Source organism: Phycodurus eques, chromosome 1 (genome assembly GCF_024500275.1).
Source record: "Phycodurus eques isolate BA_2022a chromosome 1, UOR_Pequ_1.1, whole genome shotgun sequence".
Taxonomy (NCBI): Eukaryota; Metazoa; Chordata; class Actinopteri; order Syngnathiformes; family Syngnathidae; genus Phycodurus; species Phycodurus eques.
Genome location: NC_084525.1, coordinates 13,719,920 through 13,967,419, shown reverse-complemented (window position 1 = coordinate 13,967,419; position 247,500 = coordinate 13,719,920). Strand labels below are relative to the sequence as shown.

Genomic DNA, 247,500 nt, shown 5'->3' with positions numbered 1-247,500 from the left:
CAGGGGATGCCACCCATCCGTCACACTTCATTGAGCAACTTCACATTCAGAAATGTTTTTTTTCTTCATTACCTTGCTCCTTTTCCTTTTTTTCCTGATCATGCAGAGATCGGGATCTCAGGTGCAGGGTTCATTTAAATATCCATCCATCCATTTTCTGAGGCGTCTCTCCTCACAAGGGTCGCGGGAGTGCTGGAGCCAATTCCAGCTATCATCGGGCAGGAGGCGGGGTACACCCTTAACTGGTTGCCAGCCAATAGCGGGGCACTTATAAACAAACAACCATTCGCACTCACATTCACACCTACGGGCAATTTAGAGTCTTCAATTAACCTACCATGCAGGTTTTTGGGATGTGGGAGGAAACCGGAGTGCCCGGAGAAAACCCACGCAGGCATGGGGAGAACATGCAAACTCCACACAGGCGGGGCCGGATTGAACCCCGGACCTCAGAACTGTGAGGCAGACGCTCTAACCAGTCGTTCACCGTGCCGCTTCATTTAAATATGATTTCCATATTTAAATGTGGACGTGGACAGGGAGGGGTCGGCTACTCCAACATGTCCGCTCAATTCTACGTTGGTTGAGATGTACAAAGGAAATGTGCTTGGATTCATGCGTACGCACAGATTCATACATCTGGATATTTTTGTGCATATGGAGCTTTCTGGATTTGAGCGTACACCATGTTTCAGTAGGAAATCCACGCAAGTCTTTGTACATGAGGCCCCTGGACTCTAAGGACTCATGTCAGAATGCTGTTCATAGACTTCAGCTCAGCATTCAATACCATCATCCTTAAACAACTGATCTACAAACTGGACCAGCTGGGGCTCAACACTTGACAACACTTGAGCCCCAGCTGTGCAACTGGCTGCTAGACTTTCTGACAGGGAGACCGCAGGCAGCACGGGTCGGCAGCAACACATTCAGCACCTTCACTCTGAACACGGGGGCCCCTCAAGGCCCCCCTCCTCTTCACCCTGCTGACCTACTATGACTGCACACCGACATACAGCTCCAACCTCTTCATCAAGTTTGCAGACGACACAACTGTGGTGGGTCTCATCAGCAACGGGGACGAGACAGACTACAGGAGTGAGGTGAGCCGCCTGGCCCAGTGGTGCATGGACAACAATCTCTACCAGAACGTGGAAAAAAAACAAGGAGATTATTGTGGACTTCAGGAGAGCGCAGTCCCAGCATGCTCCCCTGAACATCTAACGGTGCTGCGGTGGAGAGGGTGCACAGCACCAAGTTCCTGGGAGTGCACATCACCGAGGACCTCTCCTGGACAAGCAACACCTCATCACTGGCCAAGAAGGCTCACCAGCGTCTCTACTTCCTGCGCAAGTTGAGAAGAGCCAGAGCCCCGCCCCGCATCATGTGCTCGTTCTACAGAGGGACCACAGAGCGCATCTTGACCAACTGCGTTACTGTGTCGTACAGAGCCTGCACTGCATCCTGCCGCAAGACTCTCCATCGCATAGTGAGGGCAGCTGAGAAGATCAGAACCTCTCTTCCCTTCCTGCAGGACATTTACAGCAACCGCCTATTATTTACCGTAATTTCTCGTGTATAATGCGCATTCCCCCCCCAAAATTTTTGTTGTTGTTGTCAAAAGTCAATAGTGCGCATTATACATAAGCATAGGGGCAAATGGAAAAAATCTTTCACATTTTATAAATGTATGCCGCCATCTAATGGTTATGAAAAAGCTGTACACATTCATTCCAATATGCCACTGCCACCTAGTGGTTATAAAAAAGGTGTGGCCTACACTTTCATTCCAATATGACAGGGGTATGTATGACTGCATATATGTACAGTTGTGCTCATAAGTTTACATACGCTGGCAGAATTTGTGTTTTTTTTTAATATGACTGACTGAACAACAACCATCATTAATTTCTTTATGGTTATGTTTTGTTCAATTATAATGCTTTTCTGAAATGCTTGACAGTTTAATTTGAATCCCATTCAAATAAAGGTAAATGTGTTTCCCCTGGTCCTTCATATTTTCTTTAAATATTTGTACCCATCTTACAAATTCTGCCTCGGTAAGCAAACGTATAAAGCACAGTTGTGTTTTCTCTTTTACTAAATAAAAGTAGGGCTGTGAATTTCAAAATAAGAGAAAGTAAATAAAAAAAGTATTATGTGTTCAAATAAACTGCTTGACTTCAGAATAATTCTTTGGGGAAAAAAAACTAACAAAATACAGATAATACTTAATGTTTTGATCATATGGGTAGAAGCAAAATCATGCATTGTAAAATTGCATTATACATGAGTAGAAGGGTTTTACAGAATTTTGAGGTCAACTTTGGGGGTGCGTTTTATACATGGGTGCGCATTATACACGAGAACTTACAGTAAATGATTTTAGCAAATCCCTGTAATATAACAGTGAAAGATTTAAGGGGGTCTGAATACTTTCCATACCCACTAAATATATATGTGTGTGTGTGTGTGTAGTATCTATCGACAGCAGTTGATGACATAAGTATTGTGAGCGCTGTGAAGAATCTTGGAATCTTGAATGTGAGACGCATCTTCAAACAACAAAAGATTAACAAAGTGGCAGGCCCAGACCTTGTCTCCCCATCCTGCCTCAAAGTCTGCGCGGACCAGCTCGCTCCAGTCTTCACACAGATCTTCAATAGATCTCTGGAACTGTGCGAAGTACCATCCTGTTTCAAACGCTCCACCATCATCCCAGTCCCCAAGAAACCTGCAATCTCGGGTCTGAATGACTACAGGCCTGCCTCCTTGACATCTGTGGTCATGAAGTCCTTTGAACGCCTCGTGCTGGACCACCTCAAGCGTGTCACAGGTCCCCTGCTGGACCCACTGCAGTTTGCCTACTGAGCAAACAGGTCCACGGATGATGCCGTCAACATGGGACTGCACTTCATCCTAGAACACCTCGACAGCGCGGAGACCTACGCGAGGATCCTATTCGTGGACTTCAGCTCTGCGTTCAACACCATCATCCCCTAACTCCTCTCCTCCAAGCTTCTCCAGCTGCTTTCTGCCAGTGGATTTACAGCTTCCTGACAGGCAGGACACAGCAGGTGAGGCTGGGGGACACCACCTCATCTACACGCACCACCAGCACCAGGGCGTCCCAAGGTTGTGTCCTCTCTCCGCTGCTCTTCTCTCTCTACACAAACAACTGCACCTCAACGCACCCGGCTGTCAAACTCCTGAGGTTTGCAGATGACACCACTGTCATCGGCCTCATCAAAGACTGTGACAAGTCTGCATATCAACAGGAAGTGGAGCGGCTGGAGCTGTGGTGGGGCCGACACAACCTGGAGTTGAACACGCTCAACACTGTAATGATCGTGGACTTCAGGAGCCATCCTTCGCCACAGCTGCCCCTCACGCTGTCCAGCTGCCTTGTGTCAACCATCGAGACTTTCAAGTTCCTGGGAATTACTCTCAGGACCTGAAGTGGGCGATCAACATCAACTCCATCCTCAAAAAGGCCCAGCACAGGATGAACTTCCTGCGGCTTCTGAGGAAGCACGGCCTGCCACTGGAGCTGTTGAGGCAGTTCTACACAGCGGTCATCGAATCAGTCCTTTGTTCTTCCATCACAGTCTGGTTTGGTGCTGCTACAAAAAAGGACAAACTCCGACTGCAACGGACAATCAAAACTGCTGAAAAGATTGTCGGTACCCCCCTACCCACTCTTGAGGGCTTGCACGCTGCCAGAACTAAGACAAGAGCGTGCAAAATCCTCTTGGACCCTCCACATCCTACCAATCAATGCAAACTAGAACTACAGACATTCCAACACCTTCTTCCCTCTTGCCATCAACTTCTTAAACAGCTAACCTACAATTCCATTGTAACATGCTGCCAATTTCTTTGTCTTGAGTTTGTTGTCACATTTCTGTCGGCCCAATTATACATTACTCGTGCACTCACTGTAGTAGTCTCGCCACACTGCACTATTTGCATATCTGTTGTTGACCAATACTGGCCACTCATGTGCCTGAGTAGCATCTGCACCATTTGCACAATCAACTGAGTCGTATCTCCAACATTGTCCCAGATTGTCGCACTACTAGTCACTTTAAACTGCATACATTTCTTGAAGTCTCAGCGCCCTTTGCACAATGGTCATTGCACCGGACTATTGCTCTATTAGTCATTCAAACGGCTCTCAGTGCTAGAGAACTGCATCTTGCACAAAAGCTGCATCTTGCACAATTGTCAAAAAAAAAAATAATGTACGGGCATTACCAGATTACTAGCAACCTTTTATTGCTCAGTTACTGTTTTTCTCAATGTCTTTATGCCTCAAATGTATTCTCTGTCAATTGACTGTCTGTTGTCGTACTACAGCGGCTCCAACTACCGGAGACAAATTCCTTGTGCGTTTTTGACATACTGGGCAAAATAAAGATTATTCTGATATTCATCTCTTGATCTGAAACCCAAATGTCTTCAGTATACAACAAAAACAAAGGAATTGACCTTGCCGTTCCAAAAGACCACCACCAACCATTGCCATTGTGGTTACTGCTGCCAAGCAATGCGAGTGTGTAAAAATACCCCTTAACATGCGTAACATAGCCTTAAGTCTTGATCTTCCATGTCATGTATTGGTATTGAATAAGATTTTAAAATATGCCTTAGATTGGGCGGCACGGTGGCCGACTGGTTAGAGCGTCAGCCTCACAGTTCTGAGGACCCGGGTTCAATCCCCGCCTGTGTGGAGTTTGCATGTTCTCCCCGTGCCTGCGTGGGTTTTCTCCGGGCACTCCGGTTTCCTCCCACATCCCAAAAACATGCATTAATTGGAGACTCTAAATTGCCCGTAGGCATGACTATGAGTGCGAATGGTTGTTTGTTTCTATGTGCCCTGCGGTTGGCTGGCAACCAGTTCAGGGTGTACCCCGCCTCCTGCCCGATGACAGCTGGGATAGGCTCCAGCATGCCCGCGACCCTAGTGAGGAGAAGCGGCTCAGAAAATGGATGGATGAATATGCCTTAGATGGCCACAGCCACTCTTCTTTTAATATGCCTCAGCTTCACAGGAGACAGTAAGCAAGATTAAATTCAAATACAGAAATTCACTAATTGGTTGCAGGGCATGCTGTGATGCATGCAGAGCTATTAATTAACCACATGATGGTCTATTCATCTTTTGATCTGAAACCCAAATGTCTTCACTATACAACAAAAACAAAGGAATTGACCTTGCCATCACAATACTTTTGGAGGGGACTGTATCTATCAAAAGACCACCACCAATTATTGCCATTGTGGTTACTGCTGCCAAACAATGCGTGTGTGTAAAAATACCCCTTAACATTTGTAACATAGCCTTAAGTCTTGATCTTCCATGTCATGTATTGGTATTGAATAAGACTTTAAAATATGCCTTAGATGGCCACAGCTGCTCTTCTTTTAATATGCTTCAGCTTCACACGAGACAGTAAGCAAGATTCAATTCAAATTCAGAAATTCACTAATTGGTTGCAGGGCATGCTGTGATGCATGCAGAGCTATTTAATAACCACATGATGGTCTTTTGTCGATGAAATTAGATAATGCTATTCATGTGGTGAAGGGGGAAATAATGTGACCCTGGTCATAATGTTTTTTTCACAGAGGTCATGGACGCTCTACTTTGGCAGTGTTTCCTCCTGGCTCTCAAAAGCAAGGTGAAGAAATCAGAGCTCCCCCTGCTGACAAGCACTTTTCTCCGGAACCACATGTTTTCCTGCTGGTAAAGAGTCAGTCATTAGTCACAAAGCGCTCAGGAGGAATTCAATTACTCACCCAACACATTCTGCCTTTTTCCAGCCCGAGCGGAAAACAACTAGATATTAAAAGGTCCAGCTATAAAAAGGTAGATCTGAATGTTTCAGCTTGCCCATTGTTCATTTTATCAGTCAATTTGAATTCCACAAACATTTATTTGAACTTTCTATCTTCAAACAGCTCTCCAAGTTCCTGCAGGTCATGCAGCAGCAGCACAGCATTGTACGTGTGAAAGAACTGACAAAGGGTGTGGAGAGTATTGTAGAGGTGAACTGGAAAAGTCCAAAGTGAGCTTCCCATTTACATACACCTACTGTACATTGAGGCTGAAAAACAAGACTTTTTCATTTGTTCCCTCTATTTGTGTTCACTTACAGACTACGCTTCTCTGTTCCAGAAGAGACACACGTTGAAACAATTCCACTCGGAGAAACACAGTATCATCCTCCTGAAATCACCACTTTATACTCAGTGTCAGCTCGCCTGCAGCCTCTTTTTCAGGATGCAAACAAAAGGTGTGTGTGCATATGCGTATTTTCCTCCCTGAACGTACAGTGCCGTGAAAAAGTATTGCCCCACTTCTCAAATTTTTATATTTTTGCAGTTTCCCCACTTTAAGATCATCAAACAAATGTAAATATCAGACAAATATTACCCAAGTGAACTTAAAATGCTATCTTTAAATGGTGATTCATTTATTAAAGAGAAAAAAAAGTATTCGAAGTTACCTGGCCCTGTGTTAAAAAGTAATGGCCCCCTAAACCTAATAACTGGTTGGGCCATCCTCAGCAGCAACAACTGAAATCACGCATTTTCTATAACTGGCAATAAGTTTTTGACATCTCTGTGGTGATATTTTGGCCTACTCTTACTTGCAGAATTGTTTAAATTCAGCAAAAATTGAGGGTTTTCAAGCATGAATGGCCTTTTTAAGGTCGTGACACTGCATTTCAAAGTGGGGAAACTATGCAAAAATATAAGAACTTGAGAAGGGGTCCAATACATTTTCACGGCACTTTAACTCTTAATTTTAACTCGTCTTTACGAGGTCAGAAAGCTTATGAGTCAGCAAGAATCCACGTGTTTCGTATTTCCTTGAATGTGGCCTGGGCTGCGCTGTGGCAGACCTTCACCTCCACCTCTTTAAGGGAGGTGGGATAAAATTACCACAGCAAACTCAACTTTTATTCAGAATGTGTAAGAATGTGTCTTGAAATGACTACTGTTTTATTGATTTACTTTTCCCAGCTGAACAACTCAATATATGTGAGGTGCAGTAACATGAAATGTGTGTGTTGCTCAGCATACATTTTGGACAGTAATTTGTAAATCATTATATTACTTAGAAGACTAAGTTAAGTGCCTTAAAATAAATCCTCTTAAATATCTCCAGGGTCTCATGACTGTTATTTTGCCAGTCTGCAAAATATGATGCCAACTGGAAAGTTGGATGTTTTTATATGCATGCACTGTTTGTCCTATAGTGTTCACTGGTCTTGTTATAATTTAAACCTTGCAAGTACCAGGTTGGGGCTGCTTTTACTTTCACATTTTAGTTCTTCATGGCACAGATTGCTGAAAAATTTTCTGAGGTTTTGGTCCATGTTAACATTGTTGAAACCCCAATTCCAATGAAGTTGAGACATTTTATAAAACGTAGATACAGTAAAAACAGAATACAATGATTTGCAAATCATTTTCAACCTATTTTCAATTGAATACACTCCAAAGCTATTTAATATTTAAACTGATCATTTGTTTTTTGTAAATCACTCATTTTGAATTTGATGCACGTTCCAAAAAAACTGGGACAGGGGCATGTTTACCACTGTGTTACATCATCGTACCTTTTAACAACAACACCCAATAAGCATTTGGGAAGTGAGGACAAAGCTTTGTTGAAGCTTTGTAGGTGGAATACTTTCTCATTCTTTCTTGATGTACAACTTCAGTTTCTCAACGGTTTGATGTCTTTGTTGTCGTATTTTACACTTCATAATGTACCACACATTTTCAATGCGAGACAGGTCTGGCCTGGTACCAGTCAAGTACTCACACCCTTTTACTATGGAGTCACGCTGTTATTACACGTGCAGAATGTGGTTTGCCATTATCTTGCTAAAATAAGCACAGATGTCCCTGAAAAATACGTTGTTTGGATGGTTGCTCCAAAACTTGTATGTACCTTTCAGCATTAATGGTGCCTTAATACACCCATATACCATCACAGATTCTGGCTTTGGAACCTTGCGCTAATAACAATCTGGATGGTCATTTTCCTCTTTGGGCCAGATTTCCAAAAACAATTTGAAATGTGGACTCTTAAGACCACAGCACACTTTTCTACTTTGCATCAGTCTAGGCCCGGCGGAATTTGTGGGTGTTGTTGATATATGGTTTTCGCTTTGCATTGTAGAGTTTTAACTTGCATTTGTAGATAACTGATAATAGTTTTCTGAAGTGTTCCTGAGCCCACGTTGCAATATCCTTTACACAATGACACCAGTTTTTAACACAGTGCCCCCTGAGGGATCGAAGGTCACGGGCATTCAATGTTGGTTTTCGGCCTTGCTGCTTACGTGAAGAGATTTCTCCAGATTCTCTGAATTTTTTTCGTGATAAGGACCATAGATAATGAAATCCTTAAATTCCTTTCAATTGTACATTTGGAAACAGTCTTCATAAACTGTTGGACTCTTTGCTCACGCAGTTGTTCACAAAGTGGTGAACCTCGCCCCATCCTTGCTTGTGAACAACTGAGCCTTTGGGGGCAAGCTCCTTTCATACCCAATCATGACACTCAATCACTTTCTAATTCACCTGTGGAATGTCCCAAACCTGTTTTTTTTTTTTTTTGTTTGTTTGTTTTTTTATAAGCGTTCCTCAATGTTCCCAGTCTTTTGTCGCCCCTGTCCCAGCGTTTTGGGAACGTTTTCCAGGCATCAAATAAAAATTGAGAGAATATTTGAAAAAAATAAATAAATAACGTTAATCAGTTTGAACATTAAATATCTAACATTAAATATCTAAATTTGCAAATCATTGTGTTATTTTTATTTGCGTTTTGCACTATGTCCCAAATTCATTGGAATTGGGATTTGTATTTTCAGCTTCATATCCATACTGTTAGAGAGGGAGTTTGCATTGTTAAAACTGCCAGAAAATTTTTAATATACGTAACAGACACTGTAAACAAGCCAATGTTAGCCACAACTGCTACATTGATAGCATGACTAATTCGTAATGAAGTTTTACTATTACACGGAAAATTTTTATCGGATTGAATTTGTATTTTATGGAATGTACAATCAATGAGAAATCAAAAAGATGTGATAAACATACCTGTAAAGCAGATATACAGGAAGTCCTCGAGTTACGACGCACTCGACCTACGACGTTTCGACTTTACGGCGCCCGTGCCTCGTCTGCCATTTTGTCCCAGCACCATAGTGTTTCTGCTTAGCTAGTGCATTGTGCTTGACTGTGTTTGTGCGCCGGGAGTATCTTAGCCTTTTTCGCCCTACTTTTTTCACACTCTCAGCAATAATGGTAATTACAGAATTGTATTTTTTTATTTTAATGTGTTTTAGTTTCTTTATACAAAGTGTTAACCTTTCCTGCTACGGTCACCTGACCGTGGTCGGGAGACGCAGGGGTTAACTCCCTTCTCTCGTTGCACAGCTGAGCTGGGTGGCGGCAACAATAAAGGCACGAAGCACCGATTTGCTGCTTTAATGGCTTTTATTAGCTCCTCTGCACATTCAACGTCAACGGGTCCTCCGCTAATCGCTACTCTTCCCCGGTCGCCGTCACTACACTTGCTACTGTACACACTCGCACTGGCGCGCACTCTTTCCTCCTTCACAGTCCCGCCGGACGACGCCTGCGCAGTCACGTCTCACTCACACATCAACGCATACGCCCACACACACTGAGCTTGCTGTCACAGTCACGTGGGACAATACCCGTAACAGAAGTATTTCGCCGTAAATTTCGACTTTAACGGTGAAATCCGACTTACGCGGAAATTTGTGTTACGTCGCCAGCGTAGGAACGGAACTCATTCATAAATCGAGGACTTCCTGGACTGTTAATTCGGCGTCGCCTCTGAATCGTCTCAGCTTCATGAGTTCCTTACACGTTATAAGGATTCCCACATAGTTTCCAGGCAGGACACATCCCACTGCAATATGATTGATTCCTGCATCGCGGGGAGGGCAGGCTACGCAAATAAGATGACCATCCCAAACATGTAACATATTTGTATGAAATAAAAACAAAGAAATTTGTTATGGTGAGGTTTAGTGCTAGGGTTGGGGTTGAAGGCGGTTTAGGATAGTTAAGGTTAGAGTTAGTGGGAAATATATTAACAGCGCAAAAATTGTCAAAAGTCAATAGTGCGCATTATACATAGGTATGGAAAAAATACATAAGTATAGGGGCAAATGGAAAAAATCTTTCACATTTTATAAATGTATGCCACCATCTAGTGGTTATGAAAAAGCTGTTCACTTTCATTCCAAAATGCCACCGGTTATAAAAAAGGTGTAGCCTACACTTTCATTCCAATATGACAGGGGTACGTATGATTGCATATATGTACAGTTATTGCTCATAAATTTACATACCCTAGCAGAATTTGTGTAATAGTTTTTTTTTTTATATGACTGATGACTGAACAATAACCATCATTAATTTATTTTCATGTTTTGTTTAATTATAATGCTTTTCTGAAATGCTTGACCGTTTAATTTCAATCCCATTAAAATAAAATTAAATGTGTTTCGCCTGGCCCTTCATGTTTTCTTTTAAGAATTGTACCCATCCTACAAATTCTGCCTGGGTTATCAAACATGTGAGCACAACTGTGTGTTTTCCTGTTTACTAAATAAAAGTAGGGCTGTGAATTTCAAAATAAGAGCAAGTAAATTTAAAAAGAATTACGTGTTCCAATAAAGTGCTTAACTTCAGAATAATTCCCTGGGGGGGAAAAAACTAAATACAGATAATACTTCGTTTTGGTCATATGGGTAGAGGCAAAATCATGCATTGTAAAAATGCATTATACATAGGTAGAAGGGTTTTCCAGAATTTTGAGGTCAACTTTGGGGGTGCGTTTTATACATGGGTGCGCATTATACACGAGAAATTACAGTAATTGATTTTAGCAAATCCCCGCATTATACATGGGAAATTACGGTGCTTTTTTCCCCTTCTGGAAGCAGTAGTGCGTGTTCTGCTGGGACAGGGTCATGTTTACCACTGTGTTACATCACGTTTTCTTTTAACAACATTCAATAAACGTTTGGGAACTGAGGACACTAATTGTTGAAGCTTTGTAGGTGGAATTCTTTCCCATTCTTGATTGATGTACAGCTTCAGCTGTTCAACAGTCCGGTGTCTCCGTTGTTGTATTTTACGCTTCATAATGCGCCACACATTTTCAATGGGAGACAGGTCTGGACTGCAGGCAGGCCAGTCTAGTACCCGCACTCTTTTAGTACGAAGCCACGCTGTTGTAACACATGCAGAATGTGGTTTGGCATTGTCTTGCTGAAATAAGCAGGGGCGTCCAAGAAAAATACGTTGCTTAGATGCCAGCATATGTTTCTCCAAAACCTGTATGTACTTTTCAGCATTAATGATGCCTTCACAGATGTGTAAGTTACCCATGCCATTGGCATTAACACAGCCCCATACCATCACAGATGCTGGCTTTTTAACTTTGCTTCCATAACAGTCCGGATGGTTCTTTTCCTCTTTGGCCCGAAGTCCACAATTTCCAAAAACAATTAGAAATGTGGACACGTCGGACCACAGAACACTTTTCCACTTTGCATCAGGCCATCTTAGATGAGCTCGGGCGCAGAGAAACTGGCGGCGTTTCTGGGTGTTGTTGATAAATGGCTTTTGCTTTGCATAGTAGAGTTTCAAGTTGCACTTATGGATGTAGAGCCGAACTGTATTTAATGACATTGGTTTTCTGAAGTATTCCTGAGCCCATGTGGTGTGATATCCTTTACACATTGTTGTCGGTGAGGGATCGAAGGTCACGGGCATTCAATGTTGGTTTTCGGCCTTGCCGCTTACATGCAGTGATTTCTCCAGATTCTCTGAACCTTTTGATAATATTATGGACCGTAGATGATGAAATCCCTAAATTCGTTGCAATTGTACATTGAGGAACATTGTCCTTAAACTGTTCGACTATTTTCTCACGCACTTGTTCACAAAGAGGTGAACCTCACCGCATCTTTGCTTGTGAATGACTGAGCAATTCAGGGACGCTCCTTTTAAGACCCAGTCATGGCATCCACCTGTTCCCAATTAGCCCGTTCACCTGTGGGATGTTCCAAACGTGTTTGATGAGCATTCCTCAACGTTTTTGCCACCTGTCCCAGCTTTTTTGGAACGTGTTGCAGCCATAAAATTCTAAGTTAATCATCATTTGCTAAAAACAATAGTTGATCAGTTTGAACTTTAAATATCTTGTCTTTGTAGCGTATTCAATTAAATATAGATTGAACGTGATTTGCAAATCATTGTATTCTGATTTTATTCATGTTTAACACAATGTCCCAACTTGATTGGAATTGGGGTTGTACATGGGAAATCTTCGACATCTCATCTGTCTAATGTCTATAACTGTTTTTTTCCCCGGGCGTGGTGGATTCTTAATAATCAAATTAGAGGTACATAAAGAGACCGGAGAGGGCTGAATTCTTTTCACAGCTCATTCATGTTACTTATTACTGTCAGATCATTCTGACAGTTTTAACAAATATGACAAAAGTATTTTTTTATTTTTATTTTTTATTTTTTTGTATATAAATTAAATTGTAAACACCCCTTTAAAGCTCTTGTTTTAGCACTTTGAAGGTCATGCATGATGCAGTGCAACTAAAGGCATTGATTCGTTGTCACATTATTAACGCATTTAGATTTGTCAGCTCTTTGCTTTCTCTGTAAATATGCTGCAAAAATATTTAGCATTTGGCATTTTATGTCTACATCTGTCCTGTCCATACAGAGGACTTAATTACTATTAATGTAGACTACATTATTAATCATTCAGGTGTGAAAACGGGTGGTCAAGAAGAGAGGATTTTTGCATGGTTTATGCATTCAACCAAAGTAGTTATAGTTGGGACTGATTTTCATTGGTGCCTCCGTAGGAAAGGTGTGGCATTGCAACCTGCTGAGGTGAGAAGCATTGTCACTGAGTATGTGAAGAAGAATGACCTGGTAGATGAAAACAACAAGAAGTAAGTACGTAGAATTAAGTAAGTAGAATTGTGAAAATAAACATTAGGGGATTCATGGGGAGTAATACATTCTTTATAAAACATTTCACCTCCCACAATACTGCTTGCTTAATTTGTAAAGGTGATTGATTGACTACAGTACGACATAGTGTTTATGTTCCATGGAATTTTTCCAGAGTCAAATAAAACTGTTTAAGGTAGAGAATAATAAACATAGGAAGAATAGAACCATAATAAGGGCACTGCTTGCTTCAGGATTTGATATGGTGCCATGGTGAAAGGGCAACAGCATTCACTCCCGGGCATGTGATGTTGATCAGATAAAAAGCTCAAATGTGACTTGGAATCTGAGGAGGCATCTCTGTTCTTTTTTAGGTCTCAAAATCTCCTCTGTGTCTTTTCATGTACCACATAAATTGATGATTAGTGGTAGAGATTATAAACAGATTTGACCACGAAAGCCTAAGGAGGCAAAATGTGTTCTGCCATCCAGTTGAATGAATGATCAAGTGCAAAGAAGACAGTCATTTTGTTTTTGTTTTTCCCAACCAGTTATCTGAGAATCAACCCAACACTGTGTGACTGTTTACTTGAGAAATCAGAGTACCAGGACCTACAGACTCTCAATTGGGATGACCTTTTCACCAGGTAACATACTGTATTTTCTATTGCCATGACATAAACCAACACTAATAAACAAACTTACCTTCCTTTGTTGTACACTATACATTCTTGCAAGTGTATTTACATTGTTTGGTCTCAAAGCATTTGGACCTTGACACAGTTTTTTTAATGTTTCCTTCATACACCACTACAATTGATTTAAAACAAAACAACCATGTTGACATTTAACTATAGATTTCCAGCTTTAATATAAAATGTTTCAAAAGTAAAAATTTAATGTATGTTCTTTACTACAGCCATTTTTTTGCACAGTACCTCCATTTTCAAGGGCTCAGACAATTGCCACACAAGAGGTTGATAGACCAGGTACAATCCTTTACCTTGTTACTTTAAAGTTGTGATTCTCAACTGGTGGGTCACGAACAGCTACTAAAAAATTTTTTGTTGTTTTCCTATTCTGATTTGTCCGCTACAGTACGTAGTAGGGCTGCACGATATTTGGGAAAAAATGTTATTGCGTTTTTTTTTGTTGTTGTTGTTTTTTTAACCTGCGATATATATTGCGATGTGAAATAATACAGGATCAGGTTTGGGAAAGTTCATTTTGTACGCAAAGTAGTTCAAAGTTCCTTCCAAAAATGAACTAGACCTGCGAGTAGCTATTAAAGCCGGTTGCACCCTTGGCCACGTTGAGGTACTGGCACGTTGGTGTACTGGCACATTGCGGAACCACTGAATAGAAATGCGCATCACAGTTTTGAGATTATAGTCGCGTAAAACCATATCATTTTCATTCCACTTCAGAATGATGTGCGGCACAACACAACAGCGCGGCGAACAGCATGTTGCCACAGACTATATGAAAAGTGTAAAGATCGGTATAAAGTCTAATCTTTAAATGAGACAAAGTTTGCAGTCGATTGGATAAAATCTGTAGGAGGAGTTTGTAAAAATATTACAGCTGTAAAAGGCGAAACGGAAAATTTGAAAGTCAAAATGGTGGACTTCCTGTTGGGTTTAGTGTATGGCTTCAAGAGACTATTTTTGTAGGTCTTGGGCTGTTCCATATGCCTCCCAATTTTGGTAGACCTAGGTGAAACGTACAGCCGGGGCTGCTTCTTTTAAAATTTGTAGGGGACGCTACTGAGCTTTTTTAATTTTTTTTTTATTTTTTTATTTTTTTTAATTGCTCCCCATTACCACATTACTGGTAACCCTTTATTGCTCAGTGACTGTGTATTTTATGTCTTCATGTCTCAAACGTATTCTGTCAATTGACTGTCTGTTGTCATACTAGAGTGGCTCCAACTACCGGAGACAAATTCCTTGTGTGTTTTTGACATACTTGGCAAATAAAGATGATTCTAATTCTGAAAAGAGGTGAAAATTGAGAGGTAATTAAAAATAGCGGACTTCCTGTTGGCTTTAGGATATGGCTCCAAGAGACTTTTTTGTAGGTCTTGGACTGTTACATATGCCTCCCAATTTCGGTAGACCTACCTGAAACATACAGCCAGGGCTGCTTGTTTTTAAATTTGTAAGCTACTTAGCCATTTTTTTTAATTGCACAAAAAAACTATAAAATATAGAAACGTTCACCAGGATTTGTTAAAAAAAACAAAGTTTCATGAGTTTGCATGCATGTTTAGACCCTCAAAACAGCATTGGTTTCTTGGTGAACAGCATGTCGCCACGGCAACAGCGTTGCACGAAATGAAAAGCTTTTAATAGCTTTTCATCTTCAATATCTTCAGATGACACTCAAAGTTTGAAGTCGATCCGAGTAAATCTCTAGGAGGAGTTCCTTAAAGTAGACCTCTATAAAAGGCGAAAAATTAGTGGCAAATTGAAATTAAAATTAAAAATGGCGGTCTTCCTGTTGGGTTTAGGGTATGGCTCCAAGAGACTTTTTTTGTAGGTCTTGGGCATATGCCTCACAATTTTGGTAGCCCGGGGTTAAAGAAATCTGAGCAACTTTAAAAAAAATAAAAATAAATGCACAAAAAAACTAAAATATTGAAGTGTTTGCCAGGCTTGATGTGTGTACAAAGTTTAATGAGATTGCAGGTATATTTAGACCCTCAAAACAGTGTTGGTTTCTTGGCAAACAGCATGGTGAACAGCAACGGCAACAGCGATTGTCGGAAACTCACAAACTTTGTATGATGACATGAAGGCATTAAGAGTCTTCTGAGCAAATATTAGCTAGCTGCTCCCAGGTTTGCTTAACTGCTCCCAGGTTTGCTTAACCTGGGAGCAGGAGAACAACAAAGTGTTAAATGTAATTTCCTTGTGCCAGTAAGTGGTGCTATTAGTATGATTTTTATTTTATTTTTATTTTTTTTAATGTATTTATTTATTTTCTCCATATATATATATATATATATATATATAAGTGTAGACTGTAATCAAGTATGTAAAATTTTGAAAGCATATGACCATCTGGAGTCAAGTTCCAACAGCTTTTGAATCATCAAAATTCGCCACACTGCCACGCTCACAGCCAAAACATCACAATTGTTTTTTACAAAGCATGATTAACGTCTTGAGACTTAATTGACCAAATTTCAGGTGGATCTGCTCAACGTGTTCAGCACAGTACATTGAAATGTGGAGGAAGAAATTTGTTGTCCCAACTAGGTGACGCTACATGAAAACTAAATATTGTCATGCAGATGTGTTCAGGGCATGACTAGTATGAAGCATGAAGTTTGGGATTTTTTTTGGAGCATGTACAGGGGAGTTAAGCATTTTCTGTTTTGTGGCAAAGGAAATTTGACATGCAAAATTTGATGCCCTGTCCCTGCCCATCATATAGCATGGCGAAATAAGGTCACTTTAAACTGCATACATTCCTTCAAGTCTCGGCGCCCTTTGCACAATGGTCATTGCACCAGACTATTGCTATATTAGTCATTCAAACTACTCCAATTGCTAGAGGACTCTGCATCTTTTTGCACAATTGTCAAAAAATTAATAAAAATAAAAACAGAATTGTACCGGCATTACCAGATTACTAGCAACCCTTTATTGCTCAGTGACTGTTTTTCTCAATGTCTTTATGTGTCAAAAGTATTCTCTGTCAATTGACTGCCTGTTGTCGTACTAGAGTTGCTCCAACTACCGGAGACAAATTCCTAGCAGTTTGAATGACTAATATAGCAATAGTCCGGTGCAATGACCATTGTGCAAAGGGCGCCAAGACTTCAAGGAATGTATGCAGTTTAAAGTGGCTTGTAGCGCGATAATCGGGGACAATGTTGATTGTGCAAATGTTGCAGATACTCCTTTAGTCAGTGTGCAAGTGGGGCAGATGCTACTGTGGCATGAGTGCCCACTATTGGTCAACAACAGATATGCAAATAGTGCAGTGTGGCGAGACGACTACAGTGAGTGCATGAGTATGTCTAATTGGCCCAACAGAAATGTGACAACAAACTCAAGACAAAAAAATTGGCAGCATGTTACAATGGAATTGTAACATGCTGCCAATTTGTCTTAGTTCTGGCAGCGTGCAAGTCCTCAAGAGTGGGTAGGGGGGTACCGACAATCTTTTCAGCAGTTTTGATTGTCCGTTGCAGTCGGAGTTTGTCCTTTTTTGTAGTAGCACCAAACCAGACTGTGATGGAAGAACACAGGACTGATTCAATGACCGCTGTGTAGAACTGCCTCAGCAGCTCCTGTGGCAGGCCGTGCTTTCTCAGAAGTCGCAGGAAGTACATCCTCTGCTGGGCCTTTTTGAGGATGGAGTTGATGTTGATCGCCCACTTCAGATCCTGAGAGACTGTAATTCCCAGGAACTTGAAGGTCTCGACGGTTGACACAAGGCAGCTGGACAGCGTGAGGGGCAGCTGTGGCAAAGGATGCCTCCTGAAGTCCACGATTATCTCTACAGTCTTGAGCGTGTTCAGCTCCAGGTTGTGTCGGCCCCACCACAGCTCCAGCCGCTCCGCTTCCTGTCGATATGCAGACTCGTCACCGTCCTTGAAGAGGCCGATGACAGTGGTGTCATCTGCAAACTTCAGGAGTTTGACAGGCAGGTGCGTTGATGTGCAGTCGTTCGTGTAGAGAGAGAAGAGCAGCGGAGAGAGGCCACAACCTTGGGATGCCCCAGTGCTGATGCTGCGTGTGGATGAGGTGGTCTCCCCCAGCCTCGCCTGCTGTGTCCTGCGAATACTGCGGTTCGATCAAACATGATGTCAACGTCAGCGGAACTACAGACTCTTAGACTAGAATATAAAATCATGAAAGAACGTTGGACATGCAATCACGAAGCATGCGTGACAATCTCATTTTCTCGGGCGCAGATGAAAAAGTTCATGATGTCCGCGCTCAAGATACAGCAAGGTACAATCGACAAGATTACCTTTCACCGTGTTCACCGATTGCGAGGCCCTTATCCAGGAAACCGACCACGTCCCATCATTGCAAAGTTTGAACACTTTCAGCAAAAAGTGTTTGTTAAATCAAACGGCCGTGAGCCCAAGGGCCAACTGTTTCGTGATGCCAACGTCACGCCCTGGCTCTTCGAGATAAGTACTTCTTTTGATCTGTTGTCATTATTTTTTGTCAAAAGCATATTGTATTTTGTTTCATTCTTTCCACTTTTGCTTAAACAAAAAAAACAGAATCACGCATGCCACCAGCATGAATTCCCACTCCTATCTGTCTGCTTTCCTGCTCTGCTTGTTTCCACACACACTAAACACACAAGTCGCTCAAAACTCTTCTTGCGCACTACAAACAACCGCCATATTATCCCCTTGTCACTGTTTGTTTTCTATGTTCAGTGTTTTTTCGTTACCCTTCTATGTACCCTGGCTTTGCTGTACTTAAATGTAGCATCTCTATCACCATCTCTAAATAGCATTTGTCAACACAATGCCAAAAACCTCCCGAAAACTGGGGGAAAAAAAAAAAAAAAAACAGCCAAAGAATACATAGTAACCAATTTATTTAAAATTACTACAAACGCACCCCTTACATGTCACACTTAACTTTTGTGTCATGGAATGTCAATTCAATCGCAGGCAAAAAGAATTAAGATTATGGATTATATCACTAAATTTAAAACAGACCTCCTCCTATTACAAGAAACCCATCTTATTGAGTCAGAAGAAAAATGCCTTATTGACTCTAATTTCACTCAGGCTATCTCGGCCTTTTATAACAGTAGACAAAGAGGAGTCTCAATACTAGTTCATAAAAGACTACTTTTTACAATAAGTAGTACAGTAGCAGATCCAGAAGGCCGATAGATGATTAAATAGGCTACAATATTGAACAAACTTTACACAATTGTCAATGTTAATTAAGATGATGCAGCCTTTTTTCACATGCTCTTTTTGAACTTGTCAGCCAATTCTACAATGATCATGGGAGGTGACTTTAACCTTACGCTAAATCCCCTAATAGATCGCTCAAATCTCAAAAATAGCAATCAGCCACAATGCCCCAATATACGAGAGGTGTATATGGACGACTTTGGTCTTGTTGACATATGGAGGCTGAAAAACCGTACAAAAAGAGAATACACATTTTTCTCGTCGGTTCACCACTCTTTCTCAAGAATAGATTTGTTTCTCTCAAACAATTCGGCAGCTCAAAGAATTACCTCCAAAATACATCCAATCATCATCAGCGACCATGCACCAATTTCTCTCAATCTAAAAATTTTGTCAAGTCTGAGACCCCCACCAAAATGGCGCTTTTACACGTCTCTATTGAAGGACCCGGATTTTGATTCTTTCGTGAGGAAGGAATGGGAGGAGTTTTTGAAATTCAACGACTGCCCAACCATATCCCCATCTCTGCTGTGGGAAAGCTGTATTGAGAGGTCGAATAATATCATACTCTTCATACAAGAAAAAACAAGAACAAAAATTAGAAAATGGAATTGAGGAAAAAATTAAACACCTCACAGAAGAATATGCAATTAATCCGACAGATACGCTTAGAACCCATCTTCAAAAGGCAAAACATCAATTAGACATTAACAGTTTTGGTCGTATTGTGTGTGGTGTGCTCCGATAATACGAACACAGAACACCACATACATGAAGAAATCTTTACGTGATCTCACAAAACCAAAGATGAAAGACTATTAGCTTTGTGCTGATGTTTCCCGAAGGTTACCGGAGCCGGGAATCTTATAAAATGGCATTGTCCTCAAAAAACGAATTGCTTTGGAAAATACTTCTTGCTGTCTGGGGAACCCACTTTTATACAAAAAAAAACATCGGGTGAGACTTGCTTGTTTTTCTTTACGGTCGTTGAATTTTTTTGAGTCAGGGTGCTTCTTCTCACAATTGCATCATGACTCTGGAGAAGTTGGCTCGCCCTCACTCACAAAGACTTTTTTCATTTATATTGAGCACGTTCATTATTTTAAGATTGTCGGCCCCGACCAGTTTCAAATCCTAAAATCGGGACGAATCTACTTTTAACACACATCAGACCTAAGGACAATCTTATAGGATCATCTTGTCAGATTTAAGATTGTCTGGTGTTTGACGTGCTTGGTTGAGAAAGGGCAGAATCGGGACAAAAACAGGTTGTTTGTTTTTGTGTGTACCGGGCTTAAGACAAACCTCAAGTCCAGTCTCCTATTGGGTGAGCCAAGGAAATAAAATATCATTGAACACTTTAAAGCTACTTGCAGAATCTAAAAATGATGCTAAATGTTTGAATAATGGTCTCTTTACAAATAAGGTTTTTCTCAGTTTTGATTAACACTGTCAGAGAATATTAGTGGAACAATAGGTTTATTTTTGTGGTCGTATAGAATAGATGAAACATTGACCTCTCATTCTTACAGGACATTAGGAAGAATGCAAGAGTGCTATCAAATAGTGTTTCCTGGACAAACACCCCTAATAAAGAAGGGACATATTGAGCCCATAGATGTCTCAGTGGCTTCCCGAGGCTCCAATAAAAAGGTAACCACCAGCCCTGAGATTCGAACTCGTCAACTGTACAGGACTATCAAATTATGTCCAGACTTTGTGCTTAAACACACATGGATATTTGCTGTTCTCTTTGCAATCGTCAGATCTGTTAATAGCTTTAAGTTTATTTTTGTTTATATTTACAAGGTGTCCCAACGTCACTATACACTTCTGTTCTCCCATTCCACTTCAGGTATCATTCAGACAGACGTAAAACTATCAGAATTTGACAGCTAAGGTGTTGCAGTTTTTTTTTAACATATTCATTCCCTTAACCACTAATTGACACTAGAGCAGCGTTGCAAAATGACCACCTGGCAAAAAGTTTTTCTGTCCCCGACTGCAATTTAGCGCCAGTTTGAGAAGCTTTAGGATCTTCACACTGCTTCAATACGTCATACAAATTTCTCAAGACAGGATCTGCTCTTGACAAACCACACAGAGAAGGGCCTGCTACTACCAACACTGATGAAAACACTGAACTCATGCAGCTTAAAATGGCGCTGAACTGCAGTCGGGGACAGAAAAACTTCTTGCCAGTCAGCAATTTTTTAATGCTTCTCCAATGCCAGTTGGTGAGCCATGGGCAACGGAATTAATAACATGCTTACAGAAACTCCAAAGCCTAAACTATCAATTGCTCATGTCCTCACTTCTATCCAAATGATACGTGAAACCAAAAAGAAAAAAATGAAGTGTATAGTGACTTTTGTGACACGCTGTATAGTCATCCTACAATGACAACCATGTCAGTCACATTTTTGTTGTTTTGTTTTTGGGATAAAAAGACAAGCCTAAAATTTTAAGATCCTTTTCTTTGGACAGCGCTGACGTGTAAGCTACTATAACCATTGTGCTTTCCGTTTTATGGTGTATTGGCCGCTGCACCTTGAAACTTTTGTCAGTGACTTGAAGTGAATTAAAATAGATCTTTTTTGGGTCTGAAAATTGCCTTTTCCAGGGTGTACCCCTAGAAATTGAGTTTGACAACCGTGCCTTGTGTTATGGAGACGCTGTTTCTCTGAGTGCATTTTGGACTGTTCTCAGCTGTCATGTTTTCTTTTAAAACTGAAACTAGTTTCCTGGTTGATTTTATTATTCTAGCTCTGATCGTTTTCATGTGCTACATGTAGGTGACCATAATAAAGAACCTGGAAGTATACGCTTTGGATCCTTCTGCTGTTGCCACTGCATTGCAGCACAGAGTTCAAGCCAGTTCAGTCCTGCAACCAATTCCTGGGGCCAAAGACAAGGTCCTGGTCCAAATTCAAGGCAATCAGATTCAACAAATTGGACATTTGCTCCTAGGTTTGCACCATTCACTGTTACATTTATAGCTTATATAAATTATAAAAACTATAGCAAATTATAGCTTAGCAAATTGTTTTGTTCATGTAAGTAAACATCTTGTCTCATCTTTCATTTCAGATCATTATCGAGTTCCTCGCAAGTACATCCACGGGTTAGACAAAGCTCCGAAAGGTGGAAAGAAGAAGTAGCATTTTAATGCTATACTTGGTATTCTGTCTGCTTAGTCTACACAGCTGCTATACTGTTTGTTAACATTCCTGTGGGCCTTTTGCTAATATATGATCATCTTATGACAGCTGATGAATGAAACATCTCTGCATTTAATTCTGTATTGAGAATACTGTACATTTGCTGATGGTGTTTTGTTATATCTGGCACACATTGTTGCTGCAGGATAATTAGAGTCTGTTGCGGCAAGAACCATCCTCAAATGTTTAGACATTTAGTGCTGTCATCTTAAAGCAGCTGGTAAGATGGCAAGAGATCGCACATGGCTTTCAGGATGTCATTAATACCCAATTTCATTTCATGTAAACGCATTTCAGAGAAACTTTGTAATTATATCAGCGTTTCTGAAATGTGAAGTCATCACTGCATAAAATGAATATTTTGGCAACGTAAAATGTGTTCTGCATTTATCATGTCAGTCGGTGAGATGGTGCTGAATAGAGGAGATGAGTGGAAAGTAAGGTCGAGAAATTATGTTCACCGTACCTCTACTCCCAGACACCAAATGAGAGATTGGACATCATGGCCCCGGGCCAATTGTTAAACCATTTATTAACCCTCTTTGTTCAGAAAAGATGTACTTGAATTCATTGGAATTTAACGGATAATACGGATTTCACGGGAATCATGAATCTGAGGCATGAAAATGGCTCGTCCATTTCTCCAGAAAGGAAAAACAAAAGGTGACTGGTCTGTCGTATCTGCCAATCTGATCAATAAATCGAAGCGGGTCTCTCTTGCTGAAGTCAATCAGGTCGAGAGTGAAAACATCCTCTCCATGAAGAAAATTCATGGCTTCTGTTCTTATATTAAGAACTATTATTTCATTCTGATATAAATAAAGTTTGTAGTAAGCTAACTATGAGTCAAGGAGGTATCCATTTAAAACACATTTACATTGGGAATACAATTTTTAAATGGCATTGCAATATTTTCAGTGAGAAATAAATAACCTAGTTAATAAAATAAAGAGAAACAAACTACAAGTGCAGGATACACTGGAATTTAAACTACTACAGAGCATTTTTGTAGTTTTTAATTTTAAGCACATACAATAGGTCTTTGAGCCAAATTAGGAATGTTCAACTTTGTTCACATTTGTTTGTGGGAGGAATGTGTTTTTATGTGGAATACAGCTCTTACTTGTTTTCTGGTTCCAGGCTAGTATACCACAAACTGATAATTGTACCGTGAAAACAACTGGTTTTGATAGAATCAATGTTTTTCAAACTTGCTGCATCTCTGTCAAAACTTGAACCCAATTCACAAAACGATTGGTGTTCAAAGGTTGCATGACACAGTAGCTGTAGTGATCTGACCTTTGCAGTGTCCACACACTTCAGTAGCTCCAAAACACAATCCCTGCTCTTTATGGAAACTATATGGCACTGTTTAATGCAGTTTACAGTGGTTAAAAGTAATTTGTCATAAGGAAAGTGGGAGTAAAGATATGGAAGGCAGGACGGAGAGCAGCCTCAGATAACATGTACTGTGCTACTTGGCACTACGTCCACACAATTGAATTGTTGACAAAAATCCAAACATCCATCCATCCATCCATTTTCTGAGCCGCTTCTCCTCACTAGGGTCGCAGGCGTGCTGGAGCCTATCCCAGCTGTCATCGGGCAGGAGGCGGGGTACACCCTGAACTGGTTGCCAGCCAATCGCAGGGCACATACAAACAAACACCCATTCGCACTCACATTCACACCTACGGGCAATTTAGAGTCTCCAGTTTATGCATGTTTTTGGGATGTGGGAGGAAACCGGAGTGCCCGGAGAAAGCCCACGCAGGCACGGGGAGAACATGCAAACTCCACACAGGCATATTGTACAAATCACCACTGCATTTGAAAAGTGCAAAATGTTCTCCAGAGGTGACCCGATGGCTGCAACGATATTTGATTTTATCGTGGAAGTGATGGCGCGTGACGACCAACCCTTTACCAGCGTTGAGGACACTGGCTTTTAATAAACCACTTGGAGCCACGGTTTGTACTTTGGAGCTGCTTGTCAAATCAAACACTGTTGGGAAGGCGGGACAAGAAAACATGTCACCGGTCGAGGCGGCCGGATACCCCGTGTCCATGGCGACGATAACAAAACTGGATCGTGCCAATGTATTGTATTGTGTTCGGGGGGGAAAGAACAAAAAGAGGAAAAAACGTGGTGTCATCACCGGTGCTGGGGAGTGGGCTGTCCATTCAAGAAGGGCTTGAGGTATGTAAGCAGGCAACATAATAATATGTAGCCTAGCAAGCTAGTGCCAGCATTAACATTTGTATGTAAACATGCCGGCTTTCTGTCCAGTCATGCTCTAAAACTTTGGTAAACATTGGTTATTGTGAATAAATGTTGACAACGGCGCCCAAGTATGTTGACAACGGCGAGCAAGGGAGGCAAAGCGCCAGTCGCCATCGCAATCCTATTGGTCGACGTCAAGGTGCGCTGTCGGAGAGTTGTCATTGATATGTCACACGACACAGAAGATATCCAAACAAATCTCACATGCTCGACTTTTCATTTTGGCGTCGTAGGGCCGAATCGTTGGTCGTGGATTATGTCACACTGCAAGACGTTTTGTCGTTGTTGACAAAATATTTTGGCCCGATCCGGGAAATGTGAGAGCTAATCAAGTCAATATTGGAGCTAAAATACTGTAATCTGATCTCGGCATAAAGGCCGGCACCGTGCTCCGTGGCCAACTTCCAAATAAAAGCTTAAAATTGCATTGATGTCCATCCATCCATTTTCTGCTGGAGCCTATCCCAGCTGTCATCAGGCTGGAGGCGGGGTACACCCTGAACTGTTTGCCAGCCAATCGCAGGGCACATACAAACAAACAACCATTCGCACTCACATTCACACCTACGGGCAATTTAGAGTTGTCAATCAACCTACCATGCATGTTTTTGGGATGTGGGAGGAAACCAGAGTGCCGGGGAGAAAACCCACACAGGCACGGGGAGAACATGCAAACTCCACACAGGCGGGGCCGGGGCTTGAACCCCGCTCCTCAGAACTGTGAGGCAGACGCTCTAACCAGTCTCCCACCGTTCCACTGCATTGCTGTCCAATGTAGTAATATATGAAGCTTTTATTTTGAAGATGGACCTTCAGCACGTTGGCGGAGAGGCAGCGTGTCACAGTAAGACACTATTAACAATCGTTGTAGCAGCTGCCTTGACTTCAATTTATCGGCTGGCCGCAGTAAAAAAAAATACAAAAAAAACGGCAGAAGTAAATAGAGAGGGAAATCACAACTTTCGAGTTCTTTGCTGTTTGTGACCGTGCTCGACTGACCAATGGTCAACCAGAACAAAGGAGATGTACCCTTCCTTTACATTTTCACTATATTGACGGGGATTTTATAATGAAAAGTGCTTACAGCCTAATGTTATTGCGTTTTATACATTAACTGTTTTTGCTTCTATGAAGTTGCAATTCATGATTGCACGTTGTAAAAACATATTTATTCAGTTAGCCCTTGGTAAAGTAAAATATGTTTGGGTGTATTTTTTTTATTATTATCTATAATGTATTCTTATTTCAAGATTCATTTTGCACTAAAAAATTACATTTTGTTTGTTGAAAACCCCTGACATGAGGAATAATCCTGATTAATAATCGTGATTACAATATTGATCAAAATAATCACGATTATTATTTCGGCCATAATCGTGCAGCCCTAACATTAAGGATTTGCTTTGAGAAAAAAATCGGAGTGTGTTATTGTGGAATCCTGCACATCAACATATTAGCAACAGGAAGTGCAGCCGCCACTAGTTTAGGCCTACTTCAGAAACAAATACAGTGAAGCTCAGTCACTGGCAAGCAGTCGTCATGGCGAACAATATGCTTTTGGCGGTACATCAAACGTATTTGAAATGGCATTTGAAAATATGATTTACTACGCATGTTTTCAGAGGCTGTTTTGAAACAAAACGTTCTTAATTGTTCTTAACTTCTGCAAAAGTGGGTCGCGACTTTGCAGCGATAGGAAAATGCAGGTACCAGGATGACGGCAGTTGAGAATCACTGATTTAGACAATATCTCAACCGCAGCGGAACTAAAAAAAAATAAAAATGTTGCGTAAACCAGCCCACAAAAGAAACTCATAGATTCTTCCAAGCAAACAACATCATTCAGTTAAAACGGAGCGGATCATAAAAAAGAGAGTATGATATCTCCAAGGGTTCAATATTCAGTGGCAAGGTACTGTACATAGGGGTGTGCTCTGGTTGTAGAACACATACTTGCAATTGATTGGTTTATTTACTGTGCCCTGCAACAACACAGACAAAGAAGAATTAGCAAGGGATCAACATCATGAATCTCACATTTGCACAATAGTGCATCCAAGTTAGATAAATCACTGCATTCAGTAGTGAAATAACTAAACCCAAACAAACCACCTTCACTTAAAACTCATTACATTAGCTAACATATTGCCCTGAATAACATACTGGCACAGACTGACGTGAGTGACGTCACACATGTAAACAAATACAGTGGCGGTAATAATTATTTGATCCCTCACTGATTTTTGTAAGTTCACCCAAAAATTCACCCAAAAAGACTTGCTTTCTATAATTTTAATGGTCGATTTATGTTAACAGTGAGAGACAGAATATCTACAAGAAAATCCAGAAAATTTAAAAAAGGATAAAAATGTATTTGCATTTTATTGATTGAAATAAGTATTTTATCCCCTATCAACGAAGAAAGAATTCTAGCTCCCACAGACTAGTCCTCTCACTTTAAGAAAGTAGTCCTAATCAAAAGTCATTAGCTGTATGAAAGACACCTTTCTCAACTTTGTTACCTGCATAAAGACAACTGTCTACAGAATCAATCAATCAGACACCAGCCTCTCCATCATGCACGGCCTGCCACAGGAGCTGCTGAGGCAGTTCTACACAGCGGTCATCGAATCAGTCCTGTGTTCTTCCATCACCATCTGGTTCGGTGCTGCTACAAAAAAGGACAAACTCCGACTGCAACGGACAATCAAAATTGCTGAAAAGATTGTCGGTACCCCCCTACCCACCCGTGAGGACTTGCACACTGCCAGAACTAAGACAAGAGCGTGCAAAATCCTCTCGGACCCTCCACATCCCGGTCACCAGCTCTTCCAGCTGTCGTTGACCAATAGTGGCCACTCATGCCAGAGTAGCATCTGCCCCACTTGCACACTGACTGAGGAGTATCTGCAACATTTGCACAATCAACATTGTCCCAATTATCACGCTACAAGTGACTTTAAACTGCATACATTCCTTGAAGTCTCAGCGCCCTTTGCACAATGGTCATTGCACCGGACTATTGCTATATTAGCCATTCAAACTGCTCTAAGTGCAAAAGGACTCTGCATCTTTTTCCACAATTGTCAAAAAAAATAATAATAAATTGCACCGGCATTACCAGATAACTAGCAACCATTTATTGCTCAGTGAGTTTTTCTCAATGTCTTTATGTCTCAAAAGTGTTCTCTGTCAATTGACTGTCTATTGTCGTACTAGAGCGGCTCCAACTACCGGAGACAAATTCCTTGTGTGTTTTTTGGACATACTTGGCAAATAAAGATGATTCTGATTCTGAGGTGGTAGACCTGCAAAAGGCTGGAATGGGCTATAAGACCACTGGCAAGAGGCTGGGTGAGAAGGAGACAACTGTTGGTGCAATAATTAGAAAATGGAATACAATGGCTTTTATTTTCCCGAAACACAGATTTGCTCGTAAAGTGTACTTATTGATCCTGTGCCATATTTCCTTGACTATTTGTACTTTTTTGTCCTCTCATAAAACCTTACCCACACAACTAAACATATACAGTCAATGCACAATGAGAGAAGAATTGTATTCAAGATCAAACTGTAATAAGGGCGAAAAAGTCAGAAATGTTTAATTTGTAAGTATTTTCATGAGTGACCTATAGAGATGAGAGACTTTTTCCCTTCCGCTCCGATAATGATATTGCAGCTTTGAATTTTGGCCAATACCGATATCCGTCCGATCCGATATCAGCATTAATCATACATACTATACTTATTTTGTAGTATGGCACATTAGAAAAGGCTTGATGAAGTGATATTACTCAAACAGAGAACAATAAATCAGCAACAATCGGTAGGCTGGCAACCAGTTCTGGGTGTACCCCGTCTCCTGCCCGATGATAGCTGGGATAGGCTCCAGTACGCCCGCGACCCTAGTGAGGAGAAGCGGCTCAGAAAATGGATGGATCGATGGACTCTAAATCAGTCTGGCATTCATTACGAACGCTGACCAATTACAAGCGACGATCACCCCAAGCTGAGAACAATAGTAGACTAGCCAACGACTTTAATACGACTTCTACTGCAGATTTGAAAAGGACACTTTCACACCCCACACCCACACGGCTGCACTACCGACCACAATCACACCTCTGACTTCTGCGTTAACCATCCACAAACAGGATGTGAGACGCATTTTCAAACAACAAAAGATTAACAAAGCGGCAGGCCCAGACCATGTGTCCCCATCCTGCCTCAAAGTCTGCATGGACCAGGTCGCTTCAGTCTTTACACAGATCTTCAATAGATCTCTGGAACTGTGGGAAGTTCCATCCGGTTTCAAACGCTCCACCATCATTCCAGTCCCCAAGAAACCTATAATCTCGGGTCTAAATGACTACAGGCCTGTAGCCTTGACATCTGTGGTCATGAAGTCCTTTGAGCGTCTCGTGCTGGACCACCCCAAGAACATCACAGGTCCCCGGCTGGACCCCCTGCAGTTTGCCTACCGAGCAAACAGGTCTGCGGATGATGTAGTCAACATTGGACTGCACTTCATCCTATACCACCTCGACAGCGCGGGGACCTACGGGAGCATCCTATTAGTGGACTTCAGCTCAGCGTTCAACACCATCATCCCTAAACTCCTTTCCTCCAAGCTTCTCCAACTCAGCGTCTCACCTGCCATCTGCCAGTGGATTCACAGCTTTCTGACGGGCAGGACACAGCAGGTGAGGCTGGGGGAGGCCACTTTATCCACACGCAGCATCAGCACCGGGGCCTCCCAAGGTTGTGTCCTCTCTCCGCTGCTCTTCTCTCTCTACACGAACGACTGCACCTCAACGCACCCGGCTGTCAAACTCCTGAAGTTTGCAGATGACACCACTGTCATCGGCCTCATCAAAGACGGTGATGAGTCTGCATATCGACAGGAAATTGAGAGGCTTGAGCTGTGGTGCGGCTGACACAACTTGGAGCTGAACACGCTCAAGACTGTAGAGATGATCGTGGACCTCACGAGGTATCCTTCGCAACAGGTGACCCTCACGCTGTCCAGCTGCCCCTCACGCTGTCCAGCTGCACTGATGTACTTCCTGCGGCTTCTGAGAAAGCACGACCTGCCACAGGAGCTGCTGAGGCAGTTCTACACAGCGGTCATCGAATCAGTCCTGTGTTCTTCCATCACAGTCTGGTTTGGTGCCGCTACAATAAAGGACAAACTCCGACTGCAACGGGCAATCAAAACTGCTGAAAAGATTGTCGGTACCCCCATACCCACCCTTGAGGACTTGCACGCTGCCAGAACTAAGACAAGAGCGTGCAAAATCCTCTTGGACCCTCGACATCCTGGTCACCAGCTCTTCCAGCTCCTTCCCTCAGGTAGGCTCTACCGATCAATGCAAACTAGAACTTGCAGACATTCCAACAGCTTCTTCCCTCTTGCCATCAACCTCTTAACCTCTTACAATTCCATTGCAACATGCTGCCAATTTTTTTTGTCTTGAGTTTGTTGTCACATTTCTGTCGGGCCAATTATACATTACTCGTGCACCCACTGTGGAAGTCTCGCCACGCTGCACTAATTGAATATCTGTTGTTGACCAAGAGTGGCCACTCATGCCAGAGCAGCATCTGCACCACTTGCACACTGACTGAGGAGTATCTGCCTGGCAGCTCCATCCTCATCATCCTTCTACCAATATACTCACTATTTTCTCCTCTGGACGTGTCCAAACCATCGAAGTCTGCTCTCTCTAACTTTGTCTCCAAAACATTGAACCTTGGCTGTCCCTCTGATGAGCTCATTTCTAATTTTATCGAATCTGGTCACTCCGAGAGCGAATCTTCATTTCCGCCACCTCCAGCTCTGCTTCCTGTTGTCTCTTCAGTGCCACTGTCTCTAATCCGTACATCATTGCTGGCCTCACCACTGTTTTATATACTTTGCCCTTCATCCTAGCAGAAACTCTTCTGTCACATAACACACCTGATACCTTCCTCCACCCGTTACAACCTGCTTGCACCCGTTTCTTCACTTCCTGACCACACTCACCATTGCTCTAGACTGTTGACCCCAAGTATCTAAAGTCCTCCACCCTTGCTATCTCTTCTCCCTGTAGCCTCACCCCTCTCATTCATGCACATATATTCTGTCTTACTTCGGCTAATCATTCATTCCTCTGCTTTCCAGTGCATGCCTCCATCTTTCTAACTGTTCCTCCACCTGCTCCCTGCTTTCACTGCAGATCACAATGTCATCTGCAAACATCATGGTCCACGGGGATTCCAGTCGAACCTCATCTGTCAGCCTATCCATCACCACTGCAAACAGGAAGGGGCTCAGGCCTGATCCCTGATGCAGTCCCACCTCCACCTTAAATTCGTCTGTCACACCTACAGTACACCTCACCGCTGTTCTTTTGCCCTCGTAAATGTCCTGTATTATTCTAACATACTTCTCTGCCACTACAGACTTCCGCATGCAGTACCACAGTTCCTCTCTGGGTACTCTGTCATAGGCTTTCTCTTGATCTACAAAGACACAATGTAGCCCCTTCTGAACTTCTCTGTGCTTTTCCATCAACATCCTCAAGGCAAATAATGCATCTGTGGTACTCTTTCTAGGCATGAAACCATACTGTTGCTCGCAAATACTCCCTTCTGTCCTGAGTCTAGCCTCCACTACTCTTTCCCATAACTTCATTATGTGGCTCGTCAACTTTATTCCTCTATAGCTCCCACAGCTCTGCACATCACCCTTGTTCTTCCATCCATCCATCCATTTTCTGAGCCGCTTTTCCTCACTAGGGTCGCGGGCGTGCTGGAGCCTATCCCAGCTGTCATCGGGCAGGAGGCGGGGTACACCCTGAACTGGTTGCCAGCCAATCGCAGGGCACATAGAAACAAACAACCATTCACACTCACAGTCATGCCTACGGACAATTTTAGAGTCTCCAATTAATGCATGTTTTTTTGGAATGTGGGAGGAAACCGGAGTGCCCGGAGAAAACCCACGCAGACACGGGGAGAACATGCAAACTCCACACAGGCGGGGCCGGGGATTGAACCCCGCTCCTCAGAACTGTGAGGCTGACGCTCTAACCAGTCGGCCACCGTACCACCACCCTTGTTCTTCTTATTTTTAAAAATGGGCACCAGCACACTTTTCCTCCATTCCTCAGGCATCTTCTCACGCGCTAGAATTCTATTGAACAAGCTGGTCAAAAACTCCACAGCCACCTCTCCTAGATGCTTCCATACCTCCCCAGGAATGTCATCAGGACCAACTGCCTTTCCATTTTTCATCCTCTTTAATGCTTTTCTAACTTCCCCCTTACTAATCATTGCCATATAAATAAATAACAAATAATGATAATAAATAATTAAAAAACCATATATATGCTGTCATATGATGCCCCCTTAATATTTCTGTCTGCACCCTAAAGTTTGCATTCCTATTTAGTTCTTTGGACACAATGGAGAGAAGCAGTTGAATGCAAGGGGATGATGATTTGTTCATTAAAGTTGCCATGCTCCTGAATAACTTGTCCCACCCACTTCTGAAATGTTAGCTATGCCCCATGAGACTCTCATGAGTGTGAACACGATGAGATTGTGAGAGACAGAAATAGAAGAAAGGCAAACTTTGCTGGGAGGTTAACGCAATTGATACAGGGACAACATGAAGGCCTCCTTGAAGTGCTACACAGTATCAATCACTGGACCTGGGAGGACACAGCACAGGATCACTCCGCCTGGCAGGCCATGGCGCCCTCTGGAGTGCCTGTCCTGCTATGACGCAAGGCGTGTGGAGGGGGAACAGCATAAACGGAAGCAGAGGAAAAGAGCAAACATCGCCTCTGGTTGACTGTACCTGCAGTCATCCGGTGTCCTCATTGCTAAAGAATTGCCAGTACAGCCAAACTTCACACTCACAAAGATGTCGCCAGCAAGGAACGAGCATCACACTTTAAGAAATAAGTGTACAGTAGGGGTCAATGTCTCTCATCCAAGGTGAATTCAAAATAACAGGACAGACATTTTACATTGTAAAGAAATGAATGAGCCATGAGAGAGAAGTGAAAATTGTTGGTTAAAAAGATAAACGTACAGGAGGGCGTATGGCCTCCTCTGCTTCAGACAAGGCGATGTGCCATGTTTGTCGCCATCTACTGGCTACCCTATATCACAACAACCGCACCAGTTGAAAAAAGAAACAGTTGGAACATTTACATCGAAGATGATCTGACCTATGCGTATCATGAAGTAATTTAATTGCAAATGGAAAACTTGTTTAAAATCAATCATCTAGCTACCTATCTATCTTTTCTTGAATTTCCCCCATGGCATCATTAAAGAATTATCTATCTTGACAAAAATAACATGGTTAGGACTAATTAATCCGTCCATTTTTGGATACCGCTTATCCTCACTCGAGTCACGGGTGAGCTGGAGCATACACCATCTGATTTTGGGCGAGAGGCGGGGTACATTCACGTTCACATTACTTACCTATGGACAATTTAGAGTGAACCTAAATGTGGTAGGAAGCCAGAGTACCTGAAGAAAAGACACGCAAGCACAGGGAAAACATGCACATCCCACACAAGAAGGCCGGAGCCCGGATTCAAACCCCAAAACTCACAGAATTACGACAAGTGCAGTGCTGGATTTGTGCTATTCACAAAAATAAAAATCGTAATAAAACGATATATATATATATACAACATTATATATAGTTGCTGAGTATACGTTTACCTACATTGATGGATTGGTTTAATGTGTTTAAAAAAAAAAAAAAAGGTGAATAATGTCAAAGTGGCCCTTGCTTCCATTTTCTGTATGCAGCCCTTGGAAGAAAAAGTTTGGACACCCTTGATTTCAGGTCATATGTATAGTAACATCATGGCGCTTCAAGTGAACTAAGCAGATGTCACCAGCAAAGTTGACGTCATCATGCTGAGAGGATTTGTCTTCTAAAATAGGATTACACTATTTGACATTTTTCCTGATCAGAAATGCTAAACCACTTTGATTAAAGACCAAAAAAATATAAACTATTAAGAATATTTTTACAGGCTGTAGTTACAGCACAGCAAAACTGACATGGGTGAATCGTTGATTGGAGATTAGTTAAGGACAAAAACAGCAACATACTATGAATGGAAATGCCATTAAAGCCTCCCCAAAAAGTTGTTGCGTTTTTAAGAAATATTGCACTCTCCAATACAGTACTTTATTTTTTAAAAAATGCACAAATCTTTGCCCAGCCTTGTTTTAAACGCTCATCGTGCACTTTGGACACACAGGCGTCAATACAGTAGTCCCTCATTTATCATATGGGGTTATGTTCCAGAACCCCCAGTATTAGACGAAAATCCACAAAGTAACAACCATATATTTATTTTATTATTTATACAGTGCAACCATGATTTAACAGACTAATGGGGGTTAGGGGTCGTCCATTAAATCCAATTGTCTGTTAAATTGAAACACTTTTTGTTTGCCTAAAAACATCAATACTGTGCAAAATTATTGTTTCATCCTTTTCGTGGCCCAAAAAAACCCGCCACACTACAACATTATTGTAAATAAATGTTTTTTTAAAAAGCTTTAAAATGTTGAAAAGTTTATCCAACCTTACCTCGCTGGTGCATGGAAGGGGGGATTTTAAATTCCAACTGGATACGATTTTCAGTCTGTTAAATCCAAAATCTGTGAAATCTGGGTCTCTTAAATCGAAGTTCAATTCATCCATCCATTTTCCATAACACTTATCCTTACTAGGGTCGCGGGCGTGCTGGTGCCTATATCAGCTAACTCTGGCCGAGAACCCTGAACTCGTCACCAGGCAATCGCAGAGCACACATAGACAAACAACCCTTCGCACTCACATTCAAAGCTACGGGCAATTTAGAGTCTTCAATTAACCTACCATGTATTTTTTTGGGGAATGTCAGAGGAAACCGGAGCACCTGGAGAAAACTCACGCAGGCAGGCATGGGGAGAACATGCAAAGTCCACACAGGCGAGGCCAGATTTGAACCCAGGTCCTCAGAACTGTGAGGCAGATGTGCTAACCAGTCGTCCACCGGGCCGCCAAATCGAGGTTCCACTGTATATATTTGAAAAGCTGTATGCATAGTACCAATACAAAATATGCATGTGAGGTACGGGTATTATTTTTGTCCACTTAGGGTCACCAGCCTCACTTTCGACACTGTAGTACCTGTGACTTTTAATGTGTGTGGCTTTAAAGGCAAAGCTTTGCCAAGTGAGTGACCTGTACTTTTGCGTATGAGAGCTTCGCCAATCTGCGTGTTGAGTTACTGGGTGTCAGTTGTAGCCATTGCAGCTGGTATATAAAGGTGTTTGTTATGTGTTTCTTTTGTTACCATTCTTTCAATAAAGCAATTGAAAGTGCACTAGTGGCTGTGTCTATCCTTGACCACCTGTGGAGGGATTACAATTCATTCTAACTAGCGGTGGTACGTATTAAATTTGCTAACTCTGTTTACCGTAGACGTGCAGTTGTCTGAGTCAGTTCTGTTTTGAAGTAGAAAGATGGCACTTTATCCTCTTTTTTAAGTGTAAAATGATCATAAATATTGGATATTCTCTGTCTTTTGTGTATTCTTTCCTCCTGGCTCACGCATATTGCTTCATGGGTCCGCTGTAAAATTTTTGTGGAATAAAAATATTACTGCAAAATCCCACGATATGGCAAAATGTGCAATGTAGATTAGATACATACAATTAAAAAATCTACGATAGTGAGATTTCAAAAAATGAACAGCCATATGGCGAGGGACGACTGTATCATCATAAGGTGCCTTTGACTTACCCATTTCCACAATGTTGAGATTTTCCATTTAACTTCATCACAACTTCATCGTACCAGTATTTAGTAGCTGGTGGAAATGCATATTTGTCAAGCTGAGGCAGCTTCTGCAGCTGGGGCATCCATTCATTATCTGTACCGCTTATCCTCACTAGGGTCGCTGAGGCAATTATTTATAAATTAACTGCAAGCAGACAATGTACACGTACATGCAAACGGCAAAATATGTGCGCTTACTGAAAGGATGGAGAATGACTCCTTATGAATCCCACTAGGCAACGGTTACGGTTAGGTGGCTTCATGGGATTCATAATAACATTGCCACACTGAAGTCAGATACTGCAATTCCCCCCTGGATACCTTAGGGTGTGTCCTGCCTGGATGCAGCAGCCAAACATATTGCAGCAGGCTGTATCCTGCAGCCAATCATATTGTAGCAGGCCATGTCCCGGTGTGTATCCTGTCTACAGAACTCAAGTGGGATTTACAATACATATGTTGGACTTTGACTTAGCAATAGCGATGCACCGAAATGAAAATATTTGGCCCAAACTGAAAATGAGGAAACCAAGGCCGATTACCGAAAACTGAACCACTGAAAGAAATGATTATACCAATGAGCAGCTATGCTCTAAACTTGCCAGTCTGCCAGAAATCAAGAAGAAGAAAAAATAAGGGAATACTAATTCATTTCTGGATTCCGGTTCTGGGTGGCTGTGCAATGATTTTGTATTTATTTTTGTAAGCATTTTTTTTATCTGGAAACCTAAGTCATTTACCTGCTTTTTGCTCGGCAGTTGGTTACTGTCTGCTAGCTTAGCAATTAGAGTGGCTTCTTTGTCTTTCTCCTGTTAAAGTGGCTCTAAGCAGATATCCGTGTTTTGTTTCTAAATACATGAAATATGTTTGACGATAAAGTGCTGAAAAAAGTCAATCCATCGATTTTTTTTAAATTAATTAATTTATTTATTTATTTTTATTCACTAGAATCAAGTTACCCACAAAGCCATGTTGTCTCTGGTGAAAGTTTACAAAACTATCCCTCATAAAATGCGCACTGCAGAGTCAGCTGGTGGTGTTGATGTTCAGCTTGCCATCTGCGCGTGTCTTCAAAAAGTCAATCCATCGCTTTTTTATTTCCTCATTTTATGGGAGCTTAAGAAAACGTCACCGAGCTGTTCTGTGAATTGAGGCATCCAGCAATGACACATTTTTGTGGTGTAGCCATCATTGGTTTGCCGACTGCAAGCTGGAGTGGTAAATGGGCCTTGTTATGGATATTAAGCACAGCTAACTCACAAGTGAGCAGCCAAACGAAATGATGTCACTTTGTACTTATATACTGGGGGAGGGAACTCACGCTAGAAAGTAGATGCCCCAGCGCCGTGATATCACAGGGCTGTGTATAAGCCACAAAATCCGGAAAATTCAAATGGGGAAAATGATGTTTAAGCTGTATCTCAACAGTTGAGCACTATATTGTTATAAGTCTTTGAGACCACGTCTTTGAGACCATTTTCAGCCCAAAACATTCGGTGGCTGAAAAATCTACTTAGCAACATGACTCTGTTAGCAAACTGACTACTTAACATTTTAACAAATATATTTTACATTTGACTCTTAATTGGCCGTAGGTGTGAATGTGAGTGCGAATGGTTGTTTGTTTGTATGTGCCCTGTGATTGGCTGGCAACCAGTTCAGGGTGTACCCCGCCTCCTGCCCGATGATAGCTGGGATAGGCTCCAGCACGCCCGCGACCCGAGTGAGGTGAAGCGGCTCAGAAAATGGATGGATGGATATTTTACATTTCTGAAAGGTTTTTATATCAATCACTGGTAGTATTTCACTATGACAGCGTGGACATGGTAAAGGGAGCGTTTGCACTTTCCAAAAAATAAAAAATAATAGCACTTTTAAAACTGTCTGTATGACCTTAGAGTAGAATATTATTAACATGATCGTTTGAAAATTAATCCATCTCTGGCCTCATCTAATGCCTCTAATTTATTTTTATTATTATTTTACCACTTTTCATGTCGCTGCAAGAATGGCTAATCAGAGACTGTAGAGAAAGGAGGAATGACCGAAGAGATGTCAATCATTTTATCATGCACACCTCACGAGGGGGACGTGCGCAGCCTCATGCACAAGACTATACAGTAGTATCTTGGCCGTATTATTTAACTCCGGTTAGCAACAAAAGCTAAAAAGAAGGAATTGGTCAGCTCTCTACTTCAAATCACGCGAAAATATATATAACGGTGGTGTCCTATACGTGGATGGCTGCATATTGATGGGCATGTAAAACCACCGGCGCCAATTTATGAATAAACAGTAAGTTCTACTTTTCTCACCAGGTCATCAGGTAAATTGATCACCTCCATCCATCCATCCATTTGCTTTACCGCTTATCCTCACTAGGGTCATGGCCGTGCTGGAGCCTATCCCAGCTATCTGGGATAGGCTTCGTAGTAAAAGAGTGTGGGTACTAGACTGGCCTGCCTGCAGTCCAGACCTGTCTCCCATTGAAAATGTGTGGCGCATTATGAAGCGTAAAATACAACAAAGGAGACCCCGGAGTGCTAAACAGTTGAAGCTGTACATCAAGCAAGAATGGGAAAGAATTCCACCTACAAAGCTTCAACAATTAGTGTCCTCAGTTCCCAAACGTTTATTGAATGTTGTTAAAAGAAAAGGTGATGTAACACAGTGGTAAACATGACCCTGTCCCATCTTATTTGGAACGTGTTGCAGCCATAAAATTCTAAGTCAATTATTATTTGCTAAAAACAATAATGTTTATCAGTTTGAACATGAAATATCTTGTCTTTGTAGTGTATTCAAATAAATATAGGTTGAACATGACTTGCAAGTCATTGTATTCCGTTTTTATTTATGTTTAACACAACGTCCCAACTTCATTGGAATTGGGGTTGTACATCCAATGACAAAAATGATATATAATGAAGGAATCACATTTTCACTTATCGTCATTGTACTGGAATGTGTGTACATGTTTTCATGACTAAGCGATACTGATGATGACAACAAGGGCACTTTATCGTGATAGTGACCCAAAAAGTGTTGGTTGGTCATTAAAGACATTTTCTTTCAGATATGACAAAGGTCAAATGTCTGCTACCTGCCAGAGGAGCTGGATCATCATCTGAGAGCAGTCTCTGTTTGATCAGGAAAAAGAAATAGTGGATTTTAGTCCAATGCTCCATGGCCTTAATCTGCAGGATTAGTGCATCAGAAACTTCAGTCCGGTGTTGTTATTGTCTTCTTGCCATTTCATTTGTGTGAGTCAAAGGGCTTACATTGCTTCCTTAATATAATTGTATTTGTGCATAATGGATGTGTCGTAAATGCCTTTAAACTAGCACATGTGGGATTGAACGTATGAGCCGCCACATCGTCGGCCACATGTGCAGCAGCGGCCAGCAGCTTGGATGGAGGGAGGTACACATGGGTTAAGAGCTAAAGCGGCTTGGCCCAGATGAACAGAAATGTCAGGCTCAGCCAATAGCCCACTCTCGCTGACATGGTAAGTAGACGATGAGCTTGGCCACATCATCGTTGATGTACAGTATCAGTCAAAAGTTTTACATAACTTCTTATTTATAGCATGAGCAAGCATGTCCAAAACTATGCAGGTGTGTGATGCACTGTGGCTATACTATACATGGATGTCAAGGAATGTCGAGAGGTTCCAACTAGATATAGTCGGACTCGCCTCCACGCACAGCTTGGGCTCTGGTACCAGTCCTCTTGAGAGGGGTTGGACTCTCTTCCACTCTGGAGTTGCCCACGGTGAGAGGCGCCGAGCAGGTGTGGGTATACTTATTGCTCCCCGGCTCAGCGCCTGTATGTTGGGGTTCACCCCGGTGGACGAGAGGGTCGCTTCCCTCCGCCTTCGGGTGGGGGGGACGGGTCCTAACTGTTGTTTGTGCCTATGCACCAAACAGCAATTCAGAGTACCTACCCTTTTTGGAGTCCTTGGAGGGGGTGCTGGAGAGCGCTCCTGCTGGGAACTCCATCGTTCTGCTGGGGGACTTCAATGCTCACGTGAGCAATGACAGTGAGACCTGGAAGGGCGTAATTGGGAGGAACGGCTCCCCCGATCAGAAGCCGAGTGGTGTTCTGTTATGGGACTTCTGTGCTCACTACGGATTGTCCATAACGAACACCATGTTCAAGCATAAGGGTGTCCACACGTGCACTTGGCACCAGGACACCCTAGGTCGCAGTTCGATGATCGACTTTGTGTCGTGTCATCGGACTTGCGGCCGCATGTCTTGGACACTCGGGTGAAGAGAGGGGCGGAGCTGTCAACTGATCACCACCTGGTAGTGAGTTGGCTCCGATGGTGGGGGAAGATGCCGGTCCGACGTGGCAGGCCCAAACGTATTGTGAGGGTCTGCTGGGAACGTCTGGCGGAATCCACTGTCAGAAGGAGTTTCAACTCCCACCTCCGACAGGTGCTCATGTTCCAGGGGAGGCGGGGGACATCGAGTCCGAGTGGACCATGTTCCACGTCTCCATTACTGAGGCGGCCGACCGGAGCTGTGGCCGTAAGGTGGTCGGTCCCTGTCGTGCCGGCAAACCCGTTGGTGGACACCAATAAGGTTGGTGAAGAATCAACGCTGGGCTCTCCCGTGCGTGGCTCAGAACAGCGTCCGTACGAAAGAGACCACGGAAGCTTTCGTCCACTTGTTTTGTGGCCAAAGCTGCTTCCTGTCGTGACGTCATGCAGTCTCAGACAGATCCTAGCTACACCTCAGTGTCTGGGTGCGGAAACTCATTCCGACGCTCTCACTGCGCCCAGAGTTTGCAGTACTCAGAGACAGAGCATGCTCCATTTTCTATAACTTTACTAATGAACATGTTGGCGATTGGCAGGGATATGTCAGTACATCCGCCATATTGAATGTGTCAGTTCTGCTCGTATCGAACGGCACACTACGACAACGTTCCCGAAGGTTGAGAGGGCACCTGGAGTAAATTTCCTAGCGCAACCTGTGTTGATATTTTGTGCGTTTGTTGTGTCGGTACGACTAAGTATAATGCAACGATAGTGTTCCCTCGTTTTTCGCGGTTAATGGGGACCAGAACTTCCCGCGAAAGGGGAAAAGAATTTCGTGGATGTGTATGTGGGTACCAGAATGTTTGAAATATATAAAAAGTATTTATACTTTACATATTTGAGACAAAGATTACAACAGTACACGTATTTACTTAAATCTTTAATTATAAAACCTTATAGAGTAATTAACATTTATTATACAGTAATTAACATTCATCAACATTGCCTCAACATCGGATGTTTGCTTCCTCTTTCTTTATGTACCGTACTGTAGATTCATTCACGCCATAATGGCGTGCCACAGATGCATAACTTCTGCCCTCTTTGATCAAATCTAAAAGGTTTCACTTTTTCGCTGATGGTCATCATCTTCTTCTTCCTCTTGGGCGCCCCGGAGGAATCTTTCGCAGGGGCACAGCGCATAGGCGGCACTTAACTAATAAAAAAAATTATCGCTTAAACAAAAAAAGTTATTGCGAACACAACAGCGTGGACGAGACTGGCAAGACACAACAAGGGAAGATGTTGGGTGAGGCTGCGATGATGCGCAGTCAATCAGCTCATGGGATAAAGCCACTCGTGCTCTCATTGGTCGATGTCACGCCGGGAACCAATCACACGCCTTGTATGAGTGCCCGTACAGTACAGGCATGTACAAAGCCTCTGAGTCAACTCATCTATTTGTTTGGCATGCATGGAAACCTCTCGCGCGAATCAACATGAAACAACGCGTCTATCCGCAATATGGCTGCTGTTATGGCTGTATTTTTTTTTTTTTTTATTTTATGAATATTTTAGAAAAACCCGCGAAGCACTGAAGCCGCAAAACGTGAAGCGCGAAGTGGCGAGGGAACACTGTATATGTTTATAAGGAGATCTGTAATGGGATGTATCAAACAAAAGTGTTTGTAGTGTTGTGTAAGCGTGCAGCCAATAATTTCTATCAATAGACGTCAAAAGAATTAAAACATTTTTGTCACACTCCATCTATTGAATGGCCATTGTACTACTCTTTCTGGTGTGCACGCCTCGGCCATCTGGGAGCAGTCTAAGACAGACAGACGGATATACCGTTCATTGAGACGTCTCAACTCCTCACAGCTCATCAGTACAGCACTAATATTAGCCGTTCCTTGTAGAGGATAAGAAATATATGACTGTGACCACTGTTATAATTGTCTGTCTAGATGTGTTGCTGATCATCTGTGTTCAATCCGTTGCTTAAAGGGTTACACCGCCGCAACATACAGTAGATGCTAATTAGTGTTCGAATTAAGCTAGCAGACTGAAAAGCAAAGTTATGTGGTTGTTTTACATACACAAGGTGTAATTTTCTTTCTAATATGTTTAGTTTGGCAGTAAACTTCAACTGGGAGTGGCATTAAGCAGCTTGAAGCCTCTTTTTTGAAGAATTGTGCAGTATTTGACAGTGCTACTTATTGAGAAGTGAGTTCAGTTCACTGCCACCATACAGGGCTTGTAGCTCAAGTCTGCGCTCGTAAGTCAAAGCAAAAAGATTGGCTAAACGACAAATCATATCTCAAAAAACCCATGTCGTGTCACTCTTATCTCAAAACACCATGTAATGGTTTCTTCCTATGCCACGCCCTTTTCAATTAATTATGTTGAAATGAATAGATGGCCATCTATATCTATGTTTCCCGCCTTATAGTGTTTGAAGACCAATTTAACACAGTCCCATTGGAGTTGTTCCCATTAATCAGCTTCGTGTAAGTGTCGTCTGGTGCTCTCATGTTGTCACAGAGGAGCGGGAGGACTTTATAATGCAGAGAACGTCAGAAAGGACCAAGGTGGGAGGTCATTGAGGATAAAGTCTATGTGGACATCTGCCAAAACTAAGAGATCATCTCACCACAGCAGAAATGGCTTGACATTTCATTATGATGTAACATAGAAATACTAATGGGGAAAAGGCTTTGGGTTTTTATCTTTCATCCATTTAATGCCCATTGTGTTTTGGCAGCGCTATGTTGATCACGAGGCTGGTGGCTAAAAGGGCCGCATTTGGTGATAAACTCACCACTATCAAAAATTAAATGAAAAAACACCTGCGGCACGGTGAGCGACTGTTTAACACGTCTGCCTCACAGTTCTGAGGGCCTGGGTTCAAATCTGGCCTCGCCTGTGTGGGGTTTGCATGTTCTCCCCGAGCCTGTGTGGGTTTTCTCCGGGTACTCTGGTTTCCTCCCACATTCCAAAAACACACATGGTAGGTTAATTGAAGACTCTAAATTGCCTGTAGGTGTGAGTGTAAAAGATTGTTTTGCCCTGTGATTGGCTGATTTTATGAATGAATACAAAAACACCTGCACCTCACCATCATGCTTCTCCTCTGACTGCCTCATCTTCCTCTCATATCATTTGTCTTTCCTCACCTGTGTAGATACACATATTGATGATGCTCACAATTCTATCTGGAAGGTTATCATCATGAAAGAGAATTTTAAATATGAGTACAAGGTGAAACAATGCCGTACATGACATCAATGTATAGTACAACCACCCAGTTTAAAGCCATAAATTACACTGAGAAAGTACTTGGTCTTATAGCTCATAAAAGACTCTAAATTGCCCCGTAGGTGTGGATGTGAGAGCAAATGGTTGTTCGTTTGTATGTGCCCTGCGATTGGCTGGCAACCAGTTCAGGGTGTACCCTGCCTCCTGCCGATGATAGCTGGGATAGGCTCCAGCACTCCCGCAGCCCTTGTGAGGATAAGCCGGTTAGAAAATGGATGGATGGATGGATTTTGATGGGACAGTATTGAAGAAATGAAACATTACATTGTAAAGTAGTCAGTATACCGCTTGTTTTACAGAGTCAATTTGTTTTCCGCTCAAAATATCTAAACCGCTGGCAAAAAAAAGGTCAGTACACCTCTAAGTGAAAATTTCCAAATTGGGCCCAAAGTGTCAATATTACGTGCGGACACCACTTTTTCCCAGCACTGCCATGGGCATGAACTTCACCAGAGGTTCAGAGGTTGCCACAGGAATCCTCTTCCACTCCTCCATGACGGCATCACCAAACTGGTGGATTTCAGGGCCTTTGTGCTCCTCCACCTTCCATTTGAAGATGCCCCACAGATTCTCAATAGGGTTTAGGTCTGGTGACATGCTTGGCCATCCTCAACTTTACTCTCAGTTTCTACTGTACATACGCACGCACACACACAAAGGCCCACCTCAGAAGGAGAAAGGCTTTTTAAGTAATGCAAGTACAGCTTGCAGCCATTCCGACAGATAATTGGTCATGGCCGTGCACGGATATATGAAAAGGGAGACATTAGGTGGGGTAAAAATAACACATGAAAAGGATGTACAACAAGTAATGGAAAAAATGCAATTTTGTCTGCCCTCTGAAAAAGCATCAAAAGAGATGTCTAATCTCAGGAGACGGTGGGTTGTCATATAACATCCTCTCCATGCATCCTGTCCTCATGATGACATGGATGATGGTGCGTGAGGGAGTGAAAAAGAGGACGGGAGGGAGAGGGATTATACCTTGTGAATACATGAATGTAGTGGTTGGGCTTAAACTGACTTGAGGGCGAGTGTTGCACAGGAACAGTGAGAGCGCATGTGTCATCAAGCTGGCCAACTCGCCCTTGTTGCCTCCCACTGTCCCTCAATCGTCCTGCTGAAGAACATCAAGCAAGTTAAAAGGGATACATACCTGTTCTTAACTTCTGAGAGACTGCAGCCCACATATAGCTTCTTTTTGAAACATAGGAAAGGTTCCTGTGCACGCAGCAGAGTGCACAGCTTTAGGAGGAGAGAGGATGCTCAACAACATGACAACGGATTGCAAGGAAGGAGATGGGAACCCTAACAACCAGGGTGAGTGAGGCCGGTGAGAGGGGACCATGTGTGGCTGATGAGTGTGTGCACGTGTTAGGAGGGGAAAGGATGCTGTGGTTTGGTTTGTGGCTGGAGATGGACTTTTGCTTCTGTGTGACAGAGACACACAGACTTTCAGACAGATGTGTCTGCTTTGTGAGACTTTCACTTTTCTAAATCAAGTTTGCAACCGTACATTTTCATTGTTTGCTCGTAATTTGCTGGGTCAATGCAAACCAGCAGAGGGTTTAGCTTTTTAATTAATCCATGTAAAAGCAGGTCAAAAGCTTTATTGTACAAGTACACTAAGTGCAATTGTTCCTTCAGTCTCATTCATCTCAGCCGCAAGAATGTCCTGCCAGGGGCTATACATGCCTTAATAACAGAGCATTTGCGTACTATGCACCCAACGCAATTTCAATAAATCTCATACGTGCTGAAAATGGCTTAGTAGACAATGCTCCGTTTTAAATGACTTTTTATTGAACATTATTTTGAAGCACAGTGGACGAGTGGTGAGCACATCCACCTCACAATTTAGAGGTTGGGGGTTCAAATCTGAGCTGCAGTCTTCTTGTGTCGAATTTGTATGTTCTCCTGTTGTTGTGTTGTCCCAAGAAGTTTGTAAGGTCGTAAGAGTTGTTTATAGCAATTGGGGAGTGGCCCCACACCAAGCAACTAAGTCCTGAGGGTGTGTGTCTGCGGACACATGCAAGTGAATTGACACCGTCTTGCATGCACAATAAATGTCAGAGGTGTCCTGGAATTGTTGTGACCCCAACCCCCTCAGCCAAGTGGGGCCCACCCCAGAATGGCCCGTCCGACAGCACACCACCCACACTAAGGGATCCAGGGCAGTCCACCAGCCCCACCGAAGCAGCCCAAAACCGAGTTTCCACAGTGGATATAAAAATTCAGCACACCCCTTTTCAAGTGACAGGTTTTTGGAAGGGTGCAAGGCAGGAGCATAGTGGTTATAACTTCTTTTGAATTAGCTAGACTCTCTCCTTTTCCCAATGGCTACCCACTGGGGATAGTGTATTTAATGCTTCAAATGAATACAAAATCAAGAAAACAGTCTACATTAGCCTATATCATGTGAAGTACAGGTAGACTGACGCATGTTTGGAGGCCTCATTGAGAAAATGAGACGCAGTAAATTGCATGAGGTAGAATAAATGCACACAATTGTTTTGTAAAGTGGCAAATGACCTTTGAAGCACACCACATCCAGTGCATTCACATAGAGTGGATTGTGATCATTCTGTAGGTGAAACACATGATGAATCCCACCAGTGAGATCCCTTGATTATTACATCCATTCCTGAGTAAAAGAAGCAGGCAAGATAACAACTCTAGATAGATCCCACGAGAGGCCTACGGTCAACTGGTCATAAATTGCAATCAATAAGCTTGACTGGAATGTCTGTGAGGTTAAGTTAGCAATTTGTCATAGCGGAATCAATGGTGATTCAGCGATGCACTGGCAAAGATTTTATTTCATGTTATTTTGACCTTTCCCCTCAATTACTTTGCGTTCAATAACTTATTGATGAAATCACCCACCCACCTGTTATCCCTAATAACATCTGAGCCTAGCCATTTAAAGACATAAAAAGACACTTGCTATACAGTGGATATAAAAAGTCTACACACCTCTGTTCCAATGCCATTTAGTTTTTGGGATATTGAAAAATAAGTTCAAGGTGCATCATTTCAAAACGTTTTCCAACATTAGTGTGACCTGTACAATGCTATTGAATTAAACATATATATATATATATATATATATATATATATATATATATTTCTTGGACAAGTGTAGACACCCTCTTAAAACTGAAGATGTGACTGTTTTTAGCATTAAACAAATTAACATTATAACATTAACATTTTCCCACATTTCGGGAGATTTTGTTTAGGTCCAGTGAAACCAACCTTGAACATTTTGTAAACTTAAGGCACAAACACAACACTGCTCATCACCAAATGAACACCATACCTACATTGAAGCAACATGGTGGCAACATTAGGCTTTGGGGAGGTTTTCCTTCAACTGGACCTGGGGCCTTCGACACGGTGAAGGGAATTCTTAATTATCCCAAATAGCAGTTAGTGTTAGAATAAAAGCTTCAAAATTCTGCTAGAAGGCAAAAGAAAATGTCAGGAAAAGCCTACTCGACAAATTGAAGGTTATTTGGGGTTAATGAGAGGGAATTTCAATGCAGTCAGGTGTGTGCTGACTCCCATTTAACTTGAGTTTGAATTTGATTGGTTAATTCTGAACACACCCGCATCCCAGTTATAAGAGGGTGTGCGCAGTTGTGCAGGCACATAATCCCATTTGTTTATTTTTGCCTCCACTCTCAAACAGATTGTTTTTTAAAAAATACATTTAAAAAACAATTGAGCTGTACAGGTTATAAGCCATATTAATGGTGGAAAAAGTTTTTAAATGATTTACCTTTGTGTCTTTTTTTATATGACACAAACCTGGCATTCAAATAGGGTTGGGCCAACTTCTCATAAACAGAGTAAGTAGTAGTAATCTTTCCCACATGTTCAAAATTCTTTTTCGGTAATATTTCATGATCATATATTTGCCATGGGAAATGGTTCAAGACATTGTGTAATGCATACAAGTCAAACTAAATTGAATTTGTTTTGTTCTGAGAGCAGGAATTATCATGGATGAATCATCCGTTTGGACCAAAGTGGCAAAACTCCAGATGTTAACACAAAAAAAAAAAAAGTCCAAAACTGGATCATGATATAATCCATAACAAAGATAGGAGAAATAATCTGTTCCATTGTCAAATGTCTTCACTACAAAACCCCAACTTTGACAAAAGCACACATCTGGACAAAAAAAAAAGCATGCCGTGGTTCTTCCTCACTGAGACGTGTATTGGAGCATACAGTACCAATGTATGTTAATGTTGCAATTCATTAGCTGCTGTTCACATTAGTAGATCACTGATTTTTCAACAGGCTCAAAGCCCTTCAAATCATCTGGCGCATCTTGTAGAGGACAACATAGGTCATTTCAATGACAAATATTTGTCAGCGTTTATGTAACAGCATAAAATGACACCATGTGTGCTTAATGTAGGGTCAGGGGTGAAGCTTTGCGACTGTGTTATGCAAGTGAAGCACATGGATGGACACTAATACAAATGAAAATGAATAGAAAATTAAATCACTACAAAGAAATGCATCACATTCAAAGTAAAAGAAATGGAATCATACTTCTGCAACACATTACAATTATAATATCACAAGTGTATGAGAAGAACAAATATTGATTTACACAGAAAAGAGCCATTCTCGTAAACAACCTGCTGTTTGGGTTGTGTCTGAAAGTTGCATAACACTCAATGCTTCAGTCCCATTGATGGGCTGCAACCGTTTCCCCTGATTCAACTGTGATTGGAGGTAGACCACACATCCAGTGCAATGTAGCTAATTTATTTGCTTTTTTTCCTCGAAAAAAACGACAACAAAAACATTCTAAACCCAGAAAATATCAAATTGCATTGATGCTCATCTAACTGTGTGTGAGAATGGAAAAGTTGATCCTTCTCAAATTTTCAGAAATCGTCTGTCTGCATCTGACGATATTGAGCTTTTTTTCTTTGAAGGTGGTTTGAATACAGTACAATCTGCTGCTGCCTCGCTTTTGAAACAAACACAGGCAGCTGAGACGAATTAATCCACTCACCAGATGTCACAAGCCTGTCCATGGGCATGAGAATATGAATCCATTTCTCTGATTGCCCATACATTAATGCAGCCTGTTATAATTCCCATGAAAGAGAATGAGTCACACGAAATGGTCAATGAATGGAGCTATGTGATTGACAGCTCAAACATTCTTCACATGCATTATCTAGCACACCCAATAATATAAAACATTGTGGTTTCCCTTTTTCACTGTAGAGGAATTCAAATGTGTTTACACTGGCGTGTGCCTTACGGGTTTTTTGTGATACAAGCAGTCGTTTAGATGATTTGTTTGCTTTGACTTGACCACAAAAATTTAAAATACTTCAGAATCAGAATCATTTTTATTTGCCAAGTATGTCCAAATACACACAAGGAATTTGTTTACAGAACACTTTGCCGACAGAAATACATTGACAAAAAAAAAGCAGTCACTGAGCAGTAAAGGGTTGCTAGTTATCTGGTAATGCCGGTACATTTTTAATTTTATTTTTTGACAATTGTGCAAAAAGATGCAGAGTCCTCTAGCACTTAGAGCAGTTCCAATAACTAATATTGCAATAGTCCGGTGCAATGACCATTGTGCAAAGGGCGCTGGGACTTCAAGGAGTGTATGCGGTTTAAAGTGACGAGTAGTGCGATCATCTGGGACAATGTTGGTTGTGCAAATGTTACAGATACTCCTCAATCAGTGTGCAAATGGAGCAGATGCTACTCTGGCATGAGTGGCCAGTATATGCAAATAGTGCAGCATGGCGAGACAACTACAGTGAGTGCACGAGTAATACATAATTGGCCCCACAGAAATGTGACAACGAACTCAAGTCAAAATATTGCCAGCATGTTGTAATGGAATTGTAGGTTAGGTGTTTAAGAAGTTGATCGCAAGAGGGAAGAAGCTGTTGGAATGCCTACTAGTTCTAGTTTGCATTGATCGGTAGCGCCTACCTGAGGGAAAGATCTGGTGACCGGGGTGCAGACTGTCCGAGAGGATTTTGCACGCCCTTGTCTTAGTTCTGGCAGCGTGCAAGTCCTCAATGGTGGGTAGGGGGGTACCGACAATCCTTTCAGCAGTTTTGATTGTCCGTTAAAGTCGGAGTTTGTCCTTTTTTGTAGCAGCACCAAACCAGACTGTGATGGAAGAACACAGGACTGATTCGATGACCGCTGTGTAGAACTGTCTCAGCAGCTCCGGTGGCAGGCCGTTCTTTCTCAGAAGCCGCAGGAAGTACATCCTCTGCTGGGCCTTTTTGAGGACGGAGTTGATGTTGATTGCCCACTTCAGGTCCTGAGAGACTGTAATTCCCAGGAACTTGAAGGTCTCGACGGCAGCTGGACAACGTGAGGGGCAGCTGTGGCGAAGGATGCCTCCTGAAGTCCACGATCATCTCTACAGTCTTGAGGGTGTTCAGCTCCAGGTTGTGTCGGCCGCACCACAGCTCCAGCCGCTCCGCTTCCTGTCGATATGCAGACTCGTCACCGTCCTTGAAGAGGCCGATGACAGTGGTGCAAAATGTGCAAAATTCAGGAGTTTGACAGTCGGGTGCGCTGAGGTGCAGTCGTTCGTGTAGAGAGAGAAGAGCAGCAGAGAGAGGACACAACCTTGGGGCGCCCCAGTGCTGATGCTGCGTGTGGATGAGGTGGCCTCCCCCAGCCTGACCTGCTGTGTCCTGCCCGTCAGAAAGCTGTAAATCCACTGGCAGATGGCAGGTGAGACGCTGAGCTGGAGAAGCTTGGATGAAAGGAGTTCAAGGATGATGGTGTTGAACGCTGAGCTGAAGTACACGAACAGGATCCTCGCGTAGGTTGCGCCCTATGGTGGCAGTGAACTAAATTCACTTCGCAGAGAGCAGTTGGTAGATAGTGAAGAATTCTTTAGAGTGCAGGCTTCAAGATGTTTAATGCCACTCCCAGTTGAAGTTTACTGTCAAATAAAATATACAAAAGGTAATTATACATTGTGTATTTAAAACAACCACATAACAGCCTTAGTAAGGTCAGTTTAGTTTAATGCTATCAAACAATGCAAAATGCCATAGACGGGCTAACAAATAGCATTAGTCTCCCTGTGTTATAACCCTTTAAGCAACAGATATTTGAATACAAAAGGTGAAGCAACACATGTAGGCAGACAATATAATAATACTCACAGGCATGTATTCTTTATCCTCTGCGAAAAATGAGTATCATTACCGCGGCTTACTAAGTAGTTGACTATGAACGTCTTCTTTTAGATCCATATGTGTGTATTGTACTGCCCCCAGACTAGAAGGAGCTGCCAACTCACAATTAATTAATCATGATGCATAAACTGTTTCATTTGTAACATTATTTTTTTTTGGGGGGGGGGGCACAATATCACATCGTATTTTTAAAAAACACATTAAAAAAACGTATTTGGGGGAGAGTGGAATATATTCATTTCAATGGGAAAAAGATGATTTGAGATACAAGTGTTTTGAGTTACAAGCGTAGCGGAATGAATCAAATTCGTATCTCAAGCACCATTGTACTAAGTGGCAAGCTGCTGTGTGTTAAGGCACTTTTCATAAAGGGTAGTGTTAATTTAGCACCACAGAGATAGCAGAGGTACCGCACATACCATTAGGAGTTAAAAAAAAAAAAAAAGCAAATATTGATGCAAAAAGGCAAAACATTTTAGCTGTTTCCACTCAACGTTTCTTCTACAAAATGGAGCACATAGGGTTAGGGTTAGGGTTAGGGCTCACTAGCCGTTCTGGTGTAGCTTCCTTTTATCTGCATTCATAATCAGGCAGTAATGGAAATCCAGAGGTGGGTAGTAACGCCTTACATTTACCTTTACGTTTACTCAAGTCGCGTTTTGTAAAAATTGCACTTGTCGAAGTAGTTTTAACATTGCATACTTTTCGAGAATTTATGTTCAGAAGAAACGGTACTTTTACTCCATTACAATGATCTAAATGCCGCTCACTACTTGTATGTATCAATTATTGCTTATTTATCAACTATTTCGTGCACGACATAACTATTTAGATTACGACTTCAACTTCCGCATTGTGCGCTGTTTGCCCCAATCCAATTTAAGTGCTAATGACGTTTAATTATAATTCACCAATCAAACAATACAAAGAAGTCACATGCAACATGCTGTCAATTTTTTTGTCTTGAGTTTGTTGTCACATTTCTGTCGGGCCAATTATACATTACTCGTGCACTCACTGTAGTAGTCTCGCCACGCTGCACTATTTGCATACCTGTTCTTGACCAATACTGGCCACTCATGTCAGAGTAGCATCTGCCCCATTTGCACACTGATTGAGGATTATCTGCAACATTTGCACAATCAACATTGTCCCAGATTATTGCACTACTAGTCACTTTAAACTTCATACATTCCTTGAAGTCTCGGCACCCTTTGCACAATGGTCATTGCACCGGACTATTGCTATATTAGTCAGTCAAACGGCTCTAAGTGCTAGAGGACATCTTTTTGCACCATTGTCTAAAATAAATAAATAAATAAAATTGTACCGGCTTTACCAGATAACTAGCAACCCTTTATTGCTCAGTGACTGTTTTTGTCAATGTCTTTATGTCTCAAAAGTGTTCTCTGTCGATTGACTGTCTGTTGTCGTACTAGAGCGGCTCCAACTACCGGAGACAAATTCCTTGTGTGTTTTTTTGTACATAGTTGGCAAATAAAGATGATTCTGATGACCGCACACGTTAAGAAGTGGTTCTTAACCTTGGTAGAGGGAAAGAACCCCGCAAGTTTCATATGGAGTTCGCGGAACTCTTCCTAATTTTTGAAAAATAAAATGTGGTTTATTTCAAATTCAAAACAGGTATATATTTTATTGACTGTGTAGATTCTCAGTCATCCAGGTCATGCACAAAAGGAATCACGTTGCACACAAACTCATTGTGTTAAAAGAACAAAACCAACAAAACATGAATTTCACACCAACATTTTTTTAAAATCAGTTCAATAAAAATTTACTGTAAGTGAATGTGAATTGGCGGCACGGTGGGCGACTGGTTAGAGCGTCAGCCTCACAGTTCTGAAGACCAGGGTTCAATCCCCGGCCCCGCCTGTGTGGCGTTTGCATGTTCTCCCCGTGCCTGCGTGGGTTTTCTCCGGACACTCCGGTTTCCTCCCACATCCCAAAAACATGCATGAATTGGAGACTCTAAATTACCCGTAGGTGTGAATGTGAGTGTGAATGGTTGTTTGTTTGTATGTGCCCTGCGATTGGCTGGCGACCAGTTCAGGGTGTACCCCGCCTCCTGCCCGATGATAGCTGGGATGGGCTCCAGCACATTTCCATTTCTGTACTGGTATGTCTTACTTGAAAGTGGATGTACTGTAAACAATGAAAATATGGGCTTGTGATCAAGAAAAGAAAACACATGTAGTCAAAGCTTCCTCATGCTCATATTACTAAGTTGTTCACAAGTCTCTGGGGATCACCCTGCTGAGAATGTTTGTCTATGATCCAGAAAAACAGCAATGAGATGTGTAGTGAGAGATTTTCTTTAATCTTACTACTGAACTACAACAGTACCCAGTCTTCTTAGACCAGATATTAGGAAATACAGTACACTGCGTCACCTAATCTTTGCTTTAATTTAGAATACTGGATAGCATATCAATGGTTACAATCACACAACAGCAAGGCACCGTTGATTCCATCCATCCATCCATCCATCCATTTTCTGAGCCGCTTCTCCTCACTAGGGTCGCTGGCGTGCTGGAGCCTATCCCAGCCAATCGCAGGGAACATACAAACAAACAACCATTCAGAATCAGAATCATCTTTATTTGCCAAGTATGTCCAAGACACACAAGGAATTTGTCTCCGGTAGTTGGAGCCGCTCTAGTACAACAGACAGTCAATTTACAGAACACTTTGGAGACATTGACAAAAAACAATTGTGCAAAAAGATGCAGAGTCCTCCAGCAGTTAGAGCAGTTCGAATGACTAATATTGCAATAGTTCGTTGCAATGACCATTGTGCAAAGGGCGCTGAGACTTCAAGGAGTGTATGCGGTTTAAAGTGACGAGTAGTGCGATAATTTGGGACAATGTTGGTTGTGCAAATGTTACAGATACTCCTCAATCAGTGTGCAAATGGAGCAGATGCTACTCTGGAATGAGTGGCCAGTATATGCAAATAGTGCAGTATGGCGAGACAACAAATGTGACAACGAACTCAAGTCAAAAAATTGCCAGCTTGTTGAAATGGAATTATAGGTTAGGTGTTTAAGAAGTTGATCGCAAGAGGGAGTAAGCTGTTGGAATGTCTACTACTTCTAGTTTGCATTGATCGGTAGCGCCTACTTGAGGGAAGGAGCTGGAAGCCCTTGTCTTAGTTCTGGCAGCGTGCAAGTCCTCAAGGTTGGGTAGGGGGGTACCGATAATCCTTTCAGCAGTTTTGATTGTCCGTTGCAGTCGGAGTTTGTCCTTTTTTGTAGCAGCACCAAACCAGACTGTGATGGAAGAACACAGGACTGATTCGATGACCGCTGTGTAGAACTGTCTCAGCAGCTCCGGTGGCAGGCAGTGCTTTCTCAGAAGCCGCAGGAAGTACATCCTCTGCTGGGCCTTTTTGAGGACGGAGTTGATGTTGGTCGCCCACTTCAGGTCCTGAGAGATTGTAATTCCCAGGAACTTGAAGGTCTCGACGGTTGACACAAGGCAGCTGGACAACGTGAGGGGCAGCTGTGGCGAAGGATGCCTCCTGAAGTCCACGATCATCTCTACAGTCTTGAGCGTGTTCAGCTTCAGGTTGTGTCGACCGCACCACAGCTCCAGCCGCTCCGCTTCCTGTCGATATGCAGACTCGTCACCGTCCTTGACGAGGCCGATGACAGTGGTGTCATCTGCAAACTTCAGGAGTTTGACAGTCGGGTTCGCTGAGGTGCAGTCGTTTGTGTAGAGAGAGAAGAGCAGAATTCCCCCCCCGGTCCTCAGAACTGTGAGGCTGATGCTCTAACTTTTTTGTTTCTGTATAATCTCTCAAGACCCTATGGATGCCATTTCCATGACAATGTTTTGAAAATGTTGAATGGATTTGTATTAGTTGTTGAATGATGATGTATTGGTACACTCGCCTGTCTTGGGTGCAGCTACTGTGGGTTTAGTTCCCACTCAGTGACCCTGTGCATATCAAAGTGAATGGCAGTCTGTCTCCTTTTGTGCAGTGGGACTGACAGGTGACCAGCTCAGGGTGTAGTCCGCCTTTCACCAGAAGTCATCTGAGATAGGCTCCAGCTGCCTGCAACCCTGAATCAGAATCAGAATCATCTTAATTTTGTCAAGTATGTCCAAAAAACACCCAAGAAATTTATCTTCGGTAGTTCGAGCCGCTCTAGTACGACAACAGACAGTCAATTGACAGAGAACACTTTTGAGACATAAATACATTGACAAAAACAGTCACTGAGCAATAAAGGGTTGCTAGTTATCTGGTATTGCCGTCACAATTCTTTTTTTTTTTCTTGGACAATTGTGGGGTTCTTTCCCTCTAACAAGGTTAAGAACCACTTGTCTAAAGGAAAACATGAGTCACGCGCCATTGCCTTCAATGGTAATGACGACCTTCTCCACATGGTCGCCACGTAGGCACATCGATTAGCCGGGCTGATTTATCTAGTGTAATACCTATTTCCGGGAAGCCCAATAGAAGACATTGTGTGCGGTCATCAGAATCATCTTTATTTGCCAAGTATGTCCAAAAAACACACAAGGAATTTGTCTCCGGTAGTTGGAGCCGCTCTAGTACGACAACAGACAGTCAATTGACAGAGAACACTTTTGAGACATAAAGACATTGACAAAAACAGTCACTGAGCAATAAAGGTTTCTAGTTATCTGGTTAAGCTGGTAAAAATTTTTTACATTTATTTATTTTTTTACAACAGTCAATTTACAGAACACTTTGGAGACATAAAGACATTGACAAAAAACAATTGTGCAAAAAGATGCAGAGTCCTCTAGCACTTAGAGCAGTTTTAATGACTAATATAGCAATAGTCCGGCACGATGGCCATTGTGCAAAGGGCGCAGAGACTTCAAGGAGTGTATGCAGTTTAAAGTGACTTGTAGCGTGATAATCTGGGACAATGTTGATTGTGCAAATGTTGCAGATACTCCTCAGTCAGTGTGCAAGTGGAGCAGATGCTACTCTGGCATGAGTGGCCAGTATTGGTCAACAACAGATATGCAATTAGTGCAGTGTGGTGAGACTACCACAGTGAGTGCATGAGTATAATTGGCCCGACAGAAATGTGACAACAAACTCAAGCCAAAAAAATTGGCAGTATGTTGCAATGGAATTGTAGGTTAGGTGTTTAAGAAGTTGATTGCAAGAGGGAAGAAGCTGTTGGAATGTCTGCTAGTTCTAGTTTGCATTGATCGGTAGTGCCTACCTGAGGGAAGGAGCTGGAAGAGCTGGTGACCAGGATGTGACGGGTCCAAGAGGATTTTGCACCCTCTTGTCTTAGTTCTGGCAGCGTGCAAGTCCTCAAGGGTGGGTAAGGGGTTACCGACAATCTTTTCAGCAGTTTTGATTGTCCGATGACAGTGGTGTCTTCTGCAAACTTCAGGAGTTTGACAGCCTGGTGCGTTGAGGTGCAGTCGTTCGTCTCGAGAGAGAAGAGCAGCGGCGAGAGGACACAAGCTTGGGGTGCCCCAGTGCTGTTGCTGCGTTTGAAAATGTCCTTTTCAAATCTGCAGTAGAAGGTGTTTTAGTCGTTGGCTAGTGTACAATTGTTCTCAGCTTGGGGTGATCGTCGCTTGTAATTTGTCAGCGATTGTAATGCATGATCAAGGCCAGTCATGATGTACGGATTAGAGACAGTGGCACTGAAGAGACAGCAGGAGGCAGAGCTGGAGGTGGCGAAAATGAAGATGTTGAGGTTTGATCTCGGAGTGACCAGGTTGGATAAAATTAGAAATGAGCTCATCAGAGGGACAGCCAAGGTTCGATGTTTTGGAGACAAAGTTAGAGAGAGCAGACTTCGATGGTTTGGATACATCCAGAGGAGAAATAGTGAGTATATTGGTAGAACGATGATGAGGATGGAGCTGCCAGGCAAGAGAGCTAGAGGAAGACCAAAGAGAAGGTTGATGGATGTCGTGAGGGAAGACATGCGGGCAGTTGGTGTTCGAGAGGAGGATGCAGGAGATAAGCTCACATGGAAAAGAATGACGCGCTGTGGCGACCCCTAAAGGGAAAAGCCAAAAGGAAAAGAAGAAGAAGAAGAAGAAAAAAACAATCCACTGCGAACCTGCACTTTTGTGAGTAGTTTGTTTCCATCTAATTCCATGACTATCTGACTGCCAAGCTTCAGAGGCGTATTTTAGTTCTGAAGGGCAACTCAGGTTTAAAGTACATGAGACCAAGCAACATTGCCACCACAAATGGCACCTTTTTTCAAGGTTTCCCAGCTCTAGTCCTTGTCCAAACCTTTTGTGATGACATCTCAGCATACAAACGTGATTTCCTTGTTATTTCAACGTGAAATAATTTATTAAACGTTAGGTCAACCAGATTTCATGCAGATTCTATTTGATTTAAGGGGAGGATATGCATTTTTCAAATTGCTAACAATATTTGAATGTAGCGTAGCACCCAGCCCACTATACATGGACAACAAAAAAGAACTAGGAAGATATCGATTCATCATGCCCGCCTGACTGCCTCAAAGTGCACCTCAGTTGGCCGCGTTCACGTATAGGACACCAGTCACACCACCATTATATATCTTTACCCTTGATTTGAAGTGGAGAGCTTTCCAAGACATTTTTAACTTTTGTTGCTAACCATAGTTAAATAATCCAGCCAATAAACTATAACAGTCTTCTTTGGGATAGGCAGCAGTACATCCCTGTGAGCCTCCATGTGCTCGGTGGGCATGTGCAAATGGTCGACAGACTAGTCAGTCACACCTCCTGTCACTAGACTCGCTGATTAGCTGTTCTTGTCCCACCGGGCACAGTTGTAAAATGATAATCCATCCATCCATCCATTTTCTGTACTGCTTATCCTCACTAGGGTCACGGGTAGGCTGGAGCCTATCCCAGCTATCTGCATCCCAGGAGGCAGGGTACACCCTGAACTGGTTGCCAGCCAATCGCAGGGCACATATAAATAAACAACCATTCGCACTCACATTCAAACGTACGGACAATTTTGAGTCTTCAATTAACCTACCGTCCATGTTTTTGGGATGCGGGAGGAAACCGCTTTACCCAGAGAAAACCCACACAGGCATGAGGAGAACATGCATCTCCACACAGGCGAGGCCTGATTTGAACCCGGGTCCTCAGAACTGTGAGGCGGATGTGCTAACCAGTCGTTCACCGTCCCGCAGTAAAATCATAATTAGAATTCAATTTGTGGCATTAGATGGAGCCAGAGAGGGGCGATTTTTCAAGTGATCATTTTAACAGTGTTTTACTGTCAGGTCATACAGACAGTTTTACATAGATGACAAAAAGTGTTGTTGTTTTTTTGCAAACTGTACCTTTAATCGTGTTCACTTTACAAACATGAAATTATTGATTACCAATTACATGTTAATAAATGAAACAGTCAGCCAATAACGTTTTTTGATTGTCTTCCACAGCGGGCATTGTTGGTAAATTAAACACACTGTTTAGCTTTAGAATCGTTGTAAAAGGTGATTATGAGATGCCGGGAATACCTAGAGTATGCTTCCCATCCCATTATGGACCACATCCAAGTTCTTTTAGGCCCTATAACATACTATCAGGTTTAGTTGCAGTCATCCTGTTTTACTATGGCTGAATCGGTTTCTCATCCACACTAAGACTGCCATAACAAATTTTTGGACAGTGTAAAAATCTTGCTAGCCATCCACTATAATTAAGGCCTGTCAGATTTGCCCATCCTTTCCCCCTGTGTTGTCTGATGACCATCCTGTTTTGACCACGTTGGCCTGAAATGGCGCTGCCGTGGCCACCAAGGACAGTGTGTGAATGTAGCTCTATCCTGTTCAGGGCAGCAGAAAGCTGAAGCCAATCCCGGATGTGGGCGAAAGGCAGACTACAACCTGCACTTGTTACCAGTCCCTCAAATCAGTCAGTCATGTTCCACACCACCCCATCAGGGACTTGGATTAAACACTTTTTTAATGTGATGATGTGTGTGCATGCATGTGTGCGTGCGTTTTAAACGTGTTTTGACAAGAAATCTCAGAATATTATGTGTAGACTACAGTCTACACATAATATTCAAACATTCATACAAGTGTACATAATAGTTCTGTCGTTCTTTGTATTATTGGCAATGGCACAAAGCCTCACAATTCAATGTCAACGCCACCCAGTGGAGACTTGAATGGAATTAGTTCAGTTACAGCATGCGAGGTGAAAATAGATGAAGTATTTGTGTGGCTGATGTAATAGATGTAATTCAAGCTCACTTATGCAGGTGATTGGTGCATTTTGCTCACATGCAGATGTTAAATTCAGCCTTCCTCTCTGGCTTCCAGCAGCTGCTGGATAATCCCCTAGAGCCTACGTCCTATTAAGCTTTTAAAAACAGGAATAAACTGTCCATTTTGTAATAATCGTGTCACATGAAGGGTACAAATCTGCCTTGCATTTCAAGGTGCTGACTGCAGTAGCATTTTTTTTTTTTTACAAAATATAGTATATGTATCCATAACATGTCATTTTTGCTATTTCATTTAAGTTTTGTTCCGCTTTGTTGGTTTAGTCGGCCAAACAAATTTCACAGAGATTTATCTGTTGTTCAAAGTTTTTTTTTGTTTTTTTTTTTAGAGGAATTAGTTATTCTGGGATTGGCTGGCAACCAGTTCAGGGTGTATCCCGCCTTCTGCCCGATGACAGCTGGGATAGGCTCCAGCACGCCCGCGACCCTAGTGAGGAGAAGCGGCTCAGAAAATGGATGGATGGATGGATGGATGAATTAGTTTTTTTTCATTTTTTGCTCATTTTAATTTGGCTGTTTCTTTCAGGAAATTAGTTTCCCTGTATATGATGGGCACCTCAAAAAAGGTACTAAAAGTAGAGCCCAAAACACTGATTTTTCAGGTAGTCACCCTGCACTGACTGATAATCTAAATGGCACCATAAAGAACGGATTACAGCCGAGACACTGAATAAGGTTCAGATACGGAAAGTTTGGACATTTTAAATAATAGTTCAACAAGATTATTACATGTTTGCAAAACCCACAAAGTCAACAAGACATAAGATATAGACCTTCTTCAACAAATGCTGCTGAACGATACAAACATTAAGTGGACTGGCAAAGTCAGAAATGAAGAATTGTGGAAGAGGACAGGACAACCAAGCGTTGAGATTCAAATTATACATCGCAAATGGGGTTGGACACTTTACAACCAGCAAATGAAGTCATCAGGCAATCACTGAATTGGGACCTACAAGGTAAGAGAAGCAGAGGAAGAGAGAGTCCCCTGGCGAAGAGCTCCAGAAGAACTAAGGGCAACAGAAAACTCTTGGAAGGAACTCCAAAGTTTGCACATGGAAGATCACTTGTGTGTGACCTACATGCCACATGGCGGGTTGACGACCCCACTGCCTAAGCAAAGCCAAGCAATAGCAAATAAAACATTATTACTTCAAGAAAATGATTCTAAACACATTTTGCCTTTTATTGGTGTATCAGGTGATGGAAACCCCAAAGAGAGCAGTCCTTTCATCATCAGCAGTGCCTCTAGTGATATGGAGAAGAGCCAACAGTATGATGGCAAGAACATGGCCCTGTTTGAGGTAAAAGATTTTTTTCCTCCAATGTGTACTGTGACAACATAAATTGATAACGACAAGTGTGTGCGTATGTGTGCGTGTGTATGCTTGCAGGAGGAGATGGACACTAGTCCCATGGTATCCTCTTTGCTCGGCAGCCTTGCCAACTACTCCAACTTGCCAACAGGGAGCAAAGAACATGAGGAGGCTGAGAACAATGAGGAAGGTGAACGTCCGTCTAAAAAAACTGTCAAGGTAGAGAACTGAATGGTGAACTGCACAGCATTGAAGACAAACCACAAAGTCAAATTTGATGGACAAGACACCCCATTTGTTTGTTTGTTTTATTTCTTATTTTGTCATTATTTAAACTTCTACAAAATGAATTGATACTGGCAAATATTTGCCATTCACATTGCTCTTCTTTTGTGTTTTTCAGGCACCACAGCTGGGAACTCTGATGGGTGTGTACTTGCCATGTATTCAGAATATTTTCGGTGTGATCCTCTTCTTGCGAATGACCTGGATGGTCGGGATTGGAGGCGTCTTTGGTTCCTTCATAATTGTCTTCATGTGTTGCTCCACTGTGAGTAGAAGTGCATGTGCTCCTTGTGTTTTGTCTTTTTTGTCACTAGATTCCTAACCACTGTACCGAAATTATCCAATTTCACTGAATTGGTCAAAAAATTGGCGGCACGGTGGACGACTGGTTAGAGCATCTGCCTCACAGTTCTGAGGACCAGGGTTCGATCCCCAGACTCGGCTGTGTGGTGTTTGCATGTTCTGCCCGTGCCTGCGTGGGCTTTCTCCAGGCACTCTGGTTTCCTCCCACATCCCAAAAAAATGCATGGTAGATTAATTGAAGACTCTAAATTGCCCGTACGTGTGAATGTGAATGTGAGTGTGAATGGTTGTTTGTTTACATGTGCCCTGTGATTGGCTGGCAACCAGTTCAGGGTGTACCCCACCTGCTGCAAGATGATTGCTGGGATGAACTCCGGCACTCCTGCGACCCTTGTGAGGATAAGCGGCTCAGAAAATGGATGGATGGATGGATGATGTATCCTTGTTCATCTACCGATGCCAGCGCCATATGTCGGGCAGAACAATTTAATGCTCTTCCACTAGATGGCAGAAGTTACATTTAACCTGTTTATGCATCTGTTGCCATTCATACAACTGAATCGCTTTGTGTTCCACTAAACAGGCCCACATTTGACAATGCGTAAGTACGTGTGTGAGTAAATTAAGACAAGTTCAATCATTACTTCAGTATGTATGCTTTTTGTATGGTGGTGTGTCGGGCGATTTTGCAAATGGGAAATATGTGCCTTAGCTCGATAAAGGTTGGGAAACATTTTATCGACATATCAGTGAGTGATACATGTCATGTTTGAAAATATCTTTTGGCTTTATAGGACTAAATAATTTGTACAAGTTTACGTGACTAAACTACGATGCTTTTATACAAAAGGAAATAGAGGGCATTGTTAGAATGTGCATTATGCAGAGGCTGAAGGTGGTAAACCCTGGTGTAAAATATGTAGCCAATAAACCCACCAACAACCCCACCATGGCCATATCCTATTCTGCATCTACAGTGGATACGTATTCAGACCACCGTAAATTTGTCACTCTTTGTTATATTGCAGCCATTTGCTAAAACCATTTAAGTTATTTTTTTTCCTCAATGTACACCCCATATTCAGAACAAAAATGGAATTGTTGAAATTTTTGCAGATTTATTAAAAAAGAAAAACTGAAATATCACACAGCCATAAGGATTCAGACCCTTGCTCAGTATTTAGTAGAAGCAACCTTTTTAGCTAATGCAGCCATGAGTCTTTTTGGGAATGATGCAACATGTTTTTCACACCTGGATTTGGGGATCCTCTGTCATTCTTCCTTGCGGGTCTTCTCCATTTCTGTCAGATTGGATGGTGAATGTTGGTGGGCAGCCATTTTCAGGTCTCTCCAGAGAGAGATGAGCAGTGCCTGGTTTCTTCCACACATACCGCTTAGAATTAAGGCCAAAACGTTATATCTTGGTCTCATCAGACCAGAGAATCTTATTTTCTCACAATCTTGGAGTCCTTCACCTTATCGTGGTGGAGGGGTTTGTGTGTCCCAATGATCCTAGAAGCTAAGTTGTCTGGGGCTTCACGCCCCTGGTAGGGTTACCCATGGCAAACAGGTCCTTGGTGAGGGACCAGACAAAGCACGACTCCAAAAACCCCTATGATGGAAAATACAAATGGAGATCAGTTTCCCTTGCCCGGACGCGGGTCACCGGGGCCCCCCTCTGGAGCCAGGCCTGGAGGTGGGGCTCGAATGCGAGCGCCTGGTGTCCGGGCCTGCACCCTTGGGGCCCGGCCGTGCACAGCCCGAAAGGGTAACGTGGGTCCCCCTTCCCATGGGCTCACCACCTGGAGGAGGGGCCATAGGGGTCGGGTGCAGTGTGAGCTGGGCGGTGGCTGAAGCCGGGGACCTTGGCGAGCTGATCCCCGGCTACAGAAAATGGCTCTCGGGACGTGGAATGTCACCTCTCTGGCAGGGAAGGAGCGTGAGCTGGTGCGTGAGATCGAGAAGTTCCGACTAGATATAGTCGGACATGCCTCCACGCACGGCTTGGGCTCTGGTACAGTCCTCTTGAGAGGGGTTGGACTCTCTTCCACTCTGGAGTTACTCATGCTGAGAGGCACCGTGCAGGTGTGGGTATACTTATTGCCCCGCAGCTCGGCGCTTGTACATTGGGGTTCACCCCGGTGGACAAGAAGGTAGCCTCCCTCCACCTTCGGGTGGGGGGGACGGGTCATGACTGTTGTCTGTGCCGATGCACCAAACAGCAGTACAGAGTACCTACCCTTTTTGGAGTCTTTGGAGGGGGTGCTGGAGAGCGCTCCTGCTGGGAACTCCATCGTTCTGCTGGGGGACTTCAATGCTCACGTGGGCAATGACAGTGAGACCTGGAAGGGCGTAATTGGGAGGAACGGCTCCCCCGGTCAGAAGCCGAGTGGTGTTCTGTTATTGGACTTCTGTGCTCACTACGGATTGTCCATAACGAACAGCATGTTCAAGCATAAGGGTGTCCACACGTGCACTTGGCACCAGGACACCCTAGGTCGCAGTTCGATGATCGACTTTGTGTCCTGTCATCGGACTTGCGGCCTCATGTCTTGGACACTCAGGAGAAGAGAGGAGCTGTCAACTGATCACCACCTCAATTCCACCGACACGCCTTCCCATAAGGAAGGAGAGTCTGGGGTCTCTGAGGCGGGCTCTCCTATCACTGGGGCTGAGGTCACAGAGGTGGTTAAAAAGTTCCTCGGTGCCAAGGCCCCAGGGGTAGGTGAGATTCTGGATGTTGTGGGGCTGTCCTGCTTGACACCCCTCTGCAACATCGTGTGGACATCAGGGACAGTGCCTCTGGATTTGCAGACTGGGTTGGTGGTCTTCCTTTTTTAAAAAAGGGGGACCGGAGGGTGTGTTCCAACTACAGGGGGATCACACTCCTCAGCCTCCCTGGTAAGTTCTATTCAGGGGTGCTGGAGAGGAGGGTCCATCGAGAAGTAAAATCTCAGATTCAGGAGGAGCAGTGTGGTTTTCGTCCTGGCCGTGGAACAGTGAACCAGCTCTACTCCCTTGGCAGGATCCTCGAGGGTGCATGGGAGTTCGTCCAACCAGTTTACATGTGTTTTGTGGACTTGGAGTTTGCATTCGACCATGTCCCTCGGGTTGTCCTGTGGGGGGTGCTTCGGGAGTATGGGGTGCCAAACCCCCTGATACGGGCTGTTCGGTCCCTGTACGATCAGTTTCAGAGTTTGGTCCGCATTGCCGGCAGTAAGTTGGACTCGTTTCCGGTGAGGGTTGGACTACGCCAAGTCTGCCCTTTGTCACCAATTCTGTTCATTACTTATATAGACAGAATTTCTAGGCCCAGCCGAGGTGTAGAGTGGGTCCAGTTTGGTGGCCTCAGTATTGCATCTTTGGTTTTTGCAGATGATGTGGTTATGTTGGCTTCATCAAGACGTGATCTCCAACTGTCACTGGAGAGGTTCGCAGCTGAGTGTGAAGCGGGTTGGATGAGAATCAGCACCTCCAAATCTGAGACCATGGTCCTCAGTCAGAAAGGGGTGGAGTCCCCACTCCGGGTCGGGGATGAGATCCTGCCCCAAGTGGAGGAGTTCAAGTATCTTGGGGTCTTGTTCACGAGTGAGGGAAGAATGGAACGGGAGATTGACAGGCTGATCGGTGCAGCGTCTGCAGTGATGCGGACTTTGTATCGGTCCGTTGTGGTGAAGAAAGAGCTCAGCCGAAAGGCAAAGGCAAAGCTCTCTATTTACCGGTCGATCTAAGTACCTATGGGTACGAGCTGTGGGTCGTGACCGAAAGAACAATCCCGGATGCAAGCAGCCGAAATGAGTTTCCTCCGCAGGGTGTCCGGGCTCTCCCTTAGAGACAAGGTGAGAAGCTCAGTCATCCGGGAGGGGCTCAGAGTAGAGCCGCTGCTCCTCCGCATTGAGAGGAGCCAGATGAGGTGGCTCGGGCATCTGATTAGGATGCAAACTACATAAACTACTGACAACATAGCTCACAAATTCCAAATACAAATCTTGTCATTTAAAATATTTTCTTTCAGGAAATGAAATAAAAGTTAAAACACCAAAAAAGGTTCACTTTTTTGTTAATTTTTTTTTCAGAGATGTGTATATATATATATATATATATATATATATATATATATATATAGTATATGTATAGTATATAGTCTGCGATTGGCTGGCAACCAGTTCAGGGTGTACCCCGCCTCCTGCCCGATGATAGCTGGGATAGGCTCCAGCGCGCCCGCGACCCTAGAAGCGGCTCAGAAAATGGATGGATGGAGGGATAGTATAATTACATATATTACAAGTTTTATATGTTGTATTCCAACAAAGACCCACTTTCATGCTAAAGGCTGCTGTGTAAACTGGCATGCAGTTTGAGATTCTTGCTCAGTGGTGCGTCAACATGCTTTCTGCCCACAAGCAATAATAATAATAATAACTATACTGAGCAATGTCGCCTCTTTGGCTTTATTGTCTCATAGCAATATAGCTGAGCATTTCCTGAAATTCCACTTATAGCTAGGCAATTCAGTGGAATCTTTAGAAAGAATGTCTCCCACAGTCCCTGCTGTGGTTAGAAATTGATTTCCTGGAAAATGAAAGATCCAATTCAAGTCACATATTTTATGTTTGAGTTACCAGTAACCTTACAGTGTGCTTCACTGTGAAATGAACCGAAATGAACCGAGTAGGCTATACGATGGATAGTGGTGTTAACCAGAGCCATGAAGCTTAGAACTATGGTTCCGTACATACGCATATTATTTAGAAGTGCAGCCTCTGCTTCCAGCCTTTAACCCCTACCAGCCTGACAAGTTGGTAATTTGGAATGTCCCAAGCAAAGAAAATCTTGCAGAAGAATTCAAGGAAATTGTGTTGAATAGGAATTACTAAATGGCATAAAAATAACATAGATATGTATTTAATCCATCCATCCATCCATTTTCTGAACCGCTTATCCTCACAAGGGTTGCGGGAGTGCTGGAGCCTATCCCAGCTATCTTCAGGCAGGAGGCGGGGTACACCCTGAACTGGTTGCCAGTCAATCACAGAGATATTTATTTAACAGATTGTAATTGTTTAAAGAAGTTAAATGTGCATACTGTATGCAGTTTGTGGTTCATCTCATCATCCTCCAAAAGCAAATATTAATTTTATAAGAATTGTGGAAACAAAAAATCACAACAATTTCTTGTCCATTTATAACATGAAAAAGTACTAAAATGGCACCATGAGCCTTTTGATTGAAAACTGGTCAAGAACCAGGCGCTGTTCCTTTCCAGTCCTGAGGAAACTTGAGCTGGTGGGTCACTGCCCCCTCCTGACCCTGATGCAAGGAGACCTCTTCACAACCAGCAAATAACTGAAAATTCCACAATTTGCATCCATCAGAGTCTCTTGGTATTGTTTGTAACCAGCCTCACGACAATAATCCAAGATGAAGAATTCATCAAGCAGATTAATCAATTTCTTCTTCTGATAGTTGTTTTATCTGCTCCCTTTTTTTCGTTTTGTTTTTTTGTTCCCCAGTCAGATGCATTTCTTTCATGTTTTTATATCATCAGACTATGCTCACGGCCATCTCCATGAGTGCCATTGCCACAAACGGAGTGGTTCCGGGTGAGTGGATGTCTGAAATTGTTAAATAATATTTCACTGACAGAGACTTCACTCTGACTGACTGTTTCCTCTCCTAGCTGGAGGTTCCTATTACATGATCTCTCGCTCACTTGGGCCTGAGTTTGGTGGTGCTGTTGGGATTTGTTTCTACTTGGGCACCACTTTTGCTGGTGCCATGTACATTCTTGGTTGTATTGAAATTCTGCTGGTAAGTCAAAAATTATTATGCTATCAATTGTGTGATGCAACGCCGCTTATGTAACTGGTGGTGTTTGACTCTTTGTTGTGTGTGTTTGAAATGACGCACACCAGGGTTGCTTAAGAGTTGCACTTTTGTTTATTTTCAGTGACAAACTCAGGACAAAAACAGAAATCTTCCTGTCAAATGTGGTCACATAACGTGACCACACAGATTAAATGACACAGGAAAAAGGGAAGGAGAAAAGACGAGACCCAATTTATAGAGGCCAGTGTCATATTTTTTATTGAACTAGGGGTACAAATTAATGTTCCGCATATTGACACTGGAGGCTGCATTGTGAGACAACATAACTATGTAAAGCACTTTGAGAAGCATATCATTTTATGAAAAGTGCTGTATAAATAAAGTTTCATTTGATTTGATAATGATATCTCTATGTAAAGTTGCAGATTTTGTGAAATTATACTAGAAGAAATAACAAAATACAAGATATTTTCAAGAGCTTAACTGACTCTGTTACATTTAGAAGTGTCGCAACTAGAGCGTACATGAACCTTTGCAGAGGTGGGTAGTAACGCGACACATTTACTCCATTACATTTACTCAAGTAACATTTTCCATAAACTGCACTTGTCAGAGTACTTTAAATGCACTGTACCTTTTACTTTTACTTGAGTATTTATGTGAAGAAGGATCGATAATTTTACTCCGTTACAATGATCGACATGCCGTTCGCTACTTTTATTTATTAATTCTTGCGTGTGCGCGTCTATTTTTAGACTCCACTTCGACTTCCCCATTGGGTGGCCGTTGCACCAATCAAACGGGATCACTAATGTCATTTGACTCCAATTCACCAATCAGACGACACTAGGTAGTCACATGACCACTACTTAGCCTCCGCGAGCCAATCAAAATGACTTATTTTTCACCAATTAAACGACACAAGGCAGTCACATGACCACACGTTGCTTTCGCGAGCCAATCAAAATGACCCCTTTTTGGAGGGGAGGGGGGGGGGACAGCCGCGCAACTGTTTATTGTACGGACTCCAAAAAACAACAGCTTCATCATGCAGCTCTTAAATTGTGACTGGCCAAACTTGGATATTTCAGCCCACTTCTAACTTGAGAAAACACCTTGTGGTAAATTGCAGATGCTGCTGTTGTTGTTTTGGCAGCGGATATGGCAAAATTAGCACTATCCCTATGGTGTCGCACACACAATCACGAAGTCTGTTGAATAAACAGCTTCTTCATGAATTCATTTAAGCGAATAAAGCAAATGTTTCCTGTAGCGCCCAATATATGTGTTGTTGGTTTTTGGGCAGTTAAGAATTTAAATGGTGGCAGGTGTGTGTCGACTCCCATACATTAGTATTTATTTTATTTTATTTGATGTTCATGGTCTGATTAAATTTAAAAAAAAGTTACTCTTTACTTAAGTTGTTTTTTCATTGAGTACTTTCTTACCCTTACTCAAGTAAATATTTGGATGACTACTTTTTACTTCAGTCATATTATTCTAAAGTAACAGTACTCTTACTTGAGTACAATATTTGGCTACTCTACCCCCCTCTGAACATTTGAAATTAACAATATATGCATTCCATTCAGGTGTTCCAATTATATAGTTGGGTAAACAGTAGTAATTCTTGATTACAGTACATGTTCAGTCATGGTTGAGCATCGTCAGCATTATTGAGGTGCTAGTGGGATTATACTTAAAATACCTGTGAAAGGGTCAAAGATTTTGTTGAGAGACGGAATACCATTTTTCCCCCATCGAGGCATGGAACCTTTACTGGGAGGATGGTGGCATTTTGTGTATGATATCATAACATGGGCCAATTATTAGTACTTCCTGCCACCATTTATAAATACCCCCCTCACCCCCAAAAAAAAGATACAGGACAAGATCTTCTGAAGTAGAGAGAAAATTGGTAACGACTTCATATAGTTTGTAGTTCCATGTACGTATTTCACTGTATCATACTGTATTGCAGTTTAAAAGAGGAGATGATAATTTTTTTTCCCTTTGGCAACATTCTCCTCCATTATCCTCTTCACCTTGCCCATTCTTTCCTTGCCTTGCTCCATCTTTCCACCTGTCAGATTTATATTGTTCCTCAGGCAGCCATCTTCAAGATCGAGGGCTTGGAAGGGCTGGAAGCAGAGGCCGCGCTTCTAAATAATATGCGGGTGTACGGCACCATAGTTCTAAGCTTCATGGCTCTGCTGGTGTTTGTGGGAGTGAAATATGTCAACAAGCTGGCTTTGGTGTTCCTGGCCTGTGTCATCCTCTCCATCCTGGCTGTGTATGCAGGAGTCATCAAGACCGCCATTGACCCGCCGGTCTTCCCGTCAGTCTCTAGGATACTTCTGATGATGATTTTGTGGTGGCATAAGTGTGTGACATTTATTCCTCCTTGTTGTCTTTCCCTGCAGGGTGTGTCTCCTGGGAAATCGAACTCTTGTCTCCAAAGGCTATGACGTTTGTGCAAAGGTCATTGAAATCGACAACGAGACCATCACTACCAAACTGTGGCGCGCTTTCTGTGATTCCGAGTACCTCAACGCCACTTGCGATGACTACTTCAGTGACAACAATGTCACAGAGATACAGGGCATTCCAGGAGTCACTAGTGGAATTCTGGCAGGTAATCGGTGCCTCAAGTGTCATTACATGACTCAATTAACAAAAAACATAAATAAATCCAGATGACCAGCTCATTGGTTTATTTTACAGAAAACCTGTTTGGCAATTATTTTGAAAAAGGGATGATTGTAGAGAAGAGAGGACTTGCATCACAAGTGGACCCAGACAGTTCTGCTTCTAGCACTAACCGCTTTGTGCTCGCTGACATCACCAGCTTCTTCACACTGCTGGTGGGAATATATTTCCCATCTGTCACAGGTTAGAGGCATGCTGGAGGTAGACACTATTGTCTTTGACATTGGGCAGAAATGACATATTGCATAGCTATGAAAGACAGGAATAATGTATTAGATTACAAATTTGGGTACGTAAAATACACTACAGTACATCCATCCATTCTACTGTATATACCATTTATAACGTACAAGGTCACAGCAGTGCTGAAGCCTATTGGTTAACATTGCAACACAAAAACATACTCAAAGGACAACTGTGTAGGTATTTTCTGGGCACAAAATTTACACCAGGCTTTTGATCCATGCATGGACCGATTAATGTTGGTATTTAAACAGTCCTCATCATCATGCTGTTCACATTTGCACATCACGAAACCAAGACGACACTTCACAAATGATCAACAGTTCCTTGCCATTGCATGGCTTCAAAAAGAAAGTCATCACTGAGCTTAGAGTGTCACAGAGTTTCATCAGCAGGTTGCAACAGAGGTACAGATAGACTGGAAGAGTCAGAGAAAAACATGTCCTTGGAAATGTATTGGCCCATTCATGGATCAAACACTTGTTGTGAATTTTGCTGTTCAGCTACTTGTTAGAAAACTGCAAGTTGTGCAAGAAACACTGAATAGTTGGACACGTGCAAGAGACACTCAAACTAAGTTCACCTGTGCATTTCAGGTTCATCCTGAAATTCTACCTGAAACCTGACTATTCCAAACGTTTTGTGAGTAGTGTACAGTATATATCCGAACTGTTATACCTGGCTACATTTGCAGGTATAATGGCAGGTTCCAACCGCTCAGGAGACCTGCGTGATGCTCAGAAGTCCATCCCCATCGGCACCATTGCAGCCATCACCACCACATCTACTGTGTGTATCCTTCACAGGCCAGCAACAGACTATAAAACACAATCTGAATGAATTAAATAAGAACCAAGCTGTTATTTTCTCACCATTTCCAATTATATATTCCTTAGTACACTTTTTAACCAGATATTTCCTGTGTGGTGCTCTTTGGTGCTTGTATAGAGGGTGTTGTCCTGAGGGACAAGTAAGTCCCACTTATTGGACCCAGAACTGAACCTTGTAGTACTCCAAAGTGTAATAGCCAGAATCAGGCTGACTGTTAAATAATCTGTTCAAGCCTTCTGATTTTCCTTCACCTCTCAGGTTTGGTGAAGGGGTCAATGGTAACCTGGTGATTGGGACTCTGGCATGGCCATCTCCATGGGTCATTGTGTTTGGATCATTTTTCTCCACCTGCGGCGCAGGACTTCAGAGTCTGACTGGAGCTCCGCGTCTCCTGCAAGCTATCTCAAGAGACGGTATCATCCCATTCCTTCGAGTGAGTTCACTCATACCGGCTTTGAGGCCTCTCAGAGAAATGATTATTTTAAACAAATCCATAAGCTTAGCGTAAAACTCAATCTTTCTTCACTTCTATCCGGTTATATATTTTTCATAGCTGTGTTCATTCTGCAAGAGGGTAATAAAATGTGATTTCATGTAACCCTTTGTTATCCCTGCAGGTGTTTGGACATGGTAAAGCCAATGGGGAGCCCACCTGGGCCCTCCTGCTCACAGCTAGCATTTGTGAGATTGGAATCATCATTGCCTCTTTGGATGCTGTTGCACCCATCCTCTCCATGTAATTTTGCTGTCAAATCACGCAAACATACAGCAGGTTCAAGTTGATCAGGTCCTCTTTTTTTCCAGGTTCTTCTTGATGTGCTACATGTTTGTTAACCTTGCCTGTGCACTGCAAACTTTACTGAGGACACCAAACTGGAGACCACGCTTTAAATTCTACCACTGGTGAGTTGCAAGAGCTTCAGTTTAATATGTCAAACACTACAAATTTAAATAAAATTTTTGTTAGCTCTGCTCTCAGAATCTGTACGTTTTTTGGTATTTATCCATCCATTTTCTGAGCCGCTTCTCCTCACTAGGGTCGCGGGCGTGCTTGAGCCTATCCCAGCTATCGTCGGGAAGGAGGCGGGGTACACCCTGAACTGGTTGCCAGCCAATCGCAGGGCACATATAAACAAACAATAATTTGCACTCACATTCACACCTATGGGCAATTTAAAGTTGTATGTTAAAAAAATTGCATGTTTTTTGGGATGTGGGTTGAAACCGGAGTGCCCGGAGAAAACTCATGCAGGCACGGGGAGAACATGCAAACTCCACACAGGCGTGGCCGGGGATTGAACCACGGACCTCAGAACTGTGAGGCAGACGCTCTAACCAGTCGTCCACCGTGCCGCCTTTTGGTATTTAACTAACCCAATTTTTAACTGATCTTCTTAAATCAGAAAATGATGGTAAATATATACAGTATAAGAAAGTCATAACCCTGTTGATTTTAAGCAATTTCCAACACAAAACGAGAGGAAGCCAGACAACATGGAGAAAACCTGTGCAAGCACAGGTAGGCGTTATGCCTTTACGGGTTGGCTGGAAGTAATTCAGGATTACCTCACACACACAACTAAAATACTCTCAGGTGCACTACTGAAACGCTATCACGTGAAATTTTCCGTGTTTTTAGTAGTGTGTGTAAGAGTGCTTTAGCAGTGAGTGTAAGAGTGTTTCAGCCGTGTGTGTGAGAGCACATTTCCGTCGCCTGTCTGAGAGCATTTCAATTGTGTGTATGAGAGATAATCCTAAATTATGTCCTTGATGACTCCTTATACAACTCAGTTTTAAATTACCATAATTTCTCGTGCATAAAGCGCAACCATGTATAATACGCACCCCCAAAGTTGACCTCAAAATTCTGGAAAACCCTTCTACCCATGTATAATGCATTTTTACAATGCATGATCTTGCTTATACCCATACGATAAAAACTAAGTATTAACTATATTTTGTTAGGGGTTTTTTTTCAAAAAATTATTGTGAAGTTAAGCACTTTATTTGAACACATAATACTTTACTTTATGTACTTGCTCTTATTTCACAATTCAAAGCCCTAATTTTATTTAGTAAATTAGAAAACACATAGTTGTGCTCATATGTTTGACTACCCAGGCAGAATTTGTAAGATGGGTACAATTATTTAAAGAAAACATGAAGGACAAGAACCCGGCCCCGCCTGTGTGGAGTTTGCATGTTCTCCCCGTGCCTGCGTGGGTTTTCTCCGGGCACTCCGGTTTCCTCCCACATCCCAAAAACATGCATGAATTGGAGACTCTAAATTGCCCGTAGGTGTGAATGTGAGTGCGAATGGTTGTTTGTTTGTATGTGCCCTGCGATTGGCATGTTTGCATGTTCTCCCCGTGCCTGCGTGGGTTTTCTCCGGGCACTCCGGTTTCCTCCCACATCCCAAAAACATGCATGAATTGGAGACTCTAAATTGCCCGTAGGTGTGAATGTGAGTGCAAATGGTTGTTTGTTTGTATGTGCCCTGCGATTGGCAGACGCAACCAGCCAATCGCAGGGCAAAATGGATGGATGAAGGACAAGGCGAAATATCCATCCATCCATTTTCTGAGCCACTTCTCCTCACTAGGGTCGCGGGCGTGCTGGAGCCTATCCCAGCTATCATCGGGCAGGTGGCGGGGTACACCCTGTACTGGTTGCCAGCCAATCGCAGGGCACATACAAACAAACAACCGTTCGCTCTCACAGTCACACCTACAGGCAATTTAGAGTCGTCAATTAACCTACCATACATGTTTTTGGGATGTGGGAGGAAACCGGAGTGCCCGGAGAAAACCGACGCAGGCACGGGGAGAACATGTAAACTCCACACGGGCGGGGCCGGGGACAAGGCGAACTACATTTAATTTTATTTTAATGGTATTCAAATTAAACGGCCTAGCATTTCAGAAATGCAATATCATAAAACAAAACATAAACTGATGATGGTTGTTGTTCAGTCATCAGTTATATTTATTATTAAAAAAAACTTTTCACAAATTCTGCCAGGGTATGTAAACGTATGAGCACAACTGTACACATATGCAGTCATACCCCTGTCATATTGGAATGAAAGTGTAGGCTCCACCTTTTTTATAACCACTAGGTGGCAGTGGCATTTTGGAATGAAAGTGTACAGCTTTTTCATAACCACTACATGGCGGCATACGTTTATAAAATGTGATTTTTTTCCATATGCCCCTATACCCATGTATAATTTTGAAATTATTGACTTTTTGACAATTTTTGGGGGGAGGGGGGGGGAGTGTGCATTATACACGAGAAATTACGGTAATCATAATTATAGAAAGCAATTATAGAAAGTAATCTACAAGTAATTTAAGAAGAGGGTTTGGGAGTTCTGCGAGCCTGAAATGCTTGGAAAACTGTATCTGACGAGCCGCAAGCAAAATACCAACAATAATAATATTGTGAGGCTGGCAGAAATTACAGGTTTGATCAAAAATGCAATATACTGTCACCCACAGGGCTTTATCATTCCTGGGTATGAGCTTGTGCCTATCACTTATGTTCATCTGTTCCTGGTATTATGCCATCATTGCCATGGGAATTGCCACCTGCATCTACAAATACATTGAATTCTGTGGGTAAGTATGTCATAGTATGATGGCGGCTTAAAAAAAGTCTAAATATAATCAGATTGTATTCACGCAAACATATGACTTGGTTTATGTGCACAAAGATCTGAGCAGTTTAATCCAGTTGTATGCAGTGCCGTCACAACAGTAAAATGCCCCTTCACCATTCTTCTTTCTCTATTCATGGTCCATGTTTTGTATGAGCCTAAACCAAATGGTACTCTGGTTTTGGTTTTTGTTCTTCCCTAATTTCCACGTCCTCTGGTTTTGGTTTTTGTTCTTCCCTAATTTCCACGTCCCGTGTACTATCATCATTCAGTTCTCGTCATCAGATGTTCAAACCAGCTCAGTCTTGGTTCTTGTACTTTCTTTGAAACTTGGTTATCGTCACCCAACCCTTGATGTATTAATTACTAGGCTTTACACGATCAGGATTTTTGGGGCCGATCACCGATCAGCAAGTTTAAAAAAACGATAACCTATCACCGATGTTCATTTACTGTATATACTTGCTCAAAAAATTATATTTACAATAAATAATGTATCTTTGATCCTCTATTTATGCCAGTGAGTCATAGTGACATACAGAACAAATGAATGGTCTTCTATTAGATGCCAGGAAGTAAATACAGTAATTAACATATCCACTTTTTGGGACATTTTTGTTTGTTGGTGTGCCGTGAGATTTTTCAATTGTAAAATATTTTCCTTGGCTCCATAAAGGTTGGAAATCACTGCTCTAGTCAGATCGTGTATTCTAATCAGTCAGATCAAACCAACATTACAACATGACATAAATAATGGGTCCTAACTTACTATAATTAACTTACTTTATTTTTAATTAAATTTCTTCACCAACACTGAAATTTTAGAGAATGAATCGACAGAACGGCGGCATGTTTACGTCCAACCGTTCGTGCTAGCGCTAGCTTGCTAGGCTACATAACGTTTTATTGCCTGCTTGTGAGCCGTATCGTAATAAAACTACGTGAACATACCTCAAGCAAGCCTTAAACGAACGTCCTCTCCTGTCCTGAGCACCGGTGACCACCGACAGACGTTTTTCCCCATTTTCAGATTGGCGAATTATGAAATTAAAGCCGATCAGCCAATCAGCAAAATGCTAAATATCGGCCGATCAGCCCAATCAAATTGGTGTAAAGTCTATTCATTACTTATTCTGTCTTTTGTAGTCCCTCCTGATATGCATCACAACATCTTCATTTTAGTAACATCGTGCTTCTTTTCTTCTACTTTCTCAAGTGGCGCTGCTTCCATCCGTACTTCATGGCTGGTCTTACCACTTCTTTATGGACATTACCTTTTAATTTTAATGGGACTCTTCTGTCACATATTACCTCAATACCTTCCTCCAGTTGTTCCAACCACAACTAAAAGCTGCTTCACCTTGAATGAAAAGGAAGCGCGTACATGATTTGTCTCAATAATGCACAAGCTGCAATGAGATGAAGTCTTGATTGGAAATGTCCTTTAAACTAACTGAATAAACCGCTGTGTGACAGAGCTGAGAAAGAATGGGGTGACGGGATACGCGGTATCTCTCTGAGCGCTGCTCGATTTGCTCTCATGAGGTTGGAGGAGGGACCACCACATACCAAGAACTGGAGGTCAGTCCACAGTCAAGTTCAATTGGTTACATTTAGGGATAATGATGCTCAATTTCTGGTCAAGCTGGCTGTGCTCTACTGTAGATATGTACTTGTTTCTTTGCTTAGGCCTCAGATACTGGTTCTGGTCAGTATGGATGCCGAGCAGAATGTCGAGCAGCCTCGTCTAATCTCTTTAACCAATCAGCTGAAAGCAGGCAAAGGCCTCACTATCGTTGGCACTTCTGTTCAAGGAAAGTTTCTTGACAACTATACTGAGGCCCAAAGGGCAGACCAGGTCTCTGTTACACACCACTAAGTGAGCACAAAGTTTGTTTTGATTTCTAACAACTGCCATTGATTCTTTGTCACCTTGCAGTCTTTGCGGAAACTGATGGAGACCGAGAAGGTGAAGGGCTTCCCTCAAGTGGTTATATCCTCCAATCTGAGGGATGGAACGTCCCACTTGATCCAGGTTGGAGGGCTGGGAGGTTTGAAGCACAACACTGTGATGGTCAGCTGGCCACGTAACTGGAAACAGCCCGAGTTCCACCAACAATTCCGAGACTTTATTGGTATGTTCCTGCTGATGTTATCACTATCAATGCATTTTATTAGCTTTCGGTGACCACGGTCTACTCTACTGCACATTCTACAACCCCAATTCCAATGAAGTTGGGATGTTGTGTTAAACATAAATAAAAACAGAATACAATGATTTGCAAATCATGTTCAACCTATATTTAATTTAATACACTACAAAGACAAGATATTTAATGTTCAAACTGTTAAACCTGATTGTTTTTAGCAAATAATCATTAACTTATAATTTTATGGCTGCAACACGTTCCAAAAAAGCTGGGACAGGTGGCCTCAAACACCTGTTTGCAGCATCCCATAGGTGAACAGGCTAATTACGTGAACAGGTGGGTGCCATGATTGGGTATAAAAGGAGCTTCTCTGAATTGCTCAGTCATTCACAAGCAAAGATAGGGCGAGGTTCACCTCTTTGTGAACAAGTGCGTGAGAAAATAGTCCAACAGTTTCAGGACAATATTCCTTAACGTACAATTGCAAGGAATTTAGGGATTTCATCATCTACGGTCCATAATATCATGAAAAGGTTCACAGAATCTGGAGAAATCACTGCAAGTAAGCGGCAAGGCCGAAAACCAATATTGAATGCCCGTGACCTTCGATCCCTCAGCACTGCATAAAAAAACAACATCAATGTGTAAAGGGCTCAGGAACACTTCAGAAAACCAATGTCAGTAAATACACATCCGTAAGTGCAACTTGAAACTCTACTATTCAAAGCAAAAGCCATTTATCAACAACACCCAGAAACGCCGCCGGCTTCTCTGGGGCCGAGCTCATCTAAGATGTACTAATGCAAAGTGAAAAAGTGTTCTGTGGTCCGACGAGTCCACATTTCAAATTGTTTTTGGAAATCGTGGACGTCGTGACCTCCGGGCCAAAGAGGAAAATAACCATCCAGACTGTTATGGGCGCAAAGTTCAAAAGCCAACATCTGAGATGGTATGGGGATGTGTTAGTGCCAATGGCATAGGTAACTTACACATCTGTGAAGGCACCATTAATGCTGAAAGGTTTTGGAGAAACATATGCTGCCATCCAAGCAACGTCTTTTTCATGGACGCCCATGATTATTTCAGCAAGACAATGCCAAACCACATTCTGCAACAGTGTGGCTTCGTAGTAAAAGAGTGCGGGTACTAGACTGGCCAGCCTGCAGTCCAGACCTGTCTTGCATTGAAAATGTGTGGCGCATTATCAGAATCAGAATCAGAATCATCTTTATTTGCCAAGTATGTCCAAAAAACACACAAGGAATTTGTCTCCGGTCGTTGGAGCCGCTCTAGTACGACAACAGACAGTCAATTGACAGAGAACACTTTTGAGACATAAAGACATTGACAAAAAGCAATAATCACTGAGCAATAAAGGGTTAATAGTTTTCTGGTAATGCCGGTACAATTTTATTTATTTATTTTTTTTTACAATTGTGCAAAAGATGCAGAATCCTCTAGCACATGGAGCAGTTTGAATGACTAATATTGCAATAGTCCGGTGCAATGACCATTGTGCAAAGGGCGCCGAGACTTCAAGGAGTGTATGCAGTTTAAGGTGACGAGTAGCGCGATAATCTGGGACAATGTTGATTGTGCAAATGTTGCAGATACTCCTCAATCAGTATGCAAATGGAGCAGATGCTACTCTGGCATGAGTGGCCAGTATTGGTTAACAACAGATATGCAAATAGTGCAGCGTGGCGAGACTACAACAGTAAGTGCACGAGTAATATATAATTGGCCCCACAGAAATGTGACAACGAATTCAAGTCAAGAAATTGCCAGCATGTTGTAATGGAATTGTAGGTTAGGTGTTTAAGAAGTTGATCGCAAAAGGGAAGAAGCTGTTGGAATGTCTGCTAGTTCTAGTTTGCATTGATCGGTAGCGCCTACCTGAGGGAAGGAGCTGGAAGAGCTGGTGACCGGGATGTGGAGGGTCCGAGAGGATTTTGCACGCTCTTGTCTTAGTTCTGGCAGCATGCAAGTCCTCAAGGGTGGGTAGGGGGGTACCGACAATCCTTTCAGCAGTTTTGATTGTCTGTTGCAGTCGGAGTTTGTCCTTTTTTGTAGCAGCACCAAACCAGACTGTGATGGAAGAACACAGGACTGATTCGATGACCGCTGTGTAGAACTGCCTCAGCAGCTCCTGTGGCAGGCCGTGCTTTCTCAGAAGCCGCAGGAAGTACATCCTCTGCTGGGCCTTTTTGAGGACGGAGTTGATGTTGGTCACCCACTTCAGGTCCTGAGAGACTGTAATTCCCAGGAACTTGAAGGTCTCGATGGTTGAGACAAGGCAGCTGGACAACATGAGGGGCAGCTGTGGCGAAGGATGCCTCCTAAAGTCCACGATCATCTCTACAGTCTTGAGCATGTTCATCTCCAGGTTGTGTCGGCCGCACCACAGCTCCAGCCACTCCACTTACTGTCGATATGCAGACTCGTCACCGTCCTTGATGAGGCCGATGACAGTGGTGTCATCAGCAAACGGATACCCCGGAGTGTTGAACAGCTGAAGCTGTACATCAATCAAGAATGGGAAAGAATTCCACCTACAAAGCTTCAACAATTAGTGACCTCAGTTCCCAAACGTTTATTGAATGTTGTTAAAAGAAAAGGTGATGTAACACAGTGGTAAACATGACCCTGTCCCATCTTTTTGGGAACGTGTTGCAGCCATAGAATTCTAAGTTAATGATTATTTGCTAAAAACAATCCAGTTTATCAGTTTGAACATTAAATATCTTGTCTTTGTAGTGTATTCAATTAAATATAGATTTAACATGATTTTCAAATCATTGTATTCTGTTTTTATTTATGTTTCACACAACGTCCCAACTTCATTGGAATTGGGGTTGTACTACACGTGGAATTTTTCTTGTAACAAAGTCGTAGACGCCGCTTTTATAAGGGTACAATTAGCTAACAGACAGACCCATTTATCCAGTCACTCTTTTTTGCAAATACATTCCTCCTGTCACTGTGCAGAGGTGGTGAGAGAAACCACAGTGGCCAGTTTGGCCTTGTTGGTTCCCAAAAATGTCTCTAGCTACCCATCCAATGGAGAGCGCTTCACAGAAGGACACATTGATGTGTGGTGGATTGTCCATGATGGAGGCATGCTGATGCTTCTGCCATTCCTGCTGCGTCAGCATAAGGTAAAAAATGCAAGACTGTTAAGTATTCTTTAGGTTGAATGTCTTCCTCTACTGGTGCTCCTTTTTCCTGTAGGTATGGAGGAAGTGCAAGATGCGCATTTTCACTGTGGCCCAGTTGGATGACAACAGCATTCAGATGAAAAAGGACGTCATGACTTTTCTCTATCACCTGCGTATTGACGCTCAGGTGGAAGTGGTGGAGATGGTAAGATTGATGTACACTCACTGGCCACGGTATTAGCTACACCTGCGCAATTGATTCTATTCATTCATTTATCTGTTTTATTTATTTTAGACCAATGATTCTAACAAGAACTTGGTGACAGTGTGGAATAATGCAATACAATACAGGAGCTTGCTCAAAACTTCTGTCCTGCACCAGTCACGTAGATAAATGAAGAAACCAAAATATCAGAAATGCCACATAGTATAATGTAGTGCTATTCTATACAACTGCAAACAATAAATATGTACAACAAAAAAAGAGCATATGGTTAGAGTCATAGCTCTGTGACAGTCAATGAAATGCACTATTGTCCTATTGGGACGGAATAGTATAGGATCTCTGAGTATAAGGTCACAAACAAATTGTTCAATAATATAAGTGCCGCTCCTTCATCTATCAACCATATGATGCTTGTTTTACACTTGCACATTGCCTTCCTATCCTAGCATGACGGTGACATCTCAGCCTACACGTATGAAAAGACACTGGTAATGGAACAGCGCTCACAGATCCTCAAGCAGATGCATCTGACTAAGAATGAGATGGAGCGAGAAGTAAGCATGCATATCACCTAAATCAAAGAAGAAAGCTTAATTTTGTTTTCACCCATCTTGCTCTAACCGTATGCCCTCTGACAATAAAGGTTGGCAGCAAGCTCCCAAAAAAATACATTCCTCTGGGAAATTAGCAACTGGGAGTCATCTGTCACATTCCTTTATAACTACAGATTCAGAGCATAACAGATTCATCCCGTGGGTCCATCCGACGTAAAAAATCCTTTGCCTCGCGCTCACACCACAGCATTGAGGAAGGAGCCAGAGTGGCCGAACAACCAGAAGAGGAGGTACAGACTATCTGAACTGTTTTTTCTGTTCATATCTTAAATGTCATCCCAAAATCACACAACTACGCCAATTAATGATCCATTCATTCATTTTCCATTAGTGTCACGGGTGAGCTGGAGCTTATTCCAGCTAACATTGGGCAAGAGGCAGGGGTCTGATTGGTCAACAGTCAATCACAGGGCACATATTGACAAACTTAAGATAGACACACATGGGCAACTAGTGATGACTGCTATTGATGAAGTGTGTGAATGTACAACCCCAATTCCAGTGAAGTTAGGACGTTGTGTTAAACATAAATAAAAACAGAGTACAATGATTTGCAAATCATGTTCGACCTATATTTAATTGAATACATTACAAAGACAAGATATTTAATGTTCAAACTGATAAACTTTATTGTTTTAAGCAAATAATCATTAACTTAGAATTTTATGGCTGCAACACGTTCCAAAAAAACTGGGACATTGTCACGTTTACCACTGTGTTACATCACCTTTTCTTGCTTGATGTACAGCTTCAGCTGTTCAACTGTCCGGGGTCTTGTTGTATTTTACGCTTCTTAATGCGTTGTTCAAAACCTGCATGTACCTTTCAGCATTAATGGTGCCTTCACAGATGTATAAGTTACCCATGCCATTGGCACTAACACAGCCTCATACTATCACAGATGCTGGCTTTTGAACCCATAACAGTCTGGATGGTTCTTTTCCTCTTTGGCCCGGAGGACACGACATCCACAATGTCCAAATGCAATTTGAAATGTGGACTCGTCGGACCACAGAACACTTTTTCACTTTGCATCAGTCCATCTTAGATGAGCTCGGGCCCAGAGAAGCCGGCGGCGTTTCTGGGTGTTGTTTTGCTTTGCATAGTAGAGTTTCAAGTTGCACTTACGGATGTAGCGCTGGGCTGAATTTACTGACATTGGTTTTCTGAAGTGTTCCTGAGGCCATGTGGTGATATCCTTTACACATTGATGTCGGTTTTTGATGCAGTGCCGCCTGAGGGATCGAAGGTCACGGGCATTCAATGTTGGTTTTCGGCCTTGCCGCTTACATGCAGTGATTTCTCCACATTCTCTGAACCTTTTGATGATATTATGGACCGTCGATGATGAAATCCCTAAATTCCTTGCAATTGTACGTTGAGGAACATTGTCCTTAAACTGTTGCACTTCCAAACAGGTGTTTGATGAGCACTCCTCAACTTTCTCAGTCTTTTTTTACACCTGTCCCAACTTTTTTGGAACGTGTAGCAGCCATAAAATTCTAAGTTAATGATTATTTGCTAAAAACAATCAAGTTTATCAGTTTGAACATTAAATATCTTGTCTTTGTAGTGTATTCAATTAAATATAGGTTGAATATGATTTGCAAATCATTGTATTCTGTTTTTATTTATGTTTAACACAACGTCCCAAGTTCATTGGAATTGGGGTTGTATTATTATAGAACTGTTCGTGGGGGGAAAAGAAAAATAATACTGTTAGCTGTGTTTACAGAGTTCTCAGTTCTAAATTCAAGGAGTCATGTTTACAAACACCAGGAAGGTCACTTTTGTTGAAAAATTATATTTATTATTTCAAAATAATAAATTCAAAATGCTGAAATTCAATTTGTAGTCTTCAGATGCATGTCTTTCGCCAGCGATTGGCTGTCGACCAGTCCAGGGTATACACCACCTCTTACCCAAAGTCAGATGGGATAGGCTCCAGCACACCAGCGACCCCAATGTGGACAAGCACTATAGAAAAAGGGTGGATGGCTAGTTCAGGTGGCCAGTGAGGTAGCGGCGTCCACTCTCTATTCAGCTCTAAAGTGTTACATCTCGTTTGTTGGAGGCGCTTTCTCAGTGCTGTCATGGTGGACAGTGACACCTTTGTTGATGGGTGTCTCTTTTCTTTCTTTCACTCTGTCACACTGTCATTATGTCCCTGTCTCAGTCTGTGGCTGTTTCCAACACAAAACAGGTCCAACTCATCCACAGTAAGGATGCCTCGACACCTACCAGCCCCACCAGCCTCACTGCACCTGCCGGGGGTGGGAACACCTGGAAAGACAATAAGGCAGCTGACAAGGGGAAGAACCTGGAGGCGGGCAAAGACCCTTTCAGCATGAAGCCGTGAGTGGCCGATTAGCTTGTTACTCACGGGAAACCATTTGTCTTGATAAAATGTGACTTGACTCTCACAACATTACCAATATTTTTAGTGGGCAGTGAGTCTTCTAAACTTCACACTCTGGCCGCAGCTTCCTCTTATCACCTTAGGCTATGTTTGGCCTCTGATACTACATCGGAAGTTGATTTGATTCCCAATTATGGATCAGTGTCTTACACATGAATAGGAAAGCAATGAAACAACTAGCTTAGATGGGCAATATGAAAGGGCCTACAGGTTCTTGTTTAAACACGTCTTATTTTTATTTTAAAAGTTGTTTGTCCCTTTTGACATGCTGCTGTAGGGAATGGGAAAACTTGTAAGTATGACCATGGCACACTGAGACCAACTGTGCGATCCGAATAATGGCTACATCCAAAGTTATGAAATGTCTCCACAAGGAACCAGACAGATTTGAGACGCATGCACACAGCTTTGCGGCTCAATGAAGTCATCACAAAAAAGTCCAAGGAGGCAAAGCTCATCCTGCTCAACATGCCTGGACCCCCCAGAAATCGTATGGGTGAAGAAAACTGTATCCTTGCAAGCTTGCAATAAATGAATGGCTGTTGCAGTGGATACCGTTGCCCTCGAGGTCCCCATTAATGGACACAAATTGACAAAAAAATTAAGGAGCGGAAGATAAAGTATGTCTTCTGTATCAGTGCGGTAAGATGCAATGTTACCACGTGGTACAATCAATTAGTTTGTCTCAGATTTTGGAAAGGTTAGATTTATAGTTACACTTTGGAACACATTAAAAAACATTTTTTTAAATAGATAAATTTTTATAATTTTGGACTTTTTTATGGAACATTCACTGATCTGGGTTGTCATATGAACTTCTATTGTCGAAATTGTGCACATTTGTCATGAGATAAAAATGGTATAGTACGGAGGTTTTCCACATGCTGTACACATATTTTTGCTATGCATGTATTTGCTTTTCATCTTTTTTTGTCAACAGTTTATTATTTGTATAAAGACCAAATATGTGGTTAATTCCAATATAATGATCCATGGTTATAATCCACTTTTTTATCGGAAACATCAAAGGGTCCCATTGATGCATTAATTCAAAATTAAGAAAAGCAATCAAAATATAATCAAATGTAGTTAAACTACTACTGCATTACATTTTCAGCAGGGTAAAATGCGCATCTTGCACTTCCTTCCTTTCAGCAGGGTAACTTGTAATTGTTACTTCTACATTTCCAAAGTAATATTCCCAACACTGTCTGCCAACACACAGCGAGTCTTGCGCTTGCACAAAAATGAAGATGTATCAATGAAAATAGTCCGCAGGAACCAAAATGTCCCATACTCCGGGCAGAAGCCAAAGGACACACACTAGCTGCAGCGATAGCATCCGGCTTTGCGCAGACCGATCTGCCAGAAAGGCAAACACATGCAGCGAGCCTTGCACTGGCACGAATATCAAGATGCGCATCATTTGTGATATGGTGCATATTATGCAGTCTACGAATATAGAGTCCTAACTGTCAATAAGACTCCAAAAGTATTTCATACCATTTAACAATGACCTATGATGAAATAAGAACAGTGTTGAGCTGTTCTGTGATTTGTATTTTGTATTAACGTGCTAGTCTTTGCTCCTCCTTCACTGAGACTGCCCTCCAGACATGGAGTTCCTCGAGGTGCTCACCGAGGGTCTAAATCGGGTTCTCCTCGTCCGCGGAGGGGGACGCGAGGTCATAACCATCTACTCCTGAATGTCCTGAATATATTTTAACCAGGGACTCTACCTTCAACTCCCACTGACTTCCACAAAACCCCCCTCAGGGATCTCATGCAGGAGTCTCCATCCTGATTCCATAGTACTTCACTACTGCTTCTTTTCCCGCTTCTTAATGAAGAATGCGTTTGTCTTTTCTTTGTCCCTAATACAATCTTGTTGTGTGAATGTTTTCAATATTTACTCATCTTAAAATGTTTATTTATTTTTCTTTAATGGTGTGTATGATCACACACCTTATTTACAGCTCCACATTGATCATATAAGTTATGCAAACACTTAAGAATTTGTTGCCTCAATTGTTGTAAAAACATGGCCCTTGTTTGTGAAGTTCTGTAGCAGTAATTAAGTGGACAGATTAATTTTCGTTTTCAATAATCAGAAATGAAGGTGCATATGAAACTGTATATCATCAAATAGTCATCCTTGCATGTGTGTGTGTGTGTGCTTTTGAGAGAGAATGAGAATGACTAACACTTAAATAAATATGTAATTTTAGACTTAGAATTGGAAATTAAAGTGTGTGTGTGTCAATAAAGGTTTTTGTGTTGTTTTATTTAATTGTCAGGTATTAATTAAAAGATGTCATTAATACTGTATATACAAATACAAACGGCACAAAAGTCTGTTTAGTGTACATATTAGTCTGTCCGATAGGTTGGACTCAATTTTCACTTGTTGAACTGTGGTTACAGGTTGTAACAGACCACATTGGTATTACAACATCCATTCATTTTCCGTACTGCTTATCCTCACTAGGGTTGCTGGCGTGCTGGAGCCTATCGCAGCTGTTTTCGGGCGGGATGCAGGGTACATCCTGTATTGGTCGCCAGCCAATCACAGCGCACATATAAACAAGCATTTGCACTCACGATCACACCTACGGGGAATTAACCTACCATGCATGTGTTTGGGATGTGCGAAGAAACCGGAGTACCCGGAGAAAACAACTCAGGATAACATGCAAACTCCATACAGGTGAGGCCGGATTTGAACCCCGATCCTAAGAACTGTGAGCCAGGCGTGCTAACCAGTCGTTCACCGTGCTGCCAGTATTACAACATGTATTTTATTTTGTTACAATCAATTGGATAGCAGTTGTAGTATATTTCAATAGTACTGAAGTCAGACTTCCTTTGAGAGGGCCAAATGTTTGGAGATCTGTATTCACGCCAATCATCTTTTCTTTGTAATTCTATATCAAAGGACTTCCTTCAACCCTTTGTACGTTTATTAGGGTTTTCCGTCTCCTCCCAGACATTAACCTGTCTTGGGTTTACAACAGGCGTCCCGGTCTTCAAAGAGGGCTGTTTTGCATTATAGAAGAGAAGGGCCCTGCTACCTCTACTATAATTACCCCCATGGATATTGTTTTAAGGGAGAATCCCCTGGGGATTCGCGACACATCCCAAAAGAGGTGTAAACGCTGGCCAGAAATTGATAGACCTTGGACAGTTGAGGGGGCCTTCAACTCGGATGTAATTGAAACCGTCCGTGTGTTTGTATCTACATATAAAGCGTAACAGAAAAAGGGAAAAACAGGAATAAAACGTAAGGAAAAGCAGCTAAGGGAACTGGGGATGTTGAAACTGTTTGAAGATGAGGGAATTAAAGTACAGAGGGAAAACAAATGAGAATACAGGGGGAATGACTGAGGAGATATCAAAGAATTGGGCAGAAGTAGGACAACTTATGACAAAAGTTAACACACCTTTCTCACATGTTTCCCCGGTTAAGGGTCCTCCGCCATATGAAGGAAAACCGGTGCAATCTAGCATTTACCCACAACTCCCAATAATTAGTCAACATGGTAATTACCAAATTGAAGATGAGAGGGACGGTACAATAGAGACAGGTAAAGCAAGGGCCACAATTGTGTTACAACCGAGTCCCTGCTGTAAGGAAAAGGCAATAAGATTTTCAAAAGGAAGTGGAAAAAGGCCAACAAAGGGGGTCATTAAGTGTGATATCCAGAGTGACACTGAAGGGGCCGCTGGAGGGTACGACCCGAAAATCAAACGAATATTGTTCAGGGCGGAGAAAAAAGGACACAGGACATTGCAAGGGGGGAGTCAAGTGAGAGTAACTGTGAAAGTGGCAGTGACAGTGATGGAACATGAGGCCAGGGGCCCCCACCTACCACCCGAGAGACCCCCACCGATGTTGACGATTGGATAACGCAGTCACTGAGGGACATAAGACTGCGAAAGCAACGTTGTCACGTGGACTTGGAGTTGGCAACCAGACAGAACGTGGACAGAACCTTGAATACAAGCCTTGGCAGAGTTCCGACATGACGGCGGTGCTTGAGAAGTTACCCATCCTTCAAGAGGGAGCGCATCCATGGATATCCAAGCTTGAAGAGGCCTTAGTGGGAACGCAGCCTGCTGTGGGGGACATAAAGAGACTTTTAGCCACCCTTTTGGGGGTCCATATGCGGAAAGACATCCTGAAAAAGGCGGGACTGTACCGATATGTAACCACGGCTGTGAATGATTCAGAGGCCAGTTATGGGGAGTGTGTGTTGAGGGAAAACATTTCCGACTAACGCGCATCCCGACAATATTTTTATTGAGCCATTGGGACCAATGGAAAATCCCCATGCTTATGTGGCTCGTGCTCATCAGACCTGGCGACACATAACTCGTAATGATCCCGATGTTACACAGATGGAGATGTCTATCCTGTGTGACAAGATACAGAAGGGCCTCCGCCTGCAAGTAAGGAGTAAGCTGGCTGAGGTAGCATGTCAAGAGCCATATATATTGACCATATAGCGCATCAAGTCGATTTACAGTGGAAGAAAGAGTTGATTCAGAAGGAGCAGGATTTGGAGAAGATGAGAAAAATCAATCAAATACAGCGAGCTGGGATGAAAAAGGAGAAGAAACAAGCCGTGGTACTACAGACTCAGTTCCAGCCCAGCCCGAGCCAATTCAGTCAACCACAATTCCAGCCAAATGCCGCACAGTCCATTCAACCTCAGCTGCAGCCAAGTATTCCTGTGCCGAACCAAGTTTTACTCCAACTACCACAGATGATCCCTGCGGCACCTTCCCCCAAGGGCGTTTATGGAAGACACATTACTTTGCCTATATTGGCTTCAGAACATACGCCAAGTGCTCTCTTGGGAAGAGATGCTTAATGTAAATTGATCTGTACTATAAGGTGCACCCCAGATGGCTGCCTAGTTGATGTGCACTACATCAGCCAAGAACTATTGCAGCCCGTAAAATTTTGGGAAAAGTTTATTGTTGCCAACATGCCTGGGGCAAGATTCCCTGAGTACCCGTATCATTGTGCACTCCAGTACCACAAGAAGACTACGCATGCAGAGGCTGAAGAATGGCTGAGCTGTCAACCTAGGCAAGTACAACTAAGTGCAAACTGCATCATATTGGGACCCCAAGGAGCAGCCCTGAAAATACACAAAGACGAGTACCTTGTAAGAGAACATAAAATTGAGGACTGTGTCCACCATGTGACCTTAATGATAACTGTAGAATATGAACAGAAACATGTGGGCAAAATGATGAAGGAAGCTGAAACGACAACTTTCACTCAACTTGCAGAAAACAGAACTATTTGAACGAGTGAAGATAACAAAACTATGAAAATCGTGATCTCATCGCAGGGCTATGGATGCCCCCAGACCGTACAGCTGACACATGACTCAATTCTCAGTGTGGCACATGCCCTATTAAAACAAGAAATGTTGGAACAGGTTCCTGAAGATCTGTGGTCAAAACATAGTACTGACATAGGACTGTTACAGTTCAGCTTCGACCTGACACTAGACCACCCTGGAAACGTCAGTACCCATTAAAGGACGAAGCAAGTCAGGGAATTGGACCACAGATAAAAGGACTGCTTAAGGCAAATGTTTTGAAAATTACACAGACTCCACAAAGTAATACGCCGCTATTGCCCTTTAAAAAGCCAGATGCTTCTTATCGCTTGGTACACAACTTGCGTTCCGTGAACGAAGTTATAAAAGACTTTCCAGCAGAAGTACATGACCCACACACTTTGTTGACCCAAATCCCTCCCAAGGCGACTCACTTTACTGTACTAGATCTATGTGGTGCTTTCTTTAGTATCCCCCTAAGCATTGAATCACAAGGCTTGTTTGGGTTTACATATCAGGGACAATTTTATCAATATCAGAGGCTCCCCATGGGATACAAACATAGTCCACATGTGTTCAATAAAGTGTTGAAAGAGGATTTGGAGGGTATCGGTCAACTATTGAAAAGCACGGTTATCCAATATGTAGATGACATTATTGTCTGCTCTCCAGGGTGGTCTAGTGTCATGTGGATTAAATCAAATTGTTGCAAATTTTAGCTGACCATGGACACAAGGTCTCACAAAAGAAGCTACAATATTGCCAAGAGCAAGTGACTTATTTGGGCCATTGCGCAGGGCCAGAGGTGTATCTCGGATAGTCACCTAGAAGCCATTCAAAAGGTTCCCAAACTGAGAACGGTGCGTGAAATGCTGACCTTTTTGGGCATTGCTGTTATTCAGCAGCATGGGTAGAGAATTATGCCAAACTGACGGAGCCTCTGAGGGCTATGGTTAAGGAAACTGGGCATGACTAGTTGCATGCAAATTTAAATTGGTCTCAAGAAGATGCCGTGGCCTTTGAATCAGTCAAACAGAGGTTGCAGGAGGCTCCTGCGTTGGCTTTACCAGATTATTCAAAAAAGTTCCTTTTGCTTGTGTCATCCTCTGCTGGGGGGATTTATGCATGTGCGGTCCTTTGCCAGCCCACTGGCATAGGAACAGGACCACAGCCTATTGCATACTACTCTACTACCTACTCCGAAGTGGAGCGGGGATTGCCCCCTTGTTATAGGGCTATGATGGTTTGATCTATGAAAATGCATCGGCTATAACAATGGGATATCCCGTGACGATTCTTACACATCACAGTCTTCGAAATCTCTTAAATCACGGCAGGTTCACCTTGACAGAGTCCAGAGATTACTATCAGCTTTTGGAACAGGAAGATGTGACTCTAGCAAGGTGTACCACTGAACCCCGCTAAACCTTTGCCAACTTCAGAAGATGGGGAACCTCATGATTGCATGTACAAGGTGGAAAAGTATTCCAGATTAAGAGCAGATTTGCGTGAGGCCGATTTGGAACTGTGGACGGATGGTTCTTGTTATCATATTGGGGACTCGTTGAGTGCTGGTTATGCGATTGTGAGAGCAGTAGATTCGGAATTTGTAGTTGTAAAAGCTGAAACAATACCTCAACCAGCCTCAGCACAACTGGTGGAATTAGTGGGTTTAACCGAGGCATGTTTGTTAGCGGAAGGAAAATGGGTAACCATTTACACTGATTCAGCATATGCACATAATGTTTGTCACCTGTTTGGCTCTGTGTGGAGGAACCGAGGGTTCAAGAAAACTGACGGCTCCCCCATACAACATCATGCACAGATACTGAAACCTAGTGAACTAGCTATCGCCAAGTGCGCAGCACATAAATCTGATGCATCAAAGGTCTCACTGGGTAATACAGCAGCTGATGAAGCAGCTAAGGCGATTACTGGTGCTAATAAACTGGGGAAAGTTCTTTTGGTCACACATCACATTGATTTCGAGGACATGATAACTCTTAAGGATGTTATTTTACTGCAAGAGGCGGCGCACCCAATTGACAAGCAGCTGTGGGTTGAGAGGGGAGCGTGCCAAGACTCCACGGGTTTGTGGAGAAATCATGAGGGTCTCATAGTGGCGCCCCGGACATATTGGGTCTGTTAATTCATGAGTGGGGAAGTGAAGCGGAAAAATTAGGAAAGTGAAGCGGAACATTAGGAAAGAGTATGGTTTTTGGGCACCATATTTGCTGCAACAAATTGACTATATTATAGGCAGATGCATCATATGTCTGAAAAACAATGTCAGGAGAGGGGTGATGACACCTCCAGGTTATATTCCAACCCCCAACGGGCCAATGCGGGGAATAGTTGTGATATGATAAAACCAATTGAGGGGAAAAGATATTTGCTGGTGGTCGTGGATAGATTTTTACGATGGCCTGAAGGGTGCCCAACTAAACGGAAGGATGCTCAGTCTGTTGCCAAGTTCTTGTGTCGTGAGGTCATAAGCCGGTGGGGACTTTACATAGGTCTATATCGGCATGTGTTGTTGACAGGCAGAAGCAAGATGAAGCGCAAGAGAGACTCAGGGACCATAGAAAGAACACAGTGCAACCTGGTGACAAGGTATTTGTGAAAGTTTTCAGGAGGAAGTGGTTCAACGAACGCCAACAAGGTCCATTTGAAGTTGTTCGTAGCACTGGCACAGCTGTCCAGATTAAAGGGTCACCAACCTGGGACCATTTGTCACACTCTGTCAAAGTACCAGAAAAAGAAACCACTCAACGGTATAGACATGAGAAGGATGGCCCCGAACCACTTCATGTCCCAGAAGGAGAAGATGAAGGAGAAGTACAAGCGGATCTTCAACATCAATGTAAAATACAATCCACGGGGGATATGGCCTCTACTGATCCTGAAGTACACGCTCTGGGCACTAGCAGCAATGACACACTCGTTGAGAGAAGAGAAAAAAGGTTCAGCAACGTCAATCTACAACACGCCCCAAAGGAACTCAAGTTCACGCCTTCAGAACCTAGAACGACCCAGGTCATGGAGAGGAGTAAAGACCCAGTGCGCGGAACAGCTAACACCACCGGATCTAGGAGTCCGAGACCAGCCCATCAAAGAAGTAAACCTAACCGTTACAATGATTACGATTGAGGGAGTTCTGGGGAACTCCATTTTACTACCATGTGGGTGTCCCCAATATGATACTTTTCTTTGTAAACAAGGTGCCGAGTGGAAAGATAATCCTGGGAAAAAACTTGATCTGCCGAGGTTAACTTTAGATGATAATTTCTTGTTGTTTAATACATTGAGAAGGTTTGAGGTCAAAGGTGACTGTGCACTATTCATACAGCGTGTCCAAACCACAGGCTGGGGACCATATACATGTTCTTGTATCAGACCGGTATCGAATAATCGAGGCGACCTTACTAAATGGTTAACGCTAACCTATAAGACCCATTGAGTCAACCTGGTAGAACAAAAAGGATGAGTTAGAGCCCCCTCTAAGGGGATAACTATTAAAGGAAGTATAATTTCCTCTAAAGGCAGTAGACGGAATAAAGATCCCGTAAAGTCTGATGGTAAAAGGAAAACTGCGGTTCTGACCTCTCAAGGTGAACACACAGCCGGCAGAGCACCTGAGACCAGGTTAGTCGTGCGTGGAAGGGAAGAGAACTTTTTTTTTCGGGCCGGTGAGGTCACAAGAACTAGCAAACAATGATTTAGGGGATTTAAAGAAACGTCGAGCCAAATGGAAGGCCTTTGGCTTTGACTCCTCGGCATTACAGGGCGACGACCTTTGGGCAGGTAGGAATGTGTGGTATCGACAGTTGACGCATTCCGTTAGAGATTCGGGGGTTAGTTAACGGACCATGCTTGGTCAGGATTCCGCCTCCCAGTACGTCGGTGTCAATTTTTGAAACAATACCGGTGCCTTTACGTCACTATTGCCAGCATGCTTTGTTAAGGTGGTTAGACTTCATACAAACTGACCCATCTGATCATCATCTTCAGTGGTATCACAATAATATCAGAGTGCGTGATACAGAGTGTGACTGGGTGGAAGATCTGAAATATTTGTACTTACTCGGACAGCATGAAGATTTGCAATCAGCTGTCCCTGACTCGATAAATGTGAGACCGGTAAAATCGACAATTTGTTTTTGTTCAAATGAGACTCATGGGAATCCAGGAAGGTTTATGGGAATTTCGGAGTGTGTATATTACTTGATGAAATTTAAAGTTCAGCCATTTGGAGATAGGCTCAAGACCTATTCAGTGACATTTTATTCACAAGCCAAGGGTCAACGTGTGACGTTGCAGGTAACGAACCGTACGTTAATTGGAAACAGTACTATGGGGAATTTTAAAGATATTTGGTGGGTCTGTGGAGATAAGGCTTACATATTTTTACCTTATGGTTGGACTGGATGTTGCTATGCGGCAACATTACAGCTTCCGTATGATGTAATAAATATTAAGCGGGGTGAGGGGCCTGTGAATGTTCAACCTATTGGGGTTAAGGATACCAGGACTAAGAGAGAATTGGCGCAGTTCCACAAATTGGAGGCATATCATTGGCGTATTAGTTTAGGAGAAAAATGGGCCATTGGATTTTTCCCATGGTATAGATTAACATTTTTAGCTGATCACATTGATAATATAACGTACACTTTGCAGGGTTTTGCTAATGAAGCGATTAAGGGAGTCGATCTTTTGTCAAATACAAAGAGAAGCCATCGACTAACTCTGCTTAATCACGACATGGCACTGGACTACATTTTGGGCAGGCAGGGTCGTTTGTGTGTTTATCTGAATTTGACCGGAGATGCTTGTTACACTTTGATACCAGACAACTCAGCTAATATCACCAGCGAAGTGGAAGCGTTAAAGGTCATTAGAGACGCTTTTGGCCCTTCGGCTGAAGCTGGCTGGTCAGCCAATACATGGTTAAAGGATAGGTTTGGGCCTATGGGTGCAGTGTTGGTTCAAATGTTAGCAGCGCTCGTATTGGCTTTGTGTGTCATGTTTTGCTTCTGCACCTTGCTGCTCACATTTGCCAAGGCCATGATCCTCCGGTGAGTTGGCATTCTAATGCCGGGAGACAAAGTACAATTGCCAGTATTAAAGGGGGATGAAACTAATGGTGACGTGGTAACAATGGAGTCCACGGTACGAGATGCATATCCAATGTGAACTTTTGTGTATTGTTTTTAATTCAACGTTAAGTCATTTTCTGTGCAAAGATTCGTTCGTGCTATTTTGTTTCATAAGAGTGATGTTCAGTGGTGTACGCACAGGAGTCATGTCCACATTGATTGGAGACCTAAGGTGATGCAAGGGGGGTATTGGGCAGTTACGGAGCTGTTCTGGAGCTGCTCGGGGTCCCGCTTGTGTAAACCTGGACTCTGGGACTTGTTCTTGGACTGTCATTATGGACAGCGGGTCTCGGGCTGAATGGTTCAAAGTTTCTTCAGCAATGTCACGAACTGTAGACCATATGGAGGGGGACCACTATTAAGATTTTTTTCTATTTTCGTTCGTGTGTATTTGGCTATGTTTGCTTCCACAGTTGTATTTTTGTGGTTTGCTCTGTTTTTGTTCATTTATTTCGATGATTGTATTATTCTGTTGTACATGTTTTGTCATCCGTGTCGGGGTCCCTTTGGGCGATTTGCTCTACGGGGCTCTGAAGGGAGGGGCTAATTCCACGCCACGAGAATTAAACCTTGATAAACTGAGATCCAGGGGTTTTCGGGGGCTTTTTCGTTGTCCTGACTTTGTACGCAGCTGCTATGACACTAAGGCTTGTTCAATACATCAAATTAGCCCAAACGCCAAGTATCTCGAAGTCTTCATTCATTCCTGCCCAACGGAAGCCGGAGTTATCCCGGGTGACCTCCGACTCGGAACCACAGGCGAAAAAAATCCACCTCACAGTAACATTTTGCAAAACCTTCACAAATATTTTTCTGTGGCCTTGGTGTTTATGAGATGGGAAGTAAACACAAGCATTGTAAAAACTGAAGTAACTGATCCAAGGAAAACACGCTGATAGTGAAAGACCAATTGAAAGTTTATTCACTGAATAACTTTATAGTCCCATAGTCAGTTTTCTCCCCTCCCCCAAAAAAGGCAAAAATTCTAATTTGGTTGAAATTGATCACATCCTTTTAGTGGGAATCTTGTTATAATGTGAGAACACTGCTAAATTCAGTGCTTGTTATCCAAGAATATGAGGTGCCTAAATTTTCAATAAACAACTGCTTGAACAGCAAGACAGTTCAGACTACTGAATACCTGGACTTGTTTGAGCGGGAGCAGACTTAAACGTTATCCTCTCTTATCTGCACAATGATTATACTGGCTTCAAATGAAACAAGTCACATTTCATCCAAGAGCACCAACAATGAAGCCAGGTGTAAGCAGCCTGCGGCTGAGGCTGCCTGTATTTGTGTTTGCAGTGGAGGTGATGATTGTGGGTCTGTTTGCCAGTTTTGTCACATATGATGAACAGGCCGATCACAAATTTCAAACCAACGAGACCAGACCCATGGACAATGCAGTATACAAAGATTATACTTTTTTTGCCGACATCCATGCAGGTGATGATATTCATCGGCTTCAGATACCTGCTGGCATTTTCCCAGACTTTATGGTTTTGGAGGGATGTTTTTTAATTTTCTCGTGGCTTCCTTTTCCATCCAATCGGCCATTCTAGTACAGGGGTACTTCCAGTTCAGCCATGATGGTAAGATCCAACTTGGAGTGATCAACCTCATCAATGCAGAGTTTGCCTGCCCCGTGGTGCTGATCTCCTTCGGGGCAGTGTTGGGGAAGACGAGCCTGCTGCAGCTGCTGGTCATGGCTCTCCTAGAAGTGCCGGCATTTGCAGTCACTGAATGGGCAGTGCTGAAGTATCTGAAGATAAACGACGCAGGAGGTTCCATTCTGATTCACCTCTTTGCCTGTTACTTTGGCTTGGGAGTCACTTTTGTCCTGTACAGGCCTCGCCTCAACGAAGGTGACGTAAAGGAGAACACCAGCTATCAGTCAGACATCCTGGCTATGATGGGCACCTTGTTCCTCTGGGTGTTCTGGCCCTCCTTCAACTCGGCATTAACCCTGAAAGGCGATGACCAGAACAGGGCCATCCTCCACACCTTCATTGGCCTCTGTGCATCCACCATCACAGCCTTTGCTCTCTCTGCACTACTCAACAAAAATGGAAAACTCAGCATGGCTGACATCCAGAATGGGACCCTGGGTGGAGGCGTGACAGTCGGGGCATCCGTAGATATGATGATTTTGCCTGCAGCAGCATATGCCCTGGGCACGGTGGGCTGCACCGCATGCATGCTCGGATACAAGTACTTGAGCCCCCTCTTGGCAAAGTGGTTTGGAATCCAGGATCAATGTGGAATACATAACTTGCATGGTCTAACAGGACTCATATCTTGTACTGCGGGGATTTGTGCAATAATTATGGCTAACGAGGAGGTCTATGGGCCTAGTTTGTATGATACTTTTAGGCACAGAGTCCCAAAAGAAGGGGATCCAAAGTTGCTTGAGCTCCAGGCATTAATTCCTGGTCTGCAGCCAGGTTTGGGGCGGACTACCCGAGAACAGGCGGCAGCTATCTTCTCCACCATAGCAGTAGCCGCCATCGGAGGCATGCTCACAGGCGTGGTCTTGAAAATGCCTTACCTCGCCTCACCTTCAGATGATTTATGTTTTGATGACCAGTTATATTTTGATGTGCCTCTGGACAGTTACTTAGCACTTAAACTCAATGAAGCCACAGATAAAGAGGAAACTATTGCCTAAACACGCCACGCTCTCATTATGGTAATAATAAAATACAATGTCTTTTGAAAGTGTATATGTACTGTATATTTTGTGGTTATCAGGTAGTAATTATGCAATATTTATTGTCTAATTAAATATAATGTTTTTTAGTTAAATGTGAGATAAATATAAGTATGAATATTGTGTTTGTCATAATGACATCACATATTTGTGTAAAAAAAATACAAATAAAATAAAGCCATTAAAATAAGTGTCCAAATGTATGTGACCTACTGGAACAATTATTTGTGACATGATCATGAATGAGCGAACCAAGAAGATGTAGATGAATGTTTGAAGATTGATCTGGTATGTCAAATTGTATTAGTAACGCAATCATACTGTAATGCCCTTGCATGTGGTCAAGGATAACACTGTCGCTGATCGGCTACAACTCACACCCAGTCACTCTACATGCAGAACCTAAGCCAACAATGTCCCTCTGTGCATTCATCTTTGCTTTTTTTTTCTTCCTTTTTTTCATCTTTGCTTTACGTCACAACAACCATTCACCAGGCCCCACACTCAGAATTACAGCTATTAAATACTGTACATATACCGTATGTAGAAGGAAGGCCCTTATTTCTGCCCTTATGTTTAGCATGAATGATCCTTCTTATGTTGTTTTAATCTTACACTGTTTTGAGATTCCTCCGTGACCCTTCAGAGACCAATAGGTGCATGTTTCTGAGGGAACCTGTGCAAATGTGGTGATAATACAGACGGTTCTGTTGTGTCATGTGCTTGTGCATGCTTTAAATGTTAAAGTCAAGGTGCTACTGACAAGTCCACTGACTGGATGCCACTTAAAACACAAAGAGGAGCAAAGAGATGATTTTATATATCAGTATTCCAAGTATTCACAAAAGTCCATTTCTGGTCATGTCTTTTATATGTTGTGCATTACATTTCATATAAAAATCCCCAAAATAAGTTTCATTTTGGGGATTTTTAGTAGACTACTCACCATAGGGGGGCTGGTTTACTCTAGAAATAAAAGGGGGAAAAAGTATATTTTTAATGTGTATGTAGAGGTGTTGCGGTATCAAAATTCGTTGTCTTTGCGCAGACATTATTAGGGTTACAGTATGTTTGTTTTATGAATCCAATCCATTCCCCCTTTGCTCTGGCGCAACATTTAAATAACACTTATTGTATTTGATTGTCACAGATCACTTTCCTAAAAAGTTGTATGTTTCTTTTGCATAGAAATTGGGTTGAAATGTACAAAACAGTGATATTGATCTTGTCTGGTCGGGACCTCAGCACCCCTAAGCTTATGGTCCGCGAATTGCCCCTATATTTTATTGCTGTCAAAAGTCGAAAAAAGTATATTTGACCCGAACAGTAAATAAGGGTGACATTCATGATGGGAAGTACAAGTGCGCAAATGTCCGCTAGGTGGCAATAATGTCCAACCTGTTAAGAAAAATACTTCAAGGATGAGTGACGAAGAAGCATGATTCGTATGCTGGAGAACGAGGCCACGACACGATTCTTGAATTCTTCTGTTCTCGCGTACCAAACAAAAACATCTTACATAAGGCCCTTAATGAAATTATTTTATTCCACTTTAGTGGGATCTGCCGAACGAGAGGCACCCAGAAGATCCTCTACAGCGGGACATTGTCGTTGATATTTGGACTTTTCCTCACATTTTCGCCAATTCCAAACGGTAACGTCATTTGTTTGCTAGGTAAGCTAACGTACTGCTGGCAGCTAACCTTTTTTTTTTTTGCACAGTAGCCTCGCGCTGTTGTGTTTGTAAACATTTGAGCTAACTGTGGTTATAATATGCTCTTATCATATTTGACCTTCGGGTCTGTTTATTCACATTGACGTCTGATAGACATGTAGTTGAAAGCGTGGCCGTTGACCGCTACAAAAGGCCCAAGCAGCTAATCTTAGCATGTTGCTGCGACCGCCATTTAGCCTCCATCTGACTTGCTAGCATGTCTTGTTCATTTAAGCGTGTTTATCGTTCGTGTTTTCTATATACGCCCTAAGTGTAGGGTGTGGATTTTTAGGATTACACAACTTAAACTAAAGAAAAAACTTCTAATTGTGAACCTTAATCCCACCATTCTATTTAGTTAAAAAAATTCATGTAGTGTTGTTTAGCATTTGCTGCGCCTAATAACTAGCAATTCCAACAAGAGTGTAAGACTAGTCCATTTCTGTGTTCCGTGTGTGCAAACTAATGAGCTCACGCTCTTATTTCAGAATCGTCATGGCTGATGATTTTGATGTTGAGGCCATGCTGGAGGCGCCGTACAGAAAGGTGGGTTGAGATTCAAAGAAATTAAACTTATGTTCTACACTTGACCCGTTCATAATAATTACAACTGTGACAAAGTTTACATTGTTGTGTGGTGTGTTTGAGTAAAACGCTATAAGTTTATAAATAAATCCGCATCTATCTCTCTTTATAGACTTCCCTAATGATATCTCACCTCTACTCCCATGAATTCATCTTTGATTCCACTGTGAACTGTGAAAAAAAGGAAGGTAGTTATTGTGCATATACTGATGTACTGTGGTTCACCATAGCACTAAAAGAGATTCGACCTAAAACACAGGCTTTATTCGGTTGCAACAAGGTGAATACCAATGATCGGTAGGCCCATCTTATCTGGCCAGCAAAGTCGGCAGTATTCAGATTTATGGCCTGCATATGTTATTCAACAGATGGTCATAGGAAGGCTCAAAGATTGTATCTCTGCTTTGAAACCTTTAGAAAGAAGCCAGTCTTTTCACACCCGCCACCCTTGTAAATTAGCTCGGGACAGTCTTACAAGTAAGACTTAAATTGTGCTAGTTCCGTCCCTCATTACTGTTAAACGTTTCTTTTTCTTATAAATATGAATACTGCCTCTTTGCCTCATTCAACTTGAATGTGTATCAGCAACTTTATTTTGCATGCTACACACAACAGCAGTTATGAATCTAGCAGTACTTATTTTTACTTGTAAAGTGACTTAGCATTCACTAGTCAAGACAAAATTAATTACTCAAGATAATTAATCTCTTGGAAGATTTTTTTTTTTTTTAAATAATTTCTTTTTCTTGGGCGTCAATATTACTAAGAAGTGTGAATCCCTGTTTGCTTCAGGGCAAGATGTGTGACAGAGGTGGCATCGAGCTCTTACAGTCCAAGAACGAAAATGGGTGAAGATCACTGGACTGACACCAACCACAAAGGATCTCTTTTAGCGGCCCCGCATCATGCGTGGTCACATGATTAGGCACAAATAGCGACATTGGTACAAGTTGTCATAGAGGGAAGGGTTGAGTTGAGCTACCAATTGTCAGCGCCTCCTGAACTCAGCTAAAAGTTGTTGGGGCACCCTCCATCAGAGTACTTTACAGCCATGTTAACAGAGGGGCAGCAATTGGGGGAAGGACATCTGTCCGGGCACAACAGAAGAACATTTTGAAGTCTTATTATTAATTGAAATATTTCTGCATTTTCTCTTGTCCCACCCCACCCCCTTTTTACCATGACGACTTGAAATGTTGCGTCTACGTCTTCATGATGTTCTTCTATCAACCTTGCTTAGGATGAGGTCAAGTCTTCTCATGCAAACGGACACGATGGCCAGAACAGGAAGTATGTTTTCACATCATCGTATTTGACTTGCATGTCAGTGGTCGTATGAAAGTAACAGAACTCTGTATTGAATGGCACACAGGAAGAGGCGGAGCAAGAGCCGAAGTCCAGGCTCCAAAAAAAGAAGGAGCCGAAGCAGAGACAGGAAGAAGGCCAAGAAGAGGAGCAAGAGCCGAGAAAGGAAGCCAAGCCAGAGCAGGGAACGCCATCGTAGCCGCTCTCGAAGTAGGGAGCGCGCTGGGCGCTACAAAGCCCGCAAGAGCCCAGTGTATGTGACTTTAAATGGACTTTTACTGCTGTGTGGCTTCGTCCAGTGTTTCCCAATGTTGAGCCAAGGCACCCATTTTGCATTAGAAACTGTCCCGGCACAACACCAAACAAAAATATGAATACTGACATAATTATCTCAATGTACTCACAAATTGACTAACTCTGTGTAAAATCTACTCCCAGGAAGCGATGACAAAGCGATAACGTTCAGACAAATTAATTGCAATTTAATAATCTCCCACGGCATCCTGACGTTCTCACAGATCACTACTGTGCCACGCCGCCCAGGTTGGAAATCACTGGCTTAGGAGAAACTGTTAATAAAAAGGCTTTCTCAAGGAAAATCTATGATCTTTGTTTCAGAAAGAAGCGGTCCAAAAGTCCTTTCAAAAAAGAGAAGAGTCCAATAAGGTAAAAAGTAGTTTCCTATACCAGTTTTGCTTATGCCAATGTTCGAAGAGTCAGTCCCTCAAGGCTTGTGTTGCATACTAAAATGCATGATATGGTGTGATTCCTCATATTTTAAAGACAGATTTGATTTGACAATATGCACACAAATTAATTAATAGCAGCAAAATGCTGGTCATTTGTATTATAAAAGCATCCCTAGTTGTTAGAGGATGCATGTTTAATCCATCTCAAGTTAGTCCTTTCGCGCTTGCCACCGATTTAGATGCAACAGTTTCTGTCACAGTGGTCGGTCTACTCTGTGGTCTTGTTCCAGTCATTCTCTGCTGTTCTTGGTACAAAAGTGGCAATATGATTTTTTTGTTTGTGCTCCATCGCACCATTGCAATGGTGTGCAAAACAGTTTTCCTCCACTTGTCATGTTTGCTTGGGGCACTGCTATGATTTGTGGAACCCGTGAAAAGCTCCAATAATTGGTCCAATTCATAAACAAAAAAAAGTTGCAGCGATTGGATGATAATCCCAATCTTAAATGAAATTCTTGGAGGGACTCTTATTGAGCCACTTGTTTTGTGTCTCTAGGCAACCAATTGACAACCTAACACCAGAGGAGCGAGATGCCCGCACCGTTTTCTGTATGCAGCTGGCTGCTAGAATCAGAGCTCGAGACTTGGAGGATTTCTTCTCGGCTGTGGGAAAAGTGAGTTAGTAGTTAATTTGAATGTAGACTTCCTACTTTGAGTATAGCAAATGACATCTGGAATTGTTTTGTCATTTAGGTAAGAGATGTGAGAATGATATCTGACCGCAATTCCCGGAGATCGAAGGGGATCGCCTACATTGAGTTTGTGGAGTCGTCTTCTGTGCCCCTGGCCATAGGACTGACTGGCCAGCGCCTCTTGGGGGTGCCCATCATTGTCCAGGCATCTCAGGTAAGTGACCACATTTCTTCCTACTTTCAAATGTTTGATATGCATGGCTTATACAATGGTGTAAAAAAGTATTGGCCCCCTTCTCAAATTATTATATTTTTGCATAGTTTCCCCACTTATTTCAGATCATCAAACAAATGTAAATATGAGACAAATATAACCCAAGTGATCTTAAAACGCTATTTTTAAATAAATTTCATTTATTAAGGGAAAAAAAACTAATCAATGTTGCCTGGCCCTGTGTGAAAAACGTAATGGCCCTCTAAACTTAATCACTGGTTGGGCCATCCTCAGCAGCAACAACTGAAATCAAGCGTTTTCTATAACTGCCAATGTATCTTTCGCATCTCTGTGGAGGTATTTGTAGAATTGTTTGAATTCAGCAAAAACGGAGGGTTTTCAAGCATGAACGGCCTTTTTACGGTGATGCCACTGCGTTTTAATCCGATTCAGGTCTGGACTTTGTCTTTTTTTTTTTTTTTTTTTTTTTTTTAAAAGCCATTTCGAAGTTGACTTGCTGGTGTGTTTTGGATCGTTATCTTGTTGTAGAACCCAAGTGCGCATCAGCTTGAGGTCACAAACTGATGGCTGAACATTCTCCTTCAGGAGGTAAGCAGCCCGTGACCATCACACTACCACCACCATGTTTTACTGTTGGTATGATGATCTTTCTGAAATGCTGTGCTACATTTACACCAGATGTAATGAGATGGACACCTTCCAAAAAGCTAAATTTTCATCTTTTCAGTCTATAATATTCTCCCAAAAGTCTTGGGAATCATTCATATGTTTATATTTTATTTTGCAAAAGTATGATGAGTCTTTATTTTTGGTCAGCAGTGGTTTTCACCTTGGAACTCTGCCATGGATGCCATTTTTGCCGAGTCTCTTCCTTATTGTTGTCATGAACATTGATCTAAACTGAGGCAAGGGAGGCCTGCAGTTCTTTAAAAGTTGTCCTGAGTTCCTTTGTGGCTTCCTGGATGAGTCATTGCTCCTGGAAATGTTCACCACTGTTTTCTCCATGGAGGATAATGGCTCTCCCTATGGTTCGCTGGAATACTAAAGCTTTTAGAAATGGCTTTTGCAACAATTTCCAGACTGGTAGATTACAATTACTTTTATTTCTCGATTGTTCTGGAATTTCTTTGGATTGTGTCATTTTGTTGCATCTTTTTTAGATCTTTCGTCCAACTTGATTTTTTTGGGGGCAGATTCTATTTGTGATTTCTTGATTGAAAAGGTACGGAGGTAATCAGGCTTGGGTGTGATCAGTCAAAATTAACCAAACATTTTGATTAGCGACAATTAATTCATGACTTAACAAGGGTGGTAATTATTTTTTCACACAGGGTCAGGTAACTGAATATTATTATTTTTTTTCCCCTTACGTTTAAAAACAGCAGTTTAAGTTCACTTGGGTTATAGTTGTCTATTTACAGTTGTTTGATCTTAAACAAGGAAGGAAAACTATGCAAAAATGTAAGAATTTGAGAAGGGTGCCAATAATCTTTCACGGCACTGAATATTTTGCATTCACAGGCAGAAAAAAATCGAGCTGCTGCAGCCGCTAATAATCTTCAGAAGGGCAGTGCGGGTCCTATGCGGCTGTACGTGGGCTCGCTGCACTTTAACATTACGGAGGAAATGTTGCGAGGGATCTTTGAGCCCTTTGGAAAGGTCAGAATGGAATTTCACATCTTCGGGTTGGCTAAGTGCTTGTGTGGATTAATGTTTCTCATCTTGTGTTGGTGTAGATTGAAGGAATTCAGCTCATGATGGACAGTGAAACTGGTCGCTCCAAAGGATACGGCTTTATATCAGTAAGTGAATGAGCTTTTCTTTTTGGGGGGGGCGGGGCGGGGGGGGGGGGCGTTATATGGTCAACTATGATTTGTTGGTCCTTGGCTGTGTTCACTACTGTGATAGGTTAAATTTAGCGGACAAATTTCATGAACGTGTGTTCATGCCAGTCAAGACGATGACTCTTAAGCCTTTTCGCACAGCACTTGGCAAAGCGTCTGCCCCCTCGACTTTCCCATTCATTGTGTGTGTGCTGAAGGTGTTTTGATGTGATGCCGAGCGTGATCTGATGAAAAAAAATATTTTGTTCTTAGGCGTTGACACAATGACGTCAAAAAACTCCTCCAATGGAGGCGGGGCTGGCAGAGTGATTTCTGAGGGCTTTTTTTGGCTGACTTGTACTGTTAACGGCAAGGGGGAGGAAGGCATAATAATTGTGGTGTGCCACTATCCCAAACTTTGGGGCAATAGAAAAATAATAAAGCGAGACCTCTCTGCTGAAGGCTTTCAAAGCTCCCTGCTCAACTTGAAATACCTGTAAGTGCTCTTCCTAGAACTAGACAGCTCACGTATGAATTTTAAACTGTTAAATTAGTATGGGATATTCCACCCCCCGCCATTTTTTAATTTATTTATTTTTATTTCCTGCTGCGTCGTCGTCTCCTTTAAAATAAGCAAAGGTAAGGCTTTCTTTTCCAACAATGACAAATACAGTACAGCTGAGTTGCGGGGAAAGCCTCCCGAATTCCTTCTCGGCTGTTGCCTCACCACTTCCAAATATAGGATGGCTGCTCCCCCGTTACGGTCGTCATTGCACTTTGACTGTTTGACTGTGCAAATGCAGTGTGAAAAGTGTGTTATTTTTCAAGTTTGCAGATGCAGAGTGCGCAAAAAAAGCCTTGGAGCAACTGAATGGCTTCGAGCTGGCCGGCCGGCCAATGAAGGTGGGCCACGTCACAGAACGCTCAGACGCATCCACAGCAAGCTCGTTCCTGGACAATGATGAGCTGGAACGGACTGGCATCGACCTCGGCACCACTGGTCGCCTGCAGCTCATGGCACGACTCGCTGAAGGTTCGATAAACCGTCAGCACCGCTTACGAAACAACTTTGTGTAATGTTACATTTAGATTTAGTTTTATCAGGTGTTGACCCAGTGTGTTTGGTCCTGCAGGAACTGGTCTAAAGATTCCCCCTGCTGCTCAGCAGGCTCTGCAGATGACTGGCTCCATATCCTATGGAAACATGGGCACACCAGCAGGTAAGTCTGCACGCACCTTTTACTTCAGTCCAACCTTTTATTGAACTAAGGCGTATCATAAAAATTGAGACCATTTCATCAGGTTTGTAAACATGTGCTAGCGTACTTCTATTTGGCAGAATGCGAGTGACTATAACACTGACTTGAACAGAAAAATGAAGACAAAAACTGTTTGGGGTTTCACCACCAGATATACCCCAAAAGGGTTAGGGATTTTCCTGTTATACTTTAACTTTAAAAATAAAACAATTAACCCAGCGGAACATGTGGGTGAGGAAGATCAATTGAGTCGTGGTTGTAAATAGTTGTACAGAGAAGATGGCAAGATGTTGTAGCCACTTCTAAAGGGAACGACTGGAAACCAAGCCTCCATCAGGTGTGGGGAAGACATCTCACAGTAGGGCTGCACGATTTTACCTGCGATGTATATTGCAACGTGAAATAATACAGGATCAGTGTTGGGAAAGTAAATTTTCAAAGCAAAGTAGTTCCAAGTTCAGTTCATCGTTCTATAAATTAACTAGTTCAGTTCATAATCCAAAATTTTGAACCAAGTTCACTAGTCTAAAAACAAACTAGTTCATAGTTCTTTTTTTTTTTTTTTTTGTTCAGTATGTTGCTGATGGGCTATTACCCTCAAAATACTGGCATTTATCCCCATTGTTGCCACCCATTCAGTCCACATGAGTATCTCCTGCATCCTCCTCTCGAACAGCAACTGCTCTTATGTCTTCCCTCACGACATCCATCAACCTTCTCTTTGGTCTTCCTCTAGCTCTCTTGACTGGCAGCTCCATCCTCATCTTGCTTCTATCAATATACTCACTATTTCTCTTCTGGACGTGTCGAAATCATCGAAGTCTGCTCTCTCTAACTTTGTCTCCAAAACATCGAATCTTGGATGTCCCTCTGATGAGCTCATTTCAAATTTTATCCAACCTGGACACTCTGAGAGCGAACCTCAACATCTTAATTTCCGGCACCTCCTGCTCTGCTTCCTTTTGTCTCTTCAGTGCCACTGTCTCTAATCCGTACATCATGGCTGGCATCACCACTGTTTTATAAACTGTGCCCTTCATCCAAGCAGAGACTCTTCTGTCACATAACACACCTGACACCTTCCTCCGCCCGTTCCAACCTGCTTGCACCCGTTTCTTCACTTCCTGACCACACTCACCATTGCTCTGGACGGTTGACCCCAAAGTATTTAAAGTCCTCCACCCTTGCTATCTCTTCTCCGGTAGCCTCTCTCTTCCCCCACCACCCCTCTCATTCATGCACATATATTCTGTCTTACTTCGGCTAATCTTCATTCCTCTGCTTTCCAGTGCATTTCTCCATCTTTCTAACTGTTCCTCCACCTGCTCCCTGGTTTCAGTGCAGATGACAATGTCATCTGCAAACATCATGGTCCACGGGGATTCCAGTATAACCTCATCTGTCAGCCTTATCCATCACCACTGCAAACAGGAAGGGGCTCAGGGCTGATCCTTGATGCAGTCACACCTACAGCACACCACCACTGTTCTGCTGCCCTCATAAATGTCCTGTACTATTCTAACATACTTCCGCATGCAGTACCACAGTTCCTCTCTGGGTACTCTGTCATAGGCTTTCTCTAGATCTACAAAGACACAATGTAGCTCCTTCTGACCTTCTCTGTACTTTTCCATCAACATCCTCAAGGGAAATAATGCATCTGTGGTACTCTTTCTAGGCATGAAACCGTACTGTTCCTCGCAAATACTCACTTCTGTCCTGAGTCTAGCCTCCACTACTCTTTCCCATAACTTCATTGTGTGGCTCATCAACTTTATTCCTCTATAGTTCCACAGCTCTGCACATCACCCTTATTTTTAAAAATGGGCACCAGCTCACTTTTCCTCCATTCCTCAGGCATCTTCTCACGCGCTAGAATTCTATTGAACAAGCTGGTCCAAAACTCCACAGCCACCTCTCCTAGATGCTTCCATACCTCCACAGGAATGTCATCAGGACCAACTGCCTTTGCATTTTTCATCCTCTTTAATGCATTTCTAACTTCCCCCTTACTAATCATTGCCACTTCCTGGTCCACCACACTTGCCTCTACTACTCTCCCTTCTCTCTCATTTTCCTCATCAACTCCTCAAAGTATTCTTTCCATCTATCTAGCGCGCTACTGGCACCAGTCAACATATTTCCATCTCTATCCTTAAATCACCCTAACCTGCTGCACATCCTTCCCATCTCTATCCCTCTGACTGCCCAACCTGTATAGATCGTTTTTCCTTCTTTAGTGTCCAACCTGGCATACATGTCATATGCCTCTTGTTTGGCCTTTGCCACCTCTACCTTTCGCCCTATGTCGCATCTCAATGTATTCCTTTCGCCTCTCAGTGTCCCACTTCTTCTTAGCTAACCTTTTTCCTTGTATGATTTCCTGTACTGTGAGGTTCCCCCACCAAGTCTGCTTCTCTCCTTTCCTGCCAGAAGATACACCAAGTACTCTCCTGCCTGCCTCTCTGATCACCTTGGCTGCAGTGGTCCAGTCTTCTGGAAGCTCCTCCTGTCCACCGAGAGCCTGTCTCACCTCTTCCCGAAAAGCTGCAAAACACTCGTCCTGTCTCAGCATCCACCACATGGTTCTCTGCTCTGCCTTTGTCTTCCTAATCTTCCTCCCCACCACCAGAGTCATCTTACACACCACCATCCTATGCTGTCTAGCCACACTTTCCCCTACCACTACCTTAAAGTCGGTAACCTCCTTCAGATTACATCATCTGCACAAGATGTAATCCACCTGCGTGCTTCTACCTCCGCTCTTTTAGGTCACCCTATGTTCTTGCCTCTTCTGGAAAAAAATTGTTCACTACAGCCATTTGCATCCTTTTTGCAAAGTCTACCACCATCTGTCCCTCCAAGTTCCTTTCCTGGATGCCGTACTTACCCATCAGTTCTTCATCACTCCTGTTTCCTTCACCAACATGTCCATTACAATCTGCACCAATCACGACTCTCTCTCTGTCTGGGATGCTCAGAACTACTTCGTCTAGCTCCTTCCAGAATTTATTTCACCTCCAGGTCACATCCTACCTGTGGGGCATAGCCACTAATCACATTATACATAACACCCTCAATTTCAAGTTTTAGCCTCATCACTCGATCTGATACTCTATTTACTCGCATTTAGATGGCTTACCAGAAAAATCGTATTTAGAGATATCCAGACAGTATATCATGGATATTATAGCAGCAATAGTGGAGAGGAAAATTGAAAAAGTCATCAAATTTAATGGGGCATACACAATCAATACACTAAGGTAATAGTAAAAACATCAATTTTAACATTCAAACATAGAGAAAACAATCGTATAACCATATGGGCTAACAGTGTGTACGAAGTTCAGCACGAAAAGGAGAAAATATTTCATTTGATTTCAGCAGGTATTTTGGATGATTGCTTTTATACATATACTGTATGTAGACAACTATCAAAAACAACAAGTAGTTTCTAATCACATACGATGTCGTCAACTGAGCAGCAGGGCTCCACTTGGCTTCAGATTGTTAATTCCCGTTTAAACATGTTAACATTAAACAATGTTGAAGCCCGAAGATAAGAGCTGCCCGTGAGCCACGGCTGAAGCAGTGCCGCGATGAGGCGGCAATTAAATGGGCATGAAAATGAGAAAATACCTTTTGACTGAAGCATTTAAGATGTGGAAGATTTCACTTACACATAATAATATACATCACTGTATATTGACAACTATTAAAAGAGAGAGGGGGAAAAAAGCCATTATTCCACATCGGATGCCCAAGCTGCTCCGAGCCATTGGTGGCTCTCTGCATAATAAGGAATAAATACTTACATAATGTCATCTTATCGGTAACAATTCCTCTGCACACTAAATTAACAATGGTCTCAAATGCTTTGTTGAGAAAATTATCATGTGGCCTCATAGAAAACTTATTTAAAAATGAAATTGATCTTAAACTCTTCATGGCCAAAGAGGCTTCATAGACCAATACTCCAAGGTAAAAAAACAAACAAACATACATTCTAACATTCAAACATAGTTAAAAAAAAAAAAAAAAAGTATCATCATATGGGCCAAGAGTAGGTGTTTTGGATGATTGTAGTTATACATATACTGTTTATTCACCGTTGTCAAAAACAAGCCGTTTCAAAGCACATATGATGTTGTGGAATGAGACCCTACAATGTGACTATTGTGCACATCGCAATGACGATGCTCAAACAAAAATATCGTGCAGCCTTATCTCACAGGTATTTATAAAATGTTAGGTTGTCTTTGGTGTGCCAGCTCCCTTGCAAGCAACTGCTATCGTAACTGCTTCTTTTTGACAGACACATCATGTATTCAAACTATGGCAGGGGAGAGAAGGATAAAATAATCGGTCAAGGTGTTTCCCTTGTTTTCTCAATGGCTCTACCTTGGTGAAATGACACAAGGGTTTGTTCACTAATGGAAAAGTATCCACCTTTTGCCACCCGGCAGTACATGAGACATCATGGTGAAAATACAGAAATATTGCTATGGTCTCAATTCAGTCACAAATGAAGTTTCATATGGTCTCAATTCACTCACTAATTCACTCACTCAGTGTGTGTGTGTGTGTTATGAATCCCCAATGCAATAGGTGGATACAAACGTTAGTATTGTACCTTCTGCCCGCTAGTGGAACAACATTTAATTGTTGTGCCTGTCACCATACAGTATGTCGCTGGCATGGATAGATTAACAAAGATGCATTATCTTCAGTAAATAATTTTAGTGGAATTGGATCATTTCTAATGACACACCTGATGATCTCTTACTACACACTGCTGGGCATTCCTTGTTTCTGTCATATGGTTGATGTTTTCTCATCGTTTAGCTGTTCCAGCTCCTGCACAAAGCCAAGCTTCGAACCTTCCTTCTCAGCCACTGGCCACTCACTGCCTTCAGTTATCCAACCTCTTCAACCCACAAGCGTAAGTCTTTGCCCATTCACCCAAGGCTTTCAAAATGTTTTAAAATATTTACAATATTACCTCTTACTGGACTTTTTTTTTTTTTTTTTTTTTTTTTTTTTTTTTTTTTTCCCCCTCAGGGAAAACGATCCCAGCTGGGCTATTGAAATCCAAGATGATGTCATTGAGGAGTGTAACAAGCATGGAGGAGTCGTTCACATTTATGTTGACAAGAACTCTGCTCAGGTAAAGACGTTCTCATTTATAGTAGAAGAACATCTCCGAGAGATTAAAAAAAGATGGTCAAATTCTCATTTATAGAGCACTTTAAAACACACATGGCACCACACAGTGTGTGTGTGTGTGTGGGTAATGTACAAAAACAGTTAAACATAAGACAAAACAATAATAGCAAAGGTAAAACAATGGAAACAAAATAACACTAAAACAGTGCAGTCTCATGCTGAATTGAAAGCCCAAAAATAAAAATGGACAGTGGGTGGGCTTGCCTAATATTTAGGAGGTGGTTATTCCAAAGAGATAGACCAGCAATGGAAAAAGCTCCATCTCCTCTGAGCCTCCGTTCAGTCCTCGATACCTCCAGGAGTGTCTGTTTAGCTGACCTGAGGCACCAGCAAGGCGTTCACAAATTTCCAAAAATCCGGAAGATGGCACCGAGGATGCTGGTGGTGTTTGGCTCTACGTGTGTGTGTGTGTGTGTGTGTGTGTGAACAGACCTTTAGTGTGATGAACACCAACAACACATCCTACAGATCCCAGCTGACTGATGAACACCTCAGATGTGTTCTGAGAATGGCCACAACAAAACTAACACAAGACTTTGATGCACTCGCACAACAAAACAACACTGTTCCCATTCAAAGCAAATCTAGGTATTAACACTATAATGACTTTTTATTTATTTGTTTATGTGTAAGCATCTGTTTCTGGCTTGGCCCGTCTGGCCCCGAGCCACAAAGTTTTCCCGCCCCTGATTTAGCCACTGCTAGCGGTGAGGCCACCAGACAAAGCAACAATCGTGTCATCATTATTCAGGTGGGGTAAAATGGCAAAACTAGTTAATTTGTATTATTATTAAAAATGATGCACATTTGAATGCAGCAATAATAGTCAACAACTGGAGAATGATAATGCTGACAATCCAAGGTGTCTTCATTATCCTAGAGGGGGCAGTTTGTTTATTTTTTTTATCTTGTACCTCCAAAAATACTCAGGACTTCTAACTCTTTTTTTTCTACATTCGTTGTGCTGTTGAGTGAAAATTGTTTTGCCACATTTGCTTAGTATGCCAATATGTTGGGTTTACGGTTTTAAATATCGGCCGAGAGTTGTTCACAAAAGGCGTTAACATGAACTACTCTCTAGCTTCTTTTAGTTTTCATTGCAGATGCTTTAAACCAGCTATAAAAGTTTTTTGAAAAGAAATGTACAAATTGAGATTGGGCGGTATGAATTTTTGTTATTTTTGCCGCATCGCCCAGCCCTGCTGTAATGTACCACATATATTTTAATGCTTCACATGGTGGCAAGGTTCACATGGTGGCAAAAGTGCACAGTCGCCTGTGCACTTTTAATCGCCTTATTGAAGAAAACTGTTCCATCCATCCATTTTCTGTACCACTTATCCTCACTAGGGTCGTGGGCGTGCTCGAGCCTATCCCAGCTATCTTCGGGCGAGAGTTTGGGTACACGCTGAACTGACAGTCAATCGCATGGCACATATATACAAACAACCATTCGCACTCACATTCACATGCATGTTATGTGGGAGGAAACCCACACAGGCACGGGGAGAACATGCAAACTCCACACAGGCGAGACCGGATTTGAACCAGAGTCCTCAGAATTGTGAGGCAGATGTGCTAACCAGTTGGCCGCCGAAAACTGTAACAAAAAATGTGTAATAAGCACATTCATTAACAAGCTTCTATGGCCAAAACTCACACGCGGTCACGTAACACACAGGCTTGCTAACCTGAGCTAACAATAGCTAACTACACTCATTCGCTGATGCACGTTGCTGATGCATTTCTCCTTTGTTGAGATAATCCAACCCACCTCACAGGTGTGGCATATCAAGATGCTGATTAGACGGCATGTTTTTTTTGCACAGATGTGGCAACAATAAAATGCCACTTTGAAATGTGCAGTTTTATCACACAGCACAATGTAAGATGTCGCACGTTCTGAGTGAGCATGCACTTGGCATGCTGACTGGAGGAATGAGCTGTTGCCTGTGAATTGAGTGTTCATTTCTCTACCATAAGCTGTCTCCGAAGGAGTTTCAGACAATTTGGCAATACATCCAACCGACCTCACAACCGCAGACCACGTGGAACCACACCAACCCAGGACCTCCACATCCAGCATGTTCACCTCCAAGATTGTCTGAGACCAGCCACCCGGACAGCTGCTGCAACAGTCTGTTTGCGTAACCAAAGAATTTCTGCACAAACTGTCAGAAACCGTCTCAGAGAAGCTCATCTGCATGTCTCGACCTGACTGCAGTTCGTCGTCGTAGCTGACTTGAGTGGGCGAATGCTCACATTCGATCGCGTCTGGCATGTTTGAGAGGTGTTCTCTTCACAGATGAATCCCGGTTTACACTTTTCAGGGTAGATGACAGCCCCAGCATGTGTGGTGTCATGTGGGTGAGCGGTTTGCTGATGTCAACGTGGATCGAGTGGCCCATGGTGGGGTTATGGTATGGGCAGGCGTATGTTATGGGGAACGAACACAGGTGCATTTTACTGTATTGTTGGCATTTTGAATGCACAGATACCGTGACGAGATCCTGAGGCCCATTGTTGTGCCATTCATCATACATGCAAATCAGTCGCCTTTCGTCGAAATGCGCAGTTTTGAACTCAAAATGGGCCATTTACGTAAATCGGATAGATCTGATGAGTTTTTCCTGGGGATGTCGACATCATGGGCTGTTTTGTACTCTGAACGCTGGAAGCTAGAGCCATTCCACACATCCATCATCAACACACAGATGTACCGTATTTTCACAACCATAGGGCGCACCGCATTAAAAGGCGCAGTCTCAGGTACGGGGTCTATTTCTGTATTTAACACATACATAAGGCGCACCGTATTATTGGGCGCAGGCATAGTAAAACATAGCTATCTTAAAACATACGGTAGCATGCATGCACGCTAAAACAATGTTTTTTAAAAGACAGCGGGATTAAAACTGAGTTTGAGTCTGAGTAACAATGTACTCACGTTATTTTTTTCAAATTCATCAAAGTCCTCATCATCTGTATCCGAAATGAACAGCTGGGCAAGTTCTCCATCGAACACGGCGTGTTCCCTCTAGTCATTGTCTGAATCAGTCTCGTTGCCGGGGGGCTGTTCAGCAATGATGCCGGCTTTCGCGAAAGGTCGGACAACAGTCATAGCAGATACCTTAGCCCAAGCAGCCACAATCCATTCACATATGTTGGCGTAACTCGCCCGGCATTGCCTCCCAGTCTTAGGTGCACTTGGTTTTTCACAGCGGCTGTGAGATGGGCGCATATGGAGTCACAGATCAACAGGGGCGGTGACGTGGAAAAAAACATCCGGTCTCTTTACGAACACCTCACTCAGCCACTCTCTCCTTTCCTCCTCATCCAACCAGCCCTTTTGATTGACCTTAACGATGACTTCGGCTGGAAACTTCTTTAGGCACCGTCGTCTTCTTAAATATCACCATACGTGGCAGTTTGTCCATTACCATGGCAACCAAGCACAACTAAAAGCCGACTTCTCGTACCCCGTTGTGCGTATTGCTACGGTGGTGGTCCCCTTCTTTACAGTGTGGTTCACCGGGATGTCGAAAGTGAGCGGCACCTCGTCCACGTTGATGTGGTTGGGCTGGATGTGTTTCTCGGCAATCTTTTTACTGCAGTAGGAGCAGAAGATGGCCAGCTTTTCCTTGTAATCCGCTGGAAGTTGCTGCGCCACGGTAGTCTTTGCCCGGATGGATAGATGCTGCCTTTTCATAAAACGTGGTGGTCCCCTTCTCATTTCTTCTGCAAGCGTTATTACCCTTAGTCGAATGGTGACTGTAGAGACGTGTCTCCCGGCTGTTCTTTGCTCGAGTTGGTCTTCCAACTCGTGCCACCTCTCCTTGTTTCCGCGGAAACTCAGCTTCGTCTTCTTGACTTGGCGAAGCTCGTTTTCCTACTTCCTCCACTTGCGTACCATGGGTTCGTTGATCTTGAATTCTCTCGCGGCTGCTCGATTCCCATGTTCCTCTGCGTAACTGACGAACAAAAACAGCAGCTTTCATGTATTGTAGTATTTGTCTGGCACTTTCTGCCCAAACGTGGATATTTCAGCTCACTTATAACTTGAGAAAACACCGTGCAGTAAATTGCAGATGTTTTTTTTTTGTAGTTTTGACTGTGCATACAGGTACACAGCAACATCAGAATTTGTACATTCACATTTTACTTTGTAATTTTTTTCTTTTTATTGATCATGCTGTGGTTAAAAAAAAAAAAAAAAAAAAATCTGAATTTACTCAGCACTTGAGTAATAATTTCACTGCGTACTTTTTACTCTTAAGTTATTTCTTGGAGGTCTACTATTTACTTGAGTAACATTATTGTTAAGTAACTGTAACCGTCAGGACAATGTTTGGCTACTCTACCCACCTCTGGAGCGGACAACCTCGATTTACGACTCTTACGTTTAAGCAACATTTTTACTCATCAGTTCAGCCAGTGTGGTATTTGTTGCGCTGGTCTTTTGTATTTTCATGTTGAGGTGCTGCAGGCCGGGGCTGCAGGCTGGTTGTGGTCCCAAGTGGAACCGCGAAGCACACGTAACATCGGCGAGGAGCTGATCAAATAGTACATTTTGTATTAATTAGGAAATGTGGATACAATTATCTAATTAGTTTACTTATGTTTATATTAAATTGATTAAGAGACGGAGCCCTGTTAAGGATTGTCTCAACACAGAATGAATTAACTTCAAATTCAGAAATCGCTAATAAAAACAGACAAATATTGTACTTAATATTTTCCTGGAGGATGCATTTGGGATTAGCCTTTGATGTTGGTAATAGTGAAAAATGAAGGGAAACAGGCAATGATTTTAGTAAATTATTTTCCAGAATGAGTGCTTAAAGAGGAGGATGCTATTCATGTTGCACAGCTTGAAGCAGGCATCAGGTGCCAGGTGGAGATGGGCCTGGCTCAGATTTGAGGCCAGAACAAAAAAAGCAAAGAAATGAGGCAAATTTTATTTTATCTTAAATTTGTAGATCAACATGTTACTTATTTCTGCGTGATTTTTTTTTTTTTTTTGCGCCTTATTGTACTCTTTAATCTTCCAGATTGCTTGTTAAAATAAAAAACAATCTCTGTGAGGGTTTAGGGGATTCCCCCCCCCCACCCCCCAGGTGTTTGCATGTCTGATTCGTCCACGACTATCGCCTCATGTTGCAGCATGATAATGCACGGCCCCATGTTGCAAGGATCTGTACACAATTACTGGAAGCTGAAAACGTCCGTTCTTGCATGGCCAGCATACTCCCCGGACATGTCACCTATTGAGCATATTTGGATGCTCTGGATCGGCGTATACGACAGCGTGTTACAGTTCCTGTCACTATCCAATATCAACTGGTTTTCTGACCCCCACAATGATGCAAAACTGCACATTTCAGAGTGGCCTTTGATTGTGGCCACCCTAAGGCACACCTGTGCAGTAATCATGCTGTCTTAAGCGGCATCTTGATATGCCACACCTGTGAGATGGGATGGATTATCTCAACAAAGGAGAAACGTTTACTAACACAGATTTCGACAGATTTGTGAACAATATTTGAGGGAAATGGCGTTTTGTGTATGTAGAAAAAGTTTTAGGTCTTTTGAGTCCAGCTCATGAAAAATGGGAGCTCCCCCCTGCTCCCCCCACTCCAATATGTTACTGATGGGTTATTACACTCAAAATACTGGCATTTCATTTCCCCATTGTTACCACCCATTCAGTCCACACTAGTTGCCAGCTGCAGCTTTCACCCTACAATCTTGAAAACATGAGGAAAAACCTGTTGCTTGAATGGTCTTTTATAAAATGAGGAATTAAAACAAAAACAGGACTTTTGTCCTTAATATGCAAACAAAAGCAACAGATTGACAGGAACAGTGGTGAAAGGACATTGATAACTTTGCACTACTTGCAGCTCTGGCTGACTATGATAAAGTAATTTATCTATCCTACATTACACAACAGAATAAATTCAATATCAGTGTGATAGTACAGTGTTTTAACTAAAGCAATCTAATACAAATAATAATTTTCCTAGTTATCCATTTTTGCAATTATGTACTGTATTACAAAAGAACATATTCAGTCTCATTTACGCAGTGTCCCTGAATGCACCTTGTGCACTCAGTGCAGCAGCAGGTCTACAATTTTTTCTTTGAGCATGTCCAAACACGTCCCTCTGCTGGTCACTTTTAATATTAGTTGATTCACTGTATAGTACAGTACACCAACATCGCAGCAGACCCTGCGATGTGACTATTGCGCACACGTACCTCACAATGCCGATGCTCAAACAAAATATCATGCAGCCCGAGTTTAATTGAACCTGTTATTTATTTTTCAGGGTAATGTGTATGTGAAGTGCCCCTCCATACCAGCAGCAATGGCCTCTGTAAATGCACTTCATGGACGCTGGTTTGCAGGTATGTGCAGTAGCACCAGGGATGGGTACAGAGCCCCGATATTGAATTGGCGCTGTGTCCGGCTACCGTGACAAAAATTTATTTATTTGATGAAATAAACAATATTGTTAATTTAATAACTAAAAATAAAAAAAGCTAGGGTATGCCGTTTTATTACAACCCTCCACACACACGCGTTATTAATAATAGATATTTGTAAGCTAACCTTTATTAGTCAATCATTTCAGTCACAATATAGGAAATACAGTGGGTACAGAAAGTATTCAGACACCCTTAAATCTTTCACTTTGTTATATTGCACCCATTTGCTAAAATCATTTACAGTGTTTTCGCGACCATACGGCACACCGTATTAAAAGGCGCAGTCTCAGTTAAGGGGCCTTTCTGTATTTAACAGATGCATAAGGCGCACCGCATTATTGGGCGCAGGCATGGTAAAACATACGCTAGATTAAAACATACGGTAGCATGCATGCATGCTAAAAAGGCAGCGGGAGCAAAAATTAGTTCGGTTGTACTTTATTGAAGTATTTAACAATGTACTCACGTTATTTTTTTTTTTAATCAATCCTCATCCACAAATCCATCAAAGTCCTCATCTTCTGTATCTGAAATGAACAGCTGGGCAAGTTCTCCAACAAACACGGTGGGTTCCCTCTCGTCATTGTCGAGGTCAGTCTCGTTGCCGAGGGGCTGTTCAGCAATGATGCCAACTTTCGCAAAATCTCGGACAACAGTCAAAGCAGATACCTTAGCCCAGGCATCCACAATCCATTCACATATGATGGCGTAACTCGCCTGGCGCTGCCTCCCAGTCTTAGTAAAGCTGTGGGGAAAAAAACATCCGGTCTCTTTACGTACACCTCACTAAGTATTAAGTATTCAGTATTATATATATATATAAGTATTCAGACCCTTTGCTCAGTATTTAGTAGAAGCACCCTTTTGAGCTCATACAGCCATGAGTCTTTTTGGGAATGTTGCAAGTTTTTTTCCCACCTGGATTTGGGGATCCTCTGCCATTCCTCCTTGCAAAGCCTCTCCATTTCTGTCAGGATGGATGGTGAACGTTGGTGGGCAGCCATTTTCAGGTCTCTCCAGAGATGCTCAATTGAATTGAAGTCAGGGTTTTCTTCCAGGATATCCCTGTACTTGGCCGCATTCATCTTTCCTTTGATTGCAACCAGTCGTCCTGTCCCTGCAGCTGAAAAACACCCCCGCAGCATGATGTTGTTACCACCATGCTTCACTGTTGGGACTGTATTGGACAGGTGATGAGCAGTGCCTGGATTTCTCCACACATACCGCTTAGAATTAAGTCGAAAAGGTCAGACCAGAGAATCGTATTTCTCACCATCTTGGAGTCCTTCAGGTGTTTTTTTTTTTTTTTTTTAGCAAACTCCATGCGTGCTTTCATGTGTCTTGCACTGAGGAGAGGCTTCCATCAGGCCACTCTGCCATAAAGCCCCGACTAGTGGAGGGCTGCAGTGATGGTTGACTTTCTTCAATCTCCAGACTGCATTTCTGAAGCTCGGCCACAGTGATTTTTTTATTTATTTTTTCTTCCCCCTCCCTTTACCTCTCTCACCAAGGCTCTTCTCCCCTGATTGCTCAGTTTGGCCGGACAGCCAGCTCTAGGAAGGGTTCTGGTCGTCCCAAACGTCTTCCATTTAAGGATTATGGAGCCCACTGTGCTCTTGGGAACCTCAAGTGCAGCAGATATTTTTTTTGTAACCTTGGCCAGATATGTGCCTTTCCACAATTCTGTCTGAGCTCTTCAGGCAGTTCCTTTGACGTCAAGATTCTCATTTGCTCTGACATGCACTGTGAGCTGTAAGGTCTCATACAGACAGGGGTCTGGCTTTCCTCATCAAGTCCAATCAGTATAATCCAACACAGTTTTACTCCAATGAAGAACCATCTCAAGGATGATCAGAAGAAATGGACAGCACCTGAGTTAAATATGAGTGTCACAGCAAAGGGTCTGAATACTTATGGCTGTGTGATATTTCAGTTTTTCTTTTTTAATAAATTGCATAAATTTCAACAATTCCGTTTTTCTTCTGTTAATATGGGCTGCTGTGCGTACATTAATGAGGGGGGAAATGAATTTAAATGATTTTAGCAAATAGCTGCAATATAACAAAGCATGACAAATTTAAGGGGGTCTGAATACTTTCCGTACCCACTGTATATCTCAAGAAATAGACACTATGATCTTCTGGACCTTCACTTCAAGAAATTTAATTTGGACCTGATTAAATTTTAGTTGAATACACCCTGGTTTATATACTGTAATTTGTCATGTATATTTTGCGAAACCCCCCACCCCCCCCCCTCAAAAAAACTTTTGTCAGTAGTACTTATTATACATGGGTGTAGAAAAAGTTCAAAAAATTCCTTCATAATTAAATGTGTATTAATAGATAGTGGTGTGAAAGTGTTTGCCCTCTTCCCAATTTAAAAAAATTTTTTTTTTTTTTTGCATTTTTGGCACACTTAAATGTTTGCCATCATCAAACAAATTTAAATATTAGTGAACAACACAAGTAAACACAAAATGCAGTTTTCAAATGTTTTTTTATTAAGAAGGGAGAGAAGCATAAAACTCCAAACTCCAAGGCCCTTCAAACTGGACAGCACCAGTTAAATGAGTGTCAAAGCAAAGGGTCTGAATACTTATGGCTGTGTGATATTTCAGTTTTTCTTTTTTAATCTGCATAAATTTCAATAATTCCGTTTTTTCTGTTAATATGGGCTGCTGTGTGTACATTGAGGGGGAAAAAATTTAACTAAAATGATTTTAGCAAATAGCTGCAATATAACAAAGCATGAAAAATTTAAGGGGGTCTGTCACTTTTTCCACACAGGGCCATGTAGTTTTTTTTCCACTCAATAATAAAAACTGCATTTTGTGTTGACTGGTGTTCTCATTGACTAATATTTTAATTTGATTGGTGGGAAACATTTGTGACAAAAAAGTAAATCAGGAAGGGGGCAAACACTTTTTCATACCACTGTTTTCGAAAAGACAATTTTGTTTTAAAATCATGTGACCTCTATCATTCGCACTCTTCTCCCATTCTCTTTACAGTTATGTTAAAAATACTAAACTTTTCTACCTCTAAATAATTTGGCTGCGATGCACCATAGTGTTTAATTTTCACATGGTGGTTACATTCCACCTCCCACGTGGCCATCGCCACGTGAGCAGCACAATGTACTGTAAACTGGACATGTCATTTATTTGGATCACAGTTTGATGCCACGTGTAAAATTTTAAAAAGTGGGAAATTCCTTGATAGCAAGCTGCCATGATGCTGACGTGAACAATTACATCGTTGAAGCATGGCAGCTTTTCAGAGGATCTCCCAGCTTGCCTACTGCCGTTGTGTAGTTGTTAAAATGTTAGTTAGACCCCTAATCCCATAAATAGTTGTAATAATGTGAATGTTAATAGACCCCATGTGTGTTGATCGCCACTCCGCAGCTTATTGTCTTAACTATTTATTTTATTTTTTCTATTGTTTTTATACATATATATTTTTATCTTACACCAGGAGTCAAAATGACATCCAGGAAAATCAAATTTACAGTACATTGAGCAAGACGGCTCTGCTCACGTGCTGATGGTCACGTGGGAGGTGGAAAATACCTCCGCTGCGGTTTCAAAACTAAACCCTAGGATATGTCACAGTATACATCCATCCTTCCATTAAACATGTTATTTAAGAGTATGTAAACTTCAGTATTAATAAACTGTTCAGTTGATTAGGACAACTACTTAGGAGGGTAACCATGGACATTTATGTTAATATATCAATGGATAGAAAGTCGTGGGTGCGCATTATATATGGGTAGAAGACTTATTGATTTTGGTGGTCAACTTTTGTGGTGCGCATTATACTCACATTTTTATATATACATGTATATATTATGTTCACGAGAAATTACGGTAATGCATAGGTGTCAATCTCAAGGATTCAGGGGTCTGATACGACCCGCCACATGATTTTGTGTTCGCAAAAGCCAATCATGTCGACTTCCCGTTTGTTGCCAAAATAACAAAATCGCAAATTTTCCTCGCTTTTAAGTGTTGGGATATTGCAAGCCTTTTATTACCAATCCCCCTTTCAAAATTAACTGAATAATAGTTGAACAACTTATTTACTGGATTCTGATTTCAAAACTAGTTATCCAATTTTTGTGTGTATGTAATATGAAGCGTTCATACATTTATATGGCTTCAGTCATAACGGCCCTCCGAGGGAAACCAAAACTACGATGTGGCCCGCAACAAAAATGAGTTTGACACCCCTATGTTTAGCATTATTGTGATTTCTTCAAACTAACTATTTTTGTATGAATTATTTTGACGTTGTTGAACCAAGACAACTTGGTTTAAAAAAAAAAAAACAATAAGGCAATGTTAATTCTGATATGTTTTCTTTTTTAACAAAAGGACCGATAAGAATATCATTTAAGTACCGGATCAATAACCAGTATTGTTAAGAGTAGTAGAAGTGTTGAATTCTTAATACCCATCTCTGAGTTGCACTTTTGCATTCAAATGAGCATGACTGATACTCCAGATTGACACGTCTCTTCCTGTTTGTCTTGAAGGGAAAATGATCAAGGCGGCTTATGTTCCTTTACCAACATACCACAACCTTTTCCCAGATTCTGTAACAGCGAAGCAGCTTCTAATGCCAACACGTCGATAGTGAGAGACATGCTTCTGAACGTCAGTGTACATACATTTCTTTGCACTGATTAAAATGTATTTGAAAAGGCTGCATTAAAGTTGGTTGGCTGAAGTTCGTGTACGCCCTTGGGAAAAACAGGCAGTTTTGAGTTTCCTTTCAACTTTGTGGCTTTGTGATGTCAACTACCACTGAAGAAATCTGCAGGTCTGTTTTTAAAGATTTGTCTCATCTGCTTGTTTCTGTCAGTACTTTTAGATTGAAAACAAATAGCAGGATTACACAAGTCTGAAATATTGGGTCTTAAATACCAAAAGTATATCAATGTCTACAATAATCCTTTGTAACTTTTTACAGCCATAATTTCATTTTTAGTATTAAGACTCCCAATAAACTATTTGAAAACTCATATGATCAGTGTGCTTTTTTTCCATTAAAGATCAAGCTCCCAATTCACGTAAATCTTAACCCTCACATTTAAATTACTGGGGGGAGCAAAGAGTGACATCAGTTTACTCTTGGAGTAATTTTACCATTGACATTCAAACGTCAAGTAAAATGATAGCTGCATTTCAAATTGTGATTACATATAGTGCAGCAGCTCTGTCCAATTTAATAAATGGAGTCATTCAATGATTTTTGGCTTTGTACGCCACAAATTATAGATTAAACATGATTACAAAGTGTAGACTCAGTTTAAATTTTTTTTATGGCTTACGCTAAAGCTGCAGAAATAAAAATAATAATCACTTGAATGCCAAAACACCCTTTTTGGGATTAAATGTATGAAAAATTATTTTAAAACTTTCTGCATCAAACACTACATCAGCATCACACAACCATTTTTATTTTGATTTAAAGATTTTAAATGAAGAATTAAGATGTACAATAACCTAAATATTGTATAGGGGGTGGCATGGTGCATGACTGGTTAGCGCATTTGCCTCACAGTTCTGAGGACTGGGGTTCAAATCCCGGCCCCGCCTGTGTGTAGTTTGCATGTTCTCCCTGTGCCTGCGTGGGTTTTCTCCAGGTACTCTGATTTCCTCCCACATCCCCAAAACATGCACGGTAGGTTAATTGAAGACTAAAATTTCCCGTAGGTGTGAATGTGAGTGTGAATGTTTGTCTGTTTATATGTGCCCTGCGATTGGCTGGCGACCAGTTCAGGATGTAACCCGCCTCTTGCCTGAAGATAGCTGGGATAGGCTCCAGCATGCCCGCCACCCTAGTGAGGATAAGCTGTACAGAAAATGGATGGATGAATGAATGTTGTATAGGTTGCCTAAGATCCAACAGGTCTCTGTATTGAGCAACACAGGGACACAGTACTGACAGTATCAATACAGTTTGCCAAATGTGCCGCAACTCTTTGAGGCCTCATCTATCCATCACCAGTTGGTACCCACCTCCTCAATTCGGCTGAATAGCAACGAGGCATTTCCTGGTTTTAAGCAAGTCTCATAAAAAAAAAAAAATATATATATATATATATACTATATAAATAATGTAAAATATACATTTGTGGTTTTACAACAATACTTAACTATATCCAGAATTTATGATGGAACAGGATGAAATAGCAACACTTGGAATCATTGTTGCAAAGGGAGCCACCCCCTTTTTTTATGTTCTGCTCCTCCATCTGCAAGTGCTTTTCGTGACCGATTTGTCAAAACATTTGTAACGTTTGATATCAGTACATTGTGCTGCATACGGTTACGCCCAACGCTGTACAATTACAAGGAAAGCGGGAATAACCATTCACAGGTAAAAACGTTGCCCCCAAAATGTTCTGTATTGTTAGCACACCTTTTGGCATTGACAAAAAGAAAACTCATAAAAATCAGTTGAGAAATTAGCAAGTTTCAGTTACAACTTTCGATGACTGCATTGCCTTTGATGGGCATGTTGGTGCTCCCAACATGGCCACCACGTAGGCACGTCAGTTGGCTGAGCTACTACAGCGTGTCGGTATATCTAGTGTGCTCTTCACATCTGTGGTCCAGATTGCGCTCGCATCAGATCCAATTTATATAATTGTACTGTTCACATTGACATAAAAAATAGGTTGGTTTTTTTTTTTAAACACTATTGTAAATAAAACAATTTTAATAATTGGATGAGCTTTGCTTTAAATGCAGCCCTATGGGGGGGCACCTGCAGTGTGAACATGACATACAACTTGGGGGAAACCTACAAAAGAAAGCCAGATTAGACATTGATCAAGTCAATGCACACATTCAGCAAAATGATACAAAACTGATCAGACAGACAACGCTTCCAAGTGCAAATGATAGATCCTAAAACATAGTGAAAGCAACTCAGTGAGTGAAGGAAAACAAATGGAATAATCTTCAATGGCCTAGTCAGTGGCCTAATTTCAACCGGAAAGACAATGCTTTTCAATTACTTAAGACAAATGTGAAAGCAACTGCAGGTGTCGGTCAGTGCAGTGAAGGCCTGGCAAAACATGTCCAGGAAGGAAAATCAGAATTTAATATCAATGGATTCCAGATCATCCGAGTATTACAACTATTATTGATTACACTTACAACTGACAAATACTTATGAGCCCTTGGAAATGTACATTTTACATCCATCCACTTTCAATACCGCTCTTCCTCAGTTGGGTCTCAGGCGAAAGGCAGGGTCCACCCAGGATTGGTCACCATCTGATTGCAGTGCACATAGACAACGAACCATTCATACCTGTGCTAATTTGGGGTCCTCAATGACCTAGCATGTTCTATGAATGTGGAAGGAAGCTTGAGTACCCAGTGACAACCCACACAAGCATGGCGGAACATGCAAACACAGGAAGGGTCAAAAGTCAAACCCAGAACCTCGACTGTGAGACAGACATCCTAACCACTACCCCCGCCTCCACCATGCTGACGATGAATGATGCATTTGCGTAAATATAAGGAGAGTTCTATCTGAAAATGTAAAAGTTTTTCATCACAATCCATTCAAAATCCTAAAACCTCTGCCACCGTCCAAATACTTATGGGCCAAACGTTACATGTTTCTGTTCAGTGTAGAAATGGATGATCCAATGTTTCAAAGAATTGAATAGAAATTTGAAGAGGCATATCCTGCACATTTGCTTAAGGCCACAGTCCTGCTTTAATGTGATGAAAAGAATCAAGACAGGTTTAATGCCTATATTGTGAACTTTATATGAACAAAAGATATTACAAAAAGGAACAAAACAACTCCTTTTGTCAGTTACAGCCACATACAACATTGTCTTTTTCTTTTTTTTTAAAGCAATTTCACACACCACCAGAAAGTGGTCAGCATCTGTAAAGAAAACTACAGTCACATTTTAAATAAATGTCCAAATGAGCAAACATACAAACAGTTTTGTATTACAGGATATCGAATAAGATTGACTACAAGTCCAGCGTTTTTACCCCCCATAAACATTAATACAGGAAAAAAAAAAAAAAACTTCATAATTCTGCCAAAACAGTCCCATCCAGCCACTGTAGGACCAATCTTAACAGAATGAACAAAGCTGACCAAGGATTCCTCACTTTTTTGGACCGGAGACCTTGGCCTGGTGGGCTTGTAAGACCGCAATCGCCTCGTCCACCTGATCCAAAACAAACAAAAAGATTACAGTGGAACCTTGGGTTGCAAACTTAATTGGTTGCAGGACCCCGTGTGGACCCCCGCCCCCCATTCTTAAACCGGATGATTGGAAATGCAATAAATCCGTTGCAGTCACAAAATTAAACTATACTTAACTTTATACCTTCAGTGTAGTTAAAAATAGTGCAATATAGAAATAAAACTAAAGTTGATTGCTCATTAACCTTAACTATAAGTAGGGAAAAGAGGAAGAGAATTATAGCTATTCATTGAAGAGCCTTCTACCACAATAACAGGGAAATTCTGATTCAGGTGTTTTCTCTTTTGTAATTCATTGGTTGATTGTGGCAAAACAAACCGATCCAGGGACATTTTTCTTTTTCTGTTCAGAAGAAAAAAAAAAAAAAAAATAATAATAATCTAAAAGTTGGCTGTCACATTGTCATTTAAAAGATAAATTGCTCTGTTGTCCAAATTGCTGCACTTTTCTTTTGCCTCGCTCACACTATCACCAGCGAGCGCTCTCTCATTTTTGTCAGACTAATAATGAGAAAGAAAAAAAACAAAGATCCAGTGCCTGCCTTAGTTGCATTGCATGACGAACAGTCTATGACTGTGGCACAACACCTGCGCAGATCTTTCGGCTCATCTATGAAAAGCGCTTCTTCTTCTTACACTACCCTTCGCAGTTTCCCTTTTTATCTTGTGTGCCACTCTGACTGTTTAGCCCTTTGATTACTTGAGCTATTTTTATGTGATTACACCAACATTAAGCATTCATTGGTTTAATTGAAGAGACGCTACAATTCAATAAATAACATACTATAAATACTATTTTTTGACAAACGTAAAAATGATTTCTGGACTTTTTTAACCACGTGAACCACAAATGTTATTAGATTTGTGATTGGATGATCGAGGAAGGAGGCGGAATTTCCGCCGAGAACACATTTCTGCCTTAGGCCGAGGAGCAGACTAGTTTTCACCTTACAGCCAAGCATTATGTACAGAGTCAATGCAGCGCAAGTAGAAGCGCACAGCATAGATCCTTCTGTTCGTCCATACCAAGACTGTTCCCAAACCGCAAATAATACGTTAACTACGAACACTTTGTACGTAACCCGAATTGTTCGTAAACAGATGGGTTCGTAACCTGAGGTTCTACTGTATTTGAATGATGAACATTTCTATTTTACAATCATGGTGCAGCCCTTAAAAGTATCGTTTTTTGCCTTGGCGTGGAGGGACTCTGGTGACTCCAGCATGTGTAGCAGCTCAGAGTTGTCAATCTCCAGCAGCATTCCAGTGATTTTTCCAGCCAGGTTTGGGTGAAGAGCATGGATCAGAGGGTACAGACGCTCACCTAAAATATACAATATGCTGAAATGATTTCATGAATTCAGAGTCAGACAAGAGACCATTTAAACGGCCACACCAACATGCTACTGTAAACTCAATCCAACCATAGTCAATATTCATTTTATGTCTTGTAGTTTACAAGTGCATACCAAAGAGCTGCTTCTGGTCCACAAGTGGTGCTCCAGCCAACATTGAAGCGGTGAGTGGTTCAATGCTTTGAGCATGCACTGGCTGCTCCATCACAGGGGCAGGAACAACCTAAGAAAATCTTAAATCTTTTCAACAGGCAACCAGCTGAAACAGTGAAAAGAATGGCACTTCAGTACAGTGATCCCCTGATTTACTAATTTAGTTCATTCCTTAATCTCACTCGAAACTCAAATCACTCTTGTCAAATCATCTTTCCTCATTGAAATGAATGGAATAACATTCAGGTCGTGTAAGGCCCAACGAGCACCAAGCGACGTGGGTGAACACGAGTGAAGTGGACCATCGCTGTTCCTCCTTGTGCAGTTCAGTCATTGTTTTCTGGTCGTACACTTTTCGGAGACTGAGGTTTACATCCTTTGGAAAAGTTACTGTTTGAGACAAACCGGCGACCGCGCAGGAATCCACAACTTAAGCCTCATCACGAAAACCTGGTCAGATCTTTGATCAGAAAATTTTATCTGTGTTGTACTCCGTGAAACAATTTATTGTTCCTGGCCATTTTTTCAGCTGAGATACACCTGGTAAAAACAAGTTTACTGATGTAGTGTTTAATTCTCCCAGCAGAGGGTCTCTCAGCGCTACGTATCCATCCATCCATTTTCCGTCCAGCTTATCCTCACTCAGGTCGCGGGCATGCTGGCGTCTACCTCAGCTGTCTCTGGGCGCAGGGTCGGCCCTGGGCATAGATGACATAGGCGGTTGCTTTGGGCACCATCTGCTGGAGGGGCGCACTGCCAGCGCCCTCCTCCTCAGGAGAAATACTAGAGTAACTATGTTTGTCACTAGTCAAGTCATGTCACAAGATGTGGGAGCGCATCTCAAGTCAGCGAACGAGCAATCAGTCAGAACAGGACAGGTGATTTTATTTACAATTCTTTTCCATCATGAAAAGGACAGCTAAGCCCTCGCGCGCACACTTCCGCAAAAGAAGAAAAGCGGAGGAGGAAAAGAAGTCAAAATATAAAGGTAACCTTATATCAACATATTTTTTAAATATAATTTTATGTAAAGAAGATGTTTTAGCTAGCGAGCTTGAAATAAAGTAAGCATTAGCTTAACACGCTGATGTCGGGTGACCAGTCGTCCTCTTTTAGCCGGACATGTCCTCTTTTTTGAGACCTAAAAATGTGTCCGGCCGAAATGTCAAACGAGTCAGGGATTCTCAAAGTACTGTGCCCCCTCCCCTCCTCCGCTGTGGTTGTTACCGCTGCTTATGCTGTGATTAAGTGACCAATTTGAACAATTACTCTTTTTTATTAGTAATGCATAATCACAGCTAAACAATAATAATCTCATGTAGCAGAAGAACACACTGATGTGGTATATGTAGGGCCTGTAGTGGATGTATGTCCTCCTACAGCTTTTTTGTTTGTACAGAAATAAGCAAATCTACTCAATGTCTTTCCAGATGCACTAAAAAGATACCTTACGCCTCAAACAGCTGCTAGAGAGGGGCCTCCAAACCTCTGAGCCCCTCACACCACTCTGTGAAGCATTTACCATTAAGTTTAGCCAATTCTTTTTTGTCCAAACTTTGTTCTAACACACTACTCTGTTTTTGTTATCAAAATTATTAATATTATACTGTTATCATTGTTACTGAATGTTACAGTATAAAGAAGTTAGTAATTACACTAAATGTTGGTCTGGATCAAATAAAATAAGTTATCTGTACTGTCTGCAGTGCCTACTGTACATAACACCACAGAGTTAACGCAGTGATCCTATAGTGTGGATGTACTGTATATTTGAATACAGCTACAAGTCAGTGATCCTCAGGTATCGTAGAGCAGTTTTGAGCGATTACCGTCATTTCTCGTGTATAACGCGCATTTTTTTCCTCGAAAAAAATTGTCAGAAGTGCACATTATACATAGGTATAGGGGGAAATGAAAAAATTTTTTCACATTTTATAAATGTATACCGCCATCTAGACGTTATGAAAGAACTGTACACTCTCATTCCAAAGTGCCATCGCCACCTAGAGGCTATGAGAAAGGTGTACACTTTCATTCTAATATGCCACCCCCACCTAGATGTTAGGGAAAAAGGTGTAGCCTACACTTTCATTCCAATATGACAGGGGTACGTATGACTGCATATATGTACAGTTGTGCTCATAAGTTTACATACCCTGGCAGAATTTGTAAAATGTATTTATTTTTAAATAGGACTGAACAACAACCATCATTAATTTCTTTATGGTTATGTTTTGTTTAATGATAATGCTTTTGTGAAATGCTTGATCGTTTAATTTTAATCCCATTAAAATAAAATTCTATGCGTTTCGCCTGGTCCTTCATATTTTCTTTAAAGAATTGTACCCATCTTACAAATTCTGCCTGGGTAATCAAACATATGAGCAAATGGAATTTTGTGAATACTTCAAATACTACCCAGTCAGAAAACATACAGTATGTCGCACCAATGTCGACAACAAGGTCTGTTTTGCGCCACCTCAGCTGGCCAATCCCAGCCTGCTGTTATGTTGGCACGAAGCCGGGAACTTTCCAATTTTTGAACGCAGCGGCTGGATTGTGCACAACCTGCATTAATTACAGCACCAGCACACATTTTGCCACCACCATCTTTCAAGTAAGTTGGCAGAAAATGACAATGTTGTCACAGGTAAGTTGTGTGTTACTGTATTTAGTGTGCCAGGAGGGGCCCGGCTGCCAGCTTTACACGCGTATTAAAAGGACCATTTTCACGGACTACCACAGAATATAAATCGGCGTATCTGATTTATCAGCAAACAATGTTTTGTGACAAGTATTTATGCAAATGGTTCATCTTTCATTTCCACAATTTCTTCACACTTTGTTCCGTTTTAACCAGACCAGGTATTTATTAATAATTCAGCATGTGCGGTAGATTCAATTGTCTAACAGGTGATGCCACTCAACAATTCCGTGTGTCAACACTAAACAATAGCACCGACAATGAGTTTGACACGCGTGGTGAATAAACTTACACGATGACGTGAGATATCAAAGTGATTAAGGCTTTTCTTTTCCCTTCAGCAGGCTATCAAAGGAGGAATCGGGTGCTGATTTTGCTGTTGTTTAATGATGGGCATTAACTGTTACTCATTGTATTTTTCCTTTTCTTTTTACTGAAAATCTGTAAATACTATTAATCTGAATTCTGTCTTCATTACAAACATGAAATTAGGTTATTTTAAGAAGTCTATTGTTTTTCACATTGGACAGTAAAATGTACTGAAGCAACCTGTGTTGTTCTCTGGGGTGATTTGTAGGATTTCCAACGCACTTTGGGCAAATGTGCAGCACTGAGCTGGTGGAGTGAACGGAGTAGAACAAGAGGCGGAAAGAAGTGCTACCTGAAAGCTAAACGGCCCGTTGAATGAGTCAAACGGCAGACGTTACAGTACAATTGAAAAGGTCCGACACGAACGAATAAAGGTCACACAGTTAAAGCCACATGGACAGGCTACCCTGGCTGGCGCTCCAGCTTTAATCATTCAGACGTCATGTGGTGGTAATTTCTGATTAAAAAGACGAAGACATATTGCCAATGAGCAATTGCTTTCCCTGCAACATCAGGGCAATGGAACTTTTCATGACGGGCCGACATCGGTGCAGGACGTATGTTTGCTGACTGGGTAATATATAAAAATCTCTCTTTGCGTCCTAATAGGAATTAGAATGGTAATTTGCATCCATTCAGTTAGCTCATCAGTACCACTTTGACATTAATATATGACAACAGTGACCCCATCTCTGACCACTTGAAACCTTTCTTAGCTTGTACAAACGTCAGCTAACTTGTACCAACGCAAACAGTTAAGCTAAGGTTAAATGCGGCAAAAATGAACAATGGTAATGATATTGTTGGTTGAGCGGTAGAAGTTAAATGTTCCACACATCCTGGTTTAACATAGTTCGTTACACCACGACTGCGTATCACTGTTGCGTATTGCTATGCACAGGTAGTGCGATTAGAGCCGATTCAGGGAGAGGTGGGAATGATGGTGGAACAAACCATTTTTAGGCAAAGGGATGTTCTGTATTTTTGTTGTTAAAATGTTTCAAACGGGTACTGTGCCGTTATGGACTATCCACCTTGTTTAAAAAGGACAAATCTCTCAAACTTTAGGGGTGCGGGGATTCAATTGAGGGGTGCTTGGCCCCCCCCAAAAAAATAATTTGCTAAAACACCATATTTGCCATTTCAGAAGTTTGTATCAAACTCTTAGCCCTTCACATAACTCGGCACCGAAGACGTTGCTCTCAGTTTCAAAAAGGTTGGTGACCCTGCTCTATATACAGTATTGTACTGATTGGTGGCGTCACAACGGACGGCTGGGTCTCGCATAATTTTAGTACGCAGAATGTACATTTTCTTTTGTGAAAGCTCCTGCATTTTTGACTGGCCGTTACATCTGTGACGTTTCAACGCCATTCACCGGCAATTCAAATTTCGAGTCACAGGAAAACCAGTGGCTGAGTGTCAACCACTCATAAAAACAGGCGGCCGAATCCCGTGCATAGCAAAACAGTTCAGTCAGGTTTGGCAGCGGCTCATAACCCGAAAAACTCGAAAGTCAAGGTATCACACTGTACTGATTTTTCATGTAGGAGAGTCTCGGTACTAATCAGAACTTTGTTGAGTACCTGGAGTCTAGTCATGGGTACAGGCATGACCTGCTGTGGGTTTCGCACTGCCGACGAGTACTTAAAATGACTCCTGGACACACCGGACAGGTCAGCTCGCCCACCTGCAGTCTGGGTTCCGATGTTATCTAAATAAAGAAAGGAGATGTGCATGTTCATAACTGCTCCATCCATGTCCAGGCGTGTATGAGATGCCAGGACTGACTTGTCTTTTGTGTGGAACTGGCGATACGTGGAGCCTGAGTGGAAGCTTGTCTCACTGTGGCGATGGGAGTGGAGCCACGGCGAGGGGCAGACCCGCCAACATATTGGGTTGAGTATGGACCTGAAAACATGGGTAGCACCGTTTGTGTCTAGATGCATCATTTGAGCCTCAACACATTCACATTGTCGCGAGTTATCCCTTCACCCTGCACTCTCGGTGACTGTCCTGCCCAACGAGGCACTGATCTCATGTTGCTGATGGCATTGTGCTCATAGAAGGTGTGTGTGGAAGCCTGCAAGATAAATGCTCGTTTCAAATTAAACGACAAGAAAAGTAAAAATACATTTAAAAAAGAAAAAAGAAAATCACAGATACATGCCCCGATTACAGTGCAACACGATTTGACAGTTCTGAGTTACAAGTGTGGTCACGTAACAAACACGCAAGTCAAGGTACCATTGTATATACTTAATAAAATAGTAGCATATCCGAATTGTGTTATGAAACAATCAGGAATCACAATATGTACAGAGGAAAAAGTATGTTAACCCTTAGCAATGTCTTAAATTTCTGCATAAATTGGTCATCAAATGTAGTCTGATAATACTACAAGAATAAACAGTCTGCTTAAACTACAAACCCCAATTCCAATGAAGTTGGGACTTTGTAAAACAAACAGGATACAATGGGTATGAAATTATTAAGACCCCCTTATATTTTTCACTCTGTTATATTGTACCTATTTGTTAAAATCATGTAAGTTAATTTTTTCCCTCATTAATGCACACACAGCACCCCATATTGACAGAAAAAAACGGAATTGTTGAAATTTTTGCAGATTAAAAAATACAAAATATCACACCGCCATAAGTACTAAGACCCTTTGCTGTGACACATTTAACTCTGATGCTGTCCATTTCTTCTGATCATCCTTGAGATGGTTCTACACCTTCATTAGAGTCAAGCTGTTTGATTAAACTGATGGGACCTGATTACGAAAGCCACACACCTGTCTATATAAGACCTTACAGCTCACAGTGCATGTCAGAGCAAATGAGAATCATTAGGTCAAAGGAATTGCCTGAAGAGCTCAGAGACAGAATCGTCGCAAGGCACAGATCTGGCCAAGGTTACAAAATGTTCACAAGAGCACAGTGGCCCCCATAGTCCTTAAATGGAAGAAGTTTGGGACGACCAGAACCCTTCCTAGAGCTGGCCGTCCGGCCAAAGTGAGCAATCGGGGGAGAAGAGCCTTGGTGAGAGAGGTAAAGAAGAAACCAAAGATCACTGTGGCTGAGCTCCAGAGATGCAGTCGGAAGATGGGAGAAAGTTCTAGAAAGTCAACCATCACTGCAGCCCTCCACCTTTATGGCAGAGTGGCCCAACGGAAGCCTCTCTCCTCAGTGCAAGACATGAAAGCCCGCATAGAGTTTGCTTAAAAAAATAAAAAATAAAATTAATTAAAAAAATAAAAACACCTGAAGGACTCCAAGATGGTGAGAAATAAGATTCTCTGGTCTGATGAGACAAAGATATTAGTTTATGTCTTAATTATAAGCGGTATGTGTGGAGAAAACCAGGCACTGCTCATCACCTGTCCAATACAGTCCCAACAGTGAAGCATAGTGGTGGCAGAATCATGCTGTAGGGGTGTTTTTCAGCTGCAGGGACAGGACGACTGGTTGCAATCGAAGGAAAGATGAATCCGGCCAAGTACAAGGATATCCTGAATGAAAACCTTCTCCAGAGTGCTCAGGACCTCAGACTGAACAACAAGACAATTCCAACAAGACAATGATCCTAAGCACACAGCTAAAATAACAACGGAGTGGCTTCAGAACAACTCCACAACTGTTCAACTGTTCTTGAATGGCCCAGCCAGAGCCTTGACTTAAACCCAATTGAGCATCTCTGGAGAAACCTGAAAATGTCTATCCACCAACATTCACCACATTCACCATCCAACCTGGCAGAACTGGAGAGGATCTGCAAGGATGAATGGCAGAGGATCCCCAAATCCAAGTGTGAAAAACTTGATGCAGCATTCCCAAAAAGAATCATGGCTGTATTAGCTCAACAGGGTGCTTCTACTCAATACTGAGTAAAGGGTCTGAATACTTAAGGCTGTGTGATATTTCAGTTTTTCTTTTTTTTTAAATCTGCAAACATTTCAACAATTCCGTTTTTATTGTCAATATGGGTTCTGTGTGAACATTGAGGGGAAAAAAATGATTTTAGCAAATGGCTGCAATATAACTGAAAAATGTAAGGGTGTCTGAATACTTTCTGTACCCACTGTACATTGATTTGCAAATCCTTTCCAACCTATATTCAATTGAATACATTACAAAGACAAGATATTTTTATTTTTTGTGTGCAAATTTTCTCATTCTGAATTTGATGCCTACAACAGCAGTTGAGAAATGCTTAAAAAAACCAGGAAGATTCCACAGGTGATCAAGTTAATTGGAAACAGATGAATGTCATGATTGGGTATAAAAGAAGCAATTCCCAAGAGGCTCATTTGTTCACAAGCAAGAATGGGGCGAAGTTCACCACTTTGTGAACTACTGTACGAGCAAATAGTCCAACAGTTCGAGAATGTTTCTCGACGTACAATTGCAAGATGTTTAGGGATTTCATCATAGACTGACCATATCATCATCAAGATTCAGAGAATCTAGAGTAATCTTTGCACATAAATCACCAAGTCAAAAACCAACATTGAATGCCCACGACATTCGGTCCCTCAGGCAGCACTGCATTCAAAACAGTCATCATTGTGTAAAGGATATTGCCCCGTGGGCTCAGGAACACCTCCCCATTGTCAGTTAACACAGTGTATTGCTACACCTACAAAACACCTACAAATGAAAGTTAAAACTCTACCATGCAAAGTGAAAGCCACATATCAACAACACCCTGAAACGCTGCCAGCTTTTCTGGGCCCAGTCTCATCTGAGATGGACTGACTGCAAAGTGGAAAAGTGTGCTGTGGTCTAACAAGTCCATATTGTTTATGGCAGTCATGGCCTCTGAGCCAGGAGGAAAATGACCATCCAGATTGTTCGTGCATCAAGTTAAAAAGTTCTGTGATCGTATGAGGGCGTGTTAGTGCCCTTGGCATGGGTAACTTGTAGATCTACAAAGGTACCATTAATGCTGAAAAGGTACATACAGGTTTTGGAGCAACACATGCGGCCATCAAAGCAATGTCTTTTTTCAGGGACGCCACTGCTTATTTCAGCAAGACAATGCCAAGCTACATTCTGCATGTGTTCCAACAGTGTGGCTTCGTAGTGAAAGAGTGTGAGCACTAGACTGGCCTGCCAGCAGTTCAGACCTGTCTTCAATCGCAAATGTGCACATTATGAAGCACAAAATGCAACACTGGAGACCCCGAACTGTTGAGCAACTGAAGTTGTACATCAAGCAAGAATGGTGAAGAATTCTACCGACAAAGCGCCAATTTATGTCCTCAGTTCCCAAACGGTTGAGTGTTGTTAAAAGGAAAAGTGATGCAACAGTAGTAAACGTCACAGCTTTTTTGGAAGATGCTGCAGGAATCGAATTCAAAATGAGCTAATACAACCCCAATTCCAATGAAGTTGGGACATTGTTTAAACAAATGAAAACAGAATACAATGATTTGCAAATCATGTTCAATCTACATTTAATTGAATACACTACAAAGACAAGATAGTTAATGTTAAAACTGATAAACTATTGTTTTTAGCAAATAATCATTAACTTGGAATTTTTTGGCTGCAACACATTCCAAAAAACCTGGGACAGGGTCATGTTTACCACTGTGTTACATCAGCTTTTCTTTTAACAACATTCAATAAACGTTTGGGAACTGTGGACACTAATTCTTGAAGCTTTGTATGTGGAACATTTTTCCCAATCTTGCTTGATGTACAGCCTCAGCTGTTCAACAGTCCAGGGTCTCGTCGTATTTTACGCTTCATAATGCGCTACACATTTTCAATGGGAGACAGGTCTGGACTGGAGGCAGGCCAATCTAGTACCCGCACTCTTTTACTACGAAGCCACGCTGTTGTAACACGTACAGAATGTGGTTTGGCATTGTGTTGCTGAATAAGCAGGGGCGACCATGAAAAAGACGTTGCTTGGATGGCAGCATGTTTCTCCAAAACCTGTATGGACCTTTCAGCATTAATGGTGCCTTCACAGATGTGTAAGTTACCCATGCCATTGGCACTAACACAGCCCTATACTATCACATATGCTGGCTTTTCAACATTGGGTCCGGATGGTGCTTTTCCCCTTTGGCCCGGAGGACACGACGTCCACAATTTCCAAAAACAATTTGAAATGTGGACTCGTCGGACCACAGAACACTTTTCCACTTTGCATCAGTCCATCTTAGATGAGCTCGGGCTCTGAGAAGCCGGCGGCGTTTCTCTGTGGTGTTGATGAATGGCTTTTGCAAAGTAGAGTTTCAAGTTGCACTTACGGATGAAGCGCCAAACTGTATTTACTGACATTGTTTCTTCTGAAGTATTCCTGAGCCAATCTGGTGATATCCTTTACACATTGATGTCGGTTTTTGATGCAGTGCCGCCTGAGGGACCGAAGGTCACGGGCATTGAATGTTGGTTTTCGGCCTTGCCGCTTACATGCAGTGATTTCTCCAGATTCTCTGAACCTTTTGATGATATTATGGACCGTAGATGATGAAATCCCAAAATTCCTTGCAATTGTACGTTGAGGAAAACTGTTAACTTAAACTGTTCGACTATTTTCTAACTCACTTGTTCACAAAGAGGTGAACCTCGCCCATCTTTGCTTGTGAATGACTGAGCAATGCAGGGAAGCTCCTTTTATACCCAATCATGGCACCCACCTGTTCCCAATTAGCCTGTTCACCTGTGGGATGTTCCAAACAGGTGTTTGATGAGCATTCCTCAACTTTCTCAGTCTTTTTTGTCACCTGTTCCAGCTTGTTTGGAACGTGCTGCAGCCACAAAATTCTAAGTTAATGATTATTTCCTAAAAATAATCAAGTTTATCAGTTTGAACATTATCTTGTCTTTGTAGTGTATTCAATTAAATATAGGTTGAACATGATTTGCAAATCATTGTATTCTGTTTTTATTTATGTTTAACTCAATGTCCCAACTTCATTGGAATTGGGGTTGTAGTATTTGAACAAAAATAAGTTTCAGTTTGAACATTAAATATAGTTTTTGTAGTGTATTCAATTTAATATATATGGAAAAGGATTGGCAATTTGTAGTACCACACCAGCAAATTACAGTATGTTTTCATATTTTTATACAGCATAACATGTAAACATTCACAGGACAGGGAGCAAAAGGTAAAGGAACCCTGGATTCACTAACTGGTTGACACTCCTTTGGCAGCAATAGCCTCAACCAAACATTTCCTGTAGTTGCACATGTGCACAAACTTGTGATTACATTTTTCCATTGATGATGGCAAGCTGTCCAGGCCATGAGGGTGCAAAGCACAGCCATAATGTGACACTCCACCATTTCAGTTGGGAAAAGGTTTTGATGTTATTTGGTGTGCTGTTCCATTTTCCACTCCTCCCAAACAATTCAACTGTTTTCATATGTCCACATAATTTTGCCAGTAATGCTGTGGAAGACCCAAAATGCTCTTCAGCAAACTTCAAATTTGCAGTAACGTTTATTAAGACACCAACGGCTTCCTCTGTGTTCCGCCATGAACCCTATTGTTTATGTTTTATGCATGGTGAAATTGTCAGAGGTGTTGCCATGTGCCACTGAGTCTTCAGCAGACACACTACGTTTTTTTGTTTTTTTTACACCTCTGAGGATTGTTTGTATGTGCCCTGCGATTGGCAGGCAACCAGTTCAGGGTGTACCCCGCCTCCTGCCCGATGACAGCTGGGATAGGCTCCAGCACGCCCGCGACCCTAGTGAGGAGAAGCGGCTCAGAAAATAGATGGATGGATGGATGGATGGATGGATTCTGCGCTGTGCTCTTGCAGTCATCTTTACAAGGTGGCCACTCCTTGTAAGAGAAGCAACAGTGCTGAACTTTCTCCATATATAGACCACTTGTCTAGCCGTGGACTGATGAACAAGACTTTTAGAGATACTTTTGTAACATATCCAGCTTGAAACAAGATTATATACAGTATAAATCCTGACAACCCAACTGAGCTGCTATGGCATGACCTCATCAAAGCTCTTTACATCAGACATAACAGGAATCTTGCTGAACTGCAACAGTTTTGTAAAGATGAATGGTCCAAAATTCATCTTGATCATTGTGCATGTCTAACCTGTTTCAGGTTATTGCTGTCCCCCCCAATGTCCCCCAAAAAAATTCTTATATATTTGACACACCACAGAAGAAAGAGTCTTGTTAACAAGCCAGACAATGAATGAATCAAAATAAATTACAGTAAATTAAAATTGCAACGCATGTGGAACCAAGCTTCAAAATGGTCAAGAATTGAGACATTTCAGCTTGCAGGTGCTGTGGGCGTGTCGCTGAATGCTCTGAAAACCCCGCATCCCTAGAACTTTAGCCATCAATCAAATATGTGCCTTCTCTCACAGTTCAAGTGGGGAGAGGAGAAATCCAAGCGGCACACATTGCCCTGGCTCTCACGGGCTGCAGAGAATCAGCCGTTGAGCCCTGGCATAATGACCATCAGCCGCAACGCTGGCACAAGTCCCCCTCCCATTGCCTCTGTTGAAATTCAGCGGGACAATGCGCTGCTCTGGCCGCTGAAGGATGCACCATAAGCAGCCACAGGACTGGGTTGCACAGCGGTCCCTGTGCAGGATTTATTTTCCTTCCTCCTCGCATGCGACCGGCACTGTGTGGCTGACGACCCCAACGCTGTTGTGGCAGATCTCCGTAGGGCGCGGGGGGTTACTCTAACCAATGTCAGGCTGGTAAGGGGCTGCAGTGTGACAGATCCAGTATGGTTCGCCGCTGCCTCACAACGCTCGTGGGTATTTTCAGAGATTGAAGTGGGCACAGATAGGTGTCCACATACATTTTGATGACAGTTGATCACAGCTTTTGCTAGACTGGCTGGAAAGTGGAATAAATTTAAGGAAGAGAGAGAGAGTGAGAGATACCGGGGGGGGGGGGGCACCGAATGGAATAAGGGTGCTTGGTGGTTATATAGCGGGGGAGAGCCTCATGCCAGAGAGTATCAGCCGTAGCCCGCTGTCGTCACGAGGCTAGTTATGAGCGCTGCCCAAAGAAATCCGGCCAGTTGAGAAGGTGAAAAAGAGTCGCAAGCTATATCTCAACAATTCAGTAATATATTATCCTCAGTCTTTGCACATCTTCTAACATTAATTGTTTTACAAACAAAACGCGACAATGACTTGGGGGGAATTTAAATCCATGGGTTAACTTTTGCCTCCCTGTCCTGTGAATGTTATTTTCAATAAAATTATGCATAACTTCAAGAAATTCCAAAGGGTTCACATACTTTTTCCTCCCACTGTAGCTTACCTGTGGCACAGTCATGTAGTAGCCAGTCTGATGGTACGAGTCAATGATGGGACTGGTCATGCTCCTCAGGGTGGCCAGTCTCTGCATGTACTTGTTAGTGAGGATCGCTTTACGCTCCTCCCGTCGCTGGGCAAGTGCCACATACAGGGGCTTAGTTGCAATAATTCTTCCATTCATCTCAGTAACTGCTTTTGTTGCTTCCTCAGGTGAAGAAAAGCAGACAAAGCCAAAGCCTTTGCTTTGGGACCCATCAGTCATGACCTACATGCGGCGAGAGAGGTCAGCACAAACTCAAGTACAACCATCATCAAGGTTCTTCACACCTGTATATGAAATTGGAAACACCGTAGACAGGCTAACAAAACTAGCATCAATGCCACAGTAATTCTAAACGTTAAAAATTAATTTGAACGCAAGTGGTAGCGAAACCTGCAGACAGCATACAATACTCACAAGCAGACAGACATTCTTTATCCTCTGCAAAAAACTATTGCAGCTTAGTTGAGGTCTGTGTTTTATCATCAAATCTACATCTGTCTATTATCAGAAGGCACATGACAATACCACTTATCACTGTTTGTTTTTAAAAAGTACAATTGTGCTATTTTTCTTTCCACATTACAAACATTTGGGCATTTTGGGGAACAGATTAATAGGATTTCCATGAATTTAAATGGATAAAGATGATTTAAGATTTGTTTGTTTGTTTTTAGATACTACCATGTCACGGAACTAATTCAACTCATAAGGGACCACTTATTGTGCTTCTAAATGTCTAATTTCAGCACATACCTTAGCACTTGTTATGGTGCCATAGGGGGAAAACTCCTTCCGGAGTCGCTCATCATCTATGCTATCGTCCAAGTTCTTCACATACAGATTGACACCCTGAAAGCAGACAGATTTAAGATTTGTGCCAAAGTTAGAGAGGTTAACTGACACAGAGAAGACAGAAGCAATAAGTCAACATGAGGCTCGGTGATATGACATTTATAAAAAAAATATATATATATTTTTCACAAAAATCTTATTTAAAAAATGTTTTTACCCTTCAATTAAAAAAAGGCAAATGCCATTGACCTGAGTCAACAACTGCTCAGATACAGAAACATCTAACAGCTATATTAGCAAGACATTAGCAAGCCTATTGAAACTATTTACTTGACATTGTTATGAGTAGTACCTGATAACGCTGGATTCGGTCCTGTTTGATCTGGTCAAACCTGCGCTTAAGCTCTCCCTGACGCTCCAGCCGCTTCTGAGCCCGCCCGACGTAGAGGAACTTCCCGTTGAGTTCCTTACCATTCATCTCATCGACTGCCTGGTGAAAACAAAGGAGTCACCACCATAACTTTACGAAACCAATCACACCAAATCCACGTCATTTCTGCCATCTTGCTTCATCTAGTATTAGTTTGATTAAGATTCCTTACTGAGCCTCAGCAACCCAAGCAGTGAAATCTTTCAGTGCAGAGCCAAAGCTTAGGCATTCACCTCACAAATTAGTTCTTGTACTGTGGTACCTTGATTCATGAGTTTATTTCATTCCATGACCTAGCCAAAAATCACTCCTTTCTGAAACCAACTTTCCCCATTGAAATAAATGGAATGCCATTAAACTGTTCCAGATGCCCCCCAGCCCCCAGAAAAACCCAAAACATTAGGAATGCTTTTTTAAGAAAAATAGCACTGTGTTAAAAACAATAACAAAATACAATATAAAGAAATAGTTTCCTTAATTGATACACATTCAATTAAGTTTTTTTTGCCTTTTTCACCACACTGAGCAGCTTTTCTACCTTTTCATGGACAAAGGTTTGGAACTTAGAAATTTGTTGTTGTTTTTTTAAACACCCTCGGCTGGCATTGTAACCTCCCAACTACTTCAGTTTAAAGATAGTACGTATTGTAGAAGCACTCCACTCGACTTCTTTGCCAAGTCGACTACAAACACACCTCACTCATGTTCTATGATTTTCAGCTTTAATTCAAATGCACAACTTCTTCTCAGAACTCCCTTTCTTAGGACCCATTGTGGCCATCTGACATACTACCTGCACAAAAAAATGAGAATGCGAGCACAAAACAAGTTACCTGTACTTTCAGAACTGAGGGTGGCCAGAAGATGTAAATTCCACTGCCGCCATCGAGTGGCGGAGTAGCTGAAGCTGATTCTTAAGTCAAATGTTTGCTTGGCAATGCAAAGCAAAAAAGAAAAGGAGGAAATATCCAAGTGACAGCTTGCATCTCAAAAAACATCAGTTAAAGTACTCTTACATAGCGGTTATTGCCGTCTCTCAAAATTTCTGCCGAGTTGTGTGCTCTCTGTTACAATGAACGTGTACATCCGAGCACAATTCAAATCCAACAACAAAGACAGAGAATGTGAAATCATGGACATGAACTCACCACAGAAACTTGACACATTACCTTTTGCGCATCCTCGTGGTTGGCATAGTTTACAAAGCCAAATCCACGCGAATGACCTCGCTCGTCCTTCATCACACGCACACTAAGAGTCTTCCCTTAGAGGAGGAGCATGCAATCATTTAACATCCCAAGATTTTGGTCAATTAGTTCAGGAAAAAAAGGCTGATTTGAACTTTCATTCATGCTTACCAAATGCAGAAAAAACATCTTTTAGATTGTCATCAGTGTAGTCTTCACCAAAATTTTTAATGTAGACATTGGTGAATTTCATAGCTTTGGTGCCGAACTCCTGCTCTCGATCCTTGCGGGACTTGAAGTGGCCAACAAAACTGCAGACATCACCACACCGGGGGGTAGAAAGTAATTTAATTGTCCTAAGGGTCGAAATAAGTCTTCCTAGGTATGAGTTCATATTACTTAATGAAAAATACAAACGCATAGACTCTTTCAAAGAGGATTTCAATATCTATTGCTTTGTACTTCCCTGGAAGCAGAGGTGGGTAGTAGTAATGAGCTACATTTACTTTTTTGGGATAAATTCCACTTGTCAGAGTAGTTTCAATGCAACATGCTTTTGACTTTTATATCAGTATTTTTGTCTTAAACATCAATAAATAAATAAAATGAATAAATTCCAGTCTTGGTTTCCACAAAACAGGATGCAATTTAACATCTTTCACAGGAGATTTTGTGTGAAAACCAATATTTGAAAACAATCTGGGGTTATTTCCTCAACTTTTTCCCATCAATATATTTTACTTTTGCTTTAGTTAAGTGTCTAACGGTGTTGTAGTCAATATATATTATACATCGACGGCTGAGTGGTGTAGAATTCAGGTGTAGGGGGAAGGAATGCCCCTTTTTGTATTTTAATTTCGTTATCTTCGGTACTTCTATTTTTTTTTTTATTTAATTTTGTCTTGTCTAAAAAAAGAGCCAACAGATCAGATTCATATACGTACATACTTGGGTGTCACTAGATAAATCTAAAAAAATAAAATACTTTTAGTACATTACATTGAGCAACATTCAGCTCGCTGCTTGTAATTTCATCTATGGGTAGGTTTGTCAGGGATTTGTGTCACATGACTGTTACCAATCCAGCGTAACCATTTGTGACGTTTGACCATTTGAACAATCAAACGGAGTAAGGCAGTCACATGACTGCACAGTCTCCATATGGCCCCACACTGAAACAACCTTTTCAAAGTGACTCAATTACACAAAACCTGGCTTAAAATCTATATTTACCTTACATATACGACTGGCTCCAGCTTGCCCGTGACCCGAGTGAAGATAAGCACTATAGAAAATGATGAATGGACTATGAAAAAGAACAGCTACGTTGTGTGCCGTCATCTGTGTCTGCTGAAAATATCCACATTTCCGCCTACAAGAACTCCACTTGGCACTTGAGAAACAAAAAAGGCTCTTGATTTGCATTTGCAAAATGTACTGCTCTGTGGAAAAGCAGCAAGTCAACCACTGCACATTAATGCAAATTACTCTCCGTAGTTGTGTTATGTCCTAAAAGTATGTTTTGTCATAGTGGTTGTTTGTTGTCATACTAGAGTGGCTGCAACTACCAGAGACAAATTTCTTGTGTGTTTTAACATACTTGGCCAATAAAGCTAATTCTGAACTATAGGTACTGTAGTTATACAATTAATCACCTCTGCCTGGTAAGCCTCCTGCTGTTTTTAAGTGTAAACAAAAAGTTAATTTAAAGTGTGGATGGAAAGTTTTCAGACCCCCTTAAAATTTTCACTCTTTGTTATATTGCAGCCACTTGTTAAAATAATTTAAGTTCATTTTTTTCCTCATTAAATGTACACACATCACCCCCCCCCCATATTGACAGAAAAAAGACAATTGTTGAAATTTTTGTTGATTTATTAAACAGAAAAACTGAAATATCACACAGCCATAAGTATTCAGACCCTTTGCTGTGACACTCATTTAACTCAGGTGCTGTCTATTTCTTCTGATCATCCTTGAGATGGTTCTACACCTTCATTGGAGTCCAGCTGTGTTTGATTATACTGATTGGACTTGATTAGGAAAGCCACACCCGTCTATATACAACCCCAATTCCAATGAAGTTGGGACGTTGTGTTAAACAAATAAAAACGGAATACAATGATTTTCAAATCATGTTAAACCTATATTTAATTGTATACACTACAAAGGCAAGATATTTAATGTTCAAACTGATTAACTTGATTGTTTTTAGCAAATACTCATTAACTTAGAATTTTATGGCTGCAACACGTTCCAAAAAGCTGGGACAGGTGGCAAAAAAGACTGAGAAAGTTGAGGAGTGCTCATCAAACACCTGTTTGGAAGTGCAACAGTTTAAGGACAATGTTCCTCAATGTACAATTGCAAGGAATTTAGGGATTTCATCATCTACGGTCCATATCATCATCAAAAGGTTCAGAGAATCTGGAGAAATCACTGCATGTAAGCGGCAAGGCCGAAAACCAACATTGAATGCCCGTGACCTTCGATCCCTCAGGTGGCACTGCATCAAAAACCGACATCAATGTGTAAAAGATATCACCACATGGGCTCAGGAACACTTCAGAAAACCAATGTCAGTAAATACAGTTTGGCGCTACATCCGTAACTGCAACTTGAAACTCTACTTTGCAAAGCAAAAGCCATTTATCAACAACACAAACGCCGCCGGCTTCTCTGGGCCCGAGCTCATCTAAGATGGACAGATGAAAAGTGGAAAAGTGTTCTGTGGTCCGACGAGTCCACATTTCAAATTGTTTTCGGAAATTGTGGACGTCGTGTCCTCCGGGCTAAAGGGGAAAAGCGCCATCCGGACCCAAATTTCAAAAGCCAGCATCTGTAATGGTATGGGGCTGTGTTCGTGCCAATGGCACCATTAATGCTGAAAGGTACATACAGCTTTTGGAGAAACATATGCTGCCATCCAAGCAACATCTGCACATGTTACAACAGCGTGGCTTCGTAGTAAAAGAGTGCGGGTACTAGACTGGCCTGCCTGCAGTCCAGACCTGTCTCCCATTGAAAATGTGTGGCGCGTTATGAAGCGTAAAATACGACAACGGAGACCCCGGACTGTTGAACAGCTGAAGCTGTACATCAAGCAAGAATGGGAAAGAATTCCACCCAAAAAGCTTCAACAATTAGTGTCCTCAGTTCCCAAATGTTTATTGAATGATTTTAAAAGAAAAGGTGATTTAACACCGTGGTAAACATGACCCAGTCCCAGCTTTTTTTAACGTGTTGCAGCCATAAAATTCTAAGTTAATGATTATTTGCTAAAAACAATCAAGTTTATCAGTTTGAACATTAAATATCTTGTCTTTGTAGTGTGTTCAATTAAAGATAGGTTGAACATGATTTGCAAATCATTGGATTCTGTTTTTAATTATGTTTAACACAACGTCCCAACTTCATTGGAATTGGGGTTGTAAGACCTTACAGCTCACAGTGCATGTCAGAGCAAATGAGAATCATGAGGTCAAAGGAACTGCCTGAAGAGCTCAGACAGAATTGTGGCAAGGCACCGATCTGGCCAAGGTTACAAAAACATTTCTGCTGCACTTACGGATCCTAAGAGCACAGTGGCCTCCATAATCCTGAAATGGAAGACGTTTGGGATGACCAGAACCCTTCCTGGAGCTGGCCGTCCGGCCAAACTGCGCAATTGGGGGAGTAGAGCCTTTGTGAGAGAGCTAAAGAAGAACCCAAAGATCACTGTGGCTGAGCTCCAGAGATGCAGTCGGGAGATGGGAGAAAGTTCTAGAAAGTCAACCATCACTGCAGCCCTCCACCAGTTGGGGCTTTATGGCAGAGTGGCCCGACGGAAGCCTCTCTTCAGTGCAAGACACATGAAAGCCCGCATGGAGTTTGCTTAAAAAACACCTGAAGGACTCCAAGATGATGAGAAATAAAATTCTCTGGTCTGATGAGACCAATATAGAACTTTTTGGCCTTAATTCTAAGAGGTATGTGTGGAGAAAACCAGGCACTGCTCATCACCTGTCCAATACAGTCCCAACAATGAAGAATGGTGGTGGCAGCATCATGCTGTGGGGGTGTTTTTCAGCTGCAGTGACAGGACGACTGGTTGCAATGAAAGGAAAGATGAATGCGGCCAAGTACAGGGATATCCTGGACGAAAACCTCCTCCAGAGTGCTCAGGACCTCAGACGGTGGCCAAAGGTTCACCTTCGAACAAGACAATGACTTGCACACAGCTAAAATAACGAAGGAGTGGCTTCAGAACAATTCTGTGACTGTTCTTGAATCGCCCAGCCAGAGCCCTGACTTAAACCCAATTGAGCATCTCTGGAGAGACATGAAAATGTCTGCCCACCAACGTTCACCATCCAACCTGACAGAACTGGAGAGGATCTGCAAGGTGGAATGGCAGATGATCCCCAAATCTAGGTGTAAAAAAAAAAAAACTTGTTTCATCATTCCCAAAAAGACTCATGGCTGTATTAGCTCAAAAGAGTGCTTCTCCTAAATACTGAGCGAAGGGTCTGAATACTTATGGCTGTGTGATATTTTAGTTTTTCTTTTTTAATAAATCTGCAAAAAATGCAACAATTTTTTTTTCTGTCAATATGGGGTGCTGTGTGTACTTTGTGGGGGAAAAAATTAACAAATGATTTTAGCAAATGGCTGCAGTATAACAAAGAGTGAAAAATTTAAGGGGGTCTGAATACGTTCCGTACCCACTGTAAGATTATTTATTGTGGCTGAATTTGCCTTAGTGTTTGTTATTCACAAAAATAATAATAATAATTTGTGATACTGCTTGGCAAAATTATATTTACATATACCTGTAATTTTTTTATATTTGTCTATTTGACAGTCAAGTGCTGTTTGAAAGAAAAAGTAAATCAGAAGTTACTCACCAGTACTTCAGTATTTTTCTTTCACTTAATACTTACACCAACAATTAGTAAGTTAAAAAAAGTAATTATTTGGACGACTATTTATTTAAAAAAAAAATTTACTTCGACTTGAGTGACATTATTCCAAGGTAACAGTACTCTTACTGGAGTACAATTTTTGGCTACTCTACCCACCTCTGCCTTTGTGTTGACAAAGACAACGGACCTAATAACAGATCCTACCAATTCACTGACCAAGTGGGGGAGATCTGACATTTGTCCCCAAGGAAATTGGCTGGTTTGGTGCCAGACTCCACCCGATTTTTTTGTCCACTAACTGAGCAAAACAGACAGAAAAATCATCTGCTCAGTCAGACACCTTCAGCAGTCATTATTCGCTTACATGTTTATTGTGCACTACTCTTTGCCTAATATGTATGTTGCTTGACAATTTTTAAGAATGGATCAATGAAAGATATTAATGTACTCACACTTTTCTGTCATTCAGCAGCATTCCGTTCATGGTATTAATGGCGCGGTTTGCAGCTTCCTGAGTCTCAAAGTGAACAAAGCCGTACCCTTTTGAGCCTCTCTCATCACAAACGACCTACAGCAAACACGCCATTTACGGTAATACTTAAAGCATAACTTTTCAGCTAAATAGTTAACACATGGCGTACAACAAACAGCTGTCGAAACACCAACACTCACCTTGCAAGACAAAATATTGCCAAAGGCTGAGAAGGTATCATATAATGCCTTGTTGTCAATAGAATCATCCATGTTCTTGATAAAGATGTTGCCCACGCCTGACTTCCTGAGGCCTGGGTCACGTTGAGACCACATTATTCGGATTGGGCGTCCCTTGAGAACATCGTAGTTCATTGTATCCAAAGCACACTCAGCTAAAAGACAGGAAATGTTTGACCGAAATGTCAAAAGACATTCACTGCTAAGAATTAGGCTCTTAATACTTGCATTATATTTATAAAGAAGTCTACTAAGGAATAAAGTTAATTTGCAACCATTTGAATTCAGTTTAAGTCCAGAGATATCAGATACTCCTGTCAATGTATGATCACCTCAGGGCTGTGCGCTTCCTCATATGCAGCATTCATTCTGGGATGTCTTGCTGGCATTAAGAGAGGCAGCGCTTTCACATTAATGCTCCTTGCTGCTTCACTGAGACTAAGATGAGGATATTTACAGACAAAGCCAGCGTGACATTTGGCAATCGGTGCGTGAAAAGGAGCAGCAACCATGTAAGTAACTGCAAGTTTTAATGTTACAAAGAGCAGAAGTGAACGTGTTGTAAGCCCAATTTAAATGACTATTAAAGCACTAAAGATGGGACCTTTTAGCATTACCCAAGATTTGATTTAAAAAGCTATTGGATAATATTAGTAGGCCAGACATGTTGAGGATTGCTGCCACTAATTTCTATGTTGTTTAACATGACAACACAGAACCTGATGCTGCCTTTCTAAATGGCATTTAGAAAAAACGACCAACGTCATGACACTTCAATGAAGACATTTGGGGGGGGGGGGGTTCTGCATCAGAGAAGTTAAAAATGAAGAAAAAAAAGGTACTTCACCATCCGCTGGTTGCTGGAAGTTTATATAAGCATATCCCAAGGATCTCCGGGTTATAATATCACGACACACACGGATTGACATGATTGGGCCAGCAGGAGAAAACTTCTGGTATAGCATGGCCTCTGTAACATCTGGATGCAGGTCCCCGACATACAAAGAGGCGAGGGGATAGGTCGGTCCGCTGCTGTTCATCATTAGCGACTTCTAGTTCAAGAAGAAGGAAGCATCCATTTAACAGCCACATGTACAAAACAGTCAAGTTGAATCTTTGATGACACAAACATATTACATTGGTTTTAATCAAAAGGACAAATAAAACAACTACTCACACTTGTGATGGCAAAATTAAGTTATACATTAAAAATATAAAGGTTTTCTGGTTTGATTCTATTTTTCCTCCAATTCTATATGAGAGAATAAATCAATTTTCACCCATTTTTGGAGGAAAAAAAAAAATAATGGGCTACTGTTGACAACTGTATCGCGATGGAAACAAAACTATAAACTTCAACATCTCTAAATTGATCTTGATGTGGTTCAAAACATTCTGTTAACACTAACAACACTTTCAGCTGAACTTTGCTTCAACTGAAACATTTTAAGCAAAAACATACAACTAAGTTGATATGCAAGGCTCTATTTGAAAGCTACATTGAGCTCAATATTTACTGTCTATTTACTGTCCAACGCAATCGTAAATAGAAAAAATAAATTTCGGAGTTCAGAAGACATCCTGACATGGCTTGATGTGACTACATGAGCATACTACCATAAGCCTAACCAAATTATACTTTACAGATGGGGAAAAAAATAAAATACATAAAAAAGGTGCGTGGGACTTGAGCGTCTAAGTCGCAAGTAGATAAACTCATCAAACGTGCTGTTACTTACAGCGAGCCAAAACGTTGGACATTTAGTGTAACACAAGTCGTGAGCAAGCCGGGTCACTAAGGCGGGAGTCTCGTCGCGTTTAATTAATGGCGCGCAACACCTGCATCAGTCCTCATTGCCACTTCACCCAGGAATTCATAAGGCCGTCTACTCCGCGACAGAAAGCAGTTCTTGCAAAACCAACCACTAGAAGTCGCCCCCTAGCGGAATTCGCACGTGAAACATAACGAAGCAAAAAACTATTGCTGCTTTGACCACATTATAAAATGACAGCAATTGATTTATCTTAAACGAAACTTTATTTCACTGGATGGTCTTTGACACGTTCCTATGTATTACATGTATAGTGAAACTAGAATGGTTTTAAGATACATAAACACAAAGCTAGAATTACACCAACCATTGTTTTTCTCCAAGTCATTGCTTTTTAGAACTATTCTAAATTTTCACAACCACGTGTGTGCACTGGGTAATAGACTGTTACAGAAGCAATTTTTAGCCATAAGACTTGTCAGTAAAAACAAAGCAAGTAAATACCAGATATACAGACAGGCTTCGTTCCACATTCACTAACGGCATTTTCATCAAGCAGAATTAAATTGACTTTTTTTAATGAACAAAACATTTCAATTCCTTGGAGCATCGTCAGAAGAAACAGCATAATAACGTGGAATGGTGTCTTCAACTACAATATATGGAATGTAGTGGTGATACACGGTATTGTGACACTGAGCTTCTCAAATGAGATGAAATGGCACCTTCACATGATTTAGGAGACGATTTAGGAGTCATTCAATCAGAATGAAACCCTTTATGAGTTTGTCTCAACTCGTACCCATTTGTTAACGTCAATTGTAAAATGGAATAAAATAGCCAGACACAAATACATTTTGTTGTTGATAAAACAAGCACTTTAAGAGGGATATTTAGCAAGCTAGCTTGATACAGGAAAGTGAAACATTTATCCATCCGTCCGTTCTCAATACCGCTTATCCTCGTTAGGGTCACGGGGTAAATCATTTATAAACAACTAAAGTTTACTTCAGATATTACATACAGATGATAGTCAATCTTGTAACATACTCTGCAGTAACGTTAGACTTCTTAACCATTGAGTCAAAATACAAGGTCAACCTAGATAGACTTCAGTTTGTAAAAGGCGGGAAAAGGCAATTCCTTTCTGGGAGCCTTGAAATACAGAATGAACAATATGAAACTCCCTTTTAACTTTGTGAATATGATCGAGGTGCATTACACTCAGATGTCAGTGTCACAATACAGCCTGCCTCCTTTCTGTATGAGCCCACAGCAGAATTGCAGTAAATTGAATACAGGATTGTACATGTTTCCGGAAAAGTCGAAACACAAACTGCTTTTGGGTTGTGAAGCAAATGGAACACCTACCATCACAGTGTTTGCCAGTTTAATTACCATACAATAAATCCCATAGAATAAAACCTGTAAATACCATGTTGAATCACAATAATAAAAGTAACAAAAAAAAAAAAAAAAAAAAAAAAAAAAAAAAAAAAAAAAAGTATGTATGGGGGGGGGGGGGGATGCGCCACAAACTAGCTGGGAAAAAAGGAATTTGGAGGGACTATTAAAATTCACAACACCCCCCCCCCAAGATCTCTCACACACAAGTGCGCGCACACACAAAATATCTTTTACACTCTTCACTCACTCGCTCGCTCCCCACAAACGTGCAGACATACACACAAAGCTAACGAAAACAATACGAGTTTCTACAAAGTGACTGAAGGTACTAACAACTGAAAATGACCCTGTCGCCTCACAATGAACTGAGAGGGGTAAACTAGTTGGTCAGGAGCAATTCAGGCTGCTTGTCATACAGAAGAGGGAGGGGCTGATGGAGTGGAGGGAGGAGGGGGGGGGGATGTATATAAGCTGTCTGTGTTTTAAGATAAGAGTGTAGGTGGATTAACAGTGCAGTTCCATTAGTTTTCCCCTTCTCCGGTCTCCCCCTCATCTCCCTGGTTTTCTGATGTCCACAGCTGCAAACACACAAGAAGCACAGTTGAAGTTGTCTTGCCAAACCTTCAAACCAACGTGAGGAAAACAACATGGAGGATCGGACTCACAGTCAAGTTGTCCCTTAGTAGCTGCATGATCAGGGTGCTGTCTTTGTAAGAGTCCTCGTTCAAAGTGTCAAGCTCAGCGATGGCTTCATCAAATGCCTGAAATGCAACAAAATGGTTAAAAACCCTATAAGGTGAATTTAGAGATTTGTTTCTAAAAACATGATACATGTTTGAAGATAATTGCTAAAAACATGCAAAGACTGAGAACTATGTAGTGGTCAATTGTGGCAATACAGTGTTAAAGGTCCCATGCTATAATTATTTTAATAATGGTTGATGTCGTTTTATGGGGTTTGCAAGATAATTTGGGTTGGAAAAGCCCAGAATGCCCTTTTTCAAGCTATTCTAGTTGGTCTTTTACACCTGGCAATTGAGACTTTATCATTGATACTGTATCTGATGTGTAAATATGCCTTGCTCTGACTGGATCGCTCTTATTCTTAATTTAAATAGGAAAACAGCTTTGCTCTGATAGGTCCATGCTGATATCACGGCATTTAGTGGCTTGTGGCGGTCAAGCGATCATAATGACCTCGAGTTTGAATCCTTTGATGTCCTACTATCATTGTGAAGCACAATTCACCAAGCATCAAATTGTTGGCCCACTAATGGGGAACGTGAGCTGAAAGAGGTCCGGGTAGCCGATTTTAGGGCGCCTTAGTGGGGCCAGTGGACCGCCTTGGGTCCCTCGGTGTGGGTGATGTCCCGTCCTCTGGTTCCTGTCCACGGCTCTCGGGTGGGCTCCTGGGCCCGACCCCGCCTCTCAGCTGGGTGGGGTCCTCAGCCCCCGCGGTGCAGGCACAGCAATTACAGGTCACTTCTGTCAGTTATTGTGCATGCAAGACGGTGTCAATTCACTCGCATGAGTCCGCAAATACTCACCTCTGGGACTTGTTCACTAAGTGTGGGGCCACTCACTCATTGCAATAACTAACTCATAGCTTTGCACACTTCCTGGGTAACCCCTCACTTGCACTCAATTTCTAAAGATGTTTAGAATTTACATAACCACTCCAACCAAACTTCAGTTGTACATCCGGGTCCACTACCTCTGTCCTGCATGCTTCCGCTCCTGTCCTTCCTTCACAGGGTGTAGCACAACTGCCCCATACAACACTCAAATCTGTGTCATTGTACAAGGCATATAATTATTTACTTTCCTCATCTTTCTTACAGCTGTCCTGTCTTTTGTTGTCTTCTCTTCTGATTTTTATCTTTTCATTGTCTCTCCCCTTTGATTTTTCTGTCACTCCCCTTTAAAACTTTGTTCTGTTCAACTGAAACTTTCAATAAAAATCCATTAGAATTCAAAGAACCACAGCGGTAGCTGAAAAACACTTACTCTTACTACTCTCCACTACCTTACTGTGGCACAGTAAAACTGTTCCGGCATTAAAGGGATACAGCCTCCTTTCTGTTTGACCTAATAGGCGAACGCGAAAAGGACAAAAAAAAAAAAAAAAAATCAAAATGAAGATGCTTTAGACCTGTTAAATATAAGAAAATGTTGGCTCTGGTTGCACAAAACCCTTGAAATTACCACAAATGCGTCATGACGAGACCTACGCGAGGGAAAGTATTTACTTCCGTCAACACAGCGCATCGGGCTTGTGCACGTGCGCATTGTGACGTCCTTTTTTATGTGTGTGACGTCACGGATGCATTCTGTCTCCAGTAGAAGACGCATTTGTAATCTGAACTACCACCATATTTTCAAAACCATAAGGTGCACTTAATAGTCTTAAATTTTCTCCAAAATGGACAGGGCGCCTTATAATGTGGCGCCTAATGTGTGCACCGAATTCCAAAATCTGTAAATGTAGTTGAGTGACTTTGATGAGCGCTCTGCTTGACTGACTGGGAGCATTTCCTGCCGACACGCTGCTTTTATAGAGGAAAGGCGGACGTGACTGACGACACCATGTGGACGTTAAAGGGGCAACAAAAAATTGCTGCCGAAAATGGCACCTACGAGGAGACACGCTTACAAAGCACAGTTTAAACTGCAAGCTATCAGCTACGCGGCGGAACATGGGAATTGAGCAGCCGCGAGAGAAGTCAAGAGCAACGAATCCATGGTTCGCAAGTGGAGGAAGCAGGAAAACGCCGGCATCATTGCTGAACGGCCTCCCGGCAACGAGACTGACTCCGACAATGACGAGATGGAACCCGTCATGTTTGATGGAGAACTTGCCCAGCTGTTCATTTCGGGTACAGAAGATGAGGACTGATGGATTTGTGGATGAGGATTGATAAAAAAATTACGTGAGTACATTGTTAATTACTTCAATAAAGTACAACCGAACTCAGTTTTGCTCCAGCTGCCTTTTTAAAAACATACGCTAGTATGCATGCTAGCATATGTTTTAGCGTGCATGCATGCTCCCGTATGTTTTAAGCTAACGTATGTTTTACCATGCCTGCGCCCAATAATACGGTGCGCCTTATGTATATGTTAAATACAGAAATAGACCCCGTAACTGAGACTGCACCTTTTAATACGGTGCGCCTTATGGTCGCAAAAATACAGTACATAAAAAGATTGGATTTAATAAAAACGAAAAAAATACTACACAATTGTCAACAACAATTAGAACAATATGTTCAACGTACTTTGTACACATTATCTGTCGCAAAATTTGGAGACATTGGCACAGGTGCCTCTTGTATGTTGCTTTTTAGTTTCCGTATTTGTTTTTTTTCATATACTTCTTTAGTATGTGACATTAAGTTACATCTTGGCTGTCTCAACCTGGACCCCCAGTCTATATATAGTGTCAACCAACTGATTGATAATTCTGTATTTCAGCTCTTGTATTGGAACTCAGCGGTGCGTGCGTGCGTGCGTGTGTGTGTGTGTGTGTGTGTGTGTGTGTGTGTGCGTGCATTATATCCATGTGTTAGACACCAAAAGTATTCTTAAAAACTTTAGTTCACACCGTCTTTGCCAGACTGCAGGCCTTTTCCGGGTTGTTCTGGATCTCATAGTAGAAGACGGAGAAGTTGAGTGCCAGTCCAAGCCGAATTGGGTGTGTTGGCTGCATATCCCCCTTGCTAATGTCAAAAGCTTGCTGGTACGCTTGCTGGGAATTATCCACTGTATCTAGAAACATAAAATTATGTCAGAAATATAAATTATTTGTGGTAACATTGAGAGGCATACACCACAATACCATAAATTAAAAAAATATTTGCCAACACCTCAGCATTTAGCTGTTCAAGGTGGCAAGCAATGTCGTATTCAACGTTCATGAATAAAACAATTAAGTGTATCATGTTAATCATGTCCTCACTTACCCTTCTTAGCGTCCCCAGATGCGACCTCAGACAGGTATCTATAATAGTCGCCTTTCATCTTCAGATAGAAGACTTTGCCTTCAGAACTACCTGCATTGACGATAAGGTACTTGTCCAGTAGCCCCTGAAAAAAATAAGATGTTGAGATTGTCAGAGTTGTGCAAATGGGTGGACGTCAAACAAAGTAAAAGGCAGAGAGCCTTACAAGCACATCGTGGCAGATTTCCTGCAGCTCGGATTCAATCTTCTCCCGATATTCACGTGCCATCTGCTTCTTCTTCTCATTGCCTTCAATCTTCTGCTCAATGCTGGAGATGACGCGCCAGGATGAGCGGCGCGCCCCGACCACATTCTTGTAGGCAACCGAGAGAAGGTTGCGCTCCTCATTTGACAGCTCCGTACTTTGCTCTGTCACACTCTTCATGGCTGCAGCCATATCGTCATAGCGCTCAGCCTGCTCAGCAAGCTTGGCATTTTGTACCAGGTCGTTCTTATCCATTTTCTAGACCAGAGGATACAGATTGCACAGAGACAGAGTTAGTAATGTACAGATCATCAAAAGATACCATATAGATGACTGATTCCCAACCACTGTACCATGAGAGATAATCACGGGAAATTATCTATTTCCACTCAATCGGACACAAAAATATGATCTACAGTGGTGCCTTGAGATACGATTGACACAATGTAATTTTTTTAGATACGAGCCGTAATTGGGCTGATTTTTTTTGCGAGATACAAGAGCTGTATGGTGACAGTGAACTTGATTAAACTCACTTCACACTAATTGGCAGTTTGGCAAATAGTGAGCAATTCATCAAAAAAAGGCTTCAAGATGTTTAATGAAACTCCCAGTTGAAAATGAAAATTACACAGTCTATTAAAACAGCCAAAGAATGTTTCAAAAACGACCTGCCAGTTTCAAATAATGGAAAATACCATTGACATGCTCATGGTTAATGTGATAATTTTTTTAAGTTTTAGAATGCGTTCAGCAACGGATATTTGAATACAAACGGTGGAGCAACACATGTAGACAGATAAAATAACCATACTCAAGACATATATTCATTATCATCTATGAAAAATGACTAATATTACAGCATCTTACTAAGTCACTTACAGTAGTAATAGAGGAAGAAGTCTATTTGTCATTTGTGTCTGCATGACTATTATACTGCCTCCCAGTGGCCAAAGCGGGCACAACAGGAGCAGCACAATGAAAGGAATTGCAGCATTAAATCATAATGCATACATTGTTTAATTCTTTACATTTTAAATAAGTATGTTGTGACTCTGTATTTATAAAATACAATAATATTTAGGACTATCTTCTTTATTTACAAAAACAAGCCTGCACGGCGGTTCAAATCCCAGCCCCACCTGTGTGGCGTTTGCATGTTCTCCCTGTGCCTGGGTGGGTTTTCTCCGGTTTACTCCCACATCCCAAAAACAGGTGTGGTAGGTTGATTGAATACTCTAAATTGCCCGTAGGTGTGACTGCGAGTGCGAATGGTTGTTTGTTTCTATGTGCCCTGCGATTGGCTGGCGACCGGTTCAGGGTGTACCCCGCCTCCCGCCCGAAGATTGCTGGGATAGGCTTCAATTACTGGTGACATACCCCTTGTTTTTTTTACACATACATGGCCAATAAAGATGATCCTGATATTTGTTCATATATCTATGCCATGACAGGCAGTAGGTACCCATCTCTCTATTCACTTTGCCTTATATTTTTGTTTGGTGGTGTGCCGACACATTTTTCATGTAAGACATGTCTTTGCTCAATGCATGTTGGGAAATACGGATTTATACAACAAATAAACTAAATTACATATTCCCAATTGAATGTTACGAAATCTGTCAAGGCTGCAATATCGTTTGAGAAAGACGGCATTTGGACGAAGTGTGCGAATGGATGAGCGCCGCAAACTGGGCCCCTTGGCAAGTGGGTCAACCTTGCATTTGCTGAGGTTAGCCCCAAGCTAATTACAACCGCTCTCCAATCCCGTCTCTCTGTTAGCTCAATTTAGGTTAAAAATTACTCATCCACAATTAATCTTTCATAATGTAAATACACACAGAACGTTCTCAATAGCATTTTACTATTTAAAAAATAAAAATTTCCACAAGCATCCGAATCTCCCCCCCTCCTATCTACCACTACTCTTGCTAACGGCGCTAGCGTAATGACACATTTTATTAACAGGTACTAACGACATAACATAAATTTCCACTGGCATAGTGGATTTAATAATGAAAACCCAATCTCAACGTGCCTTAAATTCATGTCATATATTGTTCAGCAAGCGAAGCGGTTGGTGTGCCTAACGCATATACAACGTTAGCTAGGCCACAGAAATAGGGTGGATTTAAAAAAATCAAATAAAATCACGCATTTACGGGCTTGCCAATTCATGTTCGAAACGGAGCAGTGCGATGCTCAAGGGGGAGAAACGCTCTCCTTATTTTAAAAAGTGAAAACATTTTTTATTCGTCTGCTTTAACAACACGGCCCGCAGTAGCTGGCGAGTCCCTGTCAGAACAAAGTGTCATGGCATCGTAACGGACTCTCTGTCGTTCGCCTGCGAGCTAGCTGCTAGCATTAGCGAACTAGCTAGTCATGGTGGCACCGTAACGAGGGAGCTAGCGTTAGCATTCCTAGCTCGCTAATGCTAACGCTAGTTAGCCTTTGACGAAGCCCGAGCTAGGCTGTACCGTTATATGATGGCTCCTCAAAAAGGATTCAATTGGCCGCGACGGAGGGGGTGAAAAACACGCGTCGTAAATCGGCTTCGGCACATTAGACAACGAATACAGCTACAGTAAAATACAATTAAAAATATCAGCCCCGAGCTGGACACTTACAATATTTGCGACTTTTAATCCTGATTATTCTCAACTCTCTGTTAGTCGTTTTAATGCCTCCGTCCTCCCGTCGCGCTCGGCGTATATCTCAGGGCAGTACCACTTCCGTTAGACAGCTTCTTGCATTTCCTCTTTTCTCGCCACACTTCTGCCTTACGTAAGACATTACGATGCTCATCAGAATCAGAATCAGAATCAGAATCATCTTTATTTGCCAAGTATATCCCAAAAACACACAAGGAATTTGTCTCCGGTAATTGGAGGCGCTTTAGTACGACAACAGACAGTCAATTGACAGAGAACACTTTTGAGACATAAAGACATTGAGAAATATTAATAAATAAAAATCAGTGGGGGAAATGTCCACCTTTTCAACGAAGTGAGGTTTTTCATTCTTTAGATTGGGAATCTCACGAGACAAGGTCGCTCGTTAGATGAACGTCATTTTACTTTTCTCTTTGTAGCTCGAGTGAGAACGTTAGTTCAAAGATAGTTCAAAGGTCAAGGTCAGCAGGCAGTTCTTTAATGTTGTTGGGGTTTTTTAAGGGGTGGGAATGAAGAACAATTTAAATTATTTTTATTTATTAATTTTTAATTGGATGACATTTTCTGCATGCACAGAAAAATAGATTTGTTGTGTAAATAATAGTTGTCCTCCGTTATCCTGGGAATATACCCCAAAGACTTTGTTAGGTCTAAACAGATGAAAATGATTAACTTTCAACTTCTTCACAGAAGAAGAATTATCACCTTTTGTTGGAAAATGTACAACCACCATTACTTCAAATATTAAAAAAAGGATGCTTACATGTCTTGGAATGGAGAGGCTGACATATATTGTCGGAGGCAAACAGGAAGAGTTGGTGTATGTTTGGAACTCATTTATGTGCTTTTTGGATAATGAAACAAAGCACACTAAGTAGCAAATGTAAAAGTGGTAAATAATTATATATCCTGCCTTGTATTGTTCTTCTTTTGTTTTAAATGAGTGTATGAGGGGAGAACATTTGTGTGTATATTGATGTGTAAAATGCATTCAATCGGAGGGCACATATAGACATATAGTCTTCAGTTAACCGAAGAAGCATGTTTTTGGAATGTGGGTTAGTACCTGCAGAAAAATCACACAAGCACAGGAAGAGCATGCAAACACCACACAGGAAGGCCAGAGCCCGGATTCAAACCTCAGAACAAATCAATCTAACAACGACTGATCTGACATTCCTACCCTCACCTACGATCATGAGCTGTGGGTCATAACCAAAAGGACAAGATCGTGGATTCAAGAAGCTGGAATGAGTTTCCTCCGCAGGGTGTCCAGACTCTCCTTTAGAGACAGGGTGAGAAACTCGGTCATCTGGAAGGGGCTCAGAGTCGAACCGCTGTTCTTACGCGTCGAGAGGAGCCAGATGAGGTGGCTTGGGCATCCCTGGTGAGGTGTCCCGGGCACGTTCCACTGGGAGGAGGCCCCGGGGACGACACAGGACAAGCTGGAGAGACTACTGTATGTCTCCCGGTTGGCTTGGGAATGCCTCGGGACACACACCCACCCACCCCCCACTTCCCCGGAAGAGCTGGATGGATGGATGCATCAACAGGACCCTTAAAACAATAGATCCTTATTTTGGAATCACATATTTGTTCTGTACACAAATAATAAACCGATAACAAAACATGAAGAAATGTAAACAATGGAAAATGTGTTTGTTGCTTTATACACACACACACACATATATATACATACACATATATATACATACACATATATATATATATATATATATATACAAATTCAACTTTTCATGTGTGGATTTTGAAGTGTTTTCAACATGAACATTATGTTGTTTATACAAAATAGCCCAAAAAAATAGTAAACAGCATCTATTGAGTTAAAGTTAATGTCTTCTCTTGCTCAACACACAGGCAGTTTGATAGAATCTGGGTGGAACATTTTCCAGCTCTCATGCAGTTCAGCTTCTAGCACAGAAATCACTTTCTTTTTCTTTCAGGAGCCACAATAATGCTTTTTAGGACTTTGCTTTTCATAACTGTGGTGCTCTCATGGACACTGTCCTTTGCAGTGGGAGATGAATCAAACAAAGGAGAAAAGGTGCAGGTAAAATATTTTTTTAAAGAGTGACTATGACAAAACTCATAACCTGGGAAGCTTGAGATCATCAGGATTCACTTGTTTTCACAGAGTGACATGCATGATCATGACATCCTTCAGGATACAGACCAAGCTGTAGCTCCAAAAGCCATTGGTGAAGTTGGTCTAAACTAATTTACAACTATTTCGAAGCTGATTATGCAATACTTGAAAAGGAACTTATCCACATTTGTGAAAGCGACTAAAGTCCATATTATGTAATGAGGGGGCTGGTCAAGTGTCCTTGTCCTAAATGTTTGTGTAGTGTACCTTTAGCTGTATAAGACATCACTGAATATTCATCAACTGATCTGTTTTTCCCATTAACAGACATACCAACATGTTTACTATGTGTTTGCTTGAGTGGGTCTGTTTACTGTGAGGACGTGTCTCCTGAAATGTCAGCTGTGCCAGCATTGCCGAAGGAAACAGCTTATCTCTATGCACGCTTCAACAAAATCACCAAAATAACAAATCAAGACTTTGCAGACACAAGTAAGTAAAAACTGTTTTTGTAAACAAATCCTTGTCTGAAGTGATTTTTGTTTCTTTCCAAAGCCTCCATTTTTTTCCAGTCACACTGAAACTAATTGACCTTCGTTGGAATCTCATCACGGAGATAGAGGACGGAGCTTTTTCCAGACTTGCAAATCTCGAGGAGCTCAATCTTTCAGACAACAGGCTGACTAAACTGCCCACACTTCCCATCAGGCTTATGTCTTTCAACGCCAACTTCAATAAGCTTACAACACAAGGTGTAAAGTCCACTGCTTTCAAGGTAGTAACCATCCAAACCCACTACTTGCATTCAAAAGTATAAATAAATGAAACAGCTTCACGTTTGTCGTACTCTATTGACAAAAATAAAATAAATAAACAAGGTGTCTTTGTTGCAGAAACTCACAAGACTGGCTTATCTTTACCTTGGAAACAATGAGCTGACAGCTGTGCCTCAACTTCCAGAGTCTCTTCACACTGTGCACCTACATGTAAGTTGATGTAAAGTGGAACCTCTTATATTCGCCAAAGTCGTGCCACTGTGAGTTCCACGGGTGTATTTAGTCATTTGGGTTCCCAAGGTAAACCCAGTCATGAGACCTGACACTGAACAGAATAAGCAGAACATGGATGAATTTATATGCTTGGGGAAACATTGTTTTAGCATACTGGAACAGATTGTGAGACTTTGGAGGTTCCACTGACATTCAACAGGAGAAGCAGCCTTTCGACGGAATCTTTTTCACCATTTAAACATTAAAAGTCAGCTCGGGATTTGTGATTAGTTTCTGTGTCTTCTACAGAACAACAAGATCAAAACAATGACAGATGAGACATTCTGCCAAGGAAACACCAGTTACTACATTCGAGCTAACATGCATGAAGTGAGACTGGATGGGAACCCCATCCAGCTGTGGAAGCACCCTTACAGCTTCATCTGTCTGCACAGTCTTCCAATCGGATGGTACAACTGAAATAACCAGTGTCCTTATTACAGAAGAACTAACATTTAGTGAAAAGGTTAGACTTTTATATAGCCAATGCTTGAGTTATACTATTAAAAAGAATTCAGACAAGTCCATAAACATAACTGTTTAATCATTAGAAGTGACAGAAAATTTGTTCTTCGTCCTGCGGAATATACAGCACTATATAAATACACTAAAGACACTTTTCTTCTTGGCAGGCGCAATTTTGTATTTAAAGCCAAATCAAGTAGTTCAAACATGATTGTGAGCATACAGTATGTGTAATTTGGTAGATATAACAATAAAATGTGCATGATTTTACCATAATGTAATGGATTTGAGGTTTTCAATTCTGTGATAAAATTCCAAGGATGTGTCCATGATGAAATGTGGCAAGCCCACACAAACATCATTCACTTGGCTGTAGGTTCATTTAAAACTATCACACCATCCGCCACTTTCTGCTGGTACTCCCTCTCTGATCGTTTTCTTCGGTAGACATCATCTGAGTAGAAAATAACACAGATGAAATTGAAATCAAGAAATCTATGTACTGTACAATAAAAACATTTGATGTTTTTTTGAAAACCCTATGACACATTGAGATGTGAAAAAAAATACATGAAAACAAATGTGGAAATCAGCACAAATTTCTCTCTTTGCCGCTCTGATTTATTGTTTGGACAGTTTATAATAGCTTCAGGAGAAAGAAATAAACTATACTCAGTAGAGCACAGAGGTATACTGAGTAATTTATGTTTAGTCTATGTGTATTTAAATCTACTGTAGTGTTAAACAGGTTTATAGTCTTGCCAGACTTCAAGTTAAAATAATCTATTTTCATACCCAGTTATATTGTAAGTACAGCACAGTCATTAGCACATTCCTAACATGATTCTTTTTTATAAGATGACTCGATTTTTTTTCCCTTTTTTACATATGCTTAAATATAAATTAATATCCGTGAGTATTTCTACATTTGAGTGCATGAGTTAGCGCAACACACGCTGTGTACAGCTTAAGTTTGTTCCCTCAAAATAGCCATAGTTTTGCTTCTTGTCCTTCCCTCTTGATAACCAACATACATATCCACTAAATTGGATAAAACAAGGGTTAGTTTTTCATATGATTTTGTTAAGAAGTCTTCCTTGTAATTCGTGGATTTTGTTTTATCACAGACATTATAAATATTAGGATTTATGCTCTGAAGTTGCGTCTCTCAACATACACGCAACTCTTTTACTTAAACATTTTATCCGTATGGACTGAGGAAGAGAGAGAAAAAAGTGAGGTCTATGACTCATCAGAAATGACATCAAGCTAATTGCTGACCATGGGGGTCGATGTAAGGTAAGCCCTGTTTACGATTTTTCTGACCACTGCTGAACCCCTAAAGCAGTCAAACACAGACATATGTCTGTGGTGATGCTGAGTGTGTCACTTTGCAAAGTTACACTTACAAAACGTTTCTCTTCCTATCCTCACGTTGATCATAATCCACTCCATGACACCTCCAATGCAAAAAAAGACAGGAAGAAATCTATACGGACCAAAACGACGTTTCCCAGGTACGAGGCCCAGAAAATATCGGAGTGTTGAACTCCTCTGAAGCATACCGGAGGCGCGTAACCTAGCACACAAGTTTTGATAAGTTAAATAAATGTGGCTGTTGCGTTTGGACGTTTCCTAAAAAAAAAAAAAAAAGTCCTAACCAAGGGCAGTTGGAGTTGCGCTTGATTCAATGAGCTGATAAAAAGAGGGGCGGCTTACGGCAAATGGTAAATGTGTCAATGAGACGTTGTTATTGAAGCGAGCGCACCCACAATATACGTAATATCCGGCAGTGTACTCCGTACTTCCGGTTTATGTAATAAATGCGATCGAATTCTTGTTTAGCGGATATGAAACCGGGTACTCGGAACTGTGAGACAGATGTGCTCATTAGTCGGTCACCGTGCCACCATGGTTGAAAATATTATCCATCTATCCATTTTCTACACTGCTTATCATCACGAGGGTCGCGGGTGAGAGGCGGGGTACACCCTGAACTGGTTGCCCGCCAATCACAGGGTGAAAATATTATTTACTTATTAATTCATCAGCAACGTAATTGGTTTTAACATTTGTTTGTTAAATAGGGCTTCACATACTAGCGAACATTCGTAGCTATTTAACAACTATTAGCTATTTAGCTATATTATCGTTATACAGTTAGCCTTAAGCCATACAAAATTTTGCTGACAGCAGATGGATGGATGTATAGGAGCATACAGCAGCTGAAATAATTATTTAACACCTCACAATTTTTCTCACTAAATATATTTCAAAAGGTGCTATGGACGTGAACATTTCACCAGATGTTGGGATCAACCCGAGTAATTCATACATACAAAGAAAGTAGAACAAATAAGCCAAGAAATTAAGTTGTGTGTAATAATGTGAAATGACACAGGGAAAATGTATTGATCACATGAAGAAAAGGAGGTGAAAAAAAAGGCATAGAAAGCCAGGACAACACCTTAAATCTATCAATAATCAAACAGCAATCCAGCCCCATATCAGTACAAATGAATACCGGATGGTTCAGTCCTAATTGATGGCCTACAAAAAGGTCTCATTGCCAAGGTGTGAGTCAAGACACATCTCATGATGGGTAAGAGCAGAGAGCTGTCTCAAGACCATCACAAACTAATTGTTGCAAAACATAACAATGGCATTGGTTACAGGGGCATATCTAAGCTTCTGAATGTTCCAGTGAGCACGGTTGGGGCCATAATTCGTAAGTGGAAAGCCAATCATATCACCACAAATTTGCCTCCATCAGGTGCTCCTCGCAAGATTTCTGACAGAGGAGTGCAAAGAATAATCAGAAGAGTTGTCCAAGAGCCAAGGACCACCTGTGGAGAGCTTCAAAAAGACCTGGAATTAGCAGGTAATGTTGTTACAAGGAAAACAGTGAGTAATGCACTCCGCCGTCATGGCCTGTATGTACGCTGAACATGCAAGACCCCATTGCTGAAAAAAAAGCATGTCAAAGCTCTTTTATAATTTGCTGAACAACATTTGGACTTCTTCTTCTTCTTTCCTTTCGGCTTGTCCCGTTAGGGGTCGCCACAGCGCGTCATCCTTTTCCATGTAAGCCTATCTCCTGCATCCTCCTCTCGAATACCAACTGCCATCATGTCTTCCCTCACGACATCCATCAATCTTCTCTTTGGTCTTCCTCGAGCTCTCTTGCCTGGCAGCTCCATCCTCATCATCCTTCTTCCAATATACTCACTATTTCTCCTCTGGACGTGTCCAAACCATTGAAGTCTGGGCTCTCTAACTTTGTCTCCAAAACATCGAACCTTGGCTGTCCCTCTGATGAGCTCATTTCTAATTTTATCCAACCTGGTCACTCCGAGAGCGAACCTCAACATCTTCATTTCCGCCACCTCCAGCTCTGCTTCCTGTTGTCTCTTCAGTGCCACTGTCTCTAATCCATACATCATGGCTGGCCTCACTACTGTTTTATAAACTTTGCCCTTCATCCTAGCAGAGACTCTTCTGTCACATAACACACCTGACACCTTCCTCCACCCGTTCCAACCTGCTTTGACCCGTTTCTTCACTTCCTGACCACACTCACCATTGCTCTGGACGGTTGACCCCAAGTATTTAAAGTCCTCCACCCTTGCTATCGCTTCTCCCTGTACCCTCATTCTTCCCCAACCAGCCCTCTCATTCATGCACATATATTCTGTTTTACTTCGGCTAATCTTCATTCCTCTTCTTTCCAGTACATGCCTCCATCTTTCTAACTGTTCCTCCAGCTGCTCCCTGCTTTCACTGCAGATCACAATGTCATCTGCAAATGGTCCACGGGGATTCCAATCTAAGCTCATCTGTCAGCCTCTCCATCACCACTGCAAACAGGAAGGGGCTCAGGGCTGAACCCTGATGCAGTCCCACGTCCACCTTAAATTCTTCTGTCACACCTACAGCACACCTCACCGCTGTTCTGCTGCCCTCGTACATGTCCTGTATTATTCTAACATACTTCTCTGCCACTCCAGACGTCCGCATGCAGTGCCACAGTTCTTCTCTGGGTACTCTGTCATAGGCTTTCTCAAGATCTACAAAGACACAATGTAGCTCCTTCTGACCTTCTCTGTACTTTTCCATCAACATCCTCAAGGCAAATAATGCATCTGTGGTACTCTTTCTAGGCATGAAACCATACTGTTGCTCGCAAATACTCACTTCTGTCCTGAGTCTAGCCTCCACTACTCTTTCCCATAACTTCATTGTGTGGCTCATCAACTTTATTCCTCTATAGTTGCCACAGCTCTGTACATCACCTTTGTTCTTAAAAATGGGCACCAGTACAGTTTTCCTCCATTCCTCAGGCATCTTCTCACGCACTAGAATTCTATTGAACAAGCTGGTCAAAAACTTCACAGCCACATCTCCTAGATGCTTCCATACCTCCACAGGAATGTCATCAGGACCAACTGCCTTTCCATTTTTCATCCTCTTTAATGCCTTTCTAACTTCCCCCTTATTAATCATTGCCACTTCCTGGTCCACCGGACTTACCTCTTCTACTCTCCCTTCTCTATCATTTTCCTCATTCATCAACTCCTCGAAGTATTCTTTCCATCTAGCAAGCACACTGATGGCACCAGTCAACGTATTTCCATCTCTATCCTTAATCACCCTAACCTGCTGCACATCCTTCCCATCTCTATCCCTCTGTCTGGCCAGCCTGTATAGATCCTTTTCTCCTTCTTTAGTGTCCAACCTGCCATACATGTCATCATATGCCTCTTGTTTTGCCTTTGCCACCTCTACCTTAGCCCTGTGTCGCATCTCAATGTATTCCTTTCGCCTCTCCTCGGTCCTCTCAGTGTCCCACTTCTTCTTAGCTAACCTTTTTCCTTGTATGATTTCCTGTACTGTGAGGTTCCACCACCAAGTCTCCTTCTCTCCTTTCCTGCCAGAAGATACACCAAGTACTCTCCTGCCTGCTTCTCTGATCACCTTGGCTGCAGTGGTCCAGTCTTCTGGAAGCTCCTGCCGTCCACCGAGAGCCTGTATCACCTCTTCCCGAAAAGCTGCACAACACTCGTCCTGTCTCAGCTTCCACCACATGGTTCTCTTCTCTGCCTTTGTCTTCCTAATTGTCCTCCCCACCACCAGAGTCATCTTACACACCACCATCCTATGCTGTCTAGCCACACTCTCCCCTACCACTACCTTACAGTTGGTAACCTCCTTCAGATTACATCGTCTGCACAAGATGTAATCCACCTGTGTGCTTCTACCTCCGCTCTTGTAGGTCACCCTATGTTCGTGCCTCTTCTGAAAAAAAGTGTTCACTACAGCCATTTGCATCCTTGTTGTAAAGTCTACCACCATCTGTCCCTCCAAGTTCCTTTCCTGGATGCCGTACTTACCCATCACTTCTTCATCACCCCTATTACCTTCACCAACATGTCCATTACAATCGGCACCAATTACGACTCTCTCTCTGTCTGGGATGCTCAGAACTACATCATCTAGCTCCTTCCAGAATTTCTCTTTCACCTCTAGGTCACATCCTACCTGTGGGGCATAGCCACTAATCACATTACACATAACACCCTCAATTTCAAATTTCAGCCTCATCACTCGATCTGATACTCTTTTCAACTCCAAGACATTCTTAGCCAACTCTTCTTTCAAAATAACCCCGACTCCATTTCTCTTCCCATCTACACCATGGTAAAATAATTTAAACCCTGCCCCTAAACTTCTAGCCTTACTGCCTTTCCACCTGGTCTCCTGGACACACAATATATCAACCTTTCTCCTAATCATCATGTCAACCAACTCCCGAGATTTTCCTGTCATAGTCCCAACATTCAAAGTCCCCACATTCAGTTCTAGGCTCTGTGTTTTCCTCTTCTCTTTCTGCCGAAGAACCCGCTTTCCACCTCTTCTTCTTTGACTTCGACCCACAGTAGCTGAATTTCCAACGCCGCCCCGCAGGTTGACGGCGCCGGTGGCGGACGTTGTTAACCCGGGCCACGACCGATCCGGTATGGAATTCTTTGGATGAACGCTCATATTTGTTTGGCAAGGTTTTAAGCCGGATGCCCTTCCTGACGCAACCCTCTGCATTTATCCGGGCTTGGGACCGGCCTACAGTTTGCACTGACTTGTGCCACCCATAGGGCTGCATTCTGAACAACATTTGGACAATCCTGTTAAATACTGGGAGAATATAGTCTGGTCTGATGAGACCAAAATTTAACTCTTTGGATGGCATAATGCACATCACATTTGGGGTAGGAAACATGTATGGTAGGTTAATTGAAGACTCTAAATTGCCCATAGGTATGACTTTGAGCGCAAATGGTTGTTTATATGTTCTTTGCGATTGGCTGGCAACCAGTTCAGGGTGTACCCCGCCTCCTGCCCGATGATATCTGGGATAGGCTCCAGCACTCCCGTGACCCTTGTGAGGATAAGTGGCTCAGAAAATGGATGGATGGAAGTCTACTTGAGATAAAAGCAGACAAAAGAAAACATCCATCCATTTTCCATACCGCTTAGCCTCACAAGGCTCATGGCCAAACATTCCCCCCAAAATATGCTTCAAGCAGTGTTGTTTACACCCAACATTTTAAATTTATGGCCATGTGTGGGAGATTGTATGTTTTGATAAAACCAAGGTTGAACAGGTGTAGACCTTTTAGACCCACTGAAGCTAGATGGATGAAGATATATCAGATGGAGGACAGCTGTATAGAAACAATGACAGAGGAATAATGAGATACTTTATTCATCCACAAAGGAAACCTTCTTTGTACGCACTTACTCAGTATTGTCATACCTTAAATCACTGACAAATACAAACATGGATTTATTGAGGACAAGTGTAACAGCATGACACAAAACTGCAAACAGACATCTAATACACATACATTAAACATGCAACAACTACACGGGACAGAAGAAAGTACCGTTAAGATTATAAAGCGCTAAGAGACGCTCTTTCAAACTCCACAATGGGCTCAACAGAAATGGCTTCCCTCTATAAAATGTTGCTGGATAGAACAACTTGTAACACAAAATGAAAATTTTCAACAAAGTGCCATAAGGAGGAGGATTCCAAGAGCCCTCAAATACAAGAAGGTTGCTGAACCCCAAAGCAAGCATTCCATGTGCTACTTTTTACAGGCCTTTCATCAAACGCGTCGTACAGCAAGACAAAGGCAAGTTTAATGTATAATACCATACACACAGAGGCAGCAGTCCCCACTCATGACTTTGTTGCAGAATAACAGCCGCAGGATGTCTTGCTAATTTTAAAATGTACAACATACAAACATTTGTATCACATACAGACTGATGATAAGATGACCCTCGTGATGATAAGCCGTCGTCTTTTTCCCCCCAAGATTATTACTTGTTTTAAACCTGGGATGGTCATTATGGGGTGGGGCAGGAGGACAAACAATGTGCTTTTATTGCAATGGAAAATTATTAAATTCACTTAATTGGTCCAAAAATGTAAATGTGTTTACTGGAAATAATGTATACTTTGTTCATCTATGCAAGTGAAGTACAGTGACAGGCAGAACAATTAAATGCTCTTCCACCAGATGGGAGAGCTGTTGAAGCTCTCCATGTGTCTTTCTTTAATTCCTGCAATATATCAGCTCTGACAACTTTACAGAGTAAAGTTTTCATTCATCATTACTATCGTATATACAGTTTGTGACATTTTTGTTTAGTGACGCGCTGTGAAATTTTTCTACCGTAAAAGCCTGGCCTCAATAAAGGCTGGAAAACACGTATGAACTGTGCTCCATAAATAAAGTATTGATTGATTGACGAGGATAACATTCTCACTGAACAAGTAAAAATACTCCCTTTATACAATGATATGCGCATTTGACCTTGAAATCACAGCACGTGTACTCAGCAAAACCAATTCAGTCTTCAACTATTTGTGCCGGTCTACAGAATGTCCAGTGATGCTCTACAGTATTCTCATTTGCCCGCTCGCTCATGTGGTGCACACGCGTGTTGCGGATGGTGAAGCCTTGTTTCATGATGTAGTCCATGAGATGAACTCGCAGGGACACCTCCTGATGATAGTCACATGGCCCGAAGGTGAAGGACACCTGGCAGTCTCTGGTATCCATCATATGTTTGTTCCACTTGGTGAAGTTGTTGGAAATACCCTCCAGCAGGGCATGGACCTTTGTCGTTATAGTTAGCTGTGTGATGATAACGGCAACTGGGTTGGAATATTTGGATAGTTTGCGGGTGCTGGAAAGCTCCACAACCTGCTCGAAGATGTCGGGAGGGTACAGCGGCTTGGGATCACTTAGGCAATGGATCAAGGGTTCAATCTGGTAGAAGTCTGCCTCTTTCCTCAGTAAGTCTGTCTCTGTAAAGTCAGCCGGTAGGGTTAGCTCTGACGTCCGCAGGAAGTTCAGGATGTATCTGAAAAGTGTGCCGTCACGGTCAATAAAGTAATTTCCATGCGAATCACGGGCTGTTGGGAAATCTCCCCGGAACATGGCCCCCAGCATGGAGTCCGGATAACGCTGCAGTGTGGACAAACTGGTGGTGTACAGGTGACCTCCTACGTTTAAGGTAACAAGAGTAGTCATCTAAAGAAAAGATGAGAGAGGAATCATGTTTTAATTGCATTTACACCAACTCAAGCCATCAAATCAACTGTAATCAGTAGGGACACACCAGTGCCGATACTTAAAAGTACATCTGTACACATACTTGCTCACATACTATGACACGAATACCATTTCACCAGCCTGACATACAGTATATCTTCCAGGTAGGAGTCAAGTCAGCCGTGCTGATAAACTTTAACGTAAACACGGATGACAACACTTTGTTAGCTGACTGCAAATTATGCTCTTTAAAAAGGAACGTAACAATTGGCGATCATCTTGGTAGTATTCTTGGAAAAACATGGAATGAAAACTTCAAGTGTCTCTAATATCCTCCATAAATATATTCACGGAAAAAGAACCGATGACTAAAGTACGGGACCTCTTCTACTGCCCTCACTGCTGTTCTCATGAATAACGTTCAATTTGCGCTATTTAAGTCAAGTTTTTAGGGCAAATGATGCAGTCAGAAATGTCACGGCAATTTTTTAAGGTCGGCTTCGAGAACACTTTCGAGCTTAATGGCGGATATTTTTACCTGAAACCTTTTAATTAATCAGGGAAGGGGTTCACCGAGTAGAAGACGAAAGTATCGATTGTCGCTGTGGACATCCATGCAAGGACGCTTAAGATGCTGAAAAATTCGTCTTTTCTGGGTGAGTACTGACATTCCACTGCAGTTTAGTATATTCCTTAAGCTCATAGCAATTGTTAATATCAAAAGGTCGTGATTCATTGAGTTTCATACTCATAATTGAAGAGAGAAACGAGTGATTTCCCAAAAAGAGGTGTGCGGCACAATATGTGTACACCTGTGCGTACAATTGCTACGTCCTCGGGGTGAGTTAAATAAAACAAAATGTGGGTTCCCTTAAATTAGGGGTATTAAAGTCATTTTTGTCACAGGTCACGTCGTTGGCTTCCCACGGAGGGCTGTTATGACTGTGAACCCATATAATTGAATTATCGCCTCATATAATTACATATACACAACAAATTGATGGAGGACTTTTTAAAATCAGAAGCCAATAAAAAAATGCTATTATTGAATTTCATTTAAAGGGGAGATTAGTAAAAAAAAAAAACGTTTTTTAAATGCTTGCAATATCTCAACGTTACACATCACATTACAAGTGAAGACAATTTACAATTTTGGTATTTTCCAAAGAAACATGAAGTCGACGGACATCTTTTGCAGGGCAGGCAGGATCTGGCCCCGGGCCACAAGTTTGACATGTGTGCCTTAAAGTATCGGAGTGATTAATTTAGTTTCTGTACCTCAGTAATATTGTATATTATTATATGTAATATCAGTTTGTTTGACTCTTCCACTAAAAAAGCATGAAAGCCTCTTTTAAATACAGACAATAACATACACGGTCACAATCACCTCCTCGCTGTCCCTAATAAAGAGGTCAATTAATCCACGATCGCTAAATCACCGCGAAAGATGCTTATGTAGTCTGCTTTGCTTGTAGTTGTTAATAAAATGTCAACGATGTGTAGTTTTGAGCAAAAAAATTGCATGATCTAACATTAGGTAAGTTACGGCTGTTAGAAAAGCGTGCAGTTGGATGTTAAAATGTGAGTAATCACAAGTTGTCTCAAAATGTGTTATATTTGAGTGAAACTCCATGCTCAAGAAGTTAGTGTTTTCAAACAATATTTGATTAAAATCAAACAATTTCATCACAATTGCATTGTCACGCATCAGTAATTGTCATCCGCAAGTACTGTAATTATATGGAAGTACTTCTATTCATACTCAGTCTGTCATAAAGTGGTATTTGTAAATCCCTAATCATGATTATTTTGGTGCCATGTAAAATCTATGACATTTTTATTTATAAAGATAATAATAATGGATTTTTAATTTATTTTAATAACCTTTCAAAGCACACAAGGACATGGTACACACAAAGACGTGATGTTATGGCTTGCAAGCATCTCTTACCCTATGGCCCCAGCCTCCATTCTCCATTTGTAGAGAAATACCCACTTGGTCAGGACCAAAACACGGAGCAACAAACGTGGTTTGGCTCAATTCACTTTTACATGTGAAAAACAAGCAAACAAACAAACCTCATCAAAACCTCCAAGTGCAAGCTCAGTCTAATCATGTCCATCAACAACACAACAATTAATGAGATTCTGGCTGTGCAATTTATTTTTCAGGCAAAATTAGTTTCTAATTGAATTGTGCTTAATACATTACCAAATGGCTGCTCCACACTAAATAGTACGTACAAATTCCAACCATAAACAGTGAGAGTAAAATGCACAACAACATAATTTAATCATTTTAACGGAATTCGTGTTGAACAGGATCCCGCATCTTCGCCATCCATCGATTTTTTTTTTTTTTTTTTTTTTTTAAGCGTGGAGGGTGAGCTGGAGTCTATCCCAACTGACTTTGGGCGAGAGGCACGGTACACCAATAAATAGTCGCTGCCAAACGCAGGGTACAAATAGACAAACCACCACTTACATTCACACTTTGGACAATTTAGTCTTCAATAAACTTAACGTGTATGTTTTGGGAATGTGGGCGGAAAGCGAAGGTGGAAAAAAGAAAAAAAAACACACACAGGACGGTCCGGATTCGAACACCCTACCTTGGATGTGCTACCCACTTACTCACCGTGACGTCCACCCTTTCCCATTCTCCAGTGCAAACGAATGTTTGTTCAGTCGCTACCATACAGACTAGCGTCTTCGCGTCCAGAATTAAGTGCAAAGTGGGAAGTATTGCCAATCTGAACTTTTCTTGATAAACACTACGTCAGACAAACTTTCATTGCAATAAGAGCAGTTAATGCTATCTAGCTCATTGCTAGCCTGCTAGCTCGTGTGGCTAGCGAGTTAACAATGTAGCTGATGTTACGAAGAAAGACATTTGCGCTTCCCAAGTTGTTCATTTTAGACGCGACAGAAACGATTACATACAAGCTCACCGACTCGCTGGTTTGGATTCCGTATCTTTTTGTCCCAAAAGTGCAGCCTGACGTTGGTGTTGAGCGGTGCAGATGCCAGGTAGTCAATGATGTTCACCGCAGCCAAGCAATCACACACACGCGCGCGCACACATTCGTCTTGCCCGTTTACAAACGTCGTTACGGTAAGATCCCACCAGAGCCCATTTCAAAATAATATCTACATTCGATGAGAAGAACACAACCAACAACACAACACAAACTGCCAGGTAACGCCACGGCGATACATCTTGATCTGCAAACGTCGAATCAAGGCAATTGGACTTTCCTTGTTTGTTGAAGGCGTTTCACCTTTAATCCAAATGTCTTCCGTTCAAAGTTTTAGGTGTGGAATCTACATATTTATGTCACTGGAGGTTTTGGGGCTTGGGGCTTGGGGCTTGTCAACATAGTGTGCTGTTGTTGCCCAGCATACCAACCTATCATTCACTCTACTAGTGACAAAAGAATGAGACAATCTTATAAAAAAATGTCCGGATATCCCTTCCCCAAAGAAATGGCCTGTTCGATGGTCTATGTGTATTCTAATACAAATGGGATAGATACAGTAGTAATTTCTTCGCAATGGTGGGAAGTAATAAAGTATTTACTGTACTGAAGTACAACCCCAATTCCAATGAAGTTGGGACGTTGTGTTAAACATAAATAAAAACAACAATACAATGACATTCAACCGATATTTAATTGAATACACTACAAAGATAATATATTTAATGTTCAAACTGATAAACTTTATTGTTTTTAGCAAATAATCATGAACGTAAGGACATTAATTGTGGAAAGTTTTGTAGCTTGAGTGCTTTCCCATTCTTGCTTGATGTACAGCTTCAGCTGTTCAACAGTCCAGGGTCTCCGTTGTCGTATTTTACGCTTCATAATGCGCCACACATTTTCAATGGGAGACAGGTCTGGACTGCAGGCAGGCCAGTCTAGTACCCGCACTCTTTTACTACGAAGCCACACTGTTGTAACACATGCAGAATGTGGTTTGGCATTGTCTTGCTGAAATAAGCAGGGGTGTCCATGATGTTGCTTGGATGGCAGCATATGTTTCTCCAAAACCTTTCAGCATTAATGGTGCCTTCACAGATAGTGTAAGTTACCCATACCATTGGCACTAACACAGACCCATACCATCACAGATGCTGGCTTTTCAACTTTGCGTCCATAACAGTCCAGATGGTTCTTTTCCTCTTTGGCCCGGAGGACACGACGGCCACAATTTCCAAAAACAATTTGAAATGTGGACTCGAACCACATAACACGTTTCCACTTTGCATCAGTCAATCTCAGGAGTTCCGGCCCAGAAAAGCCGGTGGCGTTTTTGGGTATTGTTGATAAATGGCTTTTGCTTTGCATAGTAGAGTTTTAAGTTGCACTTACGACTGCAGTGCCAAACTGTATTTACTGACATTGGTTGTCTGAAGTGTTCCTTAGTCCATGTGGTGATATCCTTTACACATTGATGTCAGTTTTTGATGCAGTGCCGCCTGAGGGATCGAAGGTCACGGGTATTCAATGTTGGTTTTCGGCCTTGTCGCTGACATGCAGTGATTTCTCCAGATTCTCCGAACATTTTGATGATGATATGGACCGTAGATGATGAAATCCCTAAATTCCTTGCAATTGTACGTTGAGGAACATTGTCCTTAAACTGTTCGACTATTTTCTCACACACTTGTTCACAAAGAGGTGAACCTCGCCCCAGCTTTGCTTGTGAATCACTGAGCAATTCAGGGAAGCTCCTTTTATACCCAATCATGGTACCCACCTGTTCCCAATTAGCCTGTTCACCTGTGGGATGTTCCAAACAGGTGTTTGATGAGCATTCCTCAACTTTCTCAGTCTTTTTTGCCACCTGTCCCAGCTGTTTTGGAACATGTTGCAGCCATAAAGTTCTAAGTTAATGATTATTTGTTAATCAGTTTGAACATTAAATATCTTGTCTTTGTAGTGTATTCAATTAAATATAGGTTGAACATGATTTTCAAATCATTGTATTCTGTTTTTATTTATGTTTAACGCAATGTCCCAACTTCATTGGCATTGGGGTTGTTGATTTTCCAGGTATCTGTATTTATTTGTATGTTTTAAGAACGGGACGGTAGGCGACTGGTTAGCACATCTGCTTCACAGTTCTGAGGACTGGGGTTCAATCCCCGGACCCGCCTGTGTGGAGTTTGGATGTTCTCCCCGTGCCTGCGTGGGTTTTCTCCGGGCACTCCGGTTTCCTCCCACATTCCAAAAACATGTGTGCTAGGTTGATTGAAGACTCTAAATTGCCCGTAGGTGTGAATGTGAGTGCGAATAGTTGTTTGTCTCTATGTGCCCTGCGATTGGCTAGCGACCTGTTCAGGATGTACCCCGCCTCCCACCCGAAGATAGCTGGGATAGGCTCCAGTAGCCCGCGACCCTAGTGAGGAGAAGCGGTAAAGAAAATGGATGGATGGATGTTTTAAGAATGTGGCAGACAGAATATCTGAAGAAATTTTATTCGAACCCAAACTGTGGCACACGTGCGAACCACTCGCACAGTGTATTGCCCCCTTAGGTTGACTCATTTACTAACATTGCAATAATCTGTCATACAACACATGAGATTGAGTATGTCGTCCCATATAGAATTGGAAAATGACTGAAGCCAACTTTACTGCCATGACTGACTACTGCACAAAGTTCTCTAGACTCAAATCAACCACCACAGTACACTAACTTTGATCAACTTAGTTTCTTTATATTTGTAATTAAATACGGAACCAGTTAAGTGGCACGCACATGCACACACAAAGACCAATTTGATTTCAAGATGATTTCTTTGTGCCGCCTCTTGCTTCTTGCTGCAGGATAATGAACTCTAGAATGAGTTTGGCTGTGCGACAAGGCCTCTCCATCACCACGGAGTGGCCACAGTTCTCCAGCAGGTCCACTCTGCATCCTGGCAATATTTCTGCAATGACTATGGCTCCAGACACATCCACCACCTGGGGCGAAAAATATATGTATATATTTTGTAAATGTATGCTGATATTATCCTGCTTCTTGCACTCTCCAGGATACAGTGACAAATGTTGACTAAAACCTAACAGTGGACTTTTTAAAAACATTTTAATTAAGTGTTGCAAATCATCTTTGGTTAGCTCACAGAGCATCAACATAGAGTTTCTGTAGTTTCATTGACTAGATTAGTCATCTACAGTAGTTTTTCAATGATATTATCCGAGTCAATACAGTTTACATATTTCTACTTGGACATGTCAAACTCCTACTACTTGTTGGTCCACAGCCCCTTGAAGTTTGTTATTTTCTGTACTAGGCGTTAAATTGATGGCCTTTACCTGGTCCCGTTTGCCCCATATCACCTGTACAGGTGCAGTGATGAGATGCAAGTGTTCCTGTAAGGCATATCTGGATTTCTCACTAACAATCTCGAGAAACACTGTTTAACAAAAGGAAATACAATTACAGTCTATGTTTAATCATGCATGATAAACCAGAACTGTAGGATGTTCAAATGAACTAACCTTCTTCATAAAAAGTATTGTGAGGCTCTCGGACATCAACTAGTCCTTGAAGAATCTAGACAACATGACCCAGTTGAGCATGAAATACTGCAACTATTGAACACTGTGTAAAAAAAAAAAAAAAAGAAATAACTTACTGAGCCTGACCTGCTGAGGTATTTTGAAGCGAACATGAGAACAGAGTCTGAACATGTCCTCCATCTCTTCAGGTGTGGTTGGGATCAGTGGGATATTCAGTGTGTAATTGCTACGTTCCAGGTCTTGCAGGTGATTATCGAATTTGGTCTCACATGGGTGTTTGATCCCTTCAGGATATATACGAAACAACAGACACTTCAAACTTTTGTGTGAATGACTACATTAAAATGAAATACATGTTACTATGATTGTTTTTCATGTAAATAACCAGAAGTGGGGAGTAACAAGCTACTTTTACACTGTTAAATTGAGTTACATTCCGCTTGTTACTTGAATGTTTATCTACAGGTATTTATTATTGCTTGCACGCTCTATCAAAGAGACATGTCACGTGATTCCGCTTCTCCAATCCAACGTAATTACTAGTTATGTTTGACTCCATTTGACCAATCAAACGGTGTCAGGCAGTTACATGACCACACAAACTCCACGGCCCCAAACAGAAGCAAAGTTTTCAAAAGTGTTTAATTTTAATTTTCAATAAACTGTATAGATGGGGGGCACGGTGGCCGACTGGTTAGAGCGTCGTCCTCACAGTTCTGAGGAGCGGGGTTCAATCCCCGACCCCGCCTGTGTGGAGTTTGTATGTTCTCCCCGTGTCTGCGTGGGTTTTCTCTGGGCACTCCGGTTTCCTCCCACATCCCCAAAACATGCACTAATTGGATACTCTAAATTGCCCGTAGGTGTGAATGTGAGTGCAAATGGTTGTTTGTTTGTATGTGCCCTGCAATTGGCTGGAAACCAGTTCAGGGTGTACCCCGCCTCCTACCCGATGATAGCTGGGATAGGCTCCAGCAGGCCCGCGACCCTTGTGAGGATAAGCGGCTCAGAAAATGGATGGATGTATAGATGGGCTCCGAAAAAAAGAACAGCTATGGCTTGCTGTCATTTGTGTCTACCTAAAAATCCACTTGGAACTTCAGAATCATACCAGAGGCTGTTTTGGTTTGCGTTTGCAAAATGTACTCTTCTGTGGATTAAGCTAGCACATGAATGCAAATTGCAGTTTGTCTCAGCCACTCAGACCCGTTGGAGTGATCTGTTCCTCGCTGGAGAAAGGGTTGTGCGGATTCAAAAGGAGCAGAGTGAAAAAGCCATGTACAATGTATGCACAGCACTGAAGATAAACTTGTAAGGTAGCAGAACTCACGTTTCTGAGTAATGAAATGTCAGCATTTCTGATAAATGTGAGTGAGTCCACGTGGCGATGTTAAAAAAATAAATAAATAAATAAAATAATCAAATTACACAGTATATAATTAAATAAATAATCTCGGCCTGGTCAGCCCATTGTGCTATTTAACATGTGTAAACATCCATCAATCCATCCATTTTCCGTACCACTTGTCCACACAAGGGTCACGGGCATGCTGGAGCCTATCCCAGCTGACTTTGGGCGAGAGGCGGGGTACACCCTGAACTGTTCGCCAGCCAATCTTAGGGCACATATAAACAAACAACCGGTTGCACTCACATTAACTCCTCTGGGCAATTTAGAGTCTTCAATCAACCTACAATGCATGTTTTTGGAATGTGGGAGGAGGGACATGCAAACCAGGGAGTACCTGGAGAAAACCCACGCAGGCACGGGGAGAACATGCAAACTCCACACAGGAGAGGCCAGATTCGAACCCAGGTCCCCGGAACTGTGAGGCAGATGTGCTAACCAGTCTATCACCGTGCTTAAGTTAATTTATGACCATTTATTATGGCTGAATTTGCTTTATTTTCTTTTTAAAATGATATTGTTGGGAAATATTTTCATTTGCATATTCATGTTTTATATTTTTGTCTATTTGACATTCATGTGTTCATGTTACTCACTGTACTTGAATATTTTATTCACTGACTTACTGTTATTATTTGGATGACTAGTTTTTACTTTTACTTGAGTCGTATTATAAAAGTAACACTACTCTTACTTGAGTGACATTTTTGGCTACTCTACCCACCTCTGCAAATAACAAGGCATACAGTAGAACGAGTGTACATCCCATGCATGCACGCGGATTCCGACAGGCAGAGACACACACACACACACACACAAACACTGACCATCTGGACAAATGAGAGTCATGCTGCAAATTTCAGAAAGGTAGGTGGCAGCGTACACCCCAGCTACATTTCCCCCCATGGACGTCCCAACCACATGGAAAGGTTTCCGGTTTAAGCGAATGGTTTCCACGAACTGAGAGAGAGGATGCACCAAAACTGACTTTCAGAAGGGAAACACTGGAAACAGCTTATGATTTGTATTGTATATTTGATAGCAATTTCTTCATTGTGTACCTGATGAATCCTCCTGACCTGGCCCATAATGGAATAATCTTCTGTGTTGGTGCGTGTCGTTCCCTCATGGCCTGGCATGTCCACGCACACAATGTGCAGATGTTTTGGTAGGTACTGACAGAGAGAGTACAGCTTAAATGTACAATACATCAATTCATTGTCGACAGACAAATGTATAGGGCTTCTACTGAATCCTATTCCAAATAGTAATTTCACAGCCAGATTTTCATCAATGGGAGCTGTAAAAGTGAAGATACATTTTTACATCCAGCTGAGCACATTCACAACCCTAGTAAACATGAATTTAAATTGCATTACAATGTATTGTATTTCCCAGCCATTTGCCCATATAATAGAGCAACATTTATTTTTTATCTAATATCTTTCAAAAACACAATTCATTTTTTTAGAGGATCTCAAATTAGCAGTCAGATTGTTAGTCCAGCCATCCATTTTCCATAGCGCTTGTCCTCACTAGGGTCAAGGGTGTGCTGGAGGCTATCCCAGCTGACTCCGGGCAAGAGGCGGTGTACACCCTGAACACCCTGTCAGCCAATCACAGTGCACATATACCTGTAAACAAACAACCATTCCCACGCACATTCACACCTACAGGCAATTTAGAGTTTTCAATTAACCTACCATGCATGTGTAGTATATTTTAATAGTAACACAATCAGACTTCCTTTGGGAAGGTCAAATGGTTGGAGGCCTGTATTCACACCAACTATCTTTCCTTGTAATTCTACATCAAAGAACGTCCTTTAACCAGTTATATGTTTATTGGGTTGTCCTGCTTCCCCCCTGACAGAAACCTGTCTGGGGGTTACAACAGGGGCCAGGTCTTCAAAGAGGACTGTTTTGCATTATCGCAGCAAAGGGCCCAGGGGAGGGGGATTGACCAGACGAAGAGGCACCAGCAGGCGAGGGCGATTCTAAATATGGTCATGAGGAGCACCATCCTTCCGGGTGCACCCAGGGAGGGGCTAATTCCACGCCCAGAGAATTAAACCTGGATAAAACTGAGATCCAGGGGTTTTCGGGGGCTTTTTTGTCATTCTGGCAATGTAAGCAGCTGTTATGACACTAAGGCTTGTTCAATAAATCGAATTAGCCCAAAGGCCAAGTGTCTCGAAGTCTTCATTCATCCCATGCTCTATGGACGTCGGAGTTCTCCCGGGTGACCTCCAACTCGGAACCACAGGCGAAAAAAATCCACCACACGTTTTTGGAATGTGGGAGGAAACCGGAGCAGCCGGAGAAAACCCACACAGGCATGGGCAGAACATGCAAACTCCAGAGAGGCGAGGCCGGATTTGAACCCGGGTCCTCAGAACTGTGAGGCAGATGTGCTAACCTGTCATTCACCGTGCCTCCCACATTGTTAAGTTAATATGCATAATTGTTATGGTATTAAAACACCAAGCTCTAAAAGGTTCTGAAAAAACACCAGGCTTTTTCAATATTTAAAGAGTCAACATGCTATCTACATGAAAATATATTATTTAGGTGTTATTATTATTCAAAATCCTGGAGGCATCAAATTCAAAATGAGAGAATATTTGGGGAAAAAAATAGTTTACCAGTTTGAACATTAAAGATCCCACATTTTGGCTATTTTGACCCCCATAGACCGACTCTCTAGCACGGACTTAACAGGAGTACAAAAATGTCAACTTCCTTTCAAAACACACCTTGGTTTTGTTGTACGAGTGTCCAGAAGGGCCTCTCTGACAGCTACTTTTCTTTGACCCAGTTTTGTATCCGCTTTGTCCGTATTTGGTTAAGACTACCCCCTTTCCTCTGATTGGTTGCCTTTGTGTAGAAGACCCACTTGTGAGAGCGCACGTGTTTCTTTATGTTTCCAGCGCTGGCTCGGGAGCAGAAAGGGAAGGCGGAAATCTTCGCTAGTGACGTAGATAAGCTCGAGAAATTAAAACTACCCGATTTCAGGCCTCTCTGCAGAAAAACATCTGTAACTCAGCAATGCGTGGACAATTTTGATTCATATTTCATATGTTTTGTGAGGGCGGCACGGTGGAGGACTGGTTAGAGTGTCAGCCTCACAGTCCTGAGGACCGGGGTTCAATCCCCGGCCCCGCCTGTGTGGAGTTTGTATGTTCTCCCCGTGCCTGCATGTGTTTTCTCCGGGCACTCCGGTTTCCTCCCACATCCCAAAAAACATGCATAAATTGGAGACTCTAAATTACCCGAATGTGTGAGTGCGAATGATTGTTCGTATGTGCCCTGCGATTGGCTGGCAACCAGTTCAGGGTGTACCCCGCCTCCTGCCCGATGATAGCTGGGATAGGCTCCCGCACGCCCGCGACCCTAAGTGAGGAGAAGCGGCTCAGAAAATGGATGGATGGATGGATGTTTACTGAGGAACCATAGAGGCAATATTCCATCCCAAATACTAGAAAAAGTTGGCTTTGCAAAATATGTCGCATTTAAATGTCTTTGTAGTGTATTCAAATGAGTATAGGTTGAAAACAATTGGCAAATCATTGGATTCTGTTTATTTATTTACACAATGTCCTCACTTCATTGGGTTGAGGGTTTTTATTTGCCTCCCTTCTCAAATATATTTTTGTTGCATAGTTACCCCACTTTAATGATTAAGTTCATCAAACAAATGTAAATGTCAGAAAAAGAAAACCCATGTAAACATAAAATGCAGTATTTGGCTAGCAGTCCTATGTTTATGAACTGATGAAGCCTACTCAGATGAGAGGGGAAACGTCTTCTCAGACAACCAGAATAGTCCAGTTGCAATCCTTTCAATGCTCTAAGAATGAAATGACCTGTATGACTGAGTATATTCATAGGCATTGGGTGAATTTGCTGCCTCAAACGATCATCTTTTATAAGCCCACAATTGCCATCGCACTTTCGGCTGACCTTGACAAGCGTGAGCCAGGTGTCTTTGTGAGCAGAGAAGCTGTGCAGCATCAAAATAGAAGGTCTCATTCCGGGCTTTCCTCGGCAGGAGTAACAGAAGCGGTAGCCTCCGCAGTCTGCATAGTGTACCTGGAGACCTAGAGTCCTCCTCCAGTACCTGCAAAAAAACCACCAATGGCAATTTCAATTTGCACCTCAAATTCAATATTGATAGAACAAGTTTGACACAAATTAGGAACCCAACCATTTGGACATTTGTTGGGACAACTTTCACAAATATAGTGGGAAGAAAAAGTGCTGTGATCAACCTTACCAATAGTAGACTTTAATGAGCGCCGAGGGCCACAGAAGGAAGGAAGCGACGAATGCCAAAAGGGGAATAGCCAGTGTTGCCCCAGCAATTATAAACAGATTCACTATGTCTAATTCCGCTGCCATGGCTTTCCTGGGTAAAACACAATGATTATCCATGTGAATCATTACACAAATTACAGTTTGCCAGGCTAGCTTTAGACATTCATCAAATGTTTTGCTGAAGGAGAAGTAGATGATTTGATGATGAAGCTTTGATTTTACCAACGTGTTTAGCTTAGGTTATAGTTTGTGTAATTAAAATCTAATATAAACGTGTGTGTGTGTGCATAGAAAAAAAGTGGACTTACTATTCAGTTGTTTTCCCTTGCTTGATTGTTGTCAGGCTGACATACAGGTTCAGCTTCAGTGGTTGCTTTTAAGTCATGTAGGTGCTTTATTTATTCATAGTTTGAAAGCCTGTAAATTGAAAATTACTTTTTTTTTTTTTTTACAAAAGCTTCATGTCTGTGGTTGCGCAGTTAGTCCCAACAGATTATGCTGGCTCTAGATAAACTCATTGATTAATAGTCATCATCAGGGGGAAACTGGGCCACGAGATTATTCGGTCTTTGTTTTAAAGAGAACGCACAAAGAAGGACATACAAGATTAAATAATAGTACAATATATAACGCAGAGAGTTCGAATGGAAAACTAAAATGAAATATTTAATTCTTCCAACTAATATAGCTAAATTCAGTGCAACGTCTGAAAAATGCTGGAGGGACCATGTGACGGACATGGGAAGTGTGACAGCAAGATTGCAGTTTAAAATGAATGAATTAGAGGAATTATGGACAGCTATAAATACAAGAAACTGAAGATTGATGTAAACCCTACTATTTTTTTTGTTTATTTTGTTTTGTTGTGATATTTCGTTTGTTTTAGGGTCAATAGTTAAGTCACTAGGGATAAAAAGAAGTTTAGACAAATGTATAGGTAACTGTACATACTGTAGATGTCAAGAAGATGACAATAATAATAGATTAATTAGTAGTATGCATTGATAATTATACATGACAATCAAATTTATAAATTGTAATGTGTGTACTGAGCACCCAATAGTTATAATAGTGTTCGTGAAATGTAAAATATTTATGGGTGCACATGTACTGTATGCATGTGCAGTATATGGGTAAGTGCATGCATACATGTGAACGCATGTATTGTGCTATATATAATATTTTAATAGTTTTTATATGGTGCTTAAAGTGCTTATGTGCACTGATGTGGATATGTGTGTAATTGATTTATATTGTATTGGAGCATGTGTGGAAAGATGGTCTGGTGGTGTATTGTACAGATGTTGCCCAAGGAAATCTTAATTGATACAACGCTACAGTTAAAAATAAAAATGAACGCACAAGCTGAACTTTGCAAATGACCATGGCTCAAACCACAACACAGCAACTGAAAAATAGAAAATGTGCTAGTAACAACGTCTTTATACTCAGCCCCTATATTGACTGTTGGATTGTCGAACAGTGAGCCGAGGTTGCAAGTACTCAATACACCACTGGGTGTCACGAGAGAGACAAAAGGTGTGTGCAATTTACAAATGTCAAATAGTGACACGCACAGGGGATAGCAGACAGAATGTACCACTTCCATCCCAGGTCATCTTTGAGGTAAAAATAATAATAATAATAATAAAATAAAATAATTTTGTTTAATAAAACCAAAATATGCTCACATAAAGATCTTTTAAGTATGCTTGTCTCCTGCTGACAATGTGCTGTATGCTGCACTTCAGTGGGATTCTGAAGAGCTGGGATGCAATGTGTTGGCGATCCTGAGAGGTGAATGTTTGTAATGCGATAACACTGTCTACAAACACATGAACACTTCACCAATTTCTAATGTTCAGTTGATGATCAGATAGCAAAAACATAATACCGGTACTCGAGGCTGCTCACTGCAGTGTTGAGTAATGGGCATAAAGTTCAGTTAATCCAGTATATTGATGCAGAGCTTTGCATTCAAGCTACACAGCTCAAAATGAACCTGCATCCATCTGATGGTGTGCAGGGCTGGCATTTTGCTGCAACCCTGGACATCTACTGATGACCTACATACAGAACAAACTGGAGCAGAACAAATGAATAGAAATGGACGCTCAGCCTGGGAGGTTTTTTTTTTACTTTATTTTTTTATCTTTGGTGCTGCATAATATATTTGGTTTGCATGCCAAAAACGGTGGTCGTCACATTATAGCTACATCCACAATCTAATCGTCACAGGGCCTCTTGACAGTGATCATTCAAAAGCAGCCAGCTTGCTAAATGTGGGGTGCCAACAAAGTAAACGGAAACGGCGCATGGTCAGTGATGACGTAGTGGCGCGTTGTGACATCTGAAATTTAGCAATGAATGCGTCATTCTATTCGGACAATTTTCCATCGAGTTTAAAACTTGAAGTGTTTCATTTCTAGGCTTACACACAGTATTGCACAACACGGAGTTCAGGACCACAAGCTCATGATGTCTGGAGACAAGGGCTACAGTATTCAGATATTCCATTCGATGTAAATGGAATGAAGGCTCGTGGTCACAGTTCTCTAATGAACGAGAAACTTTAACATGGTTAGGAGTCCTGAAATGTGAGTCATATTCCCGTAATCCATGTTAAAATATGAGACATCTACTGTAAATATAAACCATTAGTTAAGAAATAGTCTTGCTCATTGGCTTCTCACAAATGGCCAAAATGTGCAGGTGTGCTAATAAGGAATCGGGGCCAGGTTAAAGATTGGATTTGAATTACAGAACAGTACTGTACATCCTTTGTGAAACCAGTCGTGGAACCTTTCGGACACCGATCGTGTATCGTTTGTGTTACGTGCCTGTCCGCTCTTTTGTTTGCCCATGTGTGCTGTCACGACAGTTTGTGCTCGCGTGTTATTTCGGCTAGTATGCTAGGTAATGGAAGCGCTCGCAAAACGTCATCGTGACGTAATTCTCACACGTGCGCATTACACTGAGTGTCAAAAGTCCCATTCACTTGCATATAATATTGGCTAAGAAACCTCGTTTTCATGGCTTTTGATCATATTATGCAAGTTTGGGCCAGCTGATGCCAAGGAAAGCTAAGCAGCAAAGCTTCTGTACAACAGCGGCACTCAGGATTTACCTTAAATACTAAGTTATTTGGACAAATGTGTCCCAAATGCATCCACCTGGCCTGACGGAGTGGATATATTTGAACTACAACTTGTAATTTTGGCCTACACAAAAGACTTAATGAAAGTGTGCAAGTTTTTTTTATGCATATATGTTAATCATTCAATTGTTGATTAGAAAATATTCAGACGACAAAACGTCTCCATATGTGACATGTATTTGCATATTATAAGGCTCATATCCAGCTCATATAGTAGGCCTACTACTACTACTACTAAGAGTAAAATATCACCAAATGAATCGGAGGCATCGAGTATTTAAGAGTGAGATGCAAGTTATCTAATGTGGGATTTTACTTTTTTCATTGCCTTTGTGCCAAATATAATAAAATGTCATATTATATTGCAAAACAAGTTATCATAAAGTGTATTACTATTTAAAGTATCGAAAGCAAACATGGTTGGTCCGTATGGTTCCACTTGTGTCATGTAATGTGGGTGCACGTAAGCTTTCAGTGAGCTTCATGTGTCTTTGGGATGCCATAAAAGCTTTAAGAATCCTTTGTTTACAATCTGTATGTACAGGCCATAACCAGAGGTGGGTAGAGCAGCCAAATATTGCATTCAAGTAAGAATAATGTTACTTTAGAATAATATGACTCAAGTAAAAGTAATCCTCCAAATAATTACTTAAGAGTACTCAGTGAAAAAATTACTAAAGTTACCAGTAAGTAATTTCAGACTTATTTTTTTAAATCAGAGGATGAACATAAAATAAAATAAGGTTGCTACAACTCAACTGATTTATTCTTTTATCTTTTTGAGAGAGGAGGTAAAAATAAACAAGTGAAGTAAATTTGAATGTGACTGACATGGACTAGACGTTTAACTTGCTGCCTTCTTGGCCAGGTCACCATTGAAAGAGATGTTCTCTTTTAAGTTAACTGGTCTTTTACATGGTTAAGTAAAGTTTAAATGAAATAATAATACAAATAAATCTGGTTGCACAAGGGTGCACTCCCTCTTATAACTGCCATGTGGCGATGTTAAGAAGTAACAGATCACATTCAAACTCATGTTCAGTGGGAGTCCACAGACATGTGCCACCATTAAAAATTTTAAGTGGGGGGGATACGTGCATAGGGCCTTACAGAACACATTATTTGCTTTATCTCATAAAAATACTGAATGAAGAAGCTGTTTGCCGGCCAGACTTATTGATAGTGTGTGTGTGAGAGAGAGTGTGTATGTGTGTGTGTGAGAGAGACAGAGAGAAAACAAGATGCATGTTTTACAGTTACTTGTGACCATTAAATGTTGCTATATACACAGCAAAACAACAACAAAAACATCTGCAACTTACTGTACCGCAAGGTGTTTTCTCAAGTTAGAAGTGGGCTGAATTATAATAATATCCAAGTTTGGGCGGTGACAAAAACCACGCTGCATGTTAAAGCAGTTTTTTTTCGGAGTCTGTTTTGTAAACACGAGTCGCCTGAGGCTGTCACGACTCACTTTGATTGGCCTGTGACAAGAATACTTTGTGTGTGGATATGTGACTTGCTTGTGTCGTTGGATTGGTGAATTTGAGTCAAACATCACTATGGTAATCACGGTGGATTGGAGCAACGGCGCCCGATGCGGAAGTTGAAAAATGAAAGTCCAAAAATAGATTGCGCATACAATTATTGATAAATGAAAGTAGCGAATGGCATGTAGATTATTGTAACGGAGTAAAGGTACCCATTTTTCTAACATAAATACTTGAGTAAAAGTAAAAAGTATGCTTCATTAAAACTACTCTGACGAATACAAGTTATCCAAAATTTTACTTCAGTAAATGTAACGGAGTAAATGTAGCGCGTTCCTAACCTCGATAACTCGTGGTCGGCTATTGACTTCCAAAGGCTTTTTGCCAACCAAGAAACCAAGTCACCATTTGGTAAAGACTCGGTGAATACTCCCACACTATTGATGAGCCTCATGTGAAGGTATATTGTTCTGAATAATTTATAGTGCCATGAAAAAGTATTTGCCCCCTTCTGAAATTCTTATTTTTTGCAAATTCCCCACTTTAATGTATAAAATCAAACAAATGTAAATATCAGAAAAAGATGACCCACGTAATTACAAAATGCAATTTTTAAACAGGGATTGTATTTAAGGGGAAAAAAATATTCAAAGCTACCTGGCCCTGTGTGAGGAAGGAATTACTTCCCTTGTGAAATCATGAATTAACTGTGGCTAATCACATTTTGTGGAACGATAAGTTAATTTTCACTGACCACAGCCAAGCCTAATTACCTCCAGACTTGTTCAATCAAGAAATCACCTAAATAGAACCTGCCTGACAAAATGAAGTTGGCCAAAAGAGCTCAAAAAGTTGGCCAAAAAGAGCACAAAATGCCACAATCCAAACACAGAACATATGAGCAATAAAGTGGTCCATTTACCATATAAATGAATAATCACCTCATATAATACATACAGTATACACAACAAATTGATGCATAACCAGTTTTGAAATCAGAAGCCTATAAATACATGTTTTTCAACTATTACATTTCTTTTCAAAGGGGAATTGGTAACCAAAAATGCAATATCTCAACGCTATTACACAACAACACAATTAACAACTTTGATTTGCTTTCGTGGGCCACATAAAATGATGTGGCGGGCCGCATCTGGCCACCGTACCACTAGTTTGACACCTTTTGTTTGGGGGAGGGGGAGGGGGGATTAGTCAGAGATTTTCGAGGATCCACTGTCTACAGGGTTCCTACACATTGGAGATTTCAAAATTCCTTACTTTTTTCAGATTTCTAAGTAAATAATTCAAACAATTTGTAACATTTGAGTAAATAGATGTGTATCATTCTGATTCTTTATATACCACTATGTTGCCAAATAATTTCCAAAAGATTATAAAGGGATAATCAATGATACTTCGCCAACCAGTCTTTATATTTAGAATTTATGAGCCAGTTGTCAAATAATTTACATCTGCCCGTTATGAGTTATGTCAACGATCATACAAGATCGGACGAGTATACTTCAATGTTCATACCCAACGAGATGTACAGTGATCAGGGTTTAATGGATGACATGGAGGCGTAAACCAACACGCAGTCATTGCCTCTATGAGGGAATGTAAACACTACTCAGTACACCAGCAAAGAGATGTTCCAGTTTGACAATGTTAAATAATAACCACAGGTATGACGATAAACTCAGTTTTGATTATTACACATCCATCCATCCATTTTCCCATCCTCTTAGCCTCACAGGTGTGCTGGTGCCTATCTCAGCTGACTTTGGGCAAGAGGTGGGGTACACACTGAACTAGTCGCCAGCCAATCGAAGGGCACTAAACAAACAACCATTCGTACTCACATTTATACCTACGGACAATATATAGTCTTCAATTAACTTACCATGCATGTTTTTTGAACGTGGGAGGAAACGGGAGTACCTGTAGAAACCCCATCCAGGCATGAGGAGAACATGCAAACTCCACACATGGAGGCCGGATTTGAGATCAGAACTGTGAGGTAGCTGTGCTAACCAGTCGGTCACCATGCCGCTAATTATTACACATAATATTCGGTATATTTATATGTGACATTTGATGCAAGCTCAGGCTGCCAACGCTGTACTCTCTGTTGGCCATCGTTGACTGGACTGCAGCATAAAATTGTCACAGGATATCATTCAAAACGGTGATGAAGTGTTCAGTTCGAATGGATGGAAGTGTCTTGGCATTTTAATCGCCTATTTTGTTGTTTTCGTCACATTGATTTCATCCTTTTCGTCTGCGAGTTGATTTAAATCTTAGATTTAACTCTTTGTACCACTTCTCCCTCATTTTTCCTTCAATTTAAGGTCTTGTAATCACTACATAAAATTATCAAATCACTCATTATTGTTTTAAATTCACTTATTTCTGTCCTCAGAGTACTTCACGTTTACTTATCAGAAAATTTAACTGTGTCCGAAACATGAATATTTTTCCATACAAGAGTTTCCATTTTCCATACTTTTGCAGACCTGGATATTTCTGAAATCAAATTCTATACTTTTCCATACTTGCGTAGGAACCCTGGTGTCTGTTTGTTGAGCAACACTCATTTGACAATTTTTTTACATTTATAAAAGTCTTTTTATTTAAGATCCAGATGTGGAGTTTGCATGTTCTCCCCGTGCCTGCGTGGGAATTCTGCGATTGGCTGGCAACCAGTTCAGGGTGTAACCTGCCTCCGGGAGGCCCGATGATGGCTGGGATAGGCTCCAGGACGCCCGCGACCCTTGTGAGGAGAAGCGGCTCAGAAAATGGATGGATGGATAGGGAATTAAAAGACAGCACACCCTCTCAAGAGCATTCATCCATCCATTTTCTGAGCCGCTTCTCCTCCCTCGGGTCGCGGGAGTGCTGGAGCCTATCCCAGCTATCATCGGGCAGGAGGCGGGGTACACCCTGAACTGGTTGCCAGCCAAACGCAGAATTCCCTATCAAATAACCTATAATTCCCTTTTCCCATTGACCTTGAATGCAGCAGTGCTTGTCTGAATTACTGTTAAGGTGAGAAAAATAACTCTCTCAACTTCATGTGATCACAATATGGCTAATTTATATAACACTGGCCCCACACAGAGCTTCTCCGCCTCTGACTTGGAAGCTAAGCAGGGTGAAGATTTGACATTTTCGAGGTACCACGTTAAAGCCAAACGGTAAGTAGAGCTGCACTGGTAGCACAGATTGGCTTTAGCTAACAGCGTTATAAGCGTTAGCTTCTAATAAATGGCACAGACTTAAATGTTTGGCAAAGTTGTCGATTTGTGTTTGGATAAGTGTCTGCTGCACGCCCCACATGAACAGATCTGTGACTGTAATTAATCGCTAATTACTTGGCGCTTGCTTTTTTCTTCACAGTAAGGGCTAGCTCTTTACCTTTTTGTGTATTTTGATCGATGAATGTCAGCAACCTTTTAGTAAGACACCTGGGAATTGTTATAAATTGTGAAAAATATATAATGGGTTCGTCATTGGTCCAGGACTAACGCTTAATGGGATTTGTTTTTGTGTGTATTTTGTGCACTTGTGCCTAAGGCTGGTTACCATTTAAGACACTAATGATGACTCAACTACAACACTTTTTGACAATGTTTATTGTGCTGACAACTACACACTTATATTATGGCAGGCTTTAGCTGCAAATAAGCCATCCAAACTATTATTTTATATAATTACAATTAGTGTGTAGACAATATATACATTCATTAATGGACATCTTACAGCTCAATATTTGTTCAAATCGGCCAAAAGATATTCAACTAGTCATTTGCAAACAAATATTTAAACGACTCTTTTATTAACACAGCTTTCATCCAAAATAAAACTTTCAAGGTATTTAAACAGTGGTAAGTATGGCTCTTCCTAATTAACAGTGCAGATAATATTATGTGTCATGTATGTCACTTTCAGTATAGAGAAATCTTACGACAACTACCTGTAGATTTGCTGTGTGCATGTGAAGTGGGTTTGTGTGTGTGAGCCACGTATGTGTGGCCCTCAGGTCTTAAAGAGTGCAGCAGCAGTCACAGCTGTTAGAGCCACAGCAACCACAGGCCCCCAGATCATCCATGGCTTCTGAAACAAGTGGTGGAACAAAAACGGAGACATGAGCGTCACCATGTGAAAGCGTTCTTCTGGTAGAAGCGTTAATGGAAAGAGATCAAGCCGGTGCAACAGAGGATTTCAGTTAAAAAGATGAGCTCATCCAAAAGTCACTGGGAGAAAAGCTTGTTAATGTTCAGACATACCAACCAGATGTTGAAGCCGTATGATTTGAAAGGTTAGATTATTGCGGCCCGGATTCTCTCGTTTATGTTTCTCCAAAGGAAGGCATTTGGGGGGGTGATTAAGCCATGCAGTGATCAGGAGGACACTGATGAGAATGACAGATGTGGGCAGGAATAACATGTACCTTACTACCACAATGCGCCAAAGCACCATAACAGCAAAGCCAGGACAAGGCCGATGACTATGGCTTGAACAGGCAGCATTAGGGATGTCTACAGAAGGGAAGTGATAATTATCAACTGTGCAATGGGACATACTTTAGCAAGGCTAAGCTATATTAATACAGGTACACCCTTCAGTAAGTAGTCCCTGTTTTTCAATGTGGTGGGTTTTAATGGGATTCACACAGCTGTAAATGTAAAGCAACAAGAGAACATACCAGATGAGAACAGAGTGGTTCTGTGATTAACATTAAGTGAATCATACAATTGATACACCTATTTGGCCAGAGATGATTGACAAAAATCAACATTTTATGTTTGGTTGTTGTCAAAGCCCAAAGCAAAGCTCCTGCTCAGGCTGAAAGTTATGTTTTACAAATAAATGTGATAGAGCTGCTTTTCAATTCAATTAATGGTTCAATCTGTCTCACTATGGTCTACAATTTATACAAAGGGCATCTACCCGAGTGAGATGAAGCGACACTCACCTTTGTTCCTTTCTCCTCTAATTCCTTCATGTTGGCTTTGCAGTCCTGCAGTTCATTGACAAGTGACTGCTTCTCCTGCTCAGCCTTCTCATATTCTCCCTTTAGATCAGTCAGCTCCGTCTTGGTCTCCTCATACTATATAGAGTAAAACAAATGTTCATTTTATGCAAACATATTAATAAATTGCATTCATCCCTTAATCTTTTCTACAGCTGACAGTTTAACGTCAATCAAGTATGCAAATACAGTCTGTTCTCAAATAGCAACATTTTGACCACATCCAACCAGACGCAGCCATCATTCTGTATCATCTGTGAAGTTACTTGCTGCTAGCACTACTTAAGTTACCTTAAATTATGCTCATTTAATGTGTTTATTTTGTCATGTTTGACCACTCTTTGGGTTTTATGTGTACTTCTGCATACCTTTGTATAAGGCCAGTACCTTTTGGTGTGGATTTCTTTTCCACCCATTTCTTACTTTGTTGTCCATTATTATGTTAATGTCTTTGAATGCTAGTCAAAGGGTGGTACTCCTGGGTTGTAAAGTTTTGTTTGACAGCTTTATTCCCTCCGCAGTTTACATAACATGCCATCTGAAGCTCCCAACAGGAACAATACGTTTATATTACCCCAAGGCCTCGACAAGACAAAATTGTAACAGAATAATGCAATCATGTGTCAGAATTATTGAGGAATATTCACAGAGGCCAGATTCTGGTGAGAGCAAGTGACAACCAATTACAGTTTATTAATGTGGCATGTGTCAGTGTGAACTGGGAGAGGCTGTTTTTGTAGATTGTTGCAGAAAGGTCACTAAGATGGTGAGGGTTTCACTAGAGCTCTGCAAACAACTAGTTTCTCCTGATCAACAGGGCATTTCAGAATCTGGCAGATACAGGAGTAAAGGCGGTTCACCTGTCTGTCATTCTCTTTATTTGTAATCACTCAAACACAACAATCGTTCATCCCAGCTTTCTATTAAATACTGCTCCTCCAGTGCGAGGGAGTGGCTTTTACGTACACGCATACGTACAGCCTGCTAAACCTGCCATGAAACATGCCTGCCTGATTTTCAGGCTTGTCACAAGATGACAGAACTAGTTCAGCCCGTTTGTTTGGAACATCAAACATAGTGACATACATTGTCCACATTAGCACTGTTGCCTTGTGGAAATCCATGTTTATTTGTTTCAAGAGGAATGAGATGCTATATAAGCAAGAAAAAAAGTGAATTAACCTCAATGTCATCTCAGGCTGCTTGATCCTGTTCAAAAGTTTAATTCCATCATGATTTAACATATCTAATGTGTAGCTTTTCAGCTGGGCAGTTTCATCACATCACATTTCATTAAGTCCTTCCTACAAGAACAGATGTGGATGGGTATTGTGTGAGCATCATAAATATTTCTTGTCTTTGACTGTAAATGTCATTTATAATGGTGCATCTTTGTTGATTAACCTCCTGAACCAATGATGAAACTATGCTAGCCTCTAAAGAGAAACAACACTTGGTGAGCCAGTCAAAATGATTCGTAAATACAGAGTAATGTAAAGCAGCAGGTCAGCCGTAGCTGCAAACGCCTCCGAGTCAGAATTAAAAGATCATGTACTACTTTGCTGCACTGATATAACTCAAAGATAAACAATCTGTCGCGAGGATGGATATAGCCTCAAGTGAATTCCGGGTGTTTCTATGTGTGGTGGTACAAGTTTTGCAAAAGGATAAAAAGGACTAAGGACTTTATTGATCTCAGGAAATAGTATTTTCTTAAATTCAGACTTTTTAGTTGATAATCAACATTTTGAACATTTTGGGTGGTAAATATTAATTACTGGACAGGGGGAGATGGACAGGGGGAGATTATAAAAACAATTATGTACTGTAACTTAAGATGTCAGATAATGGTAATAGATTTAAAACGCAGGAATATTTGGCCTAAATGACAAACAGTACCACCCTTTGTCAAAACTGACGTACAGTACAATAGTGAAAGGTCCAGTTCGATTGGGTTTCCCTTGGCCCACACCACTGTGTTTACCAGCGACGGCCACCCCAGATAACCAAACTGTGACAGCGTGGTGGATCACTTGCTTGTGCTTTGATTTAAGAAGGCTGCACGACACTTCATATGTTCCTCGCGTTTATATGCTTAATTTTGGCGCCGAGCGGCGACCTGGCTGGCCACTGTGGGGTGCCCATAGATAGACTCTCTCAGCCTGCAAGCTTCTCTTTACCGATCGATTGCGAGGCTTTTGGCTGCTCCGCTCCCTGCATGTCAAAGCCGGTGAGCATGTCACGTGAGCTTCCCCCCCCTTAAACACACGCAGGGCGAGTCTTCCCCCCACCCCCCCAAAAAAAAAAAAAAATCACACACCAAATTTCTAGAGTACTTTAAGCCCAGATATTTGTTCATCTACCTATGTCAGTGAAGGTAGAAACACTAATTCTCTTCCACGAGACTGCCAATTAACCTGAGTATTCACTTTTTGCGACATTTGTTTGATGGTGTGCTGTGAAATTCTTTCTTATGTAAAGAACAGTATGTGTTTGGATGATTTAAAACACACCTCTCCCTGCAGTGTCACCCTGCAGCTATCTGCCTCATCCAGTTGGCTCCGTAGCTTGCTGCTATCCTGTTGGTGCTTGAGCTCCAAAGCCACCAGCTTCTTTTCCAACTCCTGCTGAGTTCTCTCAAGGTCTTTTAGACTGTTGCTCAGCTCTGCATTCTGGGCACGCGCACTAGCAACAAACAAAAAAGACAACACTGATTTCAACAGGTGGTGGAAAACAAATATCAGCAACATGATATATAGACACTTTCCCAAAAAACTTTAATATCATGGAAATTATTCCATAATTATTTCCATAATTCCATTCAAAAAAATTAGATTTTCATAGATTGTAGATTCAGGGCCCACAATTTAAATTTCAAGTCTTTGTTTGTTTATTTTTACATAATTTGGGCTTCCAGCTCATAAAACCCACCAAATCAGGAATTCCAAAAATGTGAATACTGTGAAGAAATCAGCCCAAATTTTGCAGGCCATAAATGTTTTAAACTGAGTGTCACACACTAATCATCTACTAAACTCATAGCACCTGCACAGGTTTCCCCAGGTGTCATTAAATTGCTTCAGTTTGGTTCAATTGTCTCAGTTGGGTTCAATATGGGGAAGACTGAAGAGTTGACAACTGGCCAGAAGACCATCATTGATACCCTCCATAGGATTGGTAAGCCACAAAAGTTCACAGCTAAGGAGGCTGGCTGTTCACGGAGTGTCGTGTCCAAGCATATCAATGGAAAGTTTAGTGGAAGGCCAAAATGTGTCAGAAGATGCACCAGCAAAAGAGATGACCATGGGCTTCAGCAGATTATCAAACAGAGAAGATTCAAGAATCTAGCAGAGATCCAGAAAGAGTGGAATGAGGCAGGAGTCACAGCTTTAAAAACCACCATATTCAGACGCATCCGGGAGATGGGCTACAACTGTCGGGTTCCTCGGGTCAAGCCACTTCTGACCCGAGCCAACGTAGGAAGCGTCTCAACCGGGCCAAGGAGAAGAAGGAATGGACTGTTGGCCAGTTGTTCGAGGTCCTCTTTTCCGATGAAAGTAAAGTGTGCCTTTCATTCGGGAATCAAGGTCCAAGGGTTTGGAGGAAGACGGGTGAAGAACATAACCCAAGCTGCTTGAGATCCAGTGTGAAATATCCTCAGTCACTCATGATGTGATGGGGTGCAATGCCCAGTGCAGGTGTTGGTAAACTTTGCTTTCTTAAATCTAACGTCACAGCAACAGTCTACCAGAATGTTTTCAAGGACTCCATTATTCCTTCTGCTAAGGAGATACAGATTTCATCTTCCAGCAGGACCTGGCTCCTGCCCGTACTGCCAGAAGCACCACAACATGGTTTGATGCCCAAGCCCCTTGAGAATCTATGGGGTATTATCGATTAGTAGCACCAGACCCAAAAACAAAGAAGAACTGACAGTAAGCATCAAAGAAATTTGGGCTTCCATAACTCCCAGGCAATGCCACAGGCTAATTGCCTCAAACCCACGGCGCATCAAGGCAGTGATTAAAGCAAAGGGATTCCCAACCAAGAATTGAAGATTAACATATCGTTTTGAATCTACCATATTTTGATTGATTTAATGTGACCCTAATTTATTTCTTTTTTTCTCTCTCTACAAAAGCTGAGAAGTAAATGGTGATTTCTTCACAGTAGTAAAACATTTTGAATTCCTGATTTTGTGGGTTTTATGAGCTGGAAGCCCAAATTATGTAAAAATAAACAAATACTTGAAATTGTCTAAATTGTAGTTTTCCATCATATTCTATTTTTTTTTGGAAAGGGTCTATACAATGATGTCAAGCAGATGAAACAGCTGAGGATGTCCAAAAACATGGTTGGCTTTATGAATTTTGAACATTCTTCGGGTAGTGAGCAAACACAGAAGAAATACTTCTCTGTTGTGGTGTGCAAACGCAATGACTCACAAAGAGAATGTTTGGAAGTTAACATTGACAAATGTTAAAACCATTAAATACAGATCAAGAAAAGTTGTTTCGAGGTGAGCGGTCCACATTTCATAGAGGTCAATTCAAGAAGCTGGTGGAGAATAAATAAGATGTAGTAAAAATGTCCCTGCAGAAACAAGCATCTTCAAATGTTCTAAAATGTACTGACCTGACAAGGTCTTTCTCCATCTGCTGCTGTTTCTGCTGCATTGCCTCATTTTTAGCACACAGTGCGACATTTTCTTGCTGCAAGTTTCCCTTCTCTTTCTGGTGGACCTTATGGAGTTCGTCTTCCTCTGCCCTGAGGGAAGTGCACTCACTTTGCAGAATGCCCTTTTCTTTCTGATGCTTATTCTCTAATTCCTGTTTCTCAGCTCTCAGACTAGAACACTCCTTCTGAAGGCCATTACACTCCACCTGCAGGGACTGCAGCTCATTGGCTGTAAAAGAAAAGAAAATGGGCATTGGAGAGTTTAACGATAACTGCTTAACGTTGATTGGTTCGGGCGCTGGAATCCGACGCCCTCCCTCGGCAAAATCTTTTTTTTTTTTTTTTTTTTTTTTTTTTTTTTTTTTTTTTTTTTTTAAATTGTACGTAACTCCACACCGCATGTCACAATTTAATGAGAAGGTTAACAGTAAACACCTGAGCGCCCAAACCAGAAGCGACGTTATAGAATGAGACAAGGGCGAAAAAAGCGAACCAATTTTACTCGTCATTAACTGTATACTATTTATCGTACTCATCTAAAAAGAGATACACGTATGATTTATTTGTAATATTTTATAATACTATCTTATTCACATTTTATTTGGTTTATTTCATTCACGTTTGTCCATTTCAATGTAAGTCAACAGCGGTGGCCTCCTACTAGCGCCCTTCTATTGAGCAGTCGCCACTGCAGAGACACAGAAAAGATCACAACTTAAAGTCTGTCTGTCTATAAACTATAGATGTCACAATTTTAGATAGATACGTAGACAGACAGAGAGATAAACAGATGTAAATCCCCATAACAATGCAAAGAAGTTGGACAATGGCAGGAACTTATGCTGTATTCATTGATCAATCCAAACCACTCCAGATCTGTAAAAATGTGACTAGTGAGTATGCAGACTTCTAGCAAATGTGTACAGCAGTGCATCATACATGCAACAACATGGTGTGTTGAATAGGAGATGCTTTCCATTTCATTTGAATAGTTGTTTCATCAGACAACTGTGAAATAATCATGCTGTGTCACGTGGATGGATTATTTTGTCCAAACTAAAATAAAGTGTTAACACAGACAATATTAATATAAAACACAAAACAACAAATGAAATAGTATCACAAAGTGTACTTGCAGCCTAAATTACCTTGTATTTCTGCAGTTTTCTGCCATTGCTTGCCCTGCTGCTGCAGATCCTGCTGTAGGTCATTGAGCTCACACTCGTATTCGCTGGCAGTCTGACGCCATTTGTCCAAATCCTTGGAGACCGTTGCCAGGTTAAACTCAATTGCGCTGATGTCACGGTCCCGCTCAGCGGAAGCTGCCTTCAGTGCGCGTTTCAGTGACGTCACCTCATCACGTGAACTTTGTAGCTCGTCATGTAAACTAGGAGAGACGTCTGTCTGCTCTCTGAGGACATCCATTTCATCTTGGAGCTGCCGCAGCTGGCCTGTTCGGAGTATGTTTATTGTATACAATAGTGGTGGTAATAATACAATAAAATTGGCATTGATAGTAGGTCTAATTGCAATTTTCTTAATATGACAGACAAATCAGCTACTCTACATCTGTTGGCTGCTAGTGTACCTTGAAGAAATTTGATCTGTTTTGCAGATTCATCAGCTTGTTGTTTCTTGTCTTTTCTCTCTTTATCGAGGATACCTGCAAAATGTGACGTTATATTTTATTTTAGCCATCTGTGTCCTGAGCAAGAACACTGGAAATAAAAGATAATTCTATTTATTTAGCACAAATGTTACCTTCTAGCTCCATGCATTTGTGCCTCTCTGCGTTGGCCTGATCCTGGGCCTTTCCAAGTTCATCATTCAAGCGCTGGATTGTTTTTTCGTAGTCACTTGAGGACCCCATATTTGACCTAGTGAGATCATCTGAGAATCCGATAAAGAACAATAGTTATCCAAAAATCAAAAGAGCTATTCTAGCAAGAGAGTGGTTGGCTACAAATGTAAACGTTCCTATCTTCCCACAAAGGCTGTGGAATGTTGAGGCTGAACATTTGCCGCAGTCATAACGAGGAAGCAATGATGACATTCAGTGTCATCAGAAAAAAAGAGGGGCGACTTAAAGTCCGTCTATGTTAATTCTGCTTCAGTCCCAGATATTTAACTAGGCCTGACACAGGAGCTGATTTCCCAAGATAATAAAACAGGCCTATTACATGAGTTAATTGTGAACCCAGATAAGAACAGAACTCCATTATCTGCATTTTCTATCCTGTCTCTCATTCAAAACTGCCTACAACCCCATTGGCAGAGCTACACTACCTTACAGCAACACACTGTATTCACCACACAAAGGGAATGGACTCGCTGAGGCTGTCAGAGGCTTGTTATGTTTTTTGTTGGGTGAAAACAAGCTCTGCAAATGCTTGGTGGTTTGCACTTCCCAGTTAATATCTTGAGCCACTAATCTTTGGTGGCTAGAAAAAGAGATGACCTCATCTTGGGCCGAGCATTTGGCAGAGGAGAAAAACGAGTCACAACAGTTGAAAGCATGTATACCAAAAAAGGACACATCCGATGAGTGCAATGCAGTATTTGTCACGGAGGGCTGCTGCATGCTTCTCTCGCATTGCTAACTTAATGCACTGTCCATATCGGCACAATCAGATGGCACCAATAAATCCAAGGCAACAAAGTGACTACTTGAGGCTCATGGCACCCTCTGACTCAAGCACATGACCACCGTGCTGCCAAACAAAGGCCGGTGAGCTGTGCTGTGTCCAGTCTAGTATCTGGTTGTGTGTTCCTACATACATGCATATGTATGAGTGAGAAAGTGAATGGGCTCTCTGTTGATAGGGTGGTCTTTGTCAAGTTGAAAGAGAATGGGGGAAAAAGATAGAAATACACAAGGGTATCCACCACAATACAGTATCTTTGGCTACCATGACCCATCGTGGCTTGAGTGTAACACAATACAAGTATTAATGGGATTATAATGTATAAAAATACATTTTGGCGAGATGGGATACTGAGCATCATGCTGCGTGATGACAAAAAAAAATGTAGGGGAATTTCTTTTTTTAGCTCAAGTGCTGAAGGCTAAAGTCAGGATGGCCCAGCTACCCTTCTGCCACTTTCCACCAAATGAATGAGGCAGTCTGTCTCAGACGTGGCCCTGCTGGCTAAATGTATACAGAATTAAATGACTCTGTTGATGATGGAGCTAAGATAATCATCAATGGCTGCACAAATGGGTGCCGACAGATTCTGAAGATTTGACTTGGAATGAGTAAAACACTGTGGTGAGGATGCTACAAACGCTTTCTGTATTGTGCAGTGAAGCATTGCAAATTCAGTACAATCCTCATGCAAAATGAAGTCACTCGTGATTCTGCTTAAAAGTGGTGTCATAATATAGCACCACGATGACGTTATCTATTTTGATCATCCATTTTAAATGTCAGTGGTTACTCAGCTGACATGTTCTCTGGACAAAAGAGACACTTCACTCAAACAAGGACATCAACTTGCAAAGCCATGCAGCTGCCTTCAAGGAAAGGTTTAGACACCAGTATGACTCATGACAATTTCACTACACTTCATCTTAATGATTGTTCAAAGCACATTAGAGCAAAGACAGACCTAAATGATGTCATCTAATTTATGTCTATCCAAAGATTGAAAAATAAGACGAGTTACCTTTAATCAGTGATATGTTGTTTAGGGGATCACTCAGCTCTTTCTCTTCCATTGTCTTATCTGTCAAAGCATAATTCATATATGTTAGACAGAGAGAAAATACATATAGCAAAATCAAAGCACTATTTGTTGTTCAAGATTCGAAAAACAGTTATAACAAATACAATAATGCATGTTAATTCACAAGCAAGCTGAAAGCACTGAGTATATAAATCACATTAAAATATACATAATAAAGTTTCAACAGTCAAACTTAGCTGAAAGGGTTACCTCAGTTAATCCAAAACCTACAGATTTGTGTAGCACTGTGGCTGGAGCAGTCCTTGACATGAAAAACTCTTCTCAAACTATCACATTTTTTTTAGATGCAAAATGGAACAGTCCAAGGGGGTAGGGGGGACCTGCGCATGACACTAAGTGTCCGATCTCATCAGTATTGCTACAATGAAAACCACAGGCAAAATAGATGTGGTTCAGCCATGAACAACAGGGCAGAGATGTTAGTTTGATTTAAATGAAACAGTATTTGTATTGTAAAATAAATATTCTTAAAACCTGACACCCCCTCTATTTTGTTGTCGCAATGGCCTCCCCCTCCACTCTAGGTCATGCATCTGAGTCCCGGCATCACGGAAGCTGCAGCTGCATACTGACACTGAGAGGTTTTGTTTAGGGAGCTGCTCTGTGGCCTGTTAGTGTTGATGTAAAAAGCCACAGAATAGGAACTACTGTTTATGCAAAACTGCATAATCTCTATAGGTCTTTCAATGAAAAACTACAAAAGCAGTGACAGCAGGGATAAACTACACATTTTATTTTGTTCTGCTTGCATTTTCAAAAATGTATGACAGTCGTGTAACAAGGTAATGTTGGAAAATGTTCATAAAACAGTGTAATCTCTGAAGTGGAGTGCCACAAAAGATGTTCATTTTGAAGTTCAAACACAATTTGTTTTACAAAAATGATTCTTGACACACACACTGAAGGGAAGTGTCAGCTATAGCTGTGATTCCCAACCCGTGTACTGTTGTATTTATTCACTACAAATGATGTAACTTTGTTCATCTATCAATGCCAGCAATGTATGGTGACAGGCAGAACAATTCAATGCTCCTCCACTAGATGGCAAAAGGTACACTTTTTATTTATTTATTTTTTTAAATTGGTGGTGTGCCTTGAGATTGTTTTGTAACGTAAAATATGTGCCTTGGCTCAATCAAGATTGGGAAACGCTGATCTACAGGATTAACTCCATAAGTGTGTTTTGCTTTTTTGTTTACCTTTTTGTGATGCAACTTCAGAAGTGTGTTAGTGATGATATCCTCCTCAGGAAAATAAAAAAATGCCCATCCCCTGTTTGTCATCAACTGAGCATAAGACTAGCAAACAGAAGCAGAGCGAAGGGACCTCTGGCACCTGAGAGGATTAGGAAGCGATGCGGATATTAGCAACTTTTCTGCTCGACGTACGTTCCTCTCTTCTTTTTGATTCTTAATTAATTGTACATTCCCCCAAAATTAATCTTCAAACCAGTAAAATGTTGTTATTATAATCATAACACTCCATTATGAATAAGTCAGGCTACCAACGGAGCAGCCACGGCTAAAATCGTCTTGTTTACACAGCTGATGCTAGCTTATTACTGCTAGCGCAGCTATTTTGTTGAACATGGATATGCATTCTCTGTGACTATTTATCACGACTACACACTTTAATAATTGAATTGAAAATGCACTCTGAGCGTGCTCTGCTACACTCCGGCCCATTCGGAAACTCAGAGCATTGTAGGAATGTGCTGTTCGGTTATTCAGCGTGCTACACACTGGGAGCGGCAGAGTGTACTCTGACCGATCCGAATGGGGAGAGCGGCAGAGTGGCAGACAGGACGAGCATGGAAGCTGTTCAAACAAGATGAAAGGGTTGTGGGCTGACGGTGGATTTAAACAACTTCATTCACTCAGTTGTTCATAAATTCAAATAAAGGGACCATGCTCTGCCTCTTAGAAAACTAGCAATCTGAATTTCCAAATGCACCCTTAGTGAGGGGGGCACAGCTTTGCTTTGAGACATGGGGGGGGGGGGGGGTTTGGCTGTTAGATGATAACACTGACATCTTGCAAAACAAATTTATTCTTGGCCATTGCAGTGACCATTTGAGATAATACGAGCACATTTAAAAGTTGACTAAAAGTGAGAAATGTAAGCTATCATGACTGAAACAATAACAGATCTTGAATGGTGACACATCAGATTTCACCCAGAGACCTTGCCCTGAGTTGAACAAGATCCTCATGGAATAGAGATTTAGAATGAGACATTACTAATCATTGACATATTTCAGTCAATGATCAACCATTTCAGCCTTCTCTATTTTTAGAGGATTTGCACATTTTGCACAGTAGTTTCTTTTTATCCTTTCACAAAAACCGTTGACGAGGCGACGTTACAATATATGACCATGGGTGGATTTCACTGTTGGGTAATTGAGGTCACTGCGAAAAAAGATGAGGATTACGCAATACACATGTCCAAATAATTTGGTAAAAAACAAAACAAACTACTATAATGTCCTATATACATTATCGTCCATCAGTCTGCTTTCATGTTGTTGAATCAAGACACTTCTAATGAATCAAAGCAGTTCAGTTTTAAATTGTATGTAAAATGTTATATCTTAAAAAGGTTCAGCTCATTCAAAGGGCCAAGGGGGCACTAAAACGGCTGTTTTTACTCAGCTATACTTAATTTATACCATTTAACATAAAAATAAATTACAATGAATGTTGCCTTAAATCAACTTTGTATTTCCTACATGCTATGCTAGCAAACTAAATTATATAAAGATTTTCCCAAAATTTAACTTTTTTTAACATTTTAAATTAGTATTTCATTTAGCTAATTTAAAGCGAATTAAGAACACAAACTAAATGCAAATGCTTTTTGTTTGGCTCGTGGTGAAAATAAAACAATTGTTGTACTCAGCTCTCAAATGGATTCTGTCACACTTGGAAATTATATTTTATTTTTCAATCACATTAGCCGTCCGGACAATCCACCCTAACAATTTTTTTTACTATTAAGTGGTGGGAATTTACAAAATAGAAATAATTAATAAATTTTTTAGGTAACTTTTCACTTTTACTTCCTACATTTGAAAACTGATAGCTCTACTTTGTCAAAATAACATGGCTATTTTTTTCCCAACTTCTGCTTATGACGACCCAATGTTAAAAAAAGCAACAACAAAAATAGAGAGAGGTAAGGTTAATTGCGTTTGAGATGTTGATTGATTGAGATCTTGGAGTCTTATATGATTGACAAAACAAGGACAGCAGCGACATGGAGGAACGTGAACCAGGGAGAATATCAATGATGACACAACAGATTCAAAGAATTACATGGCCTTATTTAAGAGAATTGTTTGATGGTGTCAGCTACAAGCCTCTGATGTTAAAACATTCTCTGTCTAATCTGAAAAAACACCTACGGGCAAGGAATACCGTTAGCCTAATAGTATAATTGCCTGTCAGTTTTTCATTTTTTTCAGAAAACAAGAAATTCAAGAATAGAATAGGAACAATAGAATAGAAAAGAAAGAAAATTCAACCAACAATAAGAGTGCAGTGGCCTCGCTTCAACCTTTTCGGATTACCATAACCTGGATGATTGAGAATCTATAGACAACGAAAAAACACAATTTCTAGCAAGCGCATTTGTATTTTTTTTTATTGATATTGTAACGTTACAGCTATAATCCGCAACTATTTTTGTTTAAAAAAAAAAAAAAAAAAAAAGGAAATTTCACCCAAGCCACTGCAAGAGTAGATTACACAATTAAGCATACCATCTTCTGACACGTCTTGCATTGTTTTTTCAATCTTTTTAAAAAATATATATTTCGTGACTATCCTATACCTTCCCGCGCTGGATCACTTGGTGGTGCTCTAAAATGACGTAGCCGAAATGACGTATTTTACCTACGAACGGGCAGGCCCATATATGGACAGCGTGCAGTTCGACTGAGCCATAGAGCAAGGAGAAAGCATGCGGGGTTAGAAGGAGGAGGACGAGGCAGGACAAGCATTTAGCCTAAATTATATCGAACCGATAAAGGCTTTGTTGTAATGATAAATCCCAGCATTGGGGGGGGGGGGGGGGGGGGGCGCGCCATAAATCGCAGATTATAGCTTTATGTTAAAAATGGCTTGCAACTACGCTATTAGGCTAACCAATTTATCAGTTAGTTAAAGTATGTTACTAAAATTTTCTAAATACCTGTATATCAAAATGATATAATTGTGATACACAAATAAAATGAGCCCTAGTTTGTCAGAATCAGATAAGGATTAAGGATTTTATGCCACTTTTTATGTCGCAGATCAGCACAAATTTTCTTGCCCAGAAATCAATGTAAATCATTAGGAAATGTGCATCTGAAATCTTGACTCTTTGATAGAAAAATTACCGGATGTTTCTTATTAATTGAGACAAAAATGTGATGTTTAAACAGGCTATTATGCGATTTTTCCAATGGAGGAGTCCGCTTCAGCGGGTCAAACTGAGAGCTAGTGCATTGACAGATTTCCTTCAAAACTTCACAGAAAACAATAATAATAATAGTGAATCACCACTATATCGTTTTCATCTCCAAATCCTATGAAGCAGTGATTTTCAACACTGAATGACCAAACAATGAGAAAACAGAATTTTGGTGTTTGGACGCTAAAGCCACGTGGCCAAAATCCGGCACAAAAAAAAAAAAAACAATGGCGGCCGTTTTTCCCGGATTTTGGTAACATACCTGCTTAGTTTATTATCGTTAGCTAATTTTGCATTTTCTCCTTCTCGTTTTCATATTTTTAAATGTTTTCACTTTCAGCCTTAATATTGTGTCACTAAACAACCCTTTTATTCATATTATAAAAAGACTATTAAGGTTTTTTTTTTTATTACATAGGTAAATTTGTTCTTGTGGCATTACCAGAGCAACTAACACAGCTAGCATGTACACTTGAGCAAAAACAAATGTAACATTAGCATGGATTGACAACGCTGTTACTGTAACATCAAAGTTAAATTAGCATTCAAATAAAATTTAATTTTCTTAACTTTAATTGTAAAGGATTTATTCAACAATATTTTTAAAATGTATTTTTTCCCCCCAGGTGCCAGAGTATCTGTACCAGGTTGTGGTTGGGGGGAAAAAATACTTGATAATAGGGTTGCTGGTGACCTCCTCAAGTTTGAAAGCACGTAAACTTACCGTCAAACTAGAATACAGAGTGGACACTCGTCAACATATGCAAAAACTAGCCAGCTTAGCAAGCGGCTAAGGCCAGCTAAGGATAAGCTAGCCGTTAGCTTGCTCGTTGACGACTTGACAGAGTGGGCAGGCGTGCGGTTTGACGAGGCTCAAGGCTCGGGCTCAGGGCTTTAGGGCTCAGGGCGCAGGGCGGGCGGCAGACGGCTTCCTGCGTGACTGCGGTGGGGGGGCGGCCGCTCGCTCAGGAGCGTCATTGAAAGTTTTTGCGGTGGGTGTTGCCTTTTACGTGTCAAGTAAGCCGCCTTGCACATTTTACTCTTTTGAGTTAAGCGGCGGTAATGCCTGCTTAGCGCCTGTGCTGATCTTTTGGAAGGAGGTGGGAGCGTAACCTTTACAACTTTGAAAAACGCTACCTTACTCGCTTGCAGTTCCGTCGCTCCTCCGATGACTTCCTCGTTCTTAGCCTGGTTTTGGAGCGACAGATTTTGGCTTCCCGAAAATGTTTCCTGGGCGGACCTGGAGCATCCGCCACCTGGCGTGGAGTATCCTCGAGTGGGAGACATACTGTATGCCCTTCCGCTGGCGGTCGGGGTTTTTGTGCTGAGGATCCTGTTCGAAAGGTAAAACTCGAGTCACCTTTGTCTGCTTCCCCGTTACTCTTTCGTGTTTCTTTCGAGGGCTCCATATGTTGCTCATTAAACAACACTCGACCACTAAAGGGCTTGGCAGTCGTGATCCCACGGAACACAACACACGCTAGTACACGCAGAACTGCATTACAAGTCTATATTTAGATCCACGAGTGAAAGGATTGAGTACTGGTCAACTTTATCAACAGAAAATGGAATCTAGCAATGTGTCAATCACGTACGTGTTTCATTTTGGAGTCTCAGATGAGACTGTTGTGTCTCTTTACGTTACACGACTACTTGCAATGGTTGAGAATCCCACTGCTTGTTGAATGTTTACTTGAAAACAAGGGGCGTTTTCTTTTTGGTTGCGTATGTATTCTTGGGCAAAGTCGAGTTAAATGTGCGTGTTTCATTCAGAGGGAAGCAAAGCAGCAAGTGGGCAGGCCCAAACCATGGCTGTGCTTCTCTCAAATCCCTCTTTTTTCCATGTTGGGGAAAACTATTTGAGATAATGGGGTGGGTTTATAAATGGAGGATGAACACTGGTCAGTCGAAGCTGATTATCTTGTGACACCCATTAGCGTTTTGTCTAATAGGCTCACATGACAGGTCATCAGGGACTCTTTGGACTAGGTGCCACATTCCCCGGGATTTCTTGTTTTCCGTGTCCCCCTACAAGTCTCTGTAATTTTCTCCCTCTAACACACATAGGCAACGACTCTGTAGGCTAGTGTGAACCTCAGCAGTTTCTGTCAATGACGTGGTTAAAAGTTCATCTATTCCTATTCCAAGTAAACTCCCCACTGACTGTTGCCCTATGTGAATGTCTTGCTTAACTATATCATTTGTGTCCCTTCCCCCACTCGGTCATCCCCCCCCCCCTCCATCTGTGTGTATACAGGCTAGTGGCCAAGCCTTGTGCCCACATACTTCAGATTCAGGCGGGAGTGCATCGACAAGTCCAGCCTAATGCTGTCCTGGAGAGGGTTTATCTGTCCAAAACGGTACATATTTAGGCCAATGTGTGCCCTGTTCTCTGTCAAACGTTGTCTGTGTTACACCATGGCAGATGTAATGATATCATCTTGGGGTGCACTAAGCCTGCCTGCCAACCAGCTGGAATTTGGGGTTTTATTAGCTGTTTAGACAACCAAAAGAAGGTAATTCCTCTCTTCGTTGTCTTCACTAGTGTCCAGACGCAAAGAAACTGGAGGGACTTTCCAAGCAACTGGACTGGGATGTACGGAAAATACAGAGATGGTTTCGCATCCGCCGCAACCAAGACAAGCCCAGCATGCAGACAAAGTTCTGCGAGAGCATGTAGGTTGTAAAACAAGTGTGTGCATTTATTCTACTGTATATACCAGTTTAAACATTAATTAAAACATCAACTTCCCCTTTATTTTGTTTACTTCAGGTGGCGGTTCACATTTTACTTGGGGATTTTTATTTATGCCGTTCGTCATTTATGGGTGGTAAGTTGAGCTGAAATATTATCAAGTACTCTGTATGTTTTGTTGATTAAACCCTACCTAATGTGTTTCTCTCAGTCGCCCTGGACATGGGATACCAGACAATGCTGGGACAACTATCCCTTTCAGGTTCATATATTTCACATTCACTAGCCCATATTGTGAGGTCATTAGGGATTGTTTCTGCACTATAAGACTAGTGTTACAGGTGTTTTTATTTTACTCTCCCTCCTGTAGCATCAGAGTCCTCAACAATTCAATCACTATGTGGCTGAGCTGGCATTCTATTGGTCCCTGATGTTTTCCCAGTTCACAGACATAAAACGTAAGGTGAGTCAACACAGGTACTAAAGACTAAAAACCTCTCTATCACCACTATTTCTGCCATGTCATATCATAAGTCCTGTTACTTTTGTGTTCATGTTCATTACTGTTGTAGTGTATTCGAATTAGCTGATTTTCTGGTAAAACAGGTTGGGCAAAAAAACACTACAGTACCACAAAGTAGCTTCAAATTTGCTTTTCATTGGCCTTTAAGCAGAGGTGGGTAGTAACAAGCTACATTTACTCAAGTAACTTTTGTGATGAATTGTAACTGTCAGAGTAGTTTTGGTGCAGCTGACCTTTAGTATTTTTGCTAAGAATAAACACAAGTTTAACTCCATTACTTGGACCTATATTGGACCTTACTTGGACCCTTGTATTTTTATCTACAAGTATTTATCATTGTTTGCACGATCTATTTTGGTTCGTCAGAGACTTGTCACAATCTGTATCTAATAGTTATGTAACAACGTTTGACTCCATTTGACCAATTGAACAGAGCTCGGCAGTCGCATGACCGCACACAGCAACACATTTTTCGAAGTGACTTTACGTAAAACATGGCAGACATCTATATTTACCTTAAAGATAGACTTGAGCTCACCCCAAGTAATTATAAGAAAATGGATTGACGGACTACGAAAAAGAACAGCTCTGTTATCGGTCTGCCTAAAACTTAGACATTTCAGCCTACAAAAATCCACTTGGAACTTGAGAAACATACAAAAGGTGGTCTGTCTGCATTTGCAAAATGTAATGCACCATGGAATAAAACCAGCAGATTGATCTCTCTCCATTCCTCACGATAAAAAGGCTTGTGCACATTCAAAAGGAGCAGGGAGAAAAGCCATCCACAATGTATACACAGCACTAAAGATAAAGATGTTAAGATGGCAAAACTCACATTGTTTTGAGAAATGAAAAAGATGTCAGCAATGCTGATAAATGTAGGTAAATCCCCCAGTCAAAAGTTCAATATAATGAAATTATATACAGTATAATTATATACCAGTAATTAATTATCTCTGCCTGGTTAGCCTATTGTGGTGTTTCATGTATGTAAACAGCAAGTTAATTTGAGACCATCTCTTATGGCGGAATTTGCCTTAGTTTATCATTTTATAAAAACATTGATTTAAAGAGATATTGTTGTGCTGTTTCATGTATGTAAACAAATACTGTAAAGTTAATTTAATAAAAAAAGATTTGAAGCAGAATTTGCCTTAGTTTGTTATTTTATAAAAACTTAGATTTAAAGCAATATTGTTGGGAAATATTTCAATTTGCATATTCCTATTTTAATTATTATTATTTTTTTAATTTGACATTAATGCACAACTTAAAAAATTAATAAATCAGGAGTTACTAGCCAGTTACTCATTACTTGAGTAGTTTTTCATTGAATACTTACTCTTACTCAAGTAATTATTTGGAAGACTTTTTTACTTGAGTAATTTTTCTGTAGTAACAGTACTTTTACTTGAGTAAAATATTTGACTATTCTACCCACCTCACTGTATGTTGTACTTCATCACAAAACTACAAGTCTGCATATTTACATCAAAGGCTTGTATTCTTGTCATTTTAACTTTATACAAAGTGTTTTACCTCTTTCTCCTCATTTCATCCGTGTTAGGATTTCTTCATCATGCTTGTCCACCACCTGGCCACCATTGTCCTTATCACGTTCTCCTACGCCAACAACATGCTAAGAGCAGGCACTCTGGTCATGTGTGTGCATGATGCATCAGACATCTTCCTTGAGGTAAGGGAAGGCTTTTGTTTGAGTATAACAAGAAAAAGATTCAGTGTTTACACGTAGAGGCTTGGCACACTTAATTAGTCTCTTCAGTAGAACCTTAAACGTTGAACACAGTCTATTAAATGGTGTGCTTCAAGTCACATTTTCAGATTACTGTAAATGCATCTACAGCAAATGCTGTTGATTCATCCATCGATCCATTTTGCCAGCCGCTTATCCTCACTAGGGTCGCGGGAGTGCTGGAGCCTATCCCAGCTATCATCGGGCAGGAGGCGGGGTACACCCTGAACTGGTTGCCAGCCAATCGCAGGGCACATACAAACAAACAACCATTCGCACTCACAGTCACACCTACAGGCAATTTAGAGTCTTCAATTAATGCATGTTTTTGGGATGTGGGAGGAAACCGGAGTGCCCGTAGAAAACCCACGCGGGCACGGGGGAGAACATGCAAACTCCACACAGGCGGGGCAGGGGATTGAACCCTGGTCCTCAGAACTGTGAGGCAGACGCTCTAAACAGTTGTCCAAAGTGCCGCCTCAAATGCTGTTTCATAAAACTATATTAATACCTCTACTCAGCCCTTGATAACGCATGTCAAGGGCGTATCATTTATTGAAGTGTAAATGTTGCCTTGCTGAAGGTGAATAAGCTCATGCATTGGGCTTTTTAAATATCCTTTACTAGACCACTTCACCATTATTCAGAAGTGTTTCTTAAATGTATAACTCAGTGCAGCTGCATAATTGATTGCTTAGTGCTAAACCCTGCTTATCTACAAACAACACTATTGATGAATTCCCTTGTGAAATGCAACCAGTGCGTTACAAGTTTGCTTGTCACTAAATAATTCAAACTCGTTTGATTTCTATTGTATTTGAAGATAAGTCGTTTAAATATGTCACATTTGGTGACCTGGCTGTCGTCCTTTACAATGACGGTGCCGCTCAGCGAGCTGTATGGCCATACTGTTACCTCCTGTCAGCTTTGCAGGCAGGTTGCAGTACCTTTTGGCGTTCCCTGATTGTCGGCTCTGTAAGCAAAATGTTTCCACATATCACTCCGTGCCCCTCTTTCCTTAACGAGCACAAAAGCTTGTAAGCATTTCTTCCATCCATCCATTTTCTGAGCCGCTTCTCCTCACTAGGGTCGCGGGCGTGCTGGAGCCTATCCCAGCTGTCATCGGGCAGGAGGCGGGGTACACCCTGAACTGGTTGCCAGCCAATCGCAGGGCACATACGAACAATCATTCGCACTCACACATTCGGGTAATTTAGAGTCTCCAATTTATGCATGTTTTTTGGGATGTGGGAGGAAACCGGAGTGCCCGGAGAAAACCCACGCAGGCACGGGGAGAACATGCAAACTCCACACAGGCGGGGCCGGGGATTGAACCCGGGTCCTCAGAACTGTGAGGCTGACGCTCTAACGAAGTCGGCCACCGTGCCACGTAAGCATTTCTTTTTATCTCCAAACACAAGCTTTGGGAACAAAGGCGCCATCAGAAATAAGTAGATGGATAACAAAAAAAAATACTAGGTTGTTTAATTTCACACTTGACGGGTGTCCAGGCACTCCAGAGACAACTATTTGTGGACAAGCAACTAAAAAGTAAATTACCTTTAATATCCAGTTGTTGTCACTGTAGCCTTACATTACTCCACTGAGCAACCAAGGCAGACGTGTTTACAACTTTCACTGTTGCAGTAGGTTTTGTTTGTGGATCAACGGTTATTGTCAGTTTTCCTTTTTGCCATCACTGTTAGTTACCGTTCTGTGGTGGCATGACAAAAACACACAAATGAAAAACTCACGAGATATGGTGACACCAGATCAAAATCTTTACTTTGATTCAGTGTGACTTTTGAAGCGTATTTTTGCCCTAAAATTTGGGTCTGTTTTCAAATATAAATACAACCTTAGGGGCATTCCACTGTACCTGCTGTTTTGACAAATAATGTTGTTTAAGAATCCTAGTAGGTTAAAATCCATAACATTTTGAAAAATATCTGTACAATACAGTTGAAAAACAAACTGCAATATTGTATTGTTAAATAGATAACTAAAGTGTTTAGTTAGTGCGTACCAGCAGACTATAATTTAGGTCTGGTGTAATCATCAAAGTATTACGTTGTCTCAAGTACCTACACTGTAGGATATTTTCTTTATGTAAGAAAAAGCTTCCACTTCCCACCTTCACCCATAGCCAAGATACTGTATGTGGGACGTGAGGTATTGTTTTCATCTGTACAGTAGTACTTGGCAAAAGTTCCTATTATGCTATGTTTTCCCCACTTGTACGCGGTGGACTTTGCAGTGCTTTGTTTATGTCAATCAGTTTCTTCATAAACCATGACTATTTGTTAGCAGAGTTTCTTGTAAAATGTATGGAAATTCCATATGACTAAGTCAGTTGACTGTTTGGAGTTCAGACAAGACACTTGATTGTTGGCAGATGTGCGGGTCAGTATAACCATGAGGTGCCCTTGAGACTTCCCCATTTCACCCCAAAATATTTAGATTTTCCAGGGAGCTTCATTGTGTTAAGGAGATGCTATGCTGTTTAAAATGCATATTGGTTCAGCTCACTGACATTTTATAAATTAAGTGTAACTAGACATCCATCCATCCATTTTCTGAGCCGCTTATCCTCACTAGGGTTGTGGGAGTGCTGGAGCCTATCCCAACTATCTTCGGGCAGGAGGCGGGGTACACCCTGAACTGGTTGCCAGCCAATCGCAGGGCACATATAAACAAACAACCATTCGCACTCACATTCACGCCTAGCGAAAATTTAGAGTCTTCAATCAACCTACCACGCATGTTTTGGGGATGTGGGAGGAAAAAAAACAGAGAAAATCCACACAGCCACGGGGAAAACATGTAAACTCCACACAGGCGGGGCCGGGGACTGAACCCCGGTCCTCAGAACTGTGAGGCAGACGCTCTAACCAGTCGTCCACCGTGCCGCCTGTAACTCGACAATGTATATGCAAACAGCAAAATATGTGAGTTTGCTGACAGGGTGGACATTTTTGGCTAATGTAAGCATTTATGAGCACATGGTGGACCTTAGTCATATGATTCAGATAGTGACTGTGTGCGTTTTAATAGCTGATTAATACAAAGGACTGACAGTTTTATGCATTTATTTATTTATATTAATTGCCCCCCTGTATATTTCTAGAAATCTCTGCATGCGAGCACCACGTTGGTGACCCCTGCATGAGAGGGTTTCTTAAAGGAGCAGTTAACCCCTAAGGACAGGGTGAACAACAATTTCAGGGATTCTGATTACGAACAAAGAATACACATAATAAAAATGACTCGTTTTTTCAAATACTGTAACTTGTTGTAGACAAATTATTTAGTATCATTTGACCACTTATTACACACACTGTAGCTAGCATAGCAGTGTGTGGAATATGCCAAAATAAAGTTTTTAAAAATGGAAGGAAACACATTTCTAGAGACTTGTCATTCTACTGTTTGGCCAGTTATGACCTCAGTTTCATTATTCTGCTACATTTTCATGAAGACGATTCTTCATGAAAATGATGATTCTGATGAGGTCACAAAAGGCACTTTGCCGTAGTATTGACCCATATACTGCCAACTATTATTTGTTATTTGTGCAATTTATGAGGAAAACAACATCGCTGAATATGTGTGCACTTATGCTACCTCTTTTTTTTGGTTCAAATGAATTCTATACTGCTTTCTCTTTTTTACCTAAAACCGCTGGTATTTTCTTTACTACAGAGTGTCTAATTTTACATATACCCCGCGTGTTTACTTAAAAAGGAATGGCTCATTTACCTTTACAGGCAGCCAAGCTAGCCAACTATGCCAAATACCAGCGGCTGTGTGATGGCCTTTTTGTGGTGTTCAGCATCAGCTTTTTCATCGCTCGACTTGTCATCTTTCCTTTCTGGTGAGAAAAACTGTTTATTTTTCTGAGTTTGTCAAATTATAGCTATAATTTTATTTGTTTTTCTCCCCCACACACTTGATAAATGATATATTAAAATTTATATCTGTATGCATTTGTTGCAGGATTATTCACAGCGTTCTGATAGAGAGCTGGGAGATTGCAGGGCCATACCAGGCTTGGTGGCTGTTTAATGGTTTACTTTTGGTCCTGCAGACTCTTCATATTATATGGTTCTACCTCATTGCACGCATTGCAATTAAAGCCATATTCAAGGGAAAGGTAAATTGAGCTTATGGTATCCAGTAAATATTTAAAATATTGTTATATGATTGTGTACCACAGTTTAAAAAAAAAAAAAGTCAGTCCAAAAAACAACATATACTTCGGTGACAAGTACTATATACAGTATACTGTACAGCACATTTAGTATAAAGCGGGCACATGGATTTTATGTCGTGGGTTTATTACACATTGACAGTATGCCCCATATTGAATAATGAAATAGCCTGGTATCTGCTGTCAATTAGTAACTTTTATATTGGAGCATATAATTGTTAAGATGGCCAGTAGTGTCATATGTACTGCACTTAAATTAGCTCTGCTCTAGATTACCCTGTTAAATCTTACAGCAGTCAGTGACGTTTCTTACATGTTTATTGAATGTATAATGGAAGTAAATGGTCATCAGAGAAAGTCTTTTGGAGCTTTTATAAACTTTGAATAGTTCTCTGGTGGTGTTGGAGAACTAATCATTCTTTTTTTATTTAACGTGCCAACATCTTTTGGGGTGATTTGTCAATAGCAACGACATGTAGATGAACATCTTCCCGTTGAGGTCAACTGTAATGTGTAGTGTATTCTTCATGTTTAACATTGTCCAGTACTTTTCTTACATACACACGGAAATACTGACCTCCGCTGCCGTTTCTTTGTGGTGTTGTGTTCCAGGTGGCAAAAGACGACCGCAGCGACATCGAGAGCAGCTCAGATGAGGAGATTTATTCCAGCAACAGTAAACATCCCAATCAGACAAGTGGCCCCACGAGTAACCTCAACGGAGAAAAGCATGATCACTAATGGAAAAAGTGTGGAAATTTAGTGTGGATTTTGTTCACTTCCATTGTGCCTTTGCAACTCACCTTGTCACATTGACTATCGTAGAAGATAACCAAAGAAAAGACTGTGTGCAGGATACAGTTGATCCTTTTTACACTTTGTGATGTTTACACCTGCTTCATGCTTGCAAGAGTGAAAGAAAATTGTTTGAGCAAACAAGTCAGGTTTGCCTTTTCGTTGTGTATGTATGCCTCTGGGTGCGTGGGTCCGCGCATGCGTTTGTGTGCGTGTGGTCCGCATGTGTGTTAATATGGCAAAAATTGCATTGTAAAACAGATCAACACAACTGTCAATATTTCATACAAATAATTACATTTTATTACAGATTGTAGGGTTTTTTTTGTTTTTTTTTTACAGCTGGAAAAGAAATCCCTGATTCTCCCATGCTGAGAACACTTGAGACTTAGTTACCAACTTCCAAATACATTTTCTTAATAAAATGCTCTTGTACCAAAGTAAATAAATAATAGGATTTGTGTTATAATTATTGTGAATGTTCAGATGAACTTGATATTCCAATTTCACTGAAACATTAAATACATGTGATCCGCAAGCCATCTTTTTGTTTAACATCATCGAGAGTCGTCAGGTGTTTTGTGCTTTGCAGAACCCCCTGTTGGTCAAATTTAATATTTGACAACTTCAAGTTTTTCAGTAGGGGTCAAGGCTTCAATCAAATGAACACAGCATACCTCCACCAGACCTTTAAGTATGTTTGTAAACAATATGCGTCAGGGTACTTCTGGGTGGCAAAAAGTAGTTGACAACCGCAAACCTGAAATGAAAGCATGACAAAAGCTTGTGTTTGGGTTTGCACCGTCAGATCTCCCACAAAAGGTTTAGAGCTTGTTTCGATTTCCTTCCCAAAAATTTAAATCCAGCAGAACCTGTGGGGGAGGAGGATAAATCAAGTGGATATAGATAATACTAAGACTTGAGTAGCTGCTTCTAAAGATTGGGAAACAAACCTACATCATCAGGTTTGTGGAAGACATTTTCTCACGGGTAAAATGTTTGACTGGGTTGTTTTTGAGAACTTTTAAGTACCTTAGGAAAACAATGGCTAGCCTCATTTTCACAGTCAAAGGAGCATGGCTGTGACTGCCATTAACAGAAGAGTAAAACATTTTACGGTAGGAGACATAGAGGCTCAAAATCTTGCTATTTTGTTTTACATTAAGATTACTGCGTTCAATGTCCACAGATTTGGACTACAGATGTCTCAAATCCAGATGTGCTCTCAGCTCTTGTTTAAGGACACAACACAAAGACAGCACATTAAATCATCATGTGGCACATATTAAAAGTGTTTCTACACCTTTATCATGCTCTACATTTCTCAAACTAAAAAAGATTATATACCGTGTCTCAATTACATTCTAGAAGTGGCGGACATCAACGGTTGAAATGTTTGTTAAGGAAGTTAAAGGTGGGCTTGTTCATGTCTGAATGAAGCAAAGAGGGCACCCTTGTGCTAGTATCCATGTGCCTCGCAGTGTCAAAACAAGCCATCTATGCGAGACTTCTTATCGGCTGAATGAGTAGGAACAGACACAAGAAACGGTTCATCTTCCTCTAGCTAAAGATGTACTGAAATGTATAGAGAAGGTTCATAAATCTTGTCATTGTCAACGGGATTACATGGTCGACCTGATTGACTATATCCAGGTCAGCAAACATGTCGCACTGATGTCTGACCGTCATAAAAAGTTCTGTCATTCATATATTGCAGGGAGAAGAAGTGATCATTGGCACTATGTCACCAAGACCTCAGATTGAAAGGTCCCATATTTTAGTCCCCCCATCGGGTGACTCTCTAACATGGACTTAGTATAAAAGTATCAATTTCATTAAAAATAAAAACCTTGGTTTTGTCATTGGCCAGAAAAGCCCCCTCTGACAGGTACTTCTGTTTGACCCAGTTTTTATATCCCCTTTGTCCATATTTGGCTAAGACCGCCCCCTTTCCTATGATTGGTTGCATCGATGTAGAAGACCAACTTGTGAGAGCACACCTGTTTGTTATGTTGACAGCACTATCACTTCGATAGCTCACATCATCGTGTAAGTTCCATCATTTAAACCACGTGTGTCAAACTCATGGCCGGCGCTTCGGTTTGTTTTCAGTGACATCACTTGTTAGACCGAGTTGAAGACCAAACTATTAAAGTCAATCCCCGATCGGGTTAAGACAGAACAAAGTGTGGGAAAAAAACGGTAGAAATGAAAGGCAAACCGTTTACATGAAGAATTATCACAAAACATTGCTGACTGGTAAATTATATACACAGCAATTTATAGTCTCGAGTACTAGTCTTTGAAAATCACAGCCAGCTGTTCGATTTAGCATTAATACCTGCGTAGAGCTGGCAGCCGGGATATGCGGGGTACTTCTGGCACACTCAGTTTGTTCCTCTACAGCAGACATATCAAGTGACCGGCCTGCGGGATCGATTTGAAATCAGCATGGCATTGGCTTGCACAACGTTATCAGCCAAATATGTGCATGTGATTCTATGAGCAGCGTCTTCTTATTTGTACGAACTATACAGTGGCCTACTCAGTGTTTACTATGTCAACTACATTACATTAGTGTTTATTTGAAGTTTTGACAAAAATGGAACTTCTTCCTGGTTGTTACAGCGCAAATCTGACTGCAAAAAGTGTTTTCTGAGTCGAAAAGCACACATTTATAGGACACAATAGAAAACTATATGGATGTAATTCACTATTATTCTTTTTTTCTGTGAAGTTTGAAGTAAATCTGACGATGCGCTTTGTCTCAGTGTGACCCGGAAAATAAGATGACTGGAGCGCATGCCGCCATTGTTTGTTGTTTATGAACTCAAAATCACTAAATGATCGCAATTTCAGCAAGTCCAGGCGATCCTATGCTAAATTACTTTGGATGTTGACTATATTTGGTGTTGTAGGCAAAGTATTTTGGTAAAAATATCAATGATTGTCTCAAGCAGCAGCCGCTGCTGACATCCCCATTAGCTTGTGTTGTAGCAATTTGCTAATCTTCCTGGGGTCCACATATAATCAACAGTACAAATAATAATTAGTACAGCACATGGTACTTTAATACAGTAGTTACACATGATTCATTGATACAGTAGTTACTCAAAACACATGAAACAGAGTCGAACAAATAAACATTAACACAAGACACCAAATTTGATAAGATATGATCTTGAATACTGTTAAAACAAAAAAAAATATTTTAATCCTCAACCAACACCTCTCAGATGAATAAAGTCTGAAGCGGATATAATAATGCCAAATAGCAGGCATGTCAAACTCGCAGACAGGGGGCCACATTCGGCCTGCCACATCATTTTATGTGACCAGCAAAAGTAAATCCTTTGCATCAACTTCCCAGATTCTTCCTAAAATCTTTACCAAAATTTCACATCATAGTATGTAATAAATAATAATGTTGAGATGTTGCAATTTTGTTGTTTTACAGTAACTTAAACAATAGATGAACAAACTATTATCCTTAACTTCTTATTTGAATAGTAGTTATCCATGATTTTGTTGTGTATATACAGTCCAATACTATGATCAGGTGATGAAACATTAATATGGTTTCATGGTCATTACGGGCCTCTGAGGGAAACTGGACCAACAATGTAACCTTGCTGAACATTTAATGAAGCTAGGAAATACATGCTTTTTGGCCAACACTTGTAAAATAGCTGACGTGCCTTTAATCCATCCATCCATCAATTTTTTTAACCGCTTATTGTCAAAATGTTCAGTCAAATTATCTTTCGAGCAAAATAGCACATGTGCAAGTGGCTATATAATCACAAACATACACCCAGTCCTCACCACACTATGACATTTGGTTGTGAATACTGTAGTTCTTTAAATTCTTTCAATGAACAAAAAAATACAAATTGAGTAGAATAGTATATGACTCGCCAAATCATTGGTTAAATGTTGAAAAACATTTAAACTCCCTAATACACTAACCTGTAAGTAGTGGCGATTTTGGCATGTGCAATACGTGCGGCTGCACATGGTGGCATTGCTGGGACAGCGGCAGCCCCCCACCCCCACCCCCACCCCCATCCACCACACACACGACGCACCCACGCCACAAAAAAAATGCTACATCCAATGGTTTTCTGTTGTGTAATGGGATGACATGTATTTCAAAGTTTTTGTAAATGCAAATAACGAGATCCGAATGGGTACGGTAACACAATACGGTAAGTGAGTGAAGTAAGTCTTGGAAACAGCTACTGAAACAAAGCACGAATTCACAACCCTATACTGTACTGACGATTACGATGTCAATCTTTGGCATTTCGATGGAGAACCTGCGCCCCCTTGTGGAGTCACTCTACAATTGCTTTCATAATAATTTTTGGTTTGAAAATGGAAGATGAAACGATATGTCACAGCTGCCAAGAAATCGTACAACGAGTTAAAGAATTTTATACAAACCTATACAGCGACCCTCACCGAATGATTACTGGAAAGCTAGAAGCAGACCCACTTCCATGTATCCTGAATGAAGAGGTTGAAAATGCTATTAGTTCACTTAAGGGCGGAAAAGCTTGTGGTCTGGATGAAATTTCTGTTGAAATGCTGAAAGCAGGAGGGAACAAACTCAATAAGATCCTTGTACGACTATTTCAACGCTGCTTGGACTTGGAAGAAGTACATATTCCTGTCTGTCAATTTTTAGTCATCCACTAAAATCCATTTAAATTAAACCATGTTGCTTTTTAGGACAAATATTGTTATATGATTAAAATGTGATTAATTGACATCAATTAATTACAAAGTCTCTGATTGATTAGATTCTTTTGAATAGAGTCCCACCCCTAATATAATTATATAACTAATAATCTGCCTGGTGACACTATTATACTTTTCACATGTGTAAACAAAGAAAGGTAATTTGAGATCATTTATTGTGGCTGAAATTGCCTTAATTTTTTTATTTAATAAAAAAAACTGTTTTAAAGTGATGTTGTTTGCCAATATTATAATTTTCATATTATGTACCTTTTTTGGTGTATTTAATTAAGATTCATGCAATATTTACAAAACAAACGAATCAGAAGTTGCTTACCAGTACTTGAGTAGTTTTTTTCCCCCCACAGAATACTTACAGTACCTTTACTCAAGTAATTATTTGGAGGACTACTTTTTAACTATTATTTTCTTCGTGTAATTCTAAAGTAGCAGTCGGCCTACTTTTACTTGAGTACAATTTTTGGTTATTTGACCTTCATTTTTTCTTGCCATTACTTTTACTAATTGACACCAATGAAGCACATACATACATCTTTATACCTTTGTATATGTATCTGTCTTTTCGACTAGTTATATTTACATTATAAATATCTTGAATGAGAATTCCAACTTTTCAAAATGTAACTACGGCTGGTCAGAAAAGACATTGTTGACATCTGCTATGTTAATTCCGGAGAGTCAAACTTTGCTTTTAAATGTTAAATCCGCTTGCCATACTCTCCTCCCTTCATGTCTCGTGTGAGGCTTCTTCAATAATGATGACGGAATGCACCCCCAAAATAATATTTTACTATCAGTGAATTTTATGTTATTTTAATGGAGGGGGGGGGTAGAATTGCGCATGCGCATGTGCAGTGTTTAGCTTCCCCGTCCCCTCTGAACCTGACAGCCCGTTAGCTTAGTTTAGCTGCCGCTACTCACCGGCGATGATACAGCAAACAAGGACTTGATAGGGCTTACGGAGTTGTGCATAAGCCCCCTTTTTGACTCCCAAAATACAGGCACCATTTAGACATCATTGTTAGCTGATCGCGGGTGGAGTGTAAATATTCGGCAAGTTTTTTTTGTTGTTGCGTGGGGTAGAAGAGGACGTCCGCGAGAGGAATGAAGTCTGCGACTGATTTCATGCGACATAGGTTGGACAGCTCGTTGACCACCTGACTGCAGCCAAACTCTTCACAGCTAAATCTTCGTGCTTGCTTTTGGCTCTACCATATGTGATGGGAAACCTTTGCAATAAGGTACCATAACTCCCGAAGGGGTGAAGCGAATCATTTCTGCTTATCTACCAGGGCTTTAAGCTAACCAGTTGCTAGCAGAATTTCGAATTAATTATATCTAATATGTGATTATGTTGTTTTTGTAAAGTGGATTATTGTGTGAAGTAGTTTCTGAGTCAGCACACTGATTGGAAGGACAAATATTCTGACTTCTACCGATGGGGCTTGAGCATCGCGATCGAGCTAGCATTATAGCTGTGCGTTAGCTAGCAGGTCGAGTCAAAAGCCCAACCGCCTATTTCTAAGGACCCCCAAAATCAGAACCCTCCTGGTGGCAGGGATGCACCACCAGGACTTTTGTGGAGACCCACCTAGTGCTGGTAGCAGGAAAACGGTGTTTCATTACCGCAGGGGCAGCGGCGGAGGGGCGCCTGCTTTGTCCACTGGCGCTGGAGTTAATGCACTTGAAGAATGTTCGGCACCAGCTGGAGCCTCCTCTCCGGGACCCCATCAACAGCCCGCATCCCAAATGCCTGGAGCTCAGGTGAAGAAGAAGAGTGGCTTCCAGATAACAAGCGTCACCTCTGCTCAGATTAACATAAGTGGCAGTAACAGTTTGGCTGATGACACCGAGAGCTATGATGACCTGGATGAGTCGCACACTGAGGACCTTTCTTCCTCTGATATGCTGGATGCTTCAGTGTCCCGAGCCACAGACACGGGTGTGCCAGAGCGAAGTTCCTCGGACGAGACATTAAACAGCCTCCATGGGGTGGACACGCCTGGCCTTGTGTCACCCAATGAGCCTCCATATCCACATTCCAGCCAGGGAGCTCAGAAGCATACCGCGATGGTAAATGGGACTGCACACCATCATTATTATCCGCAGCAGCACAGTCTGCCCCATCAGCATCACGCTGATAACTTGCCAGGAGGTGAATCATCAGCCCTTCCCTTAGCATCGTTGTCTAGCTCCAGCCAGCCGCTTTCCAAAACGGGGGCTACCCCATCCCAGAAGCCACCTGTGTTGGAGAGCACCAAACCTATAGGGGGAACAGCACAACCATCTGCTCCTATTGTTGGTAGGACAGCCGGTGACTCACACCTACAGGGTACTGGGAATTTTCAGACCGTCTCCTCTGTCACTCCAGTTCAGCCACCTGGGCAGCCAGGTTTTGACAACACTGGTGGGATTGGACCAACAGTTTCCACTGGTGGAGTAACAGGTCAGTCAACCACCGCCTCCAGCACTCAAACGCAGACGACTACCAGCTCTCGTTTCAGAGTGGTCAAACTGGACACCAACTCTGAGCCATTCCGCAAAGGAAGATGGACATGTACAGAGTATTACGAGAAGGAGATTCCACCTGCAGCAATCTCGGAGGCACCTAAAGCTGCGGATTCTTCTGCGGAGACTGAGCCCGGTAATGCTGGAGTAAGTTCAATTCTTTCAGCATGTCCAGCAACCTCACACACTGCAGCCTTATCAGCTGTCGAACCAGGAGTACACCGGTCCTCATACAATGCAGAGCCCGCCACAAGCTCCGGCCCAAACCAATCCCTTCAACTATATGTCACCCCAGGAAGTAGTTGGTGCAGCTCACACTAAGATGCTAGGGGCTCCTGGTACTCTCCCTGCAAGTCCACCACAAGTTGGTATGAACCAGCCCCCCTCCCGCATGGCCCATCATTTACCCTATGCCGTGGACCAGCAGCAGGCTCAAGCCCCGGGAAGTTATATCGCACCTCAGCTCAGTGGTCTGCAACCAGACTTTATCCAACCCACTGCTCCGTTCCAAACCCAGGTCCAGCCTCCACTAACGCACTTGAGCTCATCCATATCACCAGGGTCAGCAGTCACAGCAAAGCCACTAGGCAGCCTGGCTCAGCAGTCACCCCATCAAGGTCATGTGGCTCCATCTGCTGTAGAAAATTCTGCTGTGGGCCAACCGACATCTATGGCCTCCACCTCTACGGTACCACCAGTGCAAGGGGCCCCTTACATGCCTCTGACTGCACTTCAAGCTGACCTACAGCCACTTCTCACCCCAGGCACAGCCCTCTATGCAGCCCCTCTGGCAGGAGGGAGCTCCCTAAAAGCATCCCAACTGGAAGATGCACAAAAGCTTCTGTTTCAGCACCAGCGCCTCCTGGGACTGCCCAGGCTGGGTGCCGCTGGAGGTGGAGTGATGGCTGCGGATGCCGGCATCACTGCTAGAAGCCTGGCCCACATGGGGATGTCAGTGGAGGCCAGCGCCCTTGTAGCTGCTGCTGCTGGCTTGAGGACTCCGCATGCTGAAGGAGAAGAGGACAGGTGAGACTATAACAGCTTGTTCAAACTGTGTCTGGGGTCAATCAGATAGGTATTTTGTCATCAACATACCGAGTTGCACAACATTTTGATTGTGACACGGACCAGCAACAAAGAAGATTAACTAGCTAACTAACTCCCAACCTTTACTGAGCCAAGGCACATATTTTACATTAGAAAAATCTCACGGCACACTAACAAAGACAAATGGCACAAAAATACTTTCAGGGGTACCTTAACGTGGGAGTTTATTTAATTCCGTGGTCAAATTCGATTGACCCACATATACTGAATCAATATTCCCTATTGAAATGAATTGAAATGTCATTAATCTGTTCCAACCCCTCTAAAAGTACCAAACCTTTTTTCGTGAGAAAGAAAAATAGCACAGTATTGTAAAATCTAAATATTAGGGGTGCAACAATAATAGGTTAATTGACAAGTAATCAATTATCAAATTAATACACAACTGTTTTCATAATTTAATAATCGTTTAGAGCGTTTGTTTAACTTGAAATTGTCCAAATCTTTAGGAATTTCAGTGTCTCAACAGCAAATATTCTCACTCAGATTTCTGTAGTCCTCCATGAAACACAAATCTTTCTGTTTAATCAAAATATTTTAAGACATTTGCAAACATCTGCTTTTACTTTGGAACAAATGGTCAACTTTTTTGCCTATCTTCTGACATGTTACGGACTAAACCAGTAACTTAATCATCATCTTGTGTTTGTGCATTTCCCGCACTCTCAATTTGAAATAATGTCCTGTTTTAAAAGGGATGGAATCTGATTTGATTGATCGAAAAAAATAATACACCAGGCAGATCGATTATTAAAAAAAATCTTTAGTTGCAGCCCCGCTAATATAAAAACATAAGCCAAAAGTCACACACACACATAATTGCGTGTTACTGAGTGGTAAAGAGTGGTGAATGTGAGTGTCGTCAGGACCTCTGACTCTAGCTCAAGTTGGCCTTTTACCATGCGGTTAGTTCAGTGTTAGTGTCTCCTCCATGCTCCTTGCGAGTGGTTTTCTTTTGTATATGTGTGTTTGACTGTACTTTTCAATAATCAGCTGAAAGTGCATTGGCGACTGTCGGATGGCGGGTTATTTGAAGCTCACTCGAAATAAAAATTTTGACTTGCAATACAAGCCAAAAAATCAACCATGTTACACCTTGTATCAAAAAACCTGTAAGTTGGGACACTTGGAATTCAAAGCTTCGCTGTATTTTTAATTTTTACCTTTTGTGAATGACTTCCTGATGAGACAAGCTGAAACTTGCAGCTATCTAGTGGAAGATCATTACATTGTTCTGCCTGCCACTATACATCGCTGGCATTGATTTTTGGACCATTTAAGTGAAATTGCGTAATTTCAGGCAGCACACCTAATGACCTCCCATGGCACGCTAATGTGTCGCTGCACAACACAGCAGTTGGGAATTACTGAGATAAACAATGACAGCTTTATCAATGCTTAGAATTTATGCAGACGATTCAGATCTGGAATTCAAAGGAAAGCTGCGCAGTCCCTCCTGATCGCTGTACTCACTATTGCATCTCGGATTGTATGATATACCTGTACTAGAAAAGCACTGCAATAACTTACCATCAAAAATGAAACAATGCCATGTATTTTTTTAGTACCAGCGCTAATGCGCAGTTTGTCAGATTGTGAACAGTTCTCCAAAGAGGTTGTGTGCTTGCTTCAAGCTGTTTATTATTCACTTCTGGAAAATATGTACAACCCCAATTCCAATGAAAAAAATCCAAATAGTACACAGGTATGAATGTGTGTGTGTGTGAGTGAATGGTTGTTTATACTGTGTGCGCCATGTACAACCCCAATTCCAATGAAGTTGGGACGTTGTGTTAAACATAAATAAAAACAGAATACAATGATTTACAAATCATGTTCAACCTATATTTAATTGAATACACAACAACGACAAGATATTTAATATTCAAACTGATAAACCTGATTGTTTTTAGAAAATAATCATTCACTTAGAATTTTATAGCTGCAACATGTTCCAACAAATCTGGGACAGGTGGCAAAAAAGACTGAGAAAGTTGAGGAATGCTCATCAAACACCTGTTTGGAACATCCCACAGGTGAACAGGCTAATTGGGAACAGGTGGGTGGCATGATTGGGTATAAAAGGAGCGTCCCTGAATTGCTCAGTCATTCACAAGCAAAGATGGGGCGAGGTTCACCTCTTTGTGAACAAGTGCGTGGAAAAATAGTCGAACAGTTTAAGGACAATGTTCCTCAATGTACAATTGCAAGGAATTTAGGGATTTCATCATCTACGGTCCATAATATCATCAAAAGGTTCATAGAATCTGGAGAAATTACTGCATGTAAGCGGCAAGGCCGAAAACCAACATTGAATTCCCGTGACCTTCGAACCCTCAGGCGGCACTGCATCAAAAACCGACATCAATGTGTAAAGGATATAACCACATGGACTCAGGAACACTTCAGAAAACCAATGTCAGTAAATACAGTTCGGCGCTACATCCGTAAGTGCAACTTGAAACTCAACTATGCAAAGGAAAAGCCATTTATCAACAACACCCAGAAACGCCGCCGGCTTCTCTAGGCCTGAGCTCATCTAAGATGAACTGATGAAAGGTGGAAACGTGTTCTGTGGTCCGACGAGTCCACATTTCAAATTGTTTTTGGAAATTGTGGACGTTGTGTCCTCCGGGCCAAAGAGGAAAAGAACCGTCCGGACTGTTATGGACGCAAAGTTCAAAAGCCAGCATCTGTGATCGTTTGGGGCTGTGTTAGTGCAAATGGCATGGGTAATTTACACATCTGTGAAGGCACCAATAATGCTGAAAGGTACATACAGGTTTCGGAGAAACATATGCTGCCATCCAAGCAACGTCTTTTTCATGGACACCCCTGCTTATTTCTGCAAGACAATGCCAAACCAATTTCTGCACGTGTTACAACAGTGTGGCTTCGTAGTAAAAGAGTGCGGGTACTAGACTGGCCTGCCTGCAGTCCAGACTTGTCTTCTATTGAAAATGTGTGGCACATTATGAAGCGTAAAATATGACAAAGGAGACCCCGGACTGTTGAACAGCTGAAGCTGTACATCAAGCAAGAATTTCACCTACAAAGCTTCAACAATTAGTGTCCTCAGTTCCCAAACGTTAATTGAATGTTGTTAAAAGAAAAGGTGATGTAACACAGTGGTAAACATGACCCTGTCCCATCTTTTTTGGAACGTGTTGCAGCCATAAACATCTAAGTTAATGATTATTTGCTAAAAACAATCAAGTTTATCAGTTTGAACATTAAATATCATGTCTTTGTAGTCTATTCAATTGAATATAGGTCGAACATGATTTGCAAATCATTGTATTCTGTTTTTATTGTTTAACACAATGTCTCAGCTTAATTGGAATTGGGGTTGTATTTGAATGTGGAAAGAATGAGAGGCAGGCGAATGCGCTGCTGTGGTGTATTTTATTCAGCCTCATGCTTTCCTTCTTTATTCATATCCTCCTTGTTTGTCCTTCTCCCCTGAGGTTAACACCTTTATTAACCACTCAAGCTGTTGCTTTCATTCCCAGGGTGAGTGAGCAGTTGGAGCTCATGTACTGTGTGCATGCTTGTTGTAGTTTATGGGTCATTTTGTCATGGTCTAAGACAAATTTTCAGCTGCAGACAAACGAAGGCTTTTGTCTACATGGCCTGTCTGCTCTGCCTTAACAGTGTTTTTACTCTGGTTGTTTGCACTCTCTATTTTTATTTTTTGTCTGACCATCTTTGGTGTCAGCCATTTCTTCCAAACAGTCACGCTTTTACTCTACTGCTTATAAGAACTGTTTCTGCTGTGCCAACGATTTCCCACAGAGACCACTGGGATTTTTCCCCTCCATATTTGTGTGAGCAAGGGACAAGAAACAGATAAGCAGTAACACATTATTGTACAATATGCTTAGATGTATTGCTAAGCTTTTATTTATTTAGATCCAGGTGCTTTGAGTAACATTTCCTGCTTCTTGGTGCCTATTAATTGAAGGAATGTGTCCTTTTTAGATGGCCTGAGCAGTGGGCATGTTGAGTTCAGTAATGGTTCGCTGCTTGTTAGGGCTTCCAAGACAACTGTGTGTAAAAAACTGGCAGGCAAAGGTGTCCCTTGTGCTTGGATACTACTGCCGACAGAGATGTTAGGTGGTGCTTTTATGTGGTCCTCAATTTTAGCCTGCAGGTTGTTCAACTTTTGAAAAGATGCAGAATCATTTCAGTGCAAAATTGTCAAATGAGCATTCCGTTCTTTGAAAATCCTCATCAACACGAGGTGTTTCACAGCAGGTTATGAATGTATCATGCGTCAAAGTCTACATGCCATCAGCCATAAAAGTTCAGTTTGCCATAAAAGATGCAGGCACCTCAAGATTTGCCTAGCTCTACTCTGAGTTTGGTTATCATTTTTTTACAACCTTGATTAGTTGCACTCAACTCATTCAGGGTGGGACAGTAATTGTTGAGTCATTGCGCAAACTGTTGTATTAGCTTTATTTTGTGTTTAAACACTGTCAGCAAAACTGAAAGTTTACACTGACTGAACAAATGAGCTCAAGAGTTCTCTGCAATCCGACAAACCAAACAGATTTAATGTGTATGTCTTGTGGCTCTTGCTGAACATGTCTTGTTTGGTTAGTTGACGGTTTGGTTTTGGGGAGAGTTTAGTTGTGCTTCTTGGCTGGAATCACCTGGATGTGAGGAGGTCACATCACATGTCCGTCTGCTAATGAGAAGTGACAAAATCACCCTTGTGCTCTGCTTTCTCATAGGCTGTGTTGGGAATCATTCACTCATTCCCTACTTCCTGATTATTATGCTGGGATTTTCATTTAGTGCTCTATATAGTTGACTCATCAGTCAGATGGGGGAAAAAAAAAAGAAAAATAACTTGGGAGACTTTAATTATGTTATTGCTGTTGCATAATTACAATGAACCGGATCAGTGTCAGACTTCCACACTAAATATTGAACAAATAAATAAATAACATTATACTGTTATAAGATGGGGGGGGGGGGGGGGTGTATTTTACCACATTATTGCAAACAAATCCCTCAACGTCCATTCTTGTTGTGATGTGTAGTGCTACTTAAGATATTTTCGCCCTACAACTGGTGAATTTGTCTCATGCGCAGTTCATCACGGGATACATCAGTTCACTACTTTTCAAGATTCATTGTGGAATACATTGAGGGCACTATATAGGGGCTAACCTATAATCCCTAGACATTGAAACAGCACTTCAAAATGGCGAACTCGCTATTAAAGAACAGTACAGTGGATAGGAAGTGATTCCCTCCACAGCCATAATGTTGTTCCAGGGTTTGCCACATAAGGGCAGTGTCCACCCTTCAATACTCACAATGTGGACGGCAAGTGTTTTATATAATAACGTTTTCAGAGTCGCTGACCTAAATGTGCTTTTCTCACCGGTGGGGGTGAGGGGCTTTGCTGCACGCAATGAGTGAACGAACAAAGCCAGAACCAGGCAGTTTTGAAAGGGTTCCCAAATTAAACTGTAAGACTAGTGGTGATTGCTTTTAAAATCCTGCTCGTGCTCAGAGGGAAACGCCTCCTTAAATGTGGCTTTTGGTTAGTTTAGTCTAGCAGGAAAATCCTCCATCCCATCTATTTGTTGTAATTCTGGCAGTACTGGATTGGGCCATGTTGGCATCCATCAGAAAACAACAGATTAGGCTGAAGACTCCTTTTACATTTGCCTGCCTCTTCTTCCTGCTCCTCCTCCTCTCTGCATGCCTATCTGTTCCTTCGTGATGCTAAATGGGAATTAGTCAGCTTCTCCTGGTGCTTCTAGCTGCTGTAGAATTTTGCAGGAAATGACATACATTTCTCTGTGTAGTATTGTATTATGTAAAAAAAAAAAAAACTCTAATCAATACCCTCTCCAAATGAAGTGTGTGTTCTACCAGCTCGAGAGTCATTATTTGCTCAAGACGGATATTTTTTGGGAAGTCCATCTCTGTGTGGGAAATGTGGCCCCTCCAAATGTTTACCAACGTTCTGTGCACAGCATGACGCCATGTGCCACAGGGATCCCAAGTTTTCCACCAGGTTTTGATAAGACCCTTGCCGGGCTCTCCCCATATTACACACACAAACCAAACATCCTATGCTTTTTGATGTAACCATTTCTTTGTATTAATATTTAAAAAACCTTGTTTGTTCGTGACATTTCTAGAGAGCCACCGTTATAAAAAGGCACATTTGTCTAGAATCCCCTAATCCCTAATTTGTAACCATCTCAAACTCTCCTATTCTTCCCAATGGTTGTGGTTCCAAATGGAATTTTGCTCACAAAATGCATGATTTATTTATAACAAATTCTTGGCATGACATACAGCAACACTCTTTTGTGGGTCTCTATACAAGTCAAATTTCTGTGCGCTTTAAAAGCTTAAATCCTTGCACTGTCACTAAAACAAGCAGAAATGTTGTACTTCTCTCTTGGAGTCCTCTCGTGGACCATATGGCAACGGGCTGGTTATGTAAGGCGTTGCGTGCCGGCCTGAGAATGATTGGCTTACACCCCAGAGACTCCCATGAGAGATGTTTGAGTTTTGGGGTATTGCTTATCTCAATTTCAGAATCAGAATCAGAATCATCTTTATTTGCCAAGTATGTCCAAAACACACAAGGAATTTGTCTCCGGTAGTTGGAGCCGCTCTAGTACAACAGACAGTCAATTTACAGAACACTTTGGGGACATAAAGACATTGACAAAAAACAATTGTGCAAAAAGATGCAGAGTCCTCTAGCGCTTAGAGCAGTTCGAATGACTAATATTGCAATAGTCCGGTGCAATGACCATTGTGCAAAGGGCGCTGAGACTTCAAGGAGTGTATGCGGTTTAAAGTGACGAGTAGTGCGATCATCTGGGACAATGTTGGTTGTGCAAATGTTACAGATACTCCTCAATCAGTGTGCAAATGGAGCAGATGCTACTCTGGCATGAGTGGCCAGTATATGCAAATAGTGCAGCATGGCGAGACAACTACAGTGAGTGCACGAGTAATACATAATTGGCATAATTTAGTCTGTAACTTGGCAAGCATTATGGACTTTATCCTTGACTGCAAACAGAAGTTTCCTCTTTCTTGCCAGATTTTCTCTCCATCTTTGGACTGAAATGTGTTCTCTTTTTCGTTAATGTAGTTGTGTTTTTCTTTTCCGTGTGTCTTTCCAAAGTAAAGACCTTGTAAATAGGGACACTTTTGCTTCTGGCTTTGGCTCATAATCAGCCAAACTAGATTAATCATATACAGTGGTACCTTGAGATATGAGTGGCCCGATTTGAGTTTTTCGAGATATTACAAATTGTCATTTGGCCGATTGCTTGACTTTCAAAAATTTGAGATCCTAGGGTTGCTTTGTGGCAGTGAACTTCACAAAAAGTAGCAGTTCAGCAGAGTGAACAATTCTTCAAAAAGAGGCTTCAAGCTGATTATTGTCACTCCCAGTTGAAGTTTACTTTCAAACGGAACATAAAACACAGAGAATTACATCTTGTGTATTTAAAACAAACAATTTTTTTTTCTTTTCTCCCCCCCGCCCCCACCAGTCTTTTTTTGCCTTGGGAAAAGTCAACTCAGCTTCTTGCTAACAAATAATGCAAAACACCATTGATGAGCTAACGAATGGCAATGGCGGTGCAAACAATATAGCAATGCTCACAGGCATATATTCTTATATGCTATTATATAAATATTCTTATCCTCTGTGAAAAATAATTAAGATTACTGCAGGTTACTGAGGAGTTATGACCGTCACCACATTTATCTGTATGTCTTTATTATACTTCTCCCTGGTGGCCAAGGCGTGCACTCCAAAAGAAGCCACGTTATTGAACTGATCATGATGCACAAACTGTTTATTTACATTCTGTTTGTTATTCCTATGTTTATTAGAAAACATTACTTTTTTTTGGGGGGGGGGGGGGGCTGAAACGAATTAAGGGCATTTAGATTCATGTCAATGTGGAACTATGATTTGAGATACAAGCATAGATCATTTTACACTAGAGAGAGACACTGTGAGTCCCACGATGCACATCTCTGGAAACGAGTCCCAGTAACTGGTTATCGTGGATTACAGATACAGTAATCCTCTGCTATATGACAGTTCTTACTTCATGGTCCCGCAATAGTGCAGATTTTTATTACAGTTGTTACTCTATTCTTAATGTTTTTACAATATTTTTTAAATCTATATTTGCTCCCGTAATATTATGTGTTTCAGCCTGCTATGATCGCAATTTTTATAGGACGATATATTTTCCCCAAAACTATCACGATCAACGATAGTATTGTTGTTGTTGTTTTTTATCCCACTGTTATAATGATATTAGAACATAATAATTCAAGTACATATTTTTTAAGAACAGTTAACTTTAATTCTAAAGAATTTTGAATGTTGGCATTGTAATGTAGAACAGTAAATGAAATATCTTCGATAAATAAAAAATATAAATAAAACAGACCCAGGCTCTGTTCACAAAAACTGCAAAAATATTAAACATTTGGCACAGAGGTATAGAGTCATTAACCGACTAAAGAGGCCCAAAAAAAGTCTAAAAGCCTGCCAAATTTGAACAAATTAAAAAAAACAACAATGTATGTACTCGAAAGCATTTGGGGTTTGTCACTGTTTTTAAATCAGATGTCGTACATGTCAATATCACTATTATTTTTATTTATTGTATGAATGTTGTTGTTGTGTGAGACGGTTAGGTTAGGGTCGGTGGACGACTGGTTAGTAAATCTGCCTCACAGTTCTGAGGACCCGGTTTCGAATATGACCTTGCTGTCCCCGTGCCTGCGTGGGTTTTCTTTGGGTACACCGGTTTCCTCCTACATTGCAAAAACCATTAGGTTAATTGCAGGTTAATTGCAGGCATTAAGTTGCCCATAGGTGTAAATGTGAGTGCAAATGGTTGTTGTTTTACATGTGCCCTGCGATTGGCTGGCAACCAGTTCAGGGTGTACCCGACTCTCGCCCAAAGATAGCTGGGACAAGGCTCCAGCACACCCGCGACGCTAGTGAGGATAAGCGGTTCGGAAAATGGATGGATGGATGAAGGTTATGTCCTGTATAATTTCTGCTACCTGTATACTTTTTGCTGTCTCTTGAGTTTTGAAAAATTGATTTTATATCTCAATAAGCTTTTACCTGGTTAAATAAATGATAAATAAAATGCAAAATAAGGCTCGCCCTCGAGCTGCTGAACTGTGAGACCTTCAACTGTCAACCAAATGACACTGAAAACGATTTCGCTGAGGTCCACTACATATTGATAACGTGTGCTGCTGTGGTTATGGTAAATAAACTGTTAACTCTATCGTGACACTGACACTGTCTCCCCACTGCTTGAGGAAAAGTGATGTAGGAGACAAGGGAGGGAAACAACCCAATCACAGCACAATTCTCACCAAAAAGAAAAACTGAAATATCACACAGCCATAAGTATTCAGACCCTTTGCTGTGACACTCATATATTTAACTCAGGTGCTGTCCATTTCTTCTGATCATCCTTGAGATGGTTCTAGACCTTCATTGGAGTCCAGCTGTGTTTGATTATATTGATTAGGAAAGCCACACACCTGTCTATTTAAGACCTTACAGCTCACAGTGCATGTCAGAGCAAATGAGAATCAGGAGGTCAAAGGAACTGCCTGAAGAGCTCAGAGACAGAATTGTGGCAAGGCACAGATCTGGCCAAGGTTACAAAAACGTATATAATCCTTAAATGGAAGACGTTTGGGACAACCAGAACCCTTCCTAGAGCAGGCCGTCCGGCCAAACTGAGCAATCGGGGGAGAAGAGCTTTGGTGAGAGAGGTAAAGTAGAACCAAAAGATCACTGTGGCTGAGCTCCAGAGATGCAGTCGGGAGATGGGAGAAAGTTCTAGAAAGTCAACCATCACTGCAGCCCTCCACCAGTCGGGGCTTTATGGCAGAGTGGCCCAACGGAAGCCTCTCCTCAGTGCAAGACACATGAAAACCTGCATGGAGTTTGCTACAAAAAACACCTGAAGGACTCCAAAATGGTGAGAAATAAGATTCTCAGGTCTGATGAGACCAAGAAATTTTTTTTTAGCCTTAATTCTAAACGGTATGTGTGGAGAAAACCAGACAGTGCTCATTACTTGTCCAATACAGTCCCAACAGTGAAGCATGGTGGTGGCAGCATCATGCTGTGGGGGTGTTTTTCAGTTGCAGGGACAGGACGACTGGTTGCAATCGAAGCAAAGATGAATGCGGCCAAGTACAGGGATATCCTGGACGAAAACCTGCTCAGGACCTCAGACTGGGCCCGAAGGTTCACCTTCCAACAAGATGATGAGCCTAAGCAGACAGCTAAAATAACGAAGGAGTGGCTTCAGAACACCTCGGTGACTGTTATTGAATGGCCCAGACAGAGCCCTGACTTAAACCCAATTGAGCATCTCTGGATAGACCTGAAAATAGCTGTCCACCGATGTTCACCATCCAACCTGACAGAACTGGAGAGGATCTGCAAGGAGGAATGGCAGAGGATCCCCAAATCCAGGTGTGAAAAACCTGTTGCATCATTCCCAAAAAGACCTATGGCTGTATTAGCTCAAAAGGGTGCTTCTACTAAATACTGAGCAAAGGGTCTGAATACTTATAGGTGTGATATTTCAGTTTTTCATTTTTAATAATTCTACAAAAATTTCAACAATTCCGTATTTTTCTGTCAATATGGGGTGCTGTGTGTACATTGAGGTGAAAAAAATAACTTCAGTGACTTCAGCAAATGGCTGCAATATAACAAAGAGTGAAAGATTTAAGGGGTTCTGAATACTTTCTGTACCCACTGCATATGTGACAGCCCTTTATAGAGCTTTGAATGGATGGTCTGCAATGAAAGCATCCCATCTTAACTTCTCAGAAGTTGCAGTGTTAAAGTCTCACAGTATTGGCTGAGCCGAACCCTCAGTGCCATCAGCGATTAGCTGAAAGTGGACCTATCTCCACATCAACAAGCTCGCCCTAAAACCGGTTTCCAGCCTTTTGTTCTGTGCAACTGTGTACACGCCCAAGCAAAAAATCTAAAACAGTAAACGCCCGACATTGGCAGGGCATAGGGACCAAGCCCTGCTGCAAATGGCTAAAAATGCAAGGATCGATTCCACAGAAAAACCCAACGTGAATTCGTTAATTCATGAATTTAGCAAACCACGATTAGGAAGGGGTCCACTGTCATTTCACTCTATACAAAATTGTGCTTACCTTTCCGCTACATTGTGTGGCAAGCAGGGTGAACTCTTATGTCTGGCCTGTTGCTGATACATTATTTCCTTAGCCTAATAGCAAAATTGCCGGTCAGTTTTAACTTACTGTCACAATATCCGTAAAAAAAATAGCAGTGTGCTTGCTAAACATTATTTTTTTCTTTGTATCTGCATAGATTCTCAGTCATGCAGATCATGGTAATCCACAAAAGTGTGGAATCGAGGCAACTGGACTCTGAATTATTTTTTTCTTGTTTTAAAAAAATAATAATAATAATCATCATTTTAAAAAATGACTGGCAATTATACTGTGAGGCCCAAAATTTGCCGCATTTGCCTTTACCTTTATCCTAGCGACTGTGCCTTAGCCAGTGTGAGCTTCTTCTCGTATGGAGACACACGTGAGGCCAACGAAGCCCCATGCCGTGCGTGTTAATGTTCAGTGTGCGTGCACTGATGCGTAGTGACAACACAGCCAGTGGTGCGCCTGCTAAAACTTACATATTCCCTTGTGCGGACACAATCCTTCTCTTTATGGAAGACGCACGGGCAATGGGGTGAATTTTCACGTTTAAGGTACAAGGATCCCATTCTTAGTGTGCTATTCACCACAAATTGCTAAGAGCATTGGGGAGTTGGGGTGTACAGTGGTATCCTGTCGCTTCTTGAGAGGATGTTGTAGGAAACAAGCAAGCGTTTGGGCGTGGCTTGTTAGGTGATGATGCGCGTGCTAACTGAGTATGTGGTCAAAAAGGGCTTATCCCATTGGATGGATTGCTCTAATCTCTACTGACAGTTTACATAACAACAGAAGGGGAGGTGACACGAGTCCTACTGGCGTGACGTCACAGCCCAGCCTCTTAGAGCTTCTCGCCACACTACCAATCTTCGATTCAGGCGCCATTGGGGGCACCGCAGCACTGTCGTCCACACGCACTCCCGCTCCCTTCCCCGTCCTCCTCGGCTCCATCCCAGGACGACGTTGTTTGTCAGATTCCCCCAATGTGAAGCACTAAGGGGGACAGGGGATTGGGTCTGGAGGACGGAGGAGGCGCAGTGGTGGTGCTGGTGCTCGTTTTGGGTTAAGGCGGAGGGTGGGGGCCCCACCGCATGGACACTGTGTTTGTTTTTACCCTGAGCATCAATGCGAGAGAAGGGGCTGACCGGGGCCGGAGGAGCGCAGGGTCGCGACGCCATGGCCGTGAAGCTATTTTTCTGGGAGCTGGAGAAGCATCTGAAGAGGTAACGATGGAGGTCTTTTGTTGTGTGGTGGTGCTGTTGTTCAACTGGAATTTTGTCAGGTGGTCTTTCAAATACAACTTCCTGTCACAATGCATCAAAACAACTCCTGAACAAAAGCAGACCCTGACCTGTCTGACGTTGTCTCCTTTGCACGTGCAACCTTTTCATCAACCGGCCAAATCTGTCGCCATCTTGGCTCACTAACTGGCACAGTTGAACAGCATGTTCCAGCTCCCATGTTGGCGTCCCCATTGCTCTGCCCACTAGTGGGCTTCAGTGGGCCGACAAAGCATGTAACCCATTAATTAACACACGATATCCAGTGGACCCCTCGCCTCGTTGAGGTCTGCTACACGGGAATTCACCATACTCGTTTTTTTCCCGTGAAACTTAATCCTCAGCTATTTAGTGGAAAACTTCACCTATTATCAGAATCTACAATTTTTTTTTAGCTTTCTGGAGTGTCCTAAAAGGCCACAAGATGGCTAAGCCCTTGCTAATTGGAAAGTAGTAGTTGGTGTCAAGGAAAGTATGCTGAAGTGACACATTGTCTGTTCTAAGATTTTTGTATGCTGGGGAGGAGCTAGGTTTAGCCTGGGTTGTTATCACAAATTGAGTCTATAAGTAGAGAGTAGGTTTTACACTGAAATTTTTATCTAAATCAAATTATCTATAAGCCATTGATTTTAAGGGTAACTTTGTCAGAGTTTGAAATGATGTTGAATTGTTTTGGGATCATAGTTTGTGCTATATTTACTGTTTATTAATAATGGAAATTATAAACCACCTTCTTACATTCAAGCTTCTCTGACATCAATTTGTAGTTCTGTTGAACCTGGGTAAGACAAAAGTGAGATTTCATTAAAGGAGCAGGTTTTGATGAAGGTGTGTGTGAGAAGTGGTGCATTTTGAAAACTTAAGGCCAAAAGCTTCTTTCTTTGTTCTGTCAGCCAATCCAAGGTGCCATTGAGCAGCGATAGGTCAGATATCAGCCTGACCAGATTAAAATGTTGTTTGGTCAGATGGACAGATGAAATCCAAGCCTTTAACGGCAAAATGGTTCTTGTGTTTTATCTGCCTCCTCCACAAAGTTCCTCAATCCACTTCCCTCTCCTTTGTGCACAGCTTATCCTTTAGTGATGGCATCAGCCTTAATAACCGGTGATTGATGTGATGGACCTGAGTGATGTCGTCAGGGTTTCTTGCTGTTTTTGTGATCTTTGCTCGTGAGTCTTGATTGTGCAAATCAATGACGCCTTGTTTGGGATCAATTACCTTTCTTGGTGCTGTTTTACGGTTTCCACTGTTATGTTACGATTCCTTTGCTGTTAATGTGTTCAGAAATTATTTTGAGTGTAGTTAGTAATGTAGATACTAATGGCAGTAAATCAAGGAAAATATTAGTCCTCTTTCCATGGCTTTATTATCTTTAGTTGTTGATTCACACAGCAATTTACATCATATCTTTCAACTTGAGTCCTTAATTGAATGCACTTTCCATGTGTCGTAAATAAGCTAAATTAGTGGTCGTCAAACTTTTTATACCCAGTACCACCTCAAAAAACACTTGCAAAAAATAGTTTCCTGGAAGCCACCATCATGACTAACACTGAAATGTAGCAAAATAGTAGGCCTAAGTGTTCATCAAAAATGAGGCAGAGGTTTTATTCCTAAAAATTCTATTATTTTAATCCACTGTAACATTATTCAGTTTGAACATTAACACTGTGCTTCAACATAGGAAAAGACACAATATATGCAAATTATGATTCAATTAGTTAAATACAAATTGCACTTAAATGTGTAAACACTGGACAGATTAAATGCAAATATATTGTTCTATTGTACGGTACTTGAAGATTAAATACAACTCACTTTACTACTTGTACTGTATTTGAAAAATAACAACTGTATTGGACATGAAAAGTAAATGCACTACTAGATTTAATACCAAGTTTAAACTGGCTGTATTCATAGCTACAAGCTTCTTTCAGGTATGTTTGATATGGTTGAAATTTGTATTTAATTCAGTGATTCTTTCCCATAGCACTAGACAGCCTGCATACCACTAGTGGTACTCGTACCACACATAATTGCTGGCCTTAATGGCTTGGTAGCTAAATGGTGGATCTGTTCTGCTGACTGCCTTTTACTTACTGTGCCTCAGCAGTTTAGGCAAGCATTCCAATAAGACCTGATTGTTTTGATTAATCTTCTATTAACTGTATAATGTTTGTAACTATTTTAACCACGCAAAGCACTTTGTGAGTCCTCTCTGTGAGAATTATTAAACTGTATGAATGAAATTTACCGACAGTGGTGCCTTGACTTACGAGTGCCCCAACTTATGAGTATTTAATTTTTTCCTGCTAGCTAACACTGAACAAAGCATGTGGTAAACAGCCAACTAGACTGACTGCAGCTGTGGTCACTTACTAGCCTACGCTTCTTAAAGGCACACATCAACACACGAATGTACCACAGTCTGTCTGACTTTCAGATTAATTACACTTCAGAAAGCCAGTATATTATTTGTAATATATTTTTAATATGTATATTTTACAACACAGTTGTGTTGCTGGTTTTCTTTTTCAAAAACGTGTACCAAAATAATTGTGTTGGGGGGCTGTAGCAGATTCTTGACATTTTACTTCATTTCAATGGAGGACATTGATTTGCTGTTAAGAGTAAATTTAGTTATCAGCCTAAAGGTGGCGACATTTTCCTTTTAAAACGGCCCGTGTCATTTCCCATCACTTGCATCCATGTTTTTGAATAAAAACAAGCAGATGTCAACATGGTAGCATTTTAGACAGTGTGCTATATATTTTGACAAACACACGCAATCCGTGGCCGCTGGCTCCTACATTTATGAGGCTAATGAACTTGGCTGCTTCCTCCAATCCGTGGTCGCCGTCTCGCATATGATTATGCAAATGAGGCTCGTTTCCAGCCAATAAGGTGGCTGCTGGCGCTGTTTCCCCCGCTTGCATCTTGCAGCGAGACAGCCCCCTCTCCTCCTCCTCCTCCTCCACGACCTCAGTCTTTGTGCCCAACCTCAGCGGCCGTGGAGCTGCAGAATGCGCTCCGGTTTGACGTTTGCACCACCGGATGTCCTCTTGAGCTGAGCTGGGCCGAGTCGATGGACGGGATAGCATGAATTCTCAGTGTTACACGGTGGCGATGGACCTTGGCGTTTGCCATCTGCGGAATTTCTCCATCTCGTTTCTGTCCTCCGTACTCGGGAAGGAGAGCGCGTCGGTCAGGCTTGACAGAAGGTACAAAATGTTTTGCTCGGAATCCAAATGTGGCCACTTTGCGTGTGCTATTCCTGCGCCGCTTTGGTCCGGTTCGCCTGTTGTCGCGCGTACCTGCTGGAACATTCGACGCGTCTTGCATCATACTAGCGCCTTTCAGGCCATCAAATTGACTTTGTGTTTGTTTGTGTTTCAGCTCTTCGGGTGCAAGTGTCGTGGCCATTGACAACAAGATTGAGCAAGCAATGGTATGTTGTTGTCCTCATCCGCACTATCAACTGACTCGTATGTGCTGCCGCTGGCGTTACGTAATGCCAAGGCAGGCCCTGACAGTTTTCTAGTCTCGTGAGTTTTTCGTGATATGACCTTAATAGGAAAAGGTTTATTTTGCATTATTAGGAAGGTTTTCGGATCAAGAAGGACATCTGATTTTAAAACCTAAAATTAGCTTTAAAATTGGAGAAGGCTCATCCAAAAGATGGGAAGAAGAAGAAAAAGATTATCCCCGCGTGTTTCGATGTCGTGCACTGTCACGATTTGGACTGATGATGTGGGCCAAGCCGAGCTTCACACGCTCCCCCCTGTCCTCATCCCATCCTCTCTTCAGCAGCATGTTGCTAGGCAGGAGGCAGCCTCCCCTCCTTTCAATATAAATACCCAGCTATTGGCTCCTCCTACTCTGTGCGGGGACATTTTGTTCCGTAGCTGCACAGCGAGGAGGGGGATGCTCAGATTATAACGCCTTAACCTCCCTTCTGCTGTCATCATCATCGTTGTGGTGATCCTGTGTGTTCGTTCGGTGGTCCTGCATCCTTGGGCCCGTACTTTTCGTGAATGCTCGGGATGTTTTAAATTCTGTGAATTTTCAAAGGTTAGAAACTTTCCATAGGAAATCGTGGAAATAAACCAGGAATTTGCCAAATTGAAGGTTGGCTTGTAATAGGGAATTGAAATGTGGTTGGGGAAATATATTTTAGCACAATCGCGACTAAAACAGGCAGATTTCACGCAAGTACACTTGAATATATAGAGTCTGAAGGGTTTAGCTTTTTCTGTAGAGGTTAGGCTGGAGAAGCTTGAGGTTTTTTTAATATTTGTTTTGAATGTTTTTTTTTTTTTCTGGAGGGAGAGAGGGGCTCTTAACATTTTAAATGGGACTGTTGGTATTTATGGTCAGTTGTATGAGTAACATTTTAACTCAACACTCACTTCAATAAAATAATTGATTGTTCAATAAATTATTTAAAGGGACACTGTGTAACATTTTCAGTTGTTTACTGGCCAAAATGGATGTCTGCGTCTGTATGTGTTATCATTGGTGTATTATGATCTTTGCTAATAATCCGATACATTTTTGTAAGCGAAGAATTTTAGATTTATTTATACATAAGAGTGGTGACCCAGTAGTGGAGCGCCATCTGCCACAACTAGCGGGGTTTAAAAAAATATATATATATATATATTCCCCATCTTAACTTCCTATAGAAATTTACAGGAGAGTTTCTGGTAAATTTCCATGGGAAGTTATGCAGGACGAATTTTGGAACTAATATGCGTAAATATAAACATTGTGTTTTTCATCCATGCAAAATAGTACAATTAACAACTTCAATTTCAAGATGGCAAACTGTCCAGGCGCTCCCCTACTGGGTGACCACTCTTTTGTAAAAATCTAAAATTCTTCGCTTACAAGAATGTCTCGGATTACTAGCAAAGATTCATAATACACCAATGATAACACATACAAACGCAGACATGGATTTTGGCCAGTAAACTGAAAATGTTACACAGTGTCTAATAATAATCAATTCTTTTATTGAACAACAAAAACGTGAGTGTTGAGTTAAAATGTGTTATTGAAGCCATTTGCTAAAATCATTGAATCATTTTTTTCCTCAATGTACACACACCACCCCATTTTGACAGAAAAAAACAGAATTGTTGAAATTTTTGCAGATTTATAAAAAAGTAAAACTGAAATATCACAGAGCCATAAGTATTCAGACCCTTTGCTGTGGCACTCGTATATTATATTTAACTCTTGTGCTGTCCATTTCTTCTGACCATCTTTGAGATGGTTCTACACCTTCATTGAAGTCCAGCCGTGTTTGATTATACTGATTGGACTTGATTAGGAAAGCCACACAATTCTCTACATAAGACCGAACTGCTCACATTGCATGTCAGAGCAAATGAGAATCATGAGGTCAAAGGAACTGCCTGAAAAGCTCAGACAGAATTGTGGCAAGGCACAGATCTGGCCAAGGTTACAAAAAAAATTCGGCTGCACTTAAGGTTCCTAAGAGCACACTGGCCTCCATAATCCTGAAATGGAAGACGTTTGGGACGATCAGAACCCTTCCTAGAGCTGGCTGTCTGGCCAAACTGAGCAATTGGGGGAGAAGAGCCTTGGTGAGAGAGGTTAAAGAAGAACCCAAAGATCACTGTGGCTGAGCTCCAGAGATGGAGATGGGAGAAAGTTCGAGAGAGTCAACCATCACTGCAGCCCTCCACCAGTCGGGGCTTTATAGCAGAGCGGCCCGACGGAAGCCTCTCCTCAGTGCAAGCCTGCGTAGAGTTTGCTAAAAAACAACTGAAGGACTCCAAGATGGTGAGAAATAAGATTCTCTGGTCTGATGAGACCAAGATGGAAATTGTTGGCCTTAATTCTAAGCGGTACATGTGGAGAAAACCAGGCACTGCTCATCACCAATACAGTCCCAACATGGGGGTGGCAGCATCATGCTGTGGGGGTGTTTTTCAGCTGCAGGGACAGGGAGACTGGTTGCAATCGATGAAAAGATGAATGCGGCCAAGTACAGGGATATCCTGGACGAAAGCCTTTTCCAGAGTGCTCAGAACCTTTAGACTGGGCCGAAGGTTCACCTTCCAACAAGACAATGACCCTCAGCACACAGCTAAAATAACGAAGGAGGGGCTTCAGAACAACTCTGTGACTGTTCTTGAATGGCCCAGCCAGAGCCCAGACTTAAACCCAATTGAGCATCTCTGGAGAGACCTGAAAATGGCTGTCCACCAACGTTCACCATCCAACCTGACCGAACTGGAGAGGATCTGCAAGGAGGAATGGCAGATGATCCCCAAATCCAGGTCTGAAAAACTTCGTTGCATCATTCCCAAAAAGACTCATTGCTGTATTAGCTCAAAGGGTGCTTCAACTAAATACTGAGCAAAGGGTCTGAATACTTATGGCTGTGTGATATTTCAGTTTTTCCTTTTTTAATCTGCAAAAATGTCAGCAGTTCCGTTTTTTTCTGTCAATATAGGCTGCTGTGTGAACTTAATGATAATGAACGTAATGAACTTAAAATGAACTTAAATTATTTTACCACATGGGTGCAATATAACAAAGAGTTAAAATTTTAAGGGGGTCTGAATACTTTCCGTACCCACTGTAGATCTTTAACCCCACAAGATGGTGCCAAAGCAATATTTTTCTTTTATACGTGGCTTCTTTCGAGTGGTGGCGTATCTATAGATTGTGTACCTCAAATTTTGACTCACATCACAAAGCAAAAAAATCAACCAAGTGACAACTCGTAACTTGAAAAACTCACAAGGTACCACTTTGAAGTCAGCATTCTGCTTTTTCTTCAAATTTATTGAAGTTCACTATTAAGAGCCAACCTTCAATTGTGCATATTACTGGTTTACTTCCCAAAAAGTACTTTTCATTTCCATGGAAATGTTCAAATTGTTTTCTTTGTGTTTTGGCCACATTTTTATGGTTTATGTCTCTGTGGCTGCTTGTGTGATTCTTTGGTTCTTTTAATTTCTATGCTTTTATTTTCATGTAGTTCTACCATTGACTTTGTAAATTCTTGCTTCAATCCAGTGTTTACTGTGATCTTGAATTTTTGATTAACTGGAACTCAATTTTGAAAATGGCTAGAATTTTACAACCCTTGGCGTGAGTGTTTTAATGAGTCCTCATCCCATCCTCAGGACCTGGTGAAGAGTCACCTGATGTACGCTGTACGCGAGGAGGTGGAGGTGCTGAAGGAGCAAATCAAGGAACTGATGGAGCGCAACACTCAACTGGAGCAAGAGAACAACCTGCTCAAGAACCTGGCCAGCCCCGAGCAGATGGCTCAGTTCCAGGCCCAGGTCCAAACTAGCAGCTCCCCCACCGGCGCTGCCCAGCAGCCTCAGGTCCCGGGCTCGGTTGGAACCGCGCAAGCACTCCCCTCTGCACAGAACTCGGGCTCGTCCGCGTAAAGAGGAAAGATCCGTAAGATCTGTGAGGCCCCCCCAACCAACTATGCCACCTTCTCGAGGAACTCCCGCAAGTGTTTTGTTGCACATTTAATTTATTCTGCCTTGTCTCGCAACTTTGACCTGCTCAGACAATCACAACAAGCAGACATGAACTGAAACCCGCAAGCAGGCATTGGCGTCAAATCCCTCCTTGTGTGACCTGTGGAGCGTGTGCCAATGTCAGCGCACCACCTCAACCCAGCACACACATTCCATTTTTTTTTTCTCCACATGCACATGTTGCTGCTAAAGATAGATGAAATTTATCAGAGGACTTGCGTGCGCCCCCCCATCTAGAATGGGAACCAGTCATTTCCAGTCTTGATGGTCTGGTTTGAGGCGGTTTTAAGAGAAAAGATGAACTGTGTTAATTGGCACCTCACTTTTCACTTGTAGGGTTCGGTGTTCTTCTCCCGTGTTACGTTGCTGTTCCCACCCTCGACGCACCCTCCCCTATTGGAAGAGTTGAATATTCATGCAGGGAATCAATGTTGTTGTTTTTATAGGGTAAACTGGGGAGGGTTTAGGATTTATTTTCTTTGTTTGCTCTTGTGGATGTAATTTAATGTCCTAGTGATGTGTACAAGATAAATAATGGAGACGAATAGGATACGACTGTAGGTTTGTACATATTAAAACATTTCCAATTCTGCAAAGTGCCTGGTTTTTAACCATAGATACATATATAATCTCTTTTCAGTTATTTTATTCATGTAAATATATTTGTAAATGTATATATCTATCTATGGTTTGCCAGGCTCTGAAGTACCTGTGATGTCAGCACTCAGGACGGGAACAGATGAGGATCATTTACTTCCACGCTGAACACTGTCTCTCCTGCGGTGACTATCGTCACTTTGCTCAGTCAAAACGATACCGACTGTTTCTTTTCTGGGATGTTTGTCACTTAAATTGTTTTGTTGAAGTGAATGAGGAAGCTTTACTTTACTTTTTTTTTTTTTTTTTGTGATTTTGTGCAGCCAAGCGTTTGTGTTGCTGCTAGGACACTCAAAAGGACACAGGCACACACACTTGGAAAATGGAGGAATGCCTCGCAGAAAATATGTCAATCTTTTGTGCATGTTCCTCAGCCCATCACAAATGTGACGTTACAATTTGCACTAGACAGTTGCACCTCAAATAAAAGTCAAAACAAAGAAACAAATGGACTGTTTTTTTCTTTTTACTGGATATACTTTATTGCCTCTCTCTCTCTGAGGAGGGAGAAAAGCAGGCCAAAATCCAGATGTCAGGGTGAGAGACTCGGTAGGTATGGTTTAACCAAATGGGAGTGTAGAAATACATATTGTTTTAATCCCAGAGGGTAAATGCATGCATCCAGCCATCCATTTTCCGTACCGTTTATCCTCACTAGGGTCGTGCTGGAGCCTATCCCCGCTGACTCTGGGCGAGAGGCCGTATACACCACTGAACTGGTCGCCAGACAATCACAGGGCACATAGAAACAAACAAGCATGTATAATTGTTGAATGCATTGCGTGTGCACAAATTCACCTACATGTAGGCAGCTTCCACATTTTTATTAGGCATGCGCACAACAGCACAGCAGCACGTTCCCCACTGCCCCCACCCTCCGCTTCAAAATGTCACGTGGACGTGCACGCGTCTTTCCTGAGCGGGGGTGCGACTCAGCTACGCGATGACGTCATGTTTGTGTTTGCTGATCTCATTGAGAGAAAAAAAAAAAAAAAAAAAAAAAAGCTCATTCAAATGCAAATTTGTTAGATTTTATATATTTTAAAATCATTTAATCCATATAGTGAATTACATTACATAATAATGTAATTTAATAATTTGCTTGTTGCCTCATACATTCACAATCTACACTGTTGGGATGCAAGGCTGAGCTTTATGCAGTTTTTTTTCTGGAAATATATTTATCTGATCAGCATATATTTGTGTTCTGAATCATAGCGTTGAAAAAAAGTGAGTAAAGCCCAAAATTCTAATGGCTTTTATTTATATATACACAAATGCATTGGGAACACTGCGCATTCTATTCTGAATTGAAACCTGAAGAGAGAAAAAAGATTTAATATTCTTTACAGAAAGTGACGGAAAATAGGCTGTTTAAAAAAAATGTACTGCACTTTTCAAAAATTAACAGCATACTCTTATTTGAAAATTTTGTAGCATAGCCAGCGTTTCTGTGTATTGCTTCACATCGGTGTTGCATGGAGTTGACAAACTTCTGGTATTCCAGCCCAGGAGAAGTGGATGCAATATCACAATTATTCAGTATTTCTTGGTTTTGCCTCAGAAACAGCTATTTCCTAAATTGGGCTTCCACTATCATCTTAATGCTATTGTTCGGGAACAAATATGCTGTGTTTGGGGCTTGTTGTCTTGTTGAAACATGAATTTGACTGAAGATTAGCTTAGCGATGTAAAGAAAAGCAAAAACATACTGTTATTGCTTTATATACAATAGATACAGTATTGTATTACCATTTTCCACTTTCCTGAAAAGGAATAATAAACAATTTGGCTATCACATCCTTGATTTTTCTGTATGTGGAAACTCAGTACAGTAGTAGTGGATTAGAAACAACGTACAAATGTCAAGCTGTGTTTAGCAATACAGAACAAGGTCTGACTTTGGGCTACCCTGGGACAGATTGTGACCCTCTTCTTCACAGGTTTGTCTAATCTCCTCCAAGGATCAGACACTGAGGGTCTCCTGCTCTCTTGTCCAGATGGCACTTTCGAAAATCCCATTTCATTGTCACGGGCTGTTTTCTTGAAGTGTGCAGTAGCTGAGGCGCAGGAATCACACGCAGATTATCCGCTGCGGCTAATGCTCGAGACACAAATAGCATGGAGTGGCATCATTTAGTGTATATCAGTGTTACCCAACCTTTATTAAGCCAAGACACATATTTTATATTAGAGAAATTAGCATACCACCAAACAAAATCGTCACAAAAAGTGTCTAGACAGGTTAATTATGTACCTTCTGCGATCAAGTGGACACACATTTCACTATATATCACTGGCACAGATAGATGAAAAAGATCATTTTTATGATTTGTAGTAAATTATTTTTAGAGCAATTAAATAAAATTGGACAATTCCCTGGCACACTGGTTGAGAATCACTGATTTCGTTCATCTACAAGTTACCTACTGTTACCAGACACACAAACATGCTCTGTGCCCCTAAAATCTGCTTTCCATCCCCTGGCCTGGATCTCCTGCTGCGCTGTTGACTGTTGCTGAGCAAGCAGGTGGCCTGCTGGTTCAAGCCTGGACAGATCCGAGAGATATCTCACAGGATGGATTATCTCACCCAGTGTCAGCGCATCAGGAATACGCTCCATATTTGCACACACGGAAAGGCTAAATATGGTGCGGCAACATCAATGCTGAAAAATCATCCTCAAACTAAGAGTTGAGGTTTAAAGTAGGGAAATCCAAACTAAATCAAGCATAACAATCTGGGATGTTTGACTTTCAATGCAGCGGAATGGTGGACGACTAGTTAGAGCGTCTGCCTCACAGTTCTGAGGACCGGGGTTCAATCCCCAGCCCCGTCTGTGTGGAGTTTGCATGTTCTCCCCGTGCCTGTGTGGGCTTTCTCCGGGCACTCCGGTTTCCTCCCACATCCCAAAAACATGCATGCTAGGTTAATTGAGGACTCCAAATTGCCCGTAGGTGTGAATGTGAGTGTGAATGGTTGTTTGTTTGTATGTGCCCTGCGATTAGCTGGCAACCAGTTCAGGGTGTACCCCGCCTCCTGCCCGATGTTAGCTGGGATAGGCTCCAGCACGCCCGCAACGCTGGTGAGGAGAAGCGGCTCAGAAGATGGATGGATGGATGGACTTTCAATGCCACATAGCCTTAAGAATATCTGCCACACATGTTGGAAAATGTCTTTTGGTTCGATAAAACCAAGGTTTAATTTTTTCTCCATAATTGCAAAAGATATGTTTGACCCTACACAACAATATACATATAGTGAAGCATTGTGGTGGCAGCATAATGCTTTGGGACCAGAGGTTGGTAGACTAGCCAAATATTGTACTCAAGTAGGAGTACAGCTACTTTAGAAAATTATGACTCAAGTAAAAGTAAAAAGTAGTCCTCCAAATAATGACTTGAGTAAGAAAGTTTTCAGTGAAAAAAACTACTCAAGTACTGAGTAAATGGTGAGTAACTTAAATCAGCATGAATGTCAAATAAAATAACAGTAACTACATACAATTTTAATGTAAAAATTCAGATATCGCTGAACAATATCACTTCATCTAAAACATAATAAATAAAATCTTTGTAAAATAACAAACGATGAATAAAATCTTTGTAAAATAAAAAATTAAGGCAAATTCAGCTCCAAGAAATGGTCTTATATTATTTTGTTTCCACTTGTTAAATAACACAATAGGATTACATAACAAAAACAGGAACAGGGCTGCAGTGGATCTAAAAAGTCTACACACCCTGTTCAAATACCAGGTTTTTGTCATGAAAAAGAATTTAGACCAAATAAATCATTTAAAAACTTTTTTCCACCATGAATGTGACAGAATTTACACAAGTGAATTGATTTTTTTGTAATCTTTTTGAGAGGAGAGGTGAGGTTAATAAACTGAAATAATCTTGTTCAGGTCACCATTGTAAAATAGATGTTCTGTCTCAACTGGTTTTTACCTGGTTAAATAAGCTTTAAATAGAATAATAATAGTAATCAAATAAATCTGGTTGCACAAGGGCGCACGCCCTCTTATAACTGGCATGTGGCTTTCAGGAGTAACCAATCACATTCAAACTCAAATGAGAGTCCACACACACCTGCCAGGTTGCCACCATTTCAGTGCCCTAAAACACATGCATGCCTTACAGAAACTGTTTTTGCTGTATTCATTGAAAGGACTGAATGAAGGAGCTGTTTGTTGACCAGACTTATTGACAGTGTGTGTGTGTGTGCACGGACGTGTGCAACAGTCTAAACAACAACAAAAAACATCTGCAACTGACCACAAAGTGTGGGTTGAAATATCCAAGTTTTGGGAGTCACAATTTAAGACTACGCTGCATGACAAAACTGTGATATTTTGGAGTCTGCCATTGTAAAAACAAATTGCGCAGCCGATTCCCCCCCCCCTGATATGAGTCACTTTGTTTGGCCCGCAATGGCTTTGTGTGCTGTCATGTGCTGATTGATTGGTGAACTGGATTCAATATGACACTAGTGATCACGATGGATTGGCGCAATGGCGCCCTATGTGGAAGTCGAAGGCGAAGTCTAAAAATGTTTTAAAAAAAGTAGCGAGTGGCAAGTAGATCACTGTAACAGGGTAAAAGTATCCTTTCTTCTAAACATAAATAAGTAAAAAGTATGATAAATTAAAACGAAACTGACAAGTACAATTTGTTCAAAATGCTACTTGAGTAAATGTAACGCATTCCGAGCCACCTCTGTTTGAGACTGTTTTTCTTCATCTGGACCTGGAGCCATAGACAAGGTGAAGGGATTTATGAGCAGTTCAGAATAGTAAACAGTACTACCACAAAATCTTTAAGTTTCTGAAAGAAAGCAAGAAGAAGAAAGAAAAAAAGTCAAGAGGAGTCAACAGCTGGACTTTATTTGGGATGGCAGGAGTGTGCTGACTCCCATTTAAAGTGAGTTTGAATGTGATTGGTTAATTTTGAACACTGCCACATCCCAGGGGGTGGGCACACTTTTGCAACAATTTACTTCAGTTGGTAATCCTTAATTGTTTTTACTTTCCCTCTCAAAAATGTTTTTTTCTCTTTTTTTCAATTGAGTTGTAAAGTTTATAGATCAGATTAATGGTGGAAAAATGCTTGAAATGATTTTTTCTTGGGCTATATTGACATTGCAGGTCAATTCCAATTTTTCTGCCCAGTGTGACCTGTATCCGATCTTTTTTCATGGTGAGGGTAGGAACGTAGATGGAGTGGTAAATTGAGAGCTTCGCCTTTCGGCTTAGCTCCTTCTTCACCACAACGGACCGATACAAAGTCTGCATCACTGCAGACGCTGCACCGATCCGCCTGTCGATCTCCCGTTCCATTCTTCCCTCACTCTTGAACAAGACCCCAAGATAGTTGAACTTCTCCACTTGGGGCAGGATTTCATCCCCGACTTGGAGAGGGGATTCCACCCTTTTCCGACTGAGGCCATTTTCAGGTCTTTCCAGACATGCTCAATTGGGTTTAAGTCAGGGCTCTGGCTGGGCCGTTCAAGAACAGTCACGGAGTTGTTCTGAAGCCCCTCCTTCGTTATTTTAGCTGTGTGCTGAGGGTCATTGTCTTGTTGGAAGGTGAACCTTCGGCCCAGTCTTAGGTTCTGAGCACTCTGGAAAAGGCTTTCGTCCAGGATATCCCTGTACTTGGCCGCATTCATCTTTTCTTCGATTGCAACCAGTCTCC

The 247,500-nt window shown here is 41.6% G+C and overlaps 14 protein-coding genes across 34 annotated transcripts in view; 8 read left to right on the top strand and 6 right to left on the bottom strand.

Moving 5' to 3' along the window:
- The window catches only part of eif2d (eukaryotic translation initiation factor 2D), a 36,249-nt gene extending 13,566 nt beyond the window's left edge, over positions 1 to 22,683 (top strand). For 2 of the 3 annotated variants that reach the window (XM_061678857.1, XM_061678840.1), the window contains 9 exons: positions 5,632 to 5,749; positions 5,827 to 5,872; positions 5,965 to 6,071; positions 6,162 to 6,299; positions 12,960 to 13,049; positions 13,602 to 13,697; positions 20,491 to 20,611; positions 21,754 to 21,928; positions 22,049 to 22,683. In XM_061678857.1, the coding sequence (XP_061534841.1) occupies positions 5,632 to 5,749; positions 5,827 to 5,872; positions 5,965 to 6,071; positions 6,162 to 6,299; positions 12,960 to 13,049; positions 13,602 to 13,697; positions 20,491 to 20,611; positions 21,754 to 21,928; positions 22,049 to 22,119 (962 nt within the window). In that variant the 3' untranslated portion in view covers positions 22,120 to 22,683. Of the gene's footprint in view, positions 1 to 5,631; positions 5,750 to 5,826; positions 5,873 to 5,964; positions 6,072 to 6,161; positions 6,300 to 12,959; positions 13,050 to 13,601; positions 13,698 to 17,336; positions 17,434 to 20,490; positions 20,612 to 21,753; positions 21,929 to 22,048 lie in introns of those variants that run through there. The other variant, XM_061678848.1, reaches the window with a different exon arrangement.
- Positions 22,684 to 43,887: 21,204 nt separating this feature from the next.
- On the top strand, positions 43,888 to 84,436 carry LOC133403684 (solute carrier family 12 member 5-like). Of its 2 annotated transcripts, none has more exons than XM_061678828.1 (26): positions 43,888 to 44,220; positions 59,611 to 59,714; positions 59,805 to 59,945; positions 60,130 to 60,276; positions 65,863 to 65,917; positions 65,995 to 66,125; positions 68,234 to 68,481; positions 68,567 to 68,778; positions 68,868 to 69,035; positions 69,790 to 69,888; positions 70,008 to 70,065; positions 70,185 to 70,359; positions 70,544 to 70,662; positions 70,731 to 70,829; positions 73,427 to 73,546; positions 75,061 to 75,165; positions 75,274 to 75,442; positions 75,524 to 75,719; positions 78,723 to 78,892; positions 78,966 to 79,097; positions 79,565 to 79,672; positions 79,846 to 79,962; positions 81,936 to 82,087; positions 82,429 to 82,443; positions 82,526 to 82,659; positions 83,766 to 84,436. In XM_061678828.1, the coding sequence occupies exons 1-26, from the start codon at positions 44,163 to 44,165 to the stop codon at positions 83,855 to 83,857; spliced, it is 3,324 nt and encodes a 1,107-aa protein (XP_061534812.1). In that variant the 5' UTR covers positions 43,888 to 44,162; the 3' UTR covers positions 83,858 to 84,436. The 2 variants fall into 2 exon arrangements, with proteins under 2 accessions (XP_061534812.1, XP_061534802.1); XM_061678818.1 differs by having other exon boundaries at positions 43,889 to 44,220; positions 81,909 to 82,087.
- Positions 84,437 to 93,914: 9,478 nt separating this feature from the next.
- rh50 (Rh50-like protein) lies at positions 93,915 to 95,332 on the top strand. Its single transcript, XM_061692651.1, is given in 3 exon segments — positions 93,915 to 94,106; positions 94,108 to 94,152; positions 94,154 to 95,332. Coding segments are annotated over 3 exon segments (1,416 nt in total).
- A 1,473-nt stretch (positions 95,333 to 96,805) lies between these two features.
- rbm39b (RNA binding motif protein 39b) lies at positions 96,806 to 120,423 on the top strand. 5 transcript variants are annotated; one of them, XM_061678778.1, is made up of 15 exons: positions 96,806 to 97,028; positions 97,577 to 97,634; positions 98,914 to 98,963; positions 99,046 to 99,231; positions 99,597 to 99,644; positions 100,224 to 100,341; positions 100,421 to 100,573; positions 102,116 to 102,253; positions 102,331 to 102,396; positions 103,246 to 103,450; positions 103,551 to 103,637; positions 108,522 to 108,618; positions 108,738 to 108,843; positions 115,235 to 115,313; positions 119,937 to 120,423. In XM_061678778.1, exons 2-15 carry the CDS (start codon positions 97,584 to 97,586, stop codon positions 120,035 to 120,037), a joined length of 1,485 nt encoding a protein of 494 aa, XP_061534762.1. In that variant the 5' UTR covers positions 96,806 to 97,028; positions 97,577 to 97,583; the 3' UTR covers positions 120,038 to 120,423. The 5 variants fall into 5 exon arrangements, with proteins under 5 accessions (XP_061534762.1, XP_061534754.1, XP_061534773.1 ...); XM_061678770.1 differs by having other exon boundaries at positions 96,806 to 97,049; XM_061678806.1 differs by lacking the exons at positions 96,806 to 97,028; positions 97,577 to 97,634 and adding an exon at positions 98,481 to 98,521.
- A 2,692-nt stretch (positions 120,424 to 123,115) lies between these two features.
- Positions 123,116 to 147,528, bottom strand: LOC133403638 (embryonic polyadenylate-binding protein-like). Of its 3 annotated transcripts, XM_061678692.1 has the most exons (15): positions 147,327 to 147,528; positions 146,435 to 146,639; positions 145,549 to 145,742; positions 145,329 to 145,444; positions 140,144 to 140,283; positions 139,955 to 140,049; positions 138,708 to 138,845; positions 138,317 to 138,412; positions 137,525 to 137,785; positions 130,232 to 130,319; positions 130,028 to 130,147; positions 129,823 to 129,950; positions 125,125 to 125,233; positions 124,849 to 124,979; positions 123,116 to 123,617 (listed from the first exon to the last, which is right to left on the bottom strand). In XM_061678692.1, the coding sequence occupies exons 2-15, from the start codon at positions 146,628 to 146,630 to the stop codon at positions 123,555 to 123,557; spliced, it is 1,875 nt and encodes a 624-aa protein (XP_061534676.1). In that variant the 5' UTR covers positions 146,631 to 146,639; positions 147,327 to 147,528; the 3' UTR covers positions 123,116 to 123,554. The 3 variants fall into 3 exon arrangements, 2 of the variants coding, with proteins under 2 accessions (XP_061534676.1, XP_061534688.1); XM_061678704.1 differs by lacking the exons at positions 123,116 to 123,617; positions 124,849 to 124,979 and having other exon boundaries at positions 125,141 to 125,269; positions 146,435 to 147,528; XR_009768715.1 differs by lacking the exons at positions 123,116 to 123,617; positions 124,849 to 124,979; positions 125,125 to 125,233; positions 130,232 to 130,319 and having other exon boundaries at positions 129,865 to 129,950; positions 146,435 to 147,528.
- Positions 147,529 to 147,915: 387 nt separating this feature from the next.
- On the bottom strand, positions 147,916 to 155,738 carry LOC133403644 (14-3-3 protein beta/alpha-1). Its single transcript, XM_061678720.1, has 6 exons — positions 155,600 to 155,738; positions 152,934 to 153,230; positions 152,729 to 152,852; positions 152,371 to 152,534; positions 149,432 to 149,527; positions 147,916 to 149,344 (listed from the first exon to the last, which is right to left on the bottom strand). The coding sequence occupies exons 2-6, from the start codon at positions 153,225 to 153,227 to the stop codon at positions 149,288 to 149,290; spliced, it is 735 nt and encodes a 244-aa protein (XP_061534704.1). The 5' UTR covers positions 153,228 to 153,230; positions 155,600 to 155,738; the 3' UTR covers positions 147,916 to 149,287.
- On the top strand, positions 155,653 to 159,541 carry ognb (osteoglycin, paralog b). The gene is given in 8 exon segments (XM_061678758.1): positions 155,653 to 155,681; positions 155,683 to 155,756; positions 157,654 to 157,715; positions 157,800 to 157,863; positions 158,079 to 158,243; positions 158,324 to 158,526; positions 158,645 to 158,737; positions 159,050 to 159,541. Coding segments are annotated over 8 exon segments (861 nt in total). The 3' UTR covers positions 159,221 to 159,541.
- LOC133403651 (ubiquinol-cytochrome c reductase complex assembly factor 5) lies at positions 159,324 to 161,023 on the bottom strand. Of its 2 annotated transcripts, XM_061678742.1 has the most exons (3): positions 160,927 to 161,023; positions 160,675 to 160,844; positions 159,324 to 159,719 (listed from the first exon to the last, which is right to left on the bottom strand). In XM_061678742.1, exons 2-3 carry the CDS (start codon positions 160,826 to 160,828, stop codon positions 159,628 to 159,630), a joined length of 246 nt encoding a protein of 81 aa, XP_061534726.1. In that variant the 5' UTR covers positions 160,829 to 160,844; positions 160,927 to 161,023; the 3' UTR covers positions 159,324 to 159,627. The 2 variants fall into 2 exon arrangements, with proteins under 2 accessions (XP_061534726.1, XP_061534717.1); XM_061678733.1 differs by having other exon boundaries at positions 160,675 to 161,023.
- Positions 161,024 to 166,000: 4,977 nt separating this feature from the next.
- Positions 166,001 to 170,976, bottom strand: kctd6b (potassium channel tetramerization domain containing 6b). Of its 3 annotated transcripts, XM_061678659.1 has the most exons (3): positions 170,844 to 170,976; positions 169,844 to 169,937; positions 166,001 to 167,868 (listed from the first exon to the last, which is right to left on the bottom strand). In XM_061678659.1, the coding sequence occupies exons 2-3, from the start codon at positions 169,868 to 169,870 to the stop codon at positions 167,182 to 167,184; spliced, it is 714 nt and encodes a 237-aa protein (XP_061534643.1). In that variant the 5' UTR covers positions 169,871 to 169,937; positions 170,844 to 170,976; the 3' UTR covers positions 166,001 to 167,181. The 3 variants fall into 3 exon arrangements, with proteins under 3 accessions (XP_061534643.1, XP_061534661.1, XP_061534652.1); XM_061678677.1 differs by lacking the exon at positions 169,844 to 169,937 and having other exon boundaries at positions 170,836 to 170,976; XM_061678668.1 differs by lacking the exon at positions 169,844 to 169,937.
- A 2,454-nt stretch (positions 170,977 to 173,430) lies between these two features.
- abhd6b (abhydrolase domain containing 6, acylglycerol lipase b) lies at positions 173,431 to 184,655 on the bottom strand. 4 transcript variants are annotated; one of them, XM_061682393.1, is made up of 9 exons: positions 184,625 to 184,655; positions 180,105 to 180,236; positions 179,792 to 179,948; positions 176,891 to 177,004; positions 176,657 to 176,789; positions 174,551 to 174,708; positions 174,404 to 174,458; positions 174,218 to 174,318; positions 173,431 to 173,863 (listed from the first exon to the last, which is right to left on the bottom strand). In XM_061682393.1, exons 2-9 carry the CDS (start codon positions 180,227 to 180,229, stop codon positions 173,684 to 173,686), a joined length of 1,023 nt encoding a protein of 340 aa, XP_061538377.1. In that variant the 5' UTR covers positions 180,230 to 180,236; positions 184,625 to 184,655; the 3' UTR covers positions 173,431 to 173,683. The 4 variants fall into 4 exon arrangements, with proteins under 4 accessions (XP_061538377.1, XP_061538290.1, XP_061538466.1 ...); XM_061682306.1 differs by lacking the exon at positions 184,625 to 184,655 and adding an exon at positions 180,454 to 180,585; XM_061682482.1 differs by lacking the exons at positions 174,218 to 174,318; positions 184,625 to 184,655 and adding an exon at positions 180,454 to 180,585.
- Positions 184,656 to 188,417: 3,762 nt separating this feature from the next.
- On the bottom strand, positions 188,418 to 203,585 carry slmapb (sarcolemma associated protein b). Of its 3 annotated transcripts, none has more exons than XM_061678605.1 (10): positions 203,434 to 203,585; positions 198,171 to 198,230; positions 196,266 to 196,394; positions 196,093 to 196,167; positions 195,653 to 195,955; positions 194,463 to 194,733; positions 192,341 to 192,512; positions 189,771 to 189,905; positions 189,246 to 189,333; positions 188,821 to 188,908 (listed from the first exon to the last, which is right to left on the bottom strand). In XM_061678605.1, the coding sequence occupies exons 2-9, from the start codon at positions 198,220 to 198,222 to the stop codon at positions 189,250 to 189,252; spliced, it is 1,221 nt and encodes a 406-aa protein (XP_061534589.1). In that variant the 5' UTR covers positions 198,223 to 198,230; positions 203,434 to 203,585; the 3' UTR covers positions 188,821 to 188,908; positions 189,246 to 189,249. The 3 variants fall into 3 exon arrangements, with proteins under 3 accessions (XP_061534598.1, XP_061534589.1, XP_061534581.1); XM_061678597.1 differs by lacking the exon at positions 203,434 to 203,585 and adding an exon at positions 198,441 to 198,517; XM_061678614.1 differs by lacking the exons at positions 189,246 to 189,333; positions 203,434 to 203,585 and adding an exon at positions 198,441 to 198,517 and having other exon boundaries at positions 188,418 to 188,908.
- Positions 199,572 to 213,150, top strand: LOC133403614 (ceramide synthase 5-like). Of its 3 annotated transcripts, none has more exons than XM_061678636.1 (11): positions 199,572 to 199,635; positions 203,862 to 204,053; positions 204,967 to 205,069; positions 205,255 to 205,385; positions 205,483 to 205,540; positions 205,616 to 205,666; positions 205,775 to 205,867; positions 207,498 to 207,626; positions 211,451 to 211,557; positions 211,680 to 211,836; positions 212,506 to 213,150. In XM_061678636.1, exons 2-11 carry the CDS (start codon positions 203,878 to 203,880, stop codon positions 212,632 to 212,634), a joined length of 1,134 nt encoding a protein of 377 aa, XP_061534620.1. In that variant the 5' UTR covers positions 199,572 to 199,635; positions 203,862 to 203,877; the 3' UTR covers positions 212,635 to 213,150. The 3 variants fall into 3 exon arrangements, with proteins under 3 accessions (XP_061534620.1, XP_061534611.1, XP_061534629.1); XM_061678627.1 differs by lacking the exon at positions 199,572 to 199,635 and adding an exon at positions 203,593 to 203,701; XM_061678645.1 differs by lacking the exon at positions 199,572 to 199,635 and adding an exon at positions 203,715 to 203,726.
- A 5,190-nt stretch (positions 213,151 to 218,340) lies between these two features.
- Positions 218,341 to 220,373, top strand: LOC133403580 (TSC22 domain family protein 1-like). Its single transcript, XM_061678564.1, has one exon. It carries the CDS (start codon positions 219,013 to 219,015, stop codon positions 220,279 to 220,281), a length of 1,269 nt encoding a protein of 422 aa, XP_061534548.1. The 5' UTR covers positions 218,341 to 219,012; the 3' UTR covers positions 220,282 to 220,373.
- A 12,823-nt stretch (positions 220,374 to 233,196) lies between these two features.
- zgc:65895 (uncharacterized protein LOC393546 homolog) lies at positions 233,197 to 242,700 on the top strand. 2 transcript variants are annotated; one of them, XM_061678584.1, is made up of 3 exons: positions 233,197 to 233,549; positions 237,003 to 237,054; positions 240,773 to 242,700. In XM_061678584.1, the coding sequence occupies exons 1-3, from the start codon at positions 233,452 to 233,454 to the stop codon at positions 241,043 to 241,045; spliced, it is 423 nt and encodes a 140-aa protein (XP_061534568.1). In that variant the 5' UTR covers positions 233,197 to 233,451; the 3' UTR covers positions 241,046 to 242,700. The 2 variants fall into 2 exon arrangements, with proteins under 2 accessions (XP_061534568.1, XP_061534560.1); XM_061678576.1 differs by lacking the exon at positions 233,197 to 233,549 and adding an exon at positions 233,569 to 236,827 and having other exon boundaries at positions 240,773 to 242,699.
- Positions 242,701 to 247,500: the final 4,800 nt, after the last annotated feature.

Coding starts and splice junctions, on each gene's coding strand:
- slmapb (XM_061678605.1), bottom strand. CDS start 198,222: ATGGAAGAGAAAGAGCTGAGTGATCCCCTAAACAACATATCACTGATT. Junction 196,168..196,265: donor CAAATGCATGGAGCTAGAAG/GTAACATTTGTG, acceptor CACATTTTGCAG/GTATCCTCGATAAAGAGAGA. Junction 189,334..189,770: donor TAGAGGAGAAAGGAACAAAG/GTGAGTGTCGCT, acceptor TCCCTTCTGTAG/ACATCCCTAATGCTGCCTGT.
- LOC133403580 (XM_061678564.1), top strand. CDS start 219,013: ATGCACCACCAGGACTTTTGTGGAGACCCACCTAGTGCTGGTAGCAGG.
- LOC133403651 (XM_061678733.1), bottom strand. CDS start 160,828: ATGCTTCAGAGGAGTTCAACACTCCGATATTTTCTGGGCCTCGTACCT. Junction 159,720..160,674: donor GATAGGAAGAGAAACGTTTT/GTAAGTGTAACT, acceptor TTTTCTACTCAG/ATGATGTCTACCGAAGAAAA.
- rbm39b (XM_061678778.1), top strand. CDS start 97,584: ATGGCTGATGATTTTGATGTTGAGGCCATGCTGGAGGCGCCGTACAGA. Junction 99,645..100,223: donor AAAGAGAAGAGTCCAATAAG/GTAAAAAGTAGT, acceptor TTGTGTCTCTAG/GCAACCAATTGACAACCTAA. Junction 108,619..108,737: donor AACCTCTTCAACCCACAAGC/GTAAGTCTTTGC, acceptor TTTCCCCCTCAG/GGAAAACGATCCCAGCTGGG.
- LOC133403684 (XM_061678818.1), top strand. CDS start 44,163: ATGCTCAACAACATGACAACGGATTGCAAGGAAGGAGATGGGAACCCT. Junction 66,126..68,233: donor GTTGTATTGAAATTCTGCTG/GTAAGTCAAAAA, acceptor TCCACCTGTCAG/ATTTATATTGTTCCTCAGGC. Junction 68,779..68,867: donor CACTAGTGGAATTCTGGCAG/GTAATCGGTGCC, acceptor TTTATTTTACAG/AAAACCTGTTTGGCAATTAT.
- LOC133403638 (XM_061678692.1), bottom strand. CDS start 146,630: ATGATGAACAGCAGCGGACCGACCTATCCCCTCGCCTCTTTGTATGTC. Junction 145,445..145,548: donor GCAATATTTTGTCTTGCAAG/GTGAGTGTTGGT, acceptor TGTTTGCTGTAG/GTCGTTTGTGATGAGAGAGG. Junction 138,846..139,954: donor ACCACGAGGATGCGCAAAAG/GTAATGTGTCAA, acceptor TGTTTTCACCAG/GCAGTCGATGAGATGAATGG.
- abhd6b (XM_061682393.1), bottom strand. CDS start 180,229: ATGGCAGCGGAATTAGACATAGTGAATCTGTTTATAATTGCTGGGGCA. Junction 174,319..174,403: donor CAATACTTTTTATGAAGAAG/GTTAGTTCATTT, acceptor TTTGTTAAACAG/TGTTTCTCGAGATTGTTAGT. Junction 173,864..174,217: donor TATGGGGCAAACGGGACCAG/GTAAAGGCCATC, acceptor TTTTCGCCCCAG/GTGGTGGATGTGTCTGGAGC.
- zgc:65895 (XM_061678576.1), top strand. CDS start 236,706: ATGAATTCTCAGTGTTACACGGTGGCGATGGACCTTGGCGTTTGCCAT. Junction 236,828..237,002: donor TCGGTCAGGCTTGACAGAAG/GTACAAAATGTT, acceptor TTTGTGTTTCAG/CTCTTCGGGTGCAAGTGTCG. Junction 237,055..240,772: donor ACAAGATTGAGCAAGCAATG/GTATGTTGTTGT, acceptor TCCCATCCTCAG/GACCTGGTGAAGAGTCACCT.
- LOC133403644 (XM_061678720.1), bottom strand. CDS start 153,227: ATGGATAAGAACGACCTGGTACAAAATGCCAAGCTTGCTGAGCAGGCT. Junction 152,535..152,728: donor ATCTGGGGACGCTAAGAAGG/GTAAGTGAGGAC, acceptor TTATGTTTCTAG/ATACAGTGGATAATTCCCAG. Junction 149,528..152,370: donor CCTGCAGTCTGGCAAAGACG/GTGTGAACTAAA, acceptor GTTGCATTTCAG/GCATTTGATGAAGCCATCGC.
- LOC133403614 (XM_061678636.1), top strand. CDS start 203,878: ATGACTTCCTCGTTCTTAGCCTGGTTTTGGAGCGACAGATTTTGGCTT. Junction 205,070..205,254: donor GGGTTTATCTGTCCAAAACG/GTACATATTTAG, acceptor TGTCTTCACTAG/TGTCCAGACGCAAAGAAACT. Junction 211,558..211,679: donor CTTGTCATCTTTCCTTTCTG/GTGAGAAAAACT, acceptor CATTTGTTGCAG/GATTATTCACAGCGTTCTGA.
- kctd6b (XM_061678659.1), bottom strand. CDS start 169,870: ATGGAGAATGGAGGCTGGGGCCATAGG. Junction 167,869..169,843: donor ATGGAGGCTGGGGCCATAGG/GTAAGAGATGCT, acceptor TCTTTTCTTTAG/ATGACTACTCTTGTTACCTT.